The sequence below is a fragment of the Stegostoma tigrinum genome, chromosome 15, assembly GCF_030684315.1.
Source record: "Stegostoma tigrinum isolate sSteTig4 chromosome 15, sSteTig4.hap1, whole genome shotgun sequence".
NCBI classification, from domain to species: Eukaryota; Metazoa; Chordata; class Chondrichthyes; order Orectolobiformes; family Stegostomatidae; genus Stegostoma; species Stegostoma tigrinum.
In genome coordinates this window covers 35,011,407-35,299,764 of record NC_081368.1, presented here as the reverse complement: position 1 = coordinate 35,299,764, position 288,358 = coordinate 35,011,407, and the positions used below count along the sequence as shown (strand labels likewise).

At 41.7% G+C, this 288,358-nt stretch overlaps 4 protein-coding genes and 1 long non-coding RNA gene across 19 annotated transcripts; 1 reads left to right on the top strand and 4 right to left on the bottom strand.

The window, feature by feature from the left end:
• Positions 1–5,710: 5,710 nt before the first annotated feature.
• LOC125458751 (synaptotagmin-like protein 2) lies at positions 5,711–104,839 on the bottom strand. Of its 6 annotated transcripts, XM_048544352.2 has the most exons (22): positions 104,707–104,838; positions 99,450–99,561; positions 76,200–76,698; positions 73,286–73,437; positions 60,655–60,748; positions 58,511–58,598; positions 55,291–55,372; positions 51,279–51,557; positions 47,521–47,772; positions 43,677–43,928; positions 41,416–43,059; positions 39,981–40,076; positions 36,216–36,263; positions 29,123–29,214; positions 27,617–27,718; positions 25,174–25,343; positions 24,309–24,411; positions 23,103–23,264; positions 16,734–16,812; positions 14,859–14,958; positions 12,351–12,556; positions 5,711–8,665 (listed from the first exon to the last, which is right to left on the bottom strand). In XM_048544352.2, the coding sequence occupies exons 3-22, from the start codon at positions 76,319–76,321 to the stop codon at positions 8,520–8,522; spliced, it is 4,269 nt and encodes a 1,422-aa protein (XP_048400309.2). In that variant the 5' UTR covers positions 76,322–76,698; positions 99,450–99,561; positions 104,707–104,838; the 3' UTR covers positions 5,711–8,519. The 6 variants fall into 6 exon arrangements, with proteins under 6 accessions (XP_048400309.2, XP_048400307.2, XP_048400310.2 ...); XM_048544350.2 differs by lacking the exon at positions 99,450–99,561 and having other exon boundaries at positions 104,707–104,839; XM_048544353.2 differs by lacking the exons at positions 99,450–99,561; positions 104,707–104,838 and adding an exon at positions 104,476–104,663.
• Positions 104,840–127,879: 23,040 nt separating this feature from the next.
• On the bottom strand, positions 127,880–128,656 carry LOC125458979 (uncharacterized protein C21orf140 homolog). Its single transcript, XM_048544852.2, has one exon. It carries the CDS (start codon positions 128,654–128,656, stop codon positions 127,880–127,882), a length of 777 nt encoding a protein of 258 aa, XP_048400809.2.
• Positions 128,657–130,297: 1,641 nt separating this feature from the next.
• Positions 130,298–244,849, bottom strand: LOC125458832 (heat shock factor protein 1-like). Of its 6 annotated transcripts, XM_059651415.1 has the most exons (20): positions 244,560–244,672; positions 243,577–243,728; positions 222,112–222,220; positions 219,668–219,792; positions 206,916–207,040; positions 204,092–204,167; positions 203,584–203,645; positions 200,378–200,483; positions 193,285–193,388; positions 192,087–192,251; positions 189,267–189,372; positions 185,920–185,985; positions 185,165–185,234; positions 156,355–156,515; positions 154,825–154,932; positions 148,764–148,962; positions 139,144–139,299; positions 138,895–139,014; positions 136,082–136,211; positions 130,298–134,883 (listed from the first exon to the last, which is right to left on the bottom strand). In XM_059651415.1, exons 2-20 carry the CDS (start codon positions 243,592–243,594, stop codon positions 134,637–134,639), a joined length of 2,253 nt encoding a protein of 750 aa, XP_059507398.1. In that variant the 5' UTR covers positions 243,595–243,728; positions 244,560–244,672; the 3' UTR covers positions 130,298–134,636. The 6 variants fall into 6 exon arrangements, with proteins under 6 accessions (XP_059507398.1, XP_059507396.1, XP_059507397.1 ...); XM_059651413.1 differs by lacking the exon at positions 243,577–243,728 and having other exon boundaries at positions 244,560–244,849; XM_059651414.1 differs by lacking the exons at positions 243,577–243,728; positions 244,560–244,672 and adding an exon at positions 242,846–242,915.
• Positions 244,850–244,965: 116 nt separating this feature from the next.
• On the top strand, positions 244,966–265,810 carry LOC125458834 (uncharacterized). Its single transcript, XR_007248911.2, has 3 exons — positions 244,966–245,044; positions 247,792–247,925; positions 265,494–265,810. It is a non-coding gene; the product is annotated as an uncharacterized LOC125458834 (long non-coding RNA).
• Positions 249,995–273,239, bottom strand: lamp2 (lysosomal-associated membrane protein 2). Of its 5 annotated transcripts, none has more exons than XM_048544556.2 (9): positions 273,045–273,239; positions 267,812–267,927; positions 265,986–266,208; positions 263,847–264,008; positions 263,027–263,223; positions 262,837–262,950; positions 262,123–262,186; positions 259,467–259,637; positions 249,995–252,457 (listed from the first exon to the last, which is right to left on the bottom strand). In XM_048544556.2, the coding sequence occupies exons 1-9, from the start codon at positions 273,088–273,090 to the stop codon at positions 252,315–252,317; spliced, it is 1,236 nt and encodes a 411-aa protein (XP_048400513.1). In that variant the 5' UTR covers positions 273,091–273,239; the 3' UTR covers positions 249,995–252,314. The 5 variants fall into 5 exon arrangements, with proteins under 5 accessions (XP_048400513.1, XP_048400516.1, XP_048400515.1 ...); XM_048544559.2 differs by having other exon boundaries at positions 265,995–266,208; positions 273,045–273,236; XM_048544558.2 differs by having other exon boundaries at positions 252,362–254,071.
• Positions 273,240–288,358: the final 15,119 nt, after the last annotated feature.

Here is a 288,358-nt window from a genome sequence, read left to right as displayed (position 1 = left end):
TATTCCATCACAGAACCTCAACTTTACCTTCAAGGGTTTAACTTTTGGATTGCCATCTTGTGTAACTTTACACATGTTTGAAAAGCTCATAATATTGCAGAAGCACCAGTGACTTTCTGGCACTTCATATTCATTTGATGTTTTCATTCTATTGTCTTCATCCTTTAGGGAAGGCAACTGCCATCCTTACCTGGTCTGGCCTACATGTGGCTGCAGATCCACAGCAGTGTGGTTGACTCTTAACTGGGCTATTAGGATGGGCAATAAGTACTGCCCAGCCAGCAACGCCCTCATCCCGTGAATGAATAAAGAAAAAAAAAATCACAGTAGTTTTAAAACTATTTTTATCTTTTAGATTTCATTTTCCAACATGCTCTAAGGGGTTGATGTCACTATCATCTAAATTTTTGTCCGTCATCTGTCTAGTACCCTCACTTAATTTGCATGAATTCTGATCCTTCTATCTCGATAGCAGTCATTTCTATAGGCTTTATCAGCTTAGCTTTGTCCTTGCTAATCAATTATACACAAAGTTATTGAGTATCTTGCAATTAAAACACTGCTTTTTCATACACAGGACGTGCTTTCTTTTGTTTTATGTGATGATCTCCACCATTTTTGCAACTTGTTCTTCAGCCATGATCTTTCTGTTGGCCCTGCTGTAGATAATTGTTGCTCGTCAACATTGTTGCACTTGAAAAGTCTACGCTGTTTTTCAGCATAGTGGACTAATCTGAGATACTTAACAACATAGTGCACAGATCGGGACTGCTTTTCCATGTTGTGGGCAAAGTCACCTGCTTGGCCATGTATAATGCTGTACCTGCTGAGTTACAAACTCAGAACTTTTGCACATATTTATAACTTCTTCGATAGTCTGATTCTCTTCCCTTACTTAGCATTGCAGTGTTGCAGTGAGTCTGGGATCTCTTAAGCGGAAAAAAATTCTTTCTTTAATGAGATCATCTTTTGCAAGCTATATGAATGCCGACACACATAGAGTCATAAAGGTATGCTGTCCTGCGCGTTAAGTCTGCACTGGTTAAAAACAACCACATAACTATTCTAATCCAATTCTCGAGCACCTGGTCCATACCTATGAAGATGCTCTTTTTAAATTTGATTTCTAATATTCAGCACATACCGTTCCAATATTGTATTTAATTTAGGTTCAAAGTGTACTTTCGAGGCTTTTAAAATTAATGTTGTCTGTTTTTATCTATTCTTCAGAGACATTTAGTGTGGAATACAATTTGTTACAGCTCTCTCCAACAGTAATGAAAGCAAAGTTACTTGTAGATATTCTGGCTTGTCAGTTATATCTATAGCAGTCTCTGGGTTTGGCAAGTTCCATGTCATATCACTTTTCATTTCGACCAAAGTGGAAAGTTTCCAACCATAGTGTGGCACACAATGTGATTCAGCTTATTCAGTGGTGGCTTATTTTTCATTTTCTGTAGCTTTTAGCAACCTCCAGCAGCAATCAGAGTATGGTTGAATTTAGAATTCAGACGGAAAGTAACAAGATAAAATCCAGTCGAAGGGTCCTGTGCTTAAACAAAGGAGACTACAATTGGATGAGGGAGGAGTTAGCTAAAGTAGACTGGAAGCAAAGACTTTATGGTGGGATAGTTGAGGAATAGTAGACAACTTTGAAAAACTGTTGTGAAAGTGCTCAGCAAAAGTATATATTAGTGAAAAGGAAGGACTGTAGCAAAATGGGTAATCAGCCATGGATGTCTAAGGAAATAAGGGAGGCTATCAAATTGAAAGATAAGGCATACAAATTTGCAAAGACCAGTGGGAAACAAGATTGGAAAAATATTAAAAGTCAACAGATAGCTACAAAAAAACTATAAAGAAAAGTAAGATAGATTATGAGAACAGCTAGGTCAGAATGTAAAAGCAGATAGCAAAGGTTTCTATAAATATATAACATGAAAAAGAATGGCTAAGGTAAACATTTTCCTTTACAGGATGAAAAGGGGGGTCTAATAGTAGGAAGTGAGGAAATAGCTGAGGCATTGAACAGGTATTTTGTGTCAGTCTCCACAGTGGAAGACACGAATAACATGCCAGTAATTGATAACAACCAGACAAATCTCATGGCCCTGATAGAATGTAGTCTAGAGTACTACAAGAGATGGCAGGAGAAATAGCAAATGCGCTTGTGGGAATTTTCCAAAATTCACTGGACTCTGGAGCAGTTCCAGCAGATTGGAAAACAGCAAATGTGATACCACTGTTTAGAAAAGGAGGTAGACAAAAGATGGGGAATTATAGGCCAATTAGCTTAATTTATGTAGTGGAGAAAATGTCTGAATCTATCATCAAAGAAGAAATAGCAAGACATCTAGATAGAAAGTGTCACATTGGGCAGATTCAGCATGGGTTCATGAAGGGCAGGTCATGTTTAACTAATTTTCTGGAATTCTGTGAAGACATTGCAAGCATGGTGGACAACGGGGACCCAGTAGATGTGGTGTACCTAGATTTCCAAAAGGCATTCAACAAGGTGCCGCAAAAAAGCTGCTGCAGAAAATAAAGGTGCAAGGCACTATGGGCAACGTATTAGCATGGATAGGGGATTGGTTAACCAACAGGAAGCAAAGAGTGGGGATAAGTGAATGCTTTTCTGATTGGTGATCAGTAACTAGTGGTATGCCTCAGTGATCAGTGTTGGGACCGCAAGTGTTTACAATTTACATAGACAGTTTGGAGTTGGGGATCATGTGTAGTGTATCAGTGTTTGAAGATCACACTAAGATGAGTAGGAGAACAAAGTGTGCAGCGAACTCCGAAAATTTATAGAGGGGTACAGGTGGATTAAGTGAGTGGGCAAAGGTCTGGCAGATGGAATACAATGTTGATAAATGTGAAGTAATCCATTTTGTAGGAATAACAGGAAAAGGAACTACTATTTGAACGGTAAAACATTGCAGTATACTGCTGTGCTGAGGTACCTAGGTATCCTTGTGCATGAATCACAGAAGGTTGGTTTGCAGCTGCAATAAATAATGAAGAAGGCAAATGCAATTTTGTCCTTCATTGCTAGAGGGATTGAGTTTAAAAGCAGGGAGGCTATATTGCAGCTGTATGGGTGCTGGTGAGGCCACACCTGGAGTATGTGCGTGCAGTTACTGGTCTTCTTACTTGAGAAAGGGTATACTAGCACTGGAGGGGTTGCATTGGAGATTCACTAGGTAGATTCTGGAGTTGAGGGGGTTGCCTTATGGGGAGAGAATGAATAGACTGGAATTATATTCAATGGAATTTAGAAGAATGAAAGGGGATCATACAGAAACATATAACATTATTAAGGGAGTTGATAAGGTATAAGTAGGGAAGTTGTTTCCGCTGGCAGGTGAAACTAGAACAAGGGGGCATAGCCTCAAAATTTAGGGGGAGCAGAATTAGAACTGAATTGAGGAGGAAGTTCTTCACCCAAAGGGTTGTGAAGGTACGGAATTCCCTGCCCAGCGCAGTGGTTGAGCCTTCCTCATTGAATGTTTTGAAAACAATGATGGGCAATTTTGTGAACTGTAAAGGAATTAAGGGTTACGGTGAGAGGGTGAGTAAGTGGAGCTGAAGCCTCTTATTGAATGGCAGAGTGGGCTCAAAGGGCCAGGTGGCCTACTCCTACTACTGGATCTAATGTTCTAAGTATCTGCATTCTTCTTTTTGTAGCTGTGCTTCTATACAGGTCTTGCGCACTCAATTACAGCTCCACTTCTGTGAACTGTGCTGCATGTACAATTCATACAATGATGCTTAAGCACTCTCTTTCTTAGAACTTCTTTAAGATGGCTGCTTGCAGTGAGTGTGTCTCATGACATAAGTCACACAATTAAGGAAACTCAGAGACTTCACTAGTACAGTATTGAACTTCCATCAAACTTTGAATTGTTGGTGCTGTGCTGGGGTGCAGCTGATCACCACTTGTTTAAATACAAACAATTTATTAGGTCCCTGTCCACAAAGCAGCAAACCCCTGACAGCTATCCTCCCCTGACTCCCACTCACTAACATGCCTGCATTCAGGTGGGCAACAGCAAATCTTGTTACAATGAAGCACGTGCTGGTGAATTGTGGCATTGTATGAAAGCACAGAACACTATTAAACTTCAGATGACCTAATTACGTTGCTTTTGGTCAAGTTTCATCGTTAGACTGCAGGCTTTATTGCAGATGCGTATTCACTCTGCTAGAACTTTGTGCAATCTTTGCACTAGTCACAAATCTCAGTCAATTCCACATTTGCCCAATGGATGCTTTGCTTTTAAAATTAAGACAATACAGTCTGGGTTAATCTGAAAATGTGACTATGAGCAGGACAGATTCATTTAAAATGAAGTGTGAACTTTGGTCTTCCTTACAGTTAACGGAAGAAATTCATGTGCCCACCCTCCCACCCCATGCCACAAGATGTTGGCTGTTCTGGCAGTGTGGCAATGTGGAGTAGTTAGTTGATAAAGATGGAATTACATGCCAGCAACATTAAACTTTGCTCTCCATGTCTTCAGGTGTAGTCTTTAAGGGGTTGGGGTGGGGGGGGGGGACATGTAGTGAAGAGGAGTTAGTGAGGGCAGCCAAGAACATAGTCTGTTGGGGACTGCTGCTCTGTGAGAACCACTAATAGTTGCTGAAATGATATTGGTGGAGAATACCAAGGAAAGTGTAGAGGGAAGTCATGGGCTCATTTGTATGAGATATCATCCTGAGATGGTAACAGGGTACAAGATTGATGCATCAAGGGAAAAGTAGAGGGAGAAACTGAAATATGAAAATGAAAAATCCTAAACACTATCCTCAACTCTTAAGGTCCCAAACAGATGGTCAAGATTTTTGAAGCATACTTAATACAAAATGTTAAGATTCTCATTGTATTTCCTTACTGAAGTCACATTACTTAGTTCAGCATGGTGACTCCATAGCATGGAGTTCAGTATCACCATCAGTTTCAAACTTAAGTTTGATTCTAGGGATATAATGAAATTCATGCATATTGTGATAATGTAACTGATCACATGATTCTGACATTCGTAAGAAAAAAGCCACCAGTCTGGAATGAGCATTGAGGAATGTCTTAGACACTAAATTAGACACTGTATTTGAAAACTTTCTATGTACAATTGTAAATAAAGCAGTGTTACAGTATGTAAGGAGTTGAAGAGCCTTATATAGAGGTAAAAAGCAAGCAATCTCAGGGACAATGTCTGTGAAGCCACCAGCAGCCTAGTTTTATTTCAGACTGGTATCTCAACGTGCAAGCAGTAATCCTGGCTTAAAGCACAAGGTAGAACAGTTCCTACTCAAAGTCATGGCTATTTTAACTGATTCATGATTGAGTCCACCGTCAGCTCTACAGGCGTTCTAACTTTCTTGTTGAATTACTGCAATAGCCACAGTTTCTTACAAAAGAATCCAGCTTTCCCTGGCCTATTTTCATTTGAGAGGACAGACAGGATAATCAGGAAGCAAATCAGTGTCTGTATGTGAACAGTGAGTAATCAATTATAATGGTATCAATGCCAATTGCTACAATGTTATAGGTTAATGTAAATGTTGCAGTGCAGTGATGCTTATTTAGGCAGCACTTGGACTTGGTGGGGGAGGGAGGGATTAGGGAAGAGAGAGAAGGCAGAAAGAAGAAAAAAAATTATGTAAAGAAAAGTACTGATGACCACTGGAAAATAGAAAACAGGACACCTTCGAGATGTCATTTCAATTTATTATATCATGGTTACACCGACATTTATCATTGATTATTCCTATATTTGATGTTATATTTTTCAACTGTTAGATCAGCCTGAGAAAACTTTTAGACGGTTGACACATGAGCCTGACATACTCATTATTTCTTTTATTGTCTGTTTAAAATGAAATCATAGCTCAGGTTTTCACTTCTGATTTCTTAAATTCAATTTGAATAAAAAACAAAATTAGCATCATGCAAGTTGAATTTAACAATATTGAGATCCATTGATTTAACACCAAAAAGTTACCCTGAATTTAGGCTGAAGCCTGGGAAATTCTTTATGTCAACTTAATAAAATTAAATACCAGCTGATCAGACACTGAAATATATTACAACATGTAAACATTGAAATGCAAATTGTGTCCGAAAATAGCAGCGATAAAACCATTAAGTAATGGTGTAGAGATTTTAGATATTTTGTGAATGAAGTGAAGGTATACAAGCTCATCTCAATTTTTTAACGTTTATTCACGCCTTCCTTGCTCAATAAATCAATTATTTCCAGGGAGAAAATTACAAGGAGGAGAAGATATTATGCACAAGTGAAATGTGGTCCAGTTATAAATGGAGAGATAAATAGCTACATTCTCTATCAGACCAACAGATGGTTGGGTCCAATATTGTTGTCAAAAGTTATTCTCCTATGATCATTATGTTCGGGTAGCCCTCTATCAGGCTGCTAAATATACATGGTAAATGGAAGACAGGAAAGAATTCATAAATGGTCTCACTTTGTAGTAGCCAAACTTTACTAACATTTCATCTATTTCAATTAGAACTTAAAAAAAGTTACACAAAGTCTCCAACCACCACATTAGACTGGCTAGATGACACAGTCCTTGAAGCAGCTTTCCATATTTAAAGCACATCAATGCAATTCACTTTGTTGTTAGTAACCAATGCTTAAACTTTAAATTTCTGTCATTAACTGAAGGGTCTTAATATGTACAGCAAGGACAATGTTGGTGCACCATACAGGAGGAGAAAATGACTAAACATAGGAAGTTATAATATGACATGAGGGAAGCTTCAACATTTATCTAGAATATTGTTTGCCTCCTATTTGTTAATATTGCTGTAATAAAACAAGAGCATTTGGAGTGCAGAGAATGTGTGCGGCATACAACACTGCAAACAATCCAAATATTTGATAAGTGAGACAAACATTAATCTACAAACAAGAATCTACAGAAATTAATTCCTCAAATGAAACAGTAATTATCTAACTGAACAATTTGGCAGATCCAGTTCTACAATAACATTTCAGCCATTCAGGTGCAGATGTGTCTCTAACCCACTTTAGCCAGATGGATGTTATAGCTCATGAACTGGCTCTATTTATGATCCTTTCCTACGGTACTTATTTTCTGAACTATATCGTTATGGCATTTCTACAAGGGAAGTAAATGCAGTGTTTAGAATCTGAGTAAAAGCTACTTTGTTGAAAGTGCTCCATACATTAGTGTCAGTTTAAGTAAGAGAGCTGGCAAGTTTTTAAATTGAGATCCCTTGTATCTGAATTTCTTACAACTGATAATTAATGTGGAGAGAGGGGTGAAATCACCTATAGACTAAATCGAAGAGTCATTTATAGCAAAATGGATGTAAAGGCCATCCTCCATATTACCAACCACCTGGGTTAGCAAATGTCAATATATATCAAGAGCTATCAATAACTATTTCTCTTTCGACAGATCTCCGTTCAGTATTTCTTTATGTGGCTCACAGCCCATTCAACTGGTGACGTTTAAGCGTTGGAATTCAGTCTCACTTACTGTGTAGTCAGGAAAAAAGGAGCTTTTTAAAAAGGTATACAAACATTAAGTGAAATGGTTCTTATTTATTTAACTGGCCTCTACTCAGAAACTTACTGGGTGGCATTTTTGAAACCAAGTCAGAAGTCTCACAGCACCAGGTTAAAGGTCCAACAGATACAAGTTTTCAGAATGCCGCTCCTTCATCAGGTGAAAGGTTTCACTGTAGGTTAGATTATAAGCTGGTGATGTGAGACTCCTGACTTTGTCCACCCCAGTCCAACACCGGCACCTCCACGTCATTTTTTAAACCAGCAGCTCATTGTAAAGGAAAATTGTGGATAGTGGCAGACATTCCATCATTCTTTGGTATAAAACATTGGAGTGTTCCTGAGAATCTCTTCAGAAAGATAAATATGTGAAACAATAAGCTATAGCTGCTGGAAATCTAGATTAACTGAAACTGCTGGAAATTCTCTGTAGCTCAGGCAGCATCTTTGAAGAGAACAACAGTGTTAACATTTCCCAATGGCATTTCAATTGTGATCTACAGTCCCGGAACATCAACTCTTGTTTCCCATTTCACAGATTCTGCAAGTCTTGCCAAATCCTTTTTTTTTGTTGTTTTTATGTCAGCAAGACAATATTCCGGATTGAAGAAAAATAATATTGAAATTACACGTTCATGTAACTGAGGAATGGGCTATACATGGGACACAGAGTCAAAAACTACTACAGAAATGTCAAGGGCCTAATGGAAGTGTTGGGATAGAAGAATTTTCAGAAAATAGATTGTGTACAAAGATTTGAAATGGCTTCTTTAAAAAGGATTCAAGATTCAAGGCTATAAAGGCAATAGATTCAGTCATTTTACTAGGTGATAGTATTTGAATCGGAAATAAAGGCTTGATTCATGTTATCAAGTGCACTATCAGTTCAGTTGCTGATTGACACAAAATATTTTGGCAGTAAAAACCATTGCAAGTCTTTTTGCACAAAGTGCTATTTCACTTAAGCTTCTTGCCTCCCAACTGAGACCGAAGTAGCAGGGAGCCTGGTATCCATTCATTAGGATTTGACACCATTTCTTGCCAGAGAGCTGTCTCTTCCTCTGTAGAATCCATCCATTCTACTGGGATTCCATAACTATATCCTGTAAAACATAAGACCAAAAGCAAAATCAGTATGAAAATTCACCATCTCCAATGACCAAACACATACACAAATGGAAGATAACAGTTATCACATTTACATGACACCTCCAGATGAGGTATTGAGACATCTGTTGTTTGTGGTATATGTAAGTGACTTGAATGAAAATGTAGATGGGTGGGTTAGTAAGTTTGAAGATGATACAAAGATCCTTAGAGTTGTGGATAGTGTAGAAGTTTGTCAAAGGATACAGTGGGACATAGATCAGTTTCTGATTTGGGCAGAGAAATGGCAGATGGAGATTAATCTGGGTAACTGTGAAGTGCTACACTTTGGGAGATCAAACGTTAGGAAAAAGTATACAGTTAATAGCAGCACCCTGAACAGCACTGATGTACAGAGGGATCTTGGGGCTCAAGCCCATAGCTCCCTGAAAGTTGCCACACAAGTAGATAGGATGGTAAAGGAGACATATGATATGCTTACCTTTACTGGTCGGGGAACTGCATACAAGAGTAGGGATGTCATGGTGCAGCTTTATAACACTTTGGTTGGGCCACGCTTAGATTATTGCATTTACTTCTGGTCACCACATTACAGGAAGGATGTGGGGTCTTTGGAGAGGGTGCAGAAGAGGTTTACCAGGATGATGCCTGGATTAATGGGTGTGAACGATAAGGAGAGGCTAGAAAAACTTAGGTTGTTTTCTCTGGGGTGGCAGAGGCTGAGGAAAGAGTTGATAGAAGTGCATAAAATTGTGAAATACATAGACAGGGTTGAAGGTCAGAATCATTTCCCACCCAGAGTTGAAACGTCTAAAACCAAGGGGCATGCATTTAAGGTGAGAGGGGGAAAGTTCAAAAGAGATGCAAGGGGCAAGTTTTTTTTTTACACAGAGAGTGGTAGGAGTCTGGAACGCATTGCAGGGGGTAGTGGTAGAGGCAGATATGATGGGTGTGTTTAAGGGACTTTTACATAAGCACATGAATATGCAAGGAATGGAGGGATATGGACCAAGTGCAGGCAGATGGGATTAGTTTAATTTGGCGTCATGTTTGTCACCAGATCACAGGCTGAAGGGCCTCTTCCTGTGCTGTACAGTTCTATGTCCTATGAGAAAGCTCTTAATTTAAGATCATCAGGGGACCAGCTTGCTTTGTTAGGAACAGCACTAGTATACAATATAATTTAAAAGACCTTTAGCAGCAATAATCACAGGAAATATTGATCATTGGAACCTTGTGGAATTTATGCCCTTTTGTTCGATGCTGCCACAGTCCTGCTGCATATATAGTTTTGGGTTGTTGTAATATTATTCAACAAAAGTTAGGCTTTTGTGGACATACATTCACTTTTGCTGCACGCAACAAACACTTTTCTTTTATTAAAACACAAGATTATTCTCTTTTCTTATTCCAGATAGCTAGGTAGTGACAGAGAGAACTGGACTCCAGTCTTTATACACTTGCAAGCAGTTATTTACAGAAACATACATTAAAAGTATGCATCTCCAAATCCAGTTAGGGTTAGACACATTTTGAAATTGGATGCAGCACAGTCACACCACATTTAATCACCAACTCCCTCCTTTACACTGGACATAATGGACTAAGTTTCACCATGATGAAGGGAATGGGATTGGAGGTGATTTCTCCAACCACATGGCATGCCCTCTGATAGCACGTTCCTACATCTGGCCTGCCTTCAGGAGGCAGTTTCTGGAAAGTGATGGCCACCCAACTGCTAAAGATCAATTGCCAATTAAAGTGCCAAATGAAGGAACTCTTCAAACACTGTCTGAACTTTCTTTATGACACTAGCCCCAGTGTGCAGCTGGAAGGCCAGGCGCCCCCTGGCAGCAGATTGCGGGACAGAGATGTATTTTGATAAGCAACCCTGGATGGACTTTGCTGGGCTTTAGGGGACACAGTTGGCCTCTCTTTCACAATGGCCTGGCAGCTGTGACTACTGAACTATGTTTTACTGGATGTTCATTGTTCAGATTATGCCTCTATCAGCATCATTCCCCTACTTTAGCAAGGTACACCTGCTGAACTCCAGAAACACTGACCCTCTGGTTTGACCAGCAGCACTGACATTCCATTTACTCCATAAAAGGACAGCAAAGGATGATGCAGCTAATTACAAGGCTAGTGCACTTCTGACATGTGTGAGCTCAAGATCCTCATTTGGTCCGAACTCAATGTCCTGAAGCCCACAGTAAATCCAGTCCACAATACTGGAAAAGGTGAGAAGCTGACTATCCAAACAACTACTAAAATGCAATATATTTAGCATTGATATTTAGGAGGTCTCTCGTTGAAGTGGGTAGCTGGTAGCAAATGGTCAACAAAATTCTCTGGTTACAGTAGTGGTTTGTAAATGTGGTCCATTGTATCATAATGTGAAAAAGGGGAATTGCTGTTTTGTGTGTCCGCAGTTCCAAAAAATTAGTATTCCATGCATGTGATGCTGAATTCTGAAGGATAGCTGCAAAAGTTAAGCCGTGATCATGCAAATGAAGCTGCCTATTTATCCCTCTGTCACTAGATGGAGTCAGGCTATAAATTATGTTGTATTCAGGCACAATAATTCTCAACTCCATCAACAATAAAAATCACAGAAACAGTAATAAAGATGCTTTTGTTTGATGAACAAGCATTGTGACAATAAACAGGATAAGGAATTACAAACATGTCACGTTGAAACATATCAAGTTAACTGATACAGCATGTCTCACCTGCAACTTGAGACTGATTGCATTGACAATACAGCATTTTCCATGATCACAGCCTAATCCTTTCTAACTGCCTCTTCAGGATTTAAGCCTGCATACATTGGCTTTTCCTGAAAGTTAATGATGGTGGAAAGATTGCAGTGTTTCTGTTCCCTGTGCCTAAGCACTGTAAGCCTGTAACCTCAATTCTGACAAGCCTTCTGGCTGCTGTCTCAGAATGAGTATCCTTTAGCTAGTGCTTGGTCCTTGGCTGAGACTCCCCATCCACCATTCACACAACAACCCCACATTTGAATCGGTAAATGGTTGCTTCTTTTTTGCTCTTTATGTACAAAATATTGCCCATAACTTTTCTTACCTCTTGCCACTTAGCTCCTAGAAAACTCTTCTGGCTGCTCAGATAACAAAGTGTGAAGCTGGATGAACACAGCAGGCCAAGCAGCATCTCAGGAGCTGCTGCTTGGCCTGCTGTGTTCATCCAGCTTCACACTTTGTTATCTTGGATTCTCCAGCATCTGCAGTTCCCATTATCTCTTCTTGCTGCCCATCCCATGTCCATAACTAGGCCATTTAGAACACTATTTTCCATGTTTCTATCTGCACAAAATGGTATGTAATGGTTTCTCTGATTCCATATGATCCCATGAATTAATATATCATTGTCCTTATTTCCACATCGACCCACGGACTTGTCCCACCAAATCGCCTCTACAGTTTCCTCCAGTCCAATTTACATTATTTGTTTGACCATCATTTATCTCATGTTCTTTTGCAGGAATCACTGACAGGAGATAGTCATTTCACTACACAACAAAATTGAATTCTAGGTGAGGCAGTGGGCTGTTCATGCTCAGCATCTGTAGGCTGGACTACAATCTTGCCATGGAGGACACCACACTTCAAAGAAAGTTCCACATAAATCAAGCCCAAAGAGAAATGATGTATTTACCTGTGCCAAAACCTAGCCTGAGACCACCCAGAAAATGATTGGTCAGTTTTTCATGATCCCATACTGTCAGTTCAACACAGGCTTCCTTCAGATCCTCCGTTCTGAAGCCATCGTATACAATAGTATGGTTATAAATAGGGTTGGTGTCCTTCTTCACAATCCGAGTCTTCTGGTAACTCTTCTTACTTGTGTCAGGAAGCACATAACTGAGGGATAAAATAGTGAGGGAAGTTAAAGCATTTAAACAAAGACAGCGCAAACAGAATAGGTGAGGACTAAATTATATACTGCAGAGGATAGTACAAGTAAGTCGAGTGAAGCTTGGTTCAGGCAATGGGAAGAAAAATGGTTAAGACTTATAAAATTCCAATTTATTTAATAATATTAGCCAGGGGTCAACCTTGATCACAATTTACTTCCTGATGCAGTTGAGATTGTATATGTGGGTAGGGGTGGGTGAAGAAAGAATTGTGGTGAGGAAGAAAAGAAACATTGTGGTCAAGGGTGAGGTGGGAGGGGAAAGGGGATGTGACTATTGAGGGTCTTGGTTCCTTCAAGCTCAAAGTGATATAGCATCAGTGATGATAGCTATTGTTTTGTCTGAAATGGGTGAGTCTTGTTGATGAACAACATGGAAGTTTATTGCATTATTGCAACAACTGACAGATCGCAGGACGATGCTGTACGTTATGATAGGACTGTTAGGAGCACACTAACCTCAGGCCTGTCTCATACCACCTCTCTCTTTACTCTGACCGAGTATGATATGCTTACTGCACTCAAAGTATGAACACTTCCAGACCCATATACAAGCGTGGTGTGTGCTGGTATGTACGTGAGAGAGTTGAAAGAGTGTACACTCTGTTCTATGGAGAAAGATGGTGGTCTTAAGGGACAGAGTTGTTTTGAATGGGAAAGGTTTCAGATTCCACAAGGAAAGAAAAGAATCTGCTGGGGGTGGTGCAGAGGGTCTGAAATCATTGGGCAGTGAGGCAGATATCAGAGTATCTGGGGAGGTTGAAGTCGAGGTGGAAATAATCCTGGGTGGGGCGGTGCAGTTTGTGGTAGGGGAGTAAAGATTGTACCTGTGGGGAGATTATAATCCTGGGGATATGGTGGGGCTGGTCTGGGCTTTAAAGATCATGTCTGTTAGGAGAAATTGAGGTTTCAGCCAGTGAGGAGTGACATTATGGTCTCTGTGGAGACACATTATGGTCTGGGAGGAGAGATTGTGGTCCCGAGGGGAAATCACAGTCCAGGCTCGAGAAATCTTCATCCTGGAGGACAGAGATTGCAGGGGTGCAGTGGGCAGGCTAGAGATGTTGCAGGAGGTGGGATTCAGGTCATCCAATTACAGGATGAGAAGATGATTATCTTCTTGGGATTGTTTTGGGCTGTAACCAGCACTGTCAGCCTACCATTTGTCTGCCAGGGTTCCATGATTACAGAAATCCAGCCAACGGGGTAAAACCACAAAAGCCCTTTAAAATGGATGCACACAACATCCTGCAGAGAATCCAATGACCCTTCCGCTTATTAAGCATAGGCTGGTGCTCACCTCCCAATAAACGTTCCCTCTAAGTACTGCAGTTCCTGACTACACAGCAATCCAGAATGTACCATGTAGTCCCACAAGAAGGCCACACAGAAGTAACACTTCCTTCAAGATGGGTGAACATGTGACTGTGCAAAAATCCTAAAGGGATCAATCTATGCAGCAAACCGACCACACACAGTCAAAATCATCGATCCTGACATATTGCTATTGAAACTGGAAGTGAGTGGGTTGGGTATCATGTATGAGATTTAGAAATAATTAACTTCCCACCTGTTTTTGGAGGTTTAAAATTTGCACTACAGTATCTTCAATTTCATTCATGCTCCTTTACTGGTGGATCTTCAATAATATTAAGCAATGCACAACTCCAAACCACTAGAAGCTTAAACAATTCCACAGATATCACCTGCTGAATTAGGCCAGAAACAAGGTGCCTTGTTCCTTTCTGCAGATACTGCACTTTGTGTGGACTAGTTGCACCTGCTGTTGGAAATGGGTGCAGCTCCCAGTCCCTTGTGTGACTCCCAGGACCACACCTCCCATAACCCTCATCCCATTATGTAACTCTCCTCTATTCTAAGACCCTAGAACAATTTCAGGCCTCTGGTGGATTCAGTGTCACCAAAAACCATTGTTTATGAGAAGCTGCCAGCTTTTGATTGGGTCACAGCTCTCAATGGACGATATTCCTGCTAGCAGGAAATTTGGTCCCAGGGAAGGCTTTATGTTGATCACTTCCTTGAGGACATCTAAACTTGTAAGGCCTACTCTACCCGACTCAGTTTCAACTCTGTGTCCCAACAAAATCCAGGTGAACATTTTCCTTTCAAATGACAAGAAATACATGAGACAATGAAATGAAAAATCGCCCTTTCTCCGGATTTCTATGGATTTGAAAATGAAAAAAATCTGTGAATTTAATGCACTATTACAGACAACCATTAAAGTACCATTTCACAAATGAATCCACTCCAGATGATCGAAGCTGGGGCAAATCCTTAGCATTTTTCATCCATATGTGTACCTCTCCAGTGGGAGGATCTCCAGCACCTTAATAAATTATTTAAAGATCAAATTAATCCTTTCAAAAGTAAATATTTCAACTTCTGAAAACAAAAATGCAGTAAATTAAAATTACAATGTGGAATTGAAGAAAATAAAAAAAAGGTTTTTCCATTTTGTGATGGTTGAGCAGGACTAAATTGTCCTCAACCAATCATAATAGAACCCAAAATAAGAAGAATCCTCTCCATGCTGCCACCAGGCATCCCACTATTTACACAAAAACAAAGTGGGCTCCAGAACTAATAGTATCAGAGATAATGGGAACTGCAGATGCTGGAGAATTCCAAGATAATAAAATGTGAGGCTGGATGAACACAGCAGGCCAAGCAGCATCTCAGGAGCACAAAAGCTTTTGTGCTCCTGAGATGCTGCTTGGCCTGCTGTGTTCATCCAGCCTCACATTTTATTATCCAGAACTAATAGCCCTGTTTGTTCTTCTACCATGATGAATATTAGAGACCTAAACCATATGTGATGTATGTAACACAGACAGAAGGAGTTCAATAACTACCAGTGTATGCAGCAGCATAATGATCAGATAACTTTTAAAAACTCCCCCTATAGATGTTCCAGAAATATTTACACTGTTCATTGCAAACCTGGAAGTGGTAAAATCTCAATGCGATAGCAAGATAAACTGTACAGAGGGATAATAAAGCGCCTCTGCACCATTAATTACTCAAATCTGTGCATTTGAGATGGATGTTCATTTGATCACTCATTATTTAGCAGTAGTTAAAAAAATAGTACTGCGTATGTCCCACTGTGGTTGAAACACATACTGTAACTGTAGAGAGTGATACGAAGGAAAGGAAAATGCCCAATCTAACGATGGGATTAGGGATCACAAATGTTCAAGCTAATTTCGAAAAGTAATGTTTTTCCTGAAACATAAAAATGCCACTTGGGTCAACTGATCTGAACTCAATCTTTTGATTGATCTGAACTCCTACAACTCACATAATCTGAACATCATATAACTCTTATACCCATCCATCGTCTCAAAATATCTCTTCACGAACATCCTCACTACACTATCTTTTATGTCAATGACCTTTCCAAATAACTTGTTCCAGGCAGTTGGTACCTGTTGTGCAAATATTTAATTGAAATTCACCATTTAGTCATAATCTGTTATCTTCTTGACATCATTCCTCTACTGAATTATAAATTCACCGAAGGAACTGAAGTTCCCTAAGTGTACACTTGCATTCAATAATTATTTATGGTTGTTCAACAAAAACATAAAGGAGTGTTTGTATAACATCTGTGAGCCAAGAGCAATCTTTTGCTAAGATGATTTCCTGCTTAAAAATAAAGTGGTAGAAGGGAGATGGGAAGGTTCTTGTCCAGCATTGCTGCAATTAAAAGAAATGGGTAAGTACAATAAATCTTCCACAAAATTGAGGTAAAGGTTGACAACTGCTCAAAAGCTCACAACATTTTATATTTTACAATTGGAAGAACCCAATTCAAAAATGAACAAAACCAGGGTTGTTGAATATTGATTGATTGCTGACACATTTTGCTGGAACACAGGTTTAGGTTATCGCTTAGACTACACGAACCAGCATTGAGCAAACACTACACATTCTGTTCACTAGTGAGCCAGCAGAAGATGGGAAAATAAGTTTAAAATATATATACCATCGGGAGTTTTCAATGAACGATGATAAATCTCAGCCAAATTGAGAATCAGCGGGAATACAATTGGAATTTAGATCATAAAATCGCCAAAGGAAAGACAGATCAATTTTTACCTAAACTGCCGGGTGGCACATATTTGATAGCGAGGTTTATTTCTCCTCTGTGATCCACACCAACTCCCACCATGGGACACTGCAAAATAAAGTCAAAAAACAACTGAAAGTTGTGCAAAACATCGCAATATGTTCATTTAGCAGTAATGAACATATATGACATTGGTAAAAGGGCACGTAGATGGGAAAAGACTCAACTTTCTAAGGTTAGGCAGGCGTGGCCGAATGGTATTATTATTAGACTATTAATCCAGAGTTTTAGATAACGTTCTGGTGACCTAGGTTCAAATCCTGCCATGGCAGATGTTGTAACTGAATTCAATTTTTAAAAAATCTGCAATGAAGAAAAACCCACCTCATTTACTAAAGTCCTTCAGGGAAGTAAATCTGTCATCCTCATCTGGTCTGGTCTACATGTGACTCCAGACCCAGAGCAATGAGGTTTACTCTCAGTTGCCCTCTGAAATGGCCTAGCAAGCCACTCTGCTGTACCAATCGCTACAAAGTTTCAAAGACAGATCGCCTGGCATCGACCTAGGCACCGGAAAAGACAACTGCAGAAATAGCTTTGTTAACACTGCAAAGTCCTCCTCACTAACATCTGGGAGTTAGTGCCAAAAATCGAGACAGCTGTCTCACAGACTAGTCAAGCAACAGCCTGACACTACCTGTAAGCTATGTTCCATGAGTATGACTGTGTCCCAGACACCACCATCACCATCCCTGGATATGTCGTGTACCACTGGCATGACAGCCCCAGCAAAGGGGTCGGCACAGGGGTGAAGATTTGGAAGCGCATTGCTCTGGGAATCCGCAACTTTGACTCCGGACTCGATAAAGTCTCATGGCTTCAGGTTAAACATGGGCAAGGAAATCCTGCTAATTACCAAGTACTGTCGTCCCTCAGCTAATGAATCATTTTACCTCCATGTTGAACAACACCTAGAGGAAGCACTGAGGATGGCAAGGGCACAAAATGTACTCTGGGTGGGGGATTTCAATGTCCATCACCAACAGTGGCTCAGTAGCAGAATTACTTATTGATCTGGTTGGTCCTAAAGGACATAGCTGCTAGACTGGGTCTGCGGCAGGTGGTGAGCGAACTAAGTGGGAAAAACGTACTTGATCTAATCTGTACCAGTGCAGCAGATGCATCTCTTCATGGCTGTATCGGTAAGAGTGACCATCACACAGTCCTTGTGGAAACAAAGCCCCGCCTTCACACTGAGAACAACCTTCATCGTGTTGTGTGGTACTATCACCGTTCTCAATGGGACAAACTTCGAACAGACCTAGCAACTCCAACTGGGCATCCGTGAGGTGCGGTGGACCACCAACAGCAGCAGAATTGTACTCCAGCACAATCTGTAACCTCATGGCCCAGCATATCCCCCACTCAACCATTACCATCAAGCCAGGGGATCGACCCTGGTTCAATGGGGAGTGCAGGAGGGTGTGCCAGGAGCAGCACCAGGCATACCTGAAGATGAGACGTCACCTGGTGATGCCATCAAACAGAACTACTTCCATGTCAAACAGCAGAAGTAACAAATGATAGACAGAGCTAAGTGATCCCACAACCTATGGATCAGATCTAAGCACTGCAGTTCTGCCACATCCAGTCTTGAATGGTGGTAGACGATTAACTAACAGGACGAGGCTCCACAGATATCCTCATCCTCAACAATAGAAGAGCCCAGCACATCAGAGCAAAAGATAAGGCTGAAGATTTCAGTGATCTTCTGCCAGAAGTGTCAAGTGGATGATCAATTTTGGCCTCCTCCAGTGGCATTTCGGATACCAATCTTCAGCCAATTTGATTCATTCCACTGTTAGAGGCACTGGAGGCTACAAGCCCTGACAATGTTCTGGCATTAGTACCAAAGACTTGTGCTCCAGAACCTGCCGCTTACCTAGCCAAGATAATAAAATGTGAGGCTGGATGAACACAGCAGGCCAAGCAGCACCTCAGGAGCACACAAGCTGACGTTTCGGGCCTAGACCCTTCATCAGAGAGGGGGATGGGGGGAGGGAACTGGAATAAATAGGGAGAGAGGGGGAGGCGGACCGAAGATGGAGAGTAAAGAAGATAGGTGGAGAGGGTGTAGGTGGGGAGGTAGGGAGGGGATAGGTCAGTCCAGGGAAGACGGACAGGTCAAGGAGGTGGGATGAGGTTAGTAGGTAGCTGGGGGTGCGGCTTGGGGTGGGAGGAAGGGATGGGTGAGAGGAAGAACCGGTTAGGGAGGCAGAGACAGGTTGGACTGGTTTTGGGATGCAGTGGGTGGGGGGGGGGGAAGAGCTGGGCTGGTTGTGTGGTGCAGTGGGGGGAGGGGATGAACTGGGCTGGTTTAGGGATGCAGTGGGGGAAGGGGAGATTTTGAAACTGGTGAAGTCCACATTGATACCATATGGCTGCAGGGTTCCCAGGCGGAATATGAGTTGCTGTTCCTGCAACCTTCGGGTGGCATCATTGTGGCAGTGCAGGAGGCCCATGATGGACATGTCATCAAGAGAATGGGAGGGGGAGTGGAAATGGTTTTCGACTGGGAGGTGCAGTTGTTTGTTGCGAATTGAGCGGAGGTGTTCTGCAAAGCGGTCCCCAAGCCTCCGCTTGGTTTCCCCAATGTAGAGGAAGCCGCACCGGGTACAGTGGATGCAGTATACCACATTGGCAGATGTGCAGGTGAACCTCTGCTTAATGTGGAATGTCATCTTGGGGCCTGGGATGGGGATGAGGGAGGAGGTGTGGGGACAAGTGTAGCATTTCCTGCGGTTGCAGGGGAAGGTGCCGGGTGTGGTGGGGTTGGAGGGCAGTGTGGAGCGAACAAGGGAGTCACGGAGAGAGAGTGGTCTCTCCGGAAAGCAGACAGGGGAGGGGATGGAAAAATGTCTTGGGTGGTGGGGTCGGATTGTAAATGGCGGAAGTGTCGGAGGATAATGCGTTGTATCCGGAGGTTGGTAGGGTGGTGTGTGAGAACGAGGGGGATCCTCTTGGGGCGGTTGTGGCGGGGGCGGGGTGTGAGGGATGTGTCGCGGGAAATGCGGGAGACTCGGTCAAGGGCGTTCTCAATCACCGCGGGGGGAAAGTTGCGGTCCTTAAAGAACTTGGACATCTGGGATGTGCGGGAGTGGAATGTCTTATCGTGGGAGCAGATGCGGCGGAGGCGGAGGAATTGGGAATAGGGGATGGAATTTTTGCAGGAGGGTGGGTGGGAGGAGGTGTATTCTAGGTAGCTGTGGGAGTCGGTGGGCTTGAAACGGACATCAGTTACAAGCTGGTTGTTTGAGATGGAGACTGAGGTGTCCAGGAAGGTGAGGGATGTGCTGGAGATGGCCCAGGTGAACTGAAGGTTGGGGTGGAAGGTGTTGGTGAAGTGGATGAACTGTTCGAGCTCCTCTGGGGAGCAAGAGGCGGCGCCGATACAGTCATCAATATGGACTTCACCAGTTTCAAAATCTCCCCTTCCCCCACTGCATCCCTAAACCAGCCCAGTTCATCCCCTCCCCCCACTGCACCACACAACCAGCCCAGCTCTTTCCCCCCACCCACTGCATCCCAAAACCAGTCCAACCTGTCTCTGCCTCCCTAACCGGTTCTTCCTCTCACCCATCCCTTCCTCCCACCCCAAGCCGCACCCCCATCTACCTACTAACCTCATCCCACCTCCTTGACCTGTCCGTCTTCCCTGGACTGACCTATCCCCTCCCTACCTCCCCACCTATACTCTCTCCACCTATCTTCTTTACTCTCCATCTTCGGTCCGCCTCCCCCTCTCTCCTTATTTATTCCAGTTCCCTCTCCCCATCCCCCTCTCTGATGAAGGGTCTAGGCCCGAAACGTCAGCTTTTGTGCTCCTGAGATGCTGCTTGGCCTGCTGTGTTCATCCAGCCTCACATTTTATTATCTTGGAATCTCCAGCATCTGCAGTTCCCATTATCTCTGATACTAGCTTACCTAGCCAAGCTGTTCCAATACAGCTACAACACTGGCACCAACAATGTGTAAAATTGCCCAAGTATGTCGGGTACATAAAAGGCAGGACAAATCCAACCCGGCTAATTACTGTCCCATCAGTCTCCTCTCAAACATCTGTAAAGTGATACTACGTGTCATCAACAGAGCTATCAAGCAGCACCTGCTCAGCAATAACCTGCTCAGTGACGCCCAGTTTGGGTTCCGCCAGGGCCACTCAACTCCTGACCTCATCACAGCCCTGGTCCAAACATGGACAGAAGGGCTGAATTCCAGAGATGAGGTGACAGTGACAGCCCTTGACATCAGGCTGCATTTGACAGAGTGTGGCATCAAGGAGCCTTAGCAAAACTGGAATCAATGGGTATCAGGGAGCAAACTCTACAGTGGGTGGAGTCATATCTGAGGACGGTCATAGTTGTTGGAGGTCAGTCATCTCAGCTCCAGGACATCTCTGCAGGACTTCCTCAGGGTAGTTTCCTAAGGTCCAACCATCTTCAGCTGCTTCATCAACGACATTTCCTCCATCATATTGCTAATGATAGCACAATGTTCAGCACCATTTGTGACTCCTCAGATACTGCAGCATCTACGTTTAAATGCAATAAGATCTGGACAATATCCACGCTTGGGCTGACAACTGGCAACAAGTAACATCTGTGCCACACAAATGCCAAGCTATGACTATCTAACCACCACCCCTTCACATTCGACGGTGTAACCATCACTGAATCCCCTACTATAAAACACCCTGGGGGTTACCATTGCCCAGAAACTCAACTGGACTCACCACATTAACAGAGTGGCTACAACAGCAGGTTGGAGGCTAGGAATATGGCAGCGAGTAACTTGCGTCCTGACTCCCATCAGCTTGTCCATCACACACAAGACACAAATCAGGAGTGTGATGGAATACTCCCCACTTGCCTAGATGGGTGCAGCCCCAAAAACACTGAAGAAGCTTGACATCAACGTGGACAAAGTAGCCCGCTTGATTGGCACTACATCCACAAGCATCCACTCCCTCCACCATCGACGCTCAGTCGTAGCAATGTGTACTATCTACAAGATGCAGAAATTCACCAAAAGATCCTCAGACAGCACCTTCCAAACCCATGGCCACTTCCAGCTAGAAGAACAAAAGCAACAGATATATGGGAACACCACCAACTTGCCGTCCAAGCCACCCACCATCCTGATTTGGAAAAATATCGTTGTTCCTTCATTGTCGCTGGGTCCAAATCCTGGAATTCCTTCCGTAATGGCATTGGGGGTCAACCTACAGCAGAAGGATTGCAGTGGTTCAAGGAGGCAGCTCACCACTACCTTCTCAAGGGCAATTAGGAATGGATAGTAAATTCTGGCCAGCCAGCAATGACCATATCTCACAAAATGAATTAAAATGAAAATATAATTTCTCCAGCACAGATTCAGCAAATTCATGTCACTCAATGCATTATCAACGGTGAAGGAGACAGGAAGATGTCATTTCGTGAAGTTAATGGTCGAGTATCGCACTCTGACCAGAACCTCTGGATATGTGAGTTTCACCATGCATGTGACCCTTCACCTCTGCAGATAAGCAGTGACAAATGCCTTGAACAACCCTGTTATTTTAACAGTCATGGTAACGCAATGAAATAAAAAAAGATAGCAAGGTAAAACATCGAGGCTGTTCTTTCCACAGAAGATGTGTAATCCATTCTTTCCACAGAAGATGTGTAATCCATTCCACCAAAGAGTCACCAAGAGACAGAAAAGTTTCAGAAAAAAAAACTTTCCCCTTAAACATGCCTACCCACTGAACAATACAAGGTAATTCAAGAGAATTTCCACAATATCTAACACGTCACCCTACATTCCATATCCTTGCTCAGTTGCTTTTGTTACAATGAAATAGCATTAATTTCTGCAATTCAGAAAGAGTCTTCTTCTACACAAAACTGATCATCTCCATCTGTGTTTAACCTTACAGTTTCCAATACTGCTGCCAAACCATCTCTCCCATCAGTTCTAGACTATTTTGCAAAGAAAACCATCAATGTGAAAGGAATACCTGAAAGCCACTTTGAGTGATTTTGTTCTGCTAAACTTCAGAGAAACAGCATTTTTCAAAATGGGAATGTCATCAAAAAAGCAATTCAACACAGGCAAAAATTAATTCAGCGTTACAGCTGAAGGGGTGATATACTTGGGAATGGACATGGGGAAATGCAATGCAATGCAGAATCCTGATTTTCAATATGGCAGGTGTTTATAATTTGATTTTTCGAAATCCTTGCAATTTTCTCCATCATTGCTACTTGTTGCCCAAACTACCATTTTTCTAAAAGGCCACAAGACAGATCACCAACAGGATTACAGTCAGGTTGGCGGCAGTTAACTAAGGTACTTACCCTCGACTTTAGGAGATACCAGTTAAGTTCTCGATTACTCCAGTCCCAGCTGGCCAAGTCCACATCCACCTCTCCCAGAAAACTATTCCTGCCCAGTGTGTCATTGTGCCAGACAGACAGATTGAGTTTTTGGATTAGGAGAACACTCTTCTCAATTTTATACTGTGGGGTGAAAGAAGTAGAGATCACTGGTTAAAATTGAAGTATTTTTCAGTAGAATGCAGGTGATATTTTTCAAACCTTCAACAATATGAATGCCTCAACCAATAATACTAGAAACCAAATTAATTAGTTATTAATAGAATTCCATTCCAGCGCTATAGACTGTACACACATTGCATTAAGAGTGCTATATCATTACATGACTAACTACACTAATGTGAAAGGATAGATGTCAGACACAGCTGTTACCATCATAACCACATCGTGGAAGTCTGTGCCACATATCCTTGAAGTTTCAATGATGCCCATATCCTTGATAACTCTCAGATTCCTGCTTTGCTCCAAGGGCTACCCTCTCCAAACTTGACTCTGTTACATAAGCCCCTGACGAGGCCGAGTAGCAATGCAATGCGACAAATTCTTGCAGGAAGTGCATTGCTGCAATGGAGTACAGAAGCATTAGGCACGACAATCCAGACAGGACTTATTTTGACACCCACTTCCAGAGGAATTGAAATGGCTAAAGTCACCGTTTATTGACTGTAAAAATGTATTCATGCTGATAAAGTAAGCAGCCCTGTTTATTCCAAAATTCAAATGCAGCATTTTGGCTTTTTATCCCCTTCATTTTTCCTGTCGTGCAATAAAAGTTAACATAAACAACTCCCACGTTCAACCATGAAAGGATGTAATGCCACAATGAGTTTTAGGGTTCTAACATTGTATGGTCCTAATGAAGGGTAGCCTCTCTAGCTTCATTCCTGTAGCTGCAGCTAAAATAACAGTCAGATAGATGATGATGATGATGATGATGGATAGAAAATGAAAATATAATCACAAATGTAAGATTCTATTCACACTGAAGTGTCACCTATGCTACTTTGAATGATATTATTTTGGATGGTGAGGCATTTTCTTCCAACATCTAGTCTGTCACAGAAGCACCTCCAAATGAGGTTTTTAACTCATTAATGTTTTGATGTTGAAAGCTTTCTACTGTCTTCCAATTAATTAAAAAAAAACTGCAAACATCACCCATCGTACCTTCAATATTTCATTGTAGAGTGGATTAACGTTTCGCCTTTTGACAGAGGTCTTCCTCTTGCCCATACGTGCCTTGTCCGGAAGCAAGTAGGTTTTAACATATCTGCAGTTACCCAAAACAACATGCTTTAGCTGTCTGAACTATAATACAGCATTGTATTTCGAACTCTGGCTGCATGTTAAACCTAACTTCCTTAGCTCTTCTTCCCCATGTAAGTGGTTCCTCAACAGCACCAATGACCCATAGATGCAAGCAAGGTTTCCAGTCTCCTCTAAGTAAAGGTAGTCTACCCTAAGTGTGGGTAGGGAATGTTCCTGTGTTAGGATAGGAGAGAATAAGGTCATTAGTGGGTGTCCCACTGCTGAGCACAATTGTGCAGACTTCAAGCAGGGATGGGATAAGATTACTAGTAAGTTGAACGTCCCATGGAAAATACGACACCAACAACTTATTTCATTTTAAAAGATTCAATATGAATGCAGGTGTTCAGAAAGTAGCAGAAGCTAAAATTAACTTATCCGAGTGTCTAACAGGGGAGGGTGCAGGAAAACAGCAAAATGAGAAGGTGCCGTGCACTGTGTTGTTCATCTGACCGTACCTGATCTGAACAGTGCCATCTGCCTAGTTTTGGGGTGTAGTGGAAAGTGGGTACAGGAGTGTGGAAGTGAATGGGGGGAAGCAGAGACAGGAAGAGAATTAGATAGGAGAAAGAAAGTAGTCCCAGTGTAGATTAGTTTTCTCTTAGCGTAGCGATTTTCACGAGGTAAATGAAAAAAAGGGGAAGAGACAATGTAAAAGAAAAGAAAGAACAGGGAGATGTTGGTTTCTGAAAACAAAAAAGCTTGAAAATTGCTGTCTACTTACGCATCAGTTCGACCCTTCTTCTCATCCACTACAGCCAGATCCTTACACTGATACACATAAATCTGAAACTCTTTATTCTTCTCATTGTAATCCAAAGCGAACTGGACTGACCCCTGGGCATCAATGCTTCCAAAATCACCACTGTAGACACTCATGATGCTTCCACTCACCTGAAGGTGGTATTGATTGACAGTTATTACTATTTAACGCCTTATGCCATCACTCAGATTGGCAGAACAGTCATCACTGTTACATGGAATTTCTACGAAGGGAATGTTGACATTGAAGTATGATTATTCCATGGAACAGCGACATTTTCCCTCAGCAAAAATACACATTTATAAGTAAACATTAGCAGAAAACAGCAAGAATAATCTTTACAGTCAAACAGAATCTTTAGCCAATGATTGTTTGCTTAAATAACAATAATGGCATCACAATATTTCTGGCAATATTGAATGAAAAAAAAATTTAGGATATTTGTTCTACTTTCTTTGCAGTGCCGTATACACTAGAAAACAAAACAAGAGTTAACAGGATACAAGAAACTGATCATTCAAAAAACAGGGCTTACATCCAAGAACAAGTAGTTACATGACTATTTCATAGGCCGGATACATGCAATATTCTTTCACTGGTACCCAAAGGAAAAGTACTTTAGCTTACCATCCTCAATGGGGATATCCATGAACTGAAGACATGAAATGGTCAACCCATTTCTGAGGACAGAGAAGAATCAGGCATTGGGTCAGGGGTAAGAGAGGCAAGTCGAAGGACATGCTCCAGAGAATAATTCCAATTTTTGAAATGAAATATTGTTGAGAAACACTTACAAGAAATTTAAGGCACATCACCTTCTCTTCTCCATTATACAAGAGCAATATTCCAGGCTATTACTGCTGAATATGCATGAAGCGAAAGAAGGATTAGTCTGGTGATTAACCAGTGGACTTAGGTTGGATAGTAGAAGCAGATAGGTGGCGGGTGCAGGGAGAGGGATGTTAAGCTGATGGTGAGTTGTTTGTAATCATTCAGTAAGCCTCCATGACACTGCCTATTGTTAATGTCTGTTATGTATGCACAGCAGTCCATGGGCCAATTTGGCATTGGGTTCAGGCCGTTTACAATTTGAAAGATTTGACACGTCAGTAATTACAACTATGGCAAACTACACTCTACTCATTACAATTATGTAGCGATCAATGCACATACTGAGAAATTACAGAAGAGTGGAAGAATGGTGACATAAATTCTTCTAACAGTTAGCTAATGGCCTAAGGCAAGACGCAATTCAGGTTACTCCCCATTTAACATGGAAGGGAGTTCCTTGCTTCTGAAATTTGAAATTCAGCCACAATAAGCACTGGTAGACACTGGACACCACTATTTCATCAGCTACACAGAGTGAGGAACCTATCAATCTCCCACTTTGCATGGAGTTCTAACATTCCTACATACAAACATGTTAGCCCTGACCCTTTCCTTATTTTGCCTGGTGATACTCCAAACTGTAGAGATACACTCCCCAAGACTTACTGTTTGTTGTCTATAACAATGAATATTATTGAATATTTTGAGTTGGCATCACCTAGATGGTGCAGTGGAAGCAAACTGGTAGTTTGTGGCTCAGGATGACTTCGGAATTCATTGATTGTTAATTGCATACATCTTGCCTCTAACTTCACTCACAGACTGAAGTTTACAAATGGATTTAGTTATGTGGCAGCCCTTGAAAAATTAGCCAAACCAACAGAGAGGGTCAGCTATGGTTGTCAAACCCTGTATTTCAAACATTTGTGTGTTTCAGCCAATGACAATGAGCTCCAAGGTCTTCCTGAGCCACAGGCTTCTGATTGTTCCCACTGCAGCATCTAGAAGATGTCAACTCACAATATTCAAACATATTCATTGTCATAGAAAACAAACAGCAGATCCTGGTGACTGTAGCTCTACAGTTTGGAGTACCTGTATGCAAAATACTCAGGATGTCAGGGGGATTTGAGTCTTTGTTGTTTAACAATGCACATATTTTTTTTTGGCAGCTTGGTGACTCAATGGTTAGCACTGCTGCCTCACAGCACAAGGAACCTGGGTAGGATTCCACCCTCGGGCAACTATGTGTGGAGTTTGCACATTCTCCCTGTGTCTACGTGGATTTCCTCCAGCTGCTCTGGTTTCTTCCCACAGTCCAAATATGTGCAGGATAGATGGATTGGCCATGCTAAATTGCCCATAGTGTTCAGGGATGTGTAGATTAAGTGGATTATGGAGGGGGATGGGTCTGGGTGGGATACCTTGAGAGTCGATGTGAATTTGTTGGGGTGAAGGGATTCTATGGACTCTATGGATAACACATGCACTAGAGTAATTACATACAGCATTCCAACAACACTGATTTCAAATCCTTCAAGATTTTATTTGGTTCTTGAAAATAAATTCATACCGAAGACACAGATGCCATATCTGAGGAATGGCTGGCATCACTGGGAGTCTTTCTGTGCCATCCAATGTTGAAGCTGACCTCTGAAGCGGAGTCTGATTCACTCTGTCAAAACAAGATCAGTGGAACAATGTAATTCAGTATCTTTCAGCTCAGAATTACATAGAATGAATCATGAGGCAAAATAAGCTAAAAAATCTGTTTGAGCCTTCCTAACCTTCCAGAAATTATTTAAATTTCTAAAATTCTTTTGTTGCTCCATTTATTACTTACATTGGTATCACTGACTGATAATACTGTGGGTTGGAAAGTTTAAAGATTACCTGGATTCACTCTGGCTGACCACTAGTTGGAGGGGATAGGGGAATAAATAGACTTTTTTTTGAGGATTGCCTTTGAGTTGGAGCCAAATGCACAAGACTGACATTAAAAGCAATCATGCCAGCTTATTGCTGAACAGTATTAAAACAGTGCAAAGTTTGCAGATCAAAATACTTGAAATAATTAATTTATTGTTATGTAAGGAAACACAGCAATTATTCTGCATCAGCAATACCCCTAAAAGATCATGGAATGAATGACCTTTGCAATCCTTGCTAATGGTTTGCTTGAGGGTGGAATATTAGTTAGTACAACACTGAAACGTGATACTTGGATAATACCATCCACCTGAAAAGGCAGGTGAACATTTTGGTTTAGCGTCTTTTTTGCAGAACAGTCAAGTTTTGTGAAGACCTGCCTCAGCAATGGAAGAAATATTCAAGTCCTGGAAAGATACATTTTAAAGTCGGTTGTTGAGTGCAAAAGCACAGTTTACCTTGAAGGAAGGTTTCAAAAGTAGTGTCAGCAATGAAGGTTATACACAGAAAATTCTAATAATCAACAAAGACTATAGTAGGGTAAGTGTCAGATGACTTGGAAAGAGTTAATATAGGTTTTAAAGAGCAGTACTGGTTGATCTACAGATTTTGTGTATTTGTCTTCTTCACTGCAGTGATATAGCCAGTGTCCCAAGACATGGTGTGCACCTGCATGCTTACCAGATTTCAAGCTCTGCGAAAACCCTAAATATCCTATCGTGTAGCAACATACAGGATTTAAACAAAGCTCATCTATGACCATGAAAAGAAAGTACGAAATCATCTTTGCCCAGGGTCAATCAAAATTACAACTTTTCCCACTGATCCTGTAGTGGGCATGATTCAAGACAGTTGATCTCACCTCCCTGAATCTGTTTCACTTATTGTTGAAGTAATTCATTTTATTATTACACTTTGAATGAGCGAGACTTTCTGAACATATTACTTTACTGTCATTTAATTAACTCAAGTTAATCTAACTAGCGACTTCACGCAAGGTTTGGCTCAGGAGATTTTCCTTCAATTGCCAAAATTTACTCTCATTACGGCTGAACTGCTCAACGTTTTTGGGAGAACTAGTACCATTCATCTAATTTATATAGGCAGCCTTCACTTTCAATATTTCCTGCTCATAATTATATTCCATTACCTCAGTCATGAGCATTGGAACAGACTTGCTCAGCTCCTTCACCCTTGAATGCTCCAGCGTTGGAATGTTTACTGCAGGGGGCTTGTTATCAGCTAAGGAAACAGATTTTGATATTAAAATATGACACTATGATAGGCATCAAGCAAGAATCACTTTGCTACAATCATACAAGGAATTCCACTGCACTTCAAACTCATTCTTAATTGTAACCTTGTACACAGCTCAAAATATATACTCACCAAAATATCCAGTTTTAAGTAGAGATTTAATAACATGACAATTCACTCAATGTAATTTAGAATGGTGATAATGCCTGAGCTACAAATATTTCATTTAAAACACAAAGCTGAAATTGAATAGGAAGAAGGAAGAGCTGATTGGTGAAAATCACAAAGAATTACCGAACGGAGCCCCACTTGTGACAAAATTACCATTGTGGTAGATGTTAATGATGTCCTTGCTCTGAAAATTCAAAAACCCCTCCTAACTAGCAGTCTGGCTGGGATTTTCTCCTGCCAAGAAGTGGTGGGGAGGATCGCATAAAAGACCAATGATCAGCCGGTTTGGCACTGGATGATACCAGCTGTTTCATACCACCACAAAAATTAAGATCTGAGTGGGAAGGCCTTCAGGCTCACAGCAATTAAGTGGTCAATTAACAACCACTCTTTCTGCCATCAGCAAAAAGTAATTGTGTGCTTAAGCAGGCAAGGAAAGTGGCAGCACTCCCAATTGCTACAATAGGATTTGATTGGGGGGGGGGGGGCTCGATTTACCCCAATCTGAAATTGAGGGCACAGGTGGGAAGCAGGATGTGGCTGCTGAACGCCACACTTTTATCTCCAACTTTCTGACACTTCTCTTCCAGTAAACAATACTCGCAAATGCACACAATTACCACAGCTCCTGTATAAAAGATAACAGGAACTGCAGATGCTGGAGAATCCGAGGTAACAAAGTGTGGAGCTGGATGAACACAGGAGGCCAAGCAGCATCTCAGGAGCACAAAAGCTGACGTTTCGGCCTAGACCCTTCATCAGAGAGGGGGATGGGGAGAGGGTTCTGAAATAAATAGGGAGGGAGGGAGGGAGGGAGGGAGGGAGGGGGAGGTGGTTCGAAGATGGATAGAGAAGAAGATAGGTGGAGAGGAGACAGACAAGTTAAAGAGGCAGAGATGGAGCCAGTAAAGGTGAGGGGAGGTGGGGAGGTGGGGAGGTGGGGAGGTGGGGAGGTGGGGAGGTGGGGAGGGGATAGGTCAGTCCAGGGAGGACAGACAGGTCAAGGGGCAGGACGAGATTAGTATGTAGGAAATAGAAGTACGGCTTGAAGTGGCAGAAGGGATAGATGAGAGGAAGAACAGGTTAGGGAGGTGGGGACGAGCTGGGCTGTTTTTGGGATGTGGTGGGGGGAGGGGAGATTTTGAAGCTTGTGAAGTCCACATTGATACCATTGGGTTGCAGGGTTCCCAAGCGGAATATGAGTTGCTGTTCCTGTAACCGTCAGGTGGCATCGTTGTGGCACTGCAGGAGGCCCAGGATGGACATGACATCTGAGGAATGGGAGTGGGGAGTTGAAATGGTTCGCGACTGGGAAGTGCAGCTGTTCATTGCAAACCGAGCGGAGGTGTTCTGCAAAGCGGTCCCCAAGCCTCCCTTTGGTTTCCCCAATGTGGAGGAGGCCACAACGGGTACAGCAAATGCAGTATACCACATTGGCACATGTGCAGGTGAACCTCTGCTTAACGTGGAAAGTCTTCTTGGGGCCTGGGATGGGGGTGAGGGACGTGGTATGGGGGCAGGTGTAGCAGTCCCTGCAGTTGCAGGGGAAGGTGCCGGATGTGGTGGAGCTGGAGGGGAGTGTGGAGCAGACAAGGGAGTCACAGAGAGAGTGGTCTTTCCGGAAAGCAGACAAGGGTGGGGAGGGAAAAACGTCTTTGGTGGTGGGGTTGGATTGCAGATGGCGGAAGTGTCGGAGGATGATGCGTTGGATCCGGAGGTTGGTGGGGTGGAATGTGAGGATGAGGTGGATTCTCTTTTGGTTGTTATTGCAGGAACGGGGTGTGAGGGATGTGTTGCGGTAAATACAGGAGACACAGTCGAAGGCGTTCTCGACCACTGTGGGGGGAAGTTTGCAGTCCTTGAAAAACGAGGACATCCGAGATGTGCAGGAGTGGAATGCCTCATCCTGGGAGCAGATGCGGCGGAGGCGAAGGAATTGGGAATAGGGGATGGCATTTTTGCAGGAAGGTGGGTCAGCGAAGGTGTATTCTAGGTAGCTGTGGGAGTCGGTGGGCTTGAAATGGATATCAGTTTCTAGATGATTGCCCGAGATGAAGACAGAGAGGTCCAGGAAGGTGAGGGAGGTGTTAGAGATAGTCCAGGTGAACTTAAGGTTGGGGTGGAAGGTGTTGGTGAAGTGGATGAACTGTTTGAGCTCCTCGTGGGAGCACGAGGCGGTGCCGATACAGTCACTGTAGCAGAGGAAGAGGTGGGGTTGAGATTAGATTAGATTACCTACAGTGTGGAAACAGGCCCTTTGGCCCAACAAGTCCACACCGCCCCTTGGAACATCCCACCCAGACCCATCCCCCTATAACCTACACACCCCTGAACACTACGGGCAATTTAGCATGACCAATCCACCTAACCTGCACATCTTTGGGCTGTGGGAGGAAACCACGCAGACACGGGGAGAATGTGCAAACTCCGCACAGACAGTTACCCGAGGCTGGAATGGAACCCGGGTCCCTGGCGCTGTGAGGCTGCAGTATTAACCACTGAGCCGACGTGCCGCCTAGTTTAGGACCACTTCTCCTGTCTTTTGTGGCACTGCTGAGTTGTTAATTGCCAAGGCCTCCATAATAGCACCATTCTTTATAGTGGCTGCCACTGCCTAATTGGCTGGCAGCTTCAGGCAGGGCGGGACAGTGCTCTCCCAAGAAATGATTGACCAGGTAGCCCACAAGTGATCACTGAAGTCCTCACTTGGTAAGTTTCGATCAGATAGTCTTTCACAGAGAGTGTGGGGGTCTCCTTGGTAAAGAAACCAGATCCCCACTCACTCATTAACTGAAAGAAGGAAAATCCCAGCCTATGTTACTGTTTGTATATTTTTCTTCTATTATTAAACTCAGAAGCTTTCCATTGTCCTTTGTCCAGCAAAGTGTAATGAACTAAAACAAAAGTATATAAACACTTTAAAAGAAGTCCCATTAGCGAAAATCTGTTCGATCTAATTGATGAAAGCAAGAAACATCTTCATCAACTATGCCACAAATTGTCACTGGATGCCTGCGGATGGTGTTGGGCTGGATTTTGTTGGGGGTGATGGATGCACTCACTGACACTGCTCCTCTGAAATTGTTTGCAAACCCTGGGTGTAAGGTATGCATGGATCAGGGTAGGAATTCTTAAGTTGCGTTTTATTACTAGATTCTCCAATAGAGACTGCACTGTGGACTATTCCACAATCCACACTGACTGAGATCCATGAGAATTTCAACTTTCCTGTTCCCACATTGCTTTAGAACCACCTTAAATGTGACTCCTGGTTGAATTCAGTATGAATTTAATAAAACTTATTGAACTGAACTGACTTTGAAAGTTATTTTATTTTTGTGGACAGCATTTAAATGGTTAATTATCAGGTTTCTAAGCCAAAATTTAAGCAAGGCTTCAAAAATATTTTAGCTTCTACTTGAACTTCATGTAAACCACAGTTTTAGTTAATAAAAACACTTTAAAGTGATTTTATTTTGTTGCTTTTATTTTCTTGGTTGGTTGTCCATGAAAATCCTTTAATGTGATTGGTTATTTGTCTTCATAATGACAGATCCATGCTGTCAATGCTAGTAAAGAACATTGTAATCTGTTACATTACCAATGCATGGCAACAGAAGTGACATTCTGAACTACCATAACAAGGGCTGCATTATAATTAGCACTGTCAAACTTTGGCCTTGCTTCTTACAGAATGGAATGGTCTAATTTAATGAGTTACAGGAAGTCATAAAACTCTCTTTTTAACAATACTGTGTGTGTGTGTGTGTGTGTCTACAATAGATGGAATGTCCTTATTAAAGAATGTGGTTCACCATCATCTTCTCAAGTGCATTTAGAGATGGACAACAAAAGCTGGATGAGGTGACAATGCTCTCATCCCAGGAAAGAATGATAAATTAAAATCAATTTAGTTTAGGTGATATGCCCATTAAAGCTGCTCTTCTCATAAAAGAGAATATCAATGGATAGAAAGCCGCATTAACTTCCTTATACTGACATCTGGAACAGATTTAGTGATGTCAAGGCCCTCATCAAAAATTTTGAAATAAATAAGGTCAAAATCAACTTCTCATAATGACTTTGTTCTTTCAGATGAGGGAGTGAAATCCGATCAGCAGTAGACATTCCTAAATCAGAAACATTTTTAACATAGAAAAAAACATCTCAACTTCAGATCAGAGATAACAAAATGTGAGGCTGGATGAACACAGCAGGCCAAGCAGCATCTCAGGAGCATAAAAGCTGACGTTTCGGGCCTAGACCCTTCATCAGAGAGGGGGATGGGGCGAGGGTTCTGGAATAAATAGGGAGTGAGGGGGAGGCGGACCGAAGACGGAGAGAAAAGAAGATAGGTGGAGAGAGTATAGGTGGGGAGGTAGGGAGGGGATAGGTCAGTCCAGGGAAGACGGACAGGTCAAGGAGGTGGGATGAGGTTAGTAGGTAGATGGGGGTGCGGCTTGGGTTGGGAGGAAGGGATGGGTGAGAGGAAGAACAGGTTAGGGAGGCGGAGACAGGTTGGACTGGTCTTGGGATGCAGTGGGTGGAGGGGAAGAGCTGTCCGCCGCATCTGCTCCCACGACAAAAATTCCATCCCCTATTCCCAATTCCTCCGCCTCCGCCGCATCTGCTCCCACGACAAGACATTCCACTCTCGCACATCCCAGATGTCCAAGTTCTTCAAGGACTGCAACTTTCCCCCCCACAGTGATCGAGAACGCCCTCGACCGCGTCTCCCGTATTTCCCGCAACACATCCCTCACACCCCGCCCCCGCCACAACCGCCCAAAGAGGATCCACCTCGTCCTCACACACCACCCCACCAACCTCCGGATACAACGCATCATCCTCCCACACTTCCGCCATCTACAATCCGACCCCACCACCCAAGACATTTTTCCATCCCCACCCTGCTTTCCAGAGAGACCACTCTCTCCGTGACTCCCTTGTTCGCTCCACACTGCCCTCCAACCCCACCACACCCGGCACCTTCCCCTGCAACCGCAGGAAATGCTACACTTGCCCCCACACCTCCCCCCTCACCCCTATCCCAGACCCCAAGATGACATTCCACATTAAGCAGAGGTTCACCTGCACATCTGCCAATGTGGTATACTGCATCCACTGTACCCGGTGTGGCTTCCTCTACATTGGGGAAACCAAGCGGAGGCTTGGAGACCGCTTTGCAGAACACGTCCGCTCAGTTCGCAACAAACTACTGCACCTCCCAGTCGCAAACCATTTCCACTCCCCCTCCCATTCTTTGGATGACGTGTCCATCGTGGGCCTCCTGCAGTGCCACAATGATGCCACCCGAAGGCTGCAGGAACAGCAACTCATATTCCGCCTGGGAACCCTGCGGCCTAATGGTGTCAATGTGGACTTCACCAGTTTCAAAATCTCCCCTTCCCCAACTGTATCCCTAAATCAGACCAGTTCGTCCCCTCCCCCCACTGTACCACACAACCAGCCCAGCTCTTCCCCTCCACCCACTGCATCCCAAGACCAGTCCAACCTGTCTCCGCCTCCCTAACCTGTTCTTCCTCTCACCCATCCCTTCCTCCCACCCCAAGCCGCACCCCCATCTACCTACTAACCTCATCCCACCTCCTTGACCTGTCCGTCTTCCATGGACTGACCTATCCCCTCCCTACCTCCCCACCTATACTCTCTCCACCTATCTTCTTTTCTCTCCATCTTCGGTCCACCTCCCCCTCTCTCCCTATTTATTCCAGAACCCTCACCCCATCCCCCTCTCTGATGAAGGGTCTAGGCCCGAAACGTCAGCTTTTGTGCTCCTGAGATGCTGCTTGGTCTGCTGTGTTCATCCAGCCTCACATTTTGTTGTCTTGGATTCTCCAGCATCTGCAGTTCCCATTATCTCTCAACTTCAGATCAGAACTGTTTTAAACAATATTCAGTATTTACACTGGTCCTCATTCACAATGAAGTGAGCTGGGACGAAATGGAGACCACTCAAATTGAGACTTTTCTAGCCAATGCAAACACACATTGCCATTAATCTTGTAGCTCGGTAATACTGAAATTAACACTGCCAAATCAGGTTTCCAAGCCTGTAATAACTTGTGACGTTAATACTTACTTCTTGTCTGTTGTCCATTGTGAGCAAAATACAAACAAACATGTGAAGAGGTATTTAAACACAGACCTTATCATTTCATTGACTTTAGAAAGCCTCCAAGCTCTAGATGATTTCTTGATGCTGTCATAAAAACCGAATCAATGGGACATAGAAAAATCAGCACAGAATGTTCATCCATGAACTTAAGCTAAAAAAGACTCATTTTGGATGTTGGAGAAGGAAGAAAAGGTAGACAAGATGATTTGAGCTTGATTTACTTTGGAAATTAAGCAAAACTTTTACACATGCTTGTTGGTGGATTTTTCATAAAATTCCTCAAATTCTCTTCCCACCAGGCAATTACAATGATTTTCCATTGGGCATGCATGTCCTAAGCTGGTCCACCTACCACTATCTTAAGTGGCCAATTATTGTGGTTCAACTTCATCAACAGCTTTTGTTCAACATAGGCGCCACCGTCAGATGATGGAAAGCCATCCTAAAAATCCAGTCCTAAAGCATTTCTACGTTTTATTTGTACCGAACTTTTTGCATGATGTCATAAGAATGAGGGGTGTGTTATATACCTCACACATTACTTCCACATACAAGGAAAAACAGAGCCCAAAAGATTCAGAAACTATGCAGTGTTACTGTTATGGCCAAATTTTGGATAAAGTTTTGAAAACAGAACATTGCTATGGGGGTAAAATTTTCAGGATCAATCCCTCACCATCTCTTTTTACTTCATTCTCATTCACTGAAGAACCGATGGTTTCTCCTGGAAACAGAAAGCAAAACTAAGTTCTTGTTATAAAAAGAATGAGCACATTCACAAACTGGATGAATACAGCCAATAGGCTCTCACTCCCATGTACTTATGAAGCACTGAGTGAACAGGTTAAGAAGATAAAGCAAAATAACGTAAATGCTAAAATAATAATAGAAAAATGCTGGAAATACTCAGAAGCTGAAAAATGATGGCTAACATTCAACAAACTAACCTGTGACCAAAAGAACACATGGTAGAAAGAGTGCAGGAAATACAGCCACTTACCACCAAGCCAGTTGAGAGTGGATACTTGAACACAGCCAAGTCAGTCTATGGTCCAAGCACTCAAGGAGCCACCCAACTGAGAGCTAATAGCAGAGTGGCACTCAAAGGACCAAAAGGCAGTGAGTGCTGCTTAGATCCTTCCAGGATCTCCTCAACCAAGACTCAGTCATTGACATGTATGTTCTTGATCAGATTCCGCAGCATGCTACCTATCACCATTTCAACACAACTCCAGCCTAGAATGAGATTAGAAAGGCCATCTGGCAGCTGGGAAACAACATGGTCACCAGCACAAATGGATTTTTCTGGTAAAATCCTAAAATAACACCAAGAACGACTCTTGGCTTATGTGGGTGACCTCATCTCCTTCGTGGAAGGAGCACAGTGTGCCAGGAGATTTCTAAGATGTTAAATTATGGCCATCTTCAAGAAAGAAATAAGTTTGATCATGGTAGCTACAGAGGAGTATCCCTGATGCCCACTAGAGAGGTCATTGCAAAAATCCTCTTAAATCATCTCCTCCCAGTGACTGAAGAGTCAAAGTCGAAATGTGGATTCTGTCCATCAACAGGCAGACTGGATGAGTGGTATGCCCTGAGATCTTCACAACAAGTCAAATTTACCATCATTCTCTACCTCAGCACAACAACTAGCGAGCCATGCATGATCTTCACCAACAGATCCACAACTGACCCTAAACATGTGCAAATCGGTGTCAAGCAAAGCCGGCTTGTTGCACCAGAGGTCTTTGTTATCTTCCTTGCCCAACAAGCCGTATCATCTCCATGAGGTTTCCTAGTGGGGTGGAGCTAATCTACAGGATAAGTGAGAAACTGTTCAATTCTGTCACCTCCATCCAGACCACTACCTTAATTACTATCTTTGAGCTGCAGTATGCAGATGATGATTGTGTGTGGGCATGTGCAGAGGCCAAGGTCTAAACTAACATGGATACATTCATTCATAGACTCATATGAGGGAATGAGTCTTCGGCCACGCTTCTGGGAGACAAAGGTCCTCTATCAGCCTGCTCCCACTGCACAACACAAGCATATGGACGTACACGGAATAGTGTGGGTTAGATGGGCTTGAGATCAGTACGACAGGTCGGCACAACATCGAGGCCGAAGGGCCTGTGCTGTGCTGTAATGTTCTATGTTCTATGTTTTATAACACTGTCTCCCAACCAACCTAGCCATTGGATAGCAGGAATTAATTCCCATACCTTAGGAGCCTGCTTTCAGTAAGGACAGACATCAATAATAAAATTTAACATCACCTCCAGTGTACCAGAATCGTTTCTTAGATGGTCAATGACTGAGTGTTTGATGACAAATACAATGTCAAGCTCACGGCCTGCAAGGGAACAGTGTTACCTGCCCTGCTGTGTACGTTGCAGACACGGACAATGTATAGCAGACATTGCAAATCCCTTGAGAAACATCACCAACAATGCTGCAGCAAGATCTTGCAAATACACTGACCGTAAAAGTGCTGCTACAGCCACGTTCTCTCTCAGGCCATCATCCCCAATGTAGAGACTGCTGTATTGGTCAAGACACACATCCATATGTCCCTTCACATGACTTCCAAAACACTCACTCTACTCTGAGCTTCATCACAGCAGTTGCCAGGACAGCAGAGATAGTAAATCATGAATGTTATTAAAACCTCCGAGAAAAATGCAACATGCTCACTGATTCGTGGGAACCTACAACCCAAGACTACCCAAATTGGAGAAGAAGCATCACAAAGGCGTCAACTGTTTGGACTGTCTTGGATAGGCCCAGGTGGAGGCCAAACACAAACATCAGAAGTAGTGTTTTAAAACCTGAGCATCATGACCATCTACTTCAGTAAACACCACTGGCCCTCCTATGGCAAGGGTGACAGATCCAGGCAATTTCATTACCCCAGCATCCACAAGACTGGAGTAGAAGAAAGCTATACTTGATCCTGCAGGAATGCCTAAGGAGGAGAGCAAATTAGGAAGATAAGCAAAATACTGTGGATGCTAAAACTTGGAAATATTTTTTAAAGATTGCTGGAAACACGCTACAGCTCAGGGAGAACCAGCTAAGAAAGAAACAAGGAAATTTTGGATAAAATTGGAAAATGAGGAGATGAAGGGAATGTAATGTTGATGAACTCATGTACATTTACTGCACTGCAGACAGCACAAAAACTTTGTGCTGCTGCCTGCTAATTTCAGTAATGTGGATTGGTGAAGGATAGAATATTGAACATTGTATTAGCTCACTTGAAAGCTCTGATTTACAATTGCATGCCATGCACCTTCAACTAAAAATCCCACATTCAGTCTGCTCTATTTGGACAATTATATGCATGTCATATGTACACTTGAATTCATCATCTCCTCAAATGAGTCAATTCAGCCGTTGGCTAATGAAAGAAAACAGACGGAAAGGATCTCAAAATCGAGAATAAGGTCACAGTTTATCAGGCAACAGAGATTCCTGTGCTCTTCTATGCTTCAGACACATGAACAGCAGCAGCCTGAAGGCACTAGAGAAGTCACACCATTCATGTCTTCATAAGATCTTCTGAAGTTGTTGACAAGAAAGGTGGCTCATGAGCAGCTTCCTTTTCCAAGCTGACATGCCTCGCCTTGAGGTGCTAATCACTCAATATCAGCTCCATAAACCGTTTAAACACTGGACATCAGGCTACCGAGGCAATTTTTTTAAACTCGGAGTGCAATCACAGCAGGAGACTGCCAGGAGAGCAGTGGAAATGCTTCAGGAATATCCTCAAACCATTCATGAAGAGATCACCATCCCCATCAATTAATGAGAGACATGGGCTCACAACCCAGCAAAATGGTAAATGTTAATTCAGGAAGGCTCCAACCAGAAGGATAGACTTTGTTGGGAATGTGCAAGAGATGAAGTGGAAGCATCACAGGCAGCAAATAAGCCTCCAAACAACAGAAGAATTTGACCTATCTGCAGGTGATAGAGGCTACAGATAGCTTGTTGGCCTTATCAGCCATCTCAAAACCAACCAAAACTGAGTGAAAATAAATTAACCTCAATCCTGAAGGACTGCTAAGGAGGTACATACATGAAAAGGGGTTAACACAAAGCATGGAATAGACTTACCACTGAGCAACACTGGTTTGTAACTTGACATCAAGAAAACAGATTAGCTGCTATTTCATTTCATTGTTGCTTATCAGACCTTAGCTGGAAAATTTATTGAGCATTAGTCTCTACAATAGTGACATACATAAATTAAATCATTGGCTGTAAAATACTTTGGAACATCCCGTATATCTGAAGCTGATACATAAAGGAAAATCACTTTGTTTCTGTAGCAGGAAGGAACAACGTTACCTCGTTTTGAAATATTTGTCACTCTATTGAAATGTGAAAATACCAAATATGAACTGTTAAGTTTACAGGGAATGTCAGCACTTACTGTCTACTGTACAGTTTAGGTTGTCCATACTCTTAGCATTATTCTTCTTAGCTCTGGCTAAAGCCTTCATTACAGGGGACAATCCATAAATGGGACCTGAATTAAAATTACAAGAAACTTTTCAAACAGTATTGGTCGCATTACTAAACAGTATTAACGGCAGCAAAATACATCTAGATAGATGAGGCATGGATCTTCTAACTTTGAACCAAGGAAACTGCTTTAGATAAAGAAAATTTGAATCATTGGTGGAATCCTGTAAGGTAGGGACTCAATCTTAGTAGGAGCATGAAATAGGATTAAGTAATATGTTAAAACTGTACTGATTTTTTTTCATTGCTGACTGCATTTTCTTGCTGCAATTCTAGTTACCAAGTACTTTTTGTTCTAAACATCTGAACATTATAGCCTTGTGTCGTAATGTGAACAGAAATTTAAATATTTGAAACAGGCATTTAGTCCAACAAACCTGACTCTTTTTTTCTTTATTCAAGGCAGGAAAGGCCAACATTTGCCTATTTCCAATTGGCCTTGAACTGACTGGTTTGTCAGGCCATTCAGACAGCAACTAAGAGATAACCATGTTGCTGTGGGTCATGAGTCACAAGAGGGCCGGATCATGATGGTACATTTCCTTCCCTGAAAGACAATCATGATTTTTAAACATGGAAGTTTTATAGTCACTGTTTAGTTAATTTTAAAAAATACATTTAAATCTAAATTCCAGCAGCTGTGTTGTGGGATTTGAACATATGTACCAGAGCATTACAATCCCCTGAAATGATGGACTTGATTTATTCCCATTTTAACAAAATTGTCAATCACTTCATTCTTTCTGTTAGTTCTTGAACTTGTTCACATTTCATAATTAAATGGCCTTCCACATTAATATTCCATAACTACTGGTATCTGTAAGTAAAAGTTCAAGTTTCCTTTACACTCTTAAACTTTCAATTTTTATAACTCACTTCTGCTGCTACTTGAATACCTAGCATGTTGAGCTAATTGTATTTGGGAATATCTTAAACTTCGAGTAAAGGCACCTTAAGAGGTCTCCGCTAAAGTAGAATACAGTTCTTAATCTCTGCTCCTAATGTGTATACTTAGACTTACCTATGTTGTTCAACCTGAAACTTCTTAAGTTTCAGGTAACTATTGAACAGAATTTCTTTATCATAGTATCTCAGCAGGTGAATGGGATCATTGCACAATACAGAATCAAATATGCAAATTAAAACAGCATTTAATTGAGGCATGCAGGTGGAGTCAAACATAGATAGAATGAGAGCACAATTTTGTTAGCACTGATGGCAAGTTGGATAAATTAGTAAGAGTTTTATTTCAGCACTTTTTGCATTCATTCAATAATCAAAAAAGGTAAATTACTGAATATGAAAACTCAAACCTGACTCCATCTTGTGAAAATCATCATTACCTTCTGAATCATCCACACAATGGACAATGTTTGAAGATTCCTCCTCCCGCGCACTGGAATTACTGTTTAGTGCTTTGCCCATAAGGTCAGCTTCACTAACGTCTGTACTAGCAATAGTTATAGGTTTTTTAACAGTTACTGGGTTCAGATTAACTGAATAATGAAGTTCATCTGTAGATGATGTTCTCACTTTAGCATCTCCTGAATGTGCCTTTGTGTCTAACCATGTTGATTCTTCATTTACACTTCTTGGCAGTAAGTGTTTATTGTATTGCAGGATGGTTTGAGGTTCAACAGGATCATCTTCAGGTGACTTTTCCACCAGGGTTTCTGCTTGGCTCTTCAAAGGAATATTGGTGCAATAATTTTTTCCTGGAGATACATCCTGTTCCAATGTGGGTAAATCAGACTGGGAAGACCATAGAATGATTTCCTCATCCCTCTCCTTTGGACAAACTTGACTTTCTTCATCAAGTCTTATAGTATAATTGTCTGCTGGTGTCCTCAACTCTGACTTATGATCACTGTGAAGTAAAATCGGATTCTCGTTGCTGACTTTATCATCATCCTTTCTCATTGTGTGCTCCTCTTTTGACGGTGTGTCATCTTTAGCTGATTCAAGTCCCATTTTCTTTATCTTCTCATACATCTCCTTTCTCTCGATCTCCTTTGCTGGAAGAATCTCCTTCTTTATAGGTTCCTCCACAATGCAATCCACAGGAGTTTGACTGCTTTTCCTGATTGACGAAGATTCATCCAAACTTGAGTTTATGGAATGCATCAATGTTGTGGGTCTTCCATGTTCAATGGATTCCACTGCAATGGTGTCCTTTGTCTGACTGTCATCACTATGAGCTTGCGGAACATTAATTTTAGATACTTCATCAACCATGGAAGGAGTTGTTTCTGCATGTTGATCCCACTTGGTCATCCGTGAATCTGACTTTCCAATTTTGACAGTTGGTCTGGCTCTTGGAGCAGGAACAGGAGGTAACTTGCTAGTCCAAGTTAGCTGAACAGCTTCTCCTTCCTCAGGTACTGATCGGTTCCCTTGAAGTTCTGATTTAGGATAGCTATTTGTAGAAGGAACTTCCCTGGTTACCAAATTGGACTTGGACTCAGGCGTTGTGGATTGCTTTACTTCAGTAGGGCAGCTTTTGTAATCTGGTGATCTGAGTCTTCTAAATGGAATTTTGGAAACATTGCTTGGAAGTTCACTGTTTGCTTTATTGGATTCGATTCCTTTTTCCCAAAAGTGCCTCAGGCTTTTGAAATGCTTGGGGTCAGTAAGGGCTTCTTCTTCAAGGTGCCTATTACCTAAGGCATTTATAGTGAACATAGCACCTTGTTTATGGCCTTTCTCTCTCTCATCATCAGAAGAGGATGACTGATATTTAGCTATCCTGGAAGTAGGTTGAAAGGCAGCCTTTGCTTGGTCGGTCACCTCAGTAGTCCCATTCTTACCTGCCAACTGTCTACTCAATGGCTTCAGATCCTCAACAGGTACTTTTGGAGTTTCCCCTGCTGTCTCTAAAGCAATTTTCAGTCTTGGAATTCGAGATGTGGGTGACAGGTTCAATTTCTCAAGCGTATTGAAAGCTTGTTGGTCTTCAGAAGTTTTTGCTGATGGTAGTCCTTGTGGGCCTACAGTTTATAAAATGCTGTTCAGTTAGTAACCAACTCAAGCATTAGATATAAAGTTACATTAAAGTGAACAGCAGATATTAAATCACTAACACCTCCCACACTAAAAGTGAAACATTTGTCCAGCAGTGAATGGGTACTGACTCTTTAGATCAATCATGATAGGCAGTTTAAAACCAGTGTATTCTCAGAAATCATTTCCCTGACTAAAATCAGTAGCAAGTTTCAACCATTATTTAGCTACCAGTGCAGTGGATGGTGTGGCTTGATTCTAAAAATCATGTGATTAGGTCAGATGAATGTCTAGTTGGTGACTCCCTTCAAATGTTTATGACAAATTTTAAATTCCAAACCAATGGTTTATTTTTTGTGAACTAAAAGCATTAGACTATCTGAAACAGGACCATTGAAAAGGAAGGAAGAGAATCACATCTTGATTGTTACGTTTTCACATGTAACTAATAATACTGTGTAATACTGAAAATTATGTTAATGCTATTATTTTGAGACAAAAATATTGTCAGATATTTCTCCAAAGAAGTCATTGCCTGTCTGAATTTCTTCCCTTTATTTGATAGGGTCAAAGGAAAATAATAATTGTAAGCATTATAAATCACCTGACTCGGAGGCAGAGCTTTCAGGCTTCTTGGTTGTCATAGTTTCACTTTCTCTGGACGTTCTGTCTGATTTTGGAATCTGGGTAATGTTAGAAATACGCATTTTCCCTTTGTCACTGCTCTCTGGAATCTTGTAAGTGGGAGCCCCTTTATAGTGAGTGGCCAAGCTCTTCTTGGATTTTGACACATCCAGGGCCTTTTCATTCATTGGTGACACTTCTGTAGAGACTGTGATTAATCCTTGACCTGAAACTAAAAAAAAACTTACTTAACAGGCAACTGTTTTCCGATATAACCTTCTCCTCACAATGTACAATAAATTAGTTGTAATTTCACTTCCTGTACTGAAGTATACACAAATTGTCTGATTTAAAATGTTGAAAGTGCTGAATCCAGTTATTTACAAAGTGAACTGAATTCAGAATGGAGAGGGACGTTTTTCAGCCGAAGCAATTGTTTCGCTAAACTTAGTTTGTCAAGCGTCGCCAGCACGAAGCTGATCAGAATGATATTGACAGAATGTGGTATAGGAGTGGAAATAAGTCCGGGAGGGGGACAGAAAATCAACATCACACTGATACGTAATTTCTTTGGTAAAGAAGCAATGCAATATTCTCTGTACTTAACTCAACGAATAAACTTCCTGTAGCTGAACAATTGGAGAAACTGAAGCCATCCCTCTTCTGCCTCAAACCACTACAGAGGGCCATGTTCAGTCACTGAACTCCCACCCTGGAATTTTATCTCTCAATGCCTCTGCCATCCTTCCATCTCCTTTGACCCTTTAAAACCCACTTTGGCCAACCCTTTGGTCACCCTTCTCTTTTGTTCCTTGATTGGTTTCATGTTCATTTTCAACTGTGAAGCACCATGGAACATTAAGTGCCATATGAATTCAAGCCATGTTAATATTCCAGCTAACCATTCTGAAAATGCTTCTTACAGCCTATTTCTTTGTATTGATTGCTTTTACTTTGTTGCTCACAGAAAGTTTCTATCAGCAAGAAAGCTTTCAATTTGGAATCAATGGTAAATTGTGGCACATGGTTTATTTCCCAAGTAGTAGAGTCAGATTTCTCAGGGATATTATGCCTATCAACAGCGGATAAAATGAACAAATTATGCCAACAAAGGAAAATCAAACACAAGGACTCTTCCATCACAGCTATATTGTGTTTAACATTTGTACCTCCTTCAGCCATATGCTTCTAACTCAATAGTGTCAATGGCACAGCCGACTGCTTCTTTCACCGCACATGAAAAGTATGCCAGGCTGTTTTTCCACTACCACTTCCTGACTTACCTAGGAAGTATCCTAATACATGTAATTTTAGCTCTAAAAGCGCAAAAGGGACACAGGTGAGTCTACCAACCCCAGAAGCACAGCCAAGGTGCTTGTGGGTGAAATGGAAAGAGTTGGACGGATAGGATTTACATGCGTTTAAAGAGGAAGGATTTATTAGGGATACTCAGCATAGTTTTGTGCAATGGAAATTGTGTCTCACAAACTTGATCGAGTTTTTTAATGAAGTAACCAAAAAGACTGATGAAGGCAGAGCGGCAGATGTTTTTTACTTAGACTTTAGTAAAGCCTTTGACAAGGTTACGCGTGTTAGACTAATCAGTAAAGTTAGATCACATAGGATTCAGGGTGAGCTTGCTAACTGGATATAAAATTGGCTTTATGGTAAGTGACAGAGGGTGGTGGTGGAGGGTTGTTTTTCACACTGGAGACCTGTGGTGTTCCATAGGGATTGGTACTGGTCCACTTTACTTTGTCAATTATATAAATGATTTGGATGAGAATATAGGAGGCATAGTTAGTAAATTTGCACCAAAATCAGTGGTAGTGACAGTGACGAAGGTTATCTAAGGTTACAAAGAGATCTTGATCAATTGGGTCAATGGACTGAGAGTGGCAGACGGAGTTTAATTTGGATAAATGTGAGGTATTGCATTTTGGGAGAACAAACAAAGACAGGACTTACACAATTAATGGTAGGGCCCTGGATAAAGTTGCAGAACAGAAGGACCTAGGGGTTCAGGTATAAAATCCTTTGAAATTTGCATCACAGATAGACAGTGTGGTTAAGAAGGAATTTAGCATGCTTGCCTTCATTGCTCAGAGCTTTGAGTATAGGAGTTGAACGTCATGTTGAAGTTATACAAGATATTGATGGGGCCTGTTCTGGAGTACTGTGTGCAGTTCTGGTTGCCCTGTTATAGGCAGGATTTCATTACACTGGACAGGGTTCAAGAAAAATTTACCAGGATGTTGCTGGGAATGCAGAGTTTGAGACATAAAAATAGACTGGAAAGACTGGGACTTATTTTACTGGAGCATAGGAGGTTGAGTGATGCTCGTATTGAGGTTTATAAAATCGTGAGGGGCATAGTTGAGGTGAATGATAAGGGTCTATTCTCTAGGTTGGGGGAGTTCAAAACTAGGAAGGCATATTTTTAAGGTGAGAGCAAGAAGATTTAAAAGGACTTGAGGTCAACTTTTTTTTACATAGAGATTGGCTCGTGTGTGGATTGAACTGCCAGACAGTGGTGGATGCAAGTGCAGTTAAAATGTTTAAAAGACATTTGGAAAAGTTCATGAATAGGAAAGGTTCGGAGGGATATGGGCAGGTGAGACTAGTTTAGTTTGGGAACATGGTTGGCATGGACTAGCTGGACTGAAGGGTCTGTTTCCCTGTAGTAGAGCTCCATGACTTTCTGACTGGATAACTGCTGATCCCAACAATGACCGACTGTATTAACATAAGGAGATGGCCGGGGCGACTGGAAGGAATCGCAAGAGAGTTACATAAATTTCATAAATTTCAGTTGAAGTGATAGATTGGTTAAATCAACAGAAATAGTCTAATTAATTACACCAACTGTCATCTTCTGTACTAACGTTAAGTCAGGCTTCATGTGTTCAGTCTCAGTAACTGCTCTGCTAGTTTCTTATGTATCACAATCACAGAATCCCTACTTTGGAAGCAGGCCATTCGGCCCCCTGAAGAGCATCCCACCCAAACTCACCCCCCTACACTATCCTATAACTTGCAGCTCCCATGGCTAACCCTCCTAATCCATACATCCCTGGACATTATGGGCAATTTAGCATACCCAATCCAGCTAACCTGTACATCTTTGGGCTGTGGGAGAAAACCAGAGCATCAAGAGGAAACCCACGCAGACACAGGAAGAATGTGCAAATGCCACACAGACAGTTGCCCAAGGGTAGAACTGAACCTGGGTCCCTGGCACCGTGAGGCAACAGTGCTAACCACCGAGCCTCCTATTTAGGGTAATTTTAAACAAACTTGGTTTCTAACAATAATGTTGCTGAAATGTCCAGCTTGAGCTATTATTTAGTTAGATTGCTGAAAGTTTAGAGAAGGAGACAGGAAGGTCCTTTATTTCTTAAAAGATTGACATGTCTTGAATCATTAAGTTGATGCTAAAGGGGATTGACAAAGTAGTCTAGACAGGATATTTCCAATCTAAAAATCATAGTTTTCAGATAAGGGGTAACATATTTAAAACAGAGATCAGGAGAAATAACTTCATTCAAAAGGTTGTGAATTTGTGGAATTCACTACTCGAGAGTAAGATGGATGCTGGAATATGGAGTAAATTTATGGAGGAGATAGACCGATTTTTAATTAGTAATGGGTTGAAGGATTACGATGAGCAGCCAGGAAAGTGGAGTCGAGGCCAAGATGAGATCAGTCAAGTTTGTTTTGAATGGTGAAGCAGGCTGGAGGGGCTGAAAGGCCTACTCCTGCTCCTAGTTCTTGTGTTCTGTTCCCATTATGTATACATTGGCTCACTTCAAAACCACACTCACCATTCAAGTTATTGTGCTCAGGCTCTTCTGCAGCCTTCCATGTTTCCCCTGTAAATTCTAAATGACTATGCTCTCTTGGAGTCTGACTGTCACCCGCAGGTGAAGCAGTTCTTTGGTCCCTAAACTCAGATGCCTGGTTTGCTTGCTTTGCATCATAGGGGCTGCCTGCAACATTATCTTGTTTCATTGTATCTGGAGATTCTTCACCAATAGGAGACTCGGTGCTAAAACCCGCAGGGATCCTTTGTGAACCTGTAAAAGAGAACGCGTTTGACATGAGAGATATGAGCAGGAGTGGGTCATTTCTTCTGTCAAGCTTGCTCCACTATTCAGCAACATTCACAGTTGAATTGTCCCAACCTCAACTCTTCTTTCATATCAGCACAGCATAGCCATCAAATCCCCGATATTTCAAAGATTTACATATCGCTACTTGAAATACTTTCAATGGCATAGGAGCCACGACTCTCTGGGATTTTTTTTTGTTTAATCCAACTAGCGGAGGTGTTTCTTCAATTAGTATCTACTTCATAACATGGCCACACCACTGCAAAATCAGACAGATATTAAGATCATGTTTGGTGAATGGTCCATTTTCAATATGGGAATGTCAGGTCAGAATTCAGCTCCTTTTGGAATATATAGACACTCTATTCACAGATTTTGTTTTATCATACCCACCATTGAGAAGTAGGAGCAAAGTAACCTAGGCTGGCCACTGAGTATTGAAGGATAGCTGACATTTCAGTAGGAGAGAAAGAAAGCAAAAGGTAGTGGGTAGCTTTGTCAATGATAAGGAAATAGTCTTGACCTGGAAGATAACAATGTCAAATTGATTTGGGCAGAGATAACAATTGCATGGGAAAGTCATGCGGTGGCAGTAGCATATTTTGATCCCCTAACAGGAGGTACTGTGTAAGGCAAGATTACAAATCAAGAAATAATGTGGCATAAAAGAAGGGATAAGCAAAAATACTGGAACCAACCAGAGACAGCTTGTTTTTTAAGTGGACATTGTGCAAGCATCAGCGAACATCTCTCCTTCTGATGTTATGATGGAAGGGTGGGCATTGATGCAGGATGTCACTGGGTAGGCCAGCATTTATTACCCATCCCTAATTGCCCAGAGGGTAGTTAAGGGTCAACACATTGCTGTGGGCCTGGAGTCATACATAGTCCAGACCTGATAAGAATTGCAGTTTCCTTCCCCAAAGAACATTAGTGAATCAGGTAGATTTTTCCAACAATGGTTCACGATGATCATTAGACTCTTAATCCCAGATTCTTCTTTATTTAATTCAAGTTCCACAATCTGCCATGGCAGGATTCGAACCTGGGTCCCCAGAATATTATCTAGGTCTCTGGATTAAGTCGGGCGATAATATCCCTTGGCCGTCACCTCCCCCTTGATATTTAGAACATAGAACATAGAACAATACAGCGCAGAACAGGCCCTTCAGCCCTTGATGTTGCGCCGACCTGTGAACTAACCTAAGCCCCTCCCCCTACACTATCCCATCATTATCCATATGCTTATCCAAGGACTGTTTAAATGCCCCTAATGTGGCTGCGTTAACTCATTGACAGGCAGGGCGTTCCACGCCCTTACTCCTCTCTGAGTAAAGAACCTGCCTCTGATATCTGTCTTAAATCTATCACCCCTCAATTTGTAGCTTTGCCCCCTTGTACAAGCTGAAGTCATCATCCTCGGAAAAAGACTCTCACTGTCCACCCTATCTAATCCTCTGATCATCCTGTATGTCTCTATTAAATCCCCTCTTAGCCTCCTTCTCTCTAATGAGAACAGGCCCAAGTCCCTCAGCCTTTCTTCATAAGGCCTGCGCTCCAGAACAAGCAACATCCTGGTAAATCTCCTCTGCACCTTTTCCAATGTTTCCACATCCTTCCTGTAATGGGGCGACCAGAGCTGCACGCAATGTTCCAAATGGGACCGCACTAGCGTTTTGTACAGACATTTGGACATGGTAATGTGTAATTTTTTTACTTGTTTGTGGAATGCGTGCATTGTTGACTGGGTCATTTATTGCATCCCTATGGTCTCAAGAAGATCATGTTGAGCTGCTGTCTTAATCTGCTGCAGTGCATTTGCTCTGAATATCCCCACAATGCCATTAGGGAGGGAGCTCCAGGATTTTAACTGGAGATAGCGAAGGAATGACAATACATTTCCAAATCTGAGTGGTAAGTGGCTCAGAGGTTAACTTACATATGATAGTGTCACTATGCCTCTGCTACCCTTGTCCTTGTGGATGGCAATGGTCATGGGTGTGGAAGGTGCTGTGGAAGGATCCTTGGTGAGTTAAGATAACAAGGTGTAGAGCTGGGTGAACACAGCAGGCCAAGCAGCATCAGAGAAGCATGAAGGCTGACATTTTGGGCCTAGACCCTTCTTCAGAATCTAGGCCCAAAATGTCAGCCTTCCTTGTTATCTCAGATTCTGCAGTTCCTACTATCCTTGGGAAGTTGGATGTGTAGATGGTACACATTGTTGTGACGAAGTATCAATGGTGGATGGAGTGAATCTTTGTGGGAATAACGTTGACCAAGCACACTGTTTTGACCTGGATGGTGCCAAGCCTCTCAATTATTGTTGATGCTGCACTCATCCCAGCAAGTATTTCGTCACATTTCCGATTGTGCCTTGCAGATGCTGCAGTTTGAGGAGGTGAAGTACTTGCTGCAGGACTCCCAGTCTCTCATCTTTTCTTGTAGCTACAGTATTTTTTTTACTGCCAGTTCAGCTTCTAGTCAATGGTAAACCCAAGATGTTAACAGTGAGGGATTTAGCAATGGTAATGCCATTGAATGTTAAGGAATGATGATTAGATTCTCTCAGGTTGGAGATGCTCATTGTCTTGGTTCTTTAGTCCTCATTCACCTCACCACAGCTTGGAAAGTGCACTACAAACCACAAACCCATGTTAGTCAGAAAGTCAAACATCTAAGGCAAAGTAACGTATCAGTCACGTGTACACCTTGGAAGCTGTGATGATGCAGTTTGGGATTTCCAGAATCAGGGCCAATGAATAAAGTTGTAAGTACAGATACTGAGGACTTTACTTAAAAATCTTATTCCAAAATTTAATAGAAAGATACCCACTAACCCAGTTCAATTCCTCATTATTACTAAATTACATTTTGGCATTCTCCCTATGTTGAACTGGTTTCTTCTCCTCTTTTAAGGCCCACTTAAGCCCACTACCCTCTCACTGTTCCATCTCTCTTTCTTGTCCTTCAAAATACTTGTTCTCCAACAGCTCACAGCTTCTTCCCAAGTCTCAGTCAAGTATCTCATCCTTCATTTACTTTCACTTAATAAATTTCAAATGTTATCTGCATACATACTGGTTTTTAGTTGAGTCACATTATCATTTTCATAGTCTAAAACTGATCAGTAATTCAGTCTTATGAGTGGAATGTCACATGTCAACGAATGGCTGCAACTCAAATCATTTGAACTTCATTTGACATAACTCAATGTTGCTCAATAAAAATGTTCCAGGATGAGTAGATGCCTGAGTTCAATGCAATATAGTGATGTAAGAACATAATTGCACCAGTATAACTCACACATATCAACAGATACGTTTTAAGCACTATATACCTCCATTTCTATAGCAGTTAATTACTTCAAATTGTTAAACAATTCATTTGTTCTCAACTTCAAAATAATCAGCAGTTTTCATTGTTATTTAGACATTAAGGAACATCTCAATACTTTCCAATTACCAACTTACCATGTACATGATCCTGATTAAAGGTAAGGTCATTTGGTGTTCTTGACTCCTCAGTTCTGCTCAAATCTCCCGGGGCACCAATAGAATTTATTCTTCTTGGAATTCGAGAAACACTGGAAGTGTGTCTCATCTGAAGTTCAGTCAGTATGTCAGAGCCTGTGGGACTCTGGTAGGTTTCTGGATAGTGATTATCTACACTCTTGGCTCGTTTCTGCCACTCCACAGTTGGCTCAGATATTGGAGTGGATGCTCTAGGTCCTGCATGATATTTTTGCTGTCCTGTAACATACAACAAACAAGAAAACTTAGGAGCTCTCTTAGAATTAAAGATTTATACCATGTAACAGAAGATCTCACAGTGGTCAAAAATAGGGCATGCTCCGATTAGTACAAAAGTTACTCACCTAGTCAATCTGCATTATAAGACATTCTCCACATTGGTCACTGTAGACAACATTCAGTTGAGGAGGAACAGAGAAACATAATAGGCCTCAAAGACTTTTCAAAATTCAACAGGTCTTGCTGTTCTGTAACACAACTGATTTCACAACCTTTGATCCACATTGCTTGATATTCTAACCTAACAAAATTCAATTGCTCCATTATTACCTTTTTCCTTTGGTCTTATAATATGGGAGGAATTAGAGGGGAAAAATGGAAGAAAACCAAAATACACATGAAACACTCCATCTGAGTGTCACCATGTTAACGTATTATCATTCTCTCCCTGAAATAGTCACTTGATCTAATTTTGTAGCTGCCTTAATCTGTCAGACATGGTAGATTCAGTCAGAGAGTCACGCAGCATGGAAACAGACCCTTTGGTTCAACTAGTCCACGCTGACTGTAATCCCAAACTAAACCAGTCCCACTTGCCTGCATTTGGCCCATATCCCTCCAAACCTTTTCGATTCATGTATTTACCCAAACGTCTTTTAAAAGTTGTTCATTCCACATACGATCCACCCTGTGTGAAAAAGCTGCCCCTCGTGTCCTTTTTAAAACTTTCTCCTCTCACCCTAATAATAAGCCCCCTAGTTTTCAACCCCCTCATCCTAGGAAAAAGGCGCATGCTGTTCACCTTATCTATGCCCCTTATGATTTTTAGGAGCTTCTTTATGGTCACCCCTCAACCTCCTACACTCCAATGAAAACAGTCACAGCCCATCCAGCCTATAGCCCTAAGGGAATGCTATCAACACTGCCAACTGACCCTGCACTAGGCTATATGTCTGTTTGAAACCTCTGTTAAAATCGGCCATTTGTGTTTTGCTTTGAAGAGAAAGCAAATAAAATCCAAATCAGAAGATAAACATTTTCCCTTAATGAGGAAAGGAGGAGAAATCACCAAGGTATTTTCAGCTACTCTTACATATTGTGTACTCTTAAAACGGTATTAGCAAAAGTTCAGGAGTAGTTACTTGCTCATTCTATTCGTTACAGAGCACTGTTTTGTTTGAACACAAGGAAAAGTCATTAACCTGCAAAGTAACTCTGTTCTCTTTCAAAATATATTGTGTACAATGTCGGACGTCTAATGTGTTGACTATTTCCAGATTTCTAGCTTCTATAGTACTCGAGGTTTAATTTGTGAATGTATTTTTGTGTTATTTAGTTCAGCCACCAGAGGGTGCTTTATGATAGTAACTGGACTGCAAGGCAAATTTTAAAATGCAAATATAAAATGTAAAACACTAGTCTTTAGTTAAAGCCTGCTGATGGGTGAAGGGATTTTGGACCAGTGGTGATGCCATTAAAGTAGTAAGTCAACAACTCAAACAAATGTTCGGCCACAGGTGATTTGGTGGTGGGAAAAGCTGTTCAGTTGTGTGTGACAGCACCTCTACGTATAAAAAAAAGTCTGCTGATCTGTAAACTGTAAGACCAGAACAGGCCATGATCACAAGAGCTACTCTTCAGCTTAAGTTCAGAAAACATATGAAGAGAGATTGGATAGGCTGTGGTTGTTTTCCTTGGAGTGGAGGGGACTGAGAAGAGAGGACTTGACATATAAAATTACAAGGGACATAAATAGAGTGGAGAGAAAGAAACTTTTCCCCTTGGTGGAGGGATTAATGGCCAGTGTGCACAAATTTAACGTAAGGGGCAGAGGCTTAGAGAGGAAGTAAAGAAGAAATTTTTCACCCAGAAGGTGGTGGGAATCTAGAACTCACTGTCTGTAAAGGTGGTATAGGCAGAAATCCTCATTACATTTCGGTAGTGTTTAGATATCCACTTGTGATGCCTGGCCCAAGTGCTGGAAAACGGGATTAGACTACAGGGTTGTTTTTATCCATTCAGACTTGATGCACCAAAGGCCTTTTCCTGTGCTGTCGATCTCTGTGCCTCTAACTTAGCAGCACATGGTAACTTCAGATACAGAAGAATCATGGAATTTAGGATTACACATTTCCTGCAGGTAATGGGGGTGTTTTGCTTGCTGGTTGGATAATTGGTGAGGCCAATCTAATAGGCCTGTCCAGTTAAGTGCCAGTTAGACATGTAACTGCATAATAGTAGGCCTTCTCTCCAATCAAGGCACTGCATGCTGAGATGCCAGCTCAGCAGGGGCCAGTGACTATTCATTGCTCAGCAATGCCACCAGAAACTGGTGGCTACTGCTGGTATTGCACTGACCAAGCCTTACAGACCCAGGAACAGGCGAGTGACGGAGGGAGCAGTGGATTGGAGGTTTGTCTTTCAAGCTTTCCACCTGGGTGTCGCGCCAGCCTAAAGCTGGATGAACATCAGCAGCAGAGGCATCAAATGCCCTTTAAAGAGGCTCCAGTGGCCACAGCGCAGAAAGGTTGGGCTTTCCCATTGCAAACACAATCAGAGCCGAGGCAGAACGGCAGTTGTGTCACCACCCACCCTCTTCTGACTCAATTAAATGCCGCTGTCACTAACATGTCATTGGGGAGGGCATTAAATTGCTCCCCCAGTTCAAGAACAGAGATTCTAAGGAAATACTCAAAGACCTGCCTGCATTAAGGAGGGGAATTGATATCAGAAAGCTGCAATGAGCACAGGTCTATGAATTGCCATATATACTCTATTAGAGATGTAGGACCTCCACTCTGAGACCCCTCATCGTTATTTTCCCATTTTCTTCACCACTGACATGGGAGGCGTCTCTTGAATCATCGCCTTGGAATCCCTCTTCTCCAGCAGCCTTCAACTTTCCAAAACAGGGAAGTGTGGCCCTCCTATTCAGCCTCCTGTTTCCATAGTAGCCCTGTCACCCTTAAATGAATAGCGAATGTGGAGGTAGTCAATAAGGAAGCCATCTCACGTAGATGCACTCTGGCAGAAGCACTGCGGCCACGCTCTGGCTCAGGATTTGGAAACAGCCTTGACATCATGATCCTGTACTTTGTGGGAAAATGCAATTCTTTGAATACTGTGGGGGAGAAAATCTCTAGTTTGAAGTTCAAGCTCAGATTAACATCACAGGCTGTTCAAACACATGTACGTGAGAAGATGGTTTTGCCATGAAGAAACACTTGTGCTTTCAATGAGGCCTATAATTACGTGGGTCAACTGAGTAACATGAATGGTTTCATTAAGCTCCTATGATTTATTGCCAAAAGTTTTCAGCTAAGCAAAGAATACATAAATCCTTACAAAAAACTTGGCTCCGAAAGGAACCCTGTTCTTAAAAGCATGGATAAGCACATTGTACTACATTTCTGTAAATGCAGCTACAGTTTTGTTGTCGTGCAATACTCATCTTCCAATGCTAAGCAGAACAATCCAACCAATGGATTCAAATTCCCTCTGTATTAATAATGGATTAAATAGGAAGCTGAGGGAGAAAGGAGTAAAAGGCTAATAATGGGGAGGGAAGGAGGTTGTTGCGGAACATAAACACTAGTTGGGCCAAATGGCCTATTTTTGTACTATAAATTCTATGCAATTTCATGTGATAATTTGTGTAAGTGGCACAATGTCACATTGTAAACAGATCAGTAATTAGGGAAAGTATAACTCTCGTTCAGGTATTAGCACTTACCTTTTTCTGGTGTTTGTAGAGCAAATCCTGTACGGTTTATTTCCTCACTGCTGATTGCCCACGGATCATATAATGACTTCTCCTGTAATACAAGAGAACCAGAGTTAAATCTACAGATTAAATATGATTAACATCACACTTGGGTTTTACTAACTATAAAACTGTTTTTAAAAAATCACTTTACCTACAAATCCCATTGCCTTACATTCCTGCTTAAGTATTCAATATTTTGCCAAATGAAGGAAAGCATCCTATGTGCGTTGTTTACAATCTTCTTTACCTCATCCTCTACCATTGCCTCTAAAGCAGAAAACTGAAAAGCAATGGCAGGAAAATAAATCTACAATGGGAACTCTACAGTGATTCCCAGCCACTGTGCTGATTATACTGGCATGGATGTGGGAGATGACAAAATACCCTGGCAATGCGTAGAACTGTGCCCCAGAGAAGGAAGCACACTCAGTCTGGTGACATGTGACACAGGCAGCCAGTGCCGATTCTGCTACTGCAAAGAGGTTCCGTGTTGGAATAGTTTTAACAACCTCACCAGGGCTGTCCAAGGTAAGTGAAGGCACAAGGTAAGACTTTATGTATTTGCCTGAATGACATCACAACTTTTGGGAATGTAATGGTCTAGCAGTAATGTCACTGGACTAGTAATTCAGAAGACCATACCAATTTTCTGGAATCATGTGTTCATGGAAGCTAAACTATTTGAATTCAAATGGTAAAGTTTGGAATATAGAGCTTCAGTAATGATGCTAAGAAAACACTATCAATGGTTGCGAAACCCCCTCTTGATCACCACTATGCTTTAGGGAACAAAATCTGTCATCCTCATCTGGTCTGGCCTATACATAACTCCAGATCCAAAGAAATGTGGTTGGCTCTTAGCTGTAGTCAGAAATAGCCTAGCAAGTGCCACTCAGTGAAGGGCAATTGGGAATTGGAAACCATGCATTCCCAGATTCCATGAAAGACAAAGGAAAACAGAAAAGTTGACAACTGGCAATATTGGTGGATGAAAAGTAATGTAGAGAAATGTGAGGAGTGATTCATCTTTCTGGGAAGAACGAAAGATGCAGGAGCAGAGATGCCACTGAGTAAATGTGCACAAACATAGAGAACGCTGAAGGAACTCGGAGAAAGCTGGAAAAACTCAGCGGGTTTGGCAGCATCTATAGAGAGAGAAACAGAGTCTGGTGTGACAGTTCTTCAGAATGGGTCAGTGATGACCTAGTGGTATTATCCACAACACTATTAATGCAGAGACCCAGGTAATGTTTTGGAGAGCTAGGTTCAAATCCTACCATGGAATTTGAATTCAATAATAAAAAAAGTCTGGAATTAAGAGTCTAACTCTGACAACAAAGCAGTTGTATTTCAGTTTTCAGAAAACTTTTAAGAAGTTCCACACATGAGGTTAACAAACAAATTGGCGCAGATGGGATTGGGAATAATTTACTGGAACAAGTGAAAACAAATTAATGCACAGACAGTGGGAAGAAATAGATCATTCTCACCTAGAGAGGGTATTGTAAGGATTATTGCTTGGGCCCCAGTATTCATGATTATTTGGATCTGGGGATCAACTGTAATATTTCCCAGTTTTCTGATGATGCAAAACTACCTGGGAATATGAGATAACAAGGTGTAGAGCTGGATGAACACAGCAGGCCAAGCAGCATCAGGAGAGCAGGAAGGCTGATCTGATGCTGCTTGGCCTGCTGTGTTCATCCAGCTCTACACCTTGTTATCTCAGATTCTCCAGCATCTGCAGTTCCTATTATCTTGGGAATATAATTTATAAGGAGGATGCAAAGTTGCTTTCAAAGGGATTTAGACAGGCTAATTAAGTGTATAACAGCATGGCTGATGGAGTATAATGCAGGACCATATGAGATTCTCCACTTTGTGGGAAAGACAGAAATGTAGTGTGTTTCTTAAATATTGAGAGATTGGGAATTGTTTCTGTTCAAAGAGACTTGGGTGACCTTATTTATAAGTCACTTAAAACTAAGGTGTTTCAATGCAATAGGATTTCAGTACAGGAATAAAGACAACTTACTGCACTTACATAGAGTCTTGGTGAGATCATATCTGGAGTATTGTGTACAGTTTTGATGTTCTTACCTAAGGAAGGATATGCCTGCCTTAGAGACAATTGTAGTGAAGGTTCACCAGATTGATCTCTGGGCTGGCAGGACTGTCTTATGAAGAGAGATTGAGGAGAAAGGGTCTATATTCTCTGCAGTTTAGAAAAATGTGAGATGATTTTACATAGCTCAACAGGATAGATGCAGGATGGATGCTTCCCCTCCCTGAGGAGTCTTGAACCAGTCTCAGAGTAAGGGTAGACAATTCAGGACTGAGATGAGGAGGCATTTCTTCTCTCATAGGGTGGTGAGTATTTGGAGTTCTACATCCCAGAGGGCAATTGAGTATATTCAAGAGAGATTGATAGATTCCAAGCTATTGAAGCTATCAAAGAACAAGGGGATACTGAGGGAAAGCAGCATCATAGGAGCAGGAAGGCTGATGTTTTGTGCCTAGAGTCTAGGCCCGAAACATCCGCTTTCCTGCTCCTATGATTCTGCTTGGCCTGCTGTGTTCATCCAGCTCTACACCTTGTTATAATGGATTCTCCAGCATCTGCAGTTCCCATTATCTCTGATACCGGGGGAAAGTTGTGTTGAGAGAGAAAATGGGATGTCGTGTAACAGAATGGCTGAGTGGATGAGGGGGTTGAATGGCCCACTACACTGCTTCTATTTCCTACGTTACTCTCTAATGCTATGTGTATAATTGATCGTAAACATCTGACCAGGGAGGGTGGGTGAGAAGAGAAGTTAAAAAGGAAACCAGCCAGGGTTCCCTCATCAGTATCCAACAACCCTACACAGAGGTGTAAGTAAGGCGATGCTGGGTCAGGACAAGATCATAATATATGTGAAATGCTTCGCTTTCCTCACTCCCACATATCCTTTAAAAACATGGCTCATATAAAAAGAAGCCCTTGTGACAAGATACCAGAAAGTTTCTGGCATCTATAGAATTAGTATATGATTTGAGGGGAGGCTAGAAGTTGGAAAACAAACTCAAGAGAGTTCAAACTTTAAAAAATAAATGTAAGTAATAATATTGCTTTCAGTAAAGAAGGTTAATCATTTGCAAATTTGACTGATTCACCAGCTACACTCCACAATACTTTCTTTTCTACCTGAATATCCTTCATTTTAGTCTTTCGCTTTGCTGTGATTGTTTCTTCCTCATCTGGAAACTCCTCACTGGCTTCATCGGTTGAATCACTAAAGAAAACACAGTAAGATCACAAAATGCACATGGAGAGTTCAGGGGTCAACCAAGTTACTGAAGCGTCACTTCCCAGGTCATTAATTAATTGAGCTGTGGAAGTTCATAAAAGGTAATATTCCGTGGTAAAGTCAGCATTAGTTGTTTGCTTCATTTACAATTCTATAAACAATTTTGATTTTCACTAGTATGCCCTGTATGCTTAGCAGCATGAATTTTTCTTGTTCTGAAAATGTGCCATTTTCAGGAGTTCCATAAAAAAAGGACATCATATTGAAGAAAACAAATTCAATAATTCCTCAAAATTCATTAATGTCAAGGCAAATCCAGTAGTGCACTGCACAAGGTCAATATAATGATCAGTGCGCGCATTAAATCAAATACCTGGTACCTGGCTGAAGGATAATTTAAGTTTGTCTGCAGACACGTCATAAATACATCTTGTGACAGCCATACCTAAATATTGACAAAAGCCTGTGTTAACAAGGGTGTGCAGTGTTCCAATGTGTACCGTGAACAGTCCCTAGTGGTAAGATTACCTTTGTTCCATTTACCTTGGCAAAATTATCATTCATCTTCATTGAACCATTCAAGCAATAAATGCAAAGATATATTATGCAAACAGTTAACAATGAATATTCCAAGAAAGATACAGGGAAATTAATGACTAATGAATTTTTTGGGAGTGTAGCTAATAAGCCAAATGATCAATTTTTAGCAAATCACTAACAATGCAGGGGCAATCCCACTTTGAAAATATTTTAGAAAGTAGGATAGCTAGACGCAAGTCTTATCAGGGCAGTTAACTATGCACGCAGAGTGTTGCATTTTTATGAAATTAGTCAGTAACACAGAGTGAACTTTTTGTCGTACACAATCGATTCTTGTCAATGCCATACTGTTTTAAAGTGCCACCGCAAACAATAATTTCCTTGGTTAATGTGAAATTTCATTATAGCAGTGTTTTTAATGGATTTTTAATGACCACATACTGTGGTCATGTTACTTTTTCTTAGGTTTACATGTGATTGAGATAAAACTAGTGCTTAATGATCAGAGTTCTTGGCTTCTCCATGAAGGGTAAAAGAATTGAAGTCTTGGCTAGGTATGCACATTATCTGATTTTCACACTACACAAACCACTTAATAACTAATAGCAAGCAGAAATTAATCTCAGCACAATTCGAAGCAAGACTACTTAAAGCACCACAGGCTGAAAAGGACATAAGTTCAAACTTACAGTTGCCCATCTAACAATGTTCTGATCCCAACAGATCAGTTGAAAAGGAGTAGCGCTATCCTACAGCAAGGTGGGAATAGGAGGAAAGACAGAGAACTAAAAAGAAAGTCAACCCAAATGGCTCAAACTCTCAAAAAAAAGTTCAAAATTTAGTGGTACAAGGCGGTAGGGTGCTGGTGACAAAACAGAAACAGCAAACACAGGAACAAAATAGTTTTAAACATAAAAACCTTCCAGTTTTCTATTGTTCTCCCTGAACTCTAATTAACATAGGGGTAGAGTTCTATCCACAACAGCCCCAAAGTATCACAGTTAAATATCTATCTTCACTTCATTGTGCAGATAGAAAGTGTTAGCAAGTTAAACATCTACACTCACCATTGAGCAAAATCCCTGACTTTACCAACATTCCCTAAAGCAGGGGTCTGCAATCTGTGGCACTGGAGCTATGTTACACTTTACAGATTTTTGTGCAGGTTACAACCTTGACTAATCAGACATATTATGTAACTAATGGATTGTTCTGTTTTTGTTTAAAGAAACTTCTATTAACATTGTAATTGTGAGAAAATATCATTCAATTAATAAATCTTTTGTGACATCCTTTAAATGTTGAATTGTGTCTCTGCTTATTTTTTGGCATTTGTGTAACAGGATACAGTTTTTTGCAGAGTGCTTTTTCAAAAAAATTTAAATAACTTTTCTTCTTATTAAGTTTGTCAATCCCTGCCCCATGGTGACTTTCTACTCTATCAGAAGCTGCCATTATGGTTGAAAAGATTTGATGTAATGACAAATTTGAAAGTAGTAACCTTGATTCTTTATATATGGCAGTTTGAGATGAGCTTGGGACAGGGTACGATGGAGAAAGCTGATTTTGTTGTGGTTCACTTTTCTGAGCAGCATCTGTAAACAGACAAAAGCAAAAGTTAACAAGCATCCAAAAGGAAGTATGACTCCAAAAATTAGTTTGTTCAGATAACATCTTAAATCTCCCATACACAAAATGTATTTTTTGCAAAAAATACGTAAAGGGGTGAGTGAGCAATGTAACACTTTAGTAATGGCTGCTGATCAACGAAGTATGGCATTGGGCTCAGTTCCAATATCCAAATAATCTGCTAGCATGCAATGTAAATCTATGAACACATTAATCACATACAAAATATCAATCACTGCAATTACTTTATAAATACCAAATACTGGCACTTCGAAGTACAGCCAAAAATACATTTTCAATCAACCACATTTTATTGAATATTGTACTAAAATTGTTCATTTAGCAATTTAAACTGTAAGGTAGGTCATGTAGAAAATAAGAGCAGAGATAGGCCATTCAGCCCTTCAAGTCTGCTCTGCCATTCAACATGATCGTGGCTGATCACCTAAGTCCCTTGCTCCTGCTTTCTTCTGAAACCCTTTGATCCTTGAGCCCTAAGAACTATATTTAACTCCTTCTGTAAACATTCAATGTTTTGGCTTTAATCGCCTTCTATGTCACGGCATTTCACAGGATCACCATTCTCTCGGTGAAGAAATTTCTCCTCATCTTAGTCCTAAATGGCCCACTCCATTCCTTAGACTCTGAGCCCCGGTTTTGGACTCCCCAGCCATTGGGAACATCCTTCCTGCATTTATCCTGTTAGACTTGAGAATCCCACTCAATCTTCTAAGCTCCAGTAAATACAATCCTAACCAATCTAATCTCCTCATACATCAGTCCCACCATCCCAGACATCAGTCTGGTAAACCTTCATTACCCTCACTCCATAATCAGAACATCTTTCCTCAGATAAGGAGATCATGACTGCATAAATTACACCAGATATGGTCTCATCAAGTTTTGGTATAATTGCAGCAAGGCATCCCCGCTCCTGTACTTGAATCCTCTCACTATGAAGGGCAACATACCCTACACTGCCTGCTGCATCTGCATGTTTACTTTCAGTGACTGGTATACAAGGACACCCAGGTCTCGTTGCACCTCCCCCTTTGCCAATCTACCACAATTCAGTTAATAATCTGTCTTCCTGGTTTTGCTATTAAAGTGGATAGTCTCACATTTATTCACATTATATTTCATCTACCCTGCGGCTGCCCAATTATTCAACTTGTCCAAATCACACTGAAGTATCTGTACGGCCTCTTCACAGTTCATCTCTCAGTCAATCTATTTGTGCTATCCGCAAACTTGAAGAAATGACATTTGGTTCCCTTATCTAAGCAATTTATACTGTTAGTGGGTGGGCCTCAAGCACTGATGCCTGCAGTGCCCACCAGTGGGCTGCCATTCGCACAAGACCCATTCATTCCTAACTTTTGTTATCTCCCTCCCAACCTGTGTCACATCTCACCTTTTGACAAAGTTTAATTTTTCTCTCAGTTCACAGATTTAAAATCTAGACTGATCCATTGTACTAGATTTAAACAAATCATAACATTAAATATTTATGGTGTTCATGAGGTGAAGCTTTGTTGCGCTGATTAAACTGAAAACCAAAAGGTCCTGAATTACAACCTCCACTGGAACTATGTGCAACATAGTGTAATGCACTGCTCCTTTCGACTCTAAATTCACATCCAGACCAGACAGATGGAAAAAAATCTTCTCCTCCTGCTAACTGCAATTGTTGCATATGAAATAAGTTTCTGGTGGTTTCAATTTGATTTCTACAATTTGTGAACAAGGTGTAATAACTAGGTCTCATCCTAACCATATCTCTCCCACTTTTCTTCCCATCCAGCTAATTAAATCATGTTTTCTGTCAGATTCAAATTCATGTTACTAATTTAAGTTTCTTCTTTTTGACTTTCACAAACAACCAATTTAGTTTAATTTTGTATATGATCCCTGAAATATATCGACAGTCCCTTGAATGTACCACCATATTTGAATTTCCCCCCCTTTTTTGCTTAATTCCAATGGACAGTTTAATTAGTGTTATAACAACAAATCACGTTCTCTCTGAGTCAATCCTGTGGAAACATTCCATCCCAGGATTTCACTTCCTCCAGTGCAATTTAGGAGAGGTCATCTGATTCCCACAGAGGTATAGGCCAATCAAATTATGGGAAATTAGTTAATATTTGTGTTGGCATAGTTACAAACTCAAATCAACTTTCCACTTGAAGATCGTCAAGGAGAGAAAATAACTTATAAATAGTATCCCTATTGTTTAGCCTACTGGTATACACCTAAGCAAATTGAAAGGTTCTTCTTAAATGTCCTTGGTATGTTATGTATTAACGGGAGGTTAGTTTTTGATGTAATGGGTAAACTATAGCAAAGAGCTCTTTGCTGGGGAAACGGAACATCTGGTATATGCATCCGACCTATGTAACTGCGTGGAGCGTGCTGGATATCAAATAAAACCACAGGGCTCAATGAAGGTCAGGTCAGAACATCAAAACAAAGACGTAAATATCAGTGTCCCAATGTACCAGATATTAAACTTCAGAGGCAACAATCACCTGAGTAGGGTGACATTCCTGCTTAGTGATTTTTCTTTCCCGGCCTGAATGTGATGAGCATTGATCAGTACTGTTCTGAGGAATCAGGCTGATGAGGACTGGATGAAATTGTTGCAAAACAGAGAACTTTGAAGTCACCATTTCACAGGAAAAAAGTGATGAAAGAGTGAGAGAAAGAAAGAGAAAAAGGGAAAGGGAGTGAGTGAGTGATAGTGAGAAAACAAGCATAAGTTAGCAAGATGGAGTGAGAATTAAAAATTAAGAGCCAGCCAATGGCATCAACAGTGATTGAAAGAATGAGAAAATAAGAGAAAACATAATAGTAACAGCAAGTGAAAATGAGTGATGTAAAAGAGATAAAATTGTGAGGCTAAGTGAAAGGAAAGAAAAGAGATAGAAGAAGGAAAGCTACGCATTCTTGAATCCTGCGGAATTGTGGAAGTTGACAGAATTAAACATTCTGGAAGAGAGACAAATGCCTTTACCTATTGTACAATCCATACAACAGTTGAAAATTGCATTCATTAGACCTTATCGCCGTTCCGATATAAATAAAAATGAAAATGAATGTGAATAAAAAACAATTTTCTCCCTCCTTTCAGAAAGTGAGGACTCATGCTGGAGACGCTTACCAATATTCCCAGATTTTCCCCACAATTCCAGGAATTAAAGGTTGAGCTCCTGGACACTGCTGCAAGTAACCCAGTACCGAAGCAACAGGGCAGTGTTTCCCAAGCAGTGGGTCATGCCTCCAGTCAGTGTCACAGAATCAGCAATGGAGCTGCAAGTTCCACCTGCTCCAGGACTGAGCCACATAATGACATGGAGTCCCAAATAATGACAGGCTGTAGCCTTGCTCTGTGCAATCTTTCACTCTCTCTCTGAATCATTATTATTGTAATCTGCACTGTTTAATGCATTGAGTGCAATAAATTGCTAGTATGGAAAAACCTTTCATCCTGCTGAGCTTGCATGCTGTCTGTCATCATCGGGCTGACGGGGAGATGACTATGTGTCGTGTCGTGTGAAATTATTAAACATATCAAAACGAAGGAGCCAAATTACACGGTTTTCTTGAGTATAAGGAAAAGGAATTTTACTATCTCTTTAACCCTGAAAAAAAACAATAAGAACACATCAACACACACACACACACGCCCCTAATAAATTTTAAAATAAAGTGTCTGCTATAGATGGCAAAAATTGGCGATACAGTTTTTTTTCGAAAAGGTCCTTACATTCTTTTAGGTGGTAAATTTTAAACCTGAGGCCAGTTGTTTGATTGTTGTCTCATGTTCTGCAGCAATAGTTAAATAGTTGTTTTTTTCACCAGGAACTGGCTTCGAGGTTAAGAGAGGTAGGGGGAGGGAGTCTTGCAAAGTCCTTGCTGTTATCAGTTTATATTTCTCTCTCTGTCTTCTGTTACTCAGAGCATCTGTTGTTATAGGTCCATTTGTACTGTACATTCCTGAGTCAGCTCCATTGTTCTTCCAAGTTGACAGCTGCAGACCGCCCCTGGAGCCCAGTATGTGCAATCATCCTGCTATAATTTAAACAGGAGATTCTCTTGACACAGATTCTTTGATGGTTTTAGTCTTTAGATAACATGAAAATCTCAGTGCCCAGATAATGCGAACTGCAGATGCTGGAGAATCCGAGATAACAAAGTGTGGAGCTGGGTGAACACAGCTGACCAAGCAGCATCTTAGGAGCACAAAAGCTGACGTTTTGGGCCCAGACCCTTCATCAGAAAAAGGGGGAGGGGGAGAGGATTCTGAAATAAATAGGGAGAGAGGGGGAGGCGGATCGCTATTAGCTCTCAGTGGGGTAGCTCCTTGAGTGCTTGGACCATAGAGTGACTTGGCTGTACTGAAGTATCCACTCACAACTTGCTTGGTGGTAAGTGGCTGTATTTCCTGCACTCTTTCTACCATGTGTCTTTTGGTCACAGGTTATTTTGTTGAATGTGAGCCATCATTTTTCAGCTTCTGAGTATTTTTCTATTATTATTTTAGCATTTACATTATTTTGCTTTATCTTCTTAACCTGCTCACTCAGTGCTTCATAAGCAGATGGGAGTGAGAGCCTATTGGCTGTATTCATCCAGTTTGTGAATGTGCTCATTCTTTTTATAACAACAAAGAACTTAGTTTTTCTGATAAAGGGTCTTGGCCCGAAAAGTCAGCTTTTGGGCTCCTAAGATGCTGCTTGGCCTGCTATGTTCATCCAGCTCCACACTTTGTTATCTCAAAATCTCAGGGCAGATGGGTTTCTTTTATTCCATCTGGGGTCAATGGACATGCCTCATTCTGTGGTCAGATAATCACAGCAGCCATTTTAGGTCAGCATTTATCTTTAAACATTTTTCCTATGAAGGTCTCCAGTAATAAAATCAGATGATGGAAGTTGAAAATTGATAGTCTATGTTTAACATTAGTTGAATACATCATGCGTGTGTGGGATAACTGATCAAAATGGTGTTTGTTTATATGTCTGTGTGTGTTTGTCTCTACAGGTAGTTCTCCTATAATGTAACAGTTGCATTCTTGTGTATCTTGGCACTATAGAAAATTGCACTATAGAAAATCCTGTTATAGGGAAATTGCTACAGAAAATCCCTACCTGTACAGCAGAAGGTTCATGTTATCCAACAGCATCCGTAATTCATCAATCACGTTATAGTTGATTCATGTTAACAAAACACATGTTATAGTTGAGCTGTGTGTCTGTGTCTGTGTCTGTGTCTCTGTCTGTGTCTCTGTCTGTGTCTCTGTCTGTGTCTCTGTCTGTGTCTCTGTCTGGTGGCAGGACAGCATGGATGAATCCTAATCATAAAATAAAAAGTAAATTTAATTTTCTCAAATTATAGTCAATGATAACAAGTTAGCCTTTAGAAAATCTTGGTAATATTGCTATGAATCAATAATACTGAATGCAAATGTGGATAAATAGAATTTGCTGTGACCAGCTCAAGGGTGATTTCATTCTTATGTGATGCATTATATATTAGCATTACATGTCAAATTTTAATAATTATATTATGCATGCTACTGTGTTACTTGAATGCTGTTTTGTTAATGTTGACATCTGGAATTGCAGTAATTTTCAAGAGTTAAAGTGGAGTCACACTGGAAAACAGTTTTTGACATACTGTAACAGGGGCACTAACCTTGTGATTTTTCTTTTCTCCCTCTACCTTCAGTTGTAACATCTGGAACATATTGGCTCAGAATCTACTCATTCAGTAATCCCAAAAATCAGAGCCACGGATCTTCTCTATGGTATATGTACCCACTCAATAGTCCTGGAGATAGGAATAACTGCAGATGCTGGAGTCAGATGTGGAGCTGGAGGAACATAGCAGGCCATGCAGCGTCGGAGGAGCAGGAAACTTGAAGTTTTAGGTCAGGACTCTTCTTCACAACTGGGATCCTGGGATGTCTAGACATTTTATATCCTATAGTAATGAGCATGTAAGAAGGGTTTCGGCCCAAAACATTGACTTCCCTGCTCCATGGATGTTGACCAACCTGCTGTGCTTTTCCAGCGCCACATTTATCGACCTGAGAATCAGCGATGAGTTTATTTCCTGTCCTCTGGCTTCAAACAAGTGCCTAAGCCTTAAAAAGTTGTGATTGCCTCAGGCTGTGACTCACATGACATTATAGTGAAGCAATGCTGTGGCCGAGACTTTTTGCAAAATGCTGTCCAACTGGTTTGGCCTGTCACATTGTTATGCATCCTCTAGCCGGAGAATTGTGCAGTTCTATCAAAATGTGATTGGAAGTTAACAAGAAATTCCATGTCTGTTGCTAATCCAGTCCATTTTACTTTTACGTGCAACGTATCATATCCCCTTTTAATATATTTCAAGAACATTTTCCCCACATGCCCTTCTACCTCAGATTATTTGAAATAATTATGCTCATTACCATCAAGTCAATTAGAGGTAGAACTCCTCAGAGATTTTTTTCCCTCAGGCCTATTTCAAGATGATCCTCAAAAAAATGGCAAAGACATTTATTAAATACTCTGCACTGGTTTGTATTCAAGAGGAAAAAAGAATACCACAGAGAAATCACATCCTGAATTGGTTGAGAGCAAGCTGCGGTATATTTTGATGGAGAAAGCATTTAGATGCCAGTTAACAAATGATAAAGTGTAAAGGTTTCATGATTGGATCCTGAAGAGAAAGGAAGAAAACAGTCTGATCCCTGGAAATTATGGGCTAAAATGCTACCAGAACCTAGATGTTAGGAACAGAAGTGAGTTCAAGAATTTAGGAGTGCATCCCATTCTTGTCCCACTGCATTGGTTATCATTTTCCAAAAATCCTTAGACTGTGCAGATGTACCAGAGGATTGGGAAACTGTCAAATGTGGTATCCCTATTCAAAGAGGAAGAGAAGCAAAAAATGGGTCGTTATAGGCCAATTAGCCTAGCATCGATTGTAGAAAAAAATAGTGGAATCAATTATTGAGAAAGTAATAGCTGCACATTTGGAAAATCATAATGTAATCAGCATGGCTTCATGAAAGGTAAATTGCAGCTGACTAACTTATTACAGTTTTTCAAGGATGTCTCATCCAGAGTGAATAGAGGAGAACCAGTAGATGTGTTGTGTTTGAACTCCCAGCAAGCATTTGACAAGATACTTCACAAAAGGTTGAGTCATAAGATGAGCCCATGGTGTTGGACACTGACATGGACAGAGAATTGGTTAATGGGCAGGAAACAGCAAGGGAGGATAAGGAGTTCTGATTCAGGTTGACCATCTGGAATCAATGGGTGTCTGCAGGGATCAATGCTAGGACCACAATTATTTATAATATATATTCTTGACTTGGAGAAAGGAAGCAAATACAGTCACCAAAACTGCATACAACACAAAAATAGGTGGAAAAGAAGATGTAGACAGTTTACAGAGAGATATTAAATTGGTTAAGATAGTGGGTAAAAGTTGGCAAATGGAATTTAATGTGGGAAGATATGAAGTTGTTTATTGTGGAAGAGAGAATAAGAGAAAATTATTATTTAAAATGGAGAAAATTGCAGAAAACTGCAAGAAGGGACTTTGGGGTACTTGTACATGAAACACAGAAAGCTAGCACACAGGTGCAGCAGGTAATCAGGAAGGCTAATAGAATGTTGGGCTTTATTTCAAAAGGTTTGGAGTATAAGAATAAGGAAGTCTAACTGCAACTGTAGAAGGTGCTGGTGAGACCACATCTAGATTACTGTGAGCTGTTTTGGTCTTCTCATTTAAGGTAAGATATTATTTCATTGGAGGCAGTTCAGAGAAGATTCACTAGGATGATCCCTGGCATGGATGGATTGCCACATAAGCAAATGTTAAACAGGTTGGGTCTCTACTCACTGGAATTTAGAAGAATGAGAGGCGATCTCACTGAAACATGTACAATTTTCAAGGGACTTGGAAGGGTAAATACAGAGAGGATGTTCCATTCTTGGCAGAGCATAGGACTAGAGAGCATAGTTTCAAAATAAAGGACGCCAATTTAGAACTGAGATGAGGAGGAATTTCTTCTCTCAGGTGTGTTGAGAGTCTTTGGATCTCCGTGCCTCAGAAGGCTGTGGGGGCTTTTGTGAATATTTAACGCTTGATCAGTAGGGGGAATCAAGGTTTACAGGGAAATTGCAGGCAAGTGGACATGAGAAATGTTGGATCAGCCATGAACCTATTGAATAGTGAGCGTGTTACTCCTAATCCTATTCTTATGGTCATGTCTAGAGAAGTTTCCCAGGGTGAATCAGCTGCTTATTCCATGCAGGTGGAATGCTGATTGGCATAACTAAGAGACATAAATAACTCACAATTTAGAGGAATGTAATGGATGTGGGCTTAATAAAAGCCTCTGACAAAGGACCACATGGCAGATTATTGGAGAAGGTTAAGGGTTATGTGTATAGGGGTGTAAGGTTATGAAAGAGATAATGCTGAGGAGTACCTTAAGCACAACCACCGTGATGATGTGAGATAGAGTGGGTGATAGATAAGTTTAACATCTTGAAAAGGTACAATCTACCACCGGAGTCTTCTTCATAGTCTCTGTACCAGAGGGGTGGATATTACATGTCCCTTCCAGGTGTGTTTTCAAAGTGGACACATGTGAAATAGACTGAGTGGCACAATCACCAACTTCCCACTCATCCGCAATATGGTTTCTATAACAATGTCTACCAGATCACAGTAACTTGTACATCATTGCTATCATTGTTATGGCCAGGTGAGGACAGGCTATCAGGTGCCATCTCCTTAACCCCTTCTCGATCAAAGGCCGAGAGGTGCAGAGGAGAGTTTCTATACAGACTAGAAGGAATTCAACGCAGGTTAAAAACCAAAGGAACTACAGTTGCTGTGAATCAGGAACAAGAACAAAAGTTGCCGGAAAAACTCAGCAGGTCTGGGAGCATCTGTGAAGGAAAAGACAGAGTTAATGTTTCTGGTCTGATGACCTGTCCTCTGACTGCCGAATAAAATGTTATAGAGGCCTGGAGCCATGAGTGTGAAACCCGAGTACCAATGGTTATCCAGTTTCCTCAGAAATTGTGAAGCTTGTAGATGAATTCTCAGTGAATGATATTTTTCCAAGTTGCTTTTTCACGGGACACTGACTCTTGAGGTTGAAACAGAGGCAGGCAGAGAAACTGTCTTCCAGCCCTTGCTTATAAATCCACTCCTCCTTGCCTCTGCTCTGTTAACCAGAAGCAGCTGTTGATATAGGCCCATTTGTAAATTTCTGAGACTGCTCTTTGCTTACCAAGCTGAACACACTGCAGATAACCTTTCAACGCAATGTGTAACTCTCAGAAAGGTGTTTATCAACAGGGAATTACACATCTGAGTTTTAGTGTCCTCTTATAAAAGATTAATTTCAGGTCAGACTGATCCTGGTTTACTGATGGCTTTTTAAACTTGGCTCAAGCTGGTCAGGTGATGCCAGCAGCCATTTTTGGGTCAGTATTTGTCCATTTTCTATTAACTTTTTAATCCACTAAAGATATCTGGTATTACAAGCAGATGATGTAAGTTGAATACCAATGGTCCATTTTTACCGTGATCATAACATCCAGCAATATCCTGCATCTTGTTGAAGACAAGAGCCTCTGATTTCATTACCAAGTGGTCTTCCTTTATCACACAACACCAAACAGGACCTGAAGCTCATTACCCTGGAAGAGGATGTAGCAGTAAATTTACCTTATAGTGAGCAGTAGTTCACATTGCTCATGTATGCTACTCTTCCACTGAAGTTCAGAAAACGTTTGAGGAAAGATTGAATAGGCTGGGGTTGTTTTCCTCGGAGCAGGCAAGACTGAAGGGGGACATGATATAGATTTATGAAGGACTTAGGTAGTAGAATCAAAAACCCTCAATATTCTTGTGATGGTTGTTTTTGACTGGCATAGGCTTGAAGGACTGAGGGTCCTTTCTATGCTGTAGACCACTATGACCCCAACATTGATAAGAAGAGAGAGAAGAGATAAAAAATGATGAATTTCAATTTCACTTTCTGTGAAGTTATTCATTTCAATTAAAAAAAAGTCAACATATTCTGAATGGAAGTGGATTCAGTGTTGTGGAATTAAAGCATGGTATCTTTAGAGTTATGAACAATGTGGGCTTTGGTGAGTTGTGTGGTCCAGTGAGACCCATATCAACATCAAGATTATCTCGTTCCTTCTTTTATGCTGTTTGCATGCGATGTGGTGACATTTTCACCAGGGAGTTGTCAATTGGCAGGGATTAACACTTGTTTAAGCTCTTTTCAGATGACCCAACTTGCCTCATTAATGTTCAGGATCCAGACTTAACTCATCCAACCAACCTGACATTGGAAAAACTTAACCTAGAAATCAGAGCACGTATCTGGTGGGTTCATCTCATCACTTGCTCCAAATGGCTTCTGTGTTGGAAACCAGACACAAATATTTCAGATCATGCTGCTGGAGTACAGGTCACACTCATCCCATGTCCGAGGACACTGGCACCTGATGTATGCCAGCCTCTGAGTACCCTGATGGCACATCTCTGATTCTTCTTGAGGTCAATTCTGTACTTCACCCCTGCACCCCAGACTGAACAATCCAGCAACAATTATTGTAATGTTGCAGCAAGGACACTGTGCTCAGGAACACACACCCTGCTCATGGACCAGACCAAGCTGTATTTTTGAGTCTTTCGTCCACTGTCATAATGTACGCTCATACTGAGGCTACCTGAATGTTCACAGCATCCATGCCTTGCATTGCCTTGCTACACTGCAATTTATCCCCTCAGCCAGGGAGATCAGGCTAGTATTACTGCTGTCTTGTCTTGCCGTTAAGCACAGACACAAAGCCAGGAAGCTCAGGATAGCCCAGGATAGCCTTGATCAGGGGTCCCAGCACAGCAAGTCAAGGGCAGAATCTGACATCAGTTCGGTACCCTTTAGGGCAGTCAGATTCAGGATGCTCTCCTCAAAGAGTGAGGAGTTGAATGACAGGCAGTACACCACCAACCCCGAGTCTTTCTACCCTCCTGCCCTTTTCCTCCTGGAACGAGAGAGTGGTAGAAATTGGGTGGCACTGCTATTACTGTTGGCTCAGGAGGGGAGGTGTCCTTAGCGAAAGAGTAGGCAGCACAGAGGGAATACAGGGTTAGTGATGAGAGAGAACAAGTAGGAGAGATGTTGCAGGCAATTGAGAATGGTAGAGCAAGATCTTTGGTGGGAGGTGGATACAGCAGCAGAGATGGAGTAAGAAAGGAATTGGCCTTCTTCCTACAATGCTGGACATTCCTGCAAAAGATTGAGATTGCTTCAACCCAGGTGGCAACTTTGTACAAGACTGGTATAATCTTTGTCATGGCATTTGCTGCTGGTCCTGGGGCAGGAGGAAGTCCTACGTCAGCACCATCCCATACATCAGGGCCTCCTGGTCCTTGCCTATCAACTGGGGGCATGATTTCACCCATCTACCATGTCAGGAGCTATACAGGGCAGATCTGAACTGACAGTGCTTGTCCGCGTGCACAAGGGGTGTTTGCAGATGGCATGGATGTAAAGGATGCCAGTGAATTCTGGGATATTGCTGAGTGCCGAGCCATTGTGGGAGTGGCACATGGTAAGATAGAGAGGAAATCAGATGCTACAGGTGCACAATAGGTAATTATTAAGGCAAGTTTGCACAATATGGTAAGAAAACTCACTGATCCTCGCAATGAAAATCAATCAACCACAACTCAACACAACTTGTACTTAGCCAAAAATCATAAGATTCAACCCACCGAATTTGCCACAACAGGCATAAAATTAAAAGCCAAGAGATAATATTGATTGTGTTAAAAGCTTGCTGCTACCACCACTGGAGTACTGTATGCAGCTCTGTGCGCCACACCATGGGAAAGATGTTTTAAGCCTTACAAAGGTCGAGATGGAGAGTCATTTGGACAATGCTGTGAGGAACTACAAATATGGAGAACAGCTTGAAAAATGATAGAAGTGCTTAAAATACGAAAGCAATCATCAACTGATTTATTTTTGTTTGTGCTATGAAATATCCCACAGCACGATTTGAGGAGCATGGCATCCAGATAACAGTTGTGCTTCAACTAACAACATTGAAACAAATTGCCTGGTCACAGCTCATTGCTCTTAGTGGAATCTTGCTGAATCCTAATTGGCTTGTGCATTTCCAAGATCAAAACCACAACTATAATTCACAAGACTAATTAATTATAAAGCACTAGATGAGATTTCCAATGTCACAAAAAGCACTATACACTTTTTCTTTCTATAGTTTGTTACAAAAATATAATTTTAATATTAACCTTCAAATATTTGTTTCATATGGCTGATGGAAAATATATAAATTACCCCAAAATTCACATTAGTCACAGGATCCTGCATGCATTGTACAAAGTTAAAATATTGAGGAGTTTACTTGATTGATGCCATTATAATAATTTACCGTATGTTATGGGTGTTTTCCTCCTTACTGATGCCTTGATCAGGTCCACTCCAAGTAAAGAATTCCGGTAACGTTTTGCTTTAACTTCCTCAAACCACAGTCCAGTAACCAGCTTCCTTCTTTTTTCATCTTGAATGGATTTTTGTGCTGTCCTGCAATGACAGCGTAGAGATTTTTCACACAGACAGGATTCAGTTTCCTCACATATAAAAGTTGCATTCCAGTGTCATACAATCTCCCAGTAAAGCTGGGAGACTTACAAGGCGGCGAGGGTGGAGGAGGGAGTAAGGCTGTCCTTTGGCAAGTTTGCAAGTGCGTCGCCATAACCGGCATAATAGTCAATCACAAACCAAAATTCACAAGTGAATCTTAGGAATTAGATTTCAGAACTTAAAAGATTTTAAAAAGGAGTCAACAGCACATATATTTAATTGATCAATGCCATGGTGTGCATACACTATTAATTAAGAGAATGTTTCAAGGCCACCTGTGACAGGAGTAACTCTGGTCTGTTCCTCCAAATTCCAGTGTGCAATTAAAGGCAACATCTAACTGCGAGACAGCAAACGTGCAGCTGAAGCTTCACTGGTGGCTGAAACATTGCTCCATTTTAACAAGCTATGAACTAATATTTCAATTTAATGTTAGGTTTGTACGGCACACAATAAATTGGATAATGCTTCCACCAGAGTGTCATTACCACATAATACATGATACTATTACACTTTAATGTTGGAACTGTCTTTTATGAGATAGATTAGCCTGAAGCTATAAGCCTTATTACTAAAACAGGCTCAAAAGATTCTCCAAATCAGTTTGATCAGCAGGGTTTCTGCACTATAATAGCCCGAACCTTCTGATCAGCGTCAGAAGCGCTGCCTATTGCTGAGCAGACTGAGAACTGAGCAATTACATGACCGTGTTTTGAAAGGCCAGAATTCCAATGCAACAGCCAGAAACTTCGCTTGGCACAGGTATCCATGCAGAGAACAGTGAAGAGAATCAGGTGCAGAACAGATTCCATTTTTACAGCACAGGCTGCCATAAGGTTATTTTAAATTACCAGAGTAAATGTTAGTGATGGATGAATGTTTGTAACTGGATAAATGAGCGAGTGGGTAGAGTGGTAAAATGTGTAGTTAAGTGGGTACGTGAACAGGTTGAGAGGTGATAAGGTGGTAGGTGACTAGGAAGGGAAGCGAATAGGTGCTAGGTTGGTAGGGTGACAGGTGGTTAAAGTGGCAGGTGGATACAGAGTAGTAGCAAGGCTATGGTATTAGTTAGGGATGGTGACAGATGGGGGTCCATTTTTGATGTGAAATTGCAAATAAGGAAGAACTAAAGCAGCTTGCTTATCCTGAAGAGTTGAAGCATTTGCACAGAGCTTCAATCAGGCCTCAGTGGCTGTTAGCCCCTACTGAAAAGTCCTGAACTTGTGCAAGCTGCTTCAGTTCTTCCATATTTGCAATTTAACCTCAAGGATTTGCACAAGCCTCCACACCTATTCACCAAATCCTGGCCTAGCCAGCAACCACCACCATGACAAAATATAGTCAGGTTGGGGTGGTAGCCAGGATGTCAGACTTAGTCATAGTTCCTTTGACCTGAAAAGTCTGTGGATCCCACAGGTTCTAAGTAAATGATTGGGTGATCAGTGGAATGGTTACCCAGACATTAGAACAGTATTTTCTGGCCAACTATGCAGGTAAGTAACTGTCCAAAGACTCTGACTCTACCACAGAGTCGCTGAATTTTTGGAAAACAGGGAAATTGCCTTTGTAATTTCACTTTGAAGTCAACAAGTTGGCACTTCACTAGCATTCCAACGAACATCTTTACTCATATGTCCAATCTCCAACAACCTAAAGACTAGGAGATCGGGAGCAATTTGCTAGTCAAATTCAAGTTCAGAAGCACTTCCAATCTGCTGTTTGAAACAATGTGTGTGCATGGTCTATTCTCATTCAAATACGGCAAGTGCCTTAAACTATATAGAAGATCATCATGGCATATTAACTTTTTAAAAAGAGCAAGCAGCTTAGGTCATAGGTGGAGCACTGAGGGAACACTTTCTTGGGATCAGCTGTAAGGTGACTGGGGTGTCTTTCCCAGCACTGAGCAATGAGAAAGTCATCTTAAGTATTTTTACCCAAATCATTTGCATTGTAATTGCTCAATGCTGGGAAACATAAATGTAGACTCCCATTTTGCCTTAAGTTATAAAACAAAATAGTTTTAATCATTGCCTCAGTGACCTATTGTTTTATACTTTAAGAACAAGAATAGAAGTCTGCCTGGGGACCTGTATTTTGTACACAATTCTCCACTCCATAAAATAAAGTCATTGAGCTTTGAAATGGTCCCTGTCAGAAGAATTAGCACAATGTGCCGACATGGCTTTTTCCTGTTATAAAATGTTTATGGGCTAGACTGCTTCCAAGAAGTATGACAACCTAGCAACAGATTAGGAAATACTCAGCATAAGACAGTGCTAAGCTATATTGACCAAGCTGAGCAAATGGCCCTGAAACACACACACACACACACACACACACACACACACACACACACAAAATATTAAATAAAAGGATTTTGTTACAAAAGTTTTTTTGGTGCATCTCAAAACACTGCCAACATTTTTGTATTCTATTTTTAAGATCACTTCTGAGCACAAAAATTGAAGGGAAGTTTAAGAATTAAGATTAGAACTAACAAGAAAAGTTTGGCTTGCAATCAACTCTGTGCTTCAGTTGGGAGTATTGTCAGATACACATTCACACAGAGTCTGTAGTAATGTCTCAAAAGCAGCAATTGTACACCAGGATGTAGGTGTGAAAATTACACTGCAACACAGAACAATTATCAATACAGACTGGGTTACAATTGTTTTTAAGATTTAAAAACAGGGCCTCACCTGATTCGTTCACTGTCTTTTTTCTTGAGTTCAGAATCCCTCTGAATAACTTTCAAGAGCATCTGATACTCATCCTCTGTCAAGAAACTGAGGTCCAGGGGACTATCCATCACTCCCTTCATTCCGTTATTGCATAGGGTGAGGGTGGGGTTTGGTGTTATTGTAAACGCAAAGCAGCGCACGATTCCAGATGCTGCTGGATTCACTGAGAATATTAATATTCAAACCAATCCTGCATGATCAGAGTTGATTGTACATGCAGTTAGATAATAAATCCCAGCAATTCCTTTCCAGCCAGTATCAAGTTTCCTTAATAGCTTTCGGCCTTTTGGTTACCAGATTGGTATCAAAGTGTCCACATACAGAAATGATCAGACTTTTGCTGCAGATTAAGAGGGCTTTGATCAAAGCTTCATTAGATTTTCATAAGAGCCTGTAGGAATCATTTAGTAGTACACAAAAGGTAATGCTATTATCAGCTTCAGATATCCAAATGCACCTAAAAGCAAGAAAAATACAGATTATTGCCTCAGTATTTATACATTAAAACATGTATTATGCTCAATACATCTTCTCAACAACAAATTGTACTTACATATCAGCTTTAACATAAAACATGACAACTTTCACCAGGCAACAGAATATAACAGGAACCTTAAAAGCAACTAACGCTTGACACATTTGTTATTTCCTGCTAGTTTTCCTGAACAAATCAACTTTAGTCCCAGTAGGATAAAGGAGAAATATCTCAAGTCTCCAACACTTAAAATCAGGCATAATATTTTGGTCCAGATGAAAATCCCACTGGTCACAGAAAAATATCAAATTACCCAGTAAACATTCCAGGTGTATATCACATCAGAGAGGCAGGCCCCAACGATCTTAAACTGACTGGGTTTAAGTTATAGACAAGGGTTGAACTGCAACACGACCATGATTACCAAGTAGTTGGCACTGAACACAAGAAGACAAACAGTGTAACTGGCATTTAATTCTAAGCCTGGTTGTTAAGGAAAACAAGTGTCTACAGATGCATGGGGGAGGGGAAGTACAGAAAAACATGTTAAGACAGCAAATTAAATTTGAAATGCACTCTATTCAAATACACAGACAGTACAAGATAACTATCATATGGTTTTTCTTGGAGATTCATTTGAATTTTTATTCTCTGCCTGAACCTGCTTTGGTTAGGAAACTGACAAGCTATCAAGTCTCATGTCATATTAATGCCGTGCAAAGTCCAACGGGTTCAAAGTCTGACAGCATAAGGTTCATCCTCCATCATCAGAGAGGATCGGGAAAGGGTGGGGCGACAGCTGACAAAATAGCTTTCCCCTGCTCCCAACTTATAATACAGCTGACCATGGGTACTCCAATGTTAGAACACCGACACAGCAGTAACAGGCCCATTCCTACTCCTGAACTGTCAACTTGAACAGGGAAATGTGGCCCCTTCAGCCATTTCCAGAATTTGGTTTTTAAACTGAGTTTAAAACTCAACATGCTGCGTTTATGAAGGAAGCTGAAGTCCTGCCACCACATCTGAAAGTGGGAGGCGACCTCATGGTGGGGTCTTCAAGAGACATACATCCAAACCTGATCAGTTAAGTGGCTGTGCCCAAGGCTGCCAAATCTATTAGGGGAGTGGCTATGCCCAAGAGCGACAGGTACGAACCGGGGAACTGGGAGCTCATCAGAGGCACTGCCAGCAGGGGCTGCATCTGCTGACTGAAACACAGAATCAAACTGCCCTTGTGGCTATCTATGTTTATAAAGATATTTTGTGAATAAAGTATATTTTTGAAATAAAGCAATTGATGGACTTGCATCCTCAAAGACAGGTAGATGGGGTTTAGGGATTCCAGGATCAGGCAGACAGGTTCCACACAGAAATGCCACACGGACAGTCATTGCTGCTGGAGTACCCCCTCTACAGGTCACAAATTATCCAATAAAAGCAGGCTGTCTCCCCAGTGTTTGCTGACAGACTACCAGGTTTCATCAGATCGCCTCCCCATACCTGTCTGCCAGCTTTCCCATCACTGATCAAAATGGCATGATAGTAGGAAAATGCCAGGTATACCTCCCCATGTCATTTTGCCAACCTTCCTGCCCCCTTGCCTACACCATGAGGCCAGTAAAATTCCATTGAATGTTATTTAAAATCCCAGTTTTTCAGATACCCAAACAGTTCCAGACAGTAATTACTTGTTATTGAAACATTACCAAATTCTCTATGACAAAGTTGCTCATAATTAACTGTTTAGTTCACAAATTCAGAGGAAGAATTCACTGTATATTAGTTTCTGCAATTCCTTTAAAACAGAATAAATCAGCATTCTGATCGATGTTAATGTGATCACAAATTGGAGCTGAAAAAAGTCAGCATGAGTGATAATTTCTACACCTTTCCTTTGTTTGAATGTACCTTCAGGTAAACCAGTAGGGCAGGGTGACCAGAAAGCAGCAAACAGTGAGAACAAATCGGCTTCCAGTTCTTTACAAGCTTTTAAAAAAAAGATTGATTTCTCATTATGATGACAGCGTGCATGCAAGGACAGATACAACTGTTATGGAAAAGTTCCAGACATGAAGACTTTGGTTAGTTCTTGAAGCAAAAGTTAGCATTGTCCTTACCAGCTGTAGGTAAATCCACATGTTGCATCATAAATAAATGTCTCTACACACAACATGAGGGATTGGCTCTGCATTTTTTAATCCCATCATCAGCATGCCTGAACTTGATAATCTGAAGACCCAGTACCTTCCATATGAGAAAATTGCTAACAACACAATTTTTTTTAAAACTGTATATTGTTTTAAAGAAGTTGACTTCCAGTTTGAGTATTTTCTGCAGTAATTTTTAGTTGTGGGAAGTTATTTTTCTTAAGACTGTAGGTGTCAGTTAACATACTAAACAAACAAAGCTGCCATTATCCAGAGGGCAGGTAGGAGGTTGGGAGGAGTCACACCTAAAGGTCTGAAAGGAACCAAAGACATTCACGGCCTCATTCCTCTGAACCACCTCTCCATTCCAAGACAGCCTCCCTGATTCTGTACTCATTCCTGCCCCTAAAACTCAATCCAAACTCATTGCTGTAAACAAACAGTTAAATCAGGTGTCACAATCACAGCAGGGATGTCCTCTGGGTGGTCTGTGAGCTCAGAATCTGTAAAAGCTTCTATGTAGCTCTCATTTAGTTCTTGAGCATTACATATAAAAAGTAACCAGTAGCTTTGCTGTTAAGCAAGATCAAGGTTACCTAATTGCAAGATTACTGCTGTAGCTACTTTAGTAAAAGTGATAAGGTTATTTCAAAAATACAAATGATACTTATAAAACTAAAAGCAACTTCAATCCCTAAGGTTGTAACAGGCCTTTACTTCTTTGCATTTCTCTTTTTGAAGGGAAGGGGTTATAACTTGAAGTGGGCAGCGGAAAAGCTACACAAATGTATAGTGTCTATAGTTAGCACAGGTATTGAAACTCATATAATGGTTGCAGTTACAACAAAATCTTTGATGATTTTTTAAAGTGACACTTCCACTAAAGCTAGTCAGAAGTAAGAAATATATTTTACTTAATAGTGGATATTAAAATTCACCAAAGATCCTTACACAGCATCTTCCAAATCCAGGACCGATCCCACCTGAAAGGACCAGGGCAGCAGATACATGGGAACACCACCACCTGCAAGTTCCCCTCCAAGCCACTCACTATCCTGACTTGGAAATACATTTTGACGTTGTTGGGTCAGAATCCAGGAATTCCCAGCCTAATTGCACTGTGGGTCTACCTACAGCACGCTGTCTGCAGTGGTTCAACAAAGCAGTTCACCATCACCACCTCAAAAGCAACTAGGACGGGTAGTAAATACTCACCCAGCTAATGCCACGCATGTCTCACGAGTGAATAAAAAAAAACGAGAAGGGTAAGTCACTGAAAACAGATCTGCTCAATGCAGTAATGTTAAGTAATTCAACAAATCTTAGCAAGTAAAGATTAGCAATTCACCGATCTCAAAACAAGAACAAATATATGGACTAAAATAACTCAAAATTGCTAAATAATACTTGGATTAAAAAAATGAAATAACAGTGGATGCTGTAAATCAGAAACAAAATCAGAAGTTGCTAGAAAAGCTTAGCAGGTCTGGCAGCATCTGTGAAAATAAATCAGAGTTAATGGTCCTGTTCTGAGGAAGGGTCACAGGACCTGAAACATTAACTCTAATTTCTCTTCACACATGCTGCTGGACCTGCTGAATTTTTCCAAATAACTCTTGGAGTTTGGTTTTCAAGGTAACGCATGTACAGAGCATGTGATTTATTTACTTCTAGCTTCTGTACTTAATCCAAGTTTTGGTTCATTCAAGGCCAAGTTCTTGCAAAATACTGCTTATTGGCAAGATAAGAAATATTAAACCAGATGCTTGGGTCAGGTTAAAAAGAACATGGTAGAGTAAGGGTGTATCAGTGATAATGGGAACTGCAAATGCTGGAGAATCCGAGATAATAAAATGTGAGGCTGGATGAACACAGCAGGCCAAGCAGCATCTCAGGAGCATAAAAGCTGACGTTTCGGGCCTAGACCCTTCATCAGAGAGGGGGATGGGGAGAGGGAACTGGAATAAATAGGGAGAGAGGGGGAGGCGGACCGAAGATGGAGGAAAAGAAGATAGATGGAGAGAGGAGAGTATAGGTGGGGAGGTAGGGAGGGGATAGGTCAGTCCAGGGAAGACGGACAGGTCAAGGAGGTGGGATGAGGTTGGTAGGTAAGAGATGGAGGTGCGGCTTGGGGTGGGAGGAAGGGATGGGTGAGAGGAAGAACAGGTTAGGAAGGCAGAGACAGGTTGGACTGGTTTTGGGATGCAGAGGGTGGAGGGGAAGAGCTGGGCTAGTTGTGTGGTGCAGTGGGGGGAGGGGACGAACTGGGCTGGTTTTGGGATGCGGTGGGGGAAGGGGAGATTTTGAAGCTGGTGAAGTCCACATAGATACCATTGGGCTGCAGGGTTCCCAAGCGGAATATGAGTTGCTGTTCCTGCAACCTTCGGGTGGCATCATTGTGGCACTGCAGGAGGCCCATGATGGACATGTCATCTAAAGAATGGGAGGGGGAGTGGAAATGGTTTGCGACTGGGAGGTGCAGTTGTTTATTGCGAACCGAGCGGAGGTGTTCTGCAAAGCGGTCCCCAAGCCTCCGCTTGGTTTCCCCAATGTAGAGGGAGCCACACCGGGTACAGTGGATGCAGTATACCACATTGGCAGATGTGCAGGTGAACCTCTGTTTAATGTGGAAAGTCATCTTGCGGCCTGGGATAGGGGTGAGGGAGGAGGTGTGGGGGCAAGTGTAGCATTTCCTGCAGTTGCAAGGGAAGGTGCCAGGTGTGGTGGGGTTGGAGGGCAGTGTGGACCGAACAAGGGAGTCACGGAGAGAGTGGTCTCTCCGGAAAGCAGACAAGGGTGGGGATGGAAAAACGTCTAGGGTGGTGGGGTCGGATGGTAGATGGCGGAAGTATCGGAGGATGATGCGTTGTATCCAGAGGTTGGTGGGGTGGTGTGTGAGAACGAGGGGGATCCTCTTTGGGCGGTTGTGGCGGGGGTGGGGTGTGAGGGCTGTGTTGCAGGAAATGCGGGAGACGCGGTCAAGGACGTGTGGGGGGTAAGTTGCGGTCCTTGAAGAACTTGGACATCTGGGATGTGCGGGAGTGGAATGCCTCATCGTGGGAGCAGATGCGGCGGAGGCGGAGGAATTGGGAATAGGGGATGGAATTTTTGCAGGAGGGTGGGTGGGAGGAGGTGTATTCTAGGTAGCTGTGGGAGTCGGTGGGCTTGAAATGGACATCAGTTACAAGCTGGTTGCCTGAGATGGAAACTGAGAGGTCCAGGAAGGTGAGGGATGTGCTGGAGAAGGCTCAGGTGAACTGAAGGTTGGGGTGGAAGGCGTTGGTGAAGTGGATGAACCGTTCGAGCTCCTCTGGGGAACAAGAGGCGGCACCGATACAGTCATCAATGTAACGGAGGAAGAGGTGGGGTTTGGGGCCTGCGTAGGTGCGGAAGAGGGACTGTTCAACGTAACCTACAAAGAGGCAGGCATAGCTGGGGCCCATGCGGGTGCCCATGGCCACCCCCTTAGTCTGTAGGAAGTGGGAGGAATCGAAAGAGAAGTTGTTGAGGGCGAGGACGAGTTCGGCTAGGCGGATGAGGGTGTCAGTGGAGGGGGACTGGTCGGGCCTGCGGGACAGGAAGAAGCGGAGGGCCTTGAGGCCATCTGCACGCGGAATACAGGTGTATAGGGACTGGACGTCCATGGTGAAAATGAGGTGTTGGGGGCCGGGGAATTGAAAGTCCTGGAGGAGGTGGAGGGCGTGGGTGGTGGTCCTCCCACCCACCCTCCTGCAAAAATTCCATCCCCTATTCCCAATTCCTCCACCTCCGCCCCCACGACGAGGCATTCCACTCCCGCACATCCCAGTTGTCCAAGTTCTTCAAGGACCGCAACTTCCCCCCCACAGTGGTCGAGAACGCCCTTGACCGCGTCTCCCGCATTTTCCACAACACATCCCTTACACCCCGCTCCCACCACAACCGCCCAAAGAGGATCCACCTCGTTCTCACACACCACCCACCATCCTCCGGATACAACGCATCATCCTCCGATAGTTCCGCCATCTACAGTCCGACCCCACCACCCTCGACATTTTTCCGTCCCACCCTTGTCTGCTTTCCGGACAGACCACTCTCTCCGTGACTCCCTTGTTCGCTCCACACTGCCCTCCAACCCCACCACACCTGGCACCTTCCCCTGCAACCGCAGGAAATGCTACACTTGCCCCCACACCTCCTCCCTCACCCCTATCCCAGGCCACAAGATGACTTTCCATATTAAGCAGAGGTTCACTTGCACATCTGCCAATGTGGTATACTGCATCCACTGTACCCGGTGTGGCTTCCTCTACATTGGGGAAACCAAGCAGAGGCTTGGGGACCGCTCTGCAGGACACCTCCGCTTGGTTCGCCATAAACAATTGCACCTCCCAGTCGCGAACCATTTCCACTCCCCCTCCCATTCTTTAGATGGCATGTCCATCATGGGCCTCCTGCAGTGCCACAATGATGCCACCCGAAGGTTGCAGGAACAGCAACTCATATTCCGCTTGGGAACCCTGCAGCCCAATGGTATCTATGTGGACTTCACCAGCTTCAAAATCTCCTCTTCCCCCACCGCATCCCAAAACCAGCCCTGTTCGTCCCCTCCCCCCACTGCACCACACAACCAGCCCAGCTCTTCCCCTCCACCCACTGCATCCCAAAACCAGTCCAACCTGTCTCTGCCTCCCTAACCTGTTCTTCCTCTCACCCATCCCTTCTCCCACCCCAAGCCGCACCTCCATCTCTTACCTACTAACCTCATCCCACCTCCTTGACCTGTCCGTCTTCCCTGGACTGACCTATCCCCTCCCTACCTCCCCACCTATACTCTCCTCTTCACCTATCTTCTTTTCTCTCCATCTTTGGTCCGCCTCCCCCTCTCTCCCTATTTATTCCAGAAGCCTCACCCCATCCCCCTCTCTGATGAAGGGTCTAGGCCCAAAACGTCAGCTTTTGCGCTCCTGAGATGCTGCTGGGCCTGCTGTGTTCATCCAGCCTCACATTTTATTATCTATGGTAGACTAAGGCATGTTATTTCCCTCAATGTTCCTCAATGGATTTCATAATCATTTCCCGCTCTGGGTCTAGCCTCTGGGACCATCGATTTAAATCATTAAGTAGGATGTTCCCTTTTTTTCAGTTCAAGGCTTTTGTTGAGTGAGATTTCATTGCGCCTTGTCCATTATGGCTTGCTGCAACTTTCCTCATGAAATTTTCTGCTACTCCCCTCACTAATTTTACTGGAATTTATTCTGATTCCTCCTACTGGACTCACACGGCAGAGAGACACGTCTGCTCACCATTGCCAGCTGTTCTGACTGTGAGCACTATTTAAGCTAAAATAAACTCATACCAGGTTTCATCAATGAACAAAAAAAACAAAAACTGTTCACTACTGTGACCATCCTCTTACATAGGGGAAATTGATTATTAGTTACTCAGATGGAAACATAAACTATAGCCCCTTTTAAATGAAGTACACATTAGTTTACAAATAGGACGGACAGGGCAGAGGAGACAGTTTTTGAGAGGAACGTCGGGTGGAAGCTATATCGGCAAAAAGTGACAAATTCAGTGGATCAAGTGTCCAAAGCACAGGGGAAAATGAGGTGACTTTTACACGGCTCCTTTTGGATTCTGGTGATCATATTATGTTGTAGACAATGGTAATCCTCAATTTGGTAGCTGGTCTGTTGAATCAAGTCTTGGCTTGGTTAGAAACGTTCTTTCTCTGCAGTTTTTGATGGCTACTTCTTTTCCATTCACTGATGAGGACAGAGTGATTATAGTGTGGTAGACTCGAGGAGGCGTGAGTCTATGTGCTCCGTCAAACTGCAGCTTTAAACCAATCCAAATCCTGTTGCTTGTCAATTTATTTTCTCTAACCAAAAAGACACCTTACGCCAGCACGTCTTACAAATGTATCACATCCAGCTTCTTGTGTGACTTGTAAATAACCACAATTTCACTATCCCTTCAAGTTGCAGCAACAAAAATATCTAATTAATTCTCTACCTTAACCCTATTGCAATTAAGCCTTTCAAACTTCCATTTTCCAGTTTACAATTCAAATAAAATACATGTTGTCCCTATATAACTCAAACCTTGGAAAGATGAAATGTCATTTTTCATTGTGCTTCAGCCCAATACAAGCATGACACGAATACCATAAAACGCACAAAATATATTCTTTCAAACATACCCAAATTACTTGTGATGTTAAAAAAAAGACATAAAACTTTGGATCCTGGGCCTGAATTTCTTTTGGTAGTCCATGCTGAATAAAAAAAACTGAGCTTTCCACCACCCATTCGACTTCAACAATCCTCAAATGAACAGCTTTGGGAAATTGGATTGTTATATCCTTAACAGTAAGGATAAAATGGTATTCTGCTTTCATTTTTAGCAACGGTCTTGCACAGTCGACTAACACGCTGAATAACACTTCAAAAATGGGTATAGGTCTTACAGGTAACAGTGTGGAGCTGGATAAATACAGCAGGCCAAGCAGCATCTTAGGAGCACAAAAGCTGACGTTTCGGGTCTAGACCCTTCATCAGAAAAGCGGGAGGGGGAAGAGGGTTCTGAAATAAATAGGGAGAGGGGGAGGCGAATCAAAAATGGATACAGGAGAAGATAAGTGGAGAGGTCTTACAGGTGTCATTTAGATTACATGTAGAGGCTTTGCCATTTCTTATAGAGTATGACGTGGTTTACAAAACGGTAAAGGGATGTTTTAGAGATAATGGGAACTGCAGATGCTGGAGAATTCCAAGATAATAAAATGTGAGGCTGGATGAACACAGCAGGCCAAGCAGCGTCTCAGGAGCACAAAAGCTGACGTTTCGGGCCTAGACCCAAGGGTCTAGGCCCGAAACGTCAGCTTTTGTGCTCCTGAGATGCTGCTTGGCCTTCTGTGTTCATCCAGCCTCACATTTTATTATCTTATAAAGGGATGTTTTACATCCTTACTATGCCTTGCACAAGTAGAATGGCTGTTTATCAACACTTAAAATCCCCATTTTCCTCAAACGTCCTGCCAGAGGAATGTCGTGTGCTTCTCTGCAACATCTCCTTAAGATATCTGGGCAGTACCACTAACTTTTTTTATTCATTCACAGGATGACAGCATCACTGGCTAGGCCCGCATATACTGCCCATCCCAAATTGCCTAGTTAATGGGCAGTTAAGAGTCGATCACATTTCTGTGCATCTTGACTCGCACTTAGGCCAGACCAGGTGAGGATGGCAGTTTCCTTCCCTAAAGGACATTAGTGTACCAGATGGGTTTTTCTGACATTCGATGATAGATTCATGGACATCATTAGACACTTAATTCCAAATTTTTATTGCATTCAAATTCCACCATCTACCTTGGTGGGATTCAGTACTGATGAACAGCCATCCATTACTTGTTTGCAGATCTATGACAATGTCTCCATTTACTCATCAGAACTCCATTTTTCACCTAATAACACTCTGAAATACATTCAGCCTCAGATTCAATGTGGGTTGATTGTGTTACCTTGCTTATTCCAAATCTGCTTTCTGAACATCAATTAAGGAAGACATATTAAACACTTCTTTTGAGTTACTCCCATCCTTAAAGAAAGTTTTAACGACACTTAACATCTACTTGTGGTATTAATTTTATATCTAGTGATGGACATTGTTTCGTCATTGCTCTGGTTACCACAAAGGCGGAAAAGTAACTGGAAGTTGTTCCTGTGACTGTTCTGTCTCCTTAATCTCACTTGGACAGTCTGTGTTTGATGGTGAAGCGATAACTGTCACTCAGCCAAATCATTGCCTAGGTGTACAGCAACTCTGTACATGGGTAACCTCTTAACAACTCTGACTACCATTGCTACAAGTCACATTTTAAGTGCGCTTTCTACAAAGGCAGAGATATGCACTCTCTGCTTACCCTGTTTATCAAAGCATTGACTCTCTCAACTGGATGGGCATGGTCCTCAGACTCTGACAGAACCTTTAAGATCCAAGGGATGGATAGCATTTCTTTACAGCATGGAAATCGCCCCTTTCTGGAAGTCAGCTGCTTTTCTGCACAACTTCAAGTTGACTGACGTATAGCTGAAAGGCAATTCAGCCAATTTCTATACAATAACAAGTACATTTCAAAGTGATTGTATAACGTATGAAAATACTTAGCAACCAGAAGCGGCTTTTTAATCTTAAAAGTTCCCTTCCTAAAGTCACGAGGGCACAATGAGTCCCACTGGATATCAATCCACAATTCAGAACTGGAACTCTAGAGTTTGAACCTGACCTCTCCCCTTTCCACACTGTGACACTCAGGCGAGACCATAAGACCATAAGATTGTAAGACACAGGAGCAGAAATTAGGCCATTCAGCCTGACAAGTCCACTCTGCCATTCAATTACAGCTGATAAGTTTCTCAACGCCATTCTCCCGCCTTCTCCTCTTAACAATCAAGAACCTATCTATCTCTGTCTTAAATATAATCAATGACCTGGCGTCCAAATCCTTCTGTGGCAACAAATTCCAAAGGTTTACGCTCTCTGGCGAAAGAGGTTTTACTCATCTCTGTTCTAAATGGCCTTCTCTTTACACTAAGTCTGTGCCCTTGGGTCCTATTCGCTTCAGCTAATTGAAACACCTTCCCAACTTCCAACTCTATCCAGGCCTTTCAGTATTCTGTAGATTCCCCCTTCATCCTTCTAAAGCCCATCAAGCATAGACCCAGAGACGTCAAACATTCCTGACATGTTAAGCCTTTCAGTCCTGGGATCATCCTCTGGACCCATTCCAGGTCCAGTGTATCCTTCCTGAGATATGGGACCCAAAATTGCTCACAATATTCTAAATGGGGTTATGACCAGAGCCTTATAAAGCCTCAGAAGTATATCCGTACCTTTATGATTAGGTTACCTACACACAGTATGGAAACAGGCCCTTCAGCCCAACAAGTCCACACCTCCCCTTGAAAAATCCCACCCAGACCCACCCCCCATAACCCACACACCCCTGAACACTACAGGCAATTTAGCATGGCCAGTCCATGTAGCCTGCACATCTTTGGACTGTGGGAGGAAACCGGACCACCCGGAGAAAACCCACGCAGACACGGGGAGAGTGTGCAAACTCCACACAGACAGTCGCTCGAGGCTGGAATCGGACCCGGGTCCCTGGCGCTGTGAGGCTGCAGTGCTAACCACTGAGCCACCGTGCTGCCCTATTCCAGTCCTCTTAAAATAAATGCCAACATTGTATTTGCCTTCCCAACTACCAACTCACCCTGCAAGTTAACCTTCAAAGAATCCTGGACGAGGACACCTAAGTCCCTTTGCGCTTCAGATTTCTGAATTTTCTCCCCGTTTAGAAAATAGTCTATGCCTCTATTCTTCCAACCGAAGTGCAATAATGTTACCATTTAGCTAAGGGCTTGTCCCGTTTGCTTGATGAAGTATTTCTACATTTCACTTATTCAGCCAATGTATGCATTGATGGTTGGGCCTATATTTATTGTCCATACACAATTGATATTGAGAATGTGGTGGTGAGCTGCCTTCTTGAACAGCTGCAGTCCTTGGAGTTACATACAGTGCTGTGAGGGAGGTAATTCCATAATTTTGACACTGTGACTACGAAGGACAGTGATATATTCCCAAGTCAGGATGGTGAGTGGCTTGGAACGTGGTGTATCTACTGTACTTTTTCTTCTAGGTGATAAAGATCACAAATTTGGAAGGTGCTCTCTAAGGAGGAAGGTGCCAAGGGATATTTTCCATCTAACATGTTGATTAAACAAACAGAATATGAATACACATATAGTATCAGAGATTATGGGAACTGCAGATGCTGGAGATTCCAAGATAACAAAATGTGAGGCTGGATGAACACAGCAGGCCAAGCAGCATCTCAGGAGCACAAGATGCTGCTTGGCCTGCTGTGTTCATCCAGCCTCACATTTTATTACCATGAATACACATATTCCTACTTTTCTTGTCCATCTTCAACAGACTTTTCTGGGAGGCAGTGCACAATCAGACAATAGATACCTTTACTTTCATCCTCATTTTCCTTACAGCAATACACATAATCAGCAACACTAACTGCAGTGATACATTAAGACAGGGAGGTTCAGCCAACACATTTGTAATACACTTCCCTCGACATTAATTCTAGATCTTAACTTCAACAGCGCTCTCAGCATTAGAATATTAAAATTCTCTTTTCTACACTTCTCACACATCCTACTGTTTCCTCACATAGAATAAACAACTAGTCACGTTACAAATGTCACTATGAGCTGAGTCCCAATCATTTTTTTCCATATCATAGGTATGCACATTAATGTGAAGCAGAAGGAACCTAGACTAAAGTCAATGTGGGATATTTTTATAATATTATTACATTTGAGTTAGATTTACAGTGGAGAAACCATAATTCATTTGCACTGAATCTTAGCACATAGGAAAGCCCTTTGTCTTCTCCTGGCCAGGAATGATCTTTCTGCACCGCTCGGCTCTTTTTTCATTCAGGAACAGGTGGTGGGCTCCACTGTAACACGAAACTCAACCTGCAAACATGCTGGGTTTTTGTGGGACTCATTTTTCTGCAGCAGCATGCTTAAACCAATACCAGATTCCAGGCAGTTCTTTGTTTTAATATATGGCACTTTGCTGCTTTTCAATTCTATGCAGGTCCCATCAATTACTCAGCTAGAACAGGAGCAGCAAATAGAGAACCATGCATTGGTTAAGTGTGCCCCTGTAAAGGACACACAATATTATGTAAAACTTTCTGACTCATGCACGAGAGAGGTAGGATCTCATTTTCAAAATATCATAATGAGTTCTAGGTTAAAGATATGTCCTTATTTTGTTTGATGAATACTTTAGTTAGAGGGATACACCTCACAGAGATTTATTGCGTTATGAATACATTATGTAAGGTAAATATCTGAATAATCTGCTTATACTGTGGGTGAGGATATTTATAATGTTATCACCAAGCAATGAGTAAGAATGTCAAAGAACCTCACATACAATGTACTAATATGACAGATGGTAACTCAATATCCATTTACCAATATGGACCTTATAAGATGAATCTATATCATGTATCTCCTACTGAAAGTAACTGGGTGAAGAAGCAGAAATATTAGCATACCACTGAAAAGTTGGTGACAACTTTAAAACATTTGTATTACCTAAGTAAAAATCTTCTCATTATGAACAGCAAGATTTAGGAGTGCTGACACTGCATGCAAATAGGTCATAGAGTAATACAGCACAGAAACAGGCCCTTCAGCCCAAATTGGTCCTTGCTGACCACAGTGCCTACTCAGCTAGATCCAATTGCCTTTATTTGGTCCAAATTCCGCTAAGCCTTTCCCATCCACATACCTATCCAAACGTTTTTAAGTCGTTGCTATTATACCTGCCTCAACCACTTGGTGTTGGAAGCGTATCAAAGTAAAGAGAAAAAATGAGTTTCGGTGATCAGCATTGAGAAACCGAAGACTTTTCAAACAAGAAAACAAACAGTGTCAGGAAGAAGGACAGATGGAGGTGATCACAGGCTCAGGTGTGAACCTTAAGTGCCAATTTTGGTGGGTTTCATGGAGATATCTCTCTACGAGAGTTTTCTCATGCTATCCTACCAAATTCACCTCAATCGCTGCTGCATATACCCTTTCTTTGTATTTTCCCATTCATCCTTGATGGAAATACTCACTACTAAAGGGATACTCTCAGATCCCTGGCACCTGAGCCATATCTAAAAAGTAGTCCAGTGCTGCCCAGCATGGTTCCTGCCATTTGCCCCAGTCATGAAAAACAAGAGAACACCAGAACCCTGGTTTGTGGCTAGGGGTCTGGGGGTCCTTGATGGATGGGATGGTGTAGAGGAGAGTCAGCCTCTTCCCCAAGGACTGGTAGAGAGAGGTTACCAGAATCTGCCAGCCTTGCCTGAGGTTGCCACCCGGATCAGTGAGGTGTTCATGGTCCATAGGAACATCCAACAGTGCAGCAAAGGTCAATGACCTTCTTCTCTACACCCAGGCAAATGTCACCATCTTCTCTCAGATAACAAGAATCATGTTCTTTGACTCTTAACTATTTTATGCAACATCTTTCTCACTCACTCTCACCCACTCCTTACTACTAACTCTGAATGTCCTCTGTGCTGCCTAGTCATTCAGTTGGGACATCTCAAACTTTCCTCCACCTGCACCAGCATTAAACAGCTGTGCCAACCACTTTCATCTCAATGAATTCCCCCCCATTATTTCATTCCAGGAGAAAACAGCCGAGAAGAGGGCTAAAAGAGCTGATTTGGGAGTGGCTCACCTGACATACAGCTCCCTGCCCACAACAAGATGTTACTGGCCCTCAGGTCTTAGATATGTCTGCCATGGAGAAAAGATTCTCATGATCTACCGTATCTATGCTTCTCTATAGCTGAATCAGTTTCCCCCTCACCCTTTTCTGCAACAGATCCAGCCCATACAGCCTCTCGTTATAACTAAGACTTTCCATCCCAGGTAGCATCTTGGTGAATCTGTGATAATGGGAACTGTAGATGCTGGAGAATCCAAGATAATAAAACGTGAGGCTGGATGAACACAGCAGGCCCAGCAGCATCTCAGGAGCACAAAAGCTGACGTTTCGGGCCTAGACCCTTCATCAGATGAAGGGTCTAGGCCCGAATCGTCAGCTTTTGTGCTCCTGAGATGCTGCTGGGCCTGCTGTGTTCATCCAGCCTCACGTTTTATTATCTTGGTGAATCTCCTCTGCACCCACTCCAGTGCAATCACGTCCTTCCAATAATGTTGTGACCAAAACTGTAGTCCATCTGTAGCCTAAACAATATTTTATAAAGTTGTAACTTGCTTCTACATTCAATGCCCCAGCTAATGAAGGCAAGCACCTCACTCTTTTCAGGATTAAATTCCATCTGCCATTGCATAGAATCCTTAAATTCCTATGCTGCAGGAAGGGCCATCTAGCCCAATAAGTCTGCACCCTCTGAACAGCATCCCACCCAGACGCAACCACCTATCCTATTCCCATTACCCTTCATTTATCATGACTAATCCACCTAGCCTGCGGATCCCTAGACAGTATGGGGCAATTTAGCATGGCCAATCCACCTAGCCTGCATACCTTTGGACGCTGGAAGGAAACCCATACAGACACAGGAAGAACGTGCAAACTTCACAAAGTCACCCAAGGCTGAAATTGAACTCAGGTCCCTGGCACTGTGAAGCAGCAGTGCTAATACTAATCCACCACTTCCCCTCCCAATTCACCAACTAATCAATGTCAAACAGTAGCCTTTGATCATCTTCTTCACTATCAATAACACTGCCACTTTCGTGTTGTCTGCAGGATTTAGTAATTATATCTTCCACATTTATTTGCAAGTCATTAAGGTACATCACAAACAGCAAGGGTCCCAGAATCGATCCCTGTGATACATTGCTGGTTAAAGGCTGTCAAGCAGAAAAAAACCTGCACCGTCACCCTTTGCCTCCTATTCGTAAGGCAATTTTGGATCCAGTTTGCCAAGCGGCCTTGGATCCCATGGGCTCTTACCATTTGGGTCAATGTACCACATGGGACCTTGTCAAAGGCCTTACTGAAGTCCATGTAAATCCCATCAACTGCAGTACCCACATCAGTATACTGAGTCAACTTTTCAAAAACTCAACTGAATTAGTCAGACAGGATCTCCCTCTAACAATTCCTTGCAAGCTGCGTTCTACTAAACCACACACTGATAAGAAGGAACATCATCTTTACCATGATTGGAGCACCACAGCATCAGGCCCACCGAGACAAATGCACAGCTGCTTCTGATCATTGTCAGCTGCATGCAGTGATCAGTTATTGACAGGAAATTTGCTGCTGCTTAGAAGGTAAGTGGTCTCTGTCAGTTCCCAGAAGCAAATGCAACTTTTGTTTGTTATTTTCTTCACTGTTGCTGAACAGAAGTGACTGCCTTCAACCGTTTTAAGGCTTTCCAATGTGCGATCATCCCAGATTGAACAATGAGAGGATGTTAGTCGAAGCTGAGCATTGGGAAAAGAGTAACACTTTCTTAGACAGGATTCTCAGATGGGATGACACCAAGAATGAGTGACTGTACAGTTTGGCTCTTAAGAAGAATAGATTTACGAACGTACACCTGTATTTACAAGGAATTGTCAGCCATACCACCTCTGTGTCCTCAGAAGCAATTTTTTTTCAGCCCCAATCCCAATATTTGGACAGTGAAGGGAATCTCTTAGTGCTTGACTTGGTTTAAGGCTGGGATTTAAAAATGGCACCAGGGCCAGATGTCCTGGGAGGTTCCAGCAGTGGCAAGTACCTCTGTTTCTGGTGACAGGGAAGACGGGATAAACATGGCCCCAATAGTGAGATGAATTGTGGAGAATAGTGAGAGAAACCTTTCGTGAAACTCACCAAAATTGACACTCAGCCAAGTTCGAGTCAAATTCAGGCCTGTTGTTGACTATCGTGTCAATGCTTATTATCTACCTTCATACATAAAGGTTGGAAATTTGAACTAGGTACTGGGTGCTACACAGGAAATCACACTTCTACAGAGGTTAACATCAGTAAATGGTATAAAGAATGTGGAAACCTACATTAAAATCTACCTTAAAAGTTAAATACAAGAGAAACCAATCAAATCCTCACAAAGTAACGCAATAGAGGCTACTATTACAACAGTCAGATTCTGATTGAACATTCTATCATTTCAATCTCCAACAGATTCAAATCAAAATACTTAATATCCAAAACATCCAATTTTATTCAAAAATAAAATTAAGAACTCACGAGTCAAAGAAAAAAATAAATAGCTCCTTAGACATAAATGTGAAGGCCATGTTTGGATCAAGATTGAATGGATATACCCAGTGTAGGGCTCTTGCAACATAGTGGCATGTCTCTATCTCTGAGCCAAGTCCCAACTGTGTGACAACATTTCTGAGCCAGCTGATCAGAAAATATTTATGTCAGATTAGCATTAGTGATGAGGTTATGTATAATGTGCTGTAACCATCATTCAAATCATAGATAGCAGCTGCAAATTTAGGTCACCAATGCCCTGTGCAGACATTTCACGTGTACATTGTACACAAGCCATCTTTTTCAGCTGAATATTACAGTAATTTTCTCAATCATTTTGAATCTTTCGCAAATCTTCAAAATGGAGTAATATTTTATGATTTAAAGCTTTGTAAGAGTGAGAATGTTCTATGATCAGAGAGAGGACTTTAACATTACCACCTTTAATAATATTAAAGACAAACTAGTTTAATATTTCCCAAAGACTACAAAATAGCCCACTTCAAATTTTTCTCAAGTTGAGGTAATCTCACAACTGTAGTTTTGCATCTTTCACAATTATCTTATTCTTGGCTTAAAGCTGGAGCTTTGGAAAGCAAGGGCGTGCAGAACGTCTCTCACAAACATTGTTGGCATTTGATTTTTATCTCTCTTCAGTCTTTAGAGAGTTTGCATAAACAAATCTAGCACTTAGGGTAAATTACTGACTCAATTTTCCCAAAAGTGTAAAACATTTGATACTTCATGTCTGTCCAGTTCAGAAAAGAAAATTTCCACAGTGATGTTAGGGCTAAAGAGCTTTTAACGATAATTAGGTTATAGGTATGAGTTAAATTCAGCAATTCAATAATGGACCCATGTGATAAACATAGCCTTTACAGTTCATGATTTAACCGTTGACAGTACACAGCCTTGTGAATCTCCGACTCACAAAATTGAACAGATCATTTCAGTGTATATATCTAAGACCAAACATGTCTATATACAGTATGTGGTAGTCATCCCATTAGACAGCAGACAAAGTCATATCCAAATAATAGTTAACAGGTTGCCTTTCCTAACAGATCGCAAGCCAAAAGCATTTAATGCACATTATACAGGCAAACAATCACTTTCAGCAGCAGAGGTAGAGAAGATCAACCAATGAGTTCATATCAAAGTGTACACTTTAATTTGATCTAACTGAACCTCTCAAAGCACTACTCACTTTTTAACTAAAATATAGTTCTGGGCTTTCTTCTTCTTAGTAATCTCTAGATAATACAGAATTAGAGAACAATACACAAAAAGAGGTTATTTTCCCCATGCTGGCTATTTAAACAAGTCAACCTCTTTCCCTGCTATTTCCCATTGCCTTGCAAATTTCTCCTCTGTGAATTTATCTATTTCTTTCTAAAAGTTACTGTTTAATTTTCCTTCAACACCAATTAATGCCATACATTTCAGATAACAGCAGCATGCTACACAATTTTTTTATTGTCTCTTGTTGCCTCTGGCTAATTTGTCATTGAACTCAAATTTGGGTCCTTTGGTTACTGACTCTCCTGCCACTGGGATCATTTTCTCACTGCTTGCAGCATCAAAATCCTTCATGATTTTGAACACTGCTCACCTTCCCTACAATAAGGGAGAACACTGCCAACTTTTCTCATTTTTCTCCATAACTGAAGTTTCTTATCCCAGCCACTCCCATTCCAATAGCCTGTATGTGTCTTCATTGAGTCTGTAAATATTTTCCTCACTGTTAACAATGTTTCCAAGTTTCATGTCATTTGCAAACTTAAAATTATACACTATATATTCAATCTCTGTGACAGACTATTGCATGCTTTTCTCCAGTCTGAAAAGAGAGCAGTTCATCTTGTATGACACCTTAGTCTGAAAAACTCAAGACCAAACATTCACTTTAGGACCCTCCAGGACTGCCACTGCACTGATTCTGCAGGAATTGCGTAGGAAGTTTAATCTTGCTTACAGGAAAAAAGATGAAAACCATGTATAACTCCTGGATAAATATACAATTGACATACACCAAATCCCCCAGCTTTCCAATTCCCCCTGCGCTCTGGCTAGCTCCCTAACATAATCTGAACTGACCTCAAAACACAAATTAGCCCCATGTGACCCTCCCTCCCTCTCAACCTGCTGGCTGGCTTCTGAGCTCACCTTCCCCCAAGCCAAACAATCATTTGACACCCAACTCCTGCTCAACTCTATCCACCTACAACCACTCTGCCATTCTACCCACCCACTATCCTACACACCTATTACTGTAGTCTCTGCCAGTCTGCTACCCTACCACACTGGCTCCTACAGGTCGACCACTCTGACCCCCACACCCACCTGGTTACCCTACTTACCTTACACTGCACTGATCTACCATGTCAACCAGCAACCATATCATCTACTTTTACATTGAGATAACAAGGTGTAGAACTGGATGAACACAGCAGGCCAAGCAGCATCTTAGGAGCAGGGCCTTCCTGCTCCTACTGCTCCTATGCTGCTGCTTGGCCTGCTGCATTCATCCAGCTCTACACCTTGTTATCTTGGATTCTCCTGCGTCTGCAGTTCCCATTACCTCATCTACTTTTACATTACCCACTTACTTCTCTCACCCTAGCCCTGACCCACACCATACTCGCACATCCCTCCCCACCTTATCTTCCCTTACCCATGTACCTCATTCCCTTCATCCTTTATCAACATCTCACACACCTAACCTGTTCCTCACTTATCTGACTCATCCTGTTCCAGTAATCACTAATCTCAGCCATGCTACCTACATTTACACCGAAATATTCGGCTATTCAGTGACCTGTACATTAGTCGTATATTTATATTATTGATTACCAAATATGGCTAATGTCATAAAAAAGGTAAATGGCTTCTGTGCAGATACTCTGCACTGCTCTCTCTGAAGAAGACTGTACTGAGGGAGTTTTGAGGGTAAGACTGGCCAGAAAAATCAGAAGATAAATCAGTAATTTTTTGTCTGGTCAGTATCAGAAGGAGGGGTTCTGATACTGACTGGAATATTTGGCCATTGTTCCAAAATTGAGATTGTTCACCCCACAATTTGTTTTCCCTGGCTTGTTTGGAGATCTAATGAACATACTACTTCCTTCAGACTATTATCCCTCAATTTCCAGGTGTTTAAAATCTAAAGTGGGTATCAGTCAAATCATTAGTCACTTTCTTTGTTGAAATCTTACTTCTCCTTCTCTTCAATTATTGATAATGTCCTTTGTATTTAAATTTAATAGTAAATTATATACCTGTGAGAATTTCTTCTTCCTTGATCAGATTTGGTAAATAAATGAGTGACTATTTAAATTAAATGAAGGGATACAACTGTTTCAAATGTTTCTCTATAAGCACAGCGTCTATGCAGTTCCTCATACCATCACTACACTCTATAGGACATCTCCATGAGGAGATCAACAATCATTTGCAGTTGTCATGGGTAACTTGAAAGTATCTCAAAATGTGGTTGTGCATTTGAACAAGTTCATTCACCTTACATCGGTGCACCTGTTCTCACAGAAAGTGAGCCATAGTCATATTCAGCAGCCAGCACAGAAAACAAAGCTAAAACTAGATAAAGGATGTAAATTAAGTGAGTGGAATAAAAGGAGATAATGTTTAATATAAGCGAGTGTAAAACCTGGCATACACAGAAAAAGAAGGATGACTTCTGTGAATAATTTTCAAACTGGTATAGTTGAAGGTGAAAGGGATCTAAGATATTTTCAGAGGTGCTCCAACCTCAAATCATAATAAGACCTTCTGCTTCCTTCCCCAGCATGCCTCTGAACTTAAATCTGGGATAGTGAGGCTAACAGCATGATATTCATCTTTAGAGAGACACAACTAGTGTTAATGATACCTGAGGTCTAATTCCAACATTCAGCCAATCATTCCAGCCCACACGCTCAATGTAATGTTTAATTCACATCTAACAGCAGGCCTGAAAGAAATTCCACCTCATGACAAGTGAATGTAGTAAGGGAGAAGTCAAAGGCAAATCGTTAGCAGCATTTCAAATTAAAGCTAGGTATAAGAACATGGAGAATGGAAAATTTAGGAATGACATCAGCAGTTTCTTCACAAAGAATTAACTATGTTCCAAAGGACTTCCAGTGAAAGCAATGGAGGCAAAATCTTCTGGGATGTTATGGTGAACCAATTTGTGCTGAATGTCCTTTCCGATGCTGTGTTGATGAATTTTTTACACATAGGCATGGAATACAATTATGAGACATTGCTAATATGAAACCGTGCTGCAGTTGTTCCAATGGAGACTTATTTGCTGTTTTAAGAGTTGTGTCTTGAAACCATTTCCCAAGCCCATTGCTCAGATCTTCCTTACAGCACAAAATAATTTTCAGGTTATGGTACAGAAGAACAAAGATGTGGTACATGTCATAAATGTCCAAATAACTTCTGTTTCTTTGACCAGTGCTCAATTATTGGATCTTAGCAGTGTAACTAGCCCAAGTATCACACATTTGCCTGGTCTAAAAAGGAGAATACAATTAACAATTAAAAATCAGCCAGAATTCCAGCTATTCTTCACTTTCAGGATGTCTGCGCTGGTAGAGTACAATGGCTAAACAAAATAAAGCTCAGCTCTGATTCTCTCCCTGCTCAAATAGTCAGCTGACAGTTACCTATACGTCTTGGGAAATCAAGAAAAACTGAAAGATCTGTGGATGCTGTAAATCAGGAACAAAAATAGATGTTGCTGGAAAGGTTCAGCAGGTCAGGCAGCATCTGTGAAAAGAAATTAGAGTTAATGTTTCAGGTCCTCAAAATTAAGCTCTGAGGAAGGGTCACCAGATCTGAAATGTTAGCTCTGATTTCACAGATGCTACCAGGCCTGCAGAGCTTTTTCAGCAACTTCTGTTTTGGTTTAGTACGTTAAGACTCATGAAGATGTGTTGTCTGAAATTTGAACTCAGAATGTAATTTTTTTTTGGAAAGAATACTTTGCAAAAAACAACACTTTGCAAGGCAAAAAAGACTAGCTGTAACTGGGAAAATGATGCATTTGCAAAGTGCAGTTACTGAGTCTAAAATGCAGTCAGAGAAGTCACATGACCTAATATTCACTTAAAACAAAGCTACTGGATTTGAACAGTCAGAGAAATAACTTGCTTGAGCAACAGCTTTTTCTCTTTCGAACTGAAATCCCTTTTATCAAAGGATGCGAGTGAAAAATGTACTACAAAGTCCCATGACTACAAGTGGAGGGTTCTGAAAGAGAGAACTCAAAATCGACACTAATGTCTTCAGAAAAGTGAATTCTGTCAGCCATAGCTAATAAAGGAAGTCCTAGTGCCAACAACTTGTGTTCAAAGTGACTTTGTTCACAGATCAATATTTGAAATAATTTCTTTCCTGAATTAATTCCTTGGCAAAAGTACTTTTTGCAAAGTTTTTATAAATTTTTCCCAGACATGGAGGTTGCATGACATGCTTCTATGTTTTGTTTTTCAAGAAGGGCAGTTTTATATACTTTAAGCCTTTTGCTAATAATCTTCATATCTTTGATCTTTGCTGACTGGTTTCTGATACTAACTGTATACATACGTATATATATTTGGGAGAACTGCAGTCTTTGAACTTGTTCCTGTACACAGTCTTAAAGTGCTAATTATTGTCTTTAAAAACAGAAAAAAAATGGAGGGAAAAAGAATTACAGCTGGCAGTCTAGCAACTGTTTACAGAAGTTGGGAGAAAACTTACCCAAGACCATCACTCTTTACATTGAAAAAATTGTTTTGAATGCAGTTTTCCAGAAAATATCTTCCTTGTCGATTGAACACTTGTGATGTTGAATGCAGTACAAATTTTATTTCTGTGATACAAACAACATTGCATCACATTTAAAAGCAATTTGAAACTCTAAATTTTAAAAGACCAGCCCTAGCGGGTCTAGTAACCCTTCCACTTTAGCCTGGAGCACTGAAGGGTTTAAAATTCAAAAAGTGATGTTTTTTTTAAATTTGGAAAGGAGCCTGAAGGAGAGTTACTGTCAACTTCTATCAACAACAGAAAAAGGTTAAAAATAAAGGTAAGGTACAGCAGCAAATTCAATGATTGAATAGAAACAGTGACAGCCCCTATTTTGTGGATAACAGCAAAATTACGGTAGCATTCATTCTCAGTTACTGATTCTACTGCACAAGGTAAAAGATAATCCATCCACACTGTAACACTTGCAAACCTGCGCAGCTCCACTGATGCTCTGGCATTCAAAACAATTTTTTTTCCCCTTTATGGGATGAAGGTGTCACTGTCTAGGCAGCATTTATTGCCCAGAGGGCAGTTAAGAGTCAGCCACATTACTGTGGGTCTGCAGTCACATATAGGCCAGACCAGGTAAGGATGGCAGTTTCCTTCACTAAAGGGCATTGGTCAACCAGATGGGTTTTTTCCTGACATCAACAATGGATTCACGATCATCATCAGACTCATAATTCCAGATATTTTGTTGGATTTAAATTCCACCATCTGCAGTGGCAGGATTTGAACCTGGATCCCCAGAATGTTGTCCGGTCTCTTGATTAAAATCCAGCAATAATACGACTCGGCCACTGCCTCCCCCACAACACTGGATGGAAGTATCAGGCAATTTCTATGTTGTTAGCTGATCCAAGATTGAACATTGGATCATCCCGGTAAAGCTTCTCAATACCCTCTGCAGGGCCTGGTCATCATTCCTAAAGTAGATGCCCAGGTCTGAAATCTATTCAGAGATCATAAAGGTTCTGCATGACTTCTCTGTTTCTGGAACACTGGTATTTACAAAAATGAACCCCTCGAATACATTTTTAACCAAATTCTCAACTTGTCCTGCCAATTTCAAGGATTTCTGTGTACACAACTTCAAGTGCCTGGTTCCCCTTGAGAAAGTGGTGGTGAGCTGCTTCCTTGAAGTACTGCTGTGCATGTGCAGGAAGTAGACCTATTAAGCCATTAGGGAAGAAGTCAAGGACTTTGACATAATGACACAGAAAGAACAGCAATATATTTCTACATCAGGATGGTGAGTGGCTTGGAAGTGTACAAAGTGGTTTCTAGATGGCTAATAGTGAGGATGAAGATCGTGGGTAACAGGAAGATTGGTTACAGATCTCAGGTTGCAGATTGGTCAGATGGGCAAATCAGTGGCAGATAGAATTTAACCCTGAAAAGTGTGACACAATGCACTTTGAAAGGAATAAAAGACAAGAGAGTACTCAATGAATAGGTAGGCACTAGAAAGCTCAGAGGAACAGAGGGATCTTGGGTGCTTGCCCACAGATCTCTGAAGGTGGCAAGGCATGTTAGTAGGTTAGTTAAGAAGGCATAAGGGATCCTTGCCTTTACTAGACATAGCAGAGATTATAAGAGCAGGGAGATAATGTGGAGCTGTACAAAACCTTGATTAGGCCACAGCTGGAATACTGGGTCACTGTAGGTAGGATGTGATTGCACAGGAGGTGGTGTGGAGGAGACTCACCAACATGTTGCCTGGGTTGAAACATTTTAGCTATGAAGAGGCTGGATAGGCTCAGGTTGTTTTGGAGAGAAGGTTTAGGGGAACCTGTATAAGATTATGAGGGCCGTGGATAGGCAGCAACTGCCTCCCTTAGTAGAAGGGTCAATAAGGGGAGAGTATAATTTTAAGGTGAAGGGCAGGAGGTTTAGAGAAGATTTAAGGAAAACCTTTTTTCACCCAGATGGTGGTGGGAATCCATGATAGATGTCCTGGGAGGATCATTGGACTGGGAAACTTCACAATCTTTGAAAGGTAAGCGAACGAACACTTGAAATGTCAACATTCTCAAGGTTCCGGGCCAAGTGCTAGGAAGTGAGATTAGTGTAAATAGTGTAGATACAACAGCACAGACTTATTAGGCTGAAGGGTATCTTTTCTGCTGCATGACTCTAGGATTCTAAATTGATAGCATTTCCATGTATCTGCTACCCTGGTCTTTCTAGATGGAAGTCAACCCTAATGAATTTTTGCAGGGCACATTATAGATGGCGCACTGTGCTGGTACTGAGCTTCGGTGGTGGAGCGCATGGACATTTATACATAAGGTATCAAATGTGTCAAACCTTTTGAATGTTGCTGGAGCTGCATTCATTCAGGCAAGCAAAGAGTATTCCATCATAAGATAACAAAGTGTGGGGCTGAACGAACACAGCAGGCCAAGCAGCATCTTAGGAGCACAAAAGCTGACGTTTCAGGCCTAGACCCTTCATCAGAACCCCTTTTCTGATGAAGGGTCTAGGACCGAGACGTCAGCTTTTGTGCTCCTCAGATGCTGCTTGGCCTGCTGTGTTCATCCAGCCCCACACTTTATTATCTCGGATTCTCCAGCATCTGCAGATCCCATTATCTCAGTATTCCATCATACTCATGACTTGTGTCTTGCAGACAGCTGATGCATTTTTGGGATGCAAGAAGTGAGTAACTTGCTGCGGGATTCCATGCCTCTGACCTGCTCTTGTAGCCATGGTATTCAAATGGATAGTCCAGTTCAGTTTAGTTAATGCTAACCTCCAGGACGCTGATAGTGGTGGCTTCTGTGAATGTGAACTCTGGACATGATTAGAGATAATGGGAACTGCAGATGCTGGAGAATCCAAGATAATAAAGTGTGAAGCTGGATGAACACAGCAGGCCCAGCAGCATCTCAGGAGCACAAAAGCTGACGTCTCGGGCCTAGATGAAGGGTCTAGGCCCGAAACTTTTGAACTCCTGAGATGCTGCTTGGCCTGCTGTGTTCATCTGGACATGATTAGATTGTTTCTTATTGGAGATGATCATTGCCAACCATTTGTGTGGCATGAATGTTATTTGTCACTTTTAGCCCAAGCCTGAATGTTGTCCAGGACAAGAAGCACCTGGACATGGGCTGCATCAATATCTGAGGTATCGCAAATGGTGCTGAACATTGTGCAATCAGAGAACATCCCCACTTCTGATCTTACAACGGAAGGAAGGTGGTTGATGAAGTAGTTGATGATGACTGGATTTAGGAAGTCCTGAAGAGAAGTCAGTGTGTAAGCTACAAAATTGCACTTCCTATCCCAAAGCCCAGGAGCTGAATTGTGAATCGCATGGCGAGGGAGGGGTGCATTGCCAAGGCATTTTCCCCAGAAGCAATGTGATGGTTTAAAGGGCCATCTACCAAACAAAATAAACTAATGCCCAACAAATCAGAAGTGGAGTGGAATTCTTTACATGTTTAATTAGTGTAAAAATCTTAATACTGATCCTTAGGCAAACCACACTTACAGCCTTCCAAATCAAGCCCCCTATCTTTTGGCCAGTTTTTCAGTCAATTTGTGCGTCCTTTTAATACTATATATCTTTCTACTTTCTGAATATGTCTATCGAGAAGAACTTTATCAAATACCTTTCGAAAATCACGTATGTTAAACATCTAAATCTATAGCCATCTTCATCAACACAGCTATTTCATTAAGGACCCATCAGGTTACACAGACACAATTTGGCTTTAACAAATCCTAAATAGCTGTCCCTTATTAATATGCACTTGAAAGTAAGTTTCCACCCCCCCCCCCACCCCGAAAGTGATCAGTGGTGATTTTCAAGCTATGACATTAGGCTGACTGGAAATCTCTCTTTTTTGAACAAAGGTGTAATGCTTGTAATCCCCTTGTACTCTGGCACTGTCCAAATACAGATGTAGGGTTGAAAGGTCAAAGCTTCTGAATCCAACCTAACTTCCGTCAGTAATTTAGAAGCTATCATATCTGGCATTGACTTATTGACATTGAGTAATGCCAAACCATTTGTCATAAATCTTCTCTTCTGTGTCATTTTAATCTTTCTTTCTGTTGTCATTCCTGGTAACTCTAGCTTTGGACATCAATTTTTCTCCTTTTTGGGAATATGTTGGGTGTTCATTCAAACCATCTCTGCATTTGGAGCAAGTTACAATTTATGCTTTCTTGACCAATTGTATTTTAATATTGCTGTTGCTAAGAGTTTTGGCCAGATCCCACCTGAATTACTACATTTAGTTTTGGGCCTTGAGCCTCATGGAAAGGCAAAATGACCTTGGAAGAAGTAGTTTCATCAGGAATGTACTAGATCTTCAAACGGTTGAATTAAGAGGACAGTTTGTATAAACCCGGTTTCTGTTCTCTCAAATTTAAAGGGAGATCAGATGAAGGTAATTAAAATTAGAAAGAGACTCTGTACAATAGATAGAAGACCATAAGACATAGGAGTGGAAGTGAGGCCATTCGGCCCATCATAGATATGCTATCTCCTCTGGTGGAAGTATCAAGGACAATAGTTCATCTTCAGCTTACAGTCAGATATTTAGTGGTAGGATCAGAAAGCGCATCACCATCTACACACAAAAACTGGAATCGCTCCCCCAAAAGACTGTACATGCTCAGTCAATTGAAAAAGGCGGCCGAGGTCGCTTTTTGGTGTGTGTGTGGATAGAGAGATGCAGCGGGACGGTGGACAGAGGAGCTGAAGAGTCGGACCGGCCGTGAGCCAACTGCGCGCACAAGCTCGAGGGGTTGACTGACCTCATCCTACTCCCATCCCTCTTTACCGTTCATCACCGAAATAAAGTCTTCGAACTCGAAAGAACAACGCCTAGATAACAGCAAAGAGCACTGCAGGGAAAGGGATGGGGAAGATAAGGATACCTAACTAGAGGCAGATAGATCTGCCTATCAGTGGTGACGATAGCAAATGTATGGAGCGCTAGCATATTCATATACCACTCACCTGATGAACAATCAGAAGTGCTCTGAAAGAAACCCAACCGGTTACTGCATCTAAAACCACTCCGGCTAAACAGACGTGTGTTTTGTATTACACTTAGGAAACTTATTGGCTTCCTTTAAAGTGAAAACAAAACTTCCAGAACATGGATTCCCACAACTAGAAAAATTCAGTTTAAACATCCAGCAATATGTATAGTGGCCAGCACAATAAAAACACAAAGAAACGTTTTACCTTCAGTGATCAATTGCATCAGGTGTCAAGAGGAAGTTACCAAATCAAAACATTATTCGTCTAAGTAGGAAAATTGTACAGCTTGTCCACACACCCACCCTAACAGGATCTCTTTACAAGTATCAGTGCACACCCAGCTCAATAACCAGTCACCAACACAGGGAAAACCTGGACTGGATTCTGACAACAAAAGGGATTTCGGAAATCCACCCGAAGTGTTTGGATCTGAGATGATCAAAATAGTAATATTTGCAATGGAACGAAACAATCTGAATGAAATATTTAAAGAGTTTGTTCACAATTAAAAAGTACAATGGCATTGCAAAGTGTTTTTCAAACTTAATTTGTTAATTGTTTAGCATGTTTAAAAGCATATTTTCGTTATGATTCACTTTATACTTACATCAAGCGCAGGTGATATCATTCCAATACAATCTGGTGTTCTGCTCATTGTCAATTGTGCTGAAGAATCTAATTGTTCAATAATAAAATATGCTGGAAATCTGCACTGAAAGTAGAAAATGCTGGAAATATTGAGCAGGTCAAGGACAATCTGAGAGAAGGAAATGAAAGTTAATGGGTACTTCAGGATTTTGAACACAAGACCAGATGTGGGTTCCAACACAACAAGCCTCCTCCCAACTTGACAGCACGAGGTTAACTTGGCAATTTCATTAAAAGCGGCCTCCCAATGGCCAACACTCAAACTACCATGCAACAGACCAGAACCCAGCAGCTCTGAAGCCTCAGCAACCCCATAGCAAGATGGGCACAGCTAAAGCAGATGAGATACCTGAGGACACCTGCAGATAAATATATTCCTGTATGGTCCTATGAAGTCAATCTGGTGAAGCTACCAAACAGGACTACTTACACACTAAACAGCATAAGCAGTGAGTGATGGACAGATCTAAATGATCCCACAACCAACAGATCAGACCCAAACTCTACAGTCCTGTCACATCCAGACATGAATAGTGGACAATTAAACAACTCACTGGAAGAGAAAACTCCACAAATATCTCCATCCCCAATATTGGAAAAATCCAATGCATCAATTCAAAAAATATGGCTGAAGCATTCACATCTGTCTTCAGCCAGAATTGTTGAGTGGATGATCCATCTTGGCCTTCTCCAATGGTTCATAGCATCACAGATGCCAGTCTTTAGCCAATTCAATTCACTCCACATAATATCAAGAAATGGTTAGAGACACTGGATACTGCAAATACTGTAGGCTCTGACAACATTCCAGTAACAGCACAGAAGGCACATGCTCCAGAACTTGCCATGCCCCTAGCCAAGCTGTTCCAGTTATAACACTGATATCTATCAAACAATGTGGAAAATTGCCCAGGTACATCTTGTACGCAAAAAGCAGGTCAAATCCAACCCAGCCAATTACCAACTCATCAGTGTACTCACGATCATCAGTAAAGTGATAGAAAGTGTCATCAACGGTGCTCTCAAGCAGCAACCAGTCAGCAATAACCTGCCTAGTGACACCGAGTTTGGGTTCCACCATGGCCACTCATTATATCCTTGGTCCAAACATGGACAAAACAGTTGAATTCTAGAGGGTGAGGTGAGAGTGATAGCCTTTGACATCAAGCCTGTATTCAACTGAGTATGGCAAGAAGGAGCCCTAGCAAAACTAGAGGCAATGGGTATCAGGGGGCAAACTTTCCATTGGTTAGAATCACATAGAAACATGGTTGTGGTTGTTGGAGATCAGTCATCTCAGCTCCAGGACATCCCTGCAGGAGTTCCTCAGGGTAATGTCCTAGGCTCAACCATTTTCAGCTGCTTCCTCAATAACCTTTCCTTCATCAGAAGGTCAGAAGTCCGGATGTTCACTGATGATTTCACAATGTTCAGCACCATTTGTCACTCCTCAGACACTGAAGCAGTCTATGTCCAAATGCACCGAGATCGGGACAATATCCAGGCTTGGGCCAGCAGGTGGCAAGTAACATTCATGCCACACAAATGACAGGTAATGGCCATCACCTATAAGAGGCAATCTAAATACCACCCCTGGACATTCAATAGCATTACCACTACTGAATCCCTCACTATCAACATCCCTGTCATTATCATTGATCAGAAAATCAACTGGACCCATCACATAAAGCCATGGGGCTACAAAAGCAGGCCAAAGGTAAGGAACACTGGTGAGTAATTCATCTCCTGACTCCCCAGTAGGAGCTGCAACACAGGAGTGTGATGGAATGCTCCCCACTTGCCCAGATGTGCAACTCCAGCAACACTGAAGAAGCTTGATACCATCCAGGACAAAGCAGCTCACTTGATTGGCACTACATCCATAAGCATTCACTCCTTCCACTGATGCTCAGCAGCAGCAGTGTGTATTACCTACAAGATGCACTGCAGAAATTCACCTTCCAAACCCACAACCAGTTCCGTCTAGAAGGACAAGGGCAGCAGATGCATGAGAACATTACCAACTGCAAAATCCCCTCCAAGCTACTCACCTTTCTGACTTGGAAATATATCACCATTCCTTCACCCCACTAACTGCATTGTAGGTGAACTTACAGGATGTGAACTGCAACGGTTCAAGTAGACAGTTCACCATCACTCTCTCATGGGCAGTGAGGGACGAGCAATAAATGCTGGCCAGCCAGCAACACTCACATCCCACAAGTGAATTTAAAATAAAGGAAATCTAGCTAAGGTTGAAGGTCAGAGAGGTCACCACTCTGGGAATTATATTGGTGCCTTGAGTGGGGTGGGATGGGAGAGGTATGCTACCCTGCATGTAGCCTCCTGTCTCAGCAGTGGAAGGTCTGGTTGGAATGCCTCACATCACCCTGACCTACTGTAAGTGGGCTGTCATGGGTGACTGCTCCATGTGGCCAGAGGCTGCCTAGCTGCTGGAAAATTCCTGGCAGCCCCATTGTATGCCATTGGTGGCTCCTCCCACCAAGCCCCCCCGCCCCACTACCAATGTTTCACGTTGATGGCCTTTCAACAGAACTGCAAAAAGTTAGAAATGTAGCAGGTTTTCAGTAAGTACAGAAAAGTGGAAGCGAAATGAACAAAAGGGAGGGCCTCTGGTGAAATCAAATGCAGAAGAGACTAAATGATGAAACAAATGATTGTTGAGGACAATGAAAGATGGTAATTGGACCAGGAAAGAAACAAAAGATGGGTCAGGTCTAAATATAAATAGCAGCAGCACTAATAGCTACTGTATGAAATGTATGGGAGCAGTGGTTACGATTTGAATTTATTAAATTTAACTTTGAGTTTGAAAGGCTGTAAAGTTTCTTATATTGAGCTTTTCTTCAGGACAGAGTGGTCAGAGTAGAAAAGGAGTGGAGAATTAAAATGCCAGAAAACTGGAAACTTAGGGTTCTGTCTATAATCATGGATCACATGGAAAGAAATATTTGTATTGTGATACTTATTTTGGCATAATTTGGTTGGCTCATCCTTTGTTAATGCTGCTTTAAAACGAACATACTGTGGCAATGTCAGTTGGTAGGTGACAGATAGGTGGCATAGTAGATAGACAGGACGGTAGTGTGTAAGACGCTAACTGAGCGGGATGGTCGAAAGGCAGTTCAGTGGGGTAGTAGGTAAGAAGGGTGATGGGTAGGTAGGATGATAAATGTGAGGTGGGATAAATCAACAGGGCTGAAAGGTGGAAAGGGTGGTGGAAATTTTAGTGACTGAGAGTGAGTGAGTGAGTGCATGAGTGAGTGATTGAGTGTGAGTGATTGAACAAGAGTGAGTAAGTGGGTAGGTGATTGAGTGTTTGAGTGAAAGAGTGAGTGAATGAGTGAGTGATTGAATGAGCGATTGAGTCAGTGAATGATTGAGTGAGAGAGTGAGTGATTGATTCGAGAGTGAATGAGTGAGTGAGTAAGACAGTGAGTGAGTGAGTAAGACAGTGAGTGTGAGTGAATCAAGGTCATTGTGTCAGGTCAGAAAGGGTTGTTTGGTTGGGGACCATTGATGTCGACCACATATGATGGCTTGGTGTTGGAGCTTAGTCACATTTCGCCTGGGCTATTTGGGTAGGCTTCGGGGAAAGCCAGGTATGCAAGAGGTGTACTGGGGAGAGGTGTCACTGTGAGTAACTGAGGGGTGGTTGTGCAGTTACTGTCATGATTTAAATGGCGGAGTGAACTTGATGGGCCGAATGGCCTTACTCCCACTCCTATGTCTTATGGTCTTATGGTCTTACTTAGAAGTTAGACCCACATTTTTCTGTCTAACATTTCCTGTGTAACAATGCAAGAAGTAAATCAGAATTGTCTCTGACTCTAAGTCAGAGTTGGTGACTTTTGTGGAGAGCTTTCATGAGCAAGGAAATTTTCTATTGAAAGTTCAGACTTCATAAGGGACCAGTATCTTGGGATTTGATGAGCTTCTTGTGTCATATATTTAGTCCCTGACAATCTGTAGTCCAGAAATACGCATAGCCTCCCTATCTCCCTGTCCCACATCTTCACAATTGCCATTTCTCTACTTTTCCAACAACCATGCCTGAGTCAAGATAAGACATTAAACAGGTGGCTGAGTTCATGGCTTAACTAATGCAGCTTATAATGTGGACATTGGGAGGTTCTGGAGGGTGAGTCTGTTATAACCCTCCCTGTAGAAAAATACGATGGGTAAATACGATCTCACAATACAATCTCTCTTTAACCCTTTGTGTTCTGACTCCCTACACCAAAGAGCACAGCTAATTAAACTGCTGTGTTCATCCAGCTTCACACTTTGTTATCTTAGATTCTCCAGCATCTGCAGTTCCCGTTATCTGTAATTAAACTGGACGCTTGATCAGGACTTGCAGGTCACAACCCAGCTCTAAATGAGAAGTAGCCGCGGGTCCTGATTGTCTCTGAGGTCACTCATTAATGGCCGAGGATAGGTACGGCAACTAATATGGCAGTGGCCAAAATACTTTAAATTTAATACTCTGCAAAGTTCTGATTCTCCTCAAATTTGTGTTTGAGTCCAAATTGTTTGTCAAAATTCTTTGTGTCTTTGTTTTTGTTTTATTGACGAGAGAAACCTGGCTCAATTCTTGTTGATAATAAAATGTGAGGCTGGATGAACACAGCAGGCCAAGCAGCATCTCAGGAGCACAAAAGCTGACGTTTCGGGCCTAGACCCTTCATCAGAGAGGGGGATGGGGGGAGGGAACTGGAATAAATAGGGAGAGAGGGGGAGGCGGACCGAAGATGGAGAGTAAAGAAGATAGGTGGAGAGGGTGTAGGTGGGGAGGTAGGGAGGGGATAGGTCAGTCCAGGGAAGACGGACAGGTCAAGGAGGTGGGATGAGGTTAGTAGGTAGCTGGGGGTGCGGCTTGGGGTGGGAGGAAGGGATGGGTGAGAGGAAGAACCGGTTAGGGAGGCAGAGACAGGTTGGACTGGTTTTGGGATGCAGCGGGTGGGGGGGAAGAGCTGGGCTGGTTGTGTGGTGCAGTGGGGGGAGGGGATGAACTGGGCTGGTTTAGGGATGCAGTAGGGGAAGGGGAGATTTTGAAACTGGTGAAGTCCACATTGATACCATATGGCTGCAGGGTTCCCAGGCGGAATATGAGTTGCTGTTCCTGCAACCTTCGGGTGGCATCATTGTGGCAGTGCAGGAGGCCCATGATGGACATGTCATCAAGAGAATGGGAGGGGGAGTGGAAATGGTTATCAAGAGAATGGGAGGGGGAGTGGAAATGGCAGAACACCTCCGCTCAGTTCGCAACAAACAACTGCACCTCCCAGTCGCAAACCATTTCCACTCCCCCTCCCATTCTCTTGATGACATGTCCATCATGGGCCTCCTGCACTGCCACAATGATGCCACCCGAAGGTTGCAGGAACAGCAACTCATATTCCGCCTGGGAACCCTGCAGCCATATGGTATCAATGTGGACTTCACCAGTTTCAAAATCTCCCCTTCCCCTACTGCATCCCTAAACCAGCCCAGTTCATCCCCTCCCCCCACTGCACCACACAACCAGCCCAGCTCTTCCCCCCCACCCGCTGCATCCCAAAACCAGTCCAACCTGTCTCTGCCTCCCTAACCGGTTCTTCCTCTCACCCATCCCTTCCTCCCACCCCAAGCCGCACCCCCAGCTACCTACTAACCTCATCCCACCTCCTTGACCTGTCCGTCTTCCCTGGACTGACCTATCCCCTCCCTACCTCCCCACCTACACCCTCTCCACCTATCTTCTTTACTCTCCATCTTCGGTCCGCCTCCCCCTCTCTCCCTATTTATTCCAGTTCCCTCCCCCCATCCCCCTCTCTGATGAAGGGTCTAGGCCCGAAACGTCAGCTTTTGTGCTCCTGAGATGCTGCTTGGCCTGCTGTGTTCATCCAGCCTCACATTTTATTATCTTGGAATTTCCAGCATCTGCAGTTCCCATTATCTCAATTCTTGTTGAAGCTGAACCTATCACTGCCTGACAACTATTTAATTGGCCTAATCACCGATCTGCTCACGTTTACTGGGACCATTGGAGGAGACAATCCACAATTTATCCTTTTTGTCAATGACACTGCAGATACAAGACCTAAGCCACACTGTCTGTCTATGTTTAGCACCATGCCATGTTAGAATCCTATGATGATGCTGCAGCTTGAAGAGGTTATTTAGTTCTGTCTTTTTTAAAGAGAGGTTTTAAGTCCAGTAAAGTAATCAGCTTGTGAGCCTTGGGGTCATTTTAAAAGTTGGAACAATAGAAGCAGCTTGAGTGGGTATGATCATGCTCTCACAGAACCAAAAACAGAAGTTACCGGAAAAACGCAGCAGGTCTGGCAACATCTGTGAAGAAAAACATCAGAGTCAACAATTCAGAACCTGAAACATTAACTCTGATGTTTTCTTCACAGATGCTGCTGGACCTGCTGAGCTTTTCCAGCAATTTCTGTCTTTGTCCCTGAATTACAGTATCCTCAGCTCCTTTGGTTCCCACAGAGCAAGGATTTTTAGCGAGATTTCAGCAGGTCGGCACAACATCGAGGGCCGAAGGGCCTGTACTGTGCTGTAATGTTCTATGTTCTATGTAAGCTGTTGGGTTTGTGAAAAGCTACCATACCTCCCTTTGCCATAGCTGAAAGCTAGAGATCTCTCTCTCTCTCATAATTGTCTTTTGATGTTCTTTCCTCCTGGACTGGAGAACTGCATGTGAGACAATCTGTTTTTTGAATTTGCTTTTTGCCAAGGGTGTGTTAATGGGATGTTACTATATTGGAACATTTAATGTTATTCTGTTAAGATCCAAGCATCACAACCTCATCTTCAGGAGACAGATCATCTGTTCCACCGTGGCTCTGGTGGAAAAATGGGCGGCACTGTATTTAAAACTAACCTCAGTCAGGTGTTATCAGTCTTCAGTGTGGACTTTGTCTCCCAATAACCATCCTTGCAAGGCATCTGGCCCTTGAAACAAAGCAAGAACATGAGAATTCTCGATAACATGTCAAATTCCAGGGTACCTGGTGCAGATTTCTAAGGTATGGTACCAACAATCACAGTTGGGACCGTTTTCCACTGAAGAAGTCTGCTGTGTTATGGTATGACCCTCACAGTGTGATGTGTGCACAGGCTACTGGGAGAAGCCAGCAATGTTGGCAAAGTCTACTGTCCAGGCTGTAACACTGACAACACCGCTGGGTAACAGGATGAAGTGGTGTGATCTGGCACAGATTACACAAAATCAGACTTGATACATTTGTGGCTTGAGGGTTGAGAAGTCTCAGTGGATCGTTGGAAGTGGCCAGTTACACAAACGTTTAGTGCAGCTGTCACCTTGATGGCCACCCCAGACAGGATCACCACCCATTCCTTCATATCACAGCTCCACTCTAGCAGTTGACATCATTCTATGTTAGTGTCCTGGAACATCCTGAGTGTATGGTGACAATGACCCTCTCATCTGGAGGAAATGGCATTAAGAATATGTATATTCTGGGCCTTCTGTGTCTCCTGCATATTCTGAGGGGCAGTTACCACCGCTGCCTCCCAATGCCAGGGAATTAGGTTCAATTACAACCTTGAGTGACTGTCTGTGTGGGGTTTGCATGTTCTCCCTGTGTCTGCGTGGGTTTCTGCTGGGTGCTCCTGTTTCCTCCCACAGCACAAAGATGTGCAAGTTAGGTGCATTGGCCATGCTAAGTTGCCCATTGTATTCATAGGTGTGTAGATTAGGTGCATTGACCATAGGAAATACAGGGTTACAGGGATAGGGTAGGAGGATTGGTGTGGATGGGATGCTCTTTGGTGTGTGATTTTTTGGGCCAAATGGCCTGTTTCCACACTGTGCAGATTCAATGATTCTATGACTGTGACTTCTTCATGTGGAGGCCATTCAGCAGCCACTGGATGTTGCTGCTGGTCCTGGGCTCATTGACATATCTGTTCCCTTTCCATTTTTCTATGCCATCATTGCATCACAGCAACAGCAATGATAACTTCTTTTGTAGCAGAATCCATTGGACATACTCTCAATAAACTGGTGTGGAGAACATTAGAAACAGAACAGGTTCTTAGAAATATCAGCAGTTAGCATACATTTCTTGAAAAGGCATAATCCTCCATACAGTGGGACAAAGGGGTCTCAGACAAGAAGGGCCATGATGACTTTACATGAACTTTCGACTAGGACACCTTATTGTGATGAATGCACCACAAGCCATATTGGGCAAACACAGTAAGAGATTGTAAGCTCTGCATGATTATTAAGAAATTTGCCCCATTCCCACATCCCAAATTACCCACGAAAAGCAGCCTTACAAATCAGAGCATGTCAGCAAATGTTTACAGTTCAAAGTGGAAGGATATCAGCTTTTGTTACAAATGCAGTCTATGAGTTTATAGATTGTCTTCATGAATTATGGCCCACAGTGACCACTTTTAAAGTCAGCTGCAATTACCTCTGATAATGGGAACTGCAGATGCTGGAGAATCCAAGATAATAAAGTGTGAAGCTGGATGAACACAGCAGGGCAAGCAGCATCTCAGGAACACAAAAGCTGACGTTTTGGGCCTAGACCCTTCATCAGACCCTCTCTGATGAAGGGTCTAGGCCTGAAACGTCAGCTTTTGTGCTCCTGAGATGCTGCTTGGCCTGCTGTGTTCATCCAGCTCCACACTTTGTTATCTTGCAACTACCTCTGCTTCACTATGATATACAATGACCAATGACATGGTCATGATTGCTTGTGACCAGGATTTTTATTCCACACATTTGGACATTGTGTGCATTTCCCATGCAAGATGATATGATTACAGGTGACTCCAGCCAGTACTGTGAAAGTTCCTGATTAATGCAATTACCCCTTGAAAGGGTGCACATGGCTCATACGCTGGCGTGATTGCAACCATTTTCCAGTTTCAGTGTGCTTTCCTGATTTGCAAGGTACAGAAGGCAATGCAGGTCATGCTTGGCACAATGAATCAGAGGCTCAGCCTGGCAAATAAGGTCCCCCGTAAACCTCCATGTTCCTTTATTCCTGCTACCGTCAGTTGAGCCCATCAGTACTGAGCTTCCACATCCCCACAGATCTTTTCCGAATTGCCCCGAAGGATTTGTCTTTAGACTTATCTGTGAAATACTCTTGTTAGACTTTGAAACATGGCGATTTAGCTGAAGCACTTGCAGTGGCACAAGCTGCTGGCACATGGTGTAAGTTTAACATTGAAGTATCACGGTGCCATATAGTGAGATGCCCATCCCTTTGACTGATCACTGCTAACCGTGACAGGCTGTTGGGCTTTGTGTCTGAGCTAAAAGGCAAAGCAAGACAGAAGTACTATGAAACTGTAACTTCTGAATGAGACAACAAAACATAAAAAGGCAAGGTAGGGCAGAGATGTTAGAGCAGCCAGATAGGTACAAAATGAGTGAGCATGAAGGCAGCAAGTGAACAGCACTGAGATGCACACTGGTGGAATTCATGAGATAGATGAGGGCTCATCCTTACATGTAAAGTGTACTGCCAGCAGCTTTACAATGACAGGAGCCAATATACTCTAAAGTGCAGCATTGAGGGACAGGATTGTATAATTGGGTCAGAGATGCACCATGAGGATGTAGGGATGCTGTAGTTGCCTGATGTCAATCTCTGTGTTCAGAGGGTGCACACAGTCACTACCGATTGAGTGTGCCCTAAGATGTTGGCGACTGGTATCCAACATGGAGCCCCAGAGGAGAAAGCGGTAAGCCGGAGTTGACCAATACCCACTCCAACTTTAATGGCAAGTATAGAACATAGAACAGTACAGCACAGAACAGGCCCTTCAGCCCACAATGTTGTGCCGACCATTGATCCTCATGTATGCACCCTCAAATTTCTGTGACCATATACATGTCCAGCAGTCTCTTAAATGACCCCAATGACCTTGCTTCCACAACTGCTGCTGGCAACGCATTCCATGCTCCCACAACTCTCTGCGTAAAGAACCTGCCTCTGACATCCCCTCTATACTTTCCTCCAAACAGCTTAAAACTATGACCCCTCGTGCTAGCCATTTCTGCCCTGGGAAATAGTCTCTGGCTATCAACTCTATCTATGCCTCTCATTATCTTGTATACCTCAATTAGGTCCCCTCTCCTCCTCCTTTTCTCCAATGAAAAGAGACCGAGCTCAGTCAACCTCTCTTCATAAGATAAGCCCTCCAGTCCAGGCAGCATCCTGGTAAACCTCCTCTGAACCCTCTCCAAAGCATCCACATCTTTCCTATAATAGGGCGACCAGAACTGGATGCAGTATTCCAAGTGCGGTCTAACCAAAGTTTTATAGAGCTGCAACAAGATCTCACGACTCTTAAACTCAATCCCCCTGTTAATGAAAGCCAAAACACCATATGCTTTCTTAACAACCCTGTCCACTTGGGTGGCCATTTTAAGGGATCTATGTATCTGCACACCAAGATCCCTCTGTTCCTCCACGCTGCCAAGAATCCTATCCTTAATCCTGTACTCAGCTTTCAAATTCGACCTTCCAAAATGCATCACCTCGCATTTATCCAGGTTGAACTCCATCTGCCACCTCTCAGCCCATCTCTGCATCCTGTCAATGTCCCGCTGCAGCCTACAACAGCCCTCTACACTGTCAACGACACCTCCGACCTTTGTGTCGTCTGCAAACTTGCTGACCCATCCTTCAATCCCCTCGTCCAAGTCATTAATAAAAATTACAAACAGTAGAGGCCCAAGGACAGAGCCCTGTGGAACTCCACTCACCACTGACTTCCAGGCAGAATATTTTCCTTCTACTACCACTCGCTGTCTTCTGTTGGCCAGCCAATTCTGTATCCAAGCAGCTAAGTTCCCCTGTATCCCATTCCTCCTGACCTTCTGAATGAGCCTACCATGGGGAACCTTATCAAATGCCTTACTGAAGTCCATATACACCACATCCACAGCTCGACCCTCATCAACTTTTCTAGTCACATCCTCAAAAAACTCAATAAGGTTTGTAAGGCATGACCTACCCCTCACAAAGCCGTGTTGACTGTATTTGATCAAGCCATGCTCTTCCAGATGGTCATAAATCTTATCCCTCAGAATCCTTTCTAACACCTTGCAGACGACAGACATGAGACTTACCGGTCTATAATTGCCGGGGATTTCCCTATTTCCTTTCTTGAAGAGAGGAATTACATTTGCCTCTCTCCAGTCCTCAGGTACGACTCCAGTGGAGAGCGAGGATGCAAAGATCTTCGCAAGTGGCGAAGCAATTGCATTTCTCGCTTCCCAAAGCAGCCGAGGACAAATCTGATCCGGGCCTGGCGACTTGTCAATCTTAATGTTTGACAAAATTTTCAGCACATCAGCTTCGTCTATCTCTATCCATTCCAGCATGCACACCTGCTCTTCAAAGGTTTCATTCACTACAAAGTTTGTTTCTTTCGTAAAGACAGAAGCAAAAAACTCATTTAGGGCTTCCCCTACCTCCTCAGGCTCCACACACAAGTTCCCTATGCTATCCCTGATCGGCCCTACTCTTTCTTTGACCATTCTCTTATTCCTCACGTAAGTGTAAAATGCCTTTGTGTTTTCCCGGATTCCTTCTGCCAAGCCTTTCTCGTGCCCCCTCCTGGCTCTCCTCAGACCATTTTTGAGCTCCTTCCTTGCCTGCATGTAATCCTCTCTAGCTGAACTTGACCCTAGCTTCCTCCACCTTATGTAAGCTACCTTCTTCCTTTTCACTAGAAGCTCCACCGCTCTCGTCATCCAAGGTTCCCTAATCTTACCCCTTCTTGCCTGTCTCAGAGGGACATATTTACTCATCACTCCCAACAACTGTTCCTTAAACCGTCTCCACATGTCGATAGTTCCCTTACCATGGAACAACTGCTCCCAGTCCATGCTTCCTAACTCATGTCTAATCGCATCATAGTTTCCTCTTCCCCAATTAAATATCCTCCCATTCTGCCTAATCCTCTCCTTCTCCATAGCTATGTAGAATGTGAGGCAGTTATGGTCACTATCACCAAAATGCTCTCCCACCACAAGATCTGATACCTGCCCCGGCTCGTTTCCGAGCACCAAGTCTAGAATGGCCTCTCCCCTCGTCGGCCTGTCAACGTACTGCGTTAGGAAACCCTCCTGAACACACCTTACAAAAACAGCTCCATTCAAGTCTTCTGCTCTAAGGAGGTTCCAATCAATATTAGGAAAGTTAAAGTCACCCATTACAACAACCCTACTGCGTGCACACTTTTCCAAAATCTGTCGACCTATGCTTTCTTCAATCTCCCTGCTGCTATTGGGGGGCCTGTAGTAAACCCCTAACGAGGTGACTACTCCCTTGCTGTTCCTAATTTCCACCCATACTGACTCAGTAGGCAGATCTTCCTCGACAAAGGAAGCTTCTGTAGCTGTGATACCCTCTCTGATTAGTAGTGCTACACCCCCTCCTCTTTTTCCCCCCTCCCTATTCTTTTTAAATGTTCTAAACCCTGGAACATCCAGCAACCATTCCTGCCCATGAGAAACCCATGTCTCTGTTATGGCCACAACATCATAGCACCAGGTACTGATCCATGCTCTAAGTTCATCACTTTTATTCCTGATACTCCTTGCATTAAAGCAAACACACTTTAACCGATCCCTTGGTTCCTTCCCAGGAAAATCCTTCCCACTAGCTGGTCTACCTCTTGCTACTGCCTCACCTGCATCAACGCTCACCTCTGGTATACAGCTCAGGTTCCCACCCCCCTGCCATACTAGTTTAAACCCTCTCGAACTACTCGAGCAAACCTTCCACCCAGGACATTGGTCCCCTTCCAGTTCAGTATTGTTGCCATCTCCAATTTCTCTGCAGCCCATGAGAGAATATGAAAATACATATCAATTAGGCAACGTTAGGTACTAAGGGCATGCAAACGAGTCTCTCACCAGTTATTAACAAGATTGTCATCTTGCTGTTCAAACCACAGTTGTAGAATTGTTTGTTTTTCTTTTCTCAATGTCAAGAATGTCACTTCTATTGATCCTGATATTCTTCCTAACTGCCTCACCAATGTTATTTAGAAGGTGGGGAGATTCTCTCCACTATTCCTATCATCAGTTATTTGGGGTGAGGTGAGTCTGGGCTCCAGGAAAGCTAACCACATCTCCCCCACTCCCCAAGAAATAAAAAGGTCTTTGATGAAGATAATTCTAGGAGGCCAAAAGGGGTTTTTTGAGTTGGCCTCCATTATCCGAATGCAGTGGGAATAGATCAACTGCTTGGAGGTTAGCACCCAAAGGAGGCGGTGTCAGCACTCCAGTTACCCTAGACATCCTCCTTGACTGCAGTTTACCTCCCCCCAACCCCACACCCTTAATAATGGAAGCCTAACTGTTTTTAATTACTTTTTTTAAAAAATGGCTGAGAGTGTATCTTATTGAGTTTCTTACCTTGTACTGTAGCTGGCTGCTTCTCTGAATTTGGAAGGCTTCTCATTGTTCCTTCATCTTCAGAGTCTGCCACAGGAAACCAATCTCTCTGCTACTTGATCTAACCGAAAAATCTTAAATTGAGTCAATATCACCCATGGGTGGTTTCTGACCTGGAAACATACCCAGCTCCTGTTTCCAACCTCCCCTACAAAACCCCTGATAAGAGATAAAGGGAACTGCGGATGCTGGAGAATCCAGGATAACAAAGTGTGAAGCTGGATGACCACAGCAGGCCAAGCAGCATCTCAGGAGCACAAAAGCTGACGTTTTGAGAGCTCTCTGATGAAGGGTCTAGGCCCGAAATGTCAACTTTTGTGCTCCTGAGATGCTGCTTGGCCTGCTGTGTTCATCCAGCTTCACACTTTGTTATCCTACAAAATCCCTGTCATGTCTGTTCCAGGTATCAACTGACTTGCATTCGATTACTTGAATGTGCAAGGTGAATTAATTTAAATATTTACTGCTAGTATGTTTTATTTTTCAATAAAATACATTTATAGGAGGATATATTGCAACAGAATATGGCAGAAAACACAACAGGGTGAGAATATGAGAAAAAAAATCTCCGATCAGCACTTAGTCATTCAGCCTCATAAACCCATCCATTATCATGGATCTATCCTGTCATGTTTTAAGGATAACCGAAGGCTGCTGTGTTTTAACTAAACATTACATCAGTAATTTACATCAGTTTTCTTAACTACATAACCAAATTAAAAGGATTCAAATGAACATTCCCATAAATAATGGGTCTGTGCCCTATTTTGTGCAGACTGTTGAGTAATGGCAAGGGCCAAATCACAAGGAAACTTAGATGAAAGCCATTAGTCCTAGATGAAGGACATTAATATATAATAAATGGCTCACCAAATTAAAAGGAAATCTCAAAAATTGTTTTAAAGACAATTTTGAATGGTGACTCAATGATGAAGCTCCAATAATCGTGTAAAACCTCCTGGTCAATCGATATTCCAAGGTTATCTGAGAATTACCAAAGATTTGAACAAAACTAATCAGTTCCTCTCTACTGACTTTAAGTATCTCTCATTCTGTGTAAGATTTCACTAGGAGCACATCTGTCAGAAAGTCTTTATATTCTCAAGCTTTGTATGAGCATTACCATACATACCATCCTCTTCAGCAGCGTTTCCTGGTAGATTATTTCACACCACCATTAGGGTAATAACCTGATTCTCATTCCGAGCTTCATTTTAAATTCTGTTCCCAGATATTTTCAACCCATCACTACAGTAACGATTTGATTGGCAGATTGGGATCCAGATGCTAAATCAGTGTAATTGTTTGTTAAATCCTTCATCACCTTGAGGAGATTTTATTTTATCAAATGGCTCAATCACCAAGATTGGCTTTTGGCTGTTAGTTATTGTGCTTTATTACTATATACTGGTAAATAAAACAAATCTACCTTTGAAATATTAGAAGACAATCTGCTTTAACCCATTCTTGGCTCTCCCTATGCACTTTAAGACTTAGATGAACAGATGCAGCAATGTTATCAATGTGGATCAATGGGTAGTGCTCTTGGCTGTGTCAATGGCTTCAGTTTAAATTCCATTCCAGACACCTGAGCATGTCACAGGATAACACTTCAGAGCCACGCAGAGGGATTGTTACACTTCTGAAATGGTGTCCTTTAAATGAGAGCACATTTGCTTTCCCCAAAAGATTAAAGATTTTGTGACAGCATATTCCAGGACAGGAAAGGTATCTCTTGTAACAAAGCAGAAAATGTTGGAAACACTTGGCAGATCAGGCAGCACCTGAAGGTAGAAATAGATTTCACATTTTATGTCAAGGACCCATCATCAGAAATCACCTTTACTTGAAATATTAGCTGTGCTTCTCTCTCCAGAGATGCATCTGGACCTACTTAACAGAATTCTGTAATCAGCTTTGTGGTTGGTTGAATCCCTAATACTGCCACCCTGTCTTATCAAATAAACATACTTTTTTTTATAAGTTATCCATGTATGACAGCTTTTGAATAAACGCGGAGACTGCCATTTTCAAAATGGTTTGCGGTTATCTCTAACAGCAGATAACTGTAGATGTTTGGACTCACCCTCAATCCTGTTGTTTTAATGATGTGATGGGAAGTTCAGAGCTGCAGATTGGGCTAAATACAGTTTTGAAAACACCCTCCTGTAAAGAATCCTGCTGGTTCAGAAGTTGTTATCTTCATGTTACAATCTGTGAACAGCCCATGATATACAGTGGTTCCTCCCTCTTTTGTTTGTACCTATTGACTCATACTCTTTCAGTAACTTGGCATTGCTTGAAATTATTTAAATTACATTGATTACCACACTGAATATGATGTTCAAGTGTTTGATCACAGTGTACAAGAAGCTCAACTTCCTTGATTGTATTTTTTTCAGAATCTTTTGTAAGGTTCTATCTCCCCCTGCAGTCAAGCTGCAGTTCCTCAAAGTACACATTTCTCCTCATGTTTTCTGAGTGTTGACAACTACCCAGTTTGGTCATTTACACTTTCACTTGTAAAAGTTCTCAATTCCACAATGCAATGTAATTCATATAAAAAATGAAGCTAAACCTTTAAATTTTTTTGTTGGCAAAAAAACCTTTTAATTAAAATAACAAGCCACCATCAGTGACAGCATAAATGTAAATCAGCAGGAACATTCCAAATATAATTCTCAGCTTATGTTATTCAACCTCTGAGAACAGGAGGAGTGCACAACTTGGCTTGGGACTTGTACCAGATTCTGACAGCGTACAGGGAAAGGGAAGACCTGGAATTTTTGGGGGTGGGCAGCAAGAACAGAATGAAAAGTTTATATTGATGTAGAATTCAGACATTTCCAGGTGAAGGAACCAATTATACATCTTTTATAAAACTAACTCCAAATTAAAGAAAGAACACAGTAAACCTGAAGAAGTTATCCAAACAATAAATAAATTGGATTGATGAACTAAGATCAGAGAAATGACTTTACTCATCCATGTTATGGCCTATAGCTCCATCCTGTTATAGATATATCAGCTAAAAGTACAGTTGCCTTAATGCTACTGGACCATGGGGCTGTCCTCTCATTAGATGAGATGACCGTTGCTAATTTAACCTAAGGGACAACATGCTTCTGGTGAGGGGAGACGTTCAGAAGGAGTGTCTTTAATGGTAACCTCAGCCGGTGTGAGAACTCAACCCATGCAATTGGCACCACTCTGCATCACAAACCAGCCAACCAGCCTACTGAGCTAACCAAATATTTGATCATTAAGGATTGGGGAAAGAAGCAAGCCTCTCAAACCAAGATAAGTGTGTTTAGAAGAGGCCAAGGAAGTCATTAGAAGATGTTTTCTTCAACCTAGAAGTTGTATCCAACAAGATCAAAGACCGAAGAGGGTAAAGTGAGAGACACAAAACCCTTCAGCCCCAAACTTGGTTTTCCCAGTATTTTCCTGCTCAGCACACCTTGTAAGAGCAGATCTGCAGCTTCACACATCTTCTCTCCTCAGGTAACTCCTCAATGTTGTTATGTCTCATGGTCAGCATGTCATAGTGCCTTTAAGAAACATACTCATGATATCATCACTGTATCGAACCATGTGACCTCAGGGTGTAAACATTTTGTACACCATTTTACTTCAGTCACTTGAAGCATTGCACACTACTGAAAGCGTGCTTCTGACATGGATGTTTTCTCTGTAGTTTCCTCTGTGAGGACTTTGAGCTGATTCTATGGTACCTTTGATGAAGGTTTTTTATGAGATAGCTTAATGAATTTTTTCACTGTGGGAACCAAATTTATTTCTCAGATTGAAGAGCCAACGGCCATCTGAAGCAAAACCACATATACCATCTGAGAAATAAATTTGGCTCCCACAATAAAAAAAATTAAACTCACTAGAAGTACCATGGCATTTTTTTTGGATCAGAGTCCTGACAGAAGGAATTAGAGAAAATATTCCTGACAGCAGAATCAGCAGAAGAAAGATATTTGGGCATGAGATCAACAGAAGAAAGGCTGGAGAAGGCAGAGTGTTCCAGAAGATACCGTCTATGTGAACTTAGATTATTTCTTAATTTATTGTTGCCTTATTAACTGGGTTTATATAAGTGGGACTTGTGTTTATTCAAACAACATTCCAAAATAATTTTGTCCAGTTAGGGAATAGTTAGGAGTTGGAGGGGAATTGTTCAGTTTCTTAGTAGTTCTGTTAATTTCTTCACTGTTGCGGTTAAATAAATAAATTGTTGCTTGTTACTTACAACGTGACTATCAGGAATTTTCTTTAATTTAACCTCCCCTCTCCGTAACAGTTTCACAGATTAAGCAAGGTGAAGGAGCTTCTCTGAAAGTTTCAGTTTTAATCATTAGGAAAGAACCTCTGCTCTTGCCGTAACATTTAGGACTTACACATGTGAAAGATTCTTCATATGTGGGAATTGACGTCAAATGCGGTGGTTTTATTACTGCCTGTGGCTTTCCTACCATTTGACAAGTATGACAGGTACGGCAAAAGTCAACCACATCCCTATGTAATCCAGGACATTAGAAATGCTTGTGTATTTTAGCCTAAGTCTTCGTCACTCTAAGTGTCCTCCTATCAATAATTTGTGTTCTACCCATAATACGCAGCGTTTGCATGTTGCCAGCAACACAGTCGTGTGCAGTTCTGCCCATTTGCCCTCTGCACTAACCTGCTGATGTCCCATTTTTGCCCTAGGATTCTAGTCTTAAGACAATAACACTCAGGAATATGTTCTGACTCCTTTGCCAAGTAGGCTTTATGATGTAGATCTTTTATTGTCTCATCTTTTTGATGTATCTGCATTAATCTTTCAGAACCAAACACCTCTGCCTGACCCTTTACCTGTTCAGGTTTCTCCTTTTCCATTTCAACAAACACAGTGTTAGTTAACTGAACCTCAACTCCTTCATCTTTCTCTTTACTTTCTTCTTCTTAACTGTTACTTGTAACTATGAGATCTTGTTACTGCACAGTCTGGAAAAATTCCAGGGTATTTTTCTTTTAACTCCTCAGTTCCCTGGTTTTCCTTTGGCTTCTCTGCTGAAAAGGGTATCACTCCCCCTTTCGTTGCTGCCAGGTTGTTTCCAAGAACGAACTGTACACTCTTTCAATCACTCTCATTGTCACTTCCCTAATCGTGATTGGTCTTTCTAGCCTTATCTTACACAGGGGAACGTTAAATCTGTCTCCATCTACTCCACAGATTACCACTCTCTTGGGTAACACTTTAGAAGGAGCACAAATACTTTCAGCTCTTACTATTAAAGACTGACCAGCTCTTGTATCTCTCAATATTGTAACTTCTTTATCTGCTTCCCCAGTTCTTGCTGAGTAAATCTTACCCACAGAGGTGAAGTCTTAGTAGAGATCGGACACCACCGCACTTTTCAGCTCATGTCTAGGCTGTGCGCTCTCCTGCAGTTCCTCGACTCCTTTTGGGAGTTCCTTCACTACATCAAATAATCCCACTGGTTTAGTCTCTTTTACACATCCTTTTCCTCAATGCTTTTTCTTAAACCACCAGCACTGGGACTTTGTGTCCCACCTTATTACAGCGAGAACACCTGAGACCTTTTACCTCCTCTTCACCCTCTTGGGTTTCTTTATTCACAAGTGGTAAACTATTCCCAGTGTGATGTACTTTTTGTTTCTCATTGAAGGATCTTTCTTCTTCCCCATTTCTATCCCTCACGGAATGAAATTGCAGTCAGAAACTAAATTTTGATCTATGCACTAATACGTAATCACCCATCATCTCTGCAACTCTTCTCACTGCTGGAAATTTCTGTTCCTCAATATCAGTTCTTATCGTCTCTGGAAATGAGTTTTTAAATTCCTACAGTGGAATAATGTCTTTTAGATCCTTATATGTCTTTTGAATCTTCAATGCTCTCACCCATCTATTGGAGTTGCTCTGTTTAATTGTTTCAAACTCGACATAACGCTGACCTGGTTCATTCTTTATGTTTCTTTATATTTGGAAGAACAGGCTTATGTTGGATTCCAGACCTGATACCACTTTCCAGGGCTTTGACGTTTCACCCACATTTCACCACTTCCTCTCATGACTGCTCTTTAATGGTTAAAATTCCACCACTGTTTCCCAATAAGACTGAGCATGCAAGAGGTCACGGTATATTTGGCCACTAACTAATTCCATGGGAGATTTGAGAGTTTCTTGGGAACATAGTAAAATGTGAAAACTGATCAGAATTACCTCGGCTTAAAATGCTCGGATAAGGCAGATTGATGCTGCTGTGGCCAACTGTCTAACTGCTAAAGATTGGGCAGGTAAGCATTACTCAGGGAGGTATTGAGAATGCACTGATATTATGTATAAGTGGAAGTGGTGGTAAAGTCACTTGTATAGTAATTCAGAACCCCAAATAATGCTCTGAGGACATGGGCTTGAATACCACCACAGATGGTAAAATTTGAACTCAGTTTTTAAATAAATCTGGATTAATAAACTAGCGCAATGACAACTGGTTGGCACAACATCGAGGGCCGAAGGGCCTGTACTGTGCTGTAATGTTCTATGTGCTATGTTCTAACTATGTAACCGTTAACAATTGTCGTAAGAACCCAACTGTTCACCAATGTCCTTTAGGCAAGGACATCTGCCATCCCTAGCGAGTTTTGAGAAGATTTGTAGCTCAGGTTGAGGTTCTGGATGTGAGTTTGCTCACCGAGCTGGAAGGTTAGTTTTCAGACATTTCGTCACCATTCTCGGTAACTTCATCAGTGAGCCTCCGACGAAGTGCTGGTGTTATGTTCCGCTTTCTATTTATCTGGTTAGGTTTCCTTGGGTTGGTGGTGTCATTTCCTGCGTTGGTGATGTCATTTCCTGTTCTTTTTCTCAGATGGAGTTCCAGTTGGAATGCCATGCTTCTAGGAATTCTCGTGCATGTCTCTGTTTGGCTTGTCCTAGGATGGATGTGTTGTCCCAATCAAACTGGTGTCCTTCCTCATCTGTCTGTAAGGATACGAGTGATAGTGGGTCATGTCGTTCTCCAGCATCTGCAGTTCCCATTATCACATCTGCCATCCCTGTCTGGTCTGGCCTACATGTGACTTCAGACCCATCGGAATATCTTTACACTGAAATGTCCTCTGGGCAATTAAGTTGGGCAATAAATGCCGGTCTATACAATGGAATCTACATCCTGTAAACGGAAAAAAAATGTGGTCCTGAAAACAAATGCCACAGCCCTTCTGCTGAGGAATCTTTTTGATGAGGTAAGTCTAATGTAAACAGATACATCAAAACCTCTGCAATGACACTTAGGTTGAATTTCAATCAGCACCAGTTAAAGATAATGGCAATGACAATAGGTTAGAAAATATATTGGAACTGAAGTTTGCATTAAGAATTTTAATTTGAATTAAAGTAACACAGATTACTCAAATAGTTTTATTTGTAAAATGGTCCAACCATCATTAATGGATTTTTATTAAGTTTCTATTACTCTAAATCATATATGACAAAATCTGTAGAGCAGTATCTAAATTAAGATACATATAGGTGATGTGAGGGACAAGATAAATGCAAGATCTGCCATTATTATGCTGAGATATTTATGTTAGCTCCCATAACATAAACATGAATGAAATGTGGTCACGTAGTACAGAAGAATTTAATGAACATTTATTACAACATCTGATGTTAATATTTGTGCATTCTTATTAGAATCATACGCATTTGCATGTATAGGCTCAAGCTAAGCAATTCAGATGGATTGTGACACGTTTTGCTTAGCATGGCATGCTGCAAGTGAACACTGCTCAGTAAGATGGAGACTGAGAAATTAATACCATTCAGCCACATGCCATGATCTAGGAATGATGTCATGATTATGTGCCTTAAAGTTGTACTACATACCTGCTACAAGACACACCACAACATCTTCCTTTTTCCAAAAAGAAATCCAAAACAGATGCATATCATTTAATATAGGCATGTGCTGTCAATTCAACAGTTATACAGAAATATAAACACAATTAACAAGATTAATAATTCAAATTTTGAGAAAATGTTTTAGAGGCCTGAACTTATCTTGATCTGATGGGTGTAAATCCATCTGGAGAGAAATGTTATTCTCTATCACTCTTGGCTGAAAGCTTGGTTGTCCAGCCACTGATTGATCTAACTCAACTTCATTACACAATCATTGTCAGTGGAGTTTTCATCCTCAATCCCCGAATGCATAATTGGCAAAGTAGCATCACAATTGACAATGACTTCATATGACCTGAACCGATTTTATATCTTAGAAACATTTGCTCACACAAAGGTAGTTGTAACTTGATAACAAATTCTGATTGACACTGATGCTGGTCTGCTATATAGTTGTGACAGTTCTCTACATGCCCATCAGTCGTGCATTTCTTTCACTCAAGGATGTCCTGTGTTTCAAAATAGTTGTATCGTTGGTTGCTGCACAGGTCATTTTCACTTGCCTTCCAAGCAAACGTTGTACAAAGGCTGGTAGTTCTTTCTCCATTGGTTTTTCATGGAAATTCAGCATTGCAATATGAAAGTCCAGTTTTGTGGCTCAATACGTGTTGAGCCTGGATTTGCTGGTATGTACCATATGTTGTGCTAGACTATTTGGGCACGAATGGTCAGTGACAATGTGATATGGTTCACTTTCCACATTGAGATTTTTGCTGGAGAATTGGAAGTTTTGCTGTCAACCTTGAGAATCCAGTTTCTGCCAATCTCAGCCTATTTTCCCAACTGACTTGCCAATGTCCACATTGCTCAGGGGTTAGAAAGATTTTGCTTTTCGCTTCTAGTTGGAACAGAGGGTGAGGGAATAAAGGTCAATGAGAAAATGCAAATGTGGTCCTTTTACCAGAGTGCAGGCTGAGATTGATGAAAGTTTTAGTGAGATCCCATGGATTTTACAGAAATTACTGGGGTTTTAAGGGCCAAAGCTCAGAATGAAAGATCAGAACTTGACAAAGGGAGAAACTTAGAAAATTAATTGGTAAAGAAGATTCTGTGTAATGTCCTTCCAAACATTTCTCTTCAGTTATGCATACTTTGATGCTGATGTGAATTCTACCTTCTTTAGATGGGGGGAATGCGATAATATCAGTGAATTTTAAAAATGAAAAAATATTTTTCTTAAAACCTTTCTAAGGCAGTTAAAAGTAACAGCTCCAAATATTCCACTTATATTTATTAGCAGCTCTCAAATGTGAGGGATGTTACTAAGTTTAGCTGGAAAGGTAACGATTTTCCCACTTCTTGACTCTACTGAAAGCAGTTTTCCACTTGTATGGCGTTACTCCTTCGATGCTATTTTCAATCAGAGCCTTTAAGCGGATACACTGGTAGTCACTTATATTTGGAAAAGCTGTATCAGTATAATCTTTCCTGTGTTTGATTATAGCCCATTTGAGTGAAGACCAGGCTGATTCCAAAGGACTAAGATGAGGGTAACTGGGAGGAATGTACAAAAGCTCATGGCCATAACTTTGAGCAATTTTAGGGCAACAAGAAAAATTAGCTATTTGAATAGTCAATGAAGACTGTAAAGGCACATTCTGGATGACCTCTGGTTTCTGTGGTAGAACTTCTGATGAGTCATCTGTACGGTGCTTCAATCCGAAAGAAATAACCCATTGTTTTGGTTTGATCACTACTGTGCATTTTCCATAGGACTTGCTGAGCACATGGCATAATTCTTTAAAAAGCTCTTCTTTAATACCTACAGTCTTTGGAGTTGTCCACTGTTCTCTTGATTGGAAGAAGACCCTGTATTTCCAAGGAACCCATCCTCTAACTCCCCCAGCGTGGATCAGAGTCAATCCTTCTGATAGGGACTTGGATTTGACTATACTGCAGAAGATGTCACCTGTTATCAGATTTTCAGAAATATGTGTTTCACCCAAATAAACCGTGTAAAGTCCATCATTCTGAAAATTTCTCAATGTCTTCAAGTATTGCAAGCATTGGTGCCTCCTTGTGCTACTAATTTCATTTGAGTACATTTTAGATCTTAGAAGTATTCTGGTGAAAATTTGCATTTTGTCCCATGCAGGATAATTCTCTTAAAATTTACTAATTGAGGGAAAAGCTACCATAACTCAACAGATGGAGTAATTTTATTTGTGATTACATTGGATGGGAGCTCATGACAACATAATGCATGGGGTGACATTTGCATGACATCTCAATAGATGGTAATGACTCAACATGATTTTGCATCGGGAGAGGAATTCAAAAAAGCTGTCATACGCCCACCTCCTAGCCTCTCATTGCCTGATACCTGGCGCATATCATTAGCTCAACTTCTCACCAGAAATGTGCAATGTAAAGAAAGGAAGAAAAGTTAGGAAAGGGAAGTAAATATATGATTAATTGGATTCAATAGTAACATCACAGAAGCTGAATGTGTCAAATTTTTTTGACCCCAAAATACATAACTCTAATGAATTTGTTAACCCATGTGACAATTAGATTGTATGAGAATAGATTGACAGTACGAGCCAATTCCATTTAGATACAAAGGAAACCAAGTTTTGGTTTTCATTATTGTCCTCCGTCAGCTGATAAAATAAGTTAAAGCTTTTGAGAATCTTTGTAGCTCAGGTTGTGGATGAGGTTGTAGACTTGCTCGCCGAGCCAGTATGCTTGATTGTAGATGTTTCATCGTCCTGCTAGGTTACATAGTCAGTGTGCCTCTGGTGAAGCATTGGTGTTCTGTCCCACTTGTTATTTAAATGCCTCGGTTTGCTGGGGTGGTTGGCATCACTTCCAGTTCTGTTTTTCAGTGGTTCATATATTGGGTCCAGTTCAATGTGTTTGCTGATGGAGTTCCAGTTGGAATACCAGGCCTCCAGGAATTCTCTGGCATGTCTCCGTTTGGCTCATACTATTATGGATGTATTGTCCCAGTCAAATGCACGTGTATTGAGACCATTGAGAATCGGTCGCATCTCTTGGCAGCTAGTTGGTATTTATGTATCCATATTGTCAGTTTTCTTCCAGTTTGGCCTATGTCCTTGCATGCTATTTTGTACATTATGTTAGTTTTATTGGTTGTGGGTACGGGATCCTTTACGGTGATGAATCGATTCCACAATTATAAAATTAACTCTTCCATGCCAGAGAGGGTGGTCATAAGTATATTACAAGTTTCAACAAAATGTAACATCTTCAGGAACTTTTATAGTAATATTAACAGCATACGAGTGGAAATATTTGATAATTCTAATGATCTACATGAGTACTGCATGCCTCAGCACTTAGTTGCACATCCTCTGGAGAAGTATAGAATCACTGGCAACAACTGCTGGAATTCCAGGATGATATGCGCATTTGTGATTCAGGAGTTGCCATCAGTTTTAGTGGAGTGATAGCAATGAATACTAATAGTTTTACCGTCACTACTGCTAAGTTAGACCATATACTACCACTCATTCCATAAATTGATAGGCAAAATTTCAGCACATTTACCACTTTGTTCAATTTCTATGAAACTATGATTCGCTGCTCTGCATAGAAAAATTCCAATCCACAGCAACTTTTATGTCAACTATCTGATCATCTCAGTCCAACATCCAAGCCTAAGCGTTATCAATGCAATTAATTGCGCTGATAGGGAGAAATGAAATCACACATTGCTGAAATTAAAACTAAATGTTTTATTTAAAGTCTCCTCCTTTATTAAAATGTTAATTTTGGGTTGCTCTCTATAGAATTATAAAGTATAACATAGTTGATTAAAGAATCCTAATGGCGATACAAGCAAATAATCAAATACAAAAAACAAGTCATGGCTATCTTTTGTCAGACAAACCTCTGTCCCATATCTAGACAGTGAACAATTTGACAATATGTTGAAAATTCATGACCAAAATGTTGTTTGTTAGTTATACAGAAAGTAGAAAACAAATCGCTAGAAATCAGAAACAAAATGTTTGAAACAATTCAACAGGTCAATTAGAAACTTTGGAGAGAAAAGACAATTTAACATTTCTATTGCCAAGGAAAGTATTGGGAAAAGGCAAAACGAAGGGAAGGCCCGAAATAGACAATAGCAGACATAAAACAGGGTGACCTGTTTGAGTGGAAAACTGGTTGTCTTTAAAATCCTGCAATAATATGAACAATAAACAACAGCGCAAAGCATAAAAATATATTAAAAATACATATAAGGCAGAGAACTTATGAACACCTTGAATGGTGTAAGTAAATTGCCAATATAAAATGGAATCACGAACAGCCGGGAAAGTAACATAGAAAATAGTACCTTAAGGGGAAGAGAAAAGAAGCCGAAACTGAGGGTGCAGACTGAACTATCACCAAACTGATATTGCCTTCCAAACAGTGGCCTGCATCATGTTGCCCCAGAAATGCTGCGACACAAATGCCACCTCAGCAGATTAAAGTAAATTAGAGCAGATGCAGGAAACCTGAAAGAAAAGCAGGAAGTGGTAGAGAACCTCAGCAGGTCTTGCAGCACCAATGGAGAGAGAAACTGGCTTAACATTTTGAGTCCAATATATCTCTTCTTCAGAACTCTTTTTGGGCTTGAAATGTTACCTCTTCTTCTCTCTCCCCAGATGCATCCAGACCTGTTGAGCTTCTCCAGCACTTCCTGCTTTTATATCACATCATCAACATAGTTCTATTGGTATTTCATGGGTAGGGGAAGATTAGTTGTCATGTGAGGCAGGATCCCGCAATTGCAGTAATGTGCTGGCAATTCAAGTTGCATCCTTTGTAACAGCATATATTCTCTATCTTCAAGATTCTGGAGTCTGTCTTAGAAATATATGGCATTTACAGAACAGGAGTAGAATATACGTCCCAAGAAGTCTTATGTTGGTGTTTATTTTCTACAGTCATCTAACCCCATCAGAATTTTTCCTATTCTTTCTTCTTTGTGTGTTTATATAGCTTCCCCTTAAATGCATTCACTACATTTCCCCCATTTACTGCATATGGTGATGAGTTTCACATTCTAACCACCATCTGAATAAAAATATTTCTCTTGAATTCTTGTTTGATTTATATGCCAAACAGTCTGTAATTAGCCATATTCCACATCTTTCTGCTTCAGAGAAAGATAAATGTTTACTGTATGAATGATACCACTTTGCATCAGGCATGGCAGACCATGAATCTCTCCCATTCTTACTGTCTGCCATAGATAAGTTGGAGGAAATAGCAAGTTAATTATCTCTCTGTTCAGAAATGCCTTGCATTCTCCTTCCATGGTCAACAAGGCCTGAACTGGGACTTGAACTCAGAGCTTTTGGTTTAAAGGCTACCCATTATACCACAAGATTTCCAGGATCTTTTCATTGACTATCGTAGATTTGTAGCACCGAGTTCTGGTCTTGTCCACTAGTGGAAATATCTTCTCTACTTTAAATCTATCAAACCCTTTCAAAATTTAAAGGCCATAATCAGATTATCACTCAGTTTTCTTTTTTCTACAGAAAAAGGCCCCAGTCTGTTCAGCCACTACTATTAAGTCTTTTATGGTATCATTCTCATAAATCATTATTGTTCTTTCCACGTGTCTCTATATATCAATATGGAGACCAGAAATGTCTACAGTGCTCCTGGTCTAACCAATATTCTATATAGGTTTTTAGCTTTTCAATATTAGTCTTTTAGAAATGAGCCACCATCCTGTGTTTGTTTTATATGATCTCAGTAACATGACTATGTTTCATTATACTAGACTTTCCTATTTCCATTTCTTGTCTGCTGTACCCCTCATGAACCCATACCATGACATCAATTAATTGCTCATTCTCTGTGTCCTCTAAATGTCTAGCTCTATTTGAATAACTTCTATGTATCATCTCATGTTAACAGTACTTCTCAGGCTTTAAACATTTCCCGTTTTCTACTTAAACATTCACAGGTTACTCTACTTCTGCTCTTGTATCAGTGTGTCTATCCGTACAAATGCCATACGTAATGATAGAGGGAGAATTTAATTCATGAAGCAGTACTGTGCAGAGGATGCCTAATTCCCAGCGGCAGCTAACACTGTGGGACTCAACCTAACATGCTACAAGACTGCAAGACTGTTAAACATAGAAGCAGAAGTAGGCCATTCAGGCTATTGAGCTTGCACCACCGTTCAATTTGAGATCATTGCTGATCTGATAATCCTCAACCTCATTGTTCTGCCTGTTCCCTCATGCTGCACCACTTTCCTCATGAAGATCTTTGCCAATTGCTTGGGGGTTGTGAATTTTTGGAATTCTCTACCCTATCAGTCTGTGGAAGCTGAATCTTTGAATATGTTTCAGATAAAGATGGATAGATTTCCCATCACCATTATGGAAAGGGTTATGCAAACATTACAAGCAAAAGGCATTGAAGTATTCAATCAAGCATGTTCACATGAGGTGGTGTTGCAGGCTCATTGGGTTGAAAGGCTTACTCCTATTCCTAAGTGCCACACAGAGAATCAATGTAATCTGTACAGCATGATTAAAACCACAGATGTATCAGATTTTTCCCAATGGAGTCAGTGTATTATTTAAGTAAGTTTATAAAATCTGCAAAGGTACAGACTCACAGCTAAGCTGATACAACATCTATTATAAAAGTTAGGATAGGTACCTTATTTATTTTCAACACACGCTTTTCAAAAATCACTTTAGTCTGCGTCACAAGAGCTAACACCTGGAAGTAGGTTTGTAAAATTATTATTGTATGATTCTGTATGCATTTTAGATCTTTAAACCCTAGACAATTTTGCATAAAACTCTTTTACTTTTGAAAAATTACATTGGTAACAATTACATTTTTCTGTACTTGTATGAAAATATTAATCAATACTGAATACTGAACAAAATATCCAGTATTAGCAGTTTGTAAGTTTCTTATGCTTTAAATTTGATTGATTTGGTTTTAAAGGGAGTCATCAAGGGCTACTACAGTTTTTCACTTACATTAATTAGCCTGTTATCAAAATATTATCAACATGATATTGGTTTTGAAATGCAGTAAGTTATGATTAAATAAATTTGATAAGCAATAACATTTCAGCATAGGAAAGGCACCTCAGTCATCATGTTTGCCACATGGAGATGCTATTCAAATCCAATTTTGATATTCTTTCCTTAAACCCCTTATTATTTTTCGTTAGTAATTGAACTACCTTTTTTAAATGATTCGCCTAAAATAACATATCCAGGAACACTTTCCACTGTTGTGGAGGAGGTTTTCTGTAATAAGAATTATGGACAAATATACCACTTCTGGTTTTCCTACTTAACCAAGAGCACGCAGCTTAAAACACTAACTTGCAATTTCTCTATATCTACATAACTCACTGAAGTAAACATTCTTTATGTATAAATCTTGTTAGTGAATGTTAACAAAGGAATTTTAACCAATTCCAGTCAATTTTTTACTTGACATCAAAACTTATGTTTACAGACATTGGTGAGAAGTGGTTAGTTGTATTAATAGCCCCCTCCTGGGCTGAGAAATCCTAAGGTGATTGCATGATCCCACCACTCACTCTGTGCATTAGTCAAAAGTAAAATTGGAATTGCAACACTATTATTATGTTTTAGTCATTGGTCTGGAAATGTCAGGTGGCATGTGAATCACATGGATGTTAGGATATCTAGCACTTATGTTTAAAGAGGATTTTTGGGTGTGTATAATTTGCCCCGTGTGCAAAGTAAAATAAAAATTGTTTTATTACTTTAGGAAAGTTTATAAATGTAACCTTTACGCACAACAAAATATACCTGGGACAATGTTACACAATATTAACTTTGACTTTAATGGTAATTTTAGTTGTTTGGCCTGGACATAGTAATTGCGATTGCAATAATTATGGAAAATCAGTTTATTGTCACAGAGCCATTGCCAATAGTAGATGTGTTTTATAATAGAATATGTGGTGTGTAAAAATACATCAATGTGTATGTCTTCAGATTTTGACACAGTTGGTAGTTATACTGGTTTGGCAAAATGGGTGAACTAGACAGCATGTGTTCCAACTCCATCTGTCTCTTCACTTGGTGCTTTTTCAGTGCCAGAGGGAACAGCATTTTCACTCAGAAGTGGAGTTTCAGTTGGATGCGCGTGTACCTCAGATGCATCCATCCTGCTGTGGTCTACCTGTGACAACTGAGTAGCAGTCTCATTTGTTGTTGCTGCTGCTGAGGCATCATCAGTGGGGACAGTTGCATATGTAGTAGATGTTCTCCTCGCTTCTTGTTTCACCCTTGAGAAAACAGAAATAATGAGAAATTATGATATTCTCTATAGCCATATCCATTTTCTATATAAATGAGAAATGAAAATTGACAAACTTGCTTATCCCTAAGTTTATAAATTTCAGTCCTGGCTTATAGTATTAATTGTGCCTGGAGTACAGCCCTGTAGGAAGTAGCTAGCCTCAGGTTCTTGGCCAGATCATTATCAACAGGTAGGAGCCTAACCAGAGAATGTCAGCATGCTGTGGGACCATCGGCAATATTACAGAGGTAGAAGTATTTGGCCTTCATAATGGGACAAATATGAAGTCAGAAGCTCAACTGAGCATAAGATATACCAAGCTGGTAAACAGTCTGTTTTAGTCTGAAGTACTTCATGGATAAGGAGACAAAGTTGAAGACTAGGGAACAAATTTTATTGCAGGACCGAAGAAACTGGCTTTAGTCTTCCCTATAATCAGCTGGAGCAAATTACTTTGAGTTTGTACTAGATGGCAGACAAGCAGATTGATAGTTTCAGTGATAGTTTACGAGATAGTGGAGAGGTTGACATGGGTTGATGATCATGTAGCGCTGAGTATTGCCAAAGTACTTTTGAAACCAATACTGTGGTTCTGGATGATGTTCTTGAGAGAACAGTTAATTGTTTCAGCTAAAATGGGGACTAAGAAAGGAAGTTTTATGCTCAGCAGTTTCATGGGAATATGTTCAAGGTCAAGAAATATAGTTTCATGGAAATGATCCTCACAGACAGGGCACGAATGGAGATAGGGAAGAAGCTAGAGAAAGATGCAAATTCAAAAATATGGATTGGGATTACGGGGAGACAGGGATATTTGATTGAGGTGGCCAGAAATTGTAAGAAAGGTAACTGAGGCAGTTGAATGCGTGGTCTCAATCTTGGTGATAATGAATCTGTGTGTTCCTTGCCCTATTTGATCTGAGGTGGGTATTAGGGCCTGAAAGTTATCTGGTTGTAATCAACTAACCTGGCCCTGATGGGAACTGTTTGTGGGATGTTCCGAAATAATCAAACATTCAGGTACTGGACGGATGCATATTCCTAAGAATGGATAAAACCTAATGCTTTCCTCTCTGTTTTGTTATTGAGTTGATAACAACTAACTAAACACAGGTGGAAAAAAAACCTTCCTGCAACGTAACGTTTGAAACATTATGAATAATAGAATTGAAAATAACACTCACTGAAATTCAGTATCTTTCCCCGCATTTTTCTTTGCCTTCTTCTTTGTAATTACCCAGACAATAGCTCCAATCACAATTGCGGCCAGAACTGCCCCAATTATGGCTCCTATAATGTGATCGCTCTCAGAAGCTACAGTAAAAAGAAGAAAATGAGGATAAAGAGCAGTCAGTAAATAATTTGATCCTGTTAGGCCACTGGCAGATGTTTGATGCAACCAACATTAGATATGAATCCAGAATGTGTGAAACATTATGCTGACAGCTAGTCCAGGATTGGGAGTTGGATTCACAGTGTCGCATACTTGCACATACTCGACATTACATATATTAGTCGACTGGACATTGTTCTTTGCAAACAGAAAGAATATGTACACATTGCACCAGTTTCAGGTACACAAAATAAATGACACATATTTTCTTGTTCATTTCTCAGGGCATGCCTTGACCAATTAGAGTCAACCTGCCTGGTATAAAACTTGAACAAAGCTTGGCACTTGATTGTCAATCATCCTCTAGCTTGTGTTTTCTCAATGGCAGCAAATCAGAGTCCACTTGTCAACAAATCAGTACATTCCTCTGATATATTATAAATGTTATTTTCTCTTTACTTTAGTAATACTTGTGAATTGCTCTGATGAGTGCAAGACAAAAAGCTTTGACAAAATGTGTATTATTTCTCAGCAATACTCAGTTCAGTAATACCAAATGGTCACTCTTACATAGCGTAAAAAACTAGCTAGAAAATACTAATGCTTTGTTTTGAAAATGCCTCACAAACAGTGGCAAGCCAAGATTGCAATCTTATGATATTTGAAGTGAAGTAGCAGAATAAGGAAACTCAACATTCTGTATTTTTGCAGGAAGAATTGCATTGCAGGATGAAAAGATAATAAGTAAAAGCTTGAAGAGAAGAAATTCAGACATTAATGGCATGAAATTAGAGGTGTGAAGAAACGGTCTCCCAGAAAGTGTTAAATATGCAAGAGTCATTGTCGTCTTACCAGGCCATAGGGCTGCTCTCCCATTAGAGGGAGGGAAAGAGAGAGACAGGGAGAGAGTGAGAGGGAGAGATATGACTGGTGGACCTGAGGGTCACTATACCTAGGGTGAGTGGAGAGCCTGAGAAGAAGAACACTTCATGGCAACCTCAGCTAGTGCAGGAATTGAGCTGATGCTGTAGGAACCACTTTTCATCATAAACCAGCTGTCCAGCCAACGGAGTGAACCAGTTCCCCATTGTTAGTAAATTAACGTGATATCCTTATACTTCACAATCGTTTTAAAATGGTCGTTTAACATTTAGATTTTCACACACCATAAGTTACCCAAAAGTCATCACAATAGTCATTCTCCTACTTCTAACACTCTCATTGATAATTGTACAGCTAATCCCAATTTACTGTGGCATTCTCTCCTCTCACAATTCTCCTCCTTTTCTCCACTGTCCTTTTCATCTCAGTTAATTTGACTCGTCCAAACCATTGAGGTTGAAATAGGTCTCATTGGGTTCATTCTTCACTTCTCTCAATCCCACAAATCAATCTGGCACATTTCTCCCTTTACTTCTAGTGCAAGCTGTCACTCTTCTTTTGTGCTTACATAGAGCAACAAATAAAGTCTAGCTGTGAAAAATGCATAATGCAACTTTTGCATCTGGATTACAACATTGCATCTCAAAACTTACTATTAAAAGTTGACATCAAATTTCTGGATAATAAAATGTGAGGCTGGATGAACACAGCAGGCCAAGCAGCATCTCAGGAGCACAAAAGCTGACGTTTCGGGCCTAGACCCTTCATCAGAGAGGGGGATGGGGAGAGGGAACTGGAATAAATAGGGAGAGAGGGGGAGTCGGACCGAAGATGGAGAGAAAAGAAGATAGGTGGAGAGAGTATAGGTGGGGAGGTAGGGAGGGGATAGGTCAGTCCAGGGCAGACGGACAGGTCAAGGAGGTGGGATGAGGTTAGTAGGTAGATGGGGGTGCGGCTTGGGGTGGGAGGAAGGGATGGGTGAGAGGAAGAACCGGTTAGGGAGGCAGAGACAGGTTGGACTGGTTTTGGGATGCAGTGGGTGGGGGGTAAGAGCTGGGCTGGTTGTGTGGTGCAGTGGGGGGAGGGGACGAACTGGGCTGGTTTAGGGATGCAGTAGGGGAAGGGGAGATTTTGAAACTGGTGAAGTCCACATTGATTAGGCTGCAGGGTTCCCAGGCGGAATATGAGTTGCTGTTCCTGCAACCTTCGGGTGGCATCATTGTGGCAGTGCAGGAGGCCCATGACGGACATGTCATCTAGAGAATGGGAGGGGGAGTGGAAATGGTTTGCGACTGGGAGGTGCAGTTGTTTGTTGCGAACTGAGCGGAGGTGTTCTGCAAAGCGGTCTCCAAGCCTCCGCTTGGTTTCCCCAATGTAGAGGAAGCCACAAATTTCTGCTTTGGTCTTAAATGTTTTGCTTTTACTAATCTGCACTACTCTACTGTTCATTGAAATTGGTTCTGAGATAACACCACAGAGGCTGGTATCCCTTCACCGAGTCAACATTTAGTTACACATGGAGATCGACAGTGATCCAGCTCCCTCAGAGCCAGCTCTCAGAGTGAACAGAACCTCTGACACTCCTGTTTATATCTATCAGCGAGGACTCCCTGATTGGGCCAGATTAACATCCTTAATCAGGGACCTCATATTCTATGAGGGCCACCTGGCTAACCTTGTTACAATCATTACAATTTCTATTCTTATTAACATTGATCATATTAACAAGCTTTTCCATTCACTCTATATGCTCATGTTTAACAAAGGCTTAAGTATACTAACAGAGTGTTGACAGATCAATAGTACATGTCTCGTTTCCCAAGTTATTAGATGCTGTGCATTGGTAAACACCATGTTCATGTTGTGAAACATTTGAAATGGTCAACAGTCCAGTTCTTGGGTCTGAAAGATAAACAAAATAAATGGTGAGAAAATCGGTGAGAAGACTAATCATGGGAAAATTTTAAAGAAATAAACTAACTTAGTTACTGTACTGTTGAGTATTGAAAACACTTTGTTTTTGATTCTTACCAGAGTAGCCAGAAATATTTTGATGAACATTGTTTACATTTTCCACCCAGTGATAACTTGGAGTTGGTACTCCTTGGTCAGAATGACAGGATAATATTGCTGCATTCATCTTCGCAGGATGGACTGTAATACCACACTTTGGCTTTGAGGGTGGAACTGTAACAAAATTAAAGTACTTTAACTGAAATGCACTACAGGAAGATTATTGAGGCAAATGATAGAACATTTCGAGTTACCAAATTTTTTGTTCGGTGTGAAATTGTTCTGCTGACTCTTGTTTATTAATTTGTGTTTCACTCTCAATGAGAATGATGATCCACTTGTGAGAGTTTAGCAGGAAAGAATTATCTCTCCATAGTAATTTAAATAATGCATGAATTAAATTTAAGCATCGAAGAATACTTTTTACAAAGTTTTTAAAAATATAGTGTCAGCTTTCTGATGTAATCGTCATCAGGAACAAAGAGCAATTGAAAATCTTTATAAATAGAAATGGGCATGTTTTCTTCCTCTGAGTTCTATGCTGCTCAAAACTGCAGTCAGCCACATCGCCTTTTTCATCTAGAGTCAGAGAACTCGGTCAAATCTATCAGAATCTTCAACACAAACATTATTTATAATTTATTCTCTTTACTCATTAAATATACATAAAGGGTAGAGCAATTGACAGCAACATTTGGAGACCAGAGACAGTGTAACAAGATTATAGAACTGGCAAGGTAGAGAGGGAAATTTAGGAATCATGACTAGAGGAAAATGAGGAGAGCTCTTATGGTACAGTGGGAGTGTCCCTACCTCTGAACCAGATGATCTTAGATAAACTCTCACCTCCTCCAGAGTTATGTCTTAACACATCGGAGCAGGTTGACTAAAAATATCTCCAGGCGCAACAGTAATGTCCCTGGTTCAAGTCTCACTTGCTCAAGAGACATATAATAACATCTCTGAAGGGTTGATTATGAAATATATAGGGGAAAACAGTGAATCCTAAACCAGGTCCTTCCAAGTTAATAGTCTTCGAGCATTGTTTAGATGTATGTCAATGGATTTCAAGAGCCAAGTATTAAGTTTAAACTAATGTTCTCACTAAATTACATTATATTTGAAGTTTCTAGATGTCCTGGGCCAGACATTATCAATCAGTGAGACAAAAACACTACAAATAGTCATTTTCAAGACTCCAGGGCATAGAATACAAATTGCCAAAATGCTGAATAAGAAAGCTTGGATTTCATGAGTTAGATTGTTGGGGCCTAGGGGCTAAGGGTTGTAGATTAAGGAGTGGCCTGGGAAAACCAGTTTAATAGTGGATTCCAAGAAAAGAAATTTGTAGAATACCTCTGAGATGGTTCTTTTTTTGCTGCAGCTAATGGTAGAGTTCACTAGGGAACAAGCAATCCTGGATTTGGTGATGTGTAATAGCAGAGACTTGACTTGGAAGTTTAAGGTGAAGGAACCCCTATAGGGTAGTGGTCATAATGTGATAGAATTCACCCTGCAGTTTGAGAGGGAGTGGATGGAATCAGATTACAAACAGTAATACAATTGAGTAAAGGTAACTACAAAGACATGAGGGAAGAGTTGGCCAGAGTTGATTGGAGGGGGGATGAGACTGGCAGGGAAGACTCTGAAGCAGCAACAGCAGAAGTTTCTGGAGGGAATTCAGGAGGCACGGCAGAAATTCATCCCATGGAAGAAGAAATTTACTAAGGGCGGGATGAGGCAACTATGGCTGACAGGGGAAGTCAGGGACAGCATAAAAGCAAAACAAAAAGCATACAATGTGGTAACAATTAGTGGGAAGTCTGGGGATTTAAACACCATCAGAAGGCAACTAAAAAACCAAAAAGGGAAAAGAGGATGAAATATTAGAGTAAGCTCACTAGTAACAAAAAAGATTGCAGGAGTTGTTTTTTAGATATATAAAAGGTGAGACAGCCAAGAGAGGACGTTGAATGGCTGGAAAATGAAGTTGCAGAAGTAGAAATGGGAAACAAAGAAATGGCAGAGGAACTGAATAGGTCCTTTGTATCAATCTAAATTACAGAAGATACCAGCAGCTCAGAAACAAAAACAGAAGTTGCTGGAAGCTCAACAGGTCTGGCAGCATCTGTGAAGAAAAAAATCAGAGTTAATGTTCTGAGTTCGGTGACCCTTGCTCAGAACGCTCAGTCAGACATTAACAATCAGTGGGACAAAATGCTTAGAACTCTCAGTTCTGAGGGAGAGTCACTGGACCTGAAACGTTAACTAATTATTTTCTTCACAGATGCTGCCAGACCTGCTGAGCTTTTCAAGCAACTTCTGTTTTTGCTCCTGATTTACAGCATCCACAGTTCTTTACATTTTTACCAGCAGCTTAGAGTTCAGAGGTGAGTGTCATAGCCATCACTAAGGAGAAGGTGCTGGGGAAACTGCAAGGTCTGGAGTTCTGAAGGAGATAGCTGAGGAGATTGTGGGGGCAATGGTGATGAACTTTCAGGAATCAGGGAAGGCCCTAAAGGACTGGAGAACTGCTAATGTAACACTCCTGTATAAGAAGAGGGGGAGGCAGAAGACAGGAAACTATAAGCCATATAGCTTGACCTCGGTCATTGGTAAGATTTTAAGGTCCACCATTAAAGATGGGATTGCAGTGCACTTGGAAGTGCATAGTGAAATATTTTTGTGAAGAGGCAGTCATGCCTAACAAATCTTTTGGTATTATTTGAGGAGCAATTTAGACAAAGGAGAGCCAGTAGACATGCTCCATTTGGATTTCCAGAAGGCCTTTGACAAGATGCTGCACAGGAGGCTGCTGGATAAGATAAGAGCTGATGGTGTTAGGAGCAAGGTGCTGGCATGGATGGGTGATTAACTGACTGGCAGAAGGCAGAGAGTGGGGATAAGGAAGTTTTCTTCAGGAAGGCAGCTGGTGACCAGTGGAGTTCTGAAAGAGACAATGTTGGGAACAAATCTATTCATGTTATAGAATCATAGAATCATAGAACATTACAGCACAGTACAGGCCCTTCGGCCCTCGATGTTGTGTCGACCTTTCATACCAATCTGAAGTCCATCTAACCTACACTATTCCATATACGTCCATATGCTTGTCCGATGATGACTTAAATGTACCTAAAGTTGGCGAATCTACTACTGTTGTAGGCAATGCATTCCATTCCCTTACTACTCTGAGTAAAGAAACTACCTCTGACATCTGTCCTATATCTTTCACCCCTCAATTTAAAGCTATGCCCCCTCGTGCTTGCCGTCACCATCCTAGGAAAAAGGCTCCCCCTATCCACCCTATCTAACCCTCTGATTATTTTATATGTCTCAATTAAGTCACCTCTCAACCTTCTTCTCTCTAATGAAAACAGCCTCAAGTCCCTCAGCCTTTCCTTGTAAGACCTTCCCTCCATACCAGGCAACATCTCCTCTGCACCCTTTCCAAAGCTTCCACACCATTCTTATAATGCGGTGACCAGAACTGTACGCAATACTCCAAGTGCGGCCGCACCAGAGTTTTGTACAGCTGCAGCATAACCTCTTGGTTCCAGAACTCGATCCCTCTATTAATAAAAGCTAAAACACTGTATGCCTTCTTAACAGCCCTGTCAACCTGGGTGGCAACTTTCAAGGATCTGTGTACATGGACACCGAGATCTCTCTGCTCATCTACACTACTAAGAATCTTACCATTAGCCCAGTACTTTGCCTTCTGGTTACTCCTACCAAAGTGCATCACCTCACACTTGTCTGCATTAAACTCCATTTGCCACCTCTCAGCCCAGCTCTGCAGCTTATCTATGTCTCTCTGTAACCTACAGCATCCTTCGTCACTATCCACAACTCCACCGACCTTACTGTCGTCTGCAAATTTACTAACCCATCTTTCTACGCCCTCATCCAGGTCATTTATAAAAATGACAAACAACAGTGGACCCAACACCGACCCTTGCGGTACACCACTAGTAACTGGTCTCCAGGATGAACATTTCCCATCAACTACCACCCTCTGTCTTCTTTCAGCGAGCCAATTTCTGTTTGTTATACATTAACAAACTGGATGAATTAACTGAGAGCATTGTTGCTAAGTTAGCAGATGACATAAAGATAGGTGGAGGAACAGGAGGCTGCAGAAGGACCTAGACAGGCCAGGAGAATGGGAAAAAAATGGCAGATGGAATGCAATGTGGGAAAGTGTGAGATTATGCACTTTGGTCTAGATACAGACTATTTTCTAAATGAGGAATAGCTTCGGAAATCTGAAGCACAAAGGGACTTGAGAGTCTGAGTTCAGGAATCTCTTAAGGTTAACAGGTAGATTCATTGGCAGTTAAGAAGGCAAATGCAATGTTGGCATTTATTTCAAGAGGGCTGGAAAACAAAAGTAGAGATGTACTGCTGAGGCTGTATAAGGCTCTGGTCAGACTGCATTTGAAATATTGTGAACATTTTCGGGCCCTGTATCTCAGGAAGGATGAGCTGACCTTGGTCCTGAGGAGGTTTACTAGAATGGTCCCTGGGGATAAAGGGCTTGTCAAATTATATTCAATGGAGTTTAGAAGGATGCGGGGGGTGGGGAATCTGATTGAAACTTACAGAATACTCAGAGGCCTGGATAGACCACAAATCCTGCCAACTTAAAGAATTATACATGGTGTGTTATAATTCATAGAACTCCTACTGTGTGGAAACAGGCCCTTAGGCCCAACAAGTCCACACCAACCCTCAGAGAATCCCACCTAGGCCCAACCCCCTATAACGCACCTAATCTACTCACAATGCTATGAACAATTTAGCATAGCCAAACCACCTAGACTGCATATTTTTGGACTGCGGGAGGAAACCAGAGCACCCAGAGGAAACCCACACAAACACAGGGAGAATGTGCAAACTCCACACTTCAGGTGCCTGAGGGTGGAATTGAACCTGGGTCCCTGGCACTGTGAGGCAGCAGTGCTAATCACTTAGCCACCATGCCTTCCTCACATTCTTACAACGTTTTTGCAATTTTCCCCTCAATCCTCAAACAGTGACTTCAACATTTTCCCATTGATCTTATTGCCGTACAACACATCTACCACTTCAACTCTCCTGCACTTTACTTTGAAGATCAGGGTGTGTGTTCCTATGCACAAATTGAGGCTTGAGGTGTGCGTTCTTGTTGCCAAGTGCAACAAATCTAGGGATTACAGTTAGGATAATCAGGGCTCTATTGAGACATTAAACCAGGGCCTGGGATTTTGATCAGCCAGGGCTGTCCAGGGGGTGAGTCACAATCTTCCCTGGTGTTTTGCTCAGTAATAGGGTATTTATCAAGGAAAGTGCATGGAGTCCTGGGAAAGCTGTAGAAACCAAGTCATTGAACATACTTAAGACCGAGACAAATGAGTTGTTTATTGGTAAGAGGATCAAGGTTTAAGGGGTGAAAATCTGGAAAGCAGGGTACAGACAGGTCACAGGGTCTCTGCTTTCCACCTGGGGCCAACAAGGAAGCGTAAAACATCATGGGCTCTGTGAGTTAAGTGGGGAAATTAGGAGTAATGTAAACGGGCTCAGTGAATAAAGGGAAAAGCTGGAAGGTCATAGGGATAACAGGGACAGCAACACTAAAAGGGACATGAGAGAAGGGAGTAATTTACATGTCACAGCCAGAACTTGCAAGTTATTCATAATAAAACAAACTTGAAACCTCGCCATGTCGTACTAGGAGGTAGCTACACAGTAACTACACAAGATGACTGGCAGTGCATACAAAACAAGCAGAGTATGTTACTTAAACAAAAACAGAAGTGACTGGAGAAACTCAGCAGGCCTGGCTGCAGCTGTGGAGAGACAGCAGAATTAACATTTCAAGCCCAGTGACGCTTACTCACAGATTAAGTTACTTTTTTCTTTGGGGAATAGAGTATAACTTTTGGATATGGCTAATCACAGTATCATGCCTCCACTGATTCAATAATGCCACCCATCTAGTTTCAATTTGTATTTAATTGGCTGATCATTCATTATCCAAGAATGTGGATTAAATATGATGGCCTCAAACAATCATAACCATTACATGTCAGCTAGGCAAATACAATGAGACAATACAAAAAGTGCCACCTAAATTTTCTGTTTCACAAACACATTCTATACTTCACCATGAGAGACAATGCTTCACAGCTGCCACTTTCACACACTGAACTGCAATGCTGAAGGGCATGGTCAGTGATAGGTAAGGCAGCGCTGCTTTTTTGTGGGGAGGGGCTGCGGGCAAGGTGGCTTGCTGGCAGAATTCTATTCCCAAAATAGTATGCAAACTTTGGTTTTGAAAAGTGCATTGGATAAAGTGATATACCTCAATGGCCCTTATCGAGGTATGACAGTGAGACACTTGGAAAGCCTTCATATCATGCTGTGACATGTGACGGATGTGAAGGCACGTGCGTTCCCTCGACTAAAGTGAATTATCTTTCTAACAGTTCCCAGGGATGATCTGCTCATGGATCTCACTTAATGATTGTTTCCATGGCTGACGCCCTTGTGGCCCTGATGCAACTCTGAAGACAATGTAGAAGGACTCAGCGATTAAAACTTCATCAACAAGCCAAGTAAGAAGAGCAACTTTCAGCAGTCGTTGCATAACCTCGAGAGAGAGAGAGAGAGAGAGAGAGAGAGAGACATAGCAGGTGTAAATCCACGACAGAAGTGGCAGAGAATGTGAAGACCTCAGATCTACAGGCCTCACTGTCATTTTCTTCAATGGCCTGAAAGAGAGTGCAGGGACTGATTAAAGGTGTCCCAAGTCACTCTCACCAATCTGGAGCAGCACCTGCACTCATAAGTACTGCAAGGCAATCCTATCAGCATTCCTGAATTTTTCAGCCAGCAGCACATTTCAAGGAGCATCTGGAATTCCATGTAGCATCTCCCAAGCTTCAGCCCATAAATACCCCTGTGACTGAAGACATTTTCTCTAGATCGCAACTGATCATATCTTTCTCCTATGATAAGGAAAGTAAAGCAACTCACCCTGTGGGATTCTCCTCCATTGCTGGCTTCCCCCAGGTGCAGTGTGCTCTTGACTGCACCCTGTTGCTTTGAGAGTGCCCTAGAACTGCTAAATTTATCAAAAAAGCTTCCATTCTACCAATGTTTAATAACCTGTGGCCACAAATGCGAAATCATTCAGGTCTGCACCAGATATCCTGGGTGCTGTCATCACTTTTACATACACATAGCTTGCTGAGTCCTTCCAAGGACCTTAACCCATGAACAGGAAAGGCTACAGGCATCAACCTCCAAACATGGCCCATGTTACTTTGACAAAACCGCAAAGTGACACAGAATGTAGATTCAATGCTGCCTGTGCTTCCATGAGGCCCATTGTGGACAGACCATAAGCCTCCTAAAAATAAAGTTTCAATGTCTATATTGTCCTGGTGGAGCCTTGCAGTATCCCCTAAAAGGATATCCTACATCATGGTTGCAAGCTGTGGTCCTCACACTCAGGGCTGTGAAAAGGCCCTTGCCTGGAAGCAGAATGTTTTAGAGGATGAAGGTGAGGATCACAACATTGACAGGAGAACCATCCAAGACAGCATGACGGAGCAAGGAGATAGTAAGAACTACCGATGCTGGAGCCAGAGATGACACAGCGTGGTGCTGGAGGAACACGGCAGGCCAGGCACCAACAGAGGAGCAGGAAAGATGACGTTTTGGGTTGGGACCCTTCTTCAGAAATGCATCTGTGAGGCTAAGAGGCCAGAGAGAATCTCATTCAAATCTACCTATGGAATGAATGAACACTGCTTTGGATTTTATTTAATTGTTTAACATTCTGATGGTAATCTGGCAAGCACCCTCTGCTTACTACAAAGGAGAACTGTTTCTTGCTATTTTTAGTTTTTAACTCTTTGCTTTGCTGAATACATGTCTCATTATCTATGTGACTTTATGCTTGATATCTTTGGGTGATTCCCACTTCAGCTATCTACACACCAGCTGTCCTACTGACCTTAAGAAAACAGCAGTAGAGAGTGAGTCAGTACACCAATATCATGTGGCACTAAATCTCTTCAGGCTTCAGTCAGCAAACCTCATCTGAATGAGTGATAATGGGAACTGCAGATGCTGGAGAATCCAAGATAATAAAATGTGAGGCTGGATGAACACAGCAGGCCCAGCAGCATCTCAGGAGCACAAAAGCTGACGTTTCGGGCCTAGACCCTTCATCAGAGAGGGGGATGGGGTGAGGGTTCTGGGATAAATAGGGAGAGAGGGGGAGGCGGACCGAAGATGGAGAGAAAAGAAGATAGGTGGAGAGGAGAGTTCAAGGCCGAAGAGATTACAAGAGAGTTGCAATGGGAGAGAGATTCCCTGAGGTTGGTCCGGAGGGAGGAGGGTAACTTCTTCAGGTTAGGCATCCCTGGAAGAGGCTTCGCAGTGAGGTTAAAATTGTATCAGTGATAATGGGAACTGCAGATGCTGGAGAATCCAAGATAATAAAATGTGAGGCTGGATGAACACAGCAGGCCCAGCAGCATCTCCAGCATCTGCAGTTCCCATTATCACTGATACAATTTTAACCTCACTGCGAAGCCTCTTCCAGGGCTGCCTAACCTGAAGAAGTTACCCTCCTCCCTCCGGACCAACCTCAGGGAATCTCTCTCCCATTGCAACTCTCTTGTAATCTCTTCGGCCTTGAACTCTCCTCTCCACCTATCTTCTTTTCTCTCCATCTTCGGTTCGCCTCCCCCTCTCTCCCTATTTATTCCAGAACCCTCACCCCATCCCCCTCTCTGATGAAGGGTCTAGGCCCGAAACGTCAGCTTTTGTGCTCCTGAGATGCTGCTGGGTCTGCTGTGTTCATCCAGCCTCACATTTTATTATCTCATCTGAATGTTGTGCAGGAATTCTGAGGAGTTTCCTTTTGACTCTTCCATCATTGGTAACCCTTCAATGTTTCAGGGTGCATATAGACTGCTAAATTACCCTGAAATGTTTAATCTTCCTCCAGGACAGCATTGAACTGTGAGAGACAGCACATTGTGCAGTTTTTCTCAGCAGAGCAATGCACTATTAGGGAGAGTGGACATTTCAGCTGCCTATTGTACATCTCCCAGCCTCGTTTCACAGTCCACTCCCCTGCTGAAGTCATAGATGTAATGAACCACTCCCTCCTGAGATGTGAGGAATCCTTGCTGATTCAATACTCATCCACAAGTTGGGTGTAGGTGTGGGATAACAGAGGCAGGGCAGGTTCTAGTATGTAACACAAAAGTACTGCAATTGGGCTAGTGATTCACAGCCCTAACTAATGGTCTGCAGACAAGGGTTCAACTCCTACAATGGCAGATAGTGACATCTGAATTAAAAAAAAAACAAATCTAGTTAGCCTAACAGCAATTAATTAAGCCTTATGAATGTCACAAAAATCCAGCTGGTTCACTCATTGTTTAGGGGAAAGGAAATCAGCCATTTTTTACCTGCTCTGGCCTATATATCATTGCAGACTCAGAGCAAACTGGGAACGAGGATGGCCACACCCCATGAACACATTTTTAAGAAAAATCAATTTGATGACGTCAGAGCTGAAAATTGAATGAAAAATGGTGACAAGAAAATTATACAGGTAACTGATGAGCTACCTAATACTGTGAGCACTATTGATCTGATGTTAGTGCCTGCGAAATCTGGTGGATTATCAACTTCACACAGATAATCCCCAGTGTCAGATGGGCGCAGCTTCTTGATGGTAATAGATGCATTTCCTGGGGTTTGTGCAGCCAGTAATCTGCCTTTGAACTCTTTGCTTATGTAAGTCTGTTTGCCTTCAGAATAATATATCTGTAAATGAAAACAGGCAAAGTTACAATACAAAGGAAGACACAGGATTAATACTAATCAGAAACTCAGAATTGTTTCCTCCCAGCACAAAACTACCCCCTGATTCGGTCCAGACAACACTAATTTAATAATGCACCACATGAAGCTCAATTACAAAACAAGAAAAATACTGGGGACTGCTGTTCTGACGTTTAGATGTTTAATCCATTTCTGGCATTGAGCTAATTCTGGAATTAAAAATATTCAGGCTTTAGAGTTATGTCACATTGTATGATTACTATTGATTTCTCTTTATCTAGCCATTGATTCCTTGACATTTAGCTAGCTTCTACTTGGAGCTGGTTTAGCTCAGTTTGTTGAACAGTTGGTTTGTAATATAGAATGAAGTCAATACTGCCAGAGTTCAATTCCTGCACTGAGTGAAGTTACTACGAATGATAGTCTAAGGTGTGGTGATCCTCATCTTAAACCACCACGAGTTGTCTCTCTATCTCTAATGAGGGAGAAATCCTATAATGACTTTAATTTTCACCTATGCTACGCACTTAACCTAGAAGAACTAGATTAGATTCCCTTCAATGTGGAAACAGGCCCTTCAGCCCAACAAGTCCACACTGCCCCTTGAAGCATCCCACCCAGACCCATCCCCCTATAACCCACACACCCCTGAACACTACAGGCAATTTTAGCATGGCCGATCTACCTAGCCTGCACATCTTTGGACTGTGGGAGGAAACCGGAGCACCCGGAGGAAACCCACGCAGACACGGGGAGAATGTGCAAACTCCACACAGACAGTCGCACGAGGCAGGAATCGAACCCGGGTCCCTGGCGCTGTGAGGCTGCAGTGCTAACCACTGAGCCACTGTGCCGCCTCCTGTCACAATATTCTCACTATCTTACAGTTGAAAGAAAACTTCACCTGAGCTCCCTCACAGACTTTTTTAGTCCTTAATCCTGGTCTTAACCACCAGTGGAGATACCTTTTCTATGTTTATCTAATCATAATCTTCCACTTCACTCAAGTTATCTCTCACCTTCTCTTTCGCAGAAGAATTCCTAGCCTGGTTGATGTTTCCTAATAATTATAATCTCTCAGCTCTGTCATTATGATTAGAAATCTGAGCTAACTAATGCATACACTTTAATATTTTTGTGCTAGCTACAAAAATATTGCTTTAAGCATCTTGAGGGCAGTAATCAGTTTAGATCATTTCACATGGTTTTAATAATTTGCATTTCCTCGGAAAACACAGTCACTAAAGTAGAACAGACTGTGAAAGACAATCAGTTCAACACAAACAGGGAGAAGCAAGGTAATATGTGAACTGTTGAGGAGATGTTCCCAGCAGTCAGGAATTCAGTGTTGTATTTTAATTGCGCGTAACACACCTCAGTGTAGTTATCATTTATAAATTTGATTTAGAATGAGTGATAAAAAGGCTGATCATAGAGCTGTGGAATACTGAATTTCTTTGTTTGAATTTGAATTAATAAGAGCACCGTTTGCCTTTTGCTATGTAAAGTTATAATTGTTTGCACATTTGGGTTGCGCTAGGCACTTTGTATCACTCCTCCTTCCCAAGAAGATAAAGAAGCCATTCAAAATAAGTAAGGCTTTACAGGCTTATTCATTTCCATGTGTGATTAAAAACAATAACAATTATTGGATAAGCTCTTTGAGGAACCTGAAAGTTAGGGGTTAAAAGGTCAAAAACCACATAATATGCCTATCAGAGAGGTACAATTTAATCTCCTTGCCTTTCCAGTAAAACAGCAGGTAAGAACTTGGCTAATAAAATGTGAGGCTGGACGAACACAGCAGGCCAAGCAGCATCTCAGGAGCACAAAAGCTGACGTTTCAGGCCAAGACCCTTCATCAGAGAGGGGGATGGGGGGAGGGAACTGGAATAAATAGGGAGAGAGGGGGAGGCGGACCGAAGATGGAGAGTAAAGAAGATAGGTGGAGAGAGTGTAGGTGGGGAGGTAGGGAGGGGATAGGTCAGTCCGGGGAAGACGGACAGGTCAAGGAGGCGGGATGAGGTTAGTAGGTAGCGGGTGGTGCGGCTTGGGGTGGGAGGAAGGGATGGGTGAGAGGGAGAACCGGTTAGGGAGGCAGAGACAGGTTGGACTGGTTCTGGGACGCAGCGGGTGGGGGGGAAGAGCCGGGCCAGCTGTGTGGTGCAGTGGGGGGAGGGGACGAACCGGGCCGGTTGAGGGATGCAGTAGGGGAAGGGGAGATTCCGAAACTGGCGAAGTCCACACCGACACCATATGGCTGCAGGGTTCCCAGGCGGAACATGAGCCGCTGCCCCTGCAACCCTCGGGCGGCATCACTGTGGCAGTGCAGGAGGCCCATGATGGACACGCCACCAAGAGAATGGGAGGGGGAGCGGAAACGGCCTGCGACTGGGAGGTGCAGCTGCTTTTTGCGAACCGAGCGGAGGTGCTCCGCAAAGCGGTCCCCAAGCCTCCGCCCGGCCTCCCCAATGCAGAGGAAGCCGCACCGGGCACAGCGGACGCAGTATACCACATTGGCAGATGTGCAGGTGAACCTCTGCTTGATGTGGAATGTCATCTTGGGGCCTGGGATAGGGGTGAGGGAGGAGGTGTGGGGACAAGTGTAGCATTTCCTGCGGTTGCAGGGGAAGGTGCCGGGTGTGGTGGGGTTGGAGGGCAGTGTGGAGCGAACAAGGGAGTCACGGAGAGAGTGGTCTCTCCGGAAAGCAGACAGGGGAGGGGATGGAAAAATGTCTTGGGTGGTGGGGTCGGATTGTAAATGGCGGAAGTGTCGGAGGATAATGCGTTGTATCCGGAGGTTGGTAGGGTGTAAGAACTTGGCTGTCGCCTTGATGGGAATGGGATAAACTCAGTTCAGATCAGTGAGATGAAAATTTCTTCTCTACCCCAACTACACTGAAAGTAGATTCTCTCAGCCCAATCCAATTGTGCAATTATGAACAGAAAAAAGAATGTTCCTTATTCAGCAATAGCAGACACATAGTCAACAGTCAGAAAAAAAACAATATCAGAAATAGAAATATCTTGGTTACACTCAGGTGAAATTTTCTCAGTATCAGTTAAAGTGTTTTGTTGAGTCACTCACTCTGCCAGGACTGGGAGTGACTTTTCTCACTCAATCTTCCATTTGTGCCCCTCATTACTGAGGTAACCAAGCACGTGGGAACCTTTCTCAGTGAATCATGTAGCTGGAGAGCTGGAAGACCTCTCTGCTGAAGGCTTCTTTTGGGATTCTGCCATTTTGGTCAAATTTAAAGCCTAACAATATACAACTTCAGGCATTAGAAACAAAGAACTGACCCAATGATCTTCACAGCTATCTCCAAGGACATCACCGAGCTGAAAGTTCGTTTGTTGTTTCATGAGCAGCTTCCCAGGGATCTACGTGTAACACGGAAAGGAGAAGGCAGTCCTTTTTGCTACAGGGCCATCATCAGACACAGACAGCCTGGACCCCAAATGTAGCCCAGGTCAGTGCAATAGCCTAAGTTTAATGGGAAGTTCAGCAGAGCAGAAAGAAAGGATTATTATCTTCTGCACTCTGCAAAGATAAGTGATGCCATCTCTGCTTGCCACCTCACACTGGGCTATCACTCACTCTAACTCTGCAACTTCACACACCTCTCACCCAGGCTCATGGTCTTCACCTCTCACTATTGTATGCAACATGTCCACTCAATGGCTCTCACTCACCTCATTCCTAACAAACTGTTACACTGGCCTGCATCTGTGCTTCCTTCTCACTCATTGTTGCTACTTCATCACCTCTCCTGTTCCTGCATCACCATTAACAGCTCTTCCATCCACTTCCAGCATAATCAATCCTTGAACCTATTTACTTGATTCCAAACTAGGCCTGCAGAACTGACTGTGGCCAAATCTCCAGCTTACAAGGACAGATCTGCATACTCTGTAGGACAAAGTGTCTGACTGACCATGGCCAATGGCCTGGACTGGAGCAGGGAGAGTCACTTGACTGACTGTTGTGGTACATCCGGCTGACTGTGGTGTCCCTTTCACCTATTAAGAATGCTCCCCTTTGATTTCTACACATGATCATTTGCTTGAAGGAGATGTTTTTGCTGTGTCCATTGCTGGCATATAATTGACTTAGCATACTGTGGCAAATGTGCATCCCCTTGGCTGTTCAGTACTCTCTACTGTGACAAGCTACCTGCCTCCCATCTCTATACTAACAAGCAATGCAGCCCTTGGAGGCTTGTGAGCTAAGACAACAATATGAGCAGCACAGAAGTGGCAACCTGTAAGTCAGTACTGAAGTCCGTGAGTACGCTTTGGGACAGCAATGTAAAGGAGACTTAAGATGGAAGCCTCCAAGTCAGCAAAAAGCGCACTAAGAAAGAAATCCAAGAGCCGTAAATGTATTCTGTACAGATCCATGATATGTGTGTGTGTCCCGGCTTTCACAAAATAACCTGGCAGAAGCATGCAACTCAGAAGTGCCCTTGACCTCCAAAGTAAAGGGTGGACTTTGCACTCCCTTGAGTGGTGTGAGTACTATCAAGCAAAAAGGAAAACCAGATTCACTCAGTTGAGAAATACATTGCTGATTATTCTCTTAGGATCTAAAACAACAAATTCTGAAAATTGCTGGTGAGCTGTAGCTACTTTATTTACATACACTTGCATTTCATTTTTAGCTAAACTTGGCTAATTTTTATTGTTATAATCCCAGCTGATGTATAAGTCAGATCTCAGACTGAAATCTCACTTCATATATCATTTTCTTTGGTTTCAGTGAGGTAGTCTCTCACTGAGAAGCAATTGGGCAAACTTGGTTTTAACATAAAACATAAGTATATTACACAAAAGAAATTATAATAGAATATATCAAATGGTTTTAAGGTTTTTGATACATATATTAAAAATATAATCCAAGTCATCATAAAATCATACTTTGAAGTAATCACATCAGAGAGAATTTTCCTTCTCTATCATCTCCATAGGACTTAATTTAACTGTGGCTTTAACGTCCAGTCATAAGAATCTGATAATCTCTTGCTGGGCCAACATATAACTAAGGTCACTTCCTCAGCAACACTCTGTATAGTTGTAACAAGAGTTTCCTATTTTTACTCTCCAAACCCCTGGCAATAAAAGCCAAAATCACTTTCACATTTTTAAATACTTGCTGTATTTGCATGCTAACTTTTATGAATTTCATACACAAGAACAGTCAGATCTCTCAAAGCTGTAATTTTTTTTCAGAATGGTTCTCCACTTAAATAATAGTCTGCCTTTGATTCTTCCTAGCAAAGTGCACAACCTCACAACCACTCACTCAGTTGTGGTGCAGACAGATACTAACTGCATGGGTTCAACTCCTACACCAGCTGAGGTTACTACCTTCTCAAACTCTCCTTCACCTGAGGTGTAGTAACCCTCAGATTAAACCACCACTATTGCCTCTCTCTAATGAGAGAACAGCCCCATGGCAACTTCAACTTTCACCTCACACTTTCCTCCATTAAACTACTTCTGCTAAGTTTTTGCATTCTCAGTCAACCTATCTATGCCTTCTTGTAGCTTCTTTATGCCCCATCATAAAATGCCATCCTAACTTCTCACCCTCCCAAAAAAACGTACAAGTGATTTCAGAGAATTATTATGTTGGTGCACAGTTTAAATGAAGCTTGAGATGAGATTTTCTTTTCATGAACAACAAACGTGTTTGCAAATGTTATTGCTCCAAGATACTTTTCTTTCTATCTCTTATCATACTGCATTCTGTGGACTCAACATTCAGGATGGAGAATACAGAGTTGTTTAATTATTTTGCGCTGCACTGTGGCCTGTGCTCAACACGGAGACAGAACTTACCTGGTGTTGCCAGCTACAAAATCCTCGTCTATCAAACATGTGTACCGTCTTGGGGCAGTGCATCACGCTGCTCTCATCCACATTGTAACCAGTAGCACAGGAGGTCTGCTGGATTTGGTAGAAATGTGCTGGTTGGATAGCTGACTATGTAAAAGCTTACACTCTGTCATGCTATACGAGTGAAGATCCCACTTAAATTGATTTAAACCATTTTATTGCTTTGAATTAATCTTGACTGGCAGTGGTTAGTTATTGGTTTTGATCTCACTAACTCAATAACATGGGATTTAAGATGAACAAATCTCCAGGACCTGATGGCTTTCACCTCGGGTATTAAAAGCAACTGGTAAGAAATTGCATATGAATTAATCACCGTTTTTCAAATTTTTTTGTAATTGTGCCTTAGGATTATAGTGTTGAAAATATCTTGCCTTTATTTCAGATGGGATGGCAGGCAGCGAAGAAATGATGTGGACTTGGAAAAGGCATCTGCTAAGAATCTGCACAAGTTGTTGTTAAAACAGGGGACAGCATATGGAACTGAAGGCATGAGTTAGAAGCAGATTTGGAGGCAGGGTGCTGAGAGCAGGCATTGAGGGGTTCTGTAATTGGTAGTCCCCAGGTACCTGTTTTGAACCCTCAGTTTTTCACCATTGATGTTTGGACACATCACACCTGGCTTTTGGAAATGCATTTCAGAAAGGAGAGTTTAAAGTGCCAGTCTGACACAGGGTTTAGAAGGTTAAATTATGGTAACAAAAACAGGGGTTGAAGGAATAGAATTGTATGTGTAGGTATGTGGTTGGGTGCAAAAAAATAACGAATTTTTCCTTCCCCAGTGCTTTACTTCACACATCCCACATCAGATAGCATTATTCTTGCCAATTGAACTTTTGTTCATATTCCTCTGCATGAGTTTTGATATTCCCCAAACTTAGAAGATTTCAGGGTGATGTGATTGAAACAATGGAAATGTTTGATTGCGTAGGCATGCAGAGGCTATTTCCTGTAGGTGGTACCTAGAACGAGGGGACACAATCTTAAAATTAGAGCCAAACAATTCAGGAGTAAAATCAGGAATTACTTTTTTGTACAAGTGTTTGTTTAAAAAAAAATGAAATTATGTCCTTGAGAAATTTGTGGACACTAGATCAATTTAATTTTTTAAGACAGAAAATTGTAGAGTAGTTTTAGATGAGGGTATCAAGGATAGATTAAAGGCAGAAACTGGAGTGAAAGATATTTTTGTTGAATAGCAGGACACTCGAGGGGCTGAATGCTCTGCTCCTGGTCCTATGTTCGTATGTGGTCCAATAACATGAACCAGCTTGCCCAATGTAACAAGCTCTCCTCCTTTCATGGGCATTCGACACTGTGTCCATGGTGACACAAGTATCTGTTGCTGCCCTTCACATCATGGTGCTGGATTATCAATGGGGTGAGGAGTAGAATACACATGCATCCATTTTTCTGCACTTATGTTGGCATTAGCAGGGCTCAGGATCTTCCCAGTGAATTGAGAAGGATTACCTGTGTGTGCTCCTGGGAAGTGGTTCCAAGGAAAGTCCACTGGATGTTCAGATTAGACAAGTTCTCCGTAGTTGTGTATGTACATTGCAAAGTAACATTTTCTCCTTCTGTTGCATTCAAATGACTGTCCTTCACTGTTACTTGAACAGCAAACACACAGCCTGAGAAACAAACAGTGATGGTCAGAAAAGTCTGGCTACTAGATTTATCAAACAATCTGTTGTATCTTATGTTATTACTAATAAAACAGAAAAATAAAAACAATACACTGTTCATCAACAGAAACATAAAATATTATAAATATTCCTGTTGGATTAAATGTACATCCTTCAGATTAATTGTCTCCATTTGTCTTAGGTATAGTCACAAATTATGTTGAAGTGACTGAAGATGACCAATGGAACTGATGAACATTCTGCCACAATAGGTTGAAGACAAATTAAGAATCTAGTCATTTGCAGAAAAGAAAATGTCAGGTAATAATCATTTACAACAACCGTCAAAACAAACCTCAACACTCATGCCAAACAGTAACATTTTCCTACAAAATATTCCATGATAACAGAGGACAAGAAGATAAATTATACTAGCCCAAATAGCAATTGCACATTATGGTGAATTTTATCTTATGGATAAATTTAAGACTTAACAAATCAATATGCTATTTCTTAATTTCCATTGGCTCTGCCTCTCATCATGGGCTCTCTATGCCTTCTGTAAATTCTGAATGCAAGAGGTGGCATTTCACCAGGTTACCATGAAACTACTCTTGCAATCGGCAGAGTTTTGCTGGAGATGGTCATTTCCTTGTGCTTGTGTGGCATGGATGTTACTTGTTACTTATCAGTCTGAATTGTGTCCACATCTTGTTACATTTGGACATAGACTACTTTCGGATCTGAGGGGTTGTGAATGGAGCTGTATACATCTGCATTTCTGAGCTTATGATGGTAAAGTCAAACTGATGGAACAGCTGGGAAGGGTTGGACCTAGGATGCTATCCTGTGAAACTCCTGCAGAGATATCCTAGAGCTGAAATGACTCCATTAACATAATGATCTTCCTTTTATGGAATAAATAACTCCAACCAGTGGACAGGTTATTTGAGACCCACCCCGATTCCTACTTACTCTATCCTTTCTTTAGGCTTTGAGGAAGTTTAATACAACTGAATGGCTTGTTTCAGCCAGAGGGCATTTAAGAGTCAATTAGATTGCTGTGGGTCTGTCGTCACAGACAGGCCAGACCAGGTGAAGATGGCAGATCTCTTTCTCTAAAGACACCAGTAAACCAGATGAGTTTTTACAACAATCATTTCATGGTCATCATTAGACCTGTTTTATTATTTAAAGTCCCACCACTGCTGTGTGGGATTTGGCCCAAGCATCCAGACCATTAGCCTAGGTCTCTAGATTACCAATCCAGTGACAGTGCCAGTATACTGCCATCCCTATAGTTTGTTGTTAGCTTAACATCCTGAAAATTAAGGCTAATTTATTAGAAATATTTTTAAAATATATTACACTTATACACCTGTGAGAACATTCAGATCTCCCCAAAATGGCACTCATTAATGACATTTAGTTGCCACTAATTCAACAATACAGATTGAATTGCAGAATGGTCAATTTTATAATCCACAACAGTCACTACCAGCACAGACCAAAGAAGGAATTTTGGCCTCTGTGGCTCAGTACCACACTGGCAGTAAATTTGCCAATGGGCCATCAGTTTCAAAAATAAATGAAACATTTAAGTGGAGAGAAGGAAAAGGACAGTGTTCCAATTGTACTGACCAAACCTCTCACCACTTTCTAAAGGCTAGAAGTGGAATTCTCCCAGCTCCTGAATGACATGAACATTATTGTAAGTCAATTGGAAAAGTAGGGCAAGAATGGAAAGCAACATTCTCAACAATGATAAAAGTCCAACTTTGCACCCAAAGTTTGAGCAATGAGACAAGAATCTCACAGTGTGCAGCGGATAACCAATTAACACAACAATATCTCAGTATTACTCATTCTGCCTTCATTTGTATGCAACTTGCTATTCTCCCATGTGGGAGGGAGAAACTAGAGAGTGACAATTTTCCACATGAAAGTCTGAGAGGGTACCTGGTGACCCCAGCTCATGCTTGCTCCTCCACCTTGACCAGCATTCCCCCAATATTGTGGTCGGTTGGCTTGCCAAACTGATCCCCCAATATCTTATGGGGGAATTCCATGGACAGTGACTGTCTGCACCCTCGGCTCATGGAGGTTGGCATCAGACACACACCAGCCTCATCACATCAACATCTCCAACACACAGAGAATACTGTTATCAACTTCAATACTGTACTTTGGAGCACACCAACTCTTTGCATTGTAATGCTGCTACCATGCTATTTTGCACAAGGGACTGGCACCCATCTTATACATTGGAGCAGACTGCACCTTAGGGCTCTTTATTTGCCCTGCTTGTATGCTCACAAAATCTCTGCCTTGCCTTGACTCTTAATGCAGACAGAAAGCCAGGAATGTGTCACAGGGTGGAGAGAGGAGGATGTTTGGTCATCAATGGTCAGCACCATGCTGGCTTTAATGGGGACAGTGCATCACATTGTTGGCATGGCTAACCTGTAGGCCAAGATCTCAGGAAATGAAGACAGGAGTGAAAGAATTAGGTGGGAATGAGTGAAAACCCCAAACTGATTGGGTCCACAGGGAGTGCAAGGAAGAAAAGAACTTGAAGTTTCAGACATTGCAGCTAAGTTAACAGCCTCAGCCTACAAGTCTGTGAAGCTCAATTCCATGCTCATCTGAAACGCAGACATGCAAAGAAAATAAAAAAGCTACAACCAGACTTGGAGTGGCTAAAGTGTTTCTTCTTACTTGGAGATGTGGACTGCACTTGTCAACGATGTCAGCCCCTGCAACTGGCAATTGCATTCATTGTACTTATGGGTAAAAGACATCTGTAATCATAGATGCCTGCATGTATATGGGATAACATTCCTGGGTGGAAGCAATCATAGCCATGTCATTAATCAGTAAAATTGATCATACTCATCTTAACAGAGCCTGGTACTGCTGAAGGAGAATATGTTTGAAAGCAGAGTAAGAAAATATAATCATAGAGCTGTACAGCATGGATACAGACCCTTCAGTCCAACTCATCCATGCCTACCAGGTAGTCCCATTTGCCAACATGAGCCCATATTCCTCTAAACCCTTCCTATTCATATACCCATCCGGATGCCTTTTAAATGTTGTACTAGTACCAGCCTCCATCCTTCCTCTGGCAGCTCATTCCTTACATGCACCACCCTCTGCATAAAAAAGTTGGCCCTTTTAAATCTTTCTCTTCTCACCTTAAACTCATGTTCTCTAGTCTTGGGGTCTGCTAGCCTAGGGAAAAGATCTTGGCTGTTCACCCTATACATGCTCTCATGATTTTATAAAGTAGTATTTAGTAAAATATAGGGTATGTAGGGTAGCTTGATCTTAGAGTAGGACAACGGGTCAGCACAACATCATGGGTCGAAGGGCCTGTACTGTGCAGTACTGTTCTATGTTATAAGCCTCTATAAGGTTACCGCTCAGCCTGGGGCACTCCAGGAAAAATAGCCTTTCCCTATAGCTCAAACCTTCTAAACTTGGCAACACCCTTGTAAATCTTTTCTGAACCCTTTCTGGTTTCACAACATCTTTCCATTGCACGGAGACCAGAAATACATGCAGCATTCCAATAGTGGCCTAACCAATGTCCTGTATCGCTGCAACATGATGGCCCAACTCCAATATTCAATGCACTGATCAATAAAGGCAAGCATACCAAATGCTTTCTTCACTATCCTATCCACCTGCAACTCCATTTTCAAGGAACTATGTACCTGCACTCCGAGGTCTCTTTATTCAGCAACACTCCCCAGCACCTTACCATTAAGTGTATAAGTCCTGCCCTGATTTGTCTTTTAAAAAAGGAAGCACCTCACATGTATCTAAATTAAACTCCATCTGCCACTCCTTTGTCCATTGGCCCATCTGATCAAGGTTCCATTGTACTTTGAGGTATCCTTCCTCACTGTCCAATACACCTCCAATTTTGATGTTATCTGCAAATTTGCCATCCATACCTCCTATATTCACATCCAAATCATTTATATAACTGATGAAAAGCAGCGGACACAGCACTGACCCTTACAGCACATCACCGGTCACAGGCCACAGGCCTCCTGTCTGAAAAACAACTCTCCCCCAACACCTCTGTCTCCTACCTTCAAGCCAGTTCTGAATCCAAAAGGCAAGTTCACCCTGTATTCGATGTGATCTAACCTTGCTAACCAGAACCTTGACGAATGCCTTATAGAATGTCCAATCAGATCACATCCACCGCTCTGCCCTCATCAATGCTCTTCATTACTTCTTCAAAAACCTCAATCAAGTCCATGAGACATAACTTCCCGTGCACAAAGTCATGTTGACTATCCCTAATCAGCCCTTGCCTTTCCTAATACATGTAAATCCTGTCCCTCAGAATCCCCTCCAACAACTTGCCCACCACTCATGACAGACTCACCAGTCTATAGTTCCCTGGCTTTTTCTTACCACCTTTCTTAAATAGTCGCACCACATTAGCCAACTTCCAGTCTTCAGGCATCTCACTTGTGGCTATCGATGATACAAATTGTTACCTTTAACTTTATTTTTGAAGCATGTGTAATTTATGTGAAATTTATTCTTTAATTTATGACTGATCTGCTGTTATAATGATCCCAGTTGATGGTAATGCTGACAAACACAATCCCTAAGTGAAAATTAGCTTGATAGATCATGAGTTTTTTGTTTGCAATTTGATTGATATGGTGATCAGTCCCTGAACAAATTGATAAGAGGCTTCCAATGTACTTTTAATAAAGGAACATACATTTGTTGCACAAAACAATATTTTCGAAAGTGTTTTTAATAGTCAGTTTGTAATAAATTCAGTTTTCATTTCTATCCAATCATGTAATGTGTGAGAATGATTCTAAAACTTGGCAGGCATGGTCACTCTTTATTAATAATTAATCAGTGAACTGAAAGTGTTACAAAGCATCAACCATTTTAGCATTCAGCAGTAACTGTGTCTTTGTTCATGTGCTTGGAAGTGAGTTTCTTATTTGCATTTGTGGGCACCAGAGTTATCTGAATCCTGCCTTGCTTTGTAAGCTCCAAATGCAGCATTTCATGTCTGGGTGCACGATGTACAGAGTTCAGCAAATTAAGGTGTGATTTCAGGAAAGCGAACTCCTTCCAAACTTTCCCACATAGCGTAATTCATGTGAAAACTAGAGAATGTTGTTCTGTGTGAGTGGCATTGTGGCTTTTCCCTCTCCCTGTATGATAAACATAAAAGATAAAAGGTTTTGGATTTTCTTCGGTAGAAGAATGAGATGTAGGATGACATCTTGCAGGCACTGGGGTGGGAAAGGAACTTGATTAGGCAGATGGTGTCAGACAATAAACCTGCCAATTTCGCAACTTTGCCCAAGTTAGGATCGGCATGGAATGCCTCACCTTGCCATCAATTCAGACTGTTAAATGGTCAATTAATGATCATTGACTAATGACCACTTAAGAATTTCTTCCCACTTGGGCTGCAATTACTTCAATTCTAAGCAGGATGAGCAAGAATTGATCTGCATTGACTGGCTAACCAATGCTGGCTTGCTGGCAGTTTGGTTTGGGGCAGGGGGTTGTTCATGTGGAAGGGTGGTAGGGAGGTGGTGAAGTGGGGAGTGGGCAGGGTCCCTTAATCTTAAGTTTGTGCAGACTGGACCTAGGACAGCTGATGTCCATGAAGACTGGTCCACTGTGCTTTATTCCAAGTACCCATACCTCCCCCTCATCATTTACGCCTTCTGCAAGATCTCATCCTTCCCCAAACAACACACCTTTCCACGGATCAATACTCTACCTTATGGTTTGAGGGTTTGGGGTTGGTGGGAGGTTTTGGGGGGACTGATGTACATGGCCTCCACTGTAGCACTGCAATATTCTGGAGTTACTGGCTTCTGATTGGCCAGCAGCTCTTGGCAGCAAAGAACTCCCGAGTTCTAATTTTGGTGGAAATTTGGCCGCAGCCAGACAGCTACCTGTTTGCTGGAAGCTCTAGCAGACTTTCCAACTTAGTCTAAGAACAGGGTGTACGTTTATATATGAGAACACTTCTGAGTTTTGCTCAGAATCTCGGAACTTCAAGCCTCAGTTATCCATGTTTAACTGGACTTCAGTGGCACAGGTCCTGAAAACATTTCCTTCCTGAAACACTTTACTGCAACACTTTTACTGTCATGCTATTTCCAGCATACTATTTCTGGAATGCTTTTTCTCATTATTCTATTTCAGTTGTTCTATTTTCATCACACCAATCTGTCTGGAATGCTTGCCTTTGCTATTTCAAGCCATTACTTTATACAGACTTCTGTTGGGCTCATTCTTTCCAGATGAATCATCCCAGAATCAGGCCTACCAGCTACACATTTGTGTCTCTAATCTGCTAGTTTAAACACTGCCCTATAAGAATTCAAATCTTTACCCAACCCAAATCTAACAGACTTTCCCCATACTTGCCGTCAGCTGCTACCCACTACTGTATCCACTCTCAAAGCTCTGGCCACTCACAAGCTGTCTGTTACCCCGGCAACTGCTATCACCCACCCTGCTCCAGGCCTGTTGCTGCCATCATAACCATTTGACTGCACCCACGGTTTATCCTGGTCCTATCCTGTTCTTCTACAGGCTCAAACAGCCAAAAATGTCTTCAACCCCTACAGCACTTTGTGATGCAGAGTGACATCAACAGAAACTGATTCAATTCCTGCACCGGGGATTCCAGAGGACATTTACAAGTATGATCCCTGGATGAAGAGCTTGTTATATGAGGAGCAACTAATGACCCTGGGTCAGTACTCAATGGAGTTTAGAAGGATAAGGGTGGTTCTCATTGAAAATTTCAGAATACTAAGTGGCCTGGATAGAGTGGACATGGAGAAGATGTTTCCACAGTAGGAGAGACCAGGAACCAAGGGCCCAGTCTCAGAGTGAAGGGATAACCCATCAGAACTGAGATGAGGAGAAAATTCTTTAGCCAGAGAGTAGTGACTCTGTGGAACTCATTGTCACAAAGGGCTGTGAAGGCCAAGTCATTGAGTGTGGTTTAAGACAGAGATAGATAGGCTCTTGATTATGAAAGAAGTACAAATTAGGAGAGAAGGCAGGAGAATGGGATTGAGAAACATATCATCCATAATCAAATGACTGAACGAGACTCAATCAGCCAAACAGCCTAATATCTTATATGGTTGTATGGATCCAGAAGATACACCCCAGTACCCTGCTCTTGCTCCATTCACCATCCAAAAATGTTACCTATTACTCCCTAATTTCAAAATTTTCTGCTCCTCAACTGTATGACGTTATCCCCTCTCAGATTCAAGACATATCTCCAAACACTACCAGAACACATACTTGTTTCTTTGCGCGTCCACATTGCACTGGCCAACTGAACCAACTATCTTTGCATCCTAAGCTTTAGAAAAAGGTAAAAAAAAACTTGAAACAAAACGTAATAAGTCAATCTACTTGATCGCTGGACATAAAACAATTCAAACCCCAAGCACGTACCTTGTAGTAGCTTAATTTTATGTATGATAAAGTTAATTTAACATATTCAACGACTGCAAATTAGTTAACTTGATAATATGCTGTATGTTATATTATGTAAAACAGAACACCTTTTTATATGTCATATACATTCATTGGAGACTCTCTGGTAAATATATATTATGATGTGGTTGTTAGGTTGAGATATAAAACTCCGTGTATGCATGTTTTTTGTCATGATTCTATTGTACTGATCCTAATCATCCAAATTTCTTCACATTTGGCAGCATTTTTATTTTTGTTTGTTTTTATTGCTTTTTCTTTAATCCTCTTTTCTCTTTTTCCTTTTTAAAATTTTGTTTCTTTTATTAAAAAAAGTATCTGTACATTGACTGATAATCGGATCAAAACTACCCTGGTATAGAGATGGACCATTTATCTAATGCTCCACACTTTACTGTTTTGAATTGAAGACGTAATATAGCCTTTTACTCTCTCTGCTCATTCTTTCCCAGAATCTCAAAATGATGGTATTCTGAGGGAAGAAGTGTCAATTATTTTCAAGGTCAGAAAGACTGTATGATAATCCATTCAAAAGAACCTTCACCGTATCTGTGCTAAAAGTGTAAGTTCTGGACCCACACTTTTCATTTTGGGTATTCGCATAATCTTTATGGTTTAAAACAAACTTCATATAATCAATATACCTAATTTTCTCCTTCATCTAGAATTAACTGGAATTAAGAATCTAATGATGACTGTGCATTCATTCTCAATTGTCGGAAAAACCCATCTGGTTGACTAATGTCCTTTAAGGAAGGAAACTGCTATCCTTAGTTGGTCTGTCATACATGTGACTCCAGACCCACAACAACGTGGTTGACTCTTAACTGCTCTCTGGACAATTAGGGATGGGCAATAAATGCTACCGAGCCAGCGACACCCTCATCCCGTGAATGAATTTAAAAAAGGGTTCATTGTTATGTGTACTCAAGTACAGAAGCACAGGAGTACAGTAAAAAGTTTAAACTATCATCTCTCATGGCCCCCTCTTAGGTACAAAGTACCGAGGTACAAATTTTAGATACAAAAAGAGGGATAAAGAAGAAAAATGTTGCATTGCCTTACAGTGATTCATAGTATAAGTTAGAAATAAAACATAATTAAAAGGATAAACATTGCAGTCACATAAACAGATTGCAGTCTTCAAACATGGTCATATTTTATATATTCATTCAATTTTTCAATAAAATTCATAAGTAAAATATCAGATGGAAACAAATTTGCTGATAGAGAAAAAGTTTTGTTGTTTCTTAGCAATAGACCATTGTATGATACAATTGTCCGAATTAGGGGTCAGTTCCTGAAATAGCCTGAAAAGTTAGAGATTTGTATATGTATTTTCAGCAAAATCTTCCTACATGGCAAGTTGCTGTATTTAACATACTATACAGGAGGGGAGATGGATCGCAAATGAAATGATAGAAGTTCAGCAGCCATAATTACTACTATTGATCTGACTCAACAACTGTCTAAGAGTAGAATCAGCTGGACCAAAATACATTTGTACTTCTTTCATATTCTCTCAGCCAGAACATGAGGTGAGGCCAAGAGAGACCAAAAAGAAACAAAAAACGTACCTAATATATAGGGGAAGGTAAGGTTTCTTCTCCATCATGAATCAGGCCAATAGTTGTTATATTTGTTTGCCATCAATTTTCAAAAGAAATTAAATGCTATCATCATATCAGCAATCTATAAACACAAGTTTTTTTTTAAAACAGAGGAACTAAAATAAAGGAAAATATGATTATAAGGACTAGAGGTAATCAATTATGATACCTTTCAAGGATAACAGATTGGAAATGTCAACCCCTCTAAAATAATTCCTGAACTATTTAGCTGTTTAACTATTCTTAGCAATAATTTCCAGCCTCATAAATACTACTGATCATTTTTTTGTTGAGAGTCTTAAGTGAAAGGCTAAAGGTCATGATGTAGAAAGTTATCAAATTTGAATGACAGCGATATTTGCTTCAGTGTTAAGTAGGTTTCTTGATCACTTCTGTTTAATGTCCAGCTTTTACTCAGAGCACAACTTCAAACAGCTTGAATTAATATAAAAAGAGTTCCAGTCAAAATAGGAAAATTGTACCCAGAGTGTCCATGGTACAAGGGAGCACCATATCCATAACATGAAGAAGAATCAAAAAGATGGGCTTTTCAAAAAGCAGAGCCAAGTACTGCTGTTAAAGTGAAAACCACTGTTTTTGCTTTATCCCCATAAGACCAGAATAATTTAGATTTAAAAAGAGAAACTGGATACAGCAAATTCGCATTTCAAAGCCAATTGATAAACATTTAATATCCTGTATTTTACTTTTACTAATCACGGGTAAGATCTAACAATAAACAGGGGATCAGAAATCATGAGCTATCAGAAATCATGAAATTGCACAACTTAGTAGTGATCCTATTGCACTCATTGAAACATGTTACATGTTTAACCTGAATGAGGACCTTACCTGACGGCTTACGTGAAAAATAGCCAAACGATACACATCCCCAGAAGTGCAAGTTTAATACTATTCATAATTCAAATTAAAATACAAAATAAGTCCATTTTCTCCACATACCTGAAAATTCAATTAAAGTCATTAACAATCGGAATCTGAATACCAACATGTTTGTGTTAAGTAGAACCATAACAACGCAGAATGAAATCTATCCCGTTGCTTGTCCTTCTCAATCTGCACCCCGGCTGTTTGCTCTAGCAAGGGTGGTTCGTCATTTATCACACCTTGATCTCCAAGACAAACACATGTTTTATTTTCCAGGGTGTGTATGTTTTTACATTATCAGTTGTGAATTGTAGACATCCAGTCATATTTGTGTCTAGGTTTCAGTCAAACACACGATACATTTCCATATTTTTATATACTTCCATCAGTATTAAGCTTCATGGTTATATGGACTGAAATTCAAAGTGTTTGCTCTCTGCTGTGTAACAAATATGAATAGACCTCTCCAAAACTATGAATGAACTAAACTTAAGTCTATAGTGCTGAGTTAATGATAACAGGTTTCTGGCTGACAGTATCCTTCATTGCCACTCTTAGTCACACCCAATCACTTTCTTATCCACCATCTCCTCCTTCTAGGAGCAGTGGCCAAATACCTGGGAACCCTGCCTACAAGTGCTTAAGCCAATAGTACCCTACAACTCTTCCCCATCTTAGATCGAATAACAAACACACGCTGGGAACCGAAACCAGGCCACCTTGCCATACTTATAGGTCAGTATCATCACTTTGAACACAGCTGTCTATCATGGAATAGAGAAGCGGGTCATGGGCGGTTTTACTGTATATTAAATGTGACACAAAATCTCTACTAGACCCAAAGCATGAAATAAAAAAAGACCATTCAGTTCATTAGGGCTATTTTTTCCAAAGATCATGTACAATGGCCAATTCCCTGCTGATGGCAAGGATGGAAGTCAGTGATATGGGTATGAGTCACGCATTCCAACTGTATTAGAAGGACCTATTGTACATAAATGAATTTTTAAAATCATACCTCTGTCATTTAAGTCACCCTAATGATAAGGGGTAAAGTTAATAAGGCTTCAATATACAAGTATTTAATCTGCCACAATGGTTTGGTGAGTGTGACTAAAGCAGGTTCTTGTTTGGTTAGACTCTGAGGTGGCTTGCTGACTTGACGCATAAGTCCTCAGTTACTAAGGAGATGACTTTAGTTTCGAATTGGCTGGTTTTGCCTTTACTGTCAAATGCTTAGGTCAAAGTCAAATGATCTAACTTGTACTTTCTTATTGAACATTTTCATAGTGGTCAAATACAAAGAAATGCTGCCTAGGATATTTGAGTGGGCAGATAAGAGTCAGATACATTGCTGTCAGTTGAAAGCCGCACGGATTTCTTTCCCTCAAGGACCGTAGTGAACCAAATACATTTTTACAACAAAGGACCAACCTTCACATTCACCATAGCTGATACTCCTCTACTATTCTGAATTAGTTAAATTATTCAAATTTGAATGAGTCAACTGGCATGCTGGGATTTGAATTCCAGATCATAACTTTGCTACTACTTTAATTCACTGCGAAAGAATGCCCTTCCCACGTGCTGCGCTCATTTGAATATCTGACAAAGACAAGATCAGGTTTAGCTAATGATTTGCTTCATGGTCAAAAATCTTGCAAAGTTCTGAACTCATTCATGAAGGAAGTTCACCAGTGAGATTCCAAGTGGATCCATGGAACTGTCTGGAGGGCTGTGAAATGAGAAAATTATACAGAAAATCACTGAACAATCATACATAGCATTTGACTAAAAGGAAGTCATGGTCACTATTATTAATAAAGCTTTTGATAGTCTTAACTTCCAAAGAAAATAGTGTCTATTCAATGTGTTCACTGTACTGCCTACTCTTTACAGCAAATTGAAACGACAATTACCAAAAGATAATGACAAAGGCAAAAGAGAGCTTGAGATATCAAGGTGTAAAGCTGGATGAACACAGCAGGCCAAGCAGCATCTTAGCAGCAGGAAAGCCGACATTTCAGGACTAGACCCGATGAAGGGTCTAGGTCTGAAATGTCAGTTTTCCTGTTCGTAAGATGCTGCTTGGCCTGCTGTGTCCATCCAGCACCACACCTTGTTATCTCAGATTCTCCGGCATCTGCAGTTCCCATTATATCTGATACAAAAGAGAGTTTTCCAGCTGGTCCTCCAGGTTAAAAAAAAACTGTGGTCTGGCCGTACTAATAGAAAACAGCATGATTTCCATTCCATTGAAATCTGGAAACTAAAGCTTCAGATGTCTTTTGGAGTTTTATCAGAGTCAGCTGATTCTATTGAGCAGCTTTCATAGAGTTTAAACACAACTTACATTAAATAGATCTACCATGCAATGCATCACTGACATTTGGCGGACATTTTAGACAGCCAGCCTTTCAAACAAGTGGTTAAATTCACACACACCCTTACAAATACAAATACAGTACATACCATTAAGTGTGTGTGGTTGGAGTTCTGTTCGTAACAACTCGTAATATCACTTCCGCTTAAACAGTTTAACATTTGCTAGCATACATTCGGACAAAGAATGACCAAACTGGAGAGTAACTAATGGGCAGTTGGTATTTATAGAATAAGGAACAGGAGGCTTTTAGGAGAGGAGAGAAGAAGGAATTGATGATGGTCAGGTAGATATTGTGCATCGACTGTTGAAGTTTCAAATCTATCAACAAGGAACGTGTGCCCTAAATACCACAACAAACCTGTTCATTCCGCAGGAAGAATTTTAAAAAATATTTGAGGGACCACTTTTTTAATGTATAATTCTAACAACAGGTCCTCCTGAGCCTATATTTGAGTGACTCACAGCTTGATTACAACATAGTGAAGTCCTACCTCAGGTTTAATTGAAACTGTGGCAGGCTGCACCTGGAACATTTGTTTTAATCAGAAAATCAATATGACTCACTTAAAATATAAATAGAAGAAAATAATCAGAACAGGACCAATCCCTGTTTTGCCTCTCCCTCAACCATACACTCTGGAATTTTCTGTTTTCAACCAGGAGCTCTCCAGGGAATCATAACTGGCACTTTAGAGTTCAGTATATATGGTAATTATTATAAGTCAGACACTCTCCATATCCTTTCACATATAATCAGCATCAATGAGCAAATATACACCTTATATGAATAAATCTTGACCCAGCATACAATCTAGAACAATAAATATGCCAGCATGAATTAACATCTTCATTGTTCGAATCATGGAATGATACAGCAAAGATCTAACATGTCTGTGTTAGCCCTTTGAAAGATCCAACAAATGAATTCTTTTCCCCTTCATCTGAATTGTTTTATTCAAAATTTATCCAATTTGGTCTTGAGTGTTCATGTAAAATCTGTCTCCACATCTTTTCACGCAGTGCACTCTCAATCATAACAACTCACTGTAAAAAAAACTTTTCATCATACCTCTGATCCTTTCGCCAATTAACTTAATTCTGAGACCTCTGCTTATTGACTCTTCAATCATTTGAAACACCTTTGTCTTATCAACACCATTCATGGTTTTGTACATCTGTCCCCAGTCTCCCCTTATTTTCACTCTCAAATCCAAACTGACTTGGAAAGCTATGACCAAGGCATCCTTTACCTTCACTCTTAGTTCCATTAGCAATCTAGGATGCATCCTATTAGGACTGAGTGACTCTTCTACTTTGTGTGCTGCTAACCAATTTATGGACATCCTCTTTATTGCTTCTTATTCACCGAAGTTTCCCTACTGGATCCACCTGTGACAAGTGTTAGAAACTAGGATTAGGCTGGATTGTTTGCTCCTTGCTAGGAGCAGACATGGTGGACTGTAATTCTTTCTAAATTTTCTAAGAGGAAGAATGTGGAAGGATGAGGTGAGAGGGCTGGTGGTTGGCTGTGTACAAATTGCCCAGAGAAAATCCAGTATAGTTACAATGGTATACTTCCTTTTTCTTCTTGAACTATATCGATTAATCATGTTTGATGCATCTTTTATGTAATATATGCAGCTGCCACTATGTGTTAATGCTGTAAGGAGTAAATACTTAGGTTGCTGGATAGGGTCCTGAATAAGTAGCATGTATCTTCTTGTCAAGCATAGACCATAGATCATAGAATCCCTATGGTGTGGAAACAGGCTATTCAGCCCTCCAACTCCACACTGACCCTCCGAAGAGCATCTCACCCAGTCCCACACCCTACCCTATTCCTGTAACCCAGCATTTCCCATTTCTAACCTACTGAGCCTGCACATCCCTGGATACAAGAAGCAGTTTAGCGCGGCCAGCCCATCTTGGGCATTGTTAGAATTTGTTCACAATTGAACAATTGTCCCCCTCCATATATTGGAATGGGCGACTAATGTCCATATCACCAAACTACATCCTACCAATCAGCAGGTTATTGTACATAGTCGTAGACAGCTGTATGGCCTTCTATACGTAACTATGGCTTTTGATTTCTTTAAATTTAAAAACAGAGGTTAGATTGATAGATAGTGTTAGTGCGTTTTCTTCATCTTCTTGAACTGTATCACTAAATCATGTTTATTGCATCCTTTATAGAGTATACGTTGCAGCACTGTATGTTGATGATGGAGGCAGTACATACTTAGGTTGCTAGATGGGGTCTGAAAAAAAAGTACGTTCTGTCTTGTTGAGCTTCTTGGTCTTGTTGGAACTTATCCAGGAAGTGGAGAGTGTTTCATCACACTCCTGACCTAAGTAAAATTTACATTTTATATTAATGGCTCGGATGAGGGACTGACTGTACTGTAGCCAATGTTTGTTTGTTGATGGTACAAAAATGACTAGAAGAGTAAATTGTGAGTTGGAACAGAGTCTACAAAGAAATACAAATAGATTAGTTAAATAGGCTAAAGAATTGACAAATGGAGTATAGTGTCCGAGAATGTGAGGTTGTCATTCCACTTCAATGGAAAAAGCAACATTTTATTGAAATGCTGAGGGAATATGGAATGCTGCAATACAGTAGGCATCAGGTGCCCTTATACACAAAACATGAGCATGCAGGAACAGCAAGTAATTAGCAAGGCAAATAGAACATAGACATTTAAGGAGTCATGTCCCAATATATTTTGAACTTCAAGCTAGTTTTTATACTTTAAAACTGACACAAAACGCTACAAAAGATGGCCTTTGCAGGTCATCTGACTTTTTTGTCCCTTGTCTCAAGAACAATAAAAGGGAACATGTAGACTGATGTGAATCCAAAAGGTGAGTATCAAATTCAATAGGTCATCCATAAGCAAAAACACTGGTTGTCTCAAATTCTCAAAGTATTCAACAACTCAGGATGTTGTAATCCCACTTCCCACTTTATATGGAAAGAGACTTTGAATTTGTGACATCATATGATGAGATAGCTGTGTTTTCTTCATGTTCTTAAAACAGCAAAATCTGTTTTGCAAATTTAATTTCATAAAAGCTGTCAAATTAACCGTAAGGAGCCAAAGGACTACAGTAATACTTTGAAAGTCAGAGATCCCAACAGAAACAATGATTCATCTCCCAAAATTTAACTTCAAGTTCACATGAGAATACCGCCCCTCCACCCCGGTCCTCACATACCACCTCACCAATCTCCACATCACTCTAACTCCAGCATCTGCAGTTCTTGCTATGTCACTTAAGAACAAGCTTCCTAGAAGTTCAACTACAAGAAACCTTGCAGCTTGCTGAAAGATTTGACTTTACCTTAGTTTTACCTTTACAAGTGCTTCACCATAATAGTAAAGCAATGAAACCATCTAATAAACTACAGGCCTGCCAGAAAAGTATTGAGATCATTTTAATCTGTAACAGTGGAATGCCTCCATTTGCACATAATGCTTGTGTGTGTAAAATATGCTATTTTCAACATTCCTATACCTGAACTAGAGTTACTTTTGCTGAAGCTGGGGGCCACTTTCTATCATTGATTTAGTGTAAACATGAAAATCGTGGTGTAACATTTCCACTACTGTTCACCATTTTGTTTCGCTCCTTCTGGTGATCTGATATCAAACCAACAAGAAAACAAAGTAACCATAACAATATTCTGAAAGTGGGAGACTCCAAAAGAAAGTAACTTAAAGTTCCCTTGAAAGCCTACCTCCTCAAAATTCAACTACAGGAAACCTCTCAGCCTGCTGACAGCCTTTGTCTTTACAGTTGCTTAACCATGGCATTAAAACATTGAAAGCGCCTAAGAAACTACATGCCTGCTGCAAAAGCAATGAGGTAATTTCAATCTGTAACTGTAGAATGCAGGTTAGGATTCTGTCAAATCAGCGGCCGAGGTACCTGTCATTTTTGGGAGAATTAGTAAGACCAACAACCACTGCTGGATCTGCCCAGTGGCATAAGTGGTACAGGGTACCACCAGGCTATTTTCAGTACCTTTTAAAGGGCCATGCATTTATCTACATGTATTCAGATTGCTGGAATCTGAAAAAAAAGGCTTCTTCAACTCAGTCATTTTTGTCTTGGAAATCTCTGGATTTTTGCTTGAATTTGTTTCAAATTCCAACTCAAATGCTGATTGCTGCACAATATGAAGGCAATCTGGGCCACTCCTTTGAGGCTGGAGAAAGGCAGCTATAGCCAAGGCTCCTGGCAGTTCAAGGAAGGCTGACTGTGGAAGTCATTAGAATAAGCAGCCATGCAAGGTAAGTGCAGGAGTGAGTTAGTGTGTGTCAGAGGGCCAGGCTTCTGATATCGCTGTACACTGAGGTACAGAAGCAGCCAGTTGAGGTGGGTGTGTGAAAGAAAATGCCTCCAGTCTAATGTGCGAACGTAGGCTGATGAATAATGAAAAGCATTCCAGTTGTAACTGGTTTTCCATGGAATGTTGTTTGTGCCAGTTCTGAAGGCAGCAGCTGGCATTGCATGTGTAACGGGAAGCAGAAGAAGCTGTGCCATATTGTTATTGGAGAAGAAGCATGTATGTTGTGAAGGGGGAAGGATTAGGAGTTCTGGGACAAATGTGTTGCACAACTTCATTTGAACAGAAACATTTTCAGCTGAATCAAACCATGGAGCCCTTTAGTATACTGCTGACAGGTCTTGGTGTAATGATGTAAGCATTGCTATGCTAGCTAACTGGTTTACACAGGGTCCAAGAATGAAAGGCCTCCTCCTTATTCATTGAGTAGCACATTCACAGCAGTATTAGAACAAGGTAACCTGAGAAGCTGACCTTCTTCTCAGCAACATTTAAAAAGTACTCTTACTATAAATCACATCACATAAAGCTACCTCTCTTATAGTATTTGAAGTGCGCATTAGGCCCAGCAGACTTTCTGCCTGAACAGTGGTTAACCAGCAGTTCAAATACATGGGTAGCTGGCCAACAGAATGTCAATGAAGTCCAATTCACCTCAGATAACAAAGTGTGAAGCTGGATGAACACAGCAGGCCAAGCAGCATCTCAGGAGCATAAAAGTTGACGTTTCAGGCCTAGACCCTTCATCAGAGCTCTGATGAAGGGTCTAGGCCCGGAGCGTCAGCTTTTGTGCTCCTGAGATGCTGCTTGGCCTGCTGTGTTCATCCAGCTTCACACTTTGTTATCTTGGATTCTCCAGCATCTGCAGTTCCCATTATCACTGATCCAGTTCACCTTCACCTGGATTAGCCTACATGACACCAGACCTGCAGCAATGTGGTTGACTCTCAGCTGCTCTCCAAAATGGTCTAGCAAACCACTTAATTGTATGAATTGCTAGGAGGTCTCAAAGAAATGTAACTAGACGGACTACCTGGCATCGACCTAGGCACCAGAAAAGACACTGGCAGAAATAGCCTTGTCGACTCTGCAAAGTCTTCCTTACTAACATCTGGGGACTGGTGCCAAAACTGGCAGAGCTGTCTCACAGATGAGTCAAGCAATATAGTTCTATCTGACAGACAACTTCCCAGACACCACCATCACCATCCCTGGATGCGTCCTGTCCCACTGGCAGGACAGACCCAGCAGAAGGGTGGCACTGTGGTATACAGTCGGGGGGGGAGTTCTGCTGGGAGACTTCAACATTGACTCTGCACCCCATGACGTGTCATATCTTCAGGTCAGTCATGGACAAGGAAACCTCCTGCTGGTAACTGGGTACCATTCTGCCTCTGCTAGTGAATCAGTACTCCTCCAGGCTGAACAACATTTGGAGGAAGCACGGAGGGTGGTAAGGGTGCAAAATGTGCTCTGAGTGGGGGATTTCAATGTCCACTACCAAGAGTGGCTTGGCAGCAGCACTACTGACATCGCTGCTAGACTGGACCTGCAACAGATGCTGAGGGAGCCAACAAGAGAGAAAAAAGATATCTGACCGCATCCTTACAAACTGCAGGTTTCAGGTGCATCTATTCATGACAGCATCGCTAAAAATGACCACTACACCAACCTTGTGGAGATGAAATCTGCCTTCACATTGAGAATAATCTCCGTCATATTGTGTGGCACTATCACCATGCTAAATGGAAGAGACTTCAAACAGATCTAGCAACTCAAGACTGGGCATCCATGAGGCACTATGGGCCATCAACGGCAGCAGAGCTGTACTCCAGCACAATCTGTAACCTCATGGCCTGGCATATTCCCCACTCAATTATTACCATCAAGCCAGGGGATCAACATGGTTCAACACAGAGTGCTAGAAGGCATGCTAGGAGCAGCACCAGGCATACCTAAAAATGAGGTGTTGATCTGGTGAAGTATGCCAAACAGCAGAAGCAACAAGTGATACACAGAGAACTAAGAGACCCCACAACTAACAGATCAGTTCTAAGCCCTATCACCTGCAGTCGTGAATGGTGGTGGACAATTAAACAACTCACTGGAGGAGGAGGCCTCACAAATATCCCCATCCTCAATGATGGAAGAGATCAGTGCTTTGTGAAAAAGATAAGGCTGAAGCATTCACAGCAATCTTCAGCCACAAGTGCTGAGTGGATGGTCCATCTTGGCCTCCTCCAGTGGTCTCCAGCATTACAGATACCAGTCTTCAGCCAAGGTGATTCACTCTATGTGATATCAAGAAACAACTGGAGAGACAGGATACTGCAAAGTCTGTGGGCCCTGATAACATTCCATCAACAGTACTGAAGGCTTGTGCTCCAGAACGTGCCACTCCCCTAGCCAAACTGTTACACTGGTATCTACCCTCCATGTGGAAAGTTGCCCAAGTGTGTCATGTACATAAAATGCAGGACAAATCCAACCTGGCTAATTACCACCCTATCAGTCTACTCTCAATCATCAGTAAAGTGATGGAAAGTGTCATCAACAGTGCTATCAAGCAGCACCTGCTCAGAGATAAGCTGCTCAGTGACGCACACCTGGGTTCACCAGGGCCACTCAGCTCCCGACCTCATTGCAGCCTTCATTCAAACATGGGCAAAACAGCTGAATTCCAGAGGTGGTGCATAATGTGGTTAAATGTGAAGTTGTTCATTTTGACAGGAAGAGAAATTCAGAGTGTTATTTAAATAATGAATGACTGTAGAATTTCAAGGTGCAGAGGAATCTAAGGGTTCCAGAGTATTCATCACAAAAATAAGTGAATATGCAGGTACACCATGTGATTAGGAGGACTAATGGAATACTACACCTTATTACGAGAGGAATTGAATGCAGAAGTATGGATAATAAAAGTAGAAAGCAATAACATAAAGGTAAATTTCATGTTGTGCTTCAGTTGTAAAAGGGCATTGGTGAGACCACATCTTAAATATTGTGTACCTTTCGGTCTCATTTAAAGAAGGATGTAAATGCATGGAAGGCGGTGCAGAGGACATTTACTAGATTAATTTCTGCAACTTTTGAGGAAAGATTGGACAGCCTGAGCTTGCTTTTCAGCAGACTTTCAGGCCAAAGGGTGACTTGATTCAAACGCACAAGATCCTAAATGTTCTCAAAAAGGTGAAAGTGGAAAGGATGTTTCCCTTTGTAAGTGAGTCCAGAACAGACAGACACTGTTTTGAACATTATGGTTGTTTTTTGAGGACAGAGATGACAGAAATTGTTTGCTCTAAGTGTTGTGTGATTTTGGAACTCTGCCTCAGAAGGTTTTGGACATAGAGTTGTTGAGCTATCACAAAAACATTCTATAAACTCATCTTCAAGGTTATTATTGCCAGTCAGATTGTTCCAGTTCTTATGTAAATTAAACTTACTCATTGCCCTTGCTGTTCCCTTGTCACAAACACCCGATATTTCTTCTTCCAGGTGTTTTCCAATCAATCTGCTCAGACACATGATTATTACATTTCCAGGGCATGTGAGACTTGAAACCAGGCTGACTGCATGAGAGGTGGGAGTTTTGTCTCCGTGCAACAACAGCCCTAAACAGTCGGTTGTGCTCTGAAGCATGTTCTGGCAATGCAAATTGGCTATAATGCGACTGACCGGATTTGTAAGACGCAAACTTGCGTTGGCTATAACACAATTCTATCGGTGCACGGAGAAATTTATGTTGACATCACATGATCATTTCATGGGCTTTTGTCCTGAGCACGCTCAATATTCACACCAAAAGAGTTTCCGGCATCATATGATATTGCAATAACAGAGCAAAACCTCATCTCCCATCAAGTCATTTTGACATTTTTTCAAGGTAATGTGTTGAAGTTACTTTTATTTCATTATTAGATATGAAGTAAACATTTATTCAAACTGTGCTATCCTTTGTGTTAGGCTTTCGAGTGATTGTGTTTTTTTTGGTGATCTGCCCCTAAACCCGCTTTTCCCACAGGCCCTGTTATTTCTATAGCACGATTTCCTATAACATGGTGTCACGCAGCAACACAACTATTGTGTTCTAGCAGAACAGGCTGTATTTCTTTTTGCAGATTTTTTAATCAACCTGCTCAAACTGTCATGACATACCACTGGAGAAGGGACTTGCGCATATACTTTATCCCACATTGCAGTTACTGTTCAGAAACCGATAGATCATTCCCTCAAGTGACTTATTATTGCTCATCTCCAGACAAAGTTATTCTACATCCTGATCTCCCAAACTAAGGTCATTTCAATCTATTACACCAATACTATCTTTGGTTAGGGTTGTTTTCCCTCTAAATTGGAGTTTCCCATTCTTCTCGCATATCATATACCTCTCAACATTCAAGAGTTGTCATCATGCAACCGTGCCTCTGTAATAGATATCAAATGTTTACTTGCTTCAATGTGCACTATTAATGAATTACTTTGTTATTAGGTGAAACCCACATGCTGCATTCATAACAGCCTCAAGGCCTAGCCCCTGCAGCAGTTAAAACAGTAAACTCATGCTTTTAGAATACAATGAAATGTTCTCAAATCCCATGCTATCCCACACCTACTCCTCTTCAATGCAGCCTTACCATCCCCTTCCTTACAGATCCTCTCTAACTCCCGCCCTTCACAGTGATTACTAAGGCATTACAACAATTTTCCAACTTTGAAATGGGATCCCACAGGAAAAGATTTGGGGAACTTATACAGATCCTGACAGATCTATAGAGTTCCAGCATTTCTTAATTTCACATGAAACTCTATCATTCCACTGAATTCTGGGTTGTGAACTGAAAAGATGGCTCTAATATGGATTAGCATGGATGCAGCTTTGGAATTTTAGGCAGACTGGCAGCTCTCCATTTGAATCTTGTAAAAAAAAGGATGGTTTCCATTTTGATTTTGGCCATTTCAAAATCTCTATGCAATAATGAGAAATTTCACAAGGTGCCTTGTCTGACCTTGGAAAATAGGTAACTTTACCCTGCATCACCACCTTGCTGGAGCGCTCAAAGGCTACAAAATTCTGACCAATATTTTTGATTGGGTTAAAATAAAGAATTATACACATAGAAAGCTTCTAGCATTTTACAATACATTTATTAATACACAGCCACTGTAGGAAATATATTTGATATCAAACATTCGACAACAGATTTAATTCTGTCCAGTACACACATTAGTTTATTAGTGTAGTGCACATGAACAGCTTTAAGTGTGCAAAATTGACACAATAAACATTACTTTTCAGACTTGCCTGTACAAAACCACATCCTCTTCTTTAAAAAAAAAGTGCTCTCTGGAAAAAAAATCCTATTTACATCTAGAAAGGTAAGCAGAAGATAAACTAGTTCCTATGCACTAGTGAAATGATCTCAAAAATAATTCAAAAATGTTGTGTAATACTGCTTGAGCAAATGGAAGCTTTTTTGATACTGTATGAAGATTTACCAGTTAAGTACTGGGTAACTAAACTAGCACACAAGGGAAGATCTTTTGCTATCATACACAATCCTAGGATTGAACCTTACCAGAAATCAGCTAATGAAGGGCAGGGCTTTTTGATTGCTGTCCACTTGGAGTATGTTCTGGGATATCAATGCCTTCGGACCAAGACAGCATTTGGCAGAATGGGAACAGCATATTAATGATGCAAGATGACATACTAAGATGTTAACACATGCTGATGCATTTAAATTGACCTCTTGTCACATACTAGCAAGGATGTTGTTTTGCCACTCAAAAGTTGGAAAACAGAATGTTTTGGTCTCAATGTCCAGAAGCTTCTCAGTGCCAATCTCATATGATTCTCCCAATTTTCTTACAAATTCCCATGTTTTTGACCTTGGATACTGCAGCATGCAAACTTCAGCACTTTTGCTGCCTAATACTCACTTCAAGCAGTATTTTAAGATCACAGAGATATCCAGGGGACAGGTATTCAATTTGCAAGAAAACATTAAGTTAGTAGATTCACCATTTATCAAGGTTTTGGTAGATAAATTACAATTTTATGACAAGAGGATCCTATTTCTATTAATATTTTATTTTTTAAATGATATTTTAATTTTTGATTTTTTTGCAAGAGGCAATTGTAACAGAGCTCATTGCAGAAAAGTTACCTGAGGGAGCAAATTGTTACACATATATTTTTTGCTAGACCTCTGGCTATGTTCAGGCCAACGATGAAGGGCAACATTTTAAGCGAGTTTCCAAATTTTTATTTTTCCTAATGTAATACACTCAGACTATCATAGGAAACACATCCAAGATTTCACAATAAGTATTTGGGTACTAGGGAGGAAAGGCTGCAGATTGCAGTGATGGGTGAGTGACAGCATGTGGAGTGGAAACAGAGCGGAAACATTTGGTGTCAGAACATTGCAATAACATAAAATCCCTCAAGTTGTCTGAAATTAAACATTCTATGAACACAACAAAATCAGCACCATATCTTGCACTCTTCAGAGTATAACCGGACACCAATACAGATGCACTTACAAAAAAGCACCATGTTTGAAGCCATTACTTCTAAACAATAAGAGGGAATCAATGGAACATGCATTAAGGACAAATTTAGAAAACACTAAGAAAAAAGTTGACAGCAGCATACTTGTAAAGTCAACATTTCATTTTAGGGCATCACCACCAAACAGAACTTACACAAATAAAAAGCTTTTGCTTTGTGAAGAGTTTCAAATGGCAGTTTCAAGCCAATATTTCTTTGGATTTGAGTCAGGTGAGCAGTATGGACAGATATCAGTTTAAGCTGGTTACTTCCTTAAGTGTTCTTGCTCCTCCTGACCAACAGCCACAAAATTTTAACAAGGGGAATTGTAAAAAAAAATACAAAATCATCTTTTTCTAACATTACATGCAAAGTTGGTAAATTATTCCAACACTGAGAGCAGAAGGTGTGTCTACTACACATTGTGCAGTCAATTTACATTATTGTTAATAAATCTGTGCCTTTAATATAGTGGCAGCTGGTGATGGACCGCTCAACTACAGTTCTTTAAAATCCTGGTCCTGGAACAGGAAAAACATAGGCTCCTTGACAGATCTGTGAAGTTAGAAGAAGGAAGCCCTGTTATGCCAGTTGGTACTGCAGGTATTTAAAGAGCTGAAGCTCTCACTTTCACATTTGATTTCTAGGGAACAGAAGGATTAATTTCTACCCTAATGAAAAGAAGGTTGGCCATGTTTTTGTATGTGAAATTGAAAAATTATAACTGCTTTGTTGATTCACAAAACCTATTATGGAATGAGCACCTGCAGATAAAGAAATGGATCACGGCCACATCAAGTTGGGAAGATCAATTGATCAAGCAAACTTTCTTAATTTGGGGTTTAAGCATCAGCATGTCACAGGCCTCAGTAAGGAGGTATGTTCCTGGGTGCTTTTTCACCACGTTTTGTTTTCTTGAGCAATTTATTCTCATTTATATACAGCAGCTTGACACTGTTCCATAATTATTTTAACCAATCTTTATAGCTCTTTTGCTCATCACCTCAAAATAGTTTCTCTGTTGGCACAGCACTATAAAAAAATCTTATTTGGGAACTGTTCATCAGACATTCATATCATATGATCTGACCATCACAACTGTACCTTCATAATCAAAGTATTCATGATTGGCACACCAACATTTTTGTTTTTAAAAAAAACTTTGGTGTCAGGAATCCTGTCTTGTCATCTGATCTTTATTGTCTCAGGTACCTGAAATGCAAGTGAATACAGTATGTATGTTCCATAGGCATAATGCAGGGTCGATAGAACAGGTACCCAATGGATGTAGGGTTGGTCTACAGGCTGATTCTCCATCTTGTCCCAGAGGCATTCATGGAGTTGAAAAGCTAAACTTCGGCCGAAGTTAATACTTTAAACTGAATTTATCTGTATAATGTGGATTTCCTCAGACAGACCACTACCCAGATAGGTGAGTCTGTCCAAAGCTAGAATCCTGTGATCATCAATTGAGAAAACTAATATGTGTAAGCTTTGTCTGGGGATGGCTGAAAGAATGCCATTATCTTTTTAATACTCTTAGTCGTGCCAAGTTGCAGAATAGTTCAAAGATAATGGGAACTGCAGAACAGAAAGTGCAAGGTAGTTCATGACTGTTTGTACATCAATGCACCACAACAGCAGTCTTCAGCAAATTAGGAACCGATAAACACATTCTTCTAGCAGCCTAATTTTAGTGCGTAATCTTCTATGGTTGAAGACTGTCCATGAGTCCTGAATCTGACTTTAATTTCCAATCAGACTTTACTGAATGCCACAGCTGGAAACAAAATGCTGAACAGTGAGGCTGCAAGGGCACATTGTAGCTCAACCATATTTAGAACAAGAGATCGAACTGGCTCCACCCTCCCTCAGTTAATTGAAGTTTGTTCATTTCAATGAATCTGTTTAGATGCCCAAATTTAGAGAGAGAATTTTCCAGGGATCATCTGTAGTGATGGCATTGTTCACATGGCAAATGCATACAAAAACAAATTTCTGTCTTTTGTCTTGACAGGTTTACATCATAAGATTATAACATTCACACCTCATCCCTTTCTGAACACTAATAATAGAACGGCTAGAGTGCAGAAAGAGGCTGGTCTGCCCATCGAGTCTGCACCGACCATCTAAAACGCATCCCACCCAGACTTGGCCCCTAATCCTATCCCTGTAACCCTGCAGTTTACTATGGCTAATCCACTTAAGCTTGACATCCCTGGACACGATGGGTAATTCAGCATGACCAATCCAAATACCGTGCACATCTTTGGACTGTGGGGGGAAACTGGAGCACCCAACAGAAACCCAGACAGACACAGGGAGAACATGCAAACTCTGATGATTGTCCGGGAGGAGCATTTTGACAGGTGCAAAGCAATAACAAAATGCTTGAAGACCCAATTTCACCTGGTCAACAAAAACCTTTAAATCACTAAACACTTACTGAACAGTATAATTGTTGAGTCTTGAAAAGGTGGCCATACATGACAAGCTTCGATGCTTTGACCTCATCATTTGTTTTAGACATGACAGTACATTCTGCTCTACTCAATAAGCAGGCTGTACATCCATAAGTTTATCTTTGGATGTGTGCTTATCTACTGAGTAACAGATTTGCCACCTAGTTCAGCAAGAACTCAATTCTGCTGCACCAAACATGTAGAGCAGTCCGTTAATGCTTGGATTTTGAATTAAGCTGGGAGTAGTGATAAGGTTCCAGAGATACTCCAGGCTTTCCATTCCTGATCACTATGCAAGGACTCCTGTTGGAAACAATGGGCTGCTAAAATATGAAAGCTTATTTTAAATCTTCAAGTGAGGGAGGGGGAAAACTGACAAATAAGAGGTATTAAAAATGTTGAATTAACTGGTACAAGATCATAAACTGGAACTGACAATCTTAAGCACAGATGAATAGGCTTTCATGCCTCTTGGGCCTGTCCTACTACTGCTACTCATCTCTACATTCGCCACTGTGCTATATCCCATAGTATCTCAGATTTTTTTTTGTTAACCAATCAATTAAAATTTTATTATCAATCGCCATTAAAAGAATAGTTTTCCAGAATCACAAGACCCATTGAGCGTAGGAGCATTTCCTAATTTCGCTCCTGAAAAGTCTGGCTCCAGTTTTTTTAAACTTTACTCCATAGCCCTATACTCCACCAGAAGAAATTGCTTATGTCTGTCTGCCCCATCTGTTCCCTTCATATGTTGAAAACTGAAATTAAAACGATTCTTTACCCTTCTAATTACCAGGGTGTGCATGCTTAAATTATGTAATATCTCCTTGTTATTTTACCCTTGGCATCGAGGTACCATTTGTCAAATTTAAAGTCATCTCCCTCTGAGGTCGATATCTCGTTCCTAAGTTATGATGTCCAGAGTTCTCCCAGAGTACAGTGGTCTGATCAGGGCTTGTTTAGTTGAAGCATAACTTTTACCCCCTCGCACTGTCATCTTCTAGATACAAAAGTTAGTATTCTATTAGAATTTCTAATTACTTTTTGTAACTACTTGTAATACTTTAATGATGAATCTACCTTGATACTCCTATTGGACCTCAACATTTTCTAGACTTTCACAAAGATATTGCTGTATTTATTTTGTGGACTCCCCATTAAATGATGGTGAGGCCTGAGCATTTAATAATGCAGAACCAGAAGTCAGCAAGAATAGCAGCTCAGTGTTTTTTTCGTCTGGGCTTAGTTTGGCCTTAGGCACTTGTGCAAATTAGAATGTAATACATTGAGATGAAGTTCCAGACTGGGATTATAACACTACTTGTGTGCAGAGAAATATAAAGAGTGACATTTGTGATAACAAAATGTAATAAATTCTATATCTACTTTAACCACATGGAGCTGCACTTAAAAATGGACTTAAGCAAAACAAAAAGAATGTTGGGAATCTAATTTAAAGATGCAATAACATTCAAGATTATTTACACTGCCAGTGATGAACTTGCTGGATAGTTCCAGCAATTCCTTTTTACTTTAGAATTTCATTCCTTTCTTTTTGTTCACTATTCCAAATCATGTTTAAGGCATATCATATTCCACTCATAAAAACAAGAATTCACAGGCACCTTATTATAATGCAATGGAGAAAACAATGACAAGAAGAAGCAGGAATGGAAGCCTTTCAGGAAGAAAAAGCTGAATAAATATTAGATCAGGAACAGAAGTGCAGGTAGCACAGATGAGTATGGATAATGGACAATCAAACAGTCAATGATTTCTATGCTGATGGATTGTTTGGTGGAAAATTTATACAGTCTATTTCACACACACTAGATTTTGTGCATCACGCAAGAATGCACAGCAACAAAAGCCAATTTAACATCTAATCAAAATCATCAGTTTCAATGGAAAGGACACCAAATATAAGGAAGTTAACTTTCTAACTAACATAGAGCCTGCCCTCTTCCAATTCCTGAACAATTCTCCACTGAATCAGCATTGTACCAAATTGCATTACCTGACTGTGAATGATATATGTCAGTCAACCAAACCTGCAGGTCACCAAAGTCCTTGCCAGAATTTAGTAACAGATTGGTTAGAAGTATGTTGGAGGAGAAGTAAGTGTTAGAGAAATTTGCTAGTCTGCTAGGTTAATGCAATCTTGCCCTTTTTACATTCTGGTCTATTTTCTAATTAGGTTAAGTTGCAACAAAAATGGAAAAAGAAAATGCAAGGTCACTTTTAGGCTACTGGTTGTAAATACTTCTGCTTCTGAAGGGCTGGAAAACATTACAACGCTATGCTCAATAAGCCCAAGCTAAAAGAACACACTGCCTAGATAGCTGCTGTCCATTTCAATGGATTTCCCCATGTTAGTGAACGACTGGGTGTGATTTAGCTGCAGATCAGCTTGGATCTTTGGTTTAAAGCATCAGTGTCAAAAATTGAGATGTTACTGGGAAAAAAGGTATCACTGGCCTCTTCTGCCAGTTCCAACAAAGTTGGCAACATATCTGTCTCATTTGCCCCCTTCACATCCTCCTTTGAGAGAGGCAGAATGTTGCAATCTCTCCTTTCAACTTCACCTGAAAAGAGAAAGCAAAAGGGAAAAGAATAATTCGCGGAAACAGACAGACGGGTGGGTAATCTCTTATTGACCAGACACACAGAATGTAATTATACAGCCAGACACCAACTGACCCTGGGACTTCCCAAAGTTCCAATCCGCCAAACTGGCATTTCCCATTTACTATACTCCAACTATTAGAATTCAGACATTCAAATAAAGTTACTTTTTCTACATTCTTTTATCAGAATATATAGTCAGTGATTCACTCCAAAATGAACAACAGCAACTGACCTCGTTTAGTCTGTACATCTGTGTAATCTTGTTCCTCTTCTACACTTGTGCATTTTTGTCCACTCGCCTTCTACAAAAACAGATCCAGCAATTTAGTTACAATCTGTAATCTTCTGCACCAGTGAGCTAAGAATGAAAGAAAGACAAACATTTGCAGTAAATTTATTAACAATGTCAACGGGAGGCTAGGCAACGAGTACATATGCGTTTTTGATACAACAGTTAGCTAATTCTGTTTCAAACCAACATGTCCACTCCCAGCAGGATAAACAATCTGGGCTAAGGCCAATATTTCTACTTAGGGATCTTAAGCCATTCAAGTTCAGAAAGAAACAAGTCCTTACCAAAGGTTCCCGAGTCTTGAGATATTTACCTACGTTTCCAGTCTGGAATTACCACTTTTAAACTATATGTTTTAAGAACTTCAGTACTCTATATTAGACTCCACTCAAATAGTCCCTGCTGGTCTACCATCAGTAAGTGAAAGAAAACAAGAGGGAGGAGCTGAAAATTTCTCAGTAAGGGCAAGGAGTCTTATGTTAATCGTTTTCCTCTCTCCACAGATGCTGGTAGATCTGCTCTGTCCTTTCCAGCACTTGATGTTTATTTTTCTGACGATCATAATACTGAACTTTCCAATATCTCTGCTTAAATTCATTAATCCCTGATACAGGCTACTGAACTACTCTAATCTCTCTGAATTAGTTGGTAGGAATGCCAGCTGCTTAATATATAAATTGCTACTGTCTATGTACCTTGGAAGTATCCAGTCCCACTTCAGGATATGATGTTATTAATCCTCCAGTTGATGGGTTGAATAGCTAGGAAGAAATAATAAGCAATCAGACATGTTTCTGGTGTGTTAAAAACATAATCACCTCTCAGTAATGCGAACTGATACCTTGTGTGCTGGTCTAAAATATGAAGGAGCTCATAATTGGAGTACTGTGCACATCAGTTTGTGGCAATCATATGCACGATGCAGAATGATCAGAATTAAAACGTTTCTACTTGTTACTGGATCAGGTTATTTGAGATACAGTCAGAATATTGAGCAGACTATTAAAGCTGCTTTCGTCAACAAATAGAAAAACTTGTTTAAGTTCCAAAACCCTCATTTGGCTTGAATGGCTACATTTAAGTAATGGGGAAATAGCTCACCTTTTTCCAAAATCCATTCCAAACCCAATTAGATTTTCCTTTGGATTTCGTGAATTGCTGTAGAATTGCTAAATTATTGAAAACATTTTGACTCTCACAGGATGGTTTTAACTCTCTTTGCAAAGTATATGTGAAATCAAAGAAAGCCATTTTGTTCAGAATGTCTATGCCTGTATTTTGATGAAAGGTCATCAATCAAAACGGTTAATTCTGTTTCTCTTTCCACACTCTACCACCTTTTGGATGTTTTCCACATTTTCAGTTATAATTCTTGATCTTTACTAAATATTTGCAAATTACCTCATAATTTGCCATGCTGTATCACTGTCATTCTAATAACATGTATAATGAAGGATAATCTCCCTGAAACAAGTGACAAATCACTGGCATTTTTCACAGGTGCCATCAGCACTTGACACCATTTCAGGGTGTGTTTTTTTCTTTGCATATGGTCACAGCAGATTCTGATCATAAACAAGCTTCTACATTCACATTCTGGCAACACTCAAATGGACGGCGGTCAGCAACAGAACTCCTGAGGGAATGCTTGCCCCATCAAATCCAAAGATACATGTGTCAGGCATACTACCCACCTGCAGATGCTACTGAGGGCATCCAACTGAGCAGCTAGTAATCGGAACTGGAATGTTCTGGCTTGTCCATCATCCATCAGATGAGCTTTACTCAGAAAATTTAACTTCCTGTTCTAGAAGGTAATGCTTTTGAATGATGAATGCTCATATTACTTTCTACTGATGCCGCACAGAGTGTGTGGACTGTAAGATGTAGGATCTTAAACAGGCCATTCAGCCCACTGAGTTTGCTCTTTCATTCAATGAAATCATGATTGATCTGATAATCCTCAACTCCACTTTTTTGACTTTTCCCTCTAACTTATGACATCTATCTCAGCTTTGAATACAATTAACAAGCCAGCCTGTACAATCCTCTACAGTTCAAACAGGCTTTTGCAGATTTAAAAAAAATCTTTCCCAGTCCTCTGAGTTACCAGTAATCTTGGCCACATTGTACGTTTTTCCTTTCAATTTGATGTTATCCTTAGAGTCTGTGGCAACCATGCTTAGTTTTTGATAGACTTCGGATTACCAATGGCATAAGAGATTTTGGGGATGAGGTGGATAAAAGGCATTTTAGTGTTTGATCAGCTATGACCATAGCGAATGATGGGGGAGGCTTGATGCAGTGAAAGGCTTACTCCTATTTCTTTGTTCCTATATTAATCCCCGTCTTGGAATCTCTCTTCCTTACTGGAAAACATCTTTGTTTCCATTGTTCCTCAACAGTCTTTTCTGCTAAACACCTATCGCAGTCCAGTCCAGCCAACTCTGCCCTCATTCCTTTGTAATGACCCTTGCGTAAGCTTAGCACAGTTGTTTCTTTCCCAAATTTCTCACTCTCAAACTGAATGCTAAATTCGACCAGGTTATGCTCGCTGTTTCTTAGTGGATCTTTTACACTAACATTAGTTTATTAAACCAGCATCTCCACACATTAATAGATTTTAAAGTAGCCTAATCCCTGATTGGATCACATCATATTGTTCGAGGAAACTGTTTCTTATACATTCTATGAATTGTTCTGTGTGGTTATCTCTGCCAATTTGGTTTTCCCATTCTACAAGATTAAAATCACCAAGGATTAGTGTACTGCCTTTTTACGTGCCCTCATTATCTCCTCATGGAGGCCCCCTGCAGACAGCCCTTGGAAGAGACTGTGATATTTGTCTTTAGCTTTGCGTCTTGTTGTTCTTACCTATGATTATAGTGTGCATAGCTGCAATGTAAATATTTTTCTTGATTTCTCTTTTCTATAACTAAGGGCTAGACCTTGGTACTCTGTACCTAAGATGGTGTTGTAAGTGGTGGCTTAGAAGCTTTTCGTGGTACTTTAGACAATAAAGCTATTCAATTCAATTCTGTCCTACCCAGCAGCTACACTTAGGAGACCTATGGGTTACTCCCACCAATGTCTTCTTGCCTTGATAGTTCTTACCTCTATCCACATGGATTCTACATCTTCTGATGCAAGATCATTTCTCACTATTGTACACATTCTTTCTCATACCAACAAAGCTACCTACTGTCCTTTCCTTCCTGACTGTCCCTTTGAAAAGTCATGTATCCCTAAATGTTTATTCCCAGCTTTGATCTCCTTGTAACCATGTCTCTATAAATGGCTAAAGATCATACCTGTTGATTACTACTTGTATAGATAATTCATTTACTTAGTTCCAAATATTACATGCATTTAACTAAAATAAAAATTTGACTACTTACAATTTTTATCTTCTTTCCACCTTTTGCTGTCATCTATGTTCTTTGCTACCCCAATCTCATCATCCCAAAAGCAGCCCTCAAATGCTGCCATATCTCCTTGCTTTGTAAGCCTGCATAAGCTCTCTCCAAAGCACCACTCTCCCACACCCTTCCTCTGTTTAGTTTAAGGCCTCTCTGTACTCTTCATTATTCAATTCACCAGAACACTGGTCCTAGCATAGCACAAATGATGCTCATCTGACCATAACAGCTCCTTTATAACTCACTACTGGTGCCAGTGTCCCATGAACTGAAACCCATTCCACTTATACCAATCTTGGTGTTGCACATTTAATACCTTGATGAGATTCACATCATGCCATTTTGACTGTGGCTCAGGGTGTAATCACAATTTCTGCAGTAAACTTGTGTGGAACTCCTCTTCATCTGTTTGAACCAAATTCCCACTGTGAACCAAGTTGCCAGATATACTCATTCAGCTTTTGTCTCATTCAGCTGAAGACTCCGCTCACACTGACGGCAGAATGCTTAATACTAATATCAGGTTTTGTTTTTGAAAACAGAAAAATGCATCTTCCACACAATTACCAGGATAAATACAGATTTAGGTACTACATTATTTTCAAAATAATTTTTTGACTCACATCTTTCAGTAAATCCAAATTTGTGTTTAAACGTGTGTTGCTGAGCGAGGAATGTATTTGAGCCAAACTGTTGTCAATCATATCCAAATGATCAATTATTTCACTTCTACAGAGCAAAAGGAAGAATAAAACAGAAACTATCAATCTACGAAGATGTAACTGGTTGCAGTCATTAATCACCTTCATCCTCAGAGCCTAGAAAAACATCAGTGATTCACTGCTTTGGGGCAAGAACTTTTTTTTTAAAGCATGCCCATCATTCTTGGTTGTAGCATCACAGTAACACCTTCAAATAGTAACTATATTGATAACTTTGTGACAGTTTTTTTTGCTGTAAACCACTCTGGGCTAATATGACAGTGATAAATCTGCCCAAGCTGGCAATCTCATTCTGTAGAACTACAAAAACAGCTGGTCCAGAAAAAGAAAACATGATATTGGGAGAGTGGGCGGCGTTCTATGAAATATCACAGCAATGTTCAAGATGCTTTATCCTTCACCTAGAATGGATTGAATGTATTGGCTTCTGCTCCCAGTATAGCTCTGTTACCTCTGGAGTTGCCCAAGGATTGATTCTTCTGTTTCTCCCATGGGAGAACTAAACCATTGCTTTTGATTCCCCAAACAAACCCTATTTACTGTCAGTAGTTTCCATTCTGCGTAACCATCTTAAACTGAGAACTATAATTTGTGACTTTAATGTTCAATTTGACCCAAAGTTGAGCTTTCAACACCAAAACTAAATCTACTTCTATCCCCTAGCATTGTTTGGCTCCAAACTTCACTTAGCTCATTTGCTGCTAGGTGTGAGGATCTGCAAAGGTGAAAGAGGAATTACAAGTGAAGACGGGGAGAGGGAGGGAAGAGGAGAGAGGAGAGAGAACAGTGGAATATTACACCATCTGGGAACCAGGAAACTTGAAGTCACTGAGGTATTAAGTTCTCAGCAAATGGATGTAGAATCTCTAGCTTACGGCCACAGAAGTCCTTGATATACTGATGTAACAAGGTCAGCCAGGTGGACCTCAGAATATGAATTCCCTGATTGGACCAGATTAGCCCAACCTGGGAGTCATGGCTGACAGATATAAACAGGAATGTCAGAGGTTCTATTCATTTTGAGAGCTAGATCTGAGGAAGTTAGATTGGAGTCAAGGACTTTCTACAAATAAATAATGGATGGCTTGGTGATAGTCACTGAAGTTATTTCACTATGTAGGTAAAGGATGTAGCGGATGCTACTATAATGAACACTGCATTGGTTGGATAATTTATACTGAATAGTTTTACATCAAAGATGTACAATTATGTGTTATCACAAATGACATTCTGTGATTTACTTGAGGTGTAATGACTGTCAGGCAGACATGCAAAACTTCCTCATGACTTCGTTGGTCTTGAAAGAAATTTCAGGTTATGGTCCTTCTGTGAATAGAAATGTGTGTCTGTATTTAATTAAAAAACACTTCTTGTTAACTTGTGAACAAAAGCAATGTTGCTGGAAAAGCTCAGCAGGTCTGGCTGCATCTGTCCAGGAAAAAAAGAGAGATAACATTTCTGTTCTGAGGAAGGGTCACCGGATTCGAAATGTTCACTCTGTTTTTCTCCTTCACAGATGCTGCCAGGCCTGCTGAGCTTTTCCAGCAACATTGTTTTTGTTCCTGATTTACAGCATCCACAGTTCTTTCAGTTTTTATCTTGCTAACTTATGCCCATTATATTTAAATATTGCAGTGTGCAGAAAAGTAATGCTTTCTTTGTGCGTTGCAGCTTTAGGTTTAATGGAGTGGCAATGATTATGAGGATATTGATGAAGTGTTCTAACTCTGTGACTGTGTGCTTCAAAATGTCAATATAAATGCTGAAGATATGTTACCGCATCATCTCATAAAAAAGTTAGCAATAAATTATAAAGGAGCAGCAGAAAACTAAAAAGCAATCACTGAAAATTAAAAAGTAGCCCTCAGAAGGGAAAAAATATTTTGAGCCTTGCCGATGCCAATTCAATGTGGATTTCATTATTCTGCTGCCTGTACCTTAACAAGCTTCAAATTTCATTCAACCATCACCCCTTTGCTTGCTGAAGTTTACTCCCAGTCAGATGACACATCAGTCTTTAAAATGAACATTTCTGTTCATCCTTCTTTGAGCTTCCCCTATCCCTAGATGTTCAGCCTGCACCCATCCCACTGGTCTTCTGAACTCTACATTCCTCTAATCTGCCCTCCTAAGCACCCCTGATTTTGACTGCTCTACCAATGGTGGTCAAGCTCTCAGGTGCCTTGGCCCGAAGTTCTGGAATTTCCTCCCTGAACTTCCCTGCCCTTAAGATGTTCCAAAAATAAAATGCAAGCTCTCTGACCAAGTTTTTGGTCATCTTTCTTCCTCCTATGATGTGTGGGAAAAGTGCCAAACACCTTTTTCCTGATATTGCCCCGGGATATTTTAAATGCACTATATAAATGCGAGTTGCTGTTACTGTACTCCTTGATGTAGACAACAGGTGAGAAAAATCAGAAATATAATCCTGGGCTAACAATATTTACCAGTGCTATAAACAGTATCTGAATGGATGGATCAGATCAACAATGGTTTTGAAGCCACTAGAACACATGCAACTCGAGAATATTTATCTATTCAATCTGTTTATGATATCTTCCACAAAGAGTTGCTCGCTACAATTATTGACTGCTGTTTAGAGTACGGACATAGAAAGTCAACGTAGCCAAACAGCCCACTCTTTCTAAGGCTGTGCATAATCACAGAAAGGTGAAAAATAATCCTTAATTTCTGTGGATTAACTATTAAGTAGAATCTCACTGGTCAGGATTTTCTTCAGCAGTCGTTTGGCAGCTTTCATCCAGGAGATCATCATACAGATTGTGTGATGCAAATGGTGACGATGCTGTGCTTGAAGTGGCAACTAGGTTATCTGTATCTGTGCTGAACAGTGTTTCACCAGAATTCAGCTTTCCAGTCACAAAACTGTGCAGGGTGAAACAGACAAACATAAGAAAAAAAAATCAAATATCAATTCTCAGGTCAATGCCATGAATGTAACTAATATGAAACCAGGATGATAAGTCTTGAGTTAAGAAGTAATGGCTGAACTCCACATTAGGATAAGATTAAGACATTCAATATCATTGTTTCAAAAATCAAAGCTTTTGGCATTAAAAACAATACTGTACAATAACTGCACTAATCAGAAGAGACAGTAACTGGAGCACATAAAATTTAATGTCAACAAAGGAAGTGTCTTTCAAGATTACTGAGGAATTATATTATAACGTAAGACATTAACTAAATGTAGTTTAAGGGACTAAAATTCCCACAGCAGCAACAAGTCGCTTGGGGTAAGGGAGAGTGAAAGAGACAAGTAGTTCCAGCAGAAAGAGCAGATTTCTGCAGTTCAGCTGCATACAAATGACTTCAACCTTAGACATTGAGTCATTAGAGATAGTAGGAACTACAGATGCTGGAGAATCTGAGATAACAAGGTGTAGAGCTGGATGAACATAGGCCAAGCAGCATCAGAGGAGCAGGAAGGCTGACGTTTCGGGCCTAGACTGAAGGGTCTAGGCCCGAAATGTCAGCCTTCCCGCTCCTCTGATGCTGCTTGGCTTGTGCTGTGTTCATCCAGCTCTACATCTTGTTACATCGAGTTATTACATCATTTGAGACACGAGATTAGATGTTCATGATTAATTTCTTCTCTGTAAACCATCTAGCCTTACTTCATCAGGACAATGGATAGTCTGATTAATTGCAAGCACAAAGAGAAATGTGTTAAGGGGAGGAGGGACATCCAAAAGTGTTTGTCACTTTAACTGGCAGTTTTATTGGCCGGCCCTTAAACTGGCCTCAGCCTTCTTGACAGAAAGCAAGAGATTATGTTGTTAACATTCTGTTGTGAGACAACAGCAGGTGATTACAATGGTCAGGAGTCAGTTGTAGAAGGTCAAGAGTTTGTAAATTACACCTGGAAAAAAACATTGAATCAGACACAGAGCCTTACCTTTGTTCTTCACCAGGCAGTTCGGGACTCCCAATCATGTGTGTAATTTCAGAGATGATAACACCTCCTGGATAAACACTGCTCTTCTCACAGGTTTCACATTTCTTGGTGTAACAAATTAAAAAGGCAAGGATTTAATTCTGTGCATTTCACAAGAGGTTTCCCCATTAGCTCAACTTTACATGGCCACAGCAGTCACAGTCCAGACTCCGTAAATCTGTAGCACTGAAATTCAAGCCAGCAAAACCACCAAGAAACTGCAAAAATTCAAAAATTTGTGAAGAGAGTGTAGCCTACTTTAAGTATGTATTAACATTCTTCATTGTCATGCTTGATTATTAATCACCTTTCCTTCTAAATCCTGAAGTCATGTTGCTCTGTCCCTTTCTCCTGTACACCCCCCTCCCAAGTCTTATGTTGGCAATTTCCTGCCTCTCCAACTTGTTAGTAGTATTTCTTCTCTCAAGTCCACACAACGAGTCCTGCCCATCTCTTAGGGAGACAAGAGATAATAAAACTAAATCAAAATTTGCCACACACCATGGGCAGGATTTCTTTTGGTTCTGTGAAGCTGCAGCGAGATTAGGAAATTTTAGGCTATAGTGTTCAACCCTCTGGAGTCACAGTATTAGAAACAAAGGAGAGTAGTATGTGTTACGTTAAAAACGAGCTGGATAACCTTTGCAGGGACACACAATATCTACAGGTTCGAATGGCAAAATATGACACAGGTGACCAATATCTTAGCCATAAGGGTGACTAGCATGGAAACAAAATATCATATTTTGTACAATATAAAGATATGTCAGTGGAGAAATATATCACAAGTATTATTCTGTAAATGAAAAAAAAGTACCTCGCCTGGAAGTACCTGCCACAGCCACTAGGTGGAGGAGTTTGAAAACATTTTAGTATCTATTATAGGCATCTTTTATAGAATCAGAATCACACAGGATTGAAGAGGTCCTTCAGCCCATCGAGTCTCTCGCTGACACAAAACTACTCTAAATTTACACTAGCCCCACTCTCCAGCACGTGGCCTGCAACCTTGAATGTTGTGACATTTCAAGTGCTTATCCAAGTATTTTTTTAAATTGTGAAGTTAGCTGCCTCAACTACCCTCCCAGGCAGTGCATTCCAGATCCTGACCACCTCCAGGGTGAAAAAGAATTTTGTCAAATCCCCTCTATATGGTCTGCCTTTCACTATCATATCGTATCCCCTTGTAACAGACCCTACAACTAGGGGGAACAGCTGCTTTCCATCCATCCCGTCCATGCCCCACATAATGTGATGCACTCAATCCAGTCCTCCCAAGCATTCTCCATTCGAAAGAAAACAACCTGAGTTTATGTAGCCTCTCTTCATTGCAAAACTTTTCCAACCAAGGTAGCATCCTGGAAAATCTCCTCTGAACCCTCTCTAGCATGATCACATCCTTCCTATAATGCAGTGACCAGAACTATGCACAGTACTCCAGCTGTGTCCTAACCTGTGTGCTAAACCTCCTCGTTCCTACAGTCTATGCCATAACCGATTAGGGTAAGCATACCAAATGCCTTCTTAACCAGCCTATTACCTACCCTGGTATCTTCAGGGAATTAAGGTCAAGCATTCCAAGATCCCACTGCTCTTCTGAGCTTTCTATCATCCTGCCATTCATCAAGTACTGTCTTGTCTTGATTTTTCACCAAAGTGCATCACCTCACACTTTTTAGGGTTAAATTTCACTTGTCACTGATCTGCCCATCAGACCAATCTATTTCTATCCTCCTGTAACCGAAGATATTATTTCTCACTCTCAATCACCTGACCAATCTTTGTGTTATTCGCAAACTTACTTATCATTCCCCCAACAATTTCTTCCATATCGCTTACGTATAGAAGCACCAAAGGGACCCAGCACTGATTTCTGTGGTACATCACTAGGCACTGGTCTCCAGTCACAATGTCTTCAGCCCACACCCTCTGCCTCCTTCCACTAAGCTCATTTTGGATCCAACTTGCCAAGTTACCCTGGATGCTGTGGGTTTACCTTCCTTATCAGTCTCCATGTGAGATGTGATCAAAGGCTTTGCTGAAATCCATATAAACTACATCAACTGCACCATGCGCATCTACACACCTGATTACCAGCTTGAAAAATTTAATCAAATTTGTGAGGCATTATCTCCGCCTGACAAAGCCATGCTACCGTTAATCAAACCTTGCCTCTCCAACTGGAGATTAATTCTTTCCTTCAGAATTTTCTTCAGAAGTTTCCCTACCACTGACATGAGACTAGTCTTTAATTCTCTGGTTTATCTCTACCACCCTTCTTGACTATTGGAACTACATGAGCTGTCCTCAAATCCTCTGGCCAGACAGGAATTAAAAATTTGGGTCAGCGCGCCTGTAATTTCTTTCACTGTCTCCCACAGCACCCTGGGAAAGAAATCATCAGGACCTGGAGACTTGTCAACATTTAAACTTGTCAAAGCCAGCAATACCTCCACACTCCCTATGTCAAACTACTCAAGAGCCTGACAGTGCCTCTTCCTGAATTCTGTGCCTACATCTTCTTGCTCCAAGGTGAAGACAGGCATGAAGTGCTCATTTAACACCCTATCAATGTCCTCTGGCTCCATGCACAGATTATCCCCTTGGTCCCTAACGCACCTACTCTTTCACTGGTTATCCTCTTCCCCTTGACATACTTGTCAGGGGTGGCAATGGCCCAGCCAGCTATGTCCACGTCCTGTGTAGAAATTTAAAAACCCATTTTCGAATTCTCTCCAATCTTACCTATCAGCGAGTGCCCTCTTTGCTCTCCTAATTGCTTTCTTAAAGTCACCCCTGCACTTTCTACATTCCTTAGGACCTATGCTGATTTGCACCCTCTGCATCTCTTAAAAGCCTCCTGTTTCCTTATGATCCAGTCCTGAATATTACTAGACACGTAGGCTTGTTGCTCCTACATTTCACCCCAATGGAAAGATGTTGCGCCTGCATTCTCAACAATTCCATTTTGAAAGCCCACCCCTCCCCAAAGTGCAGGCTCTTCTGCTGTAAATTTACTCAGATGTAACTGTTCCCAGTCTGGGCTATTTTAACAAAATCTGCTTCACCCCAGTCCAAAACACTTTTGTCAGGCCATCTTTTTCCTTTTCTATACGAAACTTATAATGTACAACCTTGTAGTCACCAGCACTAAAATGCTCTCCCACCGCCACCTCGAACACATGTCCAGCTCACTCTCCAGAATTCGGTCCAGCACTGCACCATCTCTTAAAAAAATTACCTATATATTGATACTTTAAAAAAACTTTCCCGAATACATTTCAAAAAATCTCCAGCTTCTAATTCCTTTACATACTGGGGAGGTTAAAATCTCCGAAGGTAATTATCCTATTATTGTTTTTACACACCTCAGTGATATGTCTATATATCTGCTCACTATTGCCTGCTGACTGTTTGTGGCCCTACAGAACCATTCCCAGCAATGGGACTGCCTTCTTTTTATTCCTAAGCTCCACCACTAAGCCTCATTTGAAGTCGTTCCAGGATAGAGTCCCTCCTCACTGCAGTAACTGGCTTCTCAATTGATGCAGCACCATCTCCTCTTTTACACTCAGCTCTATCATGCCTGAAGATCCTATACCCTGGAATGCTGAGTTGCCACTCCTGACCATCCCCCAACCATGTCTCTGTGATGGCGAAACATCACAATGCTGTGTGTCAAACCATGTTTTTTAATGTTACCTATAATATTCCGAACACTGAAGTACATGCCACCTGGCCTCACCTCACTCTCTTGAAAATCAAAACGGCTCATCTCTCTCTGCCTTGGTTCCTTCCCTAAAGGATGCAAAGTACCTATTGTTGGAACACTCTGTGTCCCTTTTCCTACCAGACTAGTTTAAGCTCCTCCCAACAGGACTAACAAACCTATCTGACTTTGTGTTCCCATTCTGAGGGACGTGCAGATAGCCAAATTGGTACAAGTCACACCTTTCCCAGAATCAGTCCCAGTGATCCAGGAATCCAAAAGCCTTCCCCATGCACCAATTCCTGAGCCACACATTCATCATAGATAACAAGGTGTGGAGCTGGATGAACACAGCAGGTCAAGCAGCATCTTAGGAGCCCAAAAGCTGATGATTCGGGTCTAGAAAGGGTCTAGGCCCGAAACGTCAGCTTTTGTGCTCCTGAGATGCTGCTTGGTTTGCTGTGTTCACCCAGCTCTACACTTTGCTATCTCGGATTCTCCAGCATCTGCAGTTCCCATTATCTCTCTCCTACACATTCATCAGCCTTCTTCTCCCATTTCTGTACTCACAAGCACACGGTACCAGGGGTAACCCAAAGATTACAACCTTTGAGGTCCAGCTCATTAGTCTGCTGCCTAGCTCCCTAAATTCCTGATGCAAGAGCTCTTCTCTAATTCTACCTGCTACATTGCTACCAATGTAAACCACAACACTCGTCACATCATTCCCCCTCTTCAGAGTATAAAAGGTAAAGTCACATGGTATTATGGGTTAGCGGGCGAGATGGATACAGAACTGGCTTAGTGATAGTGGAAGGATGTTTTTCAGAATGAAGGGTTATGACTAGTGGTGTTCCACAGGGATCAGTGCTGGGGCCTCTGTTGCAAATAATCTGGAGGATACCACGGCTGGTCTAATTAATAAGCTTGCGGACGATACAAAGATTGGTGGAGTTGCAGGCAGTGGAGGATTGTCACTGGGTACAGCAGGATATAGATCAGTTGGAGATATTGGCACAAAAATGGCAGATGGAGTTTAATCTGGACAAACGTGAGCTGATGCATTTTGGCAGTGAATGTCAGAACCCTTAGGAGTATTGATATGCATAGAGATTGGAGTGTGCAGGTCCACAGGTCACTGAAGGTGGTAGTGCAGGTAGGTAAGTTATAAAAAAGGCCTATGGCATGCTTGCCTTCACTGAAAGAAGGACTGAGTATAAGGATAAACAAGCAATGCTGCAGCATGGTAGAACTTTAATTAGGCCACTCTTGGAATATTGCATACAGTTCAAGTACCATACTATTAGAAGGATGCAGATGATTTGGAGAGGGTAAGGTTAAGATTGTGAATGGCATGCATAGAGTGGACAGTACCAGGGTTGAAGGGTCAATTACTTGGGGACACAGGTTCAAGGTGCAGGGGACTGGGGGAGAAGTTTAAGAAAAGACGTGCAAGGCAAATTTTTCAAACAAAGGCTGGTGAGTGCCTGGAACACACCATCAGAGGAGGTGGTGCAAGCAACACAACAGCAGCATTCAAGAAGCACCTCGACAAATACATGAATAGAAAGGAAAAAGAGGGATACAGATCCTGTAAGTGAACGGCAGTTTCAGTATGGAAGGGACAAAACGTGGCAGCGCAGGTTTGGAGAGCCAGAGGCCTGTTCCTGTGCTGTATTGTTCTGTTCTTTGTTCAGGATGCCTTACAGCTGCTCAGTGACATCACTGAACTTTGCACCAAGGAGGTAGCATGCCATCCTAGAGTCATGTCTGCTGCTACAGAATTGCCTGTTTGTTCCTCTAACTTGTGGATCCCCTCTCACTATTGCTATTCCTTTCTTCCTCCTTCCTCCTGTACAGTTACGCAACTTGTGTTGCCAGGAGCTTTGCTCTGTCTGCAGTTCCTTGAGGAACTAACGCCCTCGACAGCTTCCAAAACGGAAAACTGATTTGTGACCATGACTCCAGGGGACTCTGGCACGACCTGCCCGATTCTCCTAGAATGCCTGGTGGACACCCGTTCCCTTCTTTCCTCCGGTCCCATTTCTATAGGTGCCATCTATGTAACTCGCAGCCCGCGGTGTCTCGAGCTGCCATTTGAACTCTGAAACATGGAACTCATGTTTGTGCAGTTGGGTGCATGTCCTGCACACGTGATCACCCAGGACGCTGGCAGAGTGCTGACCTCCCACGTGCGACAGGGCACACATCCCACTCAGCTGACCTCACTTGCCATAATTTCAACTTGAACTTACTTAGTCTGACTTGCTACCTTTTCTAATTACTTAACCTTAAAGATACTCTCTTTATCTTAACTTCAGTCTCCTTCTCTTATTCACTGGCTTTTACTTATTTTGTCAGTTAATTCCTTAATAATCTCCCAGCTCTTGAGTCTTGGTCTTCTTCTGCCCCAATTCAGTTGTAAAAATAGTTAGAAAATCAAAACAGCACAGAAAAAGAAAAGAAAGGCATTCCTATTCCAATTCATCTAACTTCCACACTTACCAAACTGCATCACTTCAATCACAGCTGATTGCACAAAAACCCTTTATTTAATATTTTCTGCCTCTACTGCTTCAGGAACTAGTTAAAACAGATTAACTGTTAAGCCCAATTAACTATTCAAGCTTCAGCAGCCCCAGCCACCAGCAGAAATTGTTTTTGCTCTCTTCAGCCCTAAAAGAGACTTGACTGACTACTTTTTAGAATTAAACCCTGCTAAACTGTGTTATCAAAGAACTAGCAGCATTTAGCACTAAGTTCTACAACAAGAGATTAACACTTAAACTTCTGTCCTTCCCAAACAGTATAGTCCGCTCACTGCTGGATGCGCTGTAAATGTCTAAGGTAACAGCTTCTCTCACGATTTTTACTTCTGAACTTCAAAGCCAGACCTAGTTCTCATCTACTCCTTCCAAAAATGCGACTATTTGTTGTACCAATTAATTTCCTGTTCAATTGGGGAAGGTTATTATCAACTCAGATATGCGAAATAACTTCATTGTTATGAACTACGAGACAGAGAATTGTTGAAGTTCCATCTATAAGCAATTTACCTTTAAATTTTATTAATGTTGTCATTCACCTATCACCTACAAATAGCATAATTTACAAATTCTTCTTCCTCTTTGTTTCATGATTCTGAAAATGCACCGCCTCTTATATCTAATCCATTTCGTCTCCCAGAAGCTCAAAATTGGTGGGATTCTTCAAGTCCGTCAGCTTCAAACACAATTTTCAGGATTTCAAGACAAAAAGCTTAACATCTCATCATTAATTGATTTTGTCTTTCACTGTCACTGTTGATCCTTATCTAACTTCTCAATAAACATTTCTCTAACTTACCGGAATACCATGTACAGCTGTACCATCCTGACTGCTGTCCATAGTGATGGGGCGACTATACTTTGGGTAGGAAGGAGCCATACCAGAAGTACCAATCATCAGAGGCCTAAAAGAATCATTTGCAACAATTTATTAAAGGTGTACAAAACCAAACTAATCCTTCTAACTACTTACGATTCCCAAATAAAACAAGATTCTAAATGGTATGTTGTTCCAATAATTATTAAAAAAAAATATAGAAGTTAGTCTCTTGAAATTACAGCCAGGTTACATCTTTTGGAACGTTCTGCATCTTCTCCATTGACTCTTCTGTCAGGAAACTTAGCTAGGAGTTCCGTGGTACTGTTATGAATAGATGGTGCTTTTTCTAAAAGCTGAGAACTGTCATCTCTAGCAGATAACAGTTAGCTCTGCTGATCCTCTAATTGTCCCCCTTCTTTTATACCCGTGATGATATATCAATTTCTTACAATCAGATTGGGCCTAGTTTGTCAAAACTGTCAGATTCAAATTTGATAGGTATTTGGTATCTAAGTGCCTGGTTCAAATTGATTAGCTAAATTCAAAAACCAATCGGCTTGGTAAAAATTCTGTTTGTCCTGCTACCGGTACGGCCTTTTGATACAAATGTTTCAATTCAGGTGCTCACTGTACTTGCAAACTTTCAAGCTGCTCACAGACATCTCCAAGCACAGAAAAAGCACAGTCTTTTAAAGGGACCATGCAATGCTTTCCCCCAGCATTTCAAAAACACCAATATTTTACAAATACCAAATTCTAACATTTTGCCTCCCAATCCACAAGTACCCTCTCCACCTTCACCACAGTAATTAACATGGAATTGGGGGCTGGGCCTATTGGTACTGTAATCACATGAGCTGATCATGCACTGCCCAGACAGAAAGAGAGCCATGGTCACTTTCTCCTTTCATCCTCTTCCATTGCTCTCTATATCCTGATGCCCCCAGGATGACAACATTGTAGAAAATGCAGTAAACCACTCATGTCATGTATCATGGGCAGAATTGCAGGACACCTCCAGAGCAGTGCAGGCTGCAGAGGTGATGCCTAAGCATCCTCATAAATGTTCTGCCTCTTTATATTTTGTGTGGCAGCATTGCTCTTACTATATACATGCTACTCACACATGGGTGGATTTCAATCCAGAGTCATGAACATGTGGTCAGTGGATAGCCCTGTAACCTTCCTCTGGTTTCTCATCGTGGTGTAAATGTGAATAAACACTGGTTGCCATGGAATTGAGGGGTCATGCCTGTTGCCAGGGTATTGAGTACGGACTTGTGTGAGATTGCAGAGTGATTATCCACCAGGTTCGAAACTGAGGACAAGCTCCTCTCTGAATTTGAATATAGCATCCACAAAGCAAGATCTGGGTGATCAATGGCATATTGCACTGCAGTGAAGCCTGCTACCCAAGCAAACCCACATACTCACTCTACATACTTCTCTCTAGAAAGGCAGATAGAGTTGGCACAAATAGAATTGGTCAAATTATAGAACACTGAAAAGCAAACAGTAGGGTGTTCCCAATGTCACTTGCCCCAACCCAAGAAGAGCCAAACAAAAAGTGAATGGCCACAAGTACCTTGCAGCCACTAGCAAAGCCATTGTTATCTTGCTCTGAAGTTGCATTATAGAGATAGTAGGAACTGCAGATGCTGGAGAATCTGAGATAACACGGTGTAGAGCTGGATGAACACAGCTGGCCAAGCAGCATCAGAGGAGCAAGAAAGCTGACGTTTCGGGCCTAGGCCTGTTACGCACTATAGTTGGTTACACTGGGACAGTGACCCTAATGAGGTGAGTGACATGACATCTAAGTGTTCAACCAGTGCTCACAGATTTGTTCCGTCTTGTTTCAGCTTTTACAGTGTTCACAGCCTCGGAATTATAACCTCCCTGTTGGGTTGAAGTAAATGATGAGTTTGTATGTTTTTGGTGTTGACTGGAGCCTAGTTACAACCCAGTGCAGAATAGCAAGGCTGCTTGCATGAAGTAGCAGAGTTAAGCCATTATTAGGGTGAAACAAACATCACACACCCTACTCCTGGCTTGGGTGGCAGCAAGAGAAATGCTTTCCAAACACCGTGGATGGATATGCCTCGACAGTATGGCTTGTGTCCCCCTTCTGCTCCTCCCTCTTCAAGAAGCCTGCATCCTTCCATACCACCCTCACTCATTCTCCTGGTCAGGCTGCAAGGCAAGGGGAATATAAACTACAGAATCCACGACTGGGAGCAGAAGCACTGAAGGGAGAAACAAGGTCTTGATCACATGCCAAAGCTCTCCCTGTAGAGTTCACCAACTTTACATCGGCAGTACAAAACTCCAAGCACTTCGGCTAAATCAACAATAGCCAGGCAAAAAAACACAATCAATTCACCTGGAAGTGGCTAATGATTCCTTTAGATAGCACTGGGTGGGAGGAGCACTGAGATCAATGCTCTCACTTGTCTCTCTAGCGGAGTCAATGTTATGATACATCTACTCAACATTATTCCAGCAAATTCCAACCACACAAACTACCCAAATCAGCATTCAGCAATGACCTGCATCAGATATGTACAAATATGTGTCAAAGGTGCCATTTTTGTGAGAGATGTCAGAGCAGCTGAGATTGTGAATGTAGTGACAGTAACGAGGTCAGCCGGGGAGGGGTGGGGGGCCTCACAGAAATTGAGTTCCCTATTGGGCCTGTTAATCTGGTCCAATCAGGGACCCCTGGCTGACAGATAAAAAGAGCAGTGTCCAAGATTCTGGCACTGACAGCTGACCCAGAAAAAGCAGTACTCAAGTCAAGGCCTCTTTGTGTGTAAATAAAGGGTGACTTGGTGATGGGATACGGCCTTTGTGGGGTTATTTCAGTGGATTTGCATTCAACAATAGCCTGTTTCTCAGAAAGCAAAGGCGGCAAATAAGTTGTCAGGCAAAGAAAAGGATAAAGAGAGAAAAAGAGAGGCCTTTTCCCTTCTCCTCCCTTAGCCACAGACTCTTGTACCAACACAGATTTACAGAGGATGCAGTTACACACTCACAAGGAACAGGCACAAATGGCAGCAAAAGGTCAGCCGTTCCTCATTCCGCCCCTTCTTCCCTTTTCCCAGACAAAATGATTTTTGCTTTAGGAAATTCACGGCTCCAGCCCATAAAACTAACATCCAGCATAAAACAAGAAGAAAACTCACATTTTTCTCTTGATTCCCGCCACACTATTTGACTGCACCATCGTGGCAATGAAGTGAAGGATCTGCAGATAAGGTTACATAAAGAATTTGAATACACTGCAAGTCATCACATCTGGAGTAACCATTTGCCCCGGGTATTCTGATTAGGCCCAGTCTTGTTTGTTTCCAGAATTCTGAAAATTTGGAAGTTACAACTAAATCTATTTCCAATCCCTGAAAAGTATTTCAGATCATCACATTTTTTGGTGTAAAAATACTTATGCTAATTCTCCCCCCTTCCTAATTTTTCTTGCAATTTCGCTTCTATCTGTGTCCTTTGATTACTAATCTTCTTGCTAGTGGGAAGAGTTCTTCCCAATCTATTCTATTAAAACCCCTCAAAATTTTGAACATCTTCAATAAATTACCCCTTGACCATCACTGCTCAGAGAAATATAACTGCTCCTGCAAGCTTCCACCGAAAGAGAAACTGGTCAACTCCATTGACTTAAAACATGTGATGACGCACCTTCCGAATAACTTTGTGTTGCTGAAGCTGCTTCTGTTTCAGAGTTGATATCTCCTTCCACAGCGCCTCATTTTCCCTGTAAAACAGACAATATCTGCATTGAAAGCCCTTCTCTTAACTGTCAGCAAGTGACAAAAGTAACTCTCATCACCTACAAAAGAAGCCAATGTTGAGCAATGTGTTGAAAGTTGCTAATTTTCTGAAGACATTGCCACCCCGCAATCTAAAATGTCAAAACACTGCCAGTGTCTACACTGGCAAATGTTTCAGTGTGAAGCGCTCTTGTAAGTCTTTGTTTTTGCCTGGATGATGTTAATTTACATTTGCACTTCAATCAATTTGAGATTTTCTTTCTCTTCGGATCCTTTCCTCTCTTCTTGGTGAAGAATAATATCATAATTCATTTCTTTCCAGCTTCTACAGGATTGCTGCCCCACCCTACCTCAGTAGTTGGGGCCAAATGAATGAATGGCCCGGGGTCAGCACTTACTGATACTGCACTCACAGAATCAGTGTAAATAAAGTCCCACAATGTAAAGTGAGACAGTGTGAATGCAAAAACATGTAGGCAGGGAATGAGACTTATGTAACACCTGATCATAGTGTTATTACACGGGATATTCCACAGTGCTTCACAATCAATGGATTACTGTTGAGCTTCAGTGCAGTGAAGTGCTGACCAATTTCACCCCTAAGAAACCCTAAACGACAAGAGGATCTGTTTGTAGCAACTTGAGGAACTTATCTTATTGTGCCAAAATGAAGAAGCTACATAAACCTTTTTAGGTAACCAAAGGTCCCAAGCTGCTTCACAAGTGCAGGAGCTAAATGTCTAGCAGGAATGGAAGTAGGGGCAAATACAGGGCTCAGGCTTCAAAATGGTAGGTCTTGTTTTCACTAAATAAGGGTAATGCAGTAAATATAAATTACCTATATTTCCAAAAAGCCTCTAATAATTTGTCACAAAAAAACCTAATGAACAAATCAGATCATGCTGAGCCAGGAATAAGTGGAGAATGAACTGCTGGTGGCTGCAAGACAGAGCCAGGATATAGTGACCTGGCTCCAGGGAGACGTGAGTTCAAAGTGGGCCAAAAGAGATCCACAAGGATTGATTGTAAAACTTTGGATTCAAAAAACATAATTCTTTACTTTGCAAATGACAAGTTAGGGGTTAGTCATTAAAGAAAAAAAAATAAATTATAAAGGTTTGTAATTCTTTGAATTACAAGGCATTAATGAGCTTTCAGAATTGATATATAGTTGTGAAAACAACAATCAAAACTGAGGTGTGAGGTATTAAATGGTGGTGGGAAATACAAGGAGGTCACATATTATTTTGAAAAAGAGAGTGTAAATAGGTTTGACCAAGGAAGAGGTGAAACTAGAAATATATCAATCACTGGAAGCTGTCATGCAGTAATGTAAAAAAGAAATAAGCAAAACACTTCTCTTTTGTAGTGTAGTAGAACTGAAAGTTAGAAAAATGATGCTAAATAAATATAACACTTCAGATAGACAACACTAGGAATACGATATACAACTCTGGTCAGTCATATCTTACAAAGCATAGAAGCATTCATGAGAGTGCAAAATGATTTAGGAGGTTAATTTCTGAGATTTCTGGAAATGTTAACAAAGAGTTTTATTAGAGAAGGCACAGAGAGAGTGGGCAGAATTTCCTGAGCCTGCCCAGAACACAGAGAAAGGAGGGAGTGGAATTTTGACCTGATGGGAAACCAGAAGTCAGTTTCCTGTCAGCAGGTTAAACTTTGGTATACGTCTCTCTGAATCTTTCAGGCAGTCAGCTTTCCTGACCTTGATGGTCAGGAACCTTTTATGCATTCATTACAATGCCATGAATAGTCATTAACATGCCAGCCCACTGTGATTACTTTCACAGGTGCAATCTAGTTAGCCACAAACATCATGTTCACAAACCCAACCATAAGCTATATATAACATGAAGTGTGTACCTGGCAGGCTCAGGCAGTACAAATTTGTCAGCAATTTGGCTCCTGAGTAACCAAGCTGTTTCTCTGCATAAACACGCACAGTGTGAGGGGTAAAGCTAGATGGGTCAACAAGCCTTCCCAAAACAAGGCATCCACACTGACCAGGGCTGCCAAAGAAGGCTGAATTCAAACAAGTTCAACAAGAGATATATTAAGAAGAAGAAAGAGGTGCTAGGAAATGGAATTCAAATGCCACAGTTGTGATTGGCAGTGGAAGGACCCTGGGGAATGGAGGGAGCAAACTGTAAAGTAAAGAATCAAATCACAGTGACGGGGCAAAGGAACAAGGAATTGGCAAGAACTGCATATTTTGAGTGGAAAATACAACGGAGTAATTAGATATGTTGGGAACGGTGAATGTACGTTGAATAAATGAGTGCTGCAAGGCTAAGGCTGGGACTGGGGATCTGGGGAGAAGGAGGATTCAAGAGAAGAGTGGGAATATCACGGGAGATAGTGAATGCGCCATTGATCTAAAGGGGCGATCGAAGAAAGATGGAAGGACAGAGAGGATGTTGCTGTGCTGTCTATTCTTACAAAACACTGTTTGTTGGATCAAACCACGCTGAGGGTTAGCAATGGGTTACTCTCTCCACCATTTCATTTTCCCACGTTATTAAACTTATGAGGACCCTACCAGCACAACCCTGAACTAAAATACATCCTGCATTAAAATTTAAGTATATCCTGCAACAAGTAGAAAAGTTAATCCATTCATGCTGGGAATAAGTCTTACTTCAGTTTCTTAAAAACAAGCACTTCTATTTTACGCTTGGCAATATCTAATTTTTTTTCCCCAAAAATACAACCTTTTAATAGTTAGAATCGTGCTGTCAGCCAAGTCATTTTTTCCCTTCATCTGACGAATATCTGACAAGAGTTTTAACACTTCTTGCTGTCTCAGTTTAAAGTCATCCACTCGGCTCACAGAAACCTTCAAACAGAAAGGAGAATCACATTTTAGGAAATTACTTAAAGGTGCTAGCTGCACATTCAACTCAAATTCCAAACAATGCAACTGTGGATCAGGATTATTGTCACATTACTAGAAATTTTGCAACTTCATTTTCATCCTGTTCAGTCAAATCGTGCTCTTCTTTTCTTTCAGGTTGGAAGACATTTCAGTCCTATTTTCACACTTGGCCCCAGTAAAGACACTATTAATGCTGCAGTATGGTTCCACAAAAATCAGCAGTTTGTTGGCACCTTGTCCAAATGGGCGCTAGTGTACATAACTACTAGTCAAATGGCAGTGGATTATTTGTTTCTGGCAATATCACAAGTAAGTCTGATTCTGACCCTACATAACATCTATACAAGTACACATTTTAGCAGTCATTGAATAACAATCAGTAGCAAGAATTCTTAAGAATTTTTCTTTCTCTCTGTTGAAGGCAGTAATCGCAAAAAATATCTTATCAGCTATTCTTCAGAATGAGGTTGCTTAATATTTAGAAAATTGTCTCTATAGTGTTTTAATACTATAATAAATTACAATAATACTCTTCAATCATGTACAATTAAGTAAGCTTTATCTAATATGCTAAGAGGGTACAAACTGATTTCAGACATAACTTTAACAAAACGTTAAGTGTGCATTGGGAAGAATGTTAAATAAAACATTATTTCACTTTTTAACCCTAATTCTGTTGTGGTTACAGATGAAAATGAATTGATATACTTGAACATCAAGGGACAGCAATATAATTCCTAAATTTAAGTGCTTTATGTTATCTTAAAGAACACACAGTACCCATCATTAAATAGCATATGGCCTGTATGAAAATCATTAAAGCCTGTGCTATGATGAAAATCTTCTGTCTGCTTGCACTTTGTCTCCAAAATCTTAAACAGATCCCCACTTTTCCTGTGATAAATCCTTACATGCACGGTTGGATCAAAATTGGTAATGTGAACCTGTATTACTCTGTTGCAATTGAATGCTCCTGCACCAGCTGCATTTTTGTTTTGAATTTTCCTGCTCCCCAGTTGGGGAATTGTATCCTCCAACATATCGAGCACTCCTTCTTTCCAAATACAATGCTCAAGACACATACAGTGATGGCAGACGAATTCATCTCTTAAAGTCCCCAATAATTCATGGGAGAAAAACACATTTGCAGAAACATCAGAATCTCTGCAGATCTGCTCCTCCAATCACAGGTCAGTTGTCCCTTCCTTTCATTGTAGATGTGGAAGAGAAATTGCATATAACTTAAGCAGGTGACCATGATCACTGAGACTGGAGCTCAAGGGGCTTCTGGGTCCAGAGGTACTGAGGTTGGAGGGTCCCTGGGAGGGTGAAAGATGGGAAGATTGGGAGTACTGCTCAAAAATGGGAAGGGCTATAAAGTGGGGATGCAGGCTGCAAAGGCTAGGGTGGGGGTGGTGTTAGGCTGTGTTGGATGGGGGAAACAGGCTTCAGGTAGCGGGAGAGGGGGTCAGGGTGAGAGAGAGAGACAAATTGCAAAGAGAGACTGGAAACAGAGTGCAGTGGGTGGGTGAAGAAGGGCAGCAAAGGGGTCAGTAAAAGACAGGCTGCATTGCAAATGAATTGCAAACAGGGTGCAAAATAGGGAAAAGGTCTGCAAATAAAAGGGGCTGCAACTGAGGGAAGACAGGGCATAAAGGGAGAGGAGAGGGATGCAAAGTGGGTGTAAGGGGTTCAACATGGGAGGAAAGAACTACAAAAAAGGAAAATAATATGCCAAATTAGGAAAGAGAGTGACTGCAAAATGGTAGGGTAGGGGGGCTGCACGAGAGGGAAGAGTTGCTGGAAAACAGAGAGAGACTTTGCAAAAGGTAGAGTGGGAGCAGTAAGTGGTACTACAAAGAGGGAAGGAAAAATGCTGCAAATGGGAGAAGGGGTCGACAAAGGGGAGGGAGTCTACAGAGTGGTGAGATCAGTTTCAAAACACTGAATAAACTGCAATAACTGAGAACTAGAAAAACTTGAAGTCACTGAGGTAACACATCCTTGGCAAATGCGTGCAGAGTCTGTAGTTTAAGACTGCAGGTTCCGCAGCTACTATGTGAGGGCAAGTGCAGTGACTGCTATTGTAATGAACACTGTGTCAATTGGCTAATTTAATACTGAACAGTTTTGTTTCATAAAGAACTGTATTTATATCACAACTCATTTGCTCACAGACCGTCAAATACTTGAGATGGAACCATTTAAGTTCTTAAAACAAATGCCTAGCAAGAAAGTTGATGCTTTGATTTTAATTTTCCAAAATTCCCTAAATGCCGAGGTGGTTTCATTAGATTGTAAACTCACAATTGAAATTCCTTTATTCAAAAAGGAATATCGATAGCAAGAAACTACAGCCATGCTTAGCTTCTGTCAGCTGAATATTCGAATGTATTATGAGATACTACAACAGGTGTTAGAAAAATTTAAGATGATCAGCAAGTGTCAACATGGTGTTGTGAAAGGGGGATCATTTTTAACTAATTTACTGGATTTCTTTTGATGAAATAATACATGCTGTGGAGAAATGGGAACTGGTGGATATACTGCACTAGACTTCCAGAAGACATGTTTTAAGTGCCATTTCAAAAGTTATCGCAGGTAGTAAATCTCATTGTGTAGGTGGTAACATGGATAGAAGATTGGCTAGCAAACTAAAACAGAGCATAGGCATAAATAGGTCATGTTCAGGCTCACGGCATGTAACAAACAGTGTGCCACAGAGATCAGTGCTGGAATGTCAGGACAAAAAGTATGGTAGCTAAATTTTTGATGGCACAAAAATAAGTAGAAGAATAGATTGTAAAGAGGACATTAGGAGGCTACAAAGGGATATAGATAGGTTAATTCAGTGAGCAAAGATCTGGCAAATGGAATATAATGTAGGAAAATGTAAAAGTGTCATTTTTGCCTGAAGAATAAAGAGAAGCAGGTTGGCAAGATCAGAAATGAGATAGATCTGGTATCCCAGTGCAATCTCAAAAGGGCAGCAGTTTATTGTGAGGATAATTGAATATAAAAGTGGAGCTGTTAATACAGGGCATTGGTAAGACCATATCATAAATGCTGTGTATTCTTATTTAAAGTCATAGAGTCATACAGCATGAAAACAGACCCTTCAGTTCAATGAGTCCGTGCCGAACATAATCCCAAACTAAACTAGTCCTATCTGCCTTCTTCCGGCCCATAACCGTCCAAACTTTTCCTATTCACATATCCATCCACGTGTCTCTTGGACAATGTAATTGTACCAGCATCCACCATTCCATCAGGAAGTTCATTCTACAAACAAACCACCCACTGTGTAAGAAAATTGCTTCTTATGTCTTTCTTAAATCTCTCTCCTTTCATCTTAAAAATGTGCCCCCTAGTCTTGAAATTCCCCATCTTGGGGTAAAGACAACTATCATCAACTCCATCAATATCTCCCATTACTTTATAAACTTCTGTCAGGTCACCTGTCAACCTGCTACACTCCAGTAAAAAAGAATCCCAGAAAATCCTTTATAACTTAAACATTCCATACCTGGCAACATCCTGGTAAATCTCTTCTAAGTCCTCTCCAGCTTGATAATATCCTTCCTATAACTGGGTGACCAGAACTGGACACAGTATTCCAGAGGTGACCTCACCATTGTCCTGTACAACCTCCAACTCCTAAACTTGAAGGACTGAGCAATGAAGACAAGCGTGCCAAACGCTTTTTCAGCCATCCTGTCTATTTGTAACGCAAACTTTTAAGAATTACATACTTGCACCCCTAGGTCCCTCTGTTCCACAACACTACCCAAGGCCCTACTGTTAATCATACAAGTGCTACCCTTGTTTGTTGTACCGAAGTGCATTTATCCAGAACAAACTCCATCTGCCATTTTTTAGCCCACTGACCCATGTGATTGAGATCCCTTTGTAATCTTAGAAATTTAAGGAAGAATGCTTTCAACCTTGTTGGTTTTTCAGTGTAAAGATTTGACCTGGACTGAGTGTTGCAGACTGGCACATTCCAAGGTGCAGGACTACATGCTGAGGGATGCGCTCACATTTAGAGCAGCTGCTGCCAAGGCAGAGTGGGGAAAGAACACCGTCTGGGTCTTTCTGCCAAAGAAGACCGAGGGTCTGTTCAGTTGTCAGGCCCTCCCAATGCCTCCAAATGAACAAAAGTAATTTGTTGTATAAATGGAAAATGCCACTGTTTTTTGCAACTGTACAGAAGCTCTGAGAAATGTCAAAATTCCAATGGTTTGTTTTTCTCTGCAAAGATTGCACAAAACCGATTTAGAAAATTTGTACATACTTGTAGATGATTTTATGAAAAAGTACATTTCTGAAATTAAAAGAAATGCTTTGAAAGTAGTTCAGAGGTTTACTAGATTAATACCTGGAGTGGAAAAATTGTTTCATGTGAATCTGTTGAACACACTAAGCCTGCAAACAGTAGTGACAGAGAGTTATTGGGAACTTGATTTAAACATACAAGAGTCTGAGGGGTCCTGATAATGGTACAAAGGTGAAGGATGCTTACGTTGATGTGAGAATCTAGAACTAGGGGTCACAGTTTAAAAATGTGGTGAGGCCCACTTAAAGCACAGATTTGGAGAACTTCTTCTCCTCACAGAGGATTGAGAGTCTTTGGTACTCTCTTTCCGAATAGGCAGTAGAACAGTCTTTCGATATTTTAAGGCAGAGCCAGGCAGATCCTTTATAAGGATGGTACAAAAGAATATCAAGGGTAGGCAGGAATGTAGAGTAATCAGAGCAGCCACGATCTTCTTGAATGAATCAATGGGTCTCTACAGCGCAGACAGAGGCCATTCAGCCCTCAAATCTGCCCTGACCTTCCGTACAACATCCAATTCCATCCCTGTGATCCCACATTTAACATCATTAACCTCCCCTAACCTGCACGTCTTTAGACTGTAGGAGGAAACCAGAGCACCCAGCAGAAACCCACACAGACATCAGGAGAACATACTGACAGTTGCCCGAGGCTGAAATCAAACCTGGGTCCCTTGCACTGTGAGGCACTAGTGCTAACTGCTGTGCCAATGTGCCACCCTAAATAGTGCGGTAGGGGGTTACATAATAGTAATGTGGATGTGAGTTTGCTCCCTGAGCTGGAAGGTTAGTTTTCAGACAATTCGTCACCATTCTAGGTAACATCATCAGTGAGCCTCCGGTGAAGCGCTGGTGTTATGTCCCGCTTTCTATTTATCTGTTTAGGTTTTCTTGGGTGAGAGATGTCATTTCCTGCATTGGTGATGTCATTGCCTGTTCTTTTTCTCAGAGGGTGGTAGATGGGCTCCAAATCAATGTGTTTGCTGATGGAGTTCCAGTTGGAATGCCACGCTTCTAGGAATTCTCGTGCGTGTCTCTGTTTGGCTTGTCCTAGGATGGATGTGTTGTCCCAGTCAAAGTGGTGTCCTTCCTCATCTGTATGTAAGGATACTAGTGATAGTGGGTCATGTCTTTTTGTGGCTAGTTGATGTTCATGTATCCTGGCGGCTAGCTTTCTGCCAGTTTGTCCATCGTAGTGTTTGTCACAGTTCTTGCAAGGTACAAATCTACAAAATACCTTGCAAGAACTGTGACAAACACTACATTGGACAAACAGGCAGAAAGCTAGCCACCAGGACACATGAACATCAACTAGCCACAAAAAGACATGACACCACTTTGATTGGGACAACACATCCATCCTAGGACAAGCCAAACAGAGACACACACGAGAATTCCTAGAAGCATGGCATTCCAACCGGAATTCCACCAACAAATACATTGATTTGGAGCCCATCTACCACCCTCTGAGAAAAAGAACAGGAAATGACATCACCAACACAGGAAATGACATCACCAACCCCAGGAAACCTAAACATATAGATAGAAAGTAGGACATAACACCAGCACTTCACCGGAGGCTCACTGATGATGTTACCTAGAATGGTGATGGATTGTCTGGGAACAAACCTTCCAGCTCAGTGAACCAGCTTACATCCGGAACTAAATAAAGACCCACTCTTTTGTGGACCGAGAAGAAGACAGCGCGACTGTGTTGGAGGTGGAAGGAAGACGTCGGGTTGGCTGTGCACCCTTGCAACCGGTGGATCTTAATGCTGGCTTCGGCCTAACGCTGGTTCAGGAGAGCAGCCAATCTGCAACGATGGCTGCGGCAAGTGCTCGTGCCCCAGGTCAGGGGGTCCGGAACACCATCCGTGTTTCCGTGAAGAAGGTGGATGAAGGTGCACCTGTAGACCGCACCTTCTTCGTGAAGAGGGTCCTGTTGGACTGTTGTGGGTTCGCTGCTGCGGACATTTACTGCCTGCAGGATTTCCCCAGAGGAGGTTTTTACGATGTAACCTTCAGGAGTGCCAAGCTTTGCGAGCGCTTCCTGGAGGTTTTCAAGGAGAAAGGAGGTGAGGGCCCCCTCTCTGTATTGACCGCTGTCCCGCTGTTCGTGATGCCAGCGCAGGGGAGCCGTATGGTGACTGTACACATGTACAACCCGCATGTGCCAGCAGTTGATGTCCTGACCTTCCTTGGAAGGTACGTGAAGGTGGAAGGGGACCTAACTGACATCATGGACTCCTTCGGCATCTGGACCAGTAAGAGGCAGTTCAAGGTGATGCTGAGGATGGGCGTGGACGGAAACATTGTACACCCACCGTCCAGCTTCGGCGGGAGCAAGGGCTACCTGACCTACACAGGGCAACCTAAAGTCTGCCATGCCTGTGGTAGGTCAGGTCACGTGGCGGCCGACTGCAAAGCCACCATCTGCAGGAACTGCAGGGAGGAGGGACACCTTGCAAAGGATTGCCCACAAGTAAAAAGCTGCAACCTTTGCGGAGAAGCGGGCCACCTCTATACGGCATGCCCGTGGTGGGGGACCACCTACGCTCAGGTCGCCGGCAGGGGCAATGCGGAGCCAGCCCCCCCAGAGGAGAGGAAGGCACCAGGGCCCTGCAAGGACCCCACTAATGTGCAGGAGGGCCAGGTCGTGCAGGAGGGCCCAGCCCCGTGGGATGGGCCCGAGGCCAGCAAAGCGCCCCTGCAGGCTCCGCTCCCCCCCGACAACCCCGAGTCGATGGAGGCGGTGACAGGCGACCCAGGGGAGTGGACTACGGTCCGGAAGTGAGGAGGAAGGCGTGTTGGCGGGCCCAAGAACCGCAACCATCAGGCAGGCAGAGGCAGCTACAGGGGGGCTATAAGAGCTCCTCTGACGAGGGAGATTCGGAGGGGGCCCGCCCAAAGCAGAAGCTAAAGATCTCAAGGGAGAAGGAAAGCAGCACCTCACTTCCAGGTGACGGGTGGCATCCTGAGGCTCCCTCCGACACTCAGTCACGTGCCGCTGGGGCACTGGAGGGCCCCCCGGAACTTCCAGGCAGGAAGGAGGAAACAGCGCATCCCTAGCCTGACCCAGAGTCGGACACTTCTGCCTCCATACCCCCGACGGGGGGATGCCACCCGGAAGGCAGCACGGATGGTTTCCTGAGCCTGGAGAGCGTCCAGCATTTACCCCGGGCAATGGGCATGAAGGGACAGATGGAGGGGCTGGACCTTGGACTCGGGGAGGGTACTGCAGTCACTGCCCACAATGGGGGTACGAGTTGCGAGCATTAATGTGCGCAGCGTCAAGTCCACCACAAGATGTGTGTCCACGTTGGCCTACCTGACCACCGTCAAGGCAGACCTCCTGTTTCTGCAGGAGTGCGGGATACTGCACCTCAGCAGGTACGGGAAATGGTCCAGCGCCTGGACCTGTGGGCCTTCAATCTGGTCGGGGGTAATGACTGTCGCTCCTCGGGCCTGGCTATTCTGCTGCGGGGGCGCAACTTCACCATCTCTCAAGTTCAGGAGGTGGTGGGGGGGGGGCGCCTCCTAGTGGCTGACATCACCTACAGGAGCGGTCCCCTGAGGCTGATCAACGTGTACGCCCCAGCGGTACAGAGTGAGCGGTTGGCCGTCCTGCAGCGGCTTCCACCCCTGCTGGCTACGTCCAGGCCGGTCATCCTAGGTGGAGACTTCAACTGCAGCATCGATGCAGACGGAAGATCCGGCGTGGGGACAGCGGGTGGGGGGAGTCAACTGGACATCACGCCCAGATTCCTGATGGGCACGGTGAAGGACGCCAAGCTGCTCGACGTCTTCAGCACCCCTGCAGACGGAGCGCAGCGGAGGTACGCCTGGTCGCGGCCAGACGGGTCTATTCGCTCAAGGATAGACTTCTTGTTTGTGTCACGGACGTTCTTGGTCAGGTCCACTGGCGTCGAGCTGGTGTTCTTCTCTGACCACTGCCTCCTGCTGGCCGACTGTCACTTACAGGACGACCAGTCGGCCAGCAAGGGGATGTGGAAGCTCAACACGACTCTGTTGACCCCAGAGAATGTCGAGGAGCTTAAGAGGGAGTACACCAGTTGGAGAACCGTGAAACCCCTCTTTGAGTCTCCGGGGGACTGGTGGGAGATGGTGAAGGAGAACATCAAGAGGTTCTTTGTCCTCAAAGGTGTTCGGAAGGCAAGAGAGAGGCGGGGAAAGCTGTCGCGACTCCAGAAAAGGGTGCGGAACCTGCTCCTTCTGCAGTTGATGGGGGTCGATGTCACGGAGGACCTCCGCGAGGTGAGAGGCCAGCAAGCCTCGCTCTTCGCCGCGGAGGCCTCCAGGATAATCTTCTGGTCCAGGGTCTGCTCCGTGGAGCAGGTCGAGACGTGCTTGCGTTTCTTCTTTCAGAAGGTGCACAAAGAGAGGTCTGTACTTAGCCGGCTGAAGGAGGACGACGGCTCGATGACGTCTTCTCGGACTGACATTTTGAGGATCAGCAGATCGTTCTATGCCGGACTGTATGAGGCGGAGCCCACAGACAGCACGGCCTCTGAGTCGCTCCTGTCGTCTATCACCGAGGTCTTAGACGATGGTACGAGGGAGTGGCTGGACCGGCCGATATCCCTGGACGAGCTGACCAAAGCCCTCAAGTCCTTGGAGAGGAATAAGACTCTCGGGAGCGACAGCTTACCGGTCGAGCTGTATTCCGCTCTGTGGGGCCTGGTCGGCCAGGACCTGCTGGAGGTGTACAATAGTGCGCTTCGGGCAGGGGAAATGTGTAAGTCCATGAGGAAGGGCATCATCACCCTCATTTACAAGAGGAAAGGGGAGAAGGAAGAAATTAAGAATTGGCGTCCCATTTCACTATTGAACGTGGACTACAAAATCCTGGCCAAGTTCATAGCCAACCGGGTCAGGTCTGTCCTGGAGTCGGTGATTCACCCTGACCAAACCTGTGCTGTGCCGGGAAGGAAGATCGCTGAGAGCCTTGCGCTCATCAGGGATACGATTGCCTACGTGCAGGACAGGCGGGTGGACACCTGCCTCATCAGCCTGGACCAGGAGAAGGCCTTTGACAGGGTCTCTCATGCTTAACTGAGGGACGTCCTCTCCAAATTGGGGTTCGGGGAGGGCATCCACAATTGGATCCGGCTGCTCTACACCAACATCGTTAGTGCAGTCTCGATCAACAGGTGGGAATTGGACAGTTTTCCCGTCAGATCTGGAGTCAGGCAGGGCTGCTTGTTCTCTCCTGCCTTGTTCGTGTGCTGTGTGGAGCCCTTCGCCGCATCCATCAGGAAGGACGTGAGCCTGAAGGGCGTGACTATCCCAGGCAGCGGAGGCCTTCAGGTCAAGACCTCCCTGTACATGGACGATGTCGCCATCTTCTGCACCGATCGTCGGTTGGTGAGTAGGCTGTTGGACATCTGCGGCCAGTTTGAACTGGCCTCGGGTGCCAAAGTCAATAGAGGTAAGAGCGAGGCCATGTTCTTTGGGAACTGGGACAACCGCTCCTTCATCCCCTTCACCGTCAGGACAGACTACCTGAAGGTGCTGGGTGTTTGGTTCAGTGGAGCTGGGGCGTGCACTAAGACTTGGGAGGAGCGTATCACCAAACTGAAGCAGAAGCTGGGCAGGCGGATGCTCCAGTCCCTCTCCATCGCGGGTAAGAACCTGGTTGTCAGGTGCGAGGGGCTTTCGGTACAGTTATATGTGGCGCACGCCTGGCCTATTCCCTGGACCTGCGCCGCTGCGGTCACCCGTGCCATCTTCCACTTCATTTGGGGGTCGAGGATGGACCGGGTCCACAGGGACACCATGTACAAGGACCTGGAAAATGGGGGAAAAGGCGTACCGAACGCCACCCTCGCCCTGATGGCTACCTTTGTGTGCGACTGCATCAAGCTGTGCGTAGATCCTCAGTACGCAAACACCAAGTGTCACTACTTACTGAGGTTCTACCTGTCCCCGGTGTCGCGAAGGATGGGGCTGACCTCGTTGCCGCGAAACGCTCCAAGTAGTTGGACCGTCCCGTACCACCTGTCCTTCGTGGAGAAATTTTTGAAACACCTTTGACCACAAGGCCATCAGGCAGTGGTCAGCACGTAGTATCCTCGAGACCCTTCGGGAAAAGGAGAGGGTGGATCCCGTCATGTGGTTCACCACGCAGACTGCCAAAGTCATTTGGCAGAATGCCTCATCGCCAGAACTTTCAAACAAGCACAAGGACATTGCTTGGCTGGCGGAGAGAGGGGCTCTGCCAGTGAGATCCTTTATGCACGCCTGGAATCTCTGCGCCACCGCACACTGCCCTCGAGGCGGCTGCGGGGGGGATGAGACTGACTATCACCTCCTTCTGGAGTGTGCCTATGCGGAGGTCTGGAGGGGGATGCAGTGGTATTTGTCGAGGTTCGTCCCGATCAGCTCCGTGACACGGGACTCCGTGCTCTATGGGCTGTTTCCCGGGACGCACACCGAGACCAACATCAACTGCGCCTGGAGGACCATCAATGCGGTGAAAGACGCTCTTTGGTCTGCCCGCAACTTGCTGGTCTGCCAGCTGAAAGAACTGACCCCGACCGAGTGTTGCAGATTGGCGCACTCCAAGGTCCAGGATTACATGCTGAGGGACGTGCTAAAGCTTGGGGCAGCCGCCGCCAAGGCGCGGTGGGGCAGGACCACCGTATGAAACCCCTCGTCCAGAATAGAAAGAAGGGCCCTATCTGGTAACTGGGCCCAGCTGGCGCCTTCCCCAACTGGCCAGGGGGCCAACGGGGACTGTGCAGGGAGACGACTGTCGGGGTATTTTCTTGGCTTTGTTTTTTTTCTTGGTTTTGTTTTTTCCTTTAGTTGGTGTACGTATCCCCGGGTAACCCGGAGTGGCTTGCATGACTGGGTAGGTGTATAAATGTTTTATTCTGTACATTCTATGAATAAAGTATATTTTTTTCAAATTTAAAAAAAGTGACGAAACATCTGAAAACTAACCTTCCAGCTCAGCGAGCAAACTCACATCCAGAAACTCAACTTGAGCTACAAATCTTCTCAAAACTCGCTAATAGTAATGTCATTTGACTCAGGATAATGGGGATGGGGCTTGAATCCCACCATGGTACGATGGTGAAATTTGAAGTCGATAAAAATCTGGGATCAAAAGAAGTGACCATGTAATGATTGTTGATATCATAAGAATCCATCTGATTCACTGCCTGATGTCTGTTCAGGATGGAGATCTGCCATTGTTACCTGGTCTGGTGACCCAGCAATGTGGCTGACTTTTAACTACCCTCTGAGCAATCCCTAGCTGTCTTCACCCACATCTCATGAGCATACATTAGAAACAGAAGTGGCCCACTCCTGTTCCTAATTTTTGTTTGATGTACCATTCAGCTGAGACCTTTAGTTAACCAAAAACATATTCCAGGTACAGCTTTCGGAGTGCAGAAGTGTGTGTCAGATTTTTTTTGTTTTAAAATTAAAATCTTTTATTGAATTATGACTGTTGTTTTGTGCCAATTTAAATACTGTGGTGTCTAGGAAATAATGCTTGTGTATTATTGCTTTACGTTAAATAGAGCTGTCACGGCTTTTGTTGATTTTGATAGATTCTTTAAATTCTGTTTCTGCGCAAATTCAAATACCTCATCTGTCAACACAGATGCTGACAATAACGCTGCTATGTGACTTCATGATCTAATAAAGGAGTTAGTGGGAATGAAAAAGGAGTTCCCTGAAAACCAAAAACTCTCAAGAAAATCTTAAGTGCAGTATCAAAGGAAAAAGGTATTTTGACCCCAGTGCAAAACTTTAAAATGAGGACTCAGTCACAGTGCATGCCCTGGCTCAATCAAGCATTGCTTCCCAACCCACACAACCTGATAATTACAAGTGGTTGAGGAGACTAAATCGTCTGTATTTGCTGGGATTTGCAAACTGCAAATATTTCACTGTTTTGAAATCTGGTAAAAAACATTTTAAGTTTGCTTTAAAAAATGCTGATTTTTAGTTTGCAGTTCAAGATACATATCTATGTATGTATCTATCAATTGCAGTGATCAAGTGTTTACAGTATTAATCTGCAATATCAAAGCCACAACAGCAGTCTCAAGTGGCAACTAAAATTGTCTCAAATACTACCACAATATTGAATTTCAAGCGAATATTTCAGTCATCTCATCACCAGTTTTGACCACCTGAAACTGCGATTTGCTTTCACACTGTTTTATGAGGAAGATTTAAAATCACCTACAACCATTAATGAGTAAGAACACTTGCCTTCCTCTTGATGTGGTCCAGTAACTGAGGCTCTCCTTGTCTGAAGCGTGGGTGCTGAAACTCAATTATATCATCCAAATCTCGAGGCAGGCCTACACCTATGTGAACCACCTTATGAAAACCGTCTGTTGTTGAACAAGATAAGAAAGAATTAAAGAAATAAGGAGTTTCATCCATAGAAGTGCAATAAAATTTGACTTTAGGTACTAATAACTCTATCCATTCAACAAGATTTTAGGGGGGTGGGGTGGAGGTAGTAAACAGAAGGGAGAGAAGGGGAATGGTAAAGGAACACTCCTATCACTAATGCTACCAATTCACCTTCTTAAAAAGTGCAAGCAGACCAAGACCCAGCTGCTCTCCACAGCATGTATCATGTTCATGCAAGTTTCAGTAGTAGAGTGTATATCTTAAATAACAAGAGGTGGTCCAAAAATAGGTTTGGGTCATCTTACTCCAAGGTACAGTTTAAAGCCAGGTTTCTATCTATTAAAATGCAAATTAATTTACATTGAAAATGGATCTGCAAACGCAAGTTTTTTTTTGTTCCAGACCTTTCCTGACCCATGGCAAGGTATTGTGGTCAACTGTCCAAGAAGTAAATAAGTTCGGCAAAGTTATTCAGATCAATTTCCCCTGTTTTGCTGCCTACACATGTTGTCCATCTTGACTGTTGGTCCTCTCCAGGTATTTTCCGTGCATCATTATAATTCTAGATTTCACCCAGGCTCCCTTTCTGCTCACAAAACATGGGTTTCTGCACAACTTAAGCAGCTTGGCTCAAGTGATCTTCACACACTCTCTAGCTCCACCCCATTTATGTGAAACTGGCAATAGGTGTCAGATTAAACATTAATTCTCTCTATGACTCTGTGCTATCCACCAAAATTCCAAGTAGGTTTCTCAAGGCAGAAAAAATCTCACTAGTCAAACTTAATCCCATCTGTCTACCAGGTTCTTACTCTGCTGTCTTCAGTTTGGCTTTCTCCATTCTTGCCCAGACTTGATTTTGTTGCTGGCCTGGTTATTCTGCTGTTCTCTTGGCAATTTCTCTTTATACCAAAATTTTCCCACATTTATTACTGTTCTTCACTTACAACTCTTCCCATCTTTACATAATCCACTTGCTTCTTTGTTTTTGTCCACTGTCCTACAAAGTTACTGAAACATCTCTGTATGACAGCATTTCAAACCAACAGCTTCCTTTCACCAAAGTTTCCTTTTCTCAATAGAAAACTTGACTACCGCTTTATTCTCCTTTCCCCTTTGAGACTCGTCATGCTTTTAAGTCTGACTGCTCCAATACTGGCTCATCTCCTCAACTTCTAAACGAACCCACTCCAAGTTTAGAAATAGAAAATGGGATACAATGTAGGAAATGTGAAATCGTCCATTTTGGTAGAAAGAATATGAAAGAAGCATATGATTTAAATAGTGAGAGATTGCAGAGCCCTGAGATGCAGAGGGATCTGGATCTCCTGCTACATGATTCTTAAAATGTTTGTATGCAGATACAGCAAACCATTAGGAAAGCTAATAGAATAATATTATTTGCATGAGGGTAATTGAATACAGAAATTATGTTTTGATCATGCAAAGGCATCAATTAGACCACATCAGAAGTACTATGCATTTATTGGACTCCTTACTTAAGGATGCAAGTGTATTGGAAACAATTCAGGGAAGGTTTACTGGACTAATACCTGGAATGGGTGCGTTGTCTTATGAGGAAAGGATGGACATGCTAGACTTACACCCATCAGAGATTAGAAGAATAAGTGATGCTTTGACTGAAACATACAAGATCTTCAGGGCTCGACAGGGTGATGTGCAAAAGAACGTTTCCTCTTGTTGCAGAGTCTAGAACTTGGGATCACTGTTTAAAAATAAGCAGTAACCCATTTAATACAAAGATAAGCAATTTCTCTGAGAGAATTGTGATTCTTTAGAACTCTCCTCCTAACAAGGCAGTAGAAACAGAATCTTTGAGAATCTCTATGGCAGATATATCTTGATAAGCAATGCAGTGAAAGGTTATGGAGGTAAGTAGGAACATGGTGTAATCAGATCAGACATGGTCTGTTTAGAATGATGGAGCAGGCTTGATGAGCTTCGTGTCCATCTTAACTTGTAGGTGTGTTTGTACGTTTGTACAAGATATACTGTGTTGATTACCCTACTGACAAGCTGAAAACATATAATCAATCGTACGTCAGCACAACACAAAATGTCCAAAGTCTGTGAATCCAGTAAGAATCATCACCATAACAGATTGAAATAAAATCCAGTTGTTTTAAAACTTGTATTAGATTACTGGATTTTCTAAGAAAGATTGTATTCTGCAGTTCCATTTTATTTAAAAAATTAAAACCACAAATCATTAGCCTTCATAAATTTGAAGGGGCTGTAAGACAAATGCAATTCAACATTTCAAACATACTTACACATGTTGAGCTGCCTGACAAAGCTTGCCATATTGTTGTGTTTGAAGTACATGGGGAGGATTTCCTTAGCAAAACGTCGCTCATTAGACACCTGAAAGCAGGTGCCATTCTGTAAGAGATAAATACAGTAGTGGTCAGTCATACTCACACAGCTCAAATGAGTAACCTTGTCATTTTTAAACATGAAATCACATGAGGGTAATTACGGCAACTCATCAAACAAAGTCATGGGATGCAGCTTCAACTTTCCTATGTTACTGTCTACGTGACTTGATGTGTCAGATACTGCCCGATTAATAATAGTCTGCAGATATACGGGAATGCAACTCATAATTTCCTAGGTCAATGATTCTGAATCATTTCTGAGCTTTGGCTTAAAAAGTACAATTTTTCTTTTAGTTGCAACACAGCGAAACTCATTATACTATACGTAAAATTAATTCAGAAGGTACATTAATGTTGACCTACCTACAGCTTGTGGGTGAGGGACAAGTCTATGAAGCACATGCAGCTTAGTCTATTACAAATGCATTATCCTCTGAATTGTCATGTTTAACTTTAGTACACCTGGAGTGACGTGCTGCAATCTAGAATGTACCACATAAAGTTATAAGCAGGCAGTAGTGAAAGAAAATTTACAGGGACACTGGGGCAACATTTACAGAACAGAAGTCAAATTTCAAAATATTTTCTCGGTTTACCCTCAAAGCAAGTGATGTTCACGCAGGAACAGTGGAATTCAAACAACAACAGATTAGCTAATGATCTTATTGAATGGCCAAATGCCCTCCTCTTAATCTACACCAGAATGGAATGTATGGACAAGCCAGACGGAATCCAATAGTTTGCCCATTAATCGAGTGTGTTACTGTGGAATTTTATGAAGGTAGTGCCCAGGCCTGGTTTGACAGATGCCTGGTGGAGATTTATTTTGGTTTATGAAGCAAAACCTTCTTCTGGTGGACCATACAGGACAATGGAAAGGTACCATCACTCAGTATTCTGCTGGCATTCCAGGATTCTATCTGTAACAAATATGTTATCGTTCTGTGCTTAATTCTATTTTCCCCTTTTTTATCTCACTACAGCTTGAGACTTTGTCCTTAACTTCATAAAGGTAGACCCTTTCAGCATATATGAATATGCAATGGAAAATTTAAAAGGCTGGGCAACACATTATAATATGAAATGATATCCTGTGCCATTACAAATGATGAAATTCACGTCTTCTTCCTTTGTTTGTATGATTTTGGATGGAAAAACAAAGCATTGCAAACAGAAGGAGAGTCTGTGATTCTTATTTTAAAGCTGTGTGTAGCTGGTCTAAAGAATAAACCTCAAAGACTCTTGCAAAGCTGATTAGTAGTCTTCAACATTACAGCTGAAACTTGGCCCATTGTTCTAAAAAAGATAGAATTTTTCAAGGCAAAACACATATAAGCATTAAAGTTCTGAATATAGCAGAAGTTATGAAACATATACAACATGGAAATAGGTAATTAGGCCCAACAAGTGATGTTTATACCTATACAAGGCTCATCCCATCCCTCATCATCTACCCCAGGTAACACCCCTCCTAGTCCTTTCTCCTTTCTGTGTTTTATTAACTTCCCATAAAATGCATCAATGCTATTTACCTCAACTATCCCTGACAGGAATGTGTCCTGTATCCTCACCACTCTTTGGGCAAAGAAGCCTTTTGTGAATTCTATTCTGAATTTCACAGAGTCATAGAGATGTACAGCACAGAAACAGACCCTTCGGTCCAACTCATCCAAGCCAACTAGACATCCCAACTAAATCTAGTCCCAGCTGCTAGCATGTGGCACATAATCACTTGAAATCTTTCCTATTCATATACCAATCCAGATGCCTTTTAAATGTTGTAATTGCACGGGGCTGGCTAGCTCAGTTGTCTAAGTGCCTGGTTTGTGATGTGGAGTATTGCCAAACAGTGTGGGCTCAGTTCCTGCACTAGCTGATGTTATGTTGAAGGACTCCTCTATCATTCTCTCCCCTTGCTGGAGGTTTGGTGACCTGCAAATTAAACCACCACCCGTTATCTCTCTCTCTCTAATGAGAGAGCAGGACTATGGTGACTTTACCATTTTTACCACACATATTTTCAAAATACTATTAAAATAATACTATTTAAGGCTTTATGAAAGGTTAGTTTTAAAAGTAACAAGACGTACTGATGCTACCTACAACTGTAGATTGGCAATTTTGATTTAAAACAAAAAAAACACGCAGGGAAGTAGTAAATGCAGGTAAAGTTACAACATTTACAACAATATTTAAACAGATACAAGAATAGGAAACATTTAGAGCGATATGGGCCAAATGCAGGCAAATTGGGATGAATTTAGTTTGGGAAACCTGGTCAGTATGCTTCTGTTCTGTATGACTCTTATAATGTTGGACTCACTCAAGTCAGTATCTCAGTTTGTATGCAACTCCACTACAATACCACTGGATGGCAATGCAAAGAAACGTCTGCAGGCTTTCAGTGTAAATGCTAAACCTCAGGAGGAACCAACTGCTGGACTGTAAACTATCCCATCACCAAATGCTCTGATGCCACACCCAATGGTGACTAATTCTTCTCTCAATTCCGCTCACCCTAACTCAAGCATTTCTTTCGTTGTTTACTAGGAGCCTGTACAATCTCACCACAAATCAACCCACACCTCCCCTCAGCCCAGCACCATCCTATATTCCTCCTATTTGCCACGTTTCAGATTCCCAGGCCTGCTCACATTTTGGCTGTTCCTTCCTCGTATGCTGAAGCACTGAAAAATCTTTCCAGGTCGAAATGGGCTGTCTCACTGATAGGCATGTCATATCTGATCCGTTTCTGAGTCCACTTCGGATCTTAAAAATATTATTGTTTCCATTAACTCCCCCTCTCTTTCCTCTCCTTTCACTACCCAGCACAAACTCCCTCCCCTACCCCACCATTCCAACATGTTTGCAAGTGAATCTTTTAAGTATCCAATGCAACTCTCTAACAGTCTTGTTTGAATTATTTGGGTCTGTAGCCCATTGTAAAGTGTTAAACGTTATTGATTTCTTCACTGTCTTCCCTGTTCCTTCTTAGATACAATATTTCATTTCCTTTAATGACACTCCCAATTTGGCTCTTTTCCTCTTCACCCTCTTGCCCCCTCAATAATCCTCTACTTCTCCCCACTGACTGGGTGCTAATTATCCCCCTGCCCTCTAAACTCACTTGAAGTGATAACTGCATTTGGTTTGCCTGCCCATCTACAATGCAACGTGAGACCAATTATATTATACAGAATTTCTGAATTGAACATTTGGGGGTTATTAGGCAGTGGCCACTTCTGTACTGATCCCTACAAATCTTCCCTGCTGATCTTCACAATACAATTGCCTTATGAAATGTGCCAACAAAATCTGAAGTTAAAGATTGCAAATCAGAATTTTCTGATGTCACCACTTCTAAGACGTACATCAATGAAAAGCTGTACAACTTACATCAGGCTTTAAGCAGAAAATCCTGATGTTCTTCATGCTCTGTGTGTTTGTGCAAGGAATTAAATAATGAAAACATAAACAAGCAGTTATTCCCACTTTAAAATAAATTATAGTTCAAATTCTGGAAACAATGAGCAGGTTGGACAGCTTCTGTGGGGAAGAAGCGGAACCGAAATATTATTTCAACTTTCTTGACTCCATAAATGCCTGACTTGCAGAATGTTTCCAGCACTTTTTGCCTGCATTCAAGACTTCCAGCAGCTATGACATTTACCTTTGACTCATAATCAATCATTTCTTGCAATGTGAGGTAAAAAAATTAATCTTTATGTATACCATCTTTTCAAACACGCAAGCCCAGAGCAACAAGCTGCATTTCTTCGTTACAGTGTGAAATCTTGCAATCATCACATTACAGCCATAAACCGCTCCTCCATTTACCATAACTTCAGGGGGCAGTGTTATGAATTTGGGACCTGACGGTAAGCATTAGACAGTTCATAGAGAGGATGTCAACATTTCTGGCAATTTCAACTGAACACCCTTACAATAAAGTACACATGAGCCCTCGACAGTATTCATTTTCAAAGGCCCATCTCTCAGAGTAATAAAACACACAAGCTACACCAAAGAGTGTCAAACACCATTTGTTTGTGGAATCAGGGCCAATGCTCAAAAGCTTGATCAAAGAAGTAGGCTTTTTCATCATGTTTTGAGGAAGGACAGAGGTAAAACTGGATTATTCGAGGGAATTCCATTTTTTTATGGCTCTTGCAGCTGAAGGTGCAGCCAATCATGATGGTGAATAATAATCAGATGTTGAAGAGGCCAGATCTAGCAAAACACAAATATCTCAGGAGGGTCATGGGAAATTACAGCGAGATGAACAGGCAAGATCACGGAGGTAACTGAAAACAAGGAAGTGAACTCTAAAATGGAGGCACTGGCCAGCTAGGTACTGATGTAAGTTAACGAGCACAATGATGATAGATGAGCGGGACTTGGTGCAGGCAGATGTAGGTAGCAGGGTGTTGGATGGCCTCAATGTTAGAGAATGTAGGAGGCTGGCCAGGACACAAAGGCACAACAGCCAAACTGAAACATTAGGATGGTTTCTCAATCTGGAGTCAATCCAATCCTGACCCCTCACCAGTTCAGCAATATGGTTTTCACATTGAAAGCTGCTAACAGGCCTGAAGATGAGTTTGGCAGCCAATTTGTGGCACTGAAAACAGCCCACAAGCAGACTTTGTAACCAGAAGATGATTTCTAAGAAAAACAACACCCATAACTTCATTAATCTTGGTGCCAAGGTCAGAGCTGCACTGTCTTTGTCCTGAATTTTGGATTTGCTTTGTGTATATTTTGTTACTGTCAACTTTGTGTTACCTCAGCATCTGGTTAATGTCTGGTCAGCATCTATAGAATGGCTAATAAAGGATGATCTGTTTGTAATTTTGGTATAATTGATTCTATGAAGGAGTTCTACATAATATTGGATTAGCTAAATACCAGTGACTCTTCCTCTACCAATCACTCATTCCAGTACTGAACCTATGTTGTTTTGTTGTAAAAGAATACAAATGGAGGTCTAGAGATTGGTTATTGACTTAATCTATCCATTGCCTCTTCACTGTTGTCACCCAGTTACCATCATTTCATCCAGTACATATTTAAGCACAAAAGGTCTTCATTTTAAATATGCGCTGCCTGTTGTTAAACCCCAGTCTACAGCGACATATATGGGAGATTGAGCAATTTACCCGAGTGGCTTGCTGCAGTATTTGGAATACTTGAATATTTCTTAGATTGCTTTTTTAAGCATAACAAATTGAAAGTGCAGTTGGTGAGGTTCTGTATTCAGTACTATTTAATATTTAACCTGATTGCTTAATTGTAAACCTGGTTGAACTTTAAATTATATACACCATAGTTTAATTTTATAGCTGTTCCCCCACCCAGTAATCAGTGATAAACCTGAAATTCAGAGATTATTGTACAGCAATTATATATAACTTTTGGATACATCAAATAATTTCAAGCAAGTATTTGACAAAGAGCCCCATAAAAGGCTGGATAGAAAACCTGTGTATTATGTACCGAGTGTCATTATCTGTCAGAATTAGAAAATATTGGCTCTGTTTGTGGGATCTGGGTGTCACTGGCTTGGCCAGCTTTTATTATGCAGTTATCTTGGAGAAGATGGTTGTGAGAGTCTTCTTGAATCTTTGCAGTCCTGGCAGTGTAGGACATCCACAGTGCTATTAGGGTAGGATTTCCAGGATTTTGACTGAATAAAAATAAAGGAATGGCAATAGTATTCCAAATCAGGTGCGTGACCTGGAAGAGATCTTGCAGATGATAGAGGCTTTGGAAAGCCCACATTAGGGGCATTTAAACAGTCCTTGGATAAGCATGTGGATAATGATGGGATAGTGTAGCGGGAGGAGCTTAGATTAGTTCACAGGTGGGCGCAACATCGAGGGCCGAAGGGCCTGTTCTGCGCTGTATTGTTCTATATTCTATATTCTAACTGGTCATGCCATGGCCTGAAAGTATAGAGCAGCCACAGGGGCCACAGAAAGCCTGATGCTTTTCACATACCTCTCTTGAGGCTTTGACAGACACTGACACGGGAAGGAGAAAGATGTTCTTCCATCCATCCTTCAGAAAAAATCTTCCGAGAGAGACCAGGATGAATGAAGATGACGTTGAGGTCAGCATGTCTGGAGTCAGTACTTCAATAGTCTCTGCAAAAATGAACAGCCGTGCCACTCCTGTGATAAGTCTCTAACTCTGTATAAACAATTGTATATACAAGCTGAGCAGATGATGTGCTCATAGTTATCCTCAATCTCAGATCATTAATGAACTGTTAGCAACTGAATAGAAGGCATCATTGCAAAATGCAATATCTCAACTGTTTGTCATGGGAGAATGAATCACCTTCTTGGCCTCTCCTGCTCTGAAACATTCCTCACTGGCAAAGACTGCCCCTGTAAGAGCAATGCGGCAGCACCCCGTGGAGGGGTCACAACAGGATCATTTGAAATACGTAGAGTCAGGGGGAAAATTTCTCCCAAAATCCCCAAAACATCCAGGAACCTTCCATCAAGGGGATGAACAAGTGAATAAAAATCACCAGGCATCATGTTGCTATGGGTCAGTTGGGTGATGTTTTGTTAGTTTTACATCCAATGAATTCTCCTTTATTACACTGTACGTTGTGTTTCACAGCCAGGTTAATAGGGATCCCAGGTGAGTGTCAAAGGGATTCTTTTTTATTCAGCCAGGGGCCACCGCTGTCAAACTGGGTGATGACGGAATTGTTCAGATGTGTGTGCAAACTGAATAGTTGTCCTCACTGACATGACAAATGATTCAGTCAGTCATCCAGGGCTGTAGCTCATGTAGTGAAACACCGAATTAGCGTGGCCCTGGCGGCCATGCCAACTGAGTCATCATTGTGAGTGCAGGGACGGCGTCAGTGAATTTCCTCCAGTAGCTGACCCAAAGATTCCTCTGCAGGACCATCTTCATATTCCTCTGAGTAAGAATGGCAGTCCAATTCCTTGTCTTTCTCAAGGTCTGAACCTTTTCACATAATCACGTTCGGCAGTATGCAGAAAACGGCCACACTGCGACGCTCAGGCTGGAAACTAAGTCTTCAAGACCCCGATGGTCCGTTTAGTGCAGGCTTGTGTTAGCAAATGCCCATGTAACGCTTCTCTACAGCTGTGTGGGGACACTGTGGGAAAAAACAACTGGAGCGCTTCAAGTCTCAGCTGTGGAATGTGAAAGCTGCTGACGAGGCACAAGTATTGGTCAGTAAAGGCTTTGGTGCTGATTAGACTGGACTCTCACTCAGCAGGGTAGGGTGGGTGCCTGCTGAGTGGAAAGGAGGGCTAGGAACAGGGGCGTGTACATGTGTGCCTGCTGGCACAAGAGGGTTGATTATAATGTGTTTGTGTGCCTGGTTGTCAGTTTTATTTGATATTTTACCTGAGAAAACGCTTAGAATTTAACTCATTTTTAGTTGCCAAGTTTTCAAAATCCTGTCCTCATTAATCACCTGCAAAACCTGAATCATTTATGTCAGTTCAGGCTCTTCCATGTTCTCAGCATTTAATTCCAATTCCTAAAATGGCACTTATAATAAATTACAACATTACAGATCTCTGACAACAGCAGCATATGTATTATGAAGAAAAATCTCTAAAACCCAGCCCCTTCTTAAAAGTGGGTACAAAGGACCGTAAGACCATAAGATACAGGAGCAGAATTGGGACATTCATTCCGTTTGCTGTGCCATTCATTAGCTGACATTCTCCTGCCTTCTCCCCTTAAACGTTGATCCCCTTACTAATTAAGAACGTAGCTATCTCTGCCTTAAACACTCTCAATGATTTGGCCGCCACAGGCATCCGCAAAAATGGGTTCCACAGAATCATCACCCTCTGCCTGAAGAAATTCCTTATCTCAGTTCTAAAGGGTCATCCCTTCACGCTGACGCTGAGCCCCTGGTCTCTCCTGCTAGTGGAAACATTTTCCCATGTCCACTCTATCCAGGCCTCTCAGTATTCTGTAAGTTTAAAGCAGATTCTCCCCACCCCACAACCCAATCTTTCTAAACTCCAGTCAGTGTTGAGATAGAAAAAAACTGCAGATACTGGAATCCAAGAAGGACAAGCAGGAGGCTGGAAGAACACGGCAATACAGGCAGTAGCTGGAGAAAGGAGCAGTCAATATTTCTGGTGTAAGCTTTCTTCAGGACTGGATGTGGTGGTTGGGGAAGATGCACATAAAGAGAGGGGGCGGGGGGGGTAGGGGTGGTAGCAGAACGGTGGTGATAGATGAGTGTTGGTAATAGTTACAACTTGGTTGGCCGATGGGATGGATGAATCTGGTTGGTGGCTGGGAGGGTCTGAAGGTGGAATGGAAGGGAGGAGGTGGGGCTAGAAAGGGAGCCGGGGGGGGTGGGTGGGAAGGTTATTTGAAACTGGAGAACTCAATGTTGAGTCTTCTGGAGTGCAGCATGGAAGATAAGGTGCTGTTCTTCAAATTTGCGTTCCATGTTTCTGCGACTCTGGAGGGGGCCGAGCACAGACTATGGGGAGGGGGAGTGGGGCAGGGAGTTGAAATGGGCAGCGACCTGGAGGTTAGGTCGGCCGTTACGTGCCAGGCAGAGATGCTCAGCCAAAACGGTCGCCTGGTCTATGTTTAGTCTCAGCAATGTAGAGAAGACCACATCGGGAGTACTGAATGCAGTAGGCTAGGTTGGTGGAGATGCAGGTGAAGCTCGGTCTCACTTAGAAGGACTGTTTAGGGCCGTGGATGGAGGTGAGGGGAGGTGGGTGTGTGGGCAAGTGTTGCATCTTTTACGGTTACAGGGGAAGGTACCAGGTGGGTTGGAGAGGTTGGTGGGGAGTATGGCACAAAATAAGGAGTGGCGAAGGGAATGGTCCTTGCGGAAGGCAAAAATGGGTAGGCAGTGGCAGATGTTGCAGGTGGTGGGGTCTAACTGGGGTTGGCGGAAGTGTTTGAGGATGATACGTTGGATGAGGAGGCTGCTGGTGTGGAAAGTGAGGACAAGGGGGACCAAATCTTTATTACGTTTGAAGGTGAGTGGTTAAGAGCTGAGGAGCAGGGAATGGAGAGGCACAGTGCAGGGCTGCCTGGATGACAGAGGTCGGGAAAAGAGCGTTGTTTGAGAAAGGCGGACATCCAGGATGCTTGGGAGTGGAACGCCTCCTTGTCAGAGCAGATGCGACAGAGACAGAGGAATTGGGGAAACAGGATACGGGAGGAAGGAGGTGTAGTCTAGGTGGTTATGTGAGTCTATGAGTTTATAGTAAATGTTGGTCTGTAAACTGTCACCAGAAATGGAAATGGAGAGGTCAAAAAAGGGGAGGGAGGTGTCTGAGATAGACCAAGTGAATTTGAGGTTGGGTGGAAGTTGTCAGAATTTGATGAATTGTTCTAGATCAGCTTGGGTGCAGCATGCAGCGCTGATGCAGTCATCAGTGTAACAGCGGAAGAGTTGGGGAACAGTACCGGCGTATGTACTGGAGAGGGACTGTTCAACATGACCAACAAACAGGCAGGCATAGCTGAGGCCTGTACGAGCACCTGTGGCAACCCCCTGGATTTGGAGAACATGGGAAGAATTGAAGGAAAAGTTATTGAGGGTGAAGGCTAATTTGGTGAGGCAGAGGAGGACATTGGGGGGGGGGGGGGGCGGGGTGGACTGGATGGGTGTGTTGGAGAGGAAAAAACTGAGGGCCTCGTAGCCCATCCTTGTGGGTTATGGCCGTGTGTAGGGATTGAACGTCCGTAGTAAAGGTGAAGTGCTGGGGGCCAGGGAACTGAAAGTTTCCAATGTAGTGGAGGGCATGGTTTGTGTCTTGGATGTGGATGAGGCGTGCATCAACCAAGGGGGAGAGAATGGAGTCAAGATAGGAAGAGGTAAGTTCGGTGGGGTAGGCGCATGAGGAGACAATGGGTCGGCTGGGGTGGTTGGACTTGTGGATCTTGGGGAGCAGGTAAAACTGGGCAGTATGGAGCTGGGTCTACAAGGCTGGAAGCGGTAGAGGGGGGGTCACCGGACGTGGTGAGGTCATGAACAGTGTGGGAAAGTGGCTCTGTGGGCCATGATGGGATCGTGGTCAAAGGAGAGGTAGGACATGGTGTTGGAGAGTTGGCGTTCAGTTTATGCAGCACAGAGGTCTATCCTCCAGGCTAACAGCACCTGCCTTTGTCAGTGAAATGGGGTTTGATAGTGAAACGGGATTGGTGCAGAGAGAGTGCAGCAGTGAATGTTCAGAGGGGGGTGAGGTTGGAGTGGGTGGGAGGGAGTTGGAGAAATTGAGGCAATTGATGTCACGTTGGCATTTAGCAATGAAGAGGTCCAGGGCGGGTGAAAGGCCCTGAGGGGGTGTCTAAGAGGAGGAGGAAGGTTAGAGGTGGGAGAAGTGGTTCCCGAAGGTGGTTGGGAGTCTTTATTGAAGAAGGGCGCATGGAGGTGGAGGAACAGTTCCACATCACGGCAAGCACAGGACCTGTTGAGGCGGAGGTGGAGGGGCACAAACATGACCCTTCACTGAGGACAGACTGTTCAGCCTCAGAGAGTTTGAAGCTGGGGTGCATTGTGAGGTTGGACAGATGAGGATGGAGAGGTGGGCTGATAGCTGAAGGTGGGCAATAGGACTCAGGAGTGACCCTGCGGATAGAAGTCCATGTGTTGATTGGGCAGTGGGCAGAGTCCGGAGTGGAGGCGCAAGTTGCAGGGAAGTTGAAGCAGGTCCAGTCCTGTGAGTAGTCCCAGAGTCCTCAACCACTCCTCATTTGACAAGCCCTTCATCCCAGGGATCATTCCTGTAAATCTCCTCTATGTCCCCTCCAATACCAGCACATCTTTTCTTCGATACAGGGCCCAAACCTGTTATATTCCAAATGCAGTCTGATGACAGCCTTATACAACCTCAGCAGTACATCTCTGCTTTTGTTTTCTAGGCCTCTTGAAATGAATAGCAATATTGCATTTGTCTTCCTAACTGCCAACGAAGCCTGCTTGTGAACCTTAAGAGAATCCTGATCTGGGACTCCCAAGTGACTTTGTGCTCTGATTTCAAAAGACTTTCCCCATGTAGAAAATAGTTTATGCCTCTATTTATCCTACCGAAAGTCTTCACCTCACTTTTCCAAATTGTATTCCATCTGCCAATTATTTGCCCACTTATATAGCACATCTAAGTCCTTCTACAACATCCCTGCTTCTTCACCAATACCTGCCTCTCCAGCTATGAAATGCATACTTAACAACAATGTCCTCCATTCAAGTTGGTAAGAACTGCCAATGCTGAAGTCAGAGGTAACACAGTGTGGAGCTGGTGGAACACAGCAGGCCAGGCAGCATCAGAGGAGCAGGAAAGCTGATGTCATTCGCTGAAGAAGAGTCTCTGAGATGTCAATGAATTTTTATGCTCCTTTTCTCCTCATACAGGAGTATATGAACACTGTCTCAACTTCCTGCCCAAATAAGATTGGGTGTGAAACATCTGTAAACATAAAAAGCATTAAGCTCTGTAATCTTTACTGCTCAATCCCCACACTGCCGCCTATCCCTGTTTCTGCCAAAATGGCCAGGTCGGTGACCTTTGATCAAGCCAGGCAGTTGTCACCACTTGAAATCACATCCTGTCATTACCATACACTTCGGGGCGATCAAAGCTGTATCCTGTTCTCAAGTGTAGTAACTGTTTTATGTATCTCCAATTCCAAGGGTGTAAAAGCGGGGACTATCCCCTGTTCAGAGAGAAACACTCACAATTCTCAGCACCCTGTGCCGAGTTGCGTACAGCGATCCTCTGCAGCTTGTACTTGCTTCATAATAAAGGATTGTGTTTTGGTAACCAGCTCAGCGCCTTGCTCTTGCATCAAGTCCGTGAGGGTCTCTGAAAGATGAACCTAACATCATGAGCCGAAATGTCAGCTTTCCTGCTCCTCTAATGCTGCCTGGCCTGCTGTGTTCCTCCAGCTCCACAGCGTGTCATCAATGTCTTCAGTTCCTTTGTTCAGACTGTTAATGTCCAACATGAATAGTTATGGTCCCAAGATTGACATCTGTGGAACTGAACTAGTCACCAGCAGTCAGCCTAAAAAAGACCCGTTTTATCTCCACTCTCTACCATCTGCCAGTCAGCCAATCCTCTATCCACATCAGCACCTTGCCCCTAACATCATGGGCTCTTATCTTATTTGGCAGTGTCCTGAGTGACAAAGGCCTTCTGGAACTTCAAATAGATCATGTTCACTGGCTCTCCTTTGTCTAATTTGCTGGTTACCACCTCAAAGAATTCTACAGATTTGTCAAGCACAACCTCTCCTTGACATAGCCATGCTGACTTAGCCCTATTTAACCATGCACTTACAAGTACTCTGCAATCTCATCCTTAATAATGGGTTCACAAATCTTACTAGTGACCGAGATTAGGCTAGCTGGCCTATAATTTCCTGTCTTCTGCCCACTCTCTTCTTAAACGGAGGTGTTACATTAGCCATTTTCCAGTCCTCTGGGCCCTCCCTGACTCCAGTGATTCCTAAAAGATCACCACCAATGCCTCCAGAATCTCCTCAGCTATCTCCATCAGAACTCTGAAGTGTGGTCTATACAGTCCGGGTCATTTATCCACCTTCAGACTTTGTATCTTCCCGTGCGGCTTCTCCTTAGTAACTGTCACAACACTCAGTGCTGCACTGAATCTCTTAAAGTTCCTCTGTCAATTTTTTGTTCCCTGAACTGCTTCACCAGCCTCACTTTTCCAGCAGTCTAATACCCACTCATATCTCTTTCTAACCTTTCAGATAACTCAAAAAATAACTCTTGCAATCTTCTTTTATATTACTAGCTTACTCTCATATTTCATCATTCGCCCCGCTCCAACTTGGATGCTTTTTTTCGTTACACTCTGCTGGTTTTTAAAGGCATCCCAATTCGCTGGCATCCCACTGATCTTCACTACATTGAATGCCTTTTCTTTTGACTTTCTGTTCTCCATGGCATCCTTTGCCAGTCATGGTTGCTTCATCCTCCCGTTAGTATGTTTCTTCTTTCTTGGAATGAATTTCTACCATGACTCCCAAGTTAAGCCCAGAAACTCCTGCCACTACTGCTCCGCTTTCTTCCCTGCTAGACTTCCCTTCCAATCAACTCTGGTCAGCTCCTCCCTCATGTCATATCCAATCTATGCCTCACTGAAGTGTGAGCAATCAAACGGGAGTGATAGGAGCTTGGGGAGAAACAATCACTAATATGGGGAAGGCTGTGTGAATTAAACCCGACACTATCTGGTGGCAATTTTGGGGCTGCACAATTAAACTTTATGTATTGTCTGCTTACACAGTTAGACCACTGGAGGCAAGTATTGAAACATCCTGAAATTAGCTGATGAAAACCAAAAAATACTCGGCGAGCTAACTAACTTTTAGAAAGTAAACTATGTTTAAAAGGAACTGTTAATATAAACCTCATTCCCAGTAAGTTACACTGTACCAGGAAAGAATCTTCACCTTAAAATGGAATAGATACTAATCAGGAACAGGTGCAGGAGTAGGCCATTCAGCAAGATCATGGCTGACCAGACTGTAACCTCAAATCCACATTTCCATCTACCTTAATAACCTACATTTGAGCTTCATTTGAGATATCATTACAGGTGATTCTGCAACTGGACAAAATTTGTTTGGAGGTCATGAGTGTGCAAAGGTTTAAGCTGACAACCAATTTGGGATTATCAGCTGGACTCACAGTGAGTGAGACATACTTGTGTGTACTAGAAGCCTAAAATTCATAGGATCTGGTTCTTAGTAGACAGAACATGAAAGAGATGTGCATTTATTTGAATTCAACAAAGTTGGTGAAAGCCATTCACTGTTTTAAATCTCAGCCCTGAAAAATCAGTTAAACTGTCGACTTTAAAATTTAAACAAAGCCTAGTGGTTAACTGTCAGTCATCATTTACTGGTGCATTCCCCACTGCCACACCTCATCTGAGTTCTCTTGTCAATCAAGCCGCACTCTCTTCTCATGCATTTTAAATATTGTTTTCCTCTTACATTGGAATTCCTGCCAAAAATGTGATGGGTGGCATTTTGGAAAGGCAAATCAGGGCAGGACCCGTATACTTAATGTTAAGGTCCCAGGGCGTGTTGCTGAATAAAGACTCCTTGGAGAGCAGGTTCACAGTTCCATGAAAGCAGAGTCACAGGAAGATCAGATAGTGAAGAAAGCATTTGGTATGCTTGCCTTTATTGGTCAGGGCATTGAGTATAGGAGTTGGGAGGTCATGTTGCAGCTGCACAGGACATTGGTTTGGAGTATTCAGTGTAATTCTGGTCTCCCTCCTATAGTGAGGATGTTGCAAAATGAGAAAGGATTCAGAAAAGATTTATGACGATGCTGGCCGGATTGCAGCTACATGGGGAGGGTGATTTGGCTGGGGCTATTTTCCCTAGCGTGTTGGAGGCACAGGGATGATCTTTTAAAGGTTTGTAAAATCATGAGGAGCACGGATAGGGTAAATAGCCAAGGTCCTTTCTCCAGGATGGGGGTGTCCAAAACTAGAGGTCATATGTTTAAGGTGAGAGGGGCAAGATTTAAAAGGAACCTAAGGGGCAACTTTTTCATGCAGAGAGTGGTACATGTGAATGTAACGAGCCAACAGAGGAGATGGAGGAGACTACTATGATTACAATATTTAAAAGGCATCTGGATGGGTATATGCTTAAGAAGGGTTTAAAGGGATATGGGCCAAATGCTGGCAAATGGGACTAGATTTATTTTGGATATTTGGCCAGTGTGGATGACTTGGACTGAAGGGTCTCTTTCCATGCCATATATCTCTATGACTCTATAACTGTCCTGATGAATGCAGGACAAAAAAACTGTGGCAAAATTTGGCGTTTTTCATCAATATGCAGGATTCCTTTATAAAAATATTGACAAACTATCTTAAATATAGATTCCAAGATACAAGAATACCACGCGCACACACACACAGTCTCTATCCTCCCCCTCACCCCCACACACATACACCACAAATCCATAATTTAACATGAACAGACAACATTACTACACGATGGCATCATCAAATAAAGGAGTTAGTGTGAAGGAAAGAGGATATCCAAAATCAAAAGAAATCCCAAAAGAAAATTCACAAATTTCTCTCCAACAAAGGTTTATTCTGAACCATAATCTGAACTCAACTCTTCGCTGAATAACCCTCAACCCCATGTTAGCCTAAAGAGCTAGGACTTTCCACAGATTCAGCCAACAGGGACAGTCTGCAGATCTGTAAGATGCACTTCAAGTACCTAAAGATCAGCCGGACATTTAGAGAATGTAATGCTTTCCCATTCAGGTATATGGTTGGTCCATCAGTGATTTGCGTGCTATCAATGACTCGCTGCCCATAAGGGAAACTATTCTTGACGCACAGTCTAATTGCCTTTATGCCTGAAGTGGATGTATTCTGCTGCCCTCTGGAATAGAGTATTCATGACCTCCCTGATGGTACGGTCAGTCATCCTTGAACCACCCAGTTGCACAAAAATTCAGTGTTACTAACCAATGCAGACTAATAACTTTTAAAATGACATTCAAATTTTCAATGTCTGACTAGAAGGATCACTACAGAGGATTCAAAAAAAATCCAGTATTAGTTGTAAAGCAGGAGGTAATAGGAGAATGGAATTTAGTGAAATTACAATCATGAGGGACGTGGTATTAAGCAAACTGACAGAATTGCAGGCTGCCAAATCTCTGGGCTCAAAATAACCTCAATTTAGGATAGAAAAGATCTGGCTTAGATTGTCAACATTGCATTCATGCAGGGTTCAATTGTACTAGAAAGTAGCAAATATAATCCCGCTAATGAAAAAGGAGGCAGAAAACAGGAAAATGTAGCCTAATTAACATGATGTCTGTCATGGGCAAGGTTTTGGCGTCAATCATGTAAAACAGAAGATAACTGACAAGACCCAGCATGGTTTTGTCAAGGGGAAATCCTGTTTAGCCTACTGTAGTTCTTTGAACAAGTAACAAGTGCTGTGAATGAAGGGGCATCTGTAGGTCTACTACACTTAGATTTCTAGAAAGTATGTCATAAGGTTAAAGATCATTGTGGAAAATGAAAGCTCACAGTTTTGGGGGTAACATATTCGCACTGACAGAAGTTGGCTGACTGCCAATAAAAAAGAACTTCTGCATTATTTGTTGTTTGTCAGATTGGCAGTATGTAATGAGTGGAGTCCCACATAGGGGTCTGTGCTGGGACATCAACTGTTTAGAATTTACATCAGTGACTTAGATGAGGTGAGCAAGGCGCAACGGCTAAATTTGTAGATGACACTAACACAGGTGGGAAAGTATGGTGTGAAGACGACATACGGAAGTTGCAGATGGTTATAGATAAGTTGAGTGAGTGGGCAAAAATCTGGCAGATAAGAGTATAATGTGGGAAAAACTGAAGCTGTTTACTGTGACAGAAAGAATTAAAAGGAGAGCATTTCTTAAACAAAACAATAAATTGCAGAATTCCAAGTTGCAAAAGGATATCTTCTGGAATTTAGAAGAATCAGAGATAATTTAATTGTAAAATAAGATCATGAGGGGATTTGACCAGATGGATCCGGAAAGGATGTTTCTTCTGCTGGGAAAATTTAGAACCAGAGGTCAAAATTAAAAATAAGGGCTTGTTTCATTTAAGTCAGAGATAAGGGGAAAAAAAGACCTCGGAAGGTTGACAGTTTTTGGATTCCCTTCCTCAAAAGGCAGTGAATGTAGTATATTTAAATACTTTTTCAAGCATGGGTAGATAGATTCTTGATTACCAAAGGGATGAAAGATTATCACACGGGTGAGGATTGTGGAGTTCAAGTTAAAATCAGATCAGTTATGATCTTATGAATGGCAGAGTAGGCTTGAAGGTTGAAGTGACCTACTCCCATTCCTTGTTTGTATGATTGTGTTTGTTGCATCAGAAATCCGCAAAATATTAATATGCAGGTACCACACACAATCAAAAAGACTGAGGACTGCTATCCTTTATCCTCCCTTCTACGAGGGAGCAAGCTATCCTAGATCTAGTCCTGTGTAATGAGACAGGAGTAATTCATGATCTCACAGTTAGGGATCCTCTCGTAAGGAGCGATCACAGTATAATTGAATTTAAAATACAGATGGAGAGTGAGAAGGTTAAATCCAATACCTATGTCCTGTGCTTAAACAAAGGAGACTATGAAGGAATGAGGGAAGAGTTAGCTAAGGTAGAATGGGAGCAAAAACTTTATGGTGGGTGAATTGAGGATCAGTGGAGGACTTTCAAAACGATTTTTCACAGCGCTCAGCAGAAGTGTATTCCAGTGATAAGGAAGAACTGTAGAAAATGAGACAGCCAGCCATGGATGTCTAAGGAGATAAAGGAAAGTACCAGATTGCAAAAAAACACATACAAAAAAGCAAAGAGAAGTGGGAAACTAGTAGACGGGGAAATCTTTAAAGGCCAACAGAAAGCCATCTTAAAAAATTATAAAGAAAAGTAAGATAGATTATGAGAGTAAACTAGCTCAGAATATAAAAACAGGCAAAAAAAGTTTCTATAAATATGTAAATCGTAAAAGAGTGGCGAAGGTAAACATCGGTCCTTTAGAGGATGAAAAGGCCATAACTGGGAATGAGGAAATAGCCGAGGCATTATGCACTTATTTTGTGTCAGTCTTCACAGTGGAAGACACAAATAACATGCCGAAAACTAATGGCAAGAAGGTTATAGCAGGTGAGGACTTGGAAACTATCAGTATCACTAAGAAGGCAATGCTGGGCAAGCTAATGGGATAAAGGTAGACAAGTCTCCTGGCCGTGATGAAATGTATCCCACAGTATGAAAAGAGATGATGAGGGAAATAGCAAATGCACTAGTAATTATTTAACAAAATTCACTGGACTCTGGGGTGGTTCCCACAGATTGGGCAACAGCCAATGTGATACCACTGTTTAAAAAAGGAAGTAGACAAAAAGCAGGTAACTACAGGCCAGTTAGCTTCACTTCGGTAGTGGGGGAAATGCTTGAATCTATCATTAAGGAAGAAATGGCAAGACATCTGGATATAAATTGGGAACACCAGCATGGGTTCACGTAGGGTAAGTCAAGTTTAACTAATTTGGTGGAGTTCTTTGAGGACATCACTTGCATCGTGGACAATGGGGAACCTGTGGATGTGGTGTATCTGGATATCCAGAAGGTATTTGACAACGTGCCACACCAAAGGCTGCTACCAAAGATAAAGGTGCACGGCATTACAGGATAGAGGACTGGTTGACCAATAGAAAGCAAACAGTAGGAGTAAATGGGTGTTTTTCTGGTTGGCGGTCAGTGGCTAGTGGTGTGCCTCAGGGATCAGTGCTGGGACCTCAATTGTTTACAATTACCCAGATGATTTGGAGTTGGGGACTAAGTGTGGTGCGTCAAAATTTGCAGATGACACTACGGTGAGTGGTAGAGCAAAGTGTGCAGAAGGCACTGAAAGTCTGCAGAGGGATATGGATAGTCTAAGTGAGTGGGCAAAGGTCTGGCAGATGGAGTACAATGTTGTTAAGTGTGAGATCATCCACTGTGGTAGGAATAGCAGCAAAATGGACTATGTTTTAAATGGTAAAAAAATTGCAGCATGCTGCTGTGCAGAGGGACTTGGATGTCCTTGTGCATGAATCGCTGAAGGTGGGATTGCAGGTGCAGCAGGTAATTAAAAAGGCAAATGGAATTTTGTCTGCCATTGCTAGAGGGATGGAGTTTAAAAACAGGGAGGCTATGCTGCAGCTATATAGGGTCCTGGTGAGGCCACACCTGGAGTACTGTGTGCAGTTTTGGTCTGCTTACTTGGGAAAGGATATACTAGCACTGGACGGGGTACAGAGGAGATTCACTCAGTTGATTCCAGAGTTCAGAAGGTTGGATTATGAGGAGAGACTGAGTAGACTGGGATTATATTCATTGGAATTCAGAAGAATGAGGTGAGATCTTATAAAAACATATAAGATTATAAAGGGAATAGATAATGCAGAGTCAGGGAGGTCTTTTCCGCTAGCAGGTGAAACTTGGACCAGAGGACATCGTCTCTAAATAAAGGGAAGCAGATGTACGACTGAGGTCAGGAGCAACTTCTTCACCCAAAGTGTTGTGAATCAGTGGAATTTCCTGCACAGTGAAGCAGTTGAAGCTACCTCACTGAATGTTTTTAAGGCAAGACTAGATAAACTTTTGAACAGTAAAGGAATTAAGGATTATGGTGAGTGGGCGGGCAAGTACAGCTGAGTCTCAAAAAGATTACCCATTATCTTAATGCATGGTGGAGCAGACTCAGGGGGCCAGATGGCCTACTCTTGCTCCTAGTTCTTATGTTCTTTATTAAGATAGAATTGACCGGAAGAGTAAGAATGTAATGCTTCATTTATATATGACATTGGCTGGACTACATATGTAAATTGCATACAGTTGTAATTTCCCTATTTAAGGAAGGATGTAAATGCATCAGAGAAGTTCAAAGAAGGTTTACTGGATTGACACCTGGAAAAAGCTATTTGTCTTATGAATATAGGCTGGGCTTGTTTCTACTGGAGTTTAGAAGAATGAGCATGACTTGATTGAAGTGAGTAAGACCCTGAATGGTCTTCACAAGGTGGAGAAAGGCAAAATACTGTGTATGCTGGAAACCTGAGATAAAAGCAGTCAGTGCTAGAGAAATTCGGTAGGTTTGGCAGTATCTGTAGACGGAGAAACACAATTAACATTTCATGGTTCACTCTAAAAGTCCACCTACCCTCAACTGAGCTCCCTACATATGTCAGCATCTTACACCAGGTTCTACAAACCTCTAATGCCTAAGTGATACCAGCACCTGCTAATCCCTCTCGCGAGTCCCACTGCTCAAATGTTCGCAAATACAGGTTTCCTAGTACTGACAATAGTGCCTCTTAATTCTATGCCACTGCCTAGACAGATGAGTTTATAGCTTGCCTCTCAAAGCTGTTAAGCATTAAGACTCATGACACGTTGTTCTGCACCCTAATATATCTCTAATGTTTTGGCCATAATTCTGGATTCAAAATCACAAAATGCTGCTTCAGTGATTGCCAGTAAGTCGGCAATCCAATAATTGGAAGGATGAGAGTTGCAGTTCACCCCCTGAAACAGCTTAAAGCTCCAGAGTTATTGGGATCTGATAACACTAACCAAGATTGTGATTTTCAAAGCATGCATCCGCACATTTGGTGGGCATCTGGTAATTTTATAGACTGACACGTGCTATCTGAGTGCCACTATGATTGGCTGTCCACTGTGTTTCGTTATAGTCAGCTGTCGGACACGTGTTTAGCTGGGATCACAGGCATTTTAAAATCCAACCCAGTAACTATTTTTCTTTCTGCCAAGGTTGACAGCGCTGGTGACAATTGTAAGAATTTTTTCTTTAGGTTTTAGTTTTTCATGGTTTTTTTACAAGCCACCCTGTTGAGCTATTCATTAAATTGTCAAATCTTATGCATGTTTAATTTCTCTCATAACTCATTTTCATTCCTGATCATATTAGAAGGGAAGGTGATCAAGTTGTGGCAATATCACTAAGCTGGTGATCTAGAAACCCAGGCTAATTTTCTGAAGAATTTGCTTGAGAGACTTACCAGGTCTGGCAGCGTTTGTAGAGATAAAATAGGCATAATGTTTCAAGTCCAATGACCATTCTTCAGTTCTGAAGGAATGGTAATATAGTTCCAAGTCAGGATACACTCTGACTAGTCCAAGTCCTGAAGACTCTAAACATTAACTGTATTTTTTTTTTACAAATGATACCAGACTTGAGTTTATACAGTAATTTCTCTTTGGTTTCAGATTTCCAGCATCAAAGTTCTTTCACCTCTTTCACCTGAGCATGCAATCTCCACCTACAACCCAACGGTCTCAATGTGGACATTACCAGTTTCAAATTCTCCCCACCCCCAGCCGCATCCCATGGCCAACTCTCCCCCTCATCCCTGCCTCATTAACCTGACACAATCTGTCCATCTTTTCTCCCATCTATCCACTGCCTATCTATACTCAACCATCACCATCCCAACTACCTTCCCCAGCCCCACCCCTCCATTTATTTCAGAGCTCTCTTCCCCCTCCCCAAATTCTGAAGAATGGTCCCGACCCAAAAAGTCAAATTTCATGCTCAGCGGATGCTGCCTGGCCTGCTGGGTTCCTCCAGCTCCACGCTGCGTTATCTCGGTCAATGACACTTGCCCCGCCTCCTATCTGTTACCCTGCGATCCCAGCTAAACACGTGTGCTACAGCTGACTGTAACAAAACACAGTGGTCGGCCAATCATAGTGGAACTCTGATAGCACGTGTCAGCCTAAAAAAAATTACCAAAAGTCCAATCAGCATGGAGCAGCGGTAGCACACCGGCAAATCAGAGAAGGGGGCGCGGCATTGGACAAATCCCACGTGGGGGAGGCGGCGACCTTCACCCTGTCCCGTCCGCGCTCTCCGTATTAAGGTAGTACGACCCTCAATGCAGACTAGAGGAAGCCAAACATTAACGAATAAATAACAGTAGGATATTTATTTAAGATTATCCAACTATTCCAAAATTCTGTCGTGGCTGATTAATTTCCCACTGCCTCGATACAACTTGGCAGGAATTACTGTGCAACGAGGTTTTAAAAGTGCGACACAGGTTTGGGAGTTACTAAAGGCCTGATCTGAGGAACGACTGTCCTACCAAACACATTGGTTCAAACAGCATAGTACTAATATATGCTCCAGGAATACTGAATTTCAAAGCTGGTTACAATCTTAGTTATTTACAATATTAATTATACAAAGTAAATTTTAAAAGGTGCTGCAACTGGAAGTAAAAAATTCTCCCCGAAGACTTTGACAAAAAACCCTAAGAATTTGTTTATTTTCAAAATGTAAAAGTAATTCATTTTCATTATCGCATTTTGCTGCCATCAAGAAGAAACGGACTAATGTCCATTTAAAGCCCACTGCTCTTATTTTGCCAGACGTATTAATGGTGATTAAGAATAAATTTAAATATTAATCTGCACATAGTTCACGTTAGCATTTGTAATATTTACCTAAGTACAATTATTACATGGACTCAATCCAGAGTCCATTCCTCAATGCATAATTCAGATGACATTTCAATACATACCAGGACAGTAACTTTTCAAAAATTAAGTAAATATTTTTATTCCCCCAGCCAAAAAAATTCTCTACACACGAAAACAAAAATGGTCCCAAACCATTTAGATCGTATACACAGCTGATAAAACATGGCAACATGATCCGTATATAAGACATACGATTAGCACGCTGTATTAACATGTTTCAAGATTACTTACTCGACTCCAGGAGATTAGATCATCTGTCCCTGGATCTTCCACCAAGGTCCATAACTTGCTCAAAAACGCAGGCACATTGCAATTTTGCTTCATTTCTCAAAAAAATTACAAAGTTTACAGCGTACTTCTCCCGTCAACCTATCTAAACAGTACTTCTTTCTCTACAGAGAGAAACCTGCTGTGATGACTGCAGTTGTTTATTTCCCAGTAGGTAGAATTCGCGTTTAATACCGTTTGTTTCTGAAGTCCATGCTCCACACAAGCTGTGGGTGGGACCTCTGGCTGCGCCTGTCAATCATCTGGAGAGCCCGCGCTCAGCCAGTGGTAAGAGTTGGGAGCTATTCGGCTACTATCCAATAGACAACATCTTCGCCTTGACGGGCAACCGGAATATCCAATAGAGAAAGAGGTGGGGCCCGCGGCGCCGTTGTGGAGGCTGGGGATGCTGGATACGCATGCGTAAATTTCTGCTTTTGGAGAGTAGGGTAGGAATTCTTTTAACAAGTTGCTATCGTTTTATCGTTTGTATTTTTGGCGGTAGACTAAACTAGAAAAATAGTTGCTTCAAAATCGACTATGAAGGAATTTCTGTATTTTTTAAGAAAATAAAACAAGTTACTGAAACTCATGGCATCAGAGATAATGGGAACTGCAGATGCTGGAGACTCCAAGATAACAAAATGTGAGGCTGGACGAACACAGCAGGCCAAGCAGCATCTCAGGCTCCTGAGATGCTGCTTGGCCTGCTGTGTTCGTCCAGCCTCACATTTTGTTATCTTGGAAACTCATGGCATGTTGTGTTTACATTGCTGCATTGTTAAACAGAGAGGGGGAGGCTGCTTGCGGACCCCAGGACGCCAACAGGTAGTGCACATAAGATTTGGCCAGCATCAAGTTGCTGAATATTTTGTGCACCTACGTCCAGTCGTACGTGGCAAATGTCATTGGCTTGACGACGAGTCTTTGGTACCTGGGTAGCTAGTGAGTGTGAATGACACAATCATAGAATCCCTGCAGTACAGATAGAGGCCCCTCGACCTGTTGAGTCTGTAACAACCCCGTGAACAGCATCCCACACGTTGTAACCCCAACTTTACCATGTGTAGGCTAGGTAGGCCAACCCACCTGGTCTACACATCCTTGGACACAATGGGACAATTCAGCATGACCAATCCATCTATATTTGGACTGTGTCAGGAAACTAGAGCACCAAGCAGAAACCCATTCAGACACAGAGAGAACATGTGAACTCTACACAAACAGTGATCCAAAGCTGGAATTGAACTCGGGTCCCTGGACCTGAGAGGCAATTGTACTTACCACTGAGCTGCCATGCTAGCCAAGGGTGAATAAAGCCTTCTATCAGCTGGAAAGGCAGGTTATGTGTTCTGTCTTTCACTGCAGTAAAAATACATGGCACCTGAAGAAAGCTAATAACTTTTTCTCACCTGTAGGACTTTGCAGAGATAACAGACCTGCAGTTTTATTTTTATTCACTTGTGGGACATGGACATTATTGGCTGGCAAAGTATTTACTGTCCATCCCTTAAATGATGCTGTTCACAACCTTTGAACTTTTCAAAGCATTTTAGAGCTGATGAAGTACTTTTAAAATATTCAACTCTTTAATGCAAGAAAGCCACAACAATTTTGGGTATAGCAAACTCTTTCAAATAGCCATGTGATGACAGTAAGTGTGATATTGTATATCCAAAATTCATAGTGTTGAACACATTACAAACCCCATGGACAGTACAATGAACACATTGTATGTTATGTCTGTTTAGAAAAAGAATGAATGAAATGAATTTAAGAACAATTTAGAATTAGTGAATTCTGTAATCCTAGAGTATAAGAATTTGTTAAGAACAAGATATAGATTTGATTTTTTGCAAGGGAAATCATGTTTAACTAATCTATTTGAGGAAGTAATGTGCTGTGAATAAAGGGGAACAACAGGATGTACTGTACTTAGATTTTCAAAAGACATTTAATAAGGTGCCACATCAAAGATTAAAGTGGAAAATAAAAGCTTGTGTTATAAGGAGGAACATATTGGGATGGATAGAAAATTGACTAGCTCATAGGAAAGAGAGACTAGGCACAAATGGGCAATTTTCTCATTAGCAAGGTATGAGTTGAATTTGATAGGGAATATTGTTGGGGTATCAACTTCTTACAACTATAAGTCTAGGATGAAAGGACCAAAAGCCTGGTTACTAAATTTGCTGATGGCACAAAGATAAAGAGTGAAACAAATAAGTTTTAATAAAAAGTTGTAAAGAGTATATGAGACTACAAAGTCATACAGATAAAGTAAGTGGACAAGTATCTTATAAAAGGAGTATAATGTGGAATTTAACATTTGGTAGGTAGAATAAAAAAAATCATTTTGTAAATGGTAAGAGATCACAGCTAAGATTTAAAACATTCATGCAATGTTGGCTTTACTGGCTCAGATAGTATTTATTTCCCATTCCTAATTGCCCTTGAGAAGGAGTAAATGAGCTACCTTCTTGATTTTGCATGTTTGTAGATGTGGTGCCAGTCATGTGTGCTGCTTTTATCCTGGATGAACTCGAGCTTGAGTATTTGTTGGAGCTGCACACATTCAAGGAAAGTGAGGACTATTCCATCATAAGATAACAAAATGTGGGGCTGGATGAACACAGCAGGCCAAGCAGCATCTCAGGAGCACAAAAGCTGATGTTTCACACCTAGACCCTTCATCAGAGAGGGAGATGGGGTATATTCCATCATACTCCTGACTTGTGCTTTAGACATGGTGGACGTACTTAGGAAGTTGCATCTTGCAGGATCTCTAGCCTCTGATACACTCTTAAAGCCACAGTATTTATATGCTTGAATCACTTCAGTTTCTGATCAACAGTAACCCCAGAACATGCACAGTGGGGGATGCAGTGGTCATAATGACACTGCATGTCAAGGGGCAATGGTTAGATTTTCTCTTGGATACAGTCATTGTCTGGCACTTGTGGGTACAAATGTTACATGCCACTGGTCAGCCCAAACTTAGAGATTAGAGTTGTAGAGTTGTACACCACGGAAAGCAACCCTTCAGAACAATTTAACTTTGCCAACCAAGTTTTCAAAAATAAACTAGTCTGATTTGCCTGCATTTGGCCCATATCCATTTCAACCTTTCCTATTCATGTACCTGTCCAAATCTCTCTCAAATGTTGTAAGTTGCATCTACCACTTCCTCTGGCAGCTCATTCACATACAAAGTCTCGACTAGAATGGATATGTACACCAGTAGATGTCTTGTATTTGGATTTCCAGAACGCATTTGACAAGGAACCTCATAAAAGGTTAAGTATGAGATAAGCGCCCACGGTATTGGAGGTAAGAGATTGCCATGGATAGAGAATTGGCTAATTTGCAAGAAACAATTTGTGGGTAAGGGGCTCTGTCTCAGGTTGGCGACCTGTGACCATTGAGGTTCCACAGGCATCAGTGCTGGGACCACTATTGTGTATAATATATATTAATAACTTGGAGGACATTGTCCAGATTTTGCTGCTTTAAAAACGTACTGCTTCAGCTTGAGGAGATACAAATAATGCTGAATTTTGCAGTCATTGGGGAACAACCCCACTTCTGACCTTATGGTGAAGAGATCATAGATGAATCAGCTGAAGATGGTCAGGTAAACAAGTATACTACTCTAAAGCACTCCTGTAGAGATGTGTTGTAGCCTTAGAATCATAGAGCAGTCCAACTCATCTATGCTGACTGAATAGCCTAAATTAATCTAATCCCATTTGCCACATGTCCCTTTGAACCCCTCTTATTCATGTACCCATCCAGCTGCTTTTTAATTGTAATTGTGCCAGCCTCTGGCAGCACATTCTATGCACACCACCATCTGTGCAAAAAAGTTGCCCCTTAGGTCCCTTTTCCACCCCCCACCTCACCTTAAACTTATGCCCTCTACTATTGGGCTCTGGCACCCTGGGGAAAGCCCCCCTAGCTATTTCATGATACTTATGTCTCTCGATTTTATAAACTACTAAAAATGTCACCCCTCAGCAAATGACACTCTAGACTATAACCATGTTCTTTGATGCAGAGGGATCTGGTTGACCTAGTACAAAAATTGGGAAAGTTATAATCTGAAAGAAGAATTGAAAACAAAATATGGAGGTAATGCTTTGTTTATGGTGAGGCCAGATGTGGAGTAATGTATAAGAATATTGGCTTCTTTATCTAAGGATGGATGTAAGGGTGTAGGAATCAATGCAGAAGTAGCTTATATTTATGAGGAACAGTTGGACAGACTAAGTTTGGAATGTCTACTGAAATATATAGGAATAAGAGGCAATTTGATTGAAACCTTGAAGGGTCTTGATGTGTGGAAGATTTTTTTTTTCCCAAAAAAACCTGTGGAAGAATCCAGGTTTAGGACTTAAAAATAAGTTTTCTGATAGAGGGTTGAGAGTCTTTGGAATTCTACTTATTGAATGACAGTGAAAGCGCTGTTTTTGAATATTTTGAAGGGAAAGGTGGATAAATTCTCGCTAAGCACGAGTCACATTATCAGAGTCGGGTCAGATATGGGGTAATCAGATCTGCCATCATTTTATCAAATGGCACAGCAGACCCAAGTGACCTCCTCTTACTTTGGATTCAAATGTTAAAAGTTCTCACGTGCAAATACATTCTTGTCCTCCCAGGTTAAAGACAGCATAGCTTTGAAAGTGGTTGTGACCCAGTTTGTGAAAGCAGGTCTATCTAATCCTAGTAAATAGTGCAGAAGCATGTGGTATGAAGCTTGTAACGTCCAAAACAAAAATCAAACTTGTGATTCTTACTCTGTGGCTGAACATGTTTTTTGCTCTTTGCAATTGTAATGGCAAGGGCATCGACAAGAAATAATTTTGAGGAAAAGAGTAAGAAAGAGGAGAGGAAGCTGGGTGGCTAACAGAAACTGGATTGTCAGCCTTTGCCACAGACGGTTCTAAAGATCAGAAGTTCAGCTATCCCCTATTGCTAAATGGTTATGGGGGACAGTAGGAATGGTGGAGACAAAACAAATTTAAAAATCAGAAAATATATTTCCAGACCTAGCTCCTTAAGAAAAATTTCAAATTGAATTAGGATTGGTTTTCTTAAAGGCTGACAGCAAAACTGGCAGAGGTATTCAAAACCAAAAAAAATTGAAAAGTCTCCCAACTTCCATAGAGAGAGCACGGTCTCATGCACTGCCTAAGACATAGGGGAGGCAGGTTCAATCAAGGTACTCAAATTAATACTAAATTTTTATCCAATGTGGACAGCTAGGAGCTAAAGGGGATAGTACTGAGTACAATGTCCACTTACAGCCATTTTTCCCCCCATTGTAGCATTAAGTTTTAAGAAACACAAGTTGAGTTAGCTTATGTAGAACAGATTATTCAGCAAGGCTTAGAAACTTGACAGAACACTGGTTCATCTTTATTGTTACCCTTGCATGGCTGTGTGGGTAATCTAAGATTTAAAATCACATTTTAAAATTTCTATTCAATCTCTTCCCACACCTGAAAATAGATTGAAGTTTTGTCATAGTAATTCAAGTCAAAGGATAGATTATACACATATGATCTGGAAAGTGACAATGACGACAACCTTGGTACTTTGGAAGCAATTAGGTAACAAAAACATGGATATCCGTGAATACAGAGGTGAAACACAACAAACAAGGAAATTCTAAACCTTTGCTTAGTTTAGACAGCTAGTAAAAAAAGAAAATAGATTAAGTTACATTGGGAATTTCACTGCAAACTTTGTTCTCAGCCAACATCCACCAAGAAGCATCCTTCATCAGCAGCTGCACCAATACCTCTAAAATAAAGAAAGACTTCAGACCAGAGTCCTTCACCTACTACTCTACCCATGACTTGGTATCAGATTTTGTTTGATGTTACAATGAAGCACTTAGGATATTTAACAGTAGGACTGTTCTTTTAATCAAAAAAATAGATGGCTAGGCTACAATAGGGGAGGAAAAAAAGAGGAGCTTGAAGAAAAGTAAGGATTTTAAAACTGTTTGTCAATTATTAATTGGATGAAGAGGGTAGAGTTCAAAAAACTGAGGTGTGAACAAAAGGCTAAAGCACATATATACGCAAGTGTTACAATACAGCAGTATGGCAGGTAAAAGCTTGGAAACTGAAAGTAGTCTTGATGATAGAGGCAAGATGAGCTATTGCTCAGTTCTGAAGTTCAGGGTGAGCAAGGAGAGTGTGAAACCATTAAATACTTAGGGGGGGAAAAAAAACTTGGATGGAGATGAAATAGACTTACTTCTCTACATCTAGATGAACAAAAAAAAACTTGAACTCAGACAGCATAGACCAAAAACTTGTAAATTCAGCATTAAATAAAAGTTCATTGACTTTGGGAACTAATGTACAATTTAACAAATTATACAAAGTATTATTTAAACCAAAATCTACCCTTCTCATAGAATCCCTACAACGTTGGGCCGAAGGGCCTGTTCCCACAAGTCCACACTGAACCTCAGCATCCCACCCAGACTCATCTCCCCTGTAACCGTCCTAGTCCATAACCCCCTGAACACTACAGGCAATTTTACATGGCCAATCCACCTAACCTGCACATCTCTGGACTGTGGGAGGAAGCCGGAGCAGCCAGTTGAAACCCACACAGACAGTGGGAGAACGTGCAAACTCCACACAGACAGTTGCCAGAGGCTGGAATCGAACCCAGATCCCTGGCACTGCTTGGCAGCAGTGCTAGATCATTGTGCCATCTTTTTGGGAGGGATACAGGTTCTTGTACGTTGTTATCCCTCCTGGCTTTGCTCAAGCCTTAAAATAAAAGGCAAATTTTCCAGATTCCCTTAAAATTCGAGTCTCACTGCTTTCCCACAATGACCCATCAATAAATACTAGTGGCCTGATACCAAAGTATTTTTGAAAAAAAATCCACAGACAAGCACCAGTCTGTTCTTGAAAAGAATTTTGAAAGCTTAAAGAGATGCTAAAATATATTTTTATCCTATTATACTTCCTCCTTTACAAGAGATTTAGTTACACCAGTCATTAGTATCAAAGGCTAATAGCTTAGTTTTGAATAATAAATGTTCTAGGTTTGTCCAATTAGAATTCTCCCCCAGTGGTGGCATAGTCAATGAGAGGTAAAGATCCTATTGAAGAATTATGAAGTAGGTAAAGTGAGTGATTGATTACTATTATCTGCAAAGTATTTTGCATTGTTGTTTGTTAAACGTAGCTACTGCTGTGTCATTACAAGCTTCTGGTAAGGTGAAGGTTGAAAGATGCAAGTAGCATTTTATCTGTAAATTGAACTGTTACCTTAATTTGGATAAGAGTGTTCTAATAAAAAAGTTAAACAGTTCATTGTCACAAGCCCATTTGTTTATTGCTCTTATCAATTCGGTGGAGGTGACATAATTTTGGCTTCTAAACTTTTAGATCAAGTAAAGCCAAATAGTTACATCCCAGATGTTAACCAAAAGAAGATTTACAAGTGAGTGTACTACTGATTTAGCAGATATATTCAGCCCATTCCTGAACCTGTATGCGAAAAGGAGAAATTCAATATTACCTGTAAAAACAAATTGAAAAATCAATTCCCCCACATTAAATGGCTTAAGCATTAAGTTAAGGAAGCAAGACAAAAAGCCTATTAGTCAGGATTTCAGCCAATCCCAAAAAAAGCAGGACAGCTTGCAGACAGCAAATGAGAGTTCCTTCTTAATATAATTGATTATACAGATTGGTAGCCAGTCTGGCTCCTCCTTCGTCCAATTACATAAGATATGATGACAAGAATTATTAATAGGCCCAGTGCAGCTCCAACAGCGATTGGTACCAGAAAACCCAGGTCAGAATCAGCAAGACATTCTTCAGCTGCGGCAGAGAAGTTAGAGATGGTTAGTTAGAGGACAGGTGAGGCAAACATGCAAAGGCCATAGAAGCCCAATTTCAATGCAAGACATTAGTAATAACTTAGGAAAAGTACGTTCACTGTATGATTTCTGAAATGCTTACTACCCCAGTCATTTTTTGATGCATGAGGTGAATTCAGCCAAGGCTGTAGAAAAAGAACTTGATAAAACACGTGTGCAATTAGCTGATTGAAAGGAGGATGTAATGCCACCCCCTCAAATTACAATCATACAATGAAGTCTGCATGTAATTGAGTTGTCGCATTTACCTGAAACACAAGTGTCCCGTTGTTGCAACACTATCCCATGGAAGATCAGCTGAAATTTCTTATTTGCAATGCCCAAAACTGATGTGTTGCATAAAATTATAGGATAATCAACCGAGTTCAAGGCTTAGAAAACTAGTGTACTTCAGTAGGGTGCCAGTTCAAGTACATTAAAGCATTCCTATTGTTCAAAGGGGAGAAAAGTAACCAGTTTTGGATGGTCACACCCCACTTCTGCACAAATGAAGGCACTGTGGCATAAACCTCAATGAGGGCACTGCAATACTGCATGTTTTGAATCACTGAACGACAAGTGAACACTACTGAAGCTTCAGCTTCCCATTGGTTAGCCTAGTACAGAACACTAGTTACAAGCTTTGCACAACTGCAGTCAAGGATCAATAATGGGAAATTAAATTGAATACCAAACCATGTCCGTTTAGGATAGTCAAACATTCAAATCAGACACTGAATAAAAATAAAATGGATGCTGGTTGGATTGACAGCCAAGACCAAACTAATAAGACTGCAGAAATTTAAAGCATTTCACTAGATGAAAGCAAGCAAGAGTCTTTGGTATTTTCTCAAATCATAAATAGACAAATCAACTTAACCAAATTTGTTAATCATTAGCTTGCAGAGTTCAAAATCTTTTGACAGGAAAAGAAAACTTAGTCAAAATACAAGAGAAAGTGAAGACTGGTGCAGATGAGCTTGAAATGCTACTAGTGGTGTACTTATCAGTTCAAGTAGTAATTTGTAGAAGTCGGTAATCAAGATGGTATTTTCTATAGCACACATTCAAATCAGGAACTGTGAATTTTAGATTGTGGATTCGGAGCAAATATTCTAAAATTGTAGGTTTCTCAACTTTTAAAAACCACTACAAAACACGGACAGTGGAACAATAAAAAAGGACATGAAATCGGCTGCAGTTAATGATACTAAGAGTAACAATAAAAGATTAGAGGACTATGTACAATCTTAAGGCGGCCCCAGATTTATACAATTGAGCATTGCAATCTAAACTAGATGTTAAATTTCAACTTAAAATGTAGAAATGCATTCCTTTTGGTTTATCCTTCAATATCTAATTCACCTTCATTGTTTACAATTTATACCAATGCTTGTAAGTAAAATCAATTGACTGAACAATCCCAGAGCTGAAACTTAGAAGTGCTCATATCCATGACTGCGATTCTGCCTACGACCAATGATGTAGATGACCAGCACAATCAAAATTAGTGCTCCCAACGCTGCTCCAACTGCAATAGGCACGATGTAGTGGTCATTTGCTTTGCAGTCTTCAGCTGGATTTAAAGAAATTAGATAAAGGTTGGTGATGTCAATAACCTAAAAACAGTGGAGGTAAAATCCCAAAGACCTGATTACAGAGGCACAATAAATCACCCATTTGAATATGTTCATTAACAAAGTAAAAACAAATTTGAATTAAACCTAAGATTCTAGTTAAAGATTTTCCCCATTTTCAAATAAAGGCAACTGATCAAGGTTAAGTTGTGTATTTAGTGCAGCAACTATAGAAATGCAACACCTGGTACCAATACATGTTTAATACCCAGAATTTTATCTAGTTCTGTGGAAGGGTTGTAGTAAAGGATACCAAAATTAAACTTGGATTTTGGTTTAACTTTCCCAAGTGCCCAGTATAAAGACACATTGCCCAGAGAACTATAGAGATAGTAGGAACTGCAGATGCTGGAGAATTTAAGTTAAAAAGGTGTACAGCTGGATGAACACAGCAGGTCAAAGCAGCAGAGGAGCAGGAAAGCTGACGTTTTGGGCCGAGACCCTTCATCAGAAGTGTGGGGGGGGGGGGGGGGTGGGTAGAAGATGGACAGAAGACAGACAAGTTAAAGGGGTGGGGATGGAGCCAGTAAAGGAGAGTGTGGGTGGGGAGATAGGTCAGTCCAAGGCAGGCAGGACAAGGGGGCAGGGTGAGGTTAGTAGGTAGGAAGTGGGGGTGCAGCTTGGGTTGGGGGGTGGGGCAGGGCAGGGAGGGAGGAGAGAGAGAGGCGAAAAGAACAGGTCAGTGAGGCAGGGATAAGCTGGGCTGGTTTTGGGATGCTGTTGGTTCGGTTGGGGGGCACGCTGGTGGAACTGAGGCTTGGTGAAGTCCACATGAAACCATTGGGCTGCAGGGTTCCCAAGCATAGCAAGTTGCTAGGCCTGACCATTCACCTCCACCGACACCCTCATCTGCCTAGCCGAACTTGTCCTCACCTTCAACCTAGATTTCTGCCACTTCCTACAGACAAAGGGGTGGCCATGGGTACCCACAATGGGCCCAAGCTATGCCTGCCTTTGTAGATTATGTAGTTTTCTCTACCTACACTAGCCCTAAACCCCATCTGTGTTACATCAATGACTATTGGCACTACCTCGTGCTCCCAAAAAGGAGCACAAACAGTTCATCCACTTCAACACCTTCCACCCCAACCTTAAGTTCACCTGGACCATTTAACACCTCAGCTTCCTGGATCTCTGTCTCCATCTCAGGCAGCCACCTAGAAACCAATATCCATTTCAAGCCAGACTCCCACAGCTACCTAGAATACACTGCCTCCCTCCCACATTCCTGAAAAAAATTCCATCCCCTATTCCCTTTGCCTCCACTGCATCTGCTCCCAAGATGAGCCATTCCAACCCCATACATCTGATGTCCTCATTCTTCAAGGACTGAAACTTCCATGCCCCCCTGCAGTGATCGAGAACAATCACGTCTCCCACAATTCATCCCTCACACCCTGTCCCCACAACCGAAACAATGCTCCTTGCCCTCATGTACCACCCTACCAACCTCTGGATCCAATGCATCATCCTCTTAAACACTTATGCCATCTACAATCTGACCCCAAAAACATTTTTCCCCTCCCCACCCTTGTCTGCTTTCTGGAGGGACCACTGACTCCCTAGTCCACTCCACACTCCCCTCCAGCCCCACCACACCCAGCACTTTTCCCTGCAACTGCAGGAAGTGCTACACCTGCCCTGACACCATCTCCCTCACCATCTCAGGCCCCAAGACAACTTTCCACATCAAGCAGATATTCACCTGCACACCTGCCTGTGATGTACTGCATCCACTGTGGCCTCCTCTACATTGGAGGAGAGAAGCAGAGGCTTAGGGACCGCTTTGCAGAACCCCTACACTTGGTTCCCAATAAACAACTGCACCTCCCTGTCACAAACCATTTCAGCTCCCTCCCCTCCCATTCTGCAGACGACATGTCCATCCTGGGCCTCCTGCAGTGCCACTAATGCCACCCAAAAGGTTGCAGGAACAGCAACTCATTCTGCTTGGGAACCCTGTGGCCCAATGGTATCAATGTAGATTTCACAAGCTTCAAAATTTCTCCTCCCCCTAACCGCATCCCAAAACCAGCCCAGCTCATCCCTGCCTCCCTAACTTGTCCTTCTCACCTATCCCTCCTCCCACCTTAAGCTGCACACCCATTTCCTACCTAACATCATCCCACCCCCTTGACCTGTCCATCCTCCCCACCCACACCCACCTTTACTGGTTCCATCCCCACCTCTTGACCTATGTCTCCTTTCCTCTATCCATCTGCCTCCTGTGCTCACCCAGTATTTCAGAACCTCCTTCCCTCCCACTGATGGAGGATCTAGGCCCAAAACATCTGCTTTCCTGCTTCTAAAGCTGCTGCTTGGCCTGCTGTGTTCGTGCAGCTTTAGAGAACTATGGGCTACTTGCATTAGAGATAATTGAGTGCAAATCAGAGGATCACCACACCTCATGATTGCTGCTCGCTCTTCCCCCCATCACCCAAAAGAGGTAGAAGGCAGCAAGCCCTTCACACTGACTTCAGTTGGTAATGGGAATTGAATCCACACTTGGCACTACTGCATTGCCAGTCATCCAGCCAAGTTTTTTTTTAAAAAAAGTACAAGAATGCCAACCCATCAGTAAATCTGACTGCATTTAAGCCTAAATATACAGTAGTTTGACTAATTGTCTAAGTCAGTTGTATTGGTACCAATCCATCAAGACTTAAAACCTCAAGCCAGAATGCAAAATTAAGAGATTTGAATTCAGTTGATCATAATTCATTTGATAAACAGAAGCCTGATATTGCAGTAATGTAGTTTGGATCAAAAGAAATTAGACTCAAGTTTCAAGTTGAATTTTTAGGTGCACACTGATATTCAGGAAGGAGCTACACAACTTGGACGCAGCTAAGACTATAACTACATGCTATTTGAATCTTAGACTGACAACCAACTATGCTCAATTCCTTAGTAAGAACAAAACAAACTAGTATTTTAGGTCACTAAGACTTACTAAAACACCTGTGCAACCTAGAACCAAAAGTTTAATCCCTCAAACCAAACAATTGTTTAGTTTGATGAGACAGATATACAAATTTCTACTGCTTACATTTCTAGAATGCAGTTTGAGACTCAGAAGCTCAAACACCCTAATAAAATCTGAGTATTAAAAAATCTGCGATAACAGGGTGTGGAGCTGGATGAACACAGCAGGCCAAGCAGCAGAGGAATAGGGACGCTGACATTTCAGGCCTAGACCCTTCAGGGAAAAAAATTATTTGAATGACATGTTGGTTTTAGCAGTCTTAAAGTTGAATAAGCTTCATAAACATGTAGTTTTATTAAAGTCTTGCTACAGATTTAAATCATGCATTTAACAATGAATTCAGAGGGTAGATCCAAATTAAATTGTGGAATTGGTTAGTGTTTACAGCTTTCATGACAAGCACTGCAAATGCAAAGCCAGAGAGAAGTTGGAGTCAATTGGAGGAGTTCAATTTACAGAAGAAACAAAAAAATTGTAAAGTCAGAGTTCTGCAGTAGGTGTGGAATTAAGATGTCACAACTTCATTACTAGAGCTAGTAATCTTGAAGCCAGTTTGAAAGCAATTTTAGCCAAAAAATGCTAGAGTTAGAAGCAGTACTGCAAAAACATGTCACTGTTCTAGGAACGAGCAAAGAATATTACCCATACTTGCAAGAATAATATTCAACTAGGTGAATAGGAAGAAAAAAAAGAATGGTGAAACTACTATTCATTGGGTAACTACTGCAGTGTCTTAGAGTGTAAGATATGCAAAGCTTTTGCATTCCTCAGCCTCAAATAAATGCTACATCAGCTTACATGAAAATTTTTTTTATTATAAAGCAGAGTTAAACTTTACAAATGAGGCATGGAATAAAGAAACTTGTCAAAGTTATAAATTTTTATGAATTTCCAAGTTAACATTCAAAATTTCCAGTGTCTAGAGCAAAGGACCAAGTTAGAAAAGTCAGTGGTCAACATCAGATAGCATTTGCATGTGCCAATTAGAATTTACATTACACAGGTTGGAGAAAATTCCTTCCATAATCCAAGGTACCTATTTTCCCTATGAGGCAGGCCAAAAACTTATATACATAACTATTCACATTTATACAGTTGTTTCCACAGTACATCCAAACAAGCTAAGGTGGTCTTGGTAAATACATGTTCAGTTTCCGATTTGAAATTCAGCAAGTTCTTTTGAAAATGCTAGTAGTGCTGACAAATTACTTTAGACTAACAGTCACAGGCAGGCTTACAATTTTAAAAGTCACCTTCTGCAGAACACTAACTGCCTAGCAACAATGCCACAACGTTGCCTGCCAGCATTAAAACATTTCATCCAAGTGAAGTGTAGATACAAGTTCAAAAGCCCCAAGATTGAACAAAAACCTAGTGCAATTGAAGGAGTTCAGGCAGGGACTTGCACCTACTGCAGTGAACAATTAAAAATCATGGCTTAAGTACATAGAGAATAAAATCATTAGAGTGTTTGGTATCCAGCATAGCTTCTTCTTCTACCGATCACATAAGAAATCACAACAATCACAATTAAGCCAGCCAGAGCAGCACCAACTATAATAGGGATAAGGATGCTGTCATCATCCAGAGAACACTCTTCAGCTGTGGACAAAAGAATAAATCAGATGAATTGCCAGGTTCTGCTCAAAAATGTATTAGCCATAAGTAATTTGTATAAAGCAAAAGGTGGCTATTAGATGCTGGAGACCTAAAACCAGAGAAATTTAGGTCTGGCAGCAGCATCTGCTGGGAAAGTTACTGTCCGATTATGATCTCAATTTGAGAACTTGGTTTCCCTCCACAGATGTTGGAAGACCCAAACTTCTAAAGCACTTAGTCATTCCTATGGTCATCAAATCAAAGTTGCTCAGATGTCACCGAGTGTACCCTTAAGTGTAATCCTTATCAATAGGATATGACAGCTTATTGTCCACAATCAGTTTACATTTTCAGCACTGGCAAGTGGTATAGCAGAACTTTCTGCTCAAAAAACGCACTAATTTCAACTGTGCTCTGATTCTGCTGGAGTTGACATTGTTCAGGGTTCCAAATTTTGAAAATTTCATGACCCATCATCTTACTTTCAATGGATCCCAAGGGATGAATGTGATTTGGGTTGTCATATCACACATGACAACTACACAAACATGCAAACTAAAGTGGGGTGGGGAGCAGTTATAGAAGCAAGTGAGCAAAACATTTTCTGGGTCATAAAATATAGCACCAATTCTAGCTAGATCAGGTAAACATTTGAGATTGGTGACCATATTTTAGGATAGGAACAAAGTAATAACCTATAGGTGTAGATTAGTTTTAAGTGACATCTAGATAGCATTTCAAAATCCTACCTCTGGAAAAGGTTCCATTCTTGACGTCAAATGGTTGGACCCATACATTAAATGTATTAATAGCCAATTGGTCAGTCACAACTAGCTGCTGTTCATTGCGACACATGTATGAACTTCCAACAAATGCCTGCCAATGCTTAAGACTACCATTGCTGCAGTTAAATGTAGTTGCTGAGGAGGAAAGAAAAATAAAAACCAGACATTTGTTAGCCAGTTCAGAGAAACATGCTACATAAAGACTGAAAATTCAGTCAATTTGAAATTTCACTCATTGATAGATAGGACTAGGGCACTCAAGTGTCAATATGCCAAGCTGCTTGGTTTCTGATTACTGTTCTACTCAGTGAAAGAGACAACGTAACAGTAACTATTCATAGCAGCTAGAATCTAAATGGCTAACTATGAAAAAATACATGTTTCAAGGAACACAACCAGCAACACTATTGAACCAAATGTTTCAATTTGGACAGGCATGTCAGTAAGAGTTGGTCAAGAATAGAATTAAGGCTGCAAACTTGCTCACCAAGCTGGTCTGTCTGATTGCAGACATTTAGTCACCCTGCTAGCTAACATAAGTGCACCTCTGGTGAAGCATTGGTGTTCTGTCCTACTGTTATTTATAGACATGTTTGCTGGGGTGGTTGGGATTACTTCTGGTTCTGTTTTAGTAGGTTGTATATCAGGTCCAGTTCAAATGGGTTTCTTCAGTGTTCTAGTTAGAATGCCAGGCTTCAAGGAATTCCCTGGCATGTCTGTTCGGCTCATGCTATTGTTGGTGTGTTGCCCCAGGCAAATTAGTGTGCTCCTCTGAACAACATGTATTGACACCAGTGAGAATTGGTCATGTCTCAGTGGCTAGTTGGTGCTTATGCATCCTTATTTTCAGTTTTCTTCCATTTTGGTCTATGTTTCCAGGTCATTGCATAGTATTTTGTATATAATTGTTAGTTTTATTGATTGTGGGTTTGGGGTCCTTTATGCTCATCCGCTGTTGCAGGGTGGTTTGTCAGCTACCTTGATGCCTAGGGGTAGGAGTCGTCTTGTGATCATATGTCTGATCTACAGTGGGGTGACTAGAGTCTGGCTGTGTCGTGTCATCTGGTGGTGGTCATTGAGGTAATGGAGACTTGTGCTTTTTAGATGGTCATGGAGTTTTTAAAAAGGAATGGAGAAGTGCTACTGTCCTGCACACTACAGCAAACTGGAATTACACAAAATCAGAACAGGAGCACTTAGTTTTTAAAAAGGAATGATATCCAAACAGCACACATTCACTGTTACCTCCATGACAGATCACCACAAGATGAGAACACAACCAGACACTAGTCACCCTACTGTACAGAGAGATGACCACAAGACTATTCAGACCCCTACGCATCAGGATAGCCAAGAGACCACCCTGCAACAGCTACTGACAAGCATAAAGGGCCCCCCATACCCACAATCTGTAAAGCTAATATAATATAAACTACATGCAAGCTGACAAACACTACACAAAGCAAACTGGCAATAAAAAGGACACCAACAAGCCAAAAGGCAACCCCTTTTCTGATGAAGGGTGTAGGCCTGAAGAGTCAGCTTTTGTGCTCCTGAGATGCTGCTTGGCCTGCTGTGTTCATCCAGCTCTACACTTTGGTCTCAATATACACTGAGAGGACAAATCTGACTGGGACAACACATCCCTAATAGCACAAACCAAAACCGAGACATACTAGGGAATTCCTGAAAGCCTGGCATTCTACCAAACCTACAAACACCAAACTAGGCTGATACAAACCACTGAAAACCAGAACACCAACCACTCCAGCAAATAACAAGCAGGATAGAACACCAACACTTCACAGGAGGCACACTGATGTTACCTAGCAGGGTGACAAAACATTATCAAACACCAGATTGACAAGCAAGTCTGCAACCTCATCCGCAACCAGAGCTACAAGTCTTCTCAAAAACTAAAACAGGACTAGAATTTGAGAACACGTGGGAAGACAAGCTGCCACTTGAGTTGCACAATTGGTAGTTGTAGAACACTTCAGCTCCAAAAGCAAAAATACGAGCTCAACACAGGTGACAAACTTAAACCAAAGAGGATTAAGAAAACTAGTCAGCTAGAACAGTAGTCTTTTTTCCAAGTTATAAGTTACACTGGGATAAAGTGCTAACTTGTGGGGGAGGGGGGGGGGGGGGGAAGAGAAGAGAAAAGAAGAGAGGGAGGAGGAGGAAGAATTGAAAGCACTGCAGTTCTGTTCCATGAAGTGTAGAGGGGTGTGGAGAAGGTAAATAGCAAAAACAAAGTGTGCACGTGCACATGCACGTGGGGAGGAGAGTATATTTTTAAGGCAAGGAGAAAGATTTAAGGGGCAAATATGTTTCCCTGGGGGTGGTTTGTATTGAACATAGAACACTACAGTATAGAAGAATGAACTGCCAGTAGGTAGTGTTTAAGACGTTTGGATAGATCATGAATAGGAAAGTTGAGGAATGTGTGACATTTTAGTTTTGGAAGTTTGGTCAGCATGGACAGTTTCTGTGTGACTATAAACAATGGCACATATTGCTTTATGTTTTCAATACATGTAGGTCCAATCAAAACCAGAGGGAAAAAACAGTTTTAATGGTAAAAGAACTCTTATTTGGGCTCGTGGCCAATACTTACTGGAACCATTTAAAAGCAATGTTACGTTAACTTTCACCTCCTTCAAGAAGAATTTTGCTTGCTCCTGGATTAAAGAAAAAAGGAAACACAGGTCAATAAAGATTTAACAAAAGATTGTGACATTCTGTGGGAAGTTCTAGTCACAGGAGACACAAATTAAAATGTTCAGTCTGGAATGTTCCCAATGCAATTAACAGTTGCTAGCACAAATATCTCATTGCCCTGGGGTGCAAGTTAGTTGCTCAAGCTGCCTGTTGCTGACATGCCTATGCAAAACAAGTTTATGCACACATTTGAATAGTAACACAAAGGCAGGGCCAAGTTAAAAATAGCTCACTAATACCCATGCAAGTGAACAATTGAAAATCAAGATCCAAAACACTTGTTGCTAAATAAAAAATCTTTATCATAAATCCAGCCCATCAAGATTTTCAAGTTTGTCTGTACTGTGACTAAAGGTCAGGTGGATTGACCATGCTGAATTGCCCTGTGTCTAGGCATGAGCAGGCTAGGTAGATTAGCTGTGGGGGGGAAAGGGCAGGGTGGGATGCTCTTCAGAGGGTTGGTATGGACTCCTTGGGAAGGATAGTCAGTTTCCACATGTAGGAATTCTAATGATGCTTAAAAAAGGTGATTCCATTGCTTTAAGTTAGAAATTCAACATGTTGCTTGGTAGAAAAGCAAGTGGATCTACAATAGAAAATAAATACTTACCACAAAGAAATGAAACCAAATGGTTGCATCTGTATCTTCTAGGACGAGGACTGAATGTTTATCCCCACAGCGGCCACTGGCAGTAGAACTGGAATTTATATTAATTACATGTGTCTGAGGGAGAAAAAGTTGTTAGTTTTATTTGCATTGCAAATGGGAAATTGAAACTGAAAGTACAGAAAATGAATACCTGGTTATCTTTGTTGGTAATGTTTAGCTGTAGTCCCATATTAGCAAGGAGACAAGGATCGCTTCCATTCTTAATGGTATAATTGCCCACTGCTGGCAGGTCTGGAGATGGCTCAGTTGGGATTGGGGCCACAGTGGAACTTGCCTGTGTTGTAATAGGTGTAACAGTGGTTGACACATCCGCTTTACAGAAGGATTCTTGAAAAGGGAAAGTGGTTACTAGGTCAGTTCACTCAGTCTGAAATTCAACCTCCCAGTTTGGCTAATCAGGCCACAAAACCACTTCCAACATCCAGTTACACAAGTTCATTCCACAAAAGGGCAACCTTCATCCTTGTGCTTGAACAGAAGCAACTTCAAAAGATGTTTAATAGTCTAAATTACATTCAACAAGGTTTAGAGATTAAACACTTTCAAAGTATGCCATTGTTTCAAATGGAGCTACAAGCAATAGGGAAGTACCTTACAAAGTCATGCAACTATTGGCCAGAGTAGCCATATTTCAGACAAATTAGTGGATTCAGAACTAGGAACATGGAGGAGAACAAGTTGGACAGTTTTTCCCCAATGGAATTGTGGCTGGATGTAGTCTGTCCTCAGCCAGAGGATGTGAAAACAAGTTGACAGGTCAACTGAGCTCAATTTGTGCACATGACCAAATTTCACAACACTCCATTCAACCAAAACCAGGTTTATTTGTAAGCACTAGCTGAAGTCAAGGCAACAAACATTTGTGATCCAAACTAGATCACTGATATTCTAGAGATTTAGGTAACCTACTGATGATTTTTAAAATGGCTGATCATGGATTATTTGCTTACCATTTTTGCTGATTGTTCCATTCACCACAAAGGCTTGAATACCAACATGCCAGAAAATCATGACAACTGCTTCACTTGCAATAGCTTTAACACTTCTGCATGTGTAGATTGTGTTCAGGGGTACAGATTCCATCAAGGAATTCACAACCACAAGTTTTACACCTGTAGAAAAGAACAAACTAAATCAAAATCAATAACAAAGAACAATTAAGTGTCAGAATTCTTATTTTAGAGGGAAGAAGTACTATTTTATAGCAAGCTTTGTTTTAACTGACACTAAACTGGCCAAAATTATGCACCTGAAATTTATTATCACTAACCATGAGAAGGAGCAAATAGTTGGCTGTGACAGGAGGAGACTCACCAACTTTAAGGGCATTTAAGTGGTCACTGGATAAACACATGGATGATAATGGAATAGTGTAGGTTAGATGGGCTTTAGATTTGTTTCTCAGGTCTGCACAACAGAGGGCCAAAGGGCCTGTACTGCACTGTAATGTTCTATGTTCTATGATCTCCACATTTGAACTGTCAGTTGACAGTGAGTGTGAAAAAGCTGTCAGTTAAGAATAATATTGCCAACTTTTTAATCAAGTGATTTATGCTGTAAAGTATAATGGGGTATACTGCACACTATATTAGAGTCATACAGCGTGGGGACTAGCTCTTCATCCAACATCCATGCTGATGAGTTTTTTTTAAACCAGAAGAGTCTCACCTGCCTGCATTTGGTCCACATCCCTCTTAAATATTTTCCTATTCACGTACTTGTCCAAGTGTCATTTTAAACACTAACAGTACCTGCACCCACTTCCTCTGCTAGCTTGTTGCAGGAACACCATCCAGTGTTAACAAGTTGCCCCTCGAGTCCCTTTCAAATCATCCACTTCACCTTAAACCTATGCCTTCTTAGTTTTGGACTCCATCCTGGGTGGAAGACTTAGTCTATTCCCTTATCCATGCCCCTCATGATTTTCATGAGTTTAAAGGTCAACCCTCACTCTTACACTACAGGCTAACAAACTTTTGTTATATCTCAAGCCTTTTAAATTTGTTGTTTTTGCATTTTTAAGTTTAAAAAAGATTCTTCCAAAGCAAGGTGACAATTTTGATTAGGCAGACTTGTTCAACCAGCACACTTCTGGTCCCATAGATGGGGTTAAGTTTGTTGTACTATTTTGAACCACCATGACAAACCTGGGTGCATCCTTTATCATTAAACAGCTGTTCTTAGGGCTACAAGATTTCTAGGGAGACATGCCAAGAAGCCAAAGAACAAACCCAGGAACAAAATGTTACTAAATGGTCAACTCAAGGCAAAAGCACTACATTGACATATCTGCTTATAGCCTATAGTCATAAGAATTCATAGTCCTGACAACTGAAGGGAATGCACTGACAAGGTTCATAACATGAAGCATAGTGTCAAGTATAAAATGATATATTCTTGACTTGGGCAATTAAAAACATTTAGCATTAAGGAAATAAGTGACCATAAATAAAAAAGCTCAACTGTATGTAGTTATATTGTGTTGACTAAATAGAATACTGCTCAAACCAAGAACCATGTCTGTTTTACATAATTTAATATTTGTTTAATAATTATGAAGTAACCTGCTTTTAAGTTTAATAAACAATGTTCCACAGAAGAATCACTGGATGCCACTGAATGACCAAAGAACTGTTCTTCCCATAATGAGCTTACTGGAGTAACAGAGCACATGACCTTTTATCATCTGTAACCCTTCCAGATTCTGCATTCAACTATCAGCCTAGAAGATGTTCAAGATCCATTCTGGGAACTATCCGACTGCTCATGAAACTTAAAGCTTCATACAATCTACCAATGACTTCGTATTATGTTGTACAATGCAGGTTCATTAACACTCCATTGTCTCAAATCTGCTCCTGAGGAAGGAAGCAAGTGTATAGAAACAAGAGCCCCAATGGGTTGTCCATTAAAACCAGACGTTTCATTTGCTGCTGCCCATCAGCTTAATTAAAACCATTAGTGAAAACTGAACTGTTCTGGATTGGATATTTAGCAACGTGACTGAACTAGACTCATGGGTCAAGTTAAAAGAACCAAGCAATACTGCCTGATCAACATTTAATCCACACAAGTAGGATAGTACATACAAGTCATACTTTGGTTTATTGCTCCAGGAAAGAGTTTTGCATCACTGGTGTTGTAAGTGAAAGTCAATACATCGCCACTAAATTTGCCATCAGTACGAGAGAAGTTTAAGCTCAAGGAATGACCAGTACCAAAGCCCATGTTCAACAAGGGAGCTGAACTGTTGCCACCACATGTGCTTCCATTAGTGGATAGTGAATCTGGCAACTGGAAAGTTGCATTTTCCTGAAAAAGAAAATCAAATTGGTTAATTTAGGCTAACTTGGCATATTATACACACAAGTGCTAGAATCACTAAGTATTTTACATCATCTTGTGGGATAAAAGATAACAGCCAAACACAATCATGGAACACCATGGTTTGGGAAGTTAAGAAAACTATGCTTTCAAAAAACAATTAATAAATGGTTGAATAACTACCTTACAAAGCAGAAGAAAATCCTAACTGAAGTAACAGCCAGCCAAGACTGGAGCTACCACTCATTCTATTAAAATTGCCATTTTAGGCAAAAACCAACCACAATAGATCAGTTGTGAAAATATACACAACCCAGAATTCAAGAGTCCAACAGGATCTTGCTGGTGTCCCCAGAGTTATCACCTCCCCTCAGACGTAGTGGCATTACAAGTTGAGTCAATTGGAGGATTAATTGAGGAAAACATGCATCATTAAATAAAGTGCCTTTCATAGAAGTATGATTAACACTTTGTGGAATAGACCCAAAGTGAGGAAAGCAAATCACCACGAAAGTGTAGATTAGAAGTAGTATTTAATTATTCAAAAATTTGAGATATTCAAGTTAATCAACATTTAGACCCCTCTAGCAATTCAAAAAGTTAAATCAGCCCTTCAGCCAAATCTTTCCTGCTGCATGGGCACTTCAGAAAGTCTTTAAGAATACTTGTGACACATGAACAATTGGGATCTGTTTATAAGTGATATTCTGCCCTATATTGAAGGCAGATGTGAGCAAAAAGATTGGAAGATATCTCAAAGCATTTGTGGACATTTACTAAATCTCTTGTACTTTGGGACAGTTACCAAAACTTCAAAGTGCTACTAGTAGTAGCACTGACCAAGTGAACCAAAATTGGCTGGATTCCATAAACTACAGTATTCCATGAAGTTAAAATACAAAAAGTTTCTTCAACTGATGTTAAGAAAACCATGCTGAGGCCCCTAACAGAAGATTCTGCTATTAAGTGCACAATCAAAATGTTTTTATATTGTGTAATCCCAGTTTACTTGTATTTACTGTATTTTTACATAATCACAGCTACACTTACTGAGGGGAGTGAGATTTGCATTGTTCAGATTAATAGTCAAACATTCAACTGTAAGCTAGTTCAGGACAACCAAACAGTCTAGACAGCTGATAGGAATTCAACTTGATCTCACCTTGCAGATAACTGAATCCTGCACACTTGGTCACCACAACTTGCTTTTTCAAAATGAGCAGGTCATTCATTCTCTCCACATAAGAACATGTAATTGCTTTTCAAGTGGTCAAATTTTATACTGGATTCCAGTTGGTGGATGTTTCTTTACAGCCCCTCCCCCCACAAAAAAAAATGTACGAAGGACACAACATTTTGACCAGCTCTCAAACAGGTAAGTAGATCATTTTAGCCAAAAATGACACCATGGATATGCAAAGAGCAATCTGGACCCCAAAACCTAACTGACTTCCTGCAAGCAATGGTAGAGCCCTAAACTGCAGCAGCTGAACACCAACTGATTGTCCAAGAGTCAAGTTTCAACCCATTATCTTCCTGTCTGCAAGCTACTTACTGCTTTAAATTTTGTACTGCAAGTTGTATTACTTACCATTGTCCCATTTCCTTCATAAAGGACAGTGAAGTTAACAGACAGTACAGCATATATACAGGTTTTGTTATCTTTGCCATGGACTTCAATCTTGACTGCTTGAATAAGTGACAATGCTGGGGGGAGAAAAGGTGGTCAAATTACACTTCAGCCAATCTGTAAAGGTTCAGATTGTACATAATGGTTTCATAACCAATTTGTTTTTTCTCTGTAGAATCTATTTCACTATCTACAATTGGGCCACTCATGACAGTCAGGTCTGAACCAATTTGATAATACCATAAAATTGGTCACAGCGACAGGTGGAATTAGATGAAATTCCATCAATTCTGCTCAATTTATGACTGGAAGTGTTACTTCAAGTGGATAGACATCCTAAAACATAGCCCAATGGTTACACTAGACCCACAGGATGAGTGTCATCTCAATTCACAGAATGCACAGGGCTAAGGGCAGAAAGGCCCAAAGTGTTTAGGAGGTTCAACTCATCTTTTTTGGTACCAAACTTGAAATGTTGCATAATGTGGAATACGTTCGTCATTTCACAACAAATCAACTGACTGATCAGGTGCATTAACATCTGTGCAAAGTCTTTCTAGCAGCCACAGTAATTGGTTTTTATTCTATGAAAATACTACACATTTCAGTTTTGCACAGTGTTATACTGGTACATGTAGCATTTAATCTGTAGTCAATGGTAGAGTATGACATGGGATAACAGCACAAAAGAAAGATCATTTGGTGGAGCTGCAAATGCCATGCACTTTGTGCCATACATGATTTATTTGAATTTACAGAGCAGAATTGATGGACCAAAGGACTTCTGTCCCAACATCAAAAGGAGAGATTACAGTTTTGCTAAGAGGCTGGAAGAAGGGAGTTTTTCCCCATTGCAAAATAGGGAAATATTTTCCACTTTACAGCTGGAAGCTTGAACTCCAGAAGCAGTCAAGGTGAGACTGATGCTGGTATCAAGGCAGCATTTAGCCAAGCATGGCACCACAAGGCATTAACAAAACTGGAGTCAACAGGAATCAGGGAACCTCTTCACTAGTTGGGAAACAAGAAAAATTCTCCACAGATGCTGTCAGACCAGTGGACAGTTTCCAGCAAACTGTTTTTAGAACAAAGATAGGTGCAATTGAAGTCAGTCACATCAACTCCACAACCGTGGAAGACTCTTAGCATTTCATGCCCAATTCATGCAACTTCAATGCAAGACTATTCGTCATGATTTACAGGTAAGAAGCTGCAACAATTGTGATCAGAGATAATGGGAACTGCAGATGGAGAATCAAAGCGTGGAGCTGGATGAACACAGCAAGCCAAGCAGCATCTTAGCTGTGCTCTTCTGAATGCTGCTTGGCCTGCTGTATTCATCCAGTTCCACACTGTTAGCTGCAACAACTGACCTAGTTATCCTATTCATTGCCCCTTTGGTGGGAGATCAGCTTGCAATGATTCTAGAGTTAAAATACCCACATTACATCTAACAGTTAAGATGGCAAGTTAAAGATGGGATAGTTAGCAAAGCCAGCTTAACAGCTTCTGATGAAGGGTCTAGGCCCAAAACATCAGCTTTTGAGCTCCTGAGATGCTGCTTGGCCTGCTGTGTTCATCCAGCTCCACAGCTTGTTTGCAATAGTGCTGCAAACAGCACAGGTTCATTTCCATTACAATGGAGGTAATCAAGGTATCTCCACATTTTCAACCTCTTCACTCAAGGCACAGTGAGCATCAGATCATATTCACTACTGATTGTTAGAACACCTGCTTCTCCCATGCTGATAGAAAGTGTGTTCAGGATTTGGGTCAAATGTCAACAAATGAAAGACAAAGTAAATTGACTGATTTGGTGTCCCTGCAAGTCTGATGTCTCCCTCCTAGAGGGATTCATAAGATGCTGAAATATTGCAAAGCATCTTGTAGATTGTCAAGGGCAAGTGGTTAGATTCTGTGGATGGTGATGACACTTGCAATGGTTTTTTGCTACTCAGCCTTAGCTTGGGATATCATTTGTATTACTGGCCATAGACAAAATGCAGTGTCTAAGTCATTGGTACTGAACACTGCACAAACATCCCATTTCTGAACTAGAGGAAGAAAGGCTCCAACCACATTAGAAAATAAAAACTGATTTATAACCAAAACTAACTGCCCAAGCTTGACTGGTCTATGCATAATCAGATCAAAGCTGGGATTTTTAAACTGTTTACTGCAACTTTGAAACTGCTATTTCATCAGTTGCAAGTGATAAAACCACATCTTAACTGAAGTGGCTGTTTAATCTTTGTTACTTTCAGCATGTTCAATTTACACTTAAGCCAAGCACAGTTCCTCCCCTCAAAAAAAAAGAGATGAAGCCATGGCTGTGATACTGAACAGCAAAATACTACAGCAAGGCATTGGCCACCACATTGTCACTTACAGAAAACAGAAATAGTGTAACAAGCAATACAGCCTACATGGGTTATTTTAATATTTGTGCCCACATATGAAGTAAACTTATTGATGAATACATTAAACTTGCAGCAACTAACTAATGGATATGGGCAGGAAGGAAAGGAACAAAGGAAGCAATTCTATTTGGATCAAGGTACTTCACCAAGGAAACTGTCTGGATTAGTTGAATTTGGATCAATGGGAATACACAGTTAGCCACGTGATTTTGTAAAGCAAGATAGTTAAAGACCAAAAGTGAGCAAAGTGAGCTAAATTCCATTAGTGGAAACAGACCATTATGATTTGTGCTAGGTATGGAAACAAAACCATTAAGTGTTGCACCCTATACAAATATAAATGCAAAAAATAACACCAACAGGCTAGATTCAGTCACAAAAGGAGACTAGTCAAACATCCTGTGCTAAACCACTATCACAAAAAGCCATTACTAATGGCTAAGGTACAAAAACAACCCAAAGCATTCTGCAGCAGATAGTGTGACAACTCTTAAAACAGTTATATTTTGCAGGGAGTAAGTCAAAAGCTATAAGGCTTAACTATTTAAAAAAGATTTGAGAAAAGTCAACTCACTTCTGTGCTTTAAAAATTTAAGCATTGCTTCAATTTCTTTTTAAAATTAAGAGAGTGTAAAACAACCATCATAGGGTACTTCATATGCAGGTGGACTGATATAAAACAGGTTGGCAGTAGAGTGAGAAAAGGAATTCTGTGTCTGAAAAATGTATTTTTGGGAGCCCACTAGGGAACAGGCAACTCTGGATTTAGTTGTGCGATGAGGCAGACATGATGAGGGAGCTTAAGTTGAACAAACTCTTATCAGGCATTGAACATAAGATGGTTGAATTCACCCTGCAGTTTGAGGAAGAGAAGCTGGAATCAGATACAACAGTATTATAATTGAGTAAAGGTAACGACAGATACAAGGGAGGAGCTGGCCACTTGATTGGAAGGAGAACCTAGCAGGGCAACAGCAAGAGGTTGAGAAAAAGTAGAATTCAGGACACAGGGAAACTCTTGAAGACTTTAGACAGTAGAAGAATGGGCAAAGAACTGGGGGATTGAATACAGCGTGGGCAAGAGAACTTTGTTCAGAAGCAGTGTAGTCTGTTTTATAAACAGGGAAAGGCTTTGGAAATCTGAAGCACAAAAGGGACTTGGGTGTCTTAAGTCAGGTTTCAAGGTTAACAGGTTCAGTTGGCAGTTAGGAAGGCAAATGTTATGTTAGCATTCATTTCATGACAGCTTGAATACCAGAGTAAGCATGCACTGGTCAGACTGCATTGGAACATTGAACAGTTTTGGGTCTCATGACAATGGGAGGATGCACTGACATTGGGAGGAGTTCCCAGGGATGAAGGGCTTGTCTCACAAAGCGCAGTGGAGATCTGCGTCTGTGTGCTCAGATTAAAAAGACAAGGGGATTTCATTGAAATGCACAAAATACAGAGGGTCCTTGTTAAAGTGACCAGACAAGACTAGGACAACCTCCATGAATGGAGGCCTCTTTAGAACTTAGACAAGGAATTTTTTCAGCCAAATGTTAGTGAATCTTAACTCGATGCCACATACAGCTGCAGAGGCCAATCATTGTGCCTTTGAATGAGAGGCAACTTGATTAATAATGGGTGATGATTACAGGCAGAACATGAGAACTAGATTGAGAAACCCAGCAGAGCGGAGTGGCCCATTTCTGGGCTTATGGTCAGAGACTCCTAGCACAAACAGATTCTTCAGTCCAATTCATCAATGCCAACCAAACATCCCAATCTGACCTAATTCTATTTTACAGCATGGCCCCCCCCCCCATGTCCCTCAAAAACCTTATTCATATACCCATCCAGATGCTTTAAGTGCTGTCTTATGTGCTATAACTACAGTAGTCTCTACCACTTCCTCTGGCAGTTCATTCCATACCGCAGCCATCCTATGCACAAACAGTCCCTCAAGTCCCTTCTAAGTTACATCTCTCCCCCACCTACATGAAACTTGTACAGTACCCTTTAGTTTTAGGCTCCCCTGCACTGGGGTAAAGTTTTTACTATTAACCTTATGTCCCTCATGATTTTAAAAACTCAAAGGTCGCCCCACCACCCCGCCCCCAATCCTCCAAGAGGAAAAAGCCCCAGACTATTCAGCTTCTCCCACAGCTCAAACTCTTGTCCTTTCCAGAGAAAATTCAAAGCAAAAAAACTCAGTAGGACAATAAATTAAAACGTTGCAAGGGGAAACAACTCCAAAGGACAACTCAGGAGTAATCCAAGCTCTTTCCTCAGAGGAAAGAGAATTTCTTGCACCTTTCAGTACCATCGTGTTTATAACACGAAAGCTGATGGGCGAGGGAGAATAAGGCAGGAGCTCGAGTGATGACACACTCGAGGCTGCACACGACGATCACAAATACTGTAAATACACAAACGACACGGTCAATACGGTGGAACACGGCCAACTCGTGTTCAGCCAACTTGCTTACACCGACAGCATTCCGGCCCTTTAACCGTGGAAAACGCTTCATAAGAGGTGAGCGCGCGATCACGTCTTGCACCTACACAGCAACTCACGGACAGGAGGAGGGGTGGAGAGAGGTAAGAAGGGCGCCGGCTCGCGGAATAGGGGCATAAAGGCTACACAGGGTGACCGTTCCGTTCCGTCCCGATCTACCCCTACCCGGCTCAGTCAGAAATAGAAACAGACACCTCAGCACCCTCCAGCAGGCTTTATCCCTCTTCACTAGGCCAAGCAGGCGCTCGCATCAACAAGCGGACACACTTACCTGCAACGAGCAGTGCAGCAGAGTGAAGAACTACATAACGCGACATAGTGACTAACTACAAGCAGACAGCCTGGAAGCTGCAACCCACGAACCTTGAACCAACTACAAAGCAGGCAGCTCCTCGATTCCACTAAAGAGCTCCCACCGCCTACCCGCAACTCCGTGTTGCACGTGACTCTCCCCGCCAGCGGACCGGCTCATTCCACCAATCACCCGCCGGCTCCCTCAACAGTCCAGCCAATCAGCCGGCAGCGCTTGCAGCACAGCCAGTCACCGCGCTGCCCGGTGCACAGGTGGCCAATAAAAGGCGGGCAGCCAGCTACACGCGGGGTCTCTCCACGGGCAGGTCCGGCCGGCGGCGAACTGGCCAATGAGATGCGAGATACGCCACGCATTAACCAATCACAGTTCTCCACTTGAAGGGTGGTTTCTGACTGGGTACAATTGGCTCGAGTCTGTTGTGAACGATTTGGTCCTTCTCGAGAGCCCTCAATGTCTTAGAGCCTCCAGTAGCTCAAGGAAAGACAATACAGATGTATCTGAACTTTGACAGAAGTTGTTTGTTTTCCTTGATATTGACATTTTGGACTCTGACTGTCACCTGCTATGTTGGTGATGTCAGATTGATCACGAGCCAGGATATTGAATCAGGTGGTGGGTGTCATATGATGTTGTACAATAGGTGATTTAAAGTTTCATTCGTTTAATAATGTTGTAACTGTTGTCAGTAAGTTTAATATTAGATCTGTTTTATTAGGTGAATTTTAAGTTTCCATGTTGATTTTAAAAAGCAATTTTATAAATTAAAAGTGTACATTAAAATTATTGATAATAAAATGTGAGGCTGGATGAACACAGCAGGCCAAGCAGCATCTCAGGAGCACAAAAGCTGACGTTTCGGGCCTAGACCCTTCGTCAGACAGCCTTATTGTACTGTTACAGATATTCTACCTGCTGAAATAAACAGAATTGTTTGTTTGGCCTGTAAGTAGGGGGCCTGTTTAAAGTGTGCATTGTATACACTGAGTACAATACATACCAAAAGATGGCATTTGTAATTTCTCAGAGATAATAAGAACTGCCCATGCTGGTGTCAGAGATAGTGTGGAGCTGGAGGAGCACAGATGCCCAGGCAGCATCAGAGGAGCAGGAACATTGATGTTTTAGGTCAGAACCCTTCTTCAGAAATCTGAACAAGGGTTCTGACCCAAAACATCAACTTCTCTGCTCCTCTGATACTGTCTGACCTGCTATGCTCCTCCAGCTCCACACTATATTATACTTGTAATTTCTCCACTCCTTTGGAAGCTTCTCATGCCTATCTTTATTTTCTGCCCAATAATTTTAAATCACTTTCAGATTGATAATTTGTCCAGATGAAATGTACAACTTAATTTGAACAATTGTTTCGAAGTGGTCTGTTTCAGGATTTAAATCTCATCAAATTCAAGAGGCTTTATCTGTGCTCATGATACATAATGCTTGAAATGTCAAATCAATGTCCAGAAGAACAGATATTTCTCGAATGGTTCATCTTTTAGGCAAAGTCTGCCAAATCTCTAAATGTCTGAATGGAAGAAATCTTGACCTTTCCACAGCCATAAAGTTGAAATTGCAGTATTGTTCACATATCTTTACGATCATGTTTTCTTAATAGCTTGGGATGTGAGTGGAATGTTTCAATATCGGTCACAGATAATGTATTTGCCAGATTAGTAGTCAGTTGTCTTGGCAATTGCCGCATGATAAATGCATGCCAGTCCAGTTATTCCTCTTCTGAAAATCTGCTATCCCAGTCAAATGAAACTGAATAACCCAAAGAACTGCAGCAGAGCCAACATCACTGTGTGCTCCTGAGATGCTGCTGGGCCTGCTGTGTTCATCCAGCCTCTCATTTTATTATCTTGGATTCTCCAGCATCTGCAGTTCCCATTATCACTTAACTCCATTTAAAGATGTTCACCTAAATACTGAGCCTTTAGCTTGTAAATTTTGGTCTTTGCAAACTACTTAGCTCCAATTGTGGTCTAACAGCTTTTCTGAAAAAAGTGTGCACAGTGACACAAATTCACCAAGAACATCATTCCGAATTTCCAATGGAACATAATATTGTGGCTTTGTGATAATTTTCAGGCAATATTTGTTTATTGGATCATTGTATTTATCCATTTAGTCTGTGCAGTACTCCATCAGTACGTTGCAGTTTTGCATGAGTGCATTTATTGCAAAGTCTCTTGACAGCCACCTCACTTCATTTACAGGTTGAAGTGCCACTGCATCACATTCTGTGATCTTGCAAAATTCTTCGATTTGTCCTTTCTTCACATATAACCTTATGATAATTGTATACACTGATCTTCAAAACAATTCAATATCATGTATAATTGAGATCTGCTTCTTAGCATCATCCATTCCAAGATCTTCTGTGTGAGCAAAGCCATGCTGTTCCAACAAATGTTTGATTTTAAGTGGCAACATGCTTGTTTTCCATTTTTTCTTTCCAAGCACAAATAAAGCTGTCTGATGTAAACATCACCATCTGCTGTAAATCAAGGTCACGGTTATTATAAAGTTGTTTGATTGCTGTCATAATGGAGATTCAGCCAGAAGCAATCAGCTTTAAAATTTCTGCAAACTCCATTGTGGAAACAAATTCAGATGGTAGTCAATACTTGATGTACAAAATCAGTATATTTTGCACCAAAATGCCTATACTTTCTACTACTTGGAATGAATGAAAATGCAGTTTGTAAAATTTGTGTGGGAACTGTTTGTGTGAAAAGTTATTGTACTCCACAAATTCAAAGGCATGTTTCTTGTTGTGCCATCTCCCAGTAACTGATGTATGTTTTGCCACATGATCATGAATATCCTGCATGTAAAGCAAAAACACATTCATCTTCACTGTGAGTGCAACATTACCAATTAAAGCTTTCACCATAATAGCCCTCCGCTTTGATCTTGTGTTTATGTAAGCATTCGCAATATGCCATCTTTACGTTTTCATAAATTAAAGCAAAATCAATGTGCACATTTTGGTTCAAATTCCACTCTCGATAGTCTAATTTGCAACTGTAAGGCTGGACTAGCATTCCAGTTTTAAAATAGAATAGCCTTTATTGTCATGTGCAGTAAAGTTTGTAATGTCATCTCTCAGCACCATCTTTGGTACAGGCAACCTAGGCACAGATACTAAGTGTTACAGAATTGAAATAGTGAAAAAGAAAATAGACTGGCATGGGAATACAGAGTCTAAATAGTCCAGAATGAACATAAAAATTGTTTTTAAAGTACTCAAGTTATAGTCCTTTTTTACGGAATCCATGCCTGTTGGGCTTTACAACACGCACTGGCATCCATCCAGGACTTGCTCTCCCAGCTTGCCTAGGCTCATTCTGCACCTGCTTTGGCCACGACTTGTCTCCCAGCTCAGCCCAGACTCATTCTGTTCCCTGCTGCAGGCTCCGGTCTGCGACTCACTTCTGGGATTCAGCCTACAATTGTTCTGCTCCGGATTCCGGCCTGCGGCCCACGACTGGCTTCCAGGACTCAGTCCACGTACGCTCTGCTGCTGCTCTGGGACTTGGCCCGTGCGTGCTGTGCTGGTGTTCGGGACTTCGCCCGCAATCGATCTGCTCCTGCTCCAACCGCGACTCGCTTCCAGGAGTCAGCCCGCACTTGCTCTGCACCCGCATCTGGTATTTGATTTAGATCAAGTACTGCTAAAGATATCGTTGGTGTTGCAATAAATGAAAATGCCACCAATTTGTACATTGTGTTTGTGCACTGAAGATGGCATTTTGGTTTCAATTATCTTGGAAAGCCATTCCTTTTAGAAATATGTACAGTATTTACTTTTTTGAAGATGTCTTTGTTTTCCTTTTGGACATATTTTATTCTTGTCGAGAAAACAAAGTTTTTAAAAATAAGAAAGAAAAATGTGTCTTGTTGTTTGTATTATGTCCTTCTAGAATGGCCACCTGTTCCCGCACTGCTGCTAGCTGATCCTTCTGGTCACTGTAAACTGTGAATTCCCTGCTCCTGAACTTTCAAGTTATGTTCTGCCCTCTCCTGTTCCCAAGTCAACCTCCTGCTAACTTCCCTGTACATGACGTGTTTTCAATCAGAAGTCTGGACCTCTCATGCCGTGGAATCAACTGTGTGATATAGTATACTGATAGGTACACAACGTCTATGCTTTGTAGCTGTGTATTGTGCACAAGTTTTTTTTGAACGCATAGATTTGTATGCATGTGTCTTACAAGGAATATAGCCCACCAGTTCCTATGTTACAAAATTCCGTGTACACTTTGTCACATAACACACATCTTAAAACATTTGATCAATGTGATTTTCCCTGGAGTCGTCAACGATTACTGAGAGGGTGGGCTCACCATCCAATTAAGGACAGTGGGTGGCCTCTCTGCTGGAGGCCAATAAAAGGCCTTGCAGCTTGAAATCCACAGCAGGATGCAATAGTAGCAAGTAAGTGAGGGAGAATGTGTCTCAAAATAGGCACATTCACTCCCAAACATTTTCAGAGCTTATGTAAACAATGGCTTTCAGTGCTAAGTTACCTTTTGAATGAACAATTTGCAAGAATTCTTTGAACATGTAACAAGCAATGTGGATAATGGAGATTCTGTAGACATTGCACACCTGGACTAGAAGAAGGCTTTGGTAGATGTAGAGAAACCTCAAGAGCACTTCATTGCAGAGCAATCTGGGTGACCTCATGCATTTTTCCTAAAGGAGTACTGTATTAAAGTAAGGAAGTGTGGCTGAAACTGTGTAATTGCCACCCTTGAAGTGTTGCACACAGTTTTGGTGACCTTACTTGAGGGATGTAGTTGGATTGGACGCATTTCAAAAGAGGTTCATTAGATTGATTCCGGAGATAACAGCCCACAGTGTTGGAAGTAGTTTATTGGCATAGATGGAGAACTAGCTAATGGGCAGGAAACAACAAGTGGGGATAAGGGATTATTTTTCAGGTTGGAAAACCTTGACCAGTAGGGTTCCAAAGGGATCAGTGCTGGGACTGCAACAAATAGATATTAATGATTTTGGAGGAAGGAAGCGAATGCACTGTTGCCAAATTTGCAGATGACACAAAATAGTTGGAAAGATAGGTTGTGGGAGGGATACAGTTTACAGAGAGATGCTGATTGATTATGTAAGTAGGCAAAAGTTGGCAAATAGTGTATAATATGAGAAAATGTGAAGTTGTTCATTTTGGAAGGGAGAACAAAATAATGGAATGTTGTTTAATTAGAGAAAAACTGCAGAAAGATGCAACACAGGAATTTGAGGGGTACTTGTGTGCAAAATGCAGAAAGCTAGCAGATAATCAGGAAGACTAACGGAATGTTGGTCTTTATTTCAAGTGGTTATATTATAAGAATATGTAAGTCTTAGTGAAAGGAGAGGATTCTGAGAAATAGTATTTATGATTATTTGGAAAAGCACAGTTTGATTAGAAATAGTCAGCATAGCTTTGTGAGGGACAGGTCATGCCTCACAAGCCTTATTGAATTCTTTGAGGATGTGACAAAACACATTGATGAAGGTTGAGCAGTGGATGTGGTTTTTATGGATTTTAGCAAGGCATTTGATGAGGTTCCCCATTGTAGGCTCATTCAGAAAGTAAGGAGGCATGGGATTCAGGCAAACTTGGCTGTCTGGATACGGAATTGGCTGTCCAATAGGAGACAGAAGGTGGTAGTATATGGCAAGTATTCAGCTTGGAGCTCATTGATCAGTGGTGTTACGTGGGGATCTGTTCTGGGACCTCTGTTCTTTGTGGTCTTTATAAATGACTTGGATGAGGAAGTGGAAGGGTGGGTTAGTAAATTTGCAGATGACATGAAGGTTTGTTGAGTTGTGGATAGTGTGGAGGGCTGTTGTAGGTTGCAGTGGGTCATTGACAGGATGCAGAGCTGGGCAAAGAAGTGGCAGATGGAATTCAACCCAGAAAGGTGGGAAGTGAATCATTTTGGAAGTCAAATTTGAATGCAGAATACAGGGTTAATGACAGTATTCTTGGCAGTGTGGCGGAACTGAGGGATCTTGGGGTCCACGTCCATAGATCCCTCAAAGTTGCTGCCCAAGTTGGTAGGCTTGTTAAGAAAGCGTATGGTGTGTTGGCTTTCATTGGCAAGGGAATTGAGTTTAAGAGCTGCGAAGTTATGCTGCAGCTCTATAAAGCCCTGGTCAGACCATGCATGGAATATTGTGTTCAGTTCTAGTTGCCACATTATAGGAAGGATGTAGAAGCTTTAGAGAGGCTGCAGAGGAGATTTACCAGGATTTTCCTGGACTGGAGGGCAGGTCTTATGAGGAAAAGTTGAGGGAGCTAGGGTTTTTCTCATTGGAATGAAGAAAGATAAGTGATTTGATAGAGGTGTACGAGACGATGAGAGGCATAGATAGAGTGGATAGCCAGAGACGTTTTCCCAGGGCAGAAATGACTGTAATGAGGGGTGTAATTTTAAGGTGCTTGGAGGAAGATATAGGGGAGATGTCAGAGGTAGGTTCTTTACACAGAGATTGGTGGGTGCATGGAGTGTGCTGCTGGCAGTGGTAGTGGAGTCAGATATATTAGGGACATTTAAGCGACTCTTGGATAGGCACATAGATAATAGTAAAATGTAGGTAATGCGGGGTAGTTTGATCTTAGAGTAGGACAGGTCGGCACAACATCGTGGGCTAAGGGCCTGTACTCTTCTATGAAACTCTACAAGGTGCTGGTCAGACTGCATTTGGAGCACTGTGAGCAGTTTTGGGTACCTCATTCAAGGGAAGATATATTTTCATTAGAGGCCATTCGGAGGTGATTCACGAGAATGATCCTTGGTGGAGGGATTGTCTTATGAGCAAAAGCTATACAGGTTGGGACTCACTTGAGTTTAAAAGAATAAGAGGTGATCTCATTGAAACATATAGAATCTTTAAGTACCTTGGCAGGGTAAATGCTAAGAGAATGTTTCCCCTCTTGGGAGAGTCTAAGACCACAGGGCATCAGCTCAGAAGAAAGGGGCACCAATTTATGATTGAGATGAGAAGGGATTTTGCTTCTCAGAGGGTTGACAATATTTGGATCTCCTTACCATGGAGATCTGGGGGGAGAGTTATGTGTATATTTAAGGATGAGGCAGTTAAATTATTAATCAATAGAGGAATCAAGGGGTATGGGGAAAGTGAATATGAGCAACATCAGATCAGCTATGTTCTTATTCAATGGTGGGGCCAAATGGTCTGGTCTTGTTCCTTTTCTTATGATCTCATAGTTGAGGGATTTGTCTTAGGAAATGAGTTTGAGAGGTTTAGGTCTGTATTCTGTAGAGTTTAAAAGAACAAAAGGAGATCTAGTTGAGGGATATAAGAAGTTACAGGGAATTCACAAAATAGATATGGAGAAGATGTTACCTCATTGGGGCAATATAGAATGAGAGGTTGAAGTTTTAGGATAAGGGTTGTGAATTTAAAACAGGGGTGAGGAGAAATTATTTCTCAAAGGGTCATGAATCTGTGGAATTCATTACCCTAGAATACGGTGGATGCTGGGACATTGAATAAATTTAAAGTGGGGATATACCAAGTTTTTGTTGGGTAGTGGGTTGAATGGTTGTGGAGAACAGGCAGGAAAGTGGAGTTGAGGCTGAGATGAGATCAGCCATGATTGTTTTGGCTGAATTGCCTACTCCTGTTCCTAGTTCTTACGTTCTTTATTGTTTTAGGTGTGGAGAAGGGAGGGAGGAAGAGTGTGGGATGGGAAATGCTGAGCTCAGACCTCCTCTGCCTTCCACCCGAAACCCATCTCTGGGAAAAGAGCCAGGAAGTGGCATGGAGCTGGGAAGCCAGTTTGTTGATCAGTGGTGCTATTTTTTGAGCTTACCCAGCCACCTCAGTTTCTGGCTGGAATTGGGGAGAATATTATATCAATGTGCACAGAGAATTGAGGAAGGTAAGTAAAACTAACATAAATACTAATTTAAAAGTAGGAGGGTCAAATGTGAAGCAGTATGTGAGTATACAGGGTGTGTTTAATAAGGTTTGCAGCTGCAGACACAGTTAGCATGTAGAATAATATATGGTATCAAAAACTGAGATGTGGCTCAAAGAAGGGGAGGATTTGGGATTAGTGTTTCTGGCAATAAGTTATTTCAGGAAAATAACTCATGAGAAAATAATTAGTTAACATTTTTATCAAACATTATAATTGAAGAGGGTTGATTTACTTGACAGATCAAAGACAAAATCGAATTGAGTTACATATATGAGCTATGTTGATTTCACATATCTGCCATAGTCTGCCATATTGTGGGAGGAGATAGAGGAGGAAATCCCCTCACAATTTGCAGAAACTTAAAACTACAGTAAACGTAGTGACTCCTTTATTCAAAAAAGGGAGACAGTAAACAAGAAACTACGAGACAATCAGCTTAACATCTGTATTATAAGTTTAGATGTTATAGGAGGACACTTTGAAAAGTTTGAGGCAACCAGGCATCAGTATGGTGATGCAAAAGAGAAATCATGTTTAACCAATTTGCTCCAGTTTTTTGAGTAAGGAACAAGTGATGTATTGTACATTGATTTCCAGAATAAGTGCCACATTAAAGGTTATTGTGGAAAATAAAATCTCATACTTTTGGAGGTAACTGATTGGCATGGATAGAAAATTTTCAAGCATATAGGGAACAGAGAATGCGTATAAATGGTTGGCAAGATGTAATAAGTAGTGTGCCACACTGTTGAGAGCTACTTTTAACAAGTGACTTAAATTACTTAGATGAAGGGGGCCAAAGGTATGTTTGCTACAGTTATTGATAACACAAAATTAGATAGGCAGGAATTTAAGTTGGGAGGTGAATATAAGGAGGCGACAAAGGTATATATAAATATAGCAAATAGGATCAGGAGTTGGCCATTTGGCCCTTTGAACCTGCTCCGTCATTCATTATGATCATGGCTGATCATCCAACTCAGTAGTCTGTTCCCAGATTTCCCCAAATTCTTTGATCCCTTCAGCCCCAGGTGCTACATCCAACTCCTTGAAATCATAGAATATTTTGGTCTTGACTGCTTTCTGTGGCAGTGAATTCCACAGGCTAGCCATTCATTGGGTGAAGAAACTTATCCTCATCTCAGTCCTAAATTGTTTATCCCATATTCTTAGGCTGTGATTCATGGCTTTCGTCTCCCTCATCATGAGGAACATCCTTCTTGTATGTATCCTGTCTAATGTGCTTAGGATTTTGCAGGTTTCTATGAAATAACCCCCATTCTTCAGAACTGTGGTGAATATAATCCTAACTAATTCAATCTCTCCTCATAGGTCAGTCCTGCTGTTGTAGGAATCACTCTGATAGACCTTTGCTGTAGTCTTGATATAGCAACAACATCCCTCCTCAGATATGGAGACCAACACTGCACACAGTATTCCAGGCATGGCCTCAACAGGGTCCTGAATAATTGTAGCAAAACATCTATGTCCCTGTACTCAAATGCTCTCGCGATAAAGGCCAACATACCATATGTCTTCTTGACCGCCTGCCGCACCTATGCATACCTTCAGCAGCTCGCGGTCAAGGACACTCAGGTTTTATTGTACATTCCCCTCTCTCAGTTCATAGCCATTCAGATATTAATCTGCCTTGCTGTTTTGCTCCCAAACTGGGTAATCTCACATTTATCCATATCATAATGCATTTGCATGCATCGCCCACTCACACAGTTTGTCCAAATTACACTGAAATATAAGGTTGTTGATTTGCTTGCCGAGCTGGTTAGTTGCAGTTCAGACGTTTCGCCACCATGCTAGGTAACATCAGCGGTATGGCCTCTGATGAAGTGATGTTTTGTTCTACTCCTCTTGGTATTTATATGATCCCGTCTGTTGAGGTGTTTTGTGTCATTTCTGGTTCTTTTTTGGCAAGGGTTTGTATATGTGGCCAAAGTCCACAGATTTATTAATTGCATTACAGGCAGACAATCAAGCCTCCAGGAATTGTGTGCCTACAGTTGGCTTGATTGAGGCTGGTCACATCATCCCAGTTAAATTCATGGCCTTCGTTGTCAGACTGTACGGAAATGAGGGAAATTCCATCGTGTCATTTTGCTGCTAGGTGGTGTTCGTGTAGCCTGATGGCTAATTTCCTTCCGGTCTGGCCGATAAAATGTTTTTGGCGGTCCTTAATTGGTATTGTTGTACTACAACAAACACTCACAAGGACCAAAGACCCCACCCCCATTACATGCAGAACCACATAGTGTACAAAATATGTACATGGATAGGAAAGGTTAAACAGATATGGGTCAGATGCAGGCAAACTAGACCAGCAGTTTAGATTCAATTAGATTCCCTACAGTGTGGAAACAGGCCCTTCGGCCCAACAAGTCCACACTGCCCTTTGGAGCATCCCACCCAGACCCCTCCCCCTATAACCTACACACCCCTGAACACGATGGGCAATTTAGCATGGCCAATCCACCTATCCTGCTCATCTTTGGACTGTGGAAGGAAACCGGAGCACCTGGAGGAACCCCACGCAGACACGGGGAGAGTGTGCAAACTCCACACAGACAGTCGCGCAAGGCGCGAATCGAACCCAGGTCCCTGGCGCTGTGAGGCTGCAGTGCTAACCACAGAGCCACCGTGCCGCCCTAACATTTGGGTTTAGGAAACCTGGTAGGCATGGACAAGTTGGGCCAAAGGGTCTGTTTCCATGTTGTAGTTGCAATAGCAACAGAATAGGGACCAAAGGAGGGAAAAATGGGTGTGATTTTATAACAGCTATGGAGACACAGTTATAAGAAGAACAAAGTGGAGAACTAAATATTCAGGATTATGTGACTTTTCAAAGGGATGGGCAGGAAGAAAGTGTGGTGGGACAGCATTGTTGATTTGATATGGTATGGATCACAAGATGTAATCTTGGATTGGATGATGTAGAATCTATATGGGTTGAGGTAAGAAATAAAAAAGCGAGAGAAGTCTTTGGTAGGTGTTGTCTATCGGCCCCCTAACAGTAACGAGGGCACGGAACAAAGCCAGTATGTTAATCATAGATAACTTTAATCTTAATATAGTTTGGGAAAATCATTTCGGCAGAAGTAGCCAACAGGAAGAATTCAGTATATCTGGGACAGTCACCTGGAGAATATTTAAACTATGACAATATTAATTGGGATGGTCATAGTGTAAAGGAGCGAAAGGGGCATATTTCTTGAAATGTGTACAAGAGAGCTTTTTTTAACAACATGTAGCTGGTTCTATTTGGGAGGTGCAGTGCTGGACCTAAAGCTGGGGAACAGAGAGGTGCCTGAGTTGACTGTGGAGATGTATTTTCAGAAATGGCAGCCACACCACCATACATTTTAACTTTGTTATGGGAAAGATGGTCTGCAAAACAACCAAGGGTTTTGGATTGAGGGAAGGTACATTTTGTTAAAAGGCAGCAGGATCTGTCCAAAATAGACTGGAAACAGCTACTTGAGGGAAATTCTACAGCAGAACAGTGGGAAGTGTTCAAGGAGGTACTGGAGAAAGTAGAAACCTAGCATATTCCTTTTAGTTTGCAATTATAGGAGCAGAACCCTAATGATCAGGAATACTCAGGACTGGAAAAGAGAGACATATAACAAACACAAAGAAAACAAAACAACAAATGCCCTAAATTAACAATGAAAGTGCAAGGGCATTAAGAGAACAAAAAGGGGGCATGAATAAAGGATAGTAGGCACAATTCAGAAGAATCCCAAAACATTCTACAATTATATCAAATGGGAAAACAATAATTAGGGCAAGAGGAGAGCCATCAGGGGACCCAGGAAGCAATGTGTAATGAAGCTGAAGGACATTAATACAATGTCAAATGAGGATTCCACATCAGTCTTTGCTCAGGAGGAGGATGCAAGTATAGAATTTGAAATGATCTGTAAAGTTCCTGAGCAAATTTATATAAGAAGCAAGATAGTACGGCAGTTTAAATGTGGACAAATACCCAAATCCAGATTAATTGTATCCTAGGCAGTATTACACTGAAGCATGAGGTTGTTGACTTGCTCGCCAAGTTGTATGAATTATATCCCAGTGGGAGACAAGGAAGGAAATAATAAGGTCCGTGACCCAAATTTCTAAATGGTCTCCAGCTGGTGGAGGTGCCAAAAGACTGGAGGATAGCTAGTATGGTTCCACTTGACAAGAAGGGTCGTACAGATAGACCAAAGAACTGTAGATCAGTGAGGAGTACATGACTGGTAGGGAAATTATTAAAGAAAATAGTGGAACAGAAATTTAGTAAGGAGAGATCATGCTGAAGAAATCTGGTTGAATTTTGAATGTGTTGATAAGGGTAGATGAGCTGATGTAGTTCATATGGATTTCAGCAGAGCAATTGACAAGATGCCACACAGGAAACTGATAAAGATGATTAAGTTGGATACAAAATTGACTTAGTAGCAGGAGACAGTGTTATGGTGGAAAGTGATGTGTACGTCTGGAGCCTGGTGTGCAGTAGCTGGGTTCCTTATTCTTTGTGATATTCATAAATTATGTAGATAAGAACATTCAAGGGGTGGTGCGAAGAAATAAGTTAGTTTGCGGATGACACAAGTATTGGCCAGCTGACCGACAGTGAGGATGATGTTGTTGTTAGGCGACAGGGGACATAAATGGATTATCAGCAGATCAGTGGCAGAAGGAATTTCACCCTGAGAAATGGAACAAGTGACAAGCGAATATTCAGTGAATAGCAGAACATTAGGAAGCTCACAAGAAGAGAGAGATCTTGACAAGTCTGCCCACAGACCTTTGAAGGCGGCAGGACAGGTTAACAGGGCAGTTAACAAATCCTACACCACACTTGCCTTTACCAGTCAAAGCATAGATTATAAGAGCAGGAAAGTTATGTTGGAGTTGTATAAAACTTTGGTTAGGCCACAGCTGAAGTACTGTCTGCAGGTCTGGTAACCACACTATATAGGATGGATGTGACTGCACTGGAGGGGGTGCAGAGGAGATTCATTAGGATGTTATTCTTGATTTGTTTAGATGGATTCCAACAAAACCCATACAAGGTCCCACATGAGAAACTGATAAAGGTGAGAGCTCAAGAGATCCAAGATAACTTGGCAAGTTAGATCTAAACTGGCTGAATGGTGATTGACAGAGTGATTGATTGAAGACTGAGATACTGGAGGTCAGTGTTCAGTAGGATACTATGGGATACAGTACTGGGTCCGTTGTTGTTTGCTTTATACATGAGCACTATAAATGAGAATGGGGGTGATAATTAAGTTTGCAGATGGCGAGGTAGTTAAGAGTGAGGAACACGGTCTCAAGTACAAGGGGATATAGACAGGTTGGTCAGTTGGACAGATGGAATTTATCCCTGAAACAACTGGAGGAAGTAACAAGATGAGAGAAAACTCAATTAATTGTAGGACACTAAGAAGCTCAGAGGAACAGAAAATCTTTGGGTGCTTGTCCACAGATACCTGAAGGCAGTAGGACAGCTTAATAGGGCAGCTAGAAAGATATACTCTTGCCTTTATCATTCCTGGACTAATTATAAGCAGAAGGAAGCTATTTTGGAGCTGCTAAGGCTTTAGTTAGGCCACAGCTGGAGTATTGTATACAGTTCCGGTCAACTCACAACAGGATATGATTGCATGAGAGGTGTGCAGAGGAGATTCATGAGGATTTTGCCTGGGCTGGAACATTTTGTCTATGAAGAGAGACTGGATAAGCTTGGTAACAAAGTGTGAAGCTGGACGAACACAGCAGGCCAAGCAACAGCTCAGGAGCACAAAAGCTGATGTTTCGAGCCTAGACCCTTCATCAGAGAGGGTGAAGGGTCTGATGAAGGGGCTAGGCCCAAAATGTCAGCTTTTGTGCTCCCGAGATGCTGCTTGGCCTGCTGTGTTCATCCAGCTTCACATTTTATTATCTTGGATTCTCCAGCATCTGCAGTTCCCATTATCTCTGGATAAGCTTAGGCTGTTTTTTCTTTGCAGCAGAGTAGTCTATGGGGCTGTCCTTATGAAGGTGCAAAATATTGAGTGTAATCTGTGTAGACAGCAGCTGTTCATCTTAGTTGAAGGGGTAGTAACAAGGGATAATAATTTTAAGGTGAAGGGCTTGAGGTTCAGAGGGGATTTAAGAAATTATCCCTAATCAAACCATGAATATTCAAATGTTGGTCGATCCTGTTCCTCAGTATCCCCTCCAATAACTTGACTGCCACTAATGTCAGGCTCACTGGCCTGTAGTTCCCTGGCTTGTTGTTCCATTGTTTAAGAAAGGCAACAAAGACATCAGCCACTTTTCAAGTCTTCCAGAATTTCACCAGTGGCTAAAAATAAAGCAAAAATATCTGCAAGGGCTGCTGCAATTTCTTCCCGAGCCTCCCACAACATCTGAGGATGGACTTGATCAGGAGAAGTTATTTACCCACCGTAACGCGCTTTAAGGCTGCAAACACCTCCTCTCTGTACGTGGTCCCAAATATTCCCACTTGTTTCCCTTATTTCCTTAGCATCCATGATTCTCTCCTTCGTAAACACTGAGGAGAAATATTCATTAAAAATCACTCATCTCCTGTAGCTCCATACATACATGGCCATGCTGATCATTAAGGGGACCTATCATCTCCCTAGCCACCCTCTTACTGTTAATATAGCTACAAAACCTCATAGTATTACCTTTAATCTTATCGGCCAGATCAATTTCATACCCTGTTTTTGCTCAACTGATTTCCCTAGAGTGTGCTCCTACACTTTTTATAGTCATCTAGGGATCCACTTGAGCCCAATATATTATTATTTCTTTTTCCTGACCAGAGCCTCAATATCCTCATCAGCCAGTGACCCCTAAACCTGCCAGTTTTTCCCTTCACTCTAATAGGGACATACTGTCCCTGGACTCGCGATATCTTGACACTTCAAAAACCCCAACAATTGCCAGTCATTCCTTTTCCTTCAAACAGGCTGACCTAATCAACCTCTGCTAGATCATGCCTAATGGCTCAAAAATCGGCCCCGCTCGAGTTGAGGACCTTAAGTTGTGGACCTGTCCTATCCATAACTATGTTAAAACTAAGAGCTATGGTCACTGGACCCAAAGTGCTCTCCAACTGATAGTTCAGTCACTTGCCCGACCTTGTTTCCTTGGAGGAGGTCCAGAGCACCCTACCGAGTACAGCCCTCTACATACTGATTTAGGAAACTTTCTTGGACACATTTGACAAATTCCATCCTGTCTGGGCCTTTTACACTCTGGGTGGCCCAGTCAATACAGGGGGAAAAAG

What these genes read in the sequence shown, in the direction of transcription:
- LOC125458751 (XM_048544350.2), bottom strand. Translation starts at nt 76,321, where the DNA reads ATGAAGGGAGTGATGGATAGTCCCCTGGACCTCAGTTTCTTGACAGAG. An exon ending in AAAGACAGTGAACGAATCAG is followed by an intron (nt 73,438 to 76,199) that starts GTGAGGCCCTGT and finishes CTGTCATTGCAG; the next exon opens with GACAGCACAAAAATCCATTC. An exon ending in TGTGCCACCCGGCAGTTTAG is followed by an intron (nt 14,959 to 16,733) that starts GTAAAAATTGAT and finishes TAATTTATTAAG; the next exon opens with GTGCTGGAGATCCTCCCACT.
- LOC125458979 (XM_048544852.2), bottom strand. Translation starts at nt 128,656, where the DNA reads ATGTACTCAAATGAAATTAGTAGCACAAGGAGGCACCAATGCTTGCAA.
- LOC125458832 (XM_059651413.1), bottom strand. Translation starts at nt 244,652, where the DNA reads ATGAAGCAAAATTGCAATGTGCCTGCGTTTTTGAGCAAGTTATGGACC. An exon ending in AACACAAAGTTATTCGGAAG is followed by an intron (nt 203,646 to 204,091) that starts GTGCGTCATCAC and finishes CCTTATCTGCAG; the next exon opens with ATCCTTCACTTCATTGCCAC. An exon ending in GGGAAAGATACTGAATTTCA is followed by an intron (nt 134,884 to 136,081) that starts GTGAGTGTTATT and finishes TGTTTTCTCAAG; the next exon opens with GGTGAAACAAGAAGCGAGGA.
- lamp2 (XM_048544556.2), bottom strand. Translation starts at nt 273,090, where the DNA reads ATGTCGCGTTATGTAGTTCTTCACTCTGCTGCACTGCTCGTTGCAG. An exon ending in TGCTGCACTGCTCGTTGCAG is followed by an intron (nt 267,928 to 273,044) that starts GTAAGTGTGTCC and finishes TTCTCCCCCCAG; the next exon opens with CATTGTCACTTATTCAAGCA. An exon ending in AATAAACCAAAGTATGACTT is followed by an intron (nt 264,009 to 265,985) that starts GTATGTACTATC and finishes TCTTTTCTACAG; the next exon opens with GTGTAAAACTTGTGGTTGTG.